General features: G+C 45.9%; 1 protein-coding gene across 11 annotated transcripts; it reads right to left on the bottom strand.

Annotated features, from left to right (window-relative positions):
- Positions 1-79,012: 79,012 nt before the first annotated feature.
- Positions 79,013-186,657, bottom strand: BCL11A (BCL11 transcription factor A). 11 transcript variants are annotated; one of them, XM_049870185.1, is made up of 5 exons: positions 185,959-186,360; positions 178,801-179,130; positions 94,907-95,008; positions 87,421-89,163; positions 79,013-79,522 (listed from the first exon to the last, which is right to left on the bottom strand). In XM_049870185.1, the coding sequence occupies exons 1-5, from the start codon at positions 186,011-186,013 to the stop codon at positions 79,431-79,433; spliced, it is 2,322 nt and encodes a 773-aa protein (XP_049726142.1). In that variant the 5' UTR covers positions 186,014-186,360; the 3' UTR covers positions 79,013-79,430. The 11 variants fall into 11 exon arrangements, with proteins under 11 accessions (XP_049726142.1, XP_049726148.1, XP_049726146.1 ...); XM_049870191.1 differs by having other exon boundaries at positions 87,269-89,163; positions 185,959-186,142; XM_049870189.1 differs by having other exon boundaries at positions 89,021-89,163; positions 185,959-186,142.
- Positions 186,658-288,358: the final 101,701 nt, after the last annotated feature.

The raw sequence follows: 288,358 nt of genomic DNA, 5'->3' as shown, positions 1-288,358 counted from the left end.
ACACCAGATCTACATGACTTGATTGAGTCACAAAATTAATCAGTAATTAGACACAGAATGGAACCTAATCCACCACACAGCACAGACCATTACAGTTCAACCAAGCAGAGCCTGGAGGAGAAGCCTGTCTCCGGTCAGTGGACACTTGGACCCACAGGTGGGACAAGTCTGGGAGGTGACTGCTAAGGTCTGCCCAATACTGGCCCTATGGCTCATGACACCCTCCTTTTCATTCATCTTGGGCAAGACACTGAGCCCATCTAGACCTCCTTCTAGGAGTACTGACATGAGTCAACACATTACCAGAACAAAGCAGTAATAAATGCTTGCATTATACTTACCATTTCCAAAGTATTTCAAATGCATCGTCCCACCTTGTCTCCTGACAGCACTGAGTGGGAAATTTGATAGCCCTTGTTCTAGAGATGGAGAACCCGAGGCCAGAAAAGTTGTGATTAATCCAAAGTCCCCTGGCTCAGTCTTGATGCTTGATCCCAAGTTCTCCCACTCTGCTCTTTCAGTTGTGTTCTGGTTCAAGATGCAGCAGATGAAGGTCAAGGCCAAAGAGAAAGTCGAGGGAATCTGGAACTGGACCGTCAAACCAGAGGCTGTTCATCCAGTGTCTCAGGTTTATTATTGCCAAATGCAAGAGAATGTTGGTTTCCAGTATTTAACCAAACAGGATCTGTGCCATGCACATTTCAGCTTTTAATCAGGCTTGGTGAATCACTAAAGGACAAAGGCATTGTTTTTCCAAACTCTAGTCTGTTCTGCCTGACTCCCAACCCACTGGCTAAAACTCTGAAGGACCCCAAGATGCTAGTGGTCAACTTGCACAATCCAAGTTCACTAATCAAAGGACTGAACTACCCTCGCATTGTGTCATTATTTGCTTTTTTTTAATCAAAACACTACATGCCACCAAAATGGCTCCTTGATTATTAAGTTATTTAACCCTCCCAACAGCCCTCTGACATAGGATCTATCGTTATCCCCATCTCTCAGATAAGAAAACTGAGGAACACAAAAATATCTCCTGAAGTTTCGATTAGCTGGTAAAGAATGCCTGCCTTAAGCCCTGTGCTCTTTTAAAGCTATCTACACCAGAGCAACTTGCCAACAGCAGCTCAAAAGATGAGATTAGAAACCTAGGGGGCAGTGAGTTTATATTAATGGAGAGGAACAACTTGGAAAATGAGGGTGACAACGATTGCCCAACTTGAAGAATGTCAACAATGTCCCTGAATTATATACGTAGAAAATGTTGAAGTGGTGTATGTTTTGCTGTGTATGTTCTCAACAACAGCACCAAAAAATAAAATAAATTACTAGTTTTTAAAGCACACCCCCCTCCAAAAAAAACGCTGAGGTACACAGAAGCTAAGTGATCTGCTAATGGGTGTCAGAGGTGTGATACAGGTCTAGGTGTCTGACTCAGGACTCTGTCGCTAACTGTGGACTCTGGAGTGCTTAATCAGCTCTGCTCTAGGATTTGATTTGAGGGTTTGGGGGACGGTTTGGAGCTTTTTGTTTTGTTGTTGTTGTTGTTCTTTTTTGTTTTTTAGGTTTCACCATCTGCTTATTAATAAAGTTTATCACCATATCTTATCATTATAGTTTCATTTTTTTTTGGCCCATAAGGAGTTCTCCTCCCCATCAAAATAGAAATCTTCTCGGAAGGGACAATGTCTATGGCTCTTATCAGTTCATGTCTTAATACATAAGCAGAAAACAGGGCGATGAGAGGGAGTATAGCCTCCGGAGAGATTTATCAGTGTCTGGAGGTGAAAAAAGGAAGAGAATGGATAGACAGCAGAGGTGGATGGTTTCTAAGAGCAAAGGTCACCTACTCTCTCTCCCCCAGCTCTTTCTAGCACAGCATATATCTCTACTAATGAACTCTTTGCTGACCAAACAGAAAAATAAGGAAGGTAGAAGGATGAATGAGTGGGTCCAAAGACGCAGTCTTGGCTTTCCCTTCTTCTCCTTCAGGAAAGGAGGGTTGCTGTTCTCCTCACCTCTTGCCCCCACAAGATTGTCCCATAGTTCTGATGTAAAGACAGCCCTCAAGGACAGCTCTTCCAGTCTTGGAGCTGTACCTAATCTTGCAGCCCTGCCCTCAGCCAGAATCCACCCTTCCAGAGACCCCCAGAGAAATGGTACCCCACTCTTCCAGTCACTGCTACCGATTACCCAATACTTCTTTCCTACCTCTTGGTAGTTTATCTTATTAAGTTATCTTATTTACGTCTATGTGGGTCACTCAAATATGCTTATGAACAAGGGAAAATATTAGTAAGTAAATAAGTCACGCCACCAATAAAGTCAGAACTAGTAATAATGGTCTCGTAGCCACACAATAATGTATAGAGTGCCTACTGTATGCCCTGTACTTTACATAAGTGATTTCATTTTATCTCCTCATGCCTTCAGGGTAAGTACATTTTACAGAGGGAGAAACCAAGGCTCAGAGACAGTAAATACTACCCCCAAATCCACCGGAAAATGGTGATGCCGAGGTCCATCTGCAGGTCTATCTTTCTCCAAAGCCCAAAGCTCTTAACTAACATCCCAGGCCCCTTGGTGCACTTTCCATCTTTGGTTAAAGGAGTTGATTTATTTCTTTGGTTTTTTTCCCCCAGAATATTTGCTAAATTGACATATTGCTCCCTACATAATACCAAAGTACCTTGACAAAGGTAAAAGTTATAAAAAAAAAAAAATGATGATGAGACATAGGTTGATAGATGATAGATGATGGATGGATGGATGGATGGATGGATGGATGGATGGATGGATGGATGGATGGATGGATGGATGGATGGATGGATGGATGGATGGATGGATGATAGATGGATGGATGATGGATGGATGGATGGATGGGTGAATGGACAGGTGGACGGACAGGTGGAAGGATTGGTAGAGAGGGTGAGCATCAATTTTTAAAGTCAAAACTAACTTCAAAAGAGCACATAGCTAGTCCCCTGAGTTCAGGTAGGTAACTTACTGTACCTACTTCACTGATAGAGTCTGCAGAGGTCTCACACCTTGCCCAAGGTCTCATGGAAGTATGGGCAGGAACGGAGCCTCAGATCCTTCCCCTCCAACATGACACCACACACACCTCCCACACCAAATCCCATTTGCCCCACCTGAAATTCCCCAGGCCCACCACATGGACATGTTGGGGGTAGGTAATGCACACGTTTCCCAATGAACAGCATGCTCAGCGTGCGCTTCCTTCCCACTTCCCTCCCACACTTCCAGGAAGGAGGCCACAGTGGTCCACTCCCATCGGATTCCCAGCTGCTGAGGCTGTGGGCTTGTGCCTAGAGCTCTGGGGATCCAAATCTACTCCAAAGCATCTGGGAAAGAGCTGCCTCCTCCAGGGCTCCAGATGTGGTCCCAGAAGGGTTTTCTCTGCTAAGATGCACACCTTCCCTGCCAGAAGCACCAGTGTGACTGGTGGACAACATCGTAGACAAGAAGAAGGGCTCGTGTCTCTACTCCTCTCCAACAGGCTCTTTTACTTCTCTAGGCCTCCCCGTCATTGTAAAATGAGCAGATTTGCTTACAGTCTTGCTACATCACGTGTAGTCCACCGGCCAGCCTCAGAGTATCTCCCGGAAGTTTGTCAGGTAGGCAGGATCTTGGGGCTCCATGCCAGACCTGTAGCATCAGAATCTGCATTTCAACAAGAACTCCGGGTGATTTATGTGCTCACTAAAGTTTGAGAAACACCAGCTTAAGCCATCTCCACAAGACCTAAGACCTAAATTTTTTGATTCTCAAAAGAGGGCTCGTGGTTCATTTTCCAAACCTCAGGGTTGAACTGCCTCTTGGAACTGGGGGAACCCAAGCTTCTAATCAAGAGTGGTCAGAAAGTGGAGTCATGGAAGGCATCTGTGAAACCCAAAGCCCTTGGACAGGCAACTGGGAGTGAGGAGCAGAAGGAGACCGGTTAATTTTTTCCATAGGCACGCTGTGTATGCCATCTGAGGTCTTTAATGTAAACCCTCCTATACTCCGACCCAAACAATGAGTGTAATTACGGGCTAGCTTATCCCCTTCAGATGCAGGGCTTGGGGTTGGCCCTCCACAGGGTCCTGCAGGAGGTCTTGTTTCTGAGTCAAGGGGGCCTCTGGTTAACCAGAACAGGCCCAACTCTGAGGGGCAAAGTTGACATACCAGCGTAATTACACGTAGGTTGACCATATTTACTGCAACTCTGTTGTTCTAGAATTTCAAACAAAAACTGAACCCAGGAAAACTCACCACTAAAGAGAAGCAGATTGTCCTGAGTGATTTATTGAAGAACAAAAGCGAGGGCAAGAAAGAGAAGAGAATTATCAGGCTCGCACACATACTTCCCTTTCCCCCAGCCTGGCCTACGGAGAGCAAGCAGTGGCTACCGCTTTCCCACCATCCCCAACGGAAAGGTCTCAAAACACTGACATCTTGCTTTTGCTGAGGCATGTATTCATGTGGCCACATCAAGTCTGATAAGCCCATTCAGACTCATCAGGAGAAAGCAGGCTGCGGCATTATCAGAAGAAAGAGCTCCCCTCTTCCCTCCTGACAGACCAGCCCTCTATGACACACACCTACATTTCATAGTAGTGCTAGAGTTAAGCGCTCAGCTGCTAGCTGAAAGGCTGGTGGTTCAAACCTACCCAGCGGCTCTGAGGGAAAAAGGCCTGGGGATCAGCTTCCATAAATATTACAGCCAAGAGAACCCTGTGGGACAGTTTTACTCTGTACATGGGGTCACTATTAGTCAGAATTGATTCAATGGCACCTAACAACAACGATATATCCCAAAGGCAAAGAAAATTAACAAAGACCATAACCTGGCTTTAGAGAAGCCAGACTAACAAGTCAGGCATGCAACTTTTTTTTTTTTTTTACTTCTGGAGGTTACTGGTAAGATGGCTTTGAGTGAGTGCCAGAGCTGTTTGGCCTCAGGTGTGTCCCATGCAAACACAGAAGGGTGATGGAAAACAGTGGTATTTCCAACACACAGCTCACAGCTTGCCCTGATCCAGCAATGAGAGACAATTGGAAATCTGCAGTTAAGAAACAGAATCTCCACCAAGAATTAGACTTCTGTATTTAGAAACCCTGGTGGTGTAGTGGTTAAGTGCTATGGCTGCTAACCAAAGGGTCGGCAGTTCGAATCCGCCAGGCGCTCCTTGGAAACTCTATGCGGCAGTTCCACTCTGTCCTATAGGGTCGCTATGAGTCGGAATTAACTCGACAGCACTGGGTTTTATGTGTGATTTAGGCACACACAGTAGATAAGGGCTACACAGAGCTCACCTTGCCTTACCCATCCCTAGCCCAAAGCACATGTGTGCAAACACACACACAATTACAACTTCTCAGCCAAGGAAGGCTTATCAAGCACCTACCACATGCCTGGTATCCAGAAACCATAGATAGGCTTCCTGTCCCCAGAGTTCGTGACACCTCTGAGACACAAGACCAACGGTGAAAAATAAACGAGAACAATGCAAGAAGTATTCAGCCAAAGCTTGGAGCTGCTTCTTGGGTAGAGTAAGGTAGCTAATAAAGAGTAGTGTAGCAGAGTCACCAGATAGAAAGCACAGAGAAAATCATTGCATGGTGGTTACGGGTAGTTTGGAGTTTTTTTTCGTTTGTTTTTTTAATATTGTTTAGAAAGGAGAAGCTTCCTTGCCAGAGATCCAAGGATGGGGCGTAGTGTTTCAACAGGTGGTCCTTTGCCCTATCTCATTGCTGAGGTCTCAGAGGGATGACATGTTCCCAGGCCAGGCAGTGCCACACAGGTGGAAAAATAGCAAGCAAATGGGCTAATTAGCTTATTTACACACACTCATAAAATTGTGAAAGAATCTTTTGCAAAACTACAGATGTTAGTGTTCAAAAGACAGAAGAGGAACAGAACCAGGATGGGATTCAGGTCCTATCAGATGTTCACAATGGTAAAGCTCTGCTGAATGAAAAATTTCAAACTTAGCAACTTAGAAACTCAACAGGGGTAAACCTCCTCTCCAATCCTGCCCAGCTCCTGGGATACCACTTGAGGTCCACAAGCCTGAGCAAATGGCAGGGTCTCACCTAGGGGCGGGCTCTCCCCACTTTAACACTCCTCTCTGGTCTGCTGGGGGAAAAGAGTCGGAACTTTATATGCATTGCCTTATGTCATCTTCACAGCAACTCAATGAGCTAATACTGTTAGGCCCCCAGTGATTGCCGCACTGATTGCCCCAAGGGTTAGCATGGCACCAAGCAGGGAAATTAAGATCCTTCCCTGAGAGGAGGAGCCCTGGTGGCACAGTGTTTAAGAGTTCGCCTGCTAACCAGAAGGTCAGAGGTTCAAATCTACCAGCTGCTCCTTGGAAACTCTATGGGACAGTTCTACGCCGTCCTATAGGGTCGTTCACGTTCTGCTCTGCTCACATGAAATAATAGACACCCTGTTACCACCACAACCTCTGCTCCACTTCTTCCTAAGCTGGTCTTGTCGTGTTTCTGTTACTTACAACCAGTGAATGGTGCAAATGGTTAACATGCTTGGCTGCTAACTGAAAGATTGGCAGTTCTAGTCTACCCAGAGGTACCTCAGTGATCTACCTCAAAAAATCAGTTATTGAAAGCCCTGTGAAGCAAAATTCGACTCTGAAACACGTGGGGTGGCCAGGAGTCAGAATCAGCTCGTCAGCAGCTGATTTTTCACGTCTTGGGCTGGGTTCTAGAAGACACCTGACAGAGATGGGACCTTGGCTCAAGGGTGAGGAAACAGGGGTGGAGGTTTCTTCTGGCTTTTCGTCCTGCTAGCCATAACAGTGACATCATCCAAAGTGCCGTGGGGAGGCAGCAACAGTAACTGTCCCAGTGTGGCAACCCACAAGCCTGCTGCTCTGGATCGGGGCGGCTCTATCAATAGAGCAAATGGGACAAGATTCTCTGCATGAGCCCCTCCAGCTGGAAGCTGCCCATACCACTCCCAGCCACTGCCCTCTGGCAGAGATGGCAGGAGAAGCCACAACTCACAACCCTTCAGCACCTCTACCCACTAAAAAAAAAAAAGACAACCCAATGCAGCCGTCAAAAGCATGTGGATGTGGTCTGCCGGAAGAACTGGATGGTGCCCAGTCATCGTTACTAAACGATTTGACCAAAGATTCTACAAGAGTCCTGATCAAAAGGGGTAAAATGTGAAACAGAACTTCAGATGTTCATGGAATCTAGACTTCTGAAGCCACTGAGGCTGGGTGACCCCTGAAACTGTTGCCCTGGGGAAATCTTTAAAGCTTAAACCTAAACTATCCCCTGAAGTCATCTTTAAACCAAACAATAACCAAAAGCCAAACCAAACCCATTGCCCTCGAGTCGATTCTGACAGCTTAATTACAAAAGAATGTGTGCCTTCAGCATTATGTTCTTTTAAAGAATTATCTATATTTAAAAGAATTATCTTTTAAAGATCGAAATGACGATGGCAACTTGAAAGGTTAGATGAGAAGCTTAGGGGCAGTGAGTTTGCATTGATGATGGTGAAACTATTCAGAAAAGGATATAAAGAAAGAAGGTACAACTTGAAGAATGTAACAAATGTCACTGAATTGTACATGTAGAAATTGTTGAGTTGATGTACATTTTGCTGTGTATAGCATCAAGGAGTCTTGGTGGTACAATAATGAAAATGATCCACTGCTAAATGAAAGGTCAGAGATTCAAAACCACCAGCAGCTTCATGAAGGAAGATGTGGCAGTCTGCTTCTGTAGAGATTTACAGCCTTAGAAACTCTGTGGGGCCACTATGACACAGAATTGACTCAATGGCAGTGGGTTTTGCATCACCAAAAATTTAAAAAAGAAAACCCTAAAGAAAAAAATCATGTGGTCTGCATGACAGAAACTTACCTTCTAATCCCACTCCTTACCAACTGCGAGACCTTGTTACATAACAAAGCCATTTTGAACCTCTCATTCCTCATGTGTAAAATGGGGCTAATAACAGAACCTGGCTCATATGACTTCTGAGAACTAAATGTGAAAATGTATGTAAAGCACTTCGTACTGTTCCAGGCACAGTTAAAATCGTCATCACTGTTGTGGCTGTTATTGTTAGGAGATGCTTGGAAAACTGTGCTCTGTGAAATAAGTCGGGATCTACCCTTGTAAAATCAAAAAGTGCACCTTCCCTGGGAAATGGCTACCAGCTCCCCCAGACCTAGAGTGGAAAATTCTGGGCTCAGGTCTATTTCTTGCCTTTATATACTTCCTCATTTATTTTTTGATTTATGAAAAGGCATCCATCACTTTCTAAGGAAAGCCTCCAGACATATGAACAAAAATGATAAAAATGTACAAAGAAAACAAATAAAGCCATTCAGCATGGCTAATAAGCCAGGCGTTCAGCCCCAGTTGGGTAGATAAATCTGGAGCTGGGCTGGGCACTGGGACCCAAAGGTCAACAGGCTGGGTCTTCGAGGAAGGAATAAAAGAAAGGGGATTCTAAGACATCAACTAACAGCCTACCTAAAATCTACTGAGAGCTCAGGAGCAAATCTCCCGGAAGTAGTCCCCAAAAGAGTTTCCAAGAAGGTGGCCCAGGAATCTGTGAGGCAGTTGCACTCACTAGAGAATGTTTTCAGAGAGCCAACACACTGCTAAAGCTATGCCAAGACCCTTTCTCCACACAATTCCCTTTTCAGTGAGAGAGCAGCCTTCCTGGGGAGGGGGGCACTCGGTCAAGAGAATCAGGGCTCCTGAGGGAATGTGGAGCCCAGGCACACTAAATCTTGAAATTACTAACTGTCAGAGGACACTCTGAAGAATTGGCTTGGGGACCCAACATTTCTAGGTCACAAAATGGGTAGTTAATTTTTGTTCTAGGTCAGGACTGTGTGAGAACAAAAGCAATAAAGGAAGCCCAGTAGCAGCGTTTTTGTGCTGGACGGGATCCTGATCGTATGAGATGGAGAATCGGCCCCCACCTGTAGAGCAAGGTGCCTTCACACATCCCAAGTAGGTCCCCAGAGTGTCACATTGGACAGGCTCTGCAAGGTGCCTTCACACAGCCCAGGTAGGGCTCCTCAGGTGTCCACCTTAGGCCACGAGGTCCCCAGACTGTCACATTGGACAGGCTGTGCAAGGTGTCTTCACACAGCCCAGGTAGGTCTCCTTAAGTGTTCACCTTAGGCCATGGGGTCCCCAGAGTGTCACATTGGACAGGATGCACAAGGTGCCTTCCTGCCCACACCTTTTCCAAGGATGACCTCAGTCATAGGCTGTTCCAGCCAAAAGTGACTGAAAGAGGGATCCATACATAGACTCCCAAGAAGCCAATGAAGTGGCCTTGTATGGAAACTCTGCCCGGTCAGGCTGCCCCATACTGGATACCACCTGGTAGAGCCAATCAGATCTTCTCTTGGGACATCTGATGGTGACACACCAGTAGCTATCATCGGCAAGTAATGGTAGACACAGTAGAATATTAAAGAGTAATGGAGTCACTTTAACTACCCAGCACTGGAGTGGACAATGACGGACACCAACCTGAAAAGCGGATCCCCTGTTTCCAAGTGTTGATAACAACATTGCCAGTGGAGCCACTGTTGACAACAGCAGCAACAATACTCATTGAGCATGACATTGTGTGGCCCTGGTGGGCCTTTACTCACACAATGTCACTTAACCTTCACAAGCACTATTACTACATGTCACAGATGGAAAGGAGAAGCTACATGGGTGGCACAGCTGAAAATGGCAGAGCTGGAATTTGAACCCCGGGCAGTTTGATTACAGAGCATGAGATTTTACTCACCTGACTAAACCCATTAAAAACAAACCCACTGCCATCGAGTCCATTCCAACTCATAGGAACCTCATAGGGTTTCCAAGGCTATAAATCCTTATGGAAGCAGCCTGCCGTATCCTTCTCCTTCAGAGCCACTGGTGGTTTCAAAGAGCCAAACTTTCAGTTAGTAGTCAATGGCTTTCAATGACTGCGACACCAGGGCTCCTTACTCATTTGATTACACCCCCCTCATTAAATTCTTGTGAGCATGAACAATAATCCAATTCTCAGTGACGCCTGACTTATGACTTGCGAATGGGGAACTGGGGAGGGAGCTGGCATAGAAACTGGAAGAGGGTCAATCTGGTGGGACTCTTGGCCCCATTCCACCAAAGAACTCCTGCATGTATCTTTGTTTACACATTTTAGGTTCCATTTGAATGAAGAGTTCTACTACACACACGTACAAGTAAATAAAACTCAATCTATAAGAAATTCCTTAGATCCTGCCACATGTCAGAACCCTGAGTTAGGTAGAGGAAGGAGAAGCCACAATACTTCTGCTTTCCCAGAACCTGGCACTGTAGTAAGAACACACAGGAGATGCACATAAATAGAAAACAATATAGAAAATAAGAATCGGGCAGTACAGATTAAAAATGTTTTTAAAGTTCAGATTATGGAAAAAATCAAACCTGAAATTAAATGTTAGACAATGATGTCTTAGTCGGGGTTCTCTAGACCTCTAGAGAAGCAGAACCAGTGATAGTCTGGCCTATATAACAGGGATCCAAAGGCCAACACATACAGAGAGAGAGAGAGAGAAATTGATTTAGTCCAAGGAATTGACTCACATGACTGTTGGGACTGGCAAATCCAAGATTCATAAGATAAGCAGTGAGAAGTATAAGAGTGTTCTGGCAAATGTCTACTCATAGTGTGGAGGCAGAACACATCCTAAAGAAACTCCCTTTTTGTTCTTAAAGCTTTCAGTTGATTTATTGAGGCCCACCAATTATGGAAGGTAATCTGCTTTGCTTCAGCTCAACTGATTTAATCACATGTATTTTACTTTATAACAACAACTAGACTAGTGTTTTACCAAACCACTGGGCACAATAGACTACCAAGCTGACACGTAAGATTAACCAGTAGAAATGGAAAGTATTTGTAAAGGCAGAAGAGAGAAGGAAGGACATTCAGGTACCATGGGACGAGCTGGGACTCCATTCACCTGGCTTCCAGAAAAGAAAGAGGTGCATTAGCTACCAGGCAGGGGATGAGAACTGTAAGAAGGTTGCTCTTTGAAAGGAAAACACTCCAATGTGGTTCAAGGTGGGGGTGCCACAGTTCAGAGGGGCAGGCTTCCAGCCCACCACAGCAGAAGGAAACAAAAGATCTTGCCAAAGCCTCAAAACAAAACCGTGCAAAGATTCTGCAAGTCATTTTTCCAGAAAGCAAATGGACTTGCCTATTGATCCTAAAAAAAAAAACAAACCTCTTGCTATTGTGTGGATTCCAACACAAAATGACCCTATAGGACAGAGTAGAACTGCCCCGTAGGGCTTCCAAGGAGTAGCTGGTGGACTTGAACTGCTGACCTTTTGGTTAGCAGCCAAACTCTTAACCACAGTACCCCCAGGGCTCCTACTGATTCTAGGACCTTAAAAGTGGGGCAGCCAGCAAGGCTTGAGCCAAAGCATAGACTCTGCTACATAACCAAAGAAAAACTTCCAAAAGCCATTGCATGAACCCAAATTTAGTGTTTTTCATGTTCAGGAAAAAGACCAGCTTCTCCTCTGTTGAAAGAGATGGGAAGAAGGCAAAAGGTTTACTACAGGACAGCCAGAGCTTTTCCCTGGAGGAGCCCCTCCACACAGCCAAGCAAAATTTCCTGGTTCCTCCAGAGGGCCAGAGATCTCATCTGTTTGCAAACAACTCCGGTTGGAGCTGTAGGGAAAACCATGTCTTTTCTAGGTTCCTGTGGGCACGGCTCTGGTTTACTGGGAGGGGAAGGTCAAGCTTTGTTTACATTCACTGGCAAAACTGAAGTCAGGACTCATTCCCTACTCAGCCAAAAGGATATCGGGATGTCAGCCTTCTAGGAGACAGCAGGGAAAGGCCACCTCAAAAGTAACCGTGAGGTAGCTCAAGCTTAGTTTGTACAGGACAAGATGTGTTTTCTAGTTCTAAGTAAATATCTAACAGTTTCCAGTTCTACAGATTCCATCATTTCTTTCTTTAAAAAACGGCTAAAAATATGCACAGAGCAGAGTTCCACTCTGACACACATGCAGTAGCCATGAGTCAGAATTGACACAATGGCAACTGTTTATTTATATATATATGAAACCCTGGTGGCTTAGTGGTTAAGTGCTACGGCTGCTAACCAAAAGGTTGGCAGTTTGAATCCACCAGGGGCTCCTGGGAAACCCTACAGGGCAGTTCTACTCTGTCTTATAGGGTTGCTATGAGTCAGAATTGACTTAATGGCAACCTTTATTTATTTATTTACTTTTTGGTTAATCTTTATGGAAGCAGACTGACACATCTTTCTCCTATGGAGCAGCTGCTGGGTTCAAACCACCAACTTTTCAGTTAGTAGCTGAATGTGTAACCACTGTGCTATCAGGGCTCCATATATATATATATATATATTCAGTTATGTTTCCTAGTTTGTGAAGATGATACTGAGGTGAATTAAGAGGGAATGTGGCCACCATCCCGTGGCTAGGTGGAGAGAAAGGACCTGAGGATCACATTGCCTCCCACTGTGTAATAGATCCTCCTCTTCTTAGTAGATATCTCCTCTTCTGAGTAGGTATCTCCTGAGGAAGGGCTACTGATGAGAAGGGACCAAAGACCAGTAGAGTCTCCTGGCATCATCCTGAAAGACAACACTTCCCATCACAGCTGAGATTGTGCTTGGGGCTGCCTGCCTCATGGAAAGTGTCTGAGGGACAGGAAGGGTCAGACAGAGCCCTGACAAGCTGATGCCAGCCCCCGGATCCAACCATGCCTCTATCCCATGTTCTTCTGCACCTCTCAGTTACATTAGCCAGTAATTCCCCTTTTTTGTTTGTTATTACTGTTGGGTTTTCTTTGCCTGCAAATTCAGCCAAGACATTCAGCTCAGGTCAATCTCCTTTGAAAAACCTCCAGCAGGTACTTTTCAATACCAACCTCCTTTCTCCACTCAACCACCACCACCATAGAATGCAAACTCTTGGCCCACTTGAGTACAGCAAGTACCTTCTTGCTCAGTCCCTCCGCTGCCTGATTGCCAGCCCCTTTGGTCTGGGTGTCCTCTTTCGAACCATGTCAATCCCATCACCACCTCTCCTGACCCCACCCCACCACTTCACCCAAGGGCTTTCTCCCCCTACCCCCATCTTTGGTACAAGTACCTCACCAGGGAAAGAAAATTTACCCCCCTTCCCAAAAAGAATAACTGCCAAAAATGCTCTCAGCCACATGAAAGGACACGCCAAGCCCTGCTTTGATAAATACCCTGCGATTGCAGCTTGAGAACAATGGTCTTGCCTTGTTGAAACACTCTAGGTGTTTGCTGTTTACAGAGGAAAGGCATAAAGTTCCCGGACTCCAAAACATCTGGCCGAATCCCAGCCTTCCCCGGCCTCCACACAGTCTCACACACAAAGCAGAGGCACTGCAGTTGTCTCTGAGACTCAGTTTCCTTACAAGTAGACTGGGAATCATTTAGTATTAACGACCACCAGAGCTAGTCAACAGTGAATCATTCCCAACATGGCCAAGTCTTAACAAAGATAAACAGCACTGTGGGGAAGAATTCTAGACTAGTCGTCTTTTTTGGTTTGTTTATTTGTTTTTAATTGCTTTATTGTGGTAAAAAGTATATATAACAAAACATTTGCCAATGTAATATTTTTTACATGCACAATTCAGTGGCATTAGTTATGTTCATCACATTATGCAACCATAACCATTGTTGGTTTCCATCACCCCACCACTGTTAACAGAAAGTCAGTGTCGCAGCTTGGACTCTTCCTTCCCCCCTCCCCTTTCCCACTAAGTAACCATTAATAAACTTTGCCTCTCTACATTTGTCTAGTTCTAATAAATGGGATCATACAGTATTTGTCGTTCTGTGACTGACACGTTTCACTCAGTATAATGCTTCAAGGTTCACCTATATTGTAACACGTATCAGGGCTTCACTTTTCTTTATGACTGAGTAATACTCCATTGTATGAATCTACCACATTTTGTTTATCCATTCATCTGTTCATGGACATCAGTCTTTTCCACTTTTTGACCATTGTGAATAATCCTGCACTGAACATTGACGTACGAGTTTCTATTTGCGTTCCTGCTTTCAATCCTTTTGGGTATATGCCTAGATTTGGAATTGCTGGGTTACGTGGTAGTCCTACGCTAAACTTCTAGAATGGTTTTTTAATTTTTTTTAAGCAGCAACTATACAATAGACAACCTATATCCAGTTTTCACCACATTCTGGGAGCAAGGCTAAGCTCTTGACAAGCATTGTCTCATTTAATCCTCATGACAGGCCTGCATAGGAACTAATTTTAGTCTGTTTTTCAGATGAGCTCCTGAGGCTTAGGAAGAACGTGGGACTTGTCCAAGGGTCACTCAGCCGTGGTTCTTCGGTCAGCTGGGAGTCCCACCTGGTGTCTGACCTCCATAACCATGCATCTCCAAGGGATGTGAAAGAACTCACCAGCTGCTCAGAGTCTCCCTGGTACTGTCTCCACAATGTGTGACTGCCTTACTTCCTGTCTTAATCATCTAGCGCTGCTATAACAGAAATACCACAAGTGGATGGCTTTAACAAACATATTTATTCTCTCACAGTCTAGTAAGCTAGAAGTCCGAATTCAGGGTGCCAGCTCCAGAGGAAGGCTTTCTCTCTCTGTTGACTCTGGAGGAAGGTCTTTGCCATCAGTCTTCCCCAGTCAAGGAGCTTTTTCTCATCACAGGGACACTGGGTCCAATGTCCACACTGTTCTCCTGGCTCTTGTTTGTTGGTGATATGAGGTCCCCACTATCTCTACTCATTTCTCTCTTTTATGTCTCAAAAGAGATTGGTTTAAGGCACAACCTAATCTTTTAGATTGAGTCCTACCTCACTAACATAACTGATGCTAATTCCATTTCATTAACGTCGTAGAGGTAGGATTTACAACACATAGGAAAATCACAACAGATGACAAAATAGTGGACAATCACACAATACTGGGAATCATTGCCTAACAAAGATGACAAATATTTTAAAAGGACACAATTCAATCCATATCATTTTCTCCCAGCATTCTTGGGTAAATCTATAGAAATAACTTGGAGAAATACAAAGCTCTATCTGTGTGCGCCACACAAAGGTGAGCTAGTGAGTGGTGGCTAATGACACAAGTGGGAGATTTCATGAGTAGTGCCACCTGCGTGGGGGGTATGTTCACTCCAGAGTGGATCCCCATTAAGTCTTTCCTCCCAGCCGTACTGCAGACTCCTTATAGGATCATGGGCTAGGGCTTTGGAGGCTGTAGAACAGATAGCACTCTGTTTAGTCTTCGTCCAGACTTTATGATCTGCACGAACTCTAAGCCTTGGTTCCTCATCTGTAAACTGGGAACATCAATAGTACCTACTTTAGGTTTTCGGGGGGAGGGGATGGATTGTCTTTTAACTTTCGCATCAGTCAGAGTTGTCCAGAGAAGCAGAACCAATAGGATGGACATAGACGTACAGATAGACAGTCAGATAGCTAGATCCACATAAACCCATTACTGTAGAGTCAATTGTGACTCATAGTGACCCTACAGGACAGAGTAGAACTGCCCCATAGAGTTTCCAAGGAGTGGCTGATGGATTTAAACCACCGACCTTTTGGTTAGTAGCAAAGCTCTTAACTACTGCACCATCAGGGCTCCAGAGAGAGAGATTTATTTTAAGGATTTGCTTCATTCGTTAGTTGGGGATGGAAAGCCTGAAATCTGGAGGGCAGACCAGAAGTTTGGAAATTCAGTCAGGGTTTTATGCTGCAGACTTGATACAGAATTTATTCTTCTCAGGGAAACCTCTTTTTTTTTTTTTTTTGCTCTTAAGGCCTTTGACCAATTGGATGAGGCCTATCCACATTAGGAAGGATAATATTCGCTTACAGCCAACTGACCTTTGATGTCAACACATCTGCAAAATGCACAGCACACATGGGTGATTAAGTGACTGAATAACTGGGTGTTATGTCCTGGCCTGTAAGTTCTATAGCGTTGCAATGAGTTGAGTTAGGGTTTTGTTTGTTTACAGCCTAGCCAAGTTGACACATAAGACTAACTACACTTTTTTAAGATATGAAATAGTTTAGAGTAAGAAAATATAAGCAATAATATATAGCCAACCAGCAGCTTAAAAAAAACCCAGCGTTGCAGTGGCTAAGCACTCGGCTGCTAACCAAAAGGTCAGTGGTTGGAACCCACCAGCCACTCAGTGGCAGAAAGATGTGGCAGTCTGCTTCCATAAAGATTACAGCCTTGGAAACCCTATGGGGCAGGTCTACTGTGTCCTATAGGGTCACTATGAGTGGGAATAAACTCCATGACAATGAAGATTCCCCTCCCCCAATCTCATTTCCCTTCTTCCCTGAACAGAGGTAACCATTCCTCTAGATTTGGAGCACATCAAGAGTTGGCAAACTTTTTCTATAAAGGGACAGGTAATAAATGTTTTTGCCTTAGAGGGCCATACTACATGCCGTTGTAGTAGAAAGTCAGCCGTAGGCAATGTGTAAAGGAATGAGAGTGGTTATATTCCAATAAATATTCCAATAAAACTTTATTTATGGACATTGACATTGAATTTTGTATAATTTTCAGGTGTCGTGAAATATGTATCTTCTTATTTTTTTCAACTATTTAGAAACGTAGAAACCATTTTTAGCTCACAGGGTCTACAAAAACAAGCAGCAGAACTGTTTTTCATTCTCCTCTCCTTGAACATCAGGCTGTTCTTTTTTTTTTTTTTTTTAATGAATTCAACACTCCAAAAAGCATCCTTACATCTTCTTGTACATGTGCACCAGAACTTCTCTAGAATTACTTCTCCAAGAAGAATGTCCTGGTCAGGGGGTTCTTGTGGATCCCATAAAGCCATAAACACAAAGTGCGAAACGCGTGGCATCTGGGTAATGTCAACTCACTGTTGGTTCTTAGTCCTCTGGATTCCCCTCAAAGGACTGAGCATGTGTTAAGCTTTTAATAACTAATCTCTTTTTAAATTTCATTTGAAATGACTGTCATGGGAAGAAATATTTGGGACAAACAATGGGGATGTGGACCATCCAGGAGAGAAAATATCAGCTGGGTCAGAGTCACCAGGAACGGCTTTAAAAGCACCATAGGGCTTAAAGAAGGACTTGGATTTGGAGGGACAGAAGGGAAAATGGACGCTTCTGATGAAGGTGATGACATAAGTAGGCTCATAGTCAGGATAAGCATAGCATATGCAGGAGAAATCCAGGAGACCAACCTGGAGAAGCACAAGACCTGTATTGGGAAGGGAAGAGAGAAAACACTTGCAAAGTCCTTTTGGTGAGCTTTGAATGCTAGGCAGAGGGTACGGAGCTTGACTTGCTGGGCAATTGGAGTAAGTGTCCACCCAGGAAAGTCCAGGCCCTCTAAGAAGTACAAGGCTACCTACTGGGGGTGTTAACTCCGCCCATCCTTTTAGGTGGAATGTTGAGAGCAGGTGGAGTGGAGCCAGAAGTGAGATCAAGGTGTGTAAGGAGGCCAGATCCAACATTGGCAGACCACGCCCAAAGTGAGTTATTGGAAATGGCCCGTATGTGCAGCACCTCTCAGGGTGGTCAACGCTGCCATCACTCAGGAGCTAGGTCGGACCTTTTACAGGGTCTGTTGGGAGTGAGGCTGAGGGCTGGTCTTTAAGTAGCACATTCCACCATCTGGTCCTGGGGGAGGACGGGAAACTGCTGCCTGAAATCAGATACTACATGGGAATCGGTGCGTTGGTGGTGCGTCTCTTTCCAATGCTGAGCCCAGTCTAATCGTTTTGCCTTTAAATTGATTTCACATTTGTGGTTTAGGCAGAGATGGGAAGTCTGTTGTTCATCCAGCTAGGATTCTGGAGGCTTACATTTCCCGCTTTAACCTATACATAAAGCAAACAACTATGGTTGTTAAGGGGAGAAACTATGTTTAAGACATAAAATCAGAAAGAAAGAAGAATAAGCTCAAGAGCACTACTTCATTCATTTATTCATTCATTCAACAAATGTATATTAAGCCCCTTTGTGCGTAACACTGTACCAGGCACAGTGGAGCCATAGAAATGTATACCTTCTACCCAAAGAGTCAAGACATCTTTTTTTTCTTTTTATAGTAATATAAAGAAGCATATGATAAGTGCCAGAATTAATCTTTTGGACACTTGAAAAAAAAAAACCTTTTCCATCAAATGGATTCTGACTCACAGTGGCCTATAGGACAGAGTAGAACTGCCACATAGCTTTCCAAGGAGCAGCTGGTGGATTTGAACTGCCAACTTTTTGGTTAGCAAGTGAACTCTTAACCGCTGTGCCACCAGGGCTCCTTGGACGCTTAACACAATGGGAATTCAAGGAAATAAGGAAAGGGTAAGGAAGGCCTGGTAGAGGCATTTCTAGTTGGCCTTTTGAAGGATGGAGCACTAGTGGGGTAGTAGTTAAGAGTTCAGCTGCTAACCAGAAGGTTGGCAGTTCAAATCCACCCACTACTTCTTGGAAACCTCAATTCATGGCAACCTTGTATGCATCAGAGTAGAGACATGTTCCATAGAGTTTTCAACGCCTGACTTTTTTGGAAGAAGATTACCAAATCGCTAGGTTCAAGATGTGCTTCTGGGTGGACTTGAACCTCCAACCTTTCAATTAGCAGCCAAGTCCGTTAGCCATTTGCACCAACCAGGGACTCCTTTGCTCGCAACCAAACCAAACCCACTGCCTTCAAGTCAATTCTGACTCATAACAACACCATAGGGTTTCCAAGGCTGTAAATCTCTACCGAAGCAGACTGCAGCATCTTTCTCCCGGAGTCACTGGTGGTTTTGAATCACTGACCTTTCAGTTAAGTCAATTGTTTCAACCACTGTGCAACCAGGGCTCCTTTTTTTGCTCCTAGAGCTTCCTCTATCCCTCCTCATGCTTTCCATGTGGCTTCCTCCAGCAACAGCACCTCAAAGCTCTCTGACTTCTCCTGCTGCATCATTTCTCAGACCCGAGCCAGAGAAAATTCCCTGCTTTTAAGGCTCGTTTGATTAGATTGGATCTACCTGGATAATCCAGGATAACCTCTCTATGTTAAGTCTGCAATTTTAATTACACTTGGAAAGCGCCTTTTGCCGTGTAAGATAACATGTTCCCAAATTCCAGGGACTAAAGTGTGGCCAGAGCCCTGGTGGTGCAGTGGTGAAGAGCTCGGCTGCTAACAAAAATTTTGGCAGTTCAAGTCCGCCAACTGCTCCTTGGAAACCCCATGGGGCAGTTTTACTCTGTCCTATAGGGTCGTATGAGTTGGACTTGACTCGATGGCAAAGGGTTTTAAACAGTGGACGTCTTTGGGAGGCATTCTGTCAACCATAATAATGAAGAAAATAAGCTTTGCTGGAATTCAATCTACAGACTGCTGTTGTGGGACAGAGGGCCGGATGTCGCATGCAGTACTTGAGATGTTTCGATGAAAAGTTGAGAATCCATGACAAGAAAGGGTTGGCAGTGACACCCTCATGTGTTTGTTCGCTTTCAGCAAGCTGTGACAGATTAAAATTTGTACCTTCACAGTGGCTGAGATTCAGAAATGAGAATCCCAATGTCCTTCTATTTGGACTTTCACACCATAACATCTTCAGTTACAACAGCCATTAAAACCAGGTACTAAAACAACCAGGTTCGAATCCACCCAGAAGCACCTTAGAAGAAAGGTCTGCCAATCTACTGTGAAAAACCAGCCACGGGAAACCCTATGGAGCACAGTTCTCGTCTGACACACACGGGGCCGCCATGACTAAGATCGACTCAACGGCAGCTGGCTTTTTCGGTAACATGTTAATACAAATAATAATTTGCCTGTGTGTATACAAACTATAAAAGAAATACATATATGTAAGGAATGTACTCTCAAAAATGTTTTTCCTGATAAAGCTGCTCATGCTTGCAAGGTTTGGAGGATAAAGCTTTAGGTCACAAGACAGAGACCGCACTGGGGCACACACAGACCTTCTGGAATTATTTTTAAAGCTCCTTCAAACTTCCTAAATACACTGCTTTTCCAAATATTTGGTTCCTTGGTTGTGATTGATTTCTCAGGCAATTTGACAAATTTATTCCCCAAGTAGCCCCTTCTCTAGACTCTCTCGTGTTGACCCAAGAGGGTTAAGAGCAGAAAACAGAGCTTTCTTGCAGGCACCACTTCCTAGGTTGAAAACCAAAAGGCAGATCTGGGCCTCCTGGTGTCTGGCGTTGGGGGTCCAGTGGGCTGTGGGGAGAGCCTGTGAGTAGCCGTGCCGGGGGGCTTCATGAGTGAGACTTTACACATTTGCAGTCCATCAGTCCAGCACCTATGAGACAGGAAGTCAAGGAGGTTTGTGCAGCCAGATAGCCAAATAAAAAAGAATCACTTTTTATTTTCCTGAAGTTAATTAACACTGAACGGAGCCAGCCAAGTACAAAAATGATCAGACTTTCTCTGCAAGAGGACACCACGTTTTACCCATAAAGCCAAACGAACCTGACCCTGTAACCGCCCCCGAAACATAGGTCAGGCTAGCTGGGAGGTGCAGAGGAAACAGCACCTTTCCCTTCACACCCCTCCTGGTGTTTCCCTTCTCAGCTTTATTTTTATTCATTTTTCCAGTTTATAAAGCATGCTCACCAATGAGCCCTTGGGGCACATGTGGAAAAGCTTACAAGACACAAGTACAAAAACAGACTGACTCAGAGACAAGAACCAAAAACACAGCCTTGGCCTTCATCTCGCCCTGTCCCCACCCCTACCCCAGTGAAGATCTGTGCCTAAGCTTCCGTCTTTCCAGAAAGGTCCAGACAGCTGGGCTTTTTCGGAAGGCTAGGAGGTGGGCTCTGGAGCTATTCTCTAATAGCTCCATCCAAGTCTTTCTCTGGAGCCTAGTGCTGTGATTCCGAAGTGGCTTGGCACAACGGCTGCGTGAACAAGGGGTTCAGACCTCAGCAATGGTCAGTAGGGCCCTTCATCTGGTTCCAGGCCCTGGACAGCCCCCAGGACATCCAGGCCACTTCCAAGAGATCCAGGATCCAGACCCCGTACGCACGTATCGGAAGCTCGGATTTCCCATACCAGGAAAGGAAATACAGTATTCTTTGCGGGCTCCTAAACGAGGTGCTTTCAAAAAGTCCATTCATCTTGTCTTTTAAGGGGTGTGTTGTTGAAATTACTTTCAACTACTCTATTATTAATCAGCCGACTGACGACTTGAAGGACGGGGAAGAAAAGACGTAAAGGAGACCAGACACCATAAGAGGAGCCCTGGTGGTACACTGGCTAAAGCACTTGGCTGCTAACCAGAAGGTTGGCGGTTCAAACACACTTGCTGCTCCACGAGAGAAAGATGTGGCCGTCTGCCTCCATAAAGATGACAGCCTTGGAAACCCTATGGGACAGTTCTACTCTGTCCTACAGGGTCGCTATGAGTCGGAATCCAGTCATCGGGCTTGACACCATTTCAACACAGAGAGGCGGTGACATATGTACTCATTCATTCTTCCCCTCGTTAAGCACATTTATCGAGCACCTACTATATGCTTCAGGCAAGCGATTCATCTGCAAATAGAAAGACTTGTCACTGCTCCTGTGGATCTTGCAGTTTAGTGGGGAAATAAAAACACTAACAGCTAAGCCATTTTAGTTGGGCCTCGTGCAATGGAAAGAAATCAAAGGGTTCTGGAATGGCGCATTTCACGGAAACTGACTTGCTCTGGGGGTCAGGGAAGCCCTCTTGGAGGACAGACGTGTAAGCTGGAAACTGAAGGCGAGTGGGAGTTGGCCAGATGAGGAGTGGAGGCAGGAACTGGGGAGAGGCCAAGGGTCTGCGGCCCAGCAGGGGGCAAGCCAGGCCCATCACACAGGACCTGGCAGGCCAGATCAGGGGGTTTGCGCTAAGTGCAGCGGGTGGAGTGACATGGTCTGGTTCACGATTTTTCAAAGATCACCCCACTACTATACCACTCACCCATGCCCTGGGACTCTCCTTGTCCCTGAGATTCTGAGAAACGCTTGGAAAACCACCAACCTAGGGAATTGTGATCACGGTCTTCATTTCCATAGTGCATGACTTTTGTGATCATGGGAGAGGAATTCGGTGGTTTGCTGAGTATCTTGCATGCTGCAGACACAAGAGTGAGTGCAGGAGAAACAGGCTTGGTTCTGAGGCTGCAGGAATGTGGGTTGTTGTGGTTAGCTACCCCACGCACCATGGAAGGAAACACTCCTCGCTCCTGCACCATCGCCGAGATCAGACTGCTGTGATCCACGGGGTTCTCATAGCTGATTTCCCAGAAGTAGACTGCCAGGCCTTCCTTCCTACTCTGTCCTAGTCTGGAAGTTCCACTGAAACCTGTTCAGCATCATAGCTACATACAAGCCTCCACCCACAGATGGGTGACGGCTGCGCTTGAGGTGCGTTGGCCAGAATCAAATCCAGGTCTCCCACATGGAAGGGGAGAACTACCACTGAGTCACACTGCCCTCCCTCCAGGATGGGTAGTAGGGAGATAAACACACCAGGGAAGATACAAATCCCCAGACTCGAGAGTGGCCTTCAGGGTGAGCCACTGCTCTTTCCAGAGGGTCCAGCTGGCACGGAGAGGCCACTGCCCACTGGAGATTTCCCTCCACTGACCAGACACTGCCTGCTGCAAACCCGGACTCCTCAACCTCACAGGAGTAAAATACCCCCTTCCCGCTGCCTCTTGATCAAAGGACGAAGCCTGGCAGCTATCAGGAAGTTTGTTTTATTTTTTGCCTGAAGCCTGTGAACACATTCTCCTTGCGGCAAATGAGAACAAGCAAAACCAAGGTGTTGTGCAAAGCTGCTACCCTCATCCGTAAATGACTCCTAGGCCCAGGATCCTCCAATCCTCTTCCTGTGCAAATAAACCTTCTGGAAGGACACTTCTCCAGTGCCTGTTGTGTGTGGTGTTGTTCACAGGGGAAAGAGGAGAAGGGGGCTTCCTGTGAGTCGGCTACAGGTCCCGCATCTCCCCAAAGTTAACATAACACGTGTATTCTGCTCAGGTATTCTCCAAAAATAGTGTGAGTGGGAGAGAGGGGGCAGTCTTCCGTGATTTATTAACCCTGCCCCCACCCTTCATCCGATGCATGAATAAATAAAAGAGAAGGTGTACTCAGCTGAAAATAAAAAGAAAGGACTAAGAGACACCCTCCCCGCCCTCAAAGCATGAAAAAATAAGCACTTTTCCCCAAAAGCCATTGAATAGGTTAAAATCGCCCCAGGGAATGTTTAACTTGCTCCTTGGTCATTTGTTTGAGCTTTAGGCCACTCTTGGGCTGTGGTGCTTAATGGAAAGAGTATTTACCTTAGCAACCTCAGCAAACCAGGGGCCCAGCAGGCATGCTGCAGCCCGCAAAATACCTCCACCAAGGAGGCCGCCAGCTAAGAGAATGTCAGGCCTCGCATTCGGAGATGCCGTCTAGGGATCTTCTAAAACCATTTTTCTGTTAGTGATGGCTGAGGGTGGAAAGAAGAAGAAGTCACACTCAGTGTCCCTCTGTTTTCACCAGCACGCCCGCTTTCTCCTCCTCGTCTGCTGAGCACCACGCAGGCAGGCAAGGCAGGGAAAAGGGTCATCTGGGAGAGGGGGTTAGGGAAGCCAGGCCTTTCTTCCTGGAGTCTTGTTGCCAGCAGCCACCAACGTGCGTGTATAAGGCTCCATGTATAATCCTAGAGGTATTTCTCCCCACAAGTCAAAGGGCGTCCACATGTATGTTTTTGCAACTTCTCTTCCCAATCCTCTGACACATAAGCACCTGACATTTCACTTCCCGTGTCTAATGCCAGGGCTACAACACACACACACACACACACACACCCTGGGCTTTTTTTTTTCCTTTCCAGTCCATTCCGACTCATGGTGACCCCATGTGTGTCAAAGTAGAGCTGTGCTCCATCGGGCTTTCAAGGCTGTGATCTTTCAAAAGTGATTGCCAAGCCTTTCTTATGAGGCACCTCTGGCTGGACTCAAACTGCCAACCTTTCAAATGCTAGCAGCTGAGCACATTGACCACTTGCTTAAGCCAAGGACCCAGGGCAGCCCTCTTGTTTTCACGAGCACTGGAAGGAATCCACTACTTAGATGCAGTCGACTGGGTCAGAGGGCACAGCCAGCCTGAAGGATAAGTCTCAGGCAACCTGAAGTGAAGCAATGGGCATTTGTACCTTCCAAGGAGCTCCAGGGGGCTCAGAGACTTAGCAGAAAACTCGAAGGTGAGTTTCTCCAGCTTCACAGGAGTCTTTCTGATCTAGGAGGGACAAGGTGAAGAATGAAGGGATTGGAAGGTAGAGAAAAGAAGAAATGAAGATGCAGAGGCAGGTACCACCTGGGAAACCTTACAGCGTGCTATGGGAAGGAAGGTCAAGTTGGCAGGTCCCACCCTCACTGCCTCGCTTCCCCCCAACACACCTCACCTGATACATCACCATCGGTCATGGATTGCTTTGTGTCCCCCAAAAATACCTAGCTAGACCATGATTCCCAGGATTGTGTGACTGTCCACCACCTTGTCATCTGATGTGACTTTCCTATGTGTTGTAAATCCTACCTCCATGATGCTAATGACGCAGGATTAGAGGCAGTTATGTTAATGAGTCAGGACTCAATCTACAAGACTAGGTTGTGTCTTAAGCCAATCTCTTTTAAGATATAAAAGAGAGAAGAGAGCAGAGAGACATGGGGACCTCATACCACCAAGAAAGCAGTTCCCTAAGCAGAGTGTGTCAGAAAAAGGATGAAGTCCCTGCGATGAGAAGCTCCTAGACCGGGGGAAAATTGGTGACAAGGACCATCCTTCAGAGCCAACAGCGAGTAGACCTTCCTCTGGAGCTGGTGCTCTGAATTTGGACTCTTAGCCTACTAGACTGTGAGAGACCAAACTTCACTGTGTTAAGCCATCCACTCGTGGCATTTCTGTTATAGCAGCACTGGATAACTAAGACACAATCTCAAATACTTCATAGTCTACCCTTCGGTGTTGGCAGCACAGTGGACTTCTGTGCTCTGAGGGTTGGGTTATCAAATGCAGTCTCGGTATTTGGTCGGAGAGGCCAAGGTCAGTATCAAGTAAACCCCAAATTCAGTGGCTAACACACAGGAGGTTATTTCTGGCTCATGTACCGCCTCAGAAGGGGTTCTGGTTTCCAAAGATCTGTCTTCCATGCAGACTTCCATCCTCAAGCCTCATTCCTGAGGGCTGGTGGAAGGAGAACGGACATGGGACAGCACGGGCCTGGAAGCAGCACCCACCTCACCTGCTCACATGCCTCTGGGGAGAACTTGTCATGTCTCCGTTTTGATGCAAGGAAAGGACTGAGAAATGGAGTCCCTGGCTGGGAGTTCCTCTAAGGGACAACTCTGTCCTATGGAAAGGGAGACAGCAGGCCACTGATGCCAACCAAAACCCAAACCCACTGCCCTCAGGTCGATTTCAACTCTTAACAACCTTGTAGGACAGAGTAGAACTGCTCCATAGGGTTTCCAAGGCTGCAGTCGTTACAGGAGCAGGCTGCCACATCTTTCTCCTACAGAGCCGCTGGTGGTTTTGAACCGACAGCCTTTCCATTAGCAGCTGAGCACTTAACCAGGGTGCTTATAGCTGCATTAACCCATTGAACCCATTGCCGTCGAGTCGATTCTGACACTGAGCAGCCCTACAGGACAGAGCAGAACTGCCCCATAGGGTTTCCAAGGAGCAGCTGGCAGGTCTGAACTGCCAACCTTTAGGTAAGCAGCTGAGCTGTAACTTAATTCAGCCAGTCATATGCTCCCAGGAAAAATCTTGGTTTGCACGTGAACAAGACAGAAACCAAGTTCAGCTCAGGAGTCCCTGAGTGGTGCAAATGTTTTTAAGTGCTCAACTACCACTAACCAAGATTTCGTGTCTCGAACCCACCCAGGGGCACCTTGGTAGACAAGTCTGGCAATCTACTATCGAAGGGTCACAGCATTGAAAACCCTATGGAGCAGCTGTGTTCTTCACATATGGGGCTGCCATGAGTTGGAATCAGCTCGAAGACAACTGGTTTTGAGTTATGTTCAGTTCACTTTACTTCTAGTTTCTATTTAAGGTTGGGGAGATGATCAAGGAAGAACAAGGTCAAATATGAGACATTCACCTCTGTTTAATTTAATTTGATTGGCTGGTTAGTGCATGAGTGGTATCCAGCTGCACACCCCATTCTGGGTTTAACTATGTGTGAAGATTTTCATTGGTCCTAATGTCAGAAAAAGGATGAAGTCCAAGTGTATGATTGCCCACAGGGTCCTGGTCAACCCAGTCCTGGATCACTTCATTAGTTCCATCTCCTGCCTACTCTTCCTCCCCCACCATCATTCAGCCCACACACCAGCCACATCCAACCCGTCTGCACCCCAAGTCCACCATTCTCTTTGCACATTGTCCCTTATGCATACAATGCCCTTTGCATGTCTGTTATGCCTGGTGAAAGGAGCCCTGGTGGCGCACTGGTTAAGCACTTTGCTGCTAACCAAAAGGTTGGTGGTTGAAACCTACCAGCTCCCCCACGGAAGAAAGATGTGGCAGTCTGCTTCTGTAAAGATTTACAGCCTCGGAAAAAGTGGGGGGCAGTTCTACTCTGTCCTACAGGATGGCTACGAGTCAAAATCAGCTCAACAGCAGTGTTTTTTTTGGGGGGGGCTGATTCCTGGCACACTTTCACATACCACTCAAGACCAGTCAAGCATCCCCCACCCCCCTCCTCGAGTTTCATAATCCTTTGAATATGCATCCAGATGAGCACTTAACACATCACCCGTGTCAGGTATGTCTGTCTCCAGTTAGACCAGCAGCTCTCCACTGAGCAGATTTTGTTCCCTAGGGGACATTTGGCGATGTCTAAAGACATATTTTATTGTAACCACTAGATTGGGAAGAGGGGGGTTGCTACTGGCATCTTGTGGGTAGAGGCCAAGGATGTTTCCAAACATCCCACAGGACAACCCCTCACAACAAGGAATTATCCAGCCCAACATGTCACTTGTGCTGAGGATGAGAAATCCTGAATTGGACAGTGAGTCCCTCGGGGGCAAAGGCATTCAATACATTTGGCATCACTTTAGCAATTGTCACGATATCACAATGCACATAGTAGGTTCTCAATAAATGTCAGATAGAAGAAGGGATGCATAGATGGGTCAACATCAGAGCAGACGTGTGGACTGAAGATCAGTAAAGCTAAGTGTCTTAGTCATCTACTGCTGCTATAACAGAAATACCACAAGTGGATGGCTTTAACAGAAATTTATTCTCTCGCAGTCTAGGAGGCTGTAAGTCCAAGGTCAGGGTGATGGCTCTGGGGAAAGGCTTTCTCTCTCTGTCGGCTCTAGGGGTGTCCTTGTCATCAATCTTCCCTTGGTCTAGGAGATTTTCAGTGCAGGGACCCTGGGTCCAAAGGATGAGCTCTGCTCCTGGCTCTTCTTTCTTGGTGATAATAGGGTCCCTCTCCTCTCTACTTGCTTCTCTTTTGTATCTTAAAAGAGATTGACTTAAAATACAACCTAATCCTGTAGATTTTGTCCTGCCTCATTATCATAACTGCCTCTAATCCTGTCTCGTTAACATCACAGAAGTTGGGATATACAACACATCAGATCACAAAGTGGAGGATAATCTGTCACACAAGACTGGGGATCATGACCTGGCCAAGTTGACACACGTGTTGAGGGACACAGTTCAACCCATGACACTGAGCTTATTTCCTACGTATCTCCTTGATACATAAAGATATGGAATGTCCAAACTTCGAGTCTCCACAGCTGAAGGACAACGGCCTAAACTGTGGGAGGTGCCAGAGAGACCCCAGGAGGGCTGAGCGCTATCCCTGGAGCTCTCCGCTTATTTGGACGCTTTACTGACACGTTCAAAACCGTTTCAATACATTGCTCAGTCTGCTGGTTTCTTTTCTTCTTTTTTTTTTTTTTTTTGGCAACTCATATTTTGCCAATTGATTTGTATAAATCATGTTTATCAATGTAAATAATTTGCATTCTTTTTTGCTCTATGCATCTTCACACCCTTTAGTCCCTGGGAACCCTGAGGGACGAAGTGTTATATAAACTAGTTAAAAAACATATTCTCTGCCATAACATTTTTAAAAAGGTTTATTTAACTGCAGTTTGCCTGATGTTACTCAGGCAAGAACTAAGTAGGTGATTATTAGGCCTAGCCTGACATCACTCCCAGGGCATCGGCTTCCCAGCCCCTGAAGAATTTCTAGTTAAAAGTGACTGTGGTGCATGGGGTAAGCCCCTCGCTGTCCCCTCCCTGTCCCCATGGGTCTCAGCTGTCCCTTTCCGTCACCAGAGGCAACAGCAGCCACAGTTGAACATAGGCTTCAGAGGGCAGCCCTTGGCCGCTGGTTATGGCTGTGGCCCAGAGACTCCACAGATAGCCAGCTCAGATATCTGGAAAGCTCTCTCTCTGTGCACTCTAAACCCTGTCATCCCCGTGGGATGTTTGGGCTTTCGGCAAGCACATCGAACTGAGTTCCGTTCAGGCCAATCCAAAAGCCTTTATTAGACAAAAGCTCTGTGCCAGGCACTGTGCTAGAAGCCAAAGACTGAAAGAGAAATACTATGACAACCCGTGTGTCCATCAACAGGTGAACAAATAAACAAAATGGCATCTACACGATGGAATATTGTTTAGCCATAGAGAGAAAGGAAGTTCTGGAACATTCTATGACATGGGTAAGCCTTGAAGACATTATGCTGAGTGATATAAGTCAGACACAAATTGTGTGATCCCACTTATGTGAAATATCTAGATTTGATGAATGAGTACAGACAAAAGTTGATCAGACGTTACCAGGGGCTGGAAGGCGGGGGAGTGGGAGCTACTGCCTAAGGGGTATGGGTTTCTGTTTGGGGTGAGGGAAGACATTTTGAAGCGGTGGTGGTGATGGTTACACAGCACAGTGAATTGTACACTTGAAAATGGTTAAAACGGTAAATGTTTTGTTGTATATATTTTACCACAATGAAATTTTAAAAAACAGAACTGTGGGCGGAGACACAGGCCCACAAGGGATCACAGGGCTGTGTGTAGCTGCCCTAATAGCCGCAAATATGAAGGGCTACGGGAGCAGAAAGGCCATGCCGCATAAGAGAAAACGGGTGCCAGCTGAAAGAGAAGGGCCAAGGGGAGGGCGGATTCTGACCTCCAGCCTCCGCTAGGTCCCTGTGACTTTGCTGACAGCCGGGGACTCTGTCCTCCCCTTGGACTTCAGAGGAGCCCAGCTTCCTGCGTACAAACCCCCCACGTTCCACTTCCCAGGAACTGGTGGTGGTAGACGGCTAAGTCGGACCTATCAGGAGCTGAGCCCGCTGGGGCCTGGGGTCTCGTGCAGACTAAACATTTAAAACCCTGAACTCCCTCAGATGTCAGTCTGGCTGGGCGGCACAGTCGGACACCTCCAGAGGCTGTCCAATCCCCGCCTGAGAATAAACAGGGCCATGAACGACGGGTTTTCTTTTTTTCATGCTTATGTGTGTGGGGTTGTGTGTGTGTGCGTGTGTGTTTCCTTTAAGGAAAGAAAGAAATGGCATTTCCTTAACTTGGAGTTCAGAGGCTCAGTCCTTCCCACTTCAGCCCACACACAGGCCGTCCCCTTGGCCCCGCCGAGCACCCGCAGGAGACAGACTTTCCCATGACTCCGTCCCTTCTCACCCACACCCGTCCAGATGCATCAATCCTCCAACCCTTCTCTTCCATGATGACCAGCCCCCTGGTCCCAGCCAGCCAGGGGCCTCCTCCCCCAGGAGTTATTCTCTCCATATTCCAGTTTTGTTCAAAATCAGGTAGTCCAGCTCTGCTGGACATTCTCTGATCATGTCTGGGGCCCTGGCCTGTGCGGGTGACCTGCTCCAGCGCCTGACGTTCCACTGGGTGGATCTCAGGGGCTGGGTCTTTCCATCCTGAGGCTGAAGACACCCTGTTTTGGAGTCACAGCTCCCTTAGAACCAGCCCAGGCCAAGGGCACCACTGCCCGCCTTAGCCACCACCGAGTCCTCTCCCTCTCTGTCTCTCCTTCTCCCAGAACAACCAAACCAGTTGCAATCAAGTCAATTCTGACTCATGGCGACCCCGTGTGTGCAGAGTGGAGCTGCTCTGAAGGGTTTTTAAAGCTGTGACCTTTCAGAAGCAGATTGACGGGTCTTTCTCCCACAGTGCCTCTGGGTGGGTTCGAACCGCCAACCTTTGGATTAATTACCGAGTGCTTAGTTTTCATCACCCAGGGACAGAATCCTCTCTAGACCGTACCTCTTGCCATGGAGTCAATTCCAACTCATACTGACCCTATAAGACAGAGTAGAACTGCCCCATAAGGTGTTCAAGGAGCAGCTATTCAAACTGCCAAACTTTTTGGTTAGCAGCCATAGCTCTTAGCCAGGGAGCCACCAGGGCTCCATCTCCAGACCAGGGGATGCTAAACCCTGACCCCTTGAAAAGCCTGCGAGGGAGCTTCCGTGAAGTCCCCTTCCACAGGGCACCCCCCAGAACATCCTCAGTGGAGGATGTTAGTTACGAAGGGTGAGTCCATGTTCAATCTTCCTGGAATCCAGAGGGGCCGGTATGCACACCCTTCATTTAATTGCTATTTTTTGTTTATCATCTCTTCGTAAGCCTTGATGCTGTCCGTCTTTGAAGAGTTAGACGCGTGCTGCTAAGACAGGCAGTCCAGCATATAGCGAATCAATCACTGGCCTTCTTTCTTTAATTTTTAAAAAGTGTTGTTGTCATTCCCGCTTTTCCCAAAATGCGTTTCCCCTGAACAACCTTATAGAAAAAAAATCCCTTCACCAGGGAGCTAGGGGAGGGCAGATTGTTGAGAATGAACTCAGAGCTGACCTGTTGCCCTCAGCCCTTTCATCAGAAGATTTACCATATATTAAGGAAAGGGCCAAGCCCGGGACAGTGGCAGCCGCCATCGGCCCCTCGTCCTTATCACAGAGCAGATGCCTCTTCTCCCAGGCTGGCTTTGGTCCAGGAGCTAGCTCAGCCAGCCAGGCGCAGTTTCCCATGTCCAGGCTGGTTCCAGAACCCAGGACTTTCCCATTGTCCTCAAGAGAAGGGCCACCACCCAGACCTCGGGCAGCAAAGGCCAGCAAGGGTGGGCAACACATCCGACCCTGGAAGGGAGGCTTGTCCTGCTGGGTGAGGCAAGGCTATGGGGTGGACAGACATTTATTGTTGTGGTGTGTTTGGAGCTATGAGATACTGGATCCTCCAGGTCCGTATTTATCAAATCTTTACTCTTTAATCTGAAAGAATTTGGGTACATAAAGCTGCAATGAAATGGTCCAATTCACCTGGGACTGGGATGGTTACATGGAAAAGTGCACATAAGTTGGCAGCAATGCTAAATTGTTCTTCAAGCAGGTTGTGAGGCAGCCACCCCTCAGGGTGATTTTAGGACTCAGAGAAAGCTTTCCTAATCCTCTCTCCCTGAAAACGGACTTCTCCTCATTCAGCTCGATGCCTGAAGTCTGTTAAGTGAGAAAGCTGTTTACTGTACAATCTGAGATGAGTCTGGAAAGGACCCCAAAGAGGTAACTCATTGGCTTCAGTTTACCTTGAGGCCTAAATGAGATCGAGCCCCTATCTCTGAGCAGATTTAAGAGTGTGCCAAGGGGCAGAGAGGCAGCAAGCCTGGTGGTCTGGTGTTTGGGATTAGATAGGCCTGGGTCAAGCCCTGGTGGCACAGTGGTTAGGAGCTCGGCGGCTAACCAAAAGGTCGGCAGTTCACATCTACCAGCTGCTCCCTGGAAACTCTATGGGGCAGTTCTACTCTGTGCTATAGGGTCACTACCCAACCCTATAAGTCAGAATTGACTGCATGCCAACAGGTTTTTGGTTTCAGGTTGAAATCGTGGCTTCACCTGGTACTAGCTCTGTGGTCTTGGCTGAGTTACTTCACCTCTCTCGAGGTCAGTTTCTCCATAGGGAAAATATCCAACTCCCTGAGTTATCCTAAGGGAAAGGAGACGGCACGAGTAAAGTGTCTGGTTCACAGACAGACAGTTTCCTCTGTCTCATGCAGGGAGGAAACTCCAGAAAAAGTGGGGGAAAAAAGAAAGCTAATTTGCCACTTGTTCTGCCTTTGAGCCCAGAACCAATATTAACACCAGTTCCAGCTACAGCCAAGTTGACCCCGACTCATGGTGACCCCATGTGTGTCAGAGAGAGCTCTGTTCTATAGGGTTTTCAGTGGAAGTAGATTGCCAGGACTTTCTTCTGAGGCACGTCTAGGTGGACTCAAACCTCCAACCTTTCAGTTGGCAGCCAAGCAGTTTAATCATTTTCACTACCCAGGGACTCCAGTACTAACTTTATTGAGCTATAACAGGAATTCATAAGTAAAATAAGCTGAATAACTGGGGAAGTCACACATTTGTAAGGAACTTGCATGACAGCCTACTTCAATCTATAATCTATACTATGGGTCAGCAAATCTTTCTTGTGAAGGGCTAGATAGTAAATATTTTCAGTTTTCAGGACTGGTCTCCGTCGTGACTACTCAGCCCTGCCATTGAAAGGAGTTATAAACTTAAATAGACAAAAATATGTAAAAGAACAGGCGTGGCTGTGTGCCAATAAAACTTTATTTACAAAAGCAGGCGTTGGTCTGGATTCAGCCCCTTAATAGTAGTTTGCTGACCCCTGTTCTACTCCAACAAGTCCACTAATTCTTGACTTCCTTTGAGCATCACGGGTCCGCCTCTGATTGACGGTGTGTATTCCACATTCAAGCCTGAGGAGTACCAGGGGCTTGGGCGTACTCACCATCTGTCAAACACTCTGGACGGCCACTGTGCCGAGTGAGTCAACTTTGGTAGGGGCTTTGGTGATTGTTGCTAATACTTGGAGAAATATGCTGAGTCCCAGGCCCAGGCTATCTGGTCATGTGTAAGCTGGGCTTAGCTTCTCCAAGAATTCTCATAGGTTAGAGGGGCAAACAATATGCAGAGAACTTTGTCCCCTTCAGACCCAATATCTGAGTGCATATCAAGACATGCCATGAGATAGAGCAGGCACTATTACCCCATTTTACAGACCTGATAACCGAGGCCACAGGGGTTGGGAGACTTAGCCGCCCAAAGTCACAGAGCTAATGAATGACAGAGTGAGAAACAAAATCCAGCTCTCACTCTTTCCACTGTGTCACAACCTTCCCCTCTGCCCAGTTTTTCCTGCACTTGCCTTGATTTTAGGGGCTTTTGGAAGTGGCAGTGAATTGGCAGTGAGGCAGAATACCCTACACTGAAAAGGACTCCACTTTTTAAAATTAGGGGTGACATGAACAAAGAAGCTCACCTAGATGGCAATTAATGGCTTCCCGCATATGATTCTTTACGTCTCAGACACACTGCAAAGATTGTCTCATTTGAAAGAACAACCTCTACAGCCCAGACACCAGCTTGAGAGGGATGGGAACCAGGCTGCTGGTCTGAGTCCCCAGTCCCAGGTGGTGGCATCTCTACACAGTGCCACTGTCCAGCCTCCTGGCGTCTTGTGTCGTTACCCAGGCAGGTCACTGAGTAGTAAAACTGCGCTTGATCCCTTTAAGAACACCTTTCAAAATGGAAGCTTGTCGGAGCAGGGCACTGCGCCTTCTGCCTGTCCTGGGGAACTACTTGGTTTCCGCGTGGATTCTCCCCACCACGGCGCCCTGAAGGAAGGAGGTGTCAGAACTCCTCAGGTCCCCCGAATCAGGGAAAGCATGTTTGCTCCCAAATCAGGAATCAGGGAAAGTATGTTTGCTCTGGGGCATCATTCGCTGAGCAACTGGGGCCTCGTCCCTGAGCACGGTCCCTGTCCCTCCCCAAACACACACCTGAAAACTATGTCCTTGCCCCCCAGGTTTACGTGTAAACTGCCTTGGATTCCTGGAGGCAAGGGCTAGGTATAAATCTTAAGGAATTAATAACGACTCGCCTTTATTGCCACTTCGCATCTGTCAGTTTGTCATGCTGCGGTGGCTTGCATGTTGCTGTGATGCTGGAAGCTCTGACACCGGTATTTCAAATACCCGTGGTGGACAGGTTTTAGGGGAGCTTTCAGACTAAGATAGGCTAGGAGGTAAGGCCTGGTGATCTACTTCCCAAAATTAGCCAGTGGAAGCCTTGTGGATCACAGCACAACGTTGTCTGATGTAGTGCTGGGAGGTTGGAAGGCACTCAGAACACACGTTGGCCGCCATGAAGGACTCGGCCATACCCAGGTCATGAAGATGGTGCAGGACGGGGCAAACTCTCGTTCTGTCGCACACGGGGTCTGCTGTACCAACTAGTCGGCAGCTACCAACAATGTTTATTGAGAGCCAACTCTATGCCAGGCACTTTGCACACAACAACACATTCAATGTTTATTATTATCCCCATTTTCTAGATGAGGAAAGAGGTATCTTGCGAAGGGTGTCACAGCTTCAAGTGACACTTGGGATTTGAACCCAGGCCTGTGTTCCTCAATACCCACCAGTCTTGTCCCGTTTGATAGAGTGTCCTTGAGGAGGTCCAGATACTAGACACAGAGAGGCTTCCCTACGGCCCAGCCAGGGTCTCCCCCAGGGCAGCGGTGCTTACACAGGGGCAGCGGTAACAGGGGCAGATGTCCACACACTTAGGTAAAGGTCACCGAGCTCCAGTGACCAAAGCCAGAAGAGAACTGGGGCTCACAGAGGTGGAAGGTGGGCTCCCTGCTCCCTGCCGCTCACCCTCACTGCAGCACAGCCCACTGCTGCTCCTTTGATGTGTACAAGGAGGACCAGATCCTGGGCTGCAGAGCCAACGCCCACCTTCAAGGCTGCAAGCAAGAATTACAATATCATTGCCCGCCCCACCTCTAGGCGATCCCCAAGGCCTTAGGCAATTCACAGGACCACAGGGAGGGGAGGGGGGTGCAGAGAGGCCTGATCCAGGGGAGAAGGGAGAACACGACCCTCCAGGCCTTCTCATGCCACCACATAAAAAACAACTGCGATAGGTCAGATTTCACTCATTTCTCCTGGTTTACGAAAGCCAGCCTGAGAGTTTGGGTGGAAGGCAGGGAACACAGGAAAATCCCTCAGGTACAGAAACCCAAACAGACGGTGGGGAGGAGGGGAAGAAGGGGTGACACACTGTTTGACAAAGGTGTCATGTGATGTTAAACATGGTCTCAGACCTGGGAACACTGACCTTCGCCCTCTCTCTGCCCCACCCCCTCTCTCCCCTCCTCCCCCCATTTCAAATCTGACATGGAGATTTGGCTGGAATACAGAACCCTTCCAGGGACCAGAACTGAACGTTTGCACACCCGACTGCATTGAAATGATACAATGCCGGGGTCAGAGTCACACAAAATACTGGGGCTGCTAGACATAACACAGGCTCTTTATTTCTAAACACCATTCCGGCGTTGGCAGTCCACCCCACCCCCAGCCCAAGACTCAGCGTAAGAGAATTTTCATTTTATCTCCTCTGGCTTGTTTTGCCTTCACTTGCATTATTCATTTAGAGTCCCAGTGTTGTATTTTTGCTTTTATATATTTTATATATATATATATATATATCTCAGGGACCTTATCTAGAGCTTTGGCCAATCTTTTTAAAAACAGCTGCAGTGCAGGAGAAAGCACCTTAAGAAAGGGTATAGAAATCTGTTTGCAACTTTCTGGAGTGTAATTCTAAACCACGAGGAAGACTATCCTTCCACCACGAGCAGCTGAAAAATTTAACAAACCACAACTGCCTTTCTCACTCGGAGGCAAGGTACCTCCTCTGCTGAAAAACTGGACTCTAAGGAAAAGACCACACATGGAAGTTAGTCACAAAGACAATATCCTTCCTCCAACACTCACCCTTGAGTTTTAAGTATTTGTGTGTGTGTGCCTGAGTCTGTGAATGCGTGTGCAAGTAAGTGTATGTGTGTGGACGTATGGAAAGTGTATATTGTGTGCATGTGTGTGTATGTGTGTGAGTATGTGAGTATGTAAATGTGCCCATGTGTGAGTGCAAGTGTTTGTGTATTTATGTGTGAGTAGTGTGTATGAGCACAGTGTGTAAGCATGCGTGTGTGTATGTAAATGTGTGCCTAGTGCATGCATGCATGTGTGTGTGTGTATGTGTGTAGTGTGTATGTGTGCACATGTGTGCAGTGTGTCACACGTGTGTGCATGTATGTGAATGTGTGTATGAGTGTGTGTACATGTTGCATACTGTGTAAACATGCATGTGTGCACTGTGTGAGTGTGTGTAATGTGTGCATAGTGTGTATCATATGTGTGTGAACATGCATATAGTGTGTAAGCATGTATGTACATGTGTGTATAGTGTGCAACATGCATGTGTGTATAGTGTGCGACATGCATGTGTGTGAGTGTACATGGGTGTATGTACATGTGTGCATAGTGTGCATCATGCATGTGCGTGTGTATGGGTATATGTACGTGTGTGCATAGCATGTAAACTTAAGTGTGTGCACGTATGTGAGTGTTTGGGAAGTGTTTATGAGCGTGCATGAGGGGTTGAGTTTGCCCTCAATCCTGGCAAGGTTGAGGATGAAGACACCTGGAGCATGGGATGGCCCGATGGCAGGAGAAACACAAAGCAGTGAGCACTCCAGGGGCCAGTTCTGCTGAAGACACTGAACATTTATGGACTTTGCTGCAAGGCCCAGGAAAAGCCTTTTGCAAGAGGAAAAGCCTTTCACAAGACCAGGAAACTCTCTGGGATAGAGCAAGGGGAGGCAAGAGACTCCCACCTCAGCCATCCACTTGCCCATCTCCTTAGCCATCTATTGGAGCTCACCAGACCTCTGCAGGAAAAGGCGGCCTGTGTCAGGGGCATAGGCCAGGCAGAAGGACTCTGGTACTTCTACATTTGTGGGGCAATGGTGAGACCCCAAGCTGGCTAAACCCTCCTAAAAGAAATCCCAGCCCTGCCTCAGTCCTTGCTTCCGTCCACCCCTATCCAAGCATCTCCCCCGCCCCTCCCAGCAGCCTAGCCTCCAACTGACAAAAGACTCCGGAATTAAATTTCCCTTTTTTTCCCCATAAATTTATGCTCTTCACTACCCCCTTATATTTCTAATCTCCTAAACTCATTTAATTATGTCCAGAGTAATTAAACTTGCTATCAGGGCATCTGGAAGGGAAGTTAATACATTTTAATTTTACTTTTACAATGAATATTCGATCCCATGTACCAGGTGGGGGAGGTGCGTGTGCATACAGTCTTACATGACGTGCTCGTGGGGATCCTTGCGAGGGTGGGAGCTAGGAGGATGCACCCAGACATGCCAGAAGACCATGAACACCGTGTGCACGAGGCCTCAGGGTGAAAAGGGATTAGTGGGGAGTATTAAAACTGGGCGGGGTGGGGCTTCAAGAATCCCAAAGACCCTTTTGGAAAAAACAAAGTTCGGAGGATTTAGACCAGACAAAAATTTTCCTCAGTAAGACCTGAGGATTTGTATTTCTTTTTAAAAGCCAAAAGAGGGTGGGGTAAGACAATAAGGTGGGCCTGGTATGAAGTCTGTCTCCCGAGTGAAATTGTCAATGAGGTTTTTTTCCTGAACTAGCCTGGCAGAGGTGGCAGGCAAAGGTCCTCCCACACTCCCCTTCTGATGAGGCCACCAGGTGGGTACCTGCCATATGTCTCTGACCATACTGGAGCCAGCCCACACTCCTACCCCTTATCTGTGAAGAGAACTCAAGTCCATGTGACTTAGAAAGAGCCCTGGGGCTGGAAGTTTGGTCCCAGCTTGACCCCGCACAGGCTGTACGACTTTGGGCGAGTCCCTTCACTGGCTCCCTGTGATGAGCCAGCCCCAGCCCTGTCATCTGTGAAGTGAGGCGTTGAACAAGAAGCTTGACAAAGTCCCTGGGAGCCGGGGTGTTCTCTGATCTCACACCTTCTTGTTTAGACCTCCCAGGGGAAACATGCCTCCTGGTGAGAAGACATTGTGGGCCAAGATCTGCTGGCGGTAGACTTCCCCAGCGAGTGACATTAATCCACATGGGACAGTTAGCACAACTGAAATTTAATCGAATAAATGGCTAAAACTTGATTGTTAAGCGGGAGCCCACCTGTGCCATCTGACAGATGGCACCGTCCCTAACCCTACAGCTTATTGCGCTGCTGGACTCCATCTGAGGGGCAGGATGGGAGAGAAGCAAGTCCTGCTCACCTTCCAATTAGCTTCAGACCACCGGCACATCGGGGAGGCCACTTGTCACCAGAAGGCCCCCTTATGCTGACAAGCAACTCGGATAAAACATGTAGCTATTTGAGGGGGTCACAAATCCCCGGTGGGAAAGGCTCACAGTGAGAGAAGGCGCCTCCCTGGAAACAGATGTCTTGGTCCTGAACACAAACTGCAGTATCACATCCCCAAAATACAAGACCTCCCATAAATCATTCGGGGGAGCCTGTTTCGTTTTCCTGTTCTGATGAAAGTGACCCATGTGTGGGGCTCAAGGCCAAAAGCTCTGCTACACTCCAGCAGCCCCACACTTCCCCACAGCTTACTGTAAAGGTGGTGACCAAAACCACCGTGGCTGGAACCACTTCCTCAGCCTGCCCTTGAGAAGTGGGCATTCCCCAGGGTGCTGTCCACAGCCCAGGCCCCTGCCCTTCCCCTCCTTCTGGCCCAACCCTACCAGGCCCTCAATGCCCACACACAAGTCTTGTTTCTCCTCGACTTTCCTAAATGATCCCATGTATAGATAGGGATCCAAGTCTCATTTTAGAACTTCTTTGGTGCTTGGTCTGTGCCTCCTATTTGGGCATTCTCTTTTACTGAACCCTGCATTGTTTCATGCCAACTTGTTTTCTCTCCCCTCATTGTTGTTTTTTTTTTTTTTTAATTCAGCTTTTCAAAAACCAAACCAAACTCACCATCAAATTGATTCTGACCCGATAGGACAGAATGGAACCATCCCGTAGGGTTTCCAAGGAGCGGCTGGTAGATTTGAGCTGCCGACCTTTTGATTAGCAGCCCAGCTCTTAACCACTGCCCCTCTGTGCCACCAGGGTTTCTTATTCAGCTTTACCAGGGAGTCGTTTACATAAATAAAATTCGCCAATTTTAAGTGTGCAATTCAGTGAATTTCTACAAATGTATACAGGCATGCAAGCTCCACGGCAATCACATGTAGGACATTTACAGTACGCCTGCTCCTTCGCGGCCAATCCCGACCCAGACCCCCGCCCCCACCTCCTGGAAACCACTGCTCTGCTTTCCATCACTGTCCTGTTGGGTTTTCTAGAATGTCACCCCAGTGGAATCATCCAGTGCGTACTCTTTTGTGTCTGGCTCCTTTTATGCCTTTGAAATCCATCTATATTGTTGCATGTATCAGTACTGAGTAGTATTCCATAGTATCACAGTTTGTTTATCCGTCCATCCATCAGTTGATTGACATTTCAGTTGTTCCCAGTTTTTCATTTTTACAAATAACGCTGCTAAGAACATTTGAGTACAAGTCTTTGGATGTCTGTTCTCATTTCTCTCGGGATTATACCCAGCCGTGGAATTGCAAGGTCACGCAGTAGGTATGTTTAACTACTAAACTCTTCCTCAAAGTGGCTCTATCATTTTGTATTCCCAGCGTATGGGAGTTCCATTTGCTCCATATCTTTGCTAATGCTTGTTACTTACTCTCTTTTTAATTTTAGCCATTCAAGTGTGCATGTAGTGTTATCTCTTTGTGGTTTTAATATCCACTTCCCTAATGACTAACTATGTTAAGCATCTTTCCATGTGTTTATTTGCCACTTGTGTATATTCTTTGGTGAAATGTCTGTTCAAATCTTTTGCCCATTGTTACTGGGTTGTTAGTTTTCTTATTATTGAGTTGTAAGAGTTCATTTTTTATTCTAGATACAAGTTCTTCATCAAAAATATGTTTCTCAAGTATTTTCTCCTTGTCCACGCCTCGTCTTTTCATTTTTTAACAATGTCTTTAGAAAAGCAAATGTTTAAATTTTGGTGAAGTCCAGTTTATCAATTTTTTACTTTATAGTTTGGTTTTAGGTGTGAGTCCTATTTAAAAGTTATTTGCCTAACCCCAGATCACATAAATTTTTCTCTTGTATTTTCTTGGTTAGTTTTAGCACTTACATTTAAATTTATGATCTATTATTTTCAAGTTAATTTTCATATATGATATGAGATGTAGATCAAAGTTTTTTTGTTTGTTTGTTTGTTTCATATGGATACTCAGTTGTTCCAGACCACTTGAAGAAAAGATTATCTTTTCCCCACTGAACCAACTTTGCATCTGCTGAAAATTAGTTGATCACATGTGTGTGGGTCTGTTTCTGGGCTCTATCCTGTTCTACTGTTTTAATTGTCTTTCTGTCCACAAATACCACAATGTCTTTATTACTGTAGCTTTACACTGAATCTTGAAAATCAAATAGTTTAAGTCCTACAACTCTATCCTTATTTTTCAAAATCATTATTGCCTTTCCCTATAAATTTTAGCCCCCACATGTCTGTCAGTTTGTCATACTGTGGAGGCTTGCATGTCGCTGTGATGCTGGAAGCTATGCCACCTGTATTCAGATACCAGCAGGGTCACCCATGGAGGACACGTTTCAGCTGACTATGTTGACTACGCAAAGGCATTCGACTGTGTGGATCATAAGAAATTATGGATAACATTTTGAAGAATGGGAATCCCAGAACACTTAGTTGTGCTCATGAGGAACCTGTACATAGATCAAGAGGCAGTTGTTCGGACAGAACAAGGGGATACTGAATGGTTTAAAGTCAAGAAAGGTGTGCATCAGAGTTGTATCCTTTCACTATACCTATTCAATCTGTATGCTGAGCAAATAATCCGAGAAGCTGGGCTATATGAAGACGAACGAGGCATCAGGATTGAAGGAAGACTCATTAACAACCTGCAGTATACAGATGACACAACCTTGCTTGCTGAAAGTGAAGAGGACTTGAAGCACTTACTCATGAAGACCAAAGACCACAGCCTTCAATATGAATTATGCCTGAAAATAAAGAAAACAAAAATCCTCACAACTGGACCAATAAGCTGCATCATGATAAATGGAAAAACAATTGAAGTTGTCAAGGATTTCATTTTACTTGGATCCACAATCAACTACCTATGCAAACGGCCGTCAAGAAATCAAAAGATGCATTGCATTGGGCAAATCTGCTACAAAAGACCTCTTTAAAGTGTTGAAAAGCAAAGATGTCAGCTTGAAGACTAAGGTGCACCTGACCCAAGCCATGGTATTTTCAATTGTGTCATATGCATGTGAAAGCTGGACAGTGAATAAGGAAGACCGAAGAAGAATCGAAACCTTTCAATTGTGGTACTGACGAAGAATATTGAATATACCACGGACTGCCAAAAGAATGAACAATTCTGCTTTGGAAGAAGTACAACCAGAATGCTCCTTAGAAGCACGGATGGAGACACCAAGGCTTATGTACTTTGGACATGTCCGGAGGGATCAGTCCCTGGAGAAGGACATCATGATTGGTAAAGTACAGGGTCAGTGGAAAAGAGGAAGACACTCAACTAGGTGGATTGACACAGTGGCTGCAACAATGGGCTCAAGCATAACAACGATTGTAAGGATGACACAGGACCAGGCACTCTTTCATTCTATTGTACACAGGGTCGCTATGAATCGGAACCGACTCAACAGCATCTAAAAACAACAACAATTTTAGAATCAGTTTGTCAACTTCTAAAAAAACCCTGCTGGGATTTTGATTGGATTTGCATTGAATCTATTGATCAGTTTCTCCTCATTATGTTTTTTAGCTCCTGGAGGATAGGTAGCTTCTATTACATTTCCACATGGTTCCTGAGTGTATTAGTTACCTACACCTACTGTAACAAAGCACCATGAATGGGGTAGCCTGAAACAACAAAAATGTATTCCAGCACAGTTCTAGAGACTAGAAGTCCGAAATCAGGCGTTGGCCGTGTTGATTCCTTCTGAAGGCTCTGAAGGAGAGTCCGTTCTATAACTCCCTCCTAGCTTCTGCTGACTGCCAGCGATCCTTTGCATTCTTTGGCTTGTAGATGCATCACTCTAATCTCTACCTTGTCTTCACATGGCTTTCTCCCCATGTGTCTGTATGTCTGTGTGTCTGTGTCTCTTCTTAGAAGGACACCAGTCATATGGGATTATGGCCCACCCTATTCCAGTATCATCTCATGCTAACTTAACTTACTAAACCTGTAAAGACGCTATTTCCAAATAGGTCGTACTCACAGATATGCAGGGTTAGGACTTGAACATGTTTCTGAGGGGGTCACATATAAACCCATAGCCCTGAGTATTCGTCAAATATGTGCTACTGTGGAAATGTGGCTGTGATTGGGTGCTGAAGGCAGAGTAGGAAAAGGCAAAGAAGAAAGAACACAGGTAAGAAATGGTATGGAGTCAAAAGCAGACATGAGGACAATGAATGGGAACTCTTGGATGGTGTCATAATACCCCAGGGGTGACACAGGACAGTGATGACTAGGAAAAGGTCAGTTTTTTCTCATAGCCAAGGTCACTCTGTTTCACAATCAGGGAAAGTTCCAAAGTACCCAGGACTTGGAAATTCCAGGAGAAGTTGGAGTGCCTGGAGACTGGGATCTGGTGATCAAAGCGATCGATGAGAAATGGAATAGAAGTTGGCTCATTTCTATCTGACTTCAGCTTCTCCATACAAAGGGTAGACCATGCTCAGTTGTCCTCTGTGGGCATAAACTCATAGACTCCAGGAGCTGGAAAGGCCTTAGAGATCATCTGGCTCACATTTTACAAGCAAGCAAAACACCAATCAGAGACATGGCTATGATAGAGTTAGTGTCAGAACTAACTGGAGAAGAATACGAACCCCAGGGTTGGTGACCTGCCCATCATAACCCACCCTCTTTTTCTTTATTTTTTTGACGATGTGTGTTCTCTTCTGCCTGTCAAGTAACAGAGCCATTAGCTTCACAGAACGGGAGCTCTAGAAGAAGATGATCAGATGGTTGTTGCAGAAAGGCAGAGGCTGGTCTACAGGGTTCCCTGATGCCCCCTCCCTTTCTGTGCATCTATCAGCATAAGCCATCACCAAGAAGAGCTCAGCTTCTAACCGAAAGGTCAGTAGTTCAAATCCACCAGTCGCTCCTTGGAATCCCTATGGGACAGTTCTACTCTGTCCGATAGGGTAGATAAGAGTCGGACCTCCTCCCCTGCCCCATCAGTTGGCTGCCTTTCTCTGGCAGTCGCTTCAAGCCAGCTTGGCTTCCCCAGTTATTTGGTGAAAGGGGAAAAGCTCTGAAACAAGAGTCAGGAGACTTGGTCTCTGTGCCTCCTGCTTACCCCTAACTCACCAGGCAAATCACTGAACTTCTCTAAGCAGTGGTTTTTCTCCTGTCAGGTGGGGGCCTTACGACTACCCTACCTGCTTGAAGGCATCATGAGGACTCAGGGAAAACAGGGCAGAAGTCCCCCAAATGCCTGTAAAGTGGCAGCCAGGGGAAGGTACGGGGTGAAGATAACGCACTCCGAAAACACACTTCTAAAGCCTTGTAGCAGAAGCAGGAGTAACAGAGGGGTTTAGTGGCACGCCCAGATACACATTCTCTCTCCTCTACTGAACTCCCTCCTACTTCTAAGAAGTCCATTCTTAGTATGCGTGTGTGCACGTGTGTGTGTGTGTGTGCGCGCCCGCAGAGGGTTTGTGTGTGTAGGGGAGAGGGCATCCCAACTCTCTGCCAACTCTCCACCTCTCTAGTTTTGGGCCCTTCCCAGAGAGATTTAGGCTCACCTTTGCTCGGAGCCATGGTGGCACAGTGGCTAAGAGCTCGGCTGCTAACCAAAAAGGTCAGCAGTTGGAATCCAACAGCCACTCCTTGGAAATTCTGTGGGGCAGTTCTATTCTGTCCTATAGGGTTGCCGTGAGTTGGAATCAACTCGACAGCAACGGGTTTGTATTTTTTTGGTTTTGCTGTGGTCCAGGAGATCCCTCCTGCTCCCACATAATTGGGGTGCTCAAGTCCTAAGCCTACAGCACCCCCTACTCTGCTTCCTAAGCCAGGCAGCTATCCTGAGTCATCTCTTGAGAGGCCTCCAGTTATACCACTGATTTTCCTCCTCAGCGGACTGCCTCAGATAGCCTAGGGCTAAATTCCCCCCTAAGTCTGCCATGCCTACACTCAGGTTGTCTGTTTAGCAGCGTTTTAATCCCACTAAAGGCTCACAGGAGTCACCAGTAATCACCTCCTGGCTACCAAGCACTGACTCTCCCAAAAATTCCCAGACAGATAAACTCCATCTGGCTCCCAGAGACATGCTCCTTTTGCTTGTTTTTTTCTTCCCAGAAAGACGGTCCCTCCATCTCTGCTGATGACGCTGCCGTGGAGCTGTTGTTAGGTGCCGTTAAGTGGATTCTGACTCATAAGGACTCTGCGGGACAGAGGAGAACTGCCTTTAGGGCTTCCTAGGCTGTAATCTTTATAGAAGCAGACCACCAAGTCTTTCTACTGTGGAACTGCTGGTGGGTTCAACCCAAAAACCTTTCGGTTAGCAGCTGAGCTCTTAACCATTGAACCCTCAGGTCTTCTTGCTCCTATGGAGCCTTTTTTTTTTTTTTAATGAGGCAGGATTCAACTCCCATTCCTGAAAAGCCCTAGAATTCCTTTCTAGAATTTACTTATCTCTCCCTCTTTGAACAATTGAACTACTAAATTAATACCATTATTTTTCTAATCACAAATGGTGTTAAGATGATCAGTGTCTGTAGTAGGTAGCTGGCTCTCCCTCCAGCCGCCTCCCTCCCTCACATCCCAATTCCACCCCTCTCCACTCCCCGCCCCAACCCTCCAGGGGAACCCAAGGATCTTGTTTCCAAGTGAGAATGCCACATTTCCATGCAAATTGAGTGTCCAGAGTGAATGGGGTGGGGGCAGTGCCCCTACTTTCCCCATGGTTGAGTTGCTGGAGTATTTGCATAATAAAATGTGTTAACAGCTTGGAATTAATCATCACTGTGTACACCGGATGGCCTCAAGAACCATTTTCCAGGCCCTCTTCTGTGAAAACTAGGAATGGCATTTGTAGGTAATGGGCTTCTGTATATTTTCCTAATTATCACTACATTTCTGTCTCCAAAAGACACCCCTATCCTAGAATACCACAAATGGCCGTGAATTTCTTAGGATTTTTTTCACTACGTGAAAATCGTCAGACCCTCAAGACGTCATGCTGCAGGTGTTTGTGTGTGGGGTTGTGTTGGAAGAGGAGGGTAGAGGTTAGCGTGAGAGAGGGCAGAGACGAAGCTTTGGGGTCACCATGCTGGTGTGATTCTCCCTCCAAGTGCGATTTAGGGAAAGTTATGTGCCCTTGTTAAGCCTTCGCTTCCTCTGCTGTAAAACAAGGACATGGTAGGCAGCCTTCCAGGATGGCCCCAGCGACCCCCACCTTCTGGTAGGCACTCTCTCTCGTCACCCCTCCTCTTGAGGGTGGGCTGCACCTAGTGACTTGCTTATGATGAGCGACCAGTTGCTGTCACATCCACACTGACTCGTGGTGACCCTGCGTGTGTCCAAGTAGATCTGTGCTCCCCAGCAGGGTTCTCAATGGCTGGTTTTTCTAAAGTAGATTGGCAGGCCTTTCTTCTGAGGTTCCTCTGAGTACAGTCGAACTTCTAACCTTTCCTTAGCAGCTGAGCATGGTAACCTTTACACCATCCAGGGACTCCTTCTAATGAACAGAACACAGCAAGCGTGATAGTAAGTCAATTCCAAGATTAGGTTACAAAAGACTGACATCTGCCTTGCTCTCTCTCTCTCTCTCACTCTTTCTACTTGCTCACTCTGATGACACCAGCTCCAGTGTTGTAAGTTGCCCCATGGAAAGGCCCAGGTAGCAAGGAACTGAGGGTGGCCTCCAGCCCACGGACAGCATAAGGAACCGAGTCCTGCCGACGACCACTGAGTGAGCTCGGAAATGGGTCCTGCCCAGTTGAGCCCTGTGATGACGCGGCTCTTGTCGGCATCTTGGTTGCAGCCCGTGGGAGAACCTGAGCCCAGCTGAGCTGAACCTGGATTTCTGACCCATAAAAACTCTAAGATAATAAATGTATGTTGATTGAAGTCATAAGTTTTGGAGTAATTTATGCTGCAACAGATAACTGATACAGGGGATAAAACCATTTTGCCTGCTTCACAGGGATGTTTTTTCTCATGAGATAGTGGGCTTTTATCTTTTAGAAGCAAGGATGGGAGATTTCGTCTCACTTACTTTGGACATGTTATCCGGGGGATCAGTCCCTGGAGAGGGACATCATGCTTGGTAAAGTAGACAGTAGCGAAAAGAGGAAGACCCTCAGTGAGATGGATTGTCACAGTGGCTGCAACATGGGCTCAAGCCTAACAACAATTGTGAGGATGGTGCAGGACCAGGCAGTGTTTCCTTCTGTTGTACACAGGGTCACTATGAGTCAGAACCGATTTGAAGGCACCTAACAAGGACAACAATGGCTTTTAAATAGTGAAGCATGATATCGTTTGTTTTCTACCTAGTAAGTAGATCACTTTCCTAATGGCTTAGTTAGCATTATTTGAACCCAGAGGACTTTCATCTCTCCTTCAAATGCCCATCCATATATTTCCAAGAGGTTTTATCCCTATGGTGATTTTTATTTCAGGGCTTGGTTCTGCTGTGTCTGGATGGTGGGCAGGACTCCTCGCAGAAGTGGGTTGGCAATAGAGGAAGGCCATCCCCACAGAATATTCTTACCTGGCCTTTGTCACCAACAAACCACTACACTGGTAACGGTGATAATTGTAACAACAACAGCTACTACCATTTATTGAACAACCCCTACATTCCAGGAGTTTTGCAAACATTCTTTCAGATCCTCGCCATAACCTTGAAAAGAGTTCAGTAGGTTTAAATCGTTTGTTCAATGATAAACAGTTAAAGCGTCCAAGCTTAAGTTAGATCCAAATTCTTCCTGCTCTCAGGTCTGTATTTCTGCACTACATTGTGTTGTCTCAGATTTCACAATTAGAGTTTATTTACTTTGACTTAACATCTTTTCACGTATTAAAAGGCAAACTTGGAGAGGTAGCACCTTAAGCTTTTAGAACCAGGCAGTTGCCTTTTATCCCTTCCCCAGGAACCAGTGTGGATAGGATAGCTGATCCTAATGCTGGTTCCCACGGCTCAGTGCTCATTTGGGAAGGAAGGCCCAAGACAGAGGGACCTGTGTGTCCTCCAGCCATGGCTCACACATCACCTTAAGAAAAGCCTTCACAGCAGGTCTCACAGACAAGTAGGAAAAACAGAAAAACGTTTCTCTGATTGTAAACTTGTTAGTTGCTGTCAGGTCAGTTCCAACACTTGTAGGCTTTATATACAAGAGAACAAAACCTTCTCCTGTCCTGCGCCATCGTCACGATCAGCAGCACACTCAAGTCCATTGTTGCACCCACGGTGTATTTTGAATGCCTCCCGAACTAGGAGATTCACCCAACACTTATCAGACAATATGCTGTTGTGATCCATAGGGTTTTCGTTGCTAATTTTCAGAAGTAGGTCATCAGGCCTTTCTTCCTAGTCTGTCTTAGTCTGGAAATTCCACTGAAACTTGTCCCGTAGGTGACCCTGCTGGTATATGAGATACCGATGGCCTAGTTTCCAGAGTTACAGCAAAGGGCAAGCCACCACAATAGGACAAACTGACAGACCAGTGTGGATTCCAAGCTCAGTACAGGCAAATTGTAAAAAATTGGAAAATACATAAAAGATTAGAAAATAAAATAAAACCATCTGTGAGTGCACCATCAAATAATTTCTGTTTTCATTTTGGTGTATTTATTCCTTGTCTTTTATGTACATGTACCTAAATAAACAGTAATTTTTTTAATAAAGCTGGGACCTATTTGCCTTGTGTCTTTTTTTCAACTACTACTTTACCATGAGCATTTTCCCATGTCATTGAAAAAATTTTTTTGAAAACACGATTTTTAAAGGCTGCATAATATTCCATTATCTAGCAGATTTACCTGACCCTTATTTTTTCAGCATTTAAGGCTGTTTCCAGGTATTTTGCTATCATAAATTATGCAGTGATAACCATTCTTATATATACATCTGTGGTCACATCTCTGATTATTTCCTTAGGATAGAGCCTAGAAGTGGGACTGTCGGGTCAAGTACGTAAACGTTTTTAAGGCGTCTGATGCGTGTTGCCAAATTGCTTTCCAGAAAGGTTGTGCCAGTTCATACTCCCAAGGAGATAAACACTTAACTTTGAAAGCAAAGGGAGTTTAAAAGTGTGAGATAAGCCGGCACCTTGTTTAAGGGAACAACTCCTTAAGTTCCCCACAAAGGCCCTCTGAGAACCCCAGTGAACTGCTGGCTGAGAAAACACTGTTGGGCCTTCCTGACTGGCTGGTGAAATTCCCAATGTCCCAGACGTCATTTGACTCACGGTTGTAGGAGGGGATTGGGTGGGGTAAAAGGGGAAATGGAAGCATTTGCATGATAATAAACCTGAAACTTAATAATGGTGATTTTACAAAACGTGGATATGGTCCTTTCTTAAGGCAGCTTTTCCAGAATTGGATGACCTTCTCCAAGGGGATAAGGATGTTTTTCTCTCCCAGATCTTAAGCTAGGGCATTGAAAGTATTTCTATACACAAAGAGGAGGAAGCCAAGGTGCAAATATTTAGTCACCCAGAGAGAGGAGAAAAGATACTACTGCGGCATTAATTATCTAGATGGTACTTAAGGCCAAAAGAAAAATTCAGAAAAAACAATTTTTTTTTAGTTGGTAAAATTCTCCACCCTAATTTGTTATGGGTTGACAGAGCCAAAGAACCATTGGCCTATTTTAACCTTTGGACATTTCCATTCTACTTCTGTAAATTGGGAGAGAGAGAGGGGGGAAAAAAAAGAATATTCAAAAAGGGAGTAGGCAGAGGGACGGCTACAGAAGAGAGTCAGAAACGGAGGAAGAAAGTAAGACCACTTCCATTCTCTGCAGTTGCTTGGGTTTTCAAACCACAAGGCTATGTCTCAAGAAATTGGAGTCAGTTTCATATAAAGCCAGGTAGGGCAGGGCCTGAGAGGTATGATTTTAAGAAGCCAAGAACATTTTTGTATTCTGCCATTATCTGAAATGCCCTGCGTCAGTCAGGGTAGCTCAACTGCTGCAATAAACAACCCTAATCTCCAGGGCCTAACTCAGCAAAGGTTTATTTCTAGCTCACATCACGGTTTAATGCAGGTTGACCAGGGAGTGGGAGGTAAAGGGGGCCTACTCCACACAGTCACTCAGGGACCCAGGGAAAAGTGCATTCAACCAAGATCATACCATCCTCATCCATTGTATTAACAAAATTTGAGCTTTTACAACAAAAAAGTATCTGTATACAAACAAACAAATATCTGTATCTATATATCTGAACAAACAAACCTGTCTTAGAGGAAGCACGACCAGAAAGCTCCTTAGAAGCAAGGATGGCAAGACTTCATCTCACATACTTTGGACATGTTATTAGGAAGGATCGGTCCCTGGAGAAGGACATCATGCTTGGTGAAATAGTGGGTCAGCGTAAAAGAGGAAGATCCTCAATGAGATGGATTGGCAATGGCTGCAACAATGGGCTCAAGCATAACAACGATTGTAAGGATGGTGCAGGACCAGGCAGTGTTTCCTTCTGTGTGCACAGGGTCACTATGAGTTGGAACCAACTCAACGGCATCTAAAAACAACAACAATATATAAATTGTGTGATTCAGATAGAATCTAGGAATCATGATATGGCTGCTCAGAGTTCCATGCTCTTTGACCAGGTGAAGTATACCCTAGTAAGCAAGGCTAGGCCTCGAACTAAAATTAGATAGAAGGGGGGAACTTGGGGGAACCACTTACATTGCTCCCAAATTCAAGAGAGGTTGAGAGGAAAGGTGAAAATGAGTCCAAGTCGCAGAGAGAAGTTGCCAAGTTCCTGTAAACAGCAGCTATGACAACAGGAAATAGGTGATGACAAGGTAGACTCTTTTAGAATTCTACAACCACTCTCAGAATCCCTCTCCCCATCAAAAACTGTGGGCATCGAGTAGATTCTGGCTCCATGAAGACTCCATGTGTTTCAGAGCAGAGCAGTTCTCCACAAGAGTTTCCATGGCTGTGATTATTTGGAAGTAGATTGCCATGCCTTTCCTCTGAGTTAACTCCTGGGTGGACTCCAACCTCCACCCTCTCGGTTTACAGCTGAGTATGTTAACCACTTGCACCAGCCGGGGGCTCCTCCTCCCTCCAGTAAACCACCTAAATTAGGACACCTTGGGATCCCTAGCTTGAAATATGCATACTTGTCCCTTCGGGTGCTGCTCTCTTCAGTCACCCGTTTTCTACTTAGTAGCCCACTCCACGGTGTTTTCAATCACCTCATATGCGTGTGACAGCCAGACAATGAATAAGGAAGACGGAAGAAAAACTGACGCCTTTGAATTATGGTGTTGGCAAAGAATATTGAATATACCATGGACTGCCAGAGGAACAAACAAATCTGTCTTGGAAGAAGTACAGCCAGAATGCTCCTTAGAAGCCACAATGGTGAGACTTTGTCTTACATACTTTGGGCATGTTATCAGGAGGGATCAGTCCTGGAGAACGACATAATGCTTAGTAAAGTAGAGGGTCAGTGAAAAAGAGGAAGACCCTCAATGAGAAGGATTGACACAGTGGATGCAACGACTGGCTCAAGCATAATGATTGTGAGGGTGGCGCAGGACTAGGCAGTGTTTTGTTTTGCTGTACATAGGGTGACTCTAAGTCAGAACTGATTGGATGGCACCTAACAACAACAGCAGCCCAATCAGAGAATCAGTTTCCAAAGAGAGGATGCTGTTGCCAGGCGTGGGATAAGGGATGTGAAGATGGGTGAAAGCTGGATCAAAGGCCCATCCACGGCCCCATCTGCTCCTCTGGGCTACACTCCTGCCCTGGGACAGGTGAACTCTAAAGGAGGAGGCTGTGACTGGAAGATGGTTTCCAGGACATTGGTGCAAGACCAGTTAGACCAGGACCAAACCAGCCTCTGGGACAGGAAATGTCTTAGTTACCTGAGTCTGGGAGTTGGGAGAAGAAAGCACATTTCATCATTTCAGTATCAGTATTCATTCAACAGAGATCTGAAGAGACTTTCAGGGAAAGATAGCAACTGCCAAGAGAAACTGGAACTTTCTGAAATTTTTTAATATTTCTTAGTAACACCTTCACTTGCCCTGGTATACACTGTCTGTCTTAGGATAAGCAAGTTGTCTTGGTTTGCTCAGAACTTTGCTGGTTTGAAAACTTAAAGTCCCACATCTTGGGAAGCCCCTCAGTCTCAGACAAACTGAGTTGTTTGGTCACCGCAGTCCTTCTACACAAATGTACTGACAACATGCACTGCGAACTGTTTTACTTGAAATGACAGGGGCTGAATCACAGACATGCTCATCTGCAGGAGTTAAGAGGAGGGCAAGTTAGGGAGCTGTGACCCTGGGACCAAAACCAAAACCAAACCAGTTGCCGTTGAATGGAGTCCAACTCACGGTAACCCCAAGTGTGTCAGAGTAGAACTGTGCCCCACAGGGTTTTCAGTGGCTGATTTTTGGGAAGTAGATCACCTCTGGGTGGACTCAAACCATCAACCTTTCTTTTAGCAGCTGAGTTCTTAATGGCTTACACCATTGAGTGGCTCTTTGACCCTGGCACAAATTAACATTATTCCATGAAAAGACTGAACTTATTTATGAGTTTGGCCTCCAGTCTCAGACTTGGAAGGGAGCTTGAAGATTTTCTGGCTCAAATGTCTAGATGGCAAATGAGGGAATAAAAGTGGAGAAGCCTTAAGGAACTCAAGTAAGGCCACACTGCAGAACTGTCCAGAGCCAAGGCTTCATTTCTAATCCAGTAATTTTTCCACCAAACCACATGAACCTGTCTCTAGAATGCCCTAGCAACCAAAATAATAGGCCCCAAGAGATGAACCTGGACATCCATCCCAAATCTTATGAGAAATGTTCCCAATTGTCACCACTAGTGGCAACGCAGTGGATGGCGGCAGCAGCCTCCCCTTGGGGAGATCCAACATGGAGACTAAGAGGCCACACCACATCTCACCCAACCCACAGCCTCCACCCGCTCCTGACCAACTTCAGAGCCCCTAACCATCCTGAATCTGTTCTCCCACTCACCTCCTCAAGTCTACATAACTCAGAAACCCAGTGCCGTGGAGTTGATTCCGACTCATAGCTACCCTATAGGACAGAGTAGAACTGCCCCAGTTTACATAGGGCTAGAAAAAAACAAAAGGCACAAGGAGAGGGAAGGGGTGCCCATGGGACGCAATAACCACTGAGAATCTTGTCAAAACAAAGTTTATTAGCACCTTTTGAGAAGCTGTGCACTCTGTTCAAGTCGATTCGGCAGAAACGTCTTTTCTCTTCTCTGAAAACCAAGCAACTACTTCTTCAACCAGTAGAGTACCTACTTACAAATGTATTGTTTTTAAAGGGAACCAAAAAGGTTTTGATCACACACACGGAAAATATGCCCCAGGGGAACACAGGGCTTTTAAATTATTATTCCTATTCTCTCATTATTATTTCAGATTTATTTAGCCTCATTTTATAGATGGACCTGTAGAAAGGTAATTTGGGTTGGGCATTATTTTAGGAAGCAAGTGTAAATTACCATCAATGAGTAATATTTTATATTCTCACTCCTCCCAGCTCTTTCTGGACTTAGAGAAAGTCATCGGTAAGGCAGGTGAATGTGGAAGGAAGACAATGCAGGTTACTTCCACCTTCTCCAATATTTTGGGAATTGAAAGGTCACTCCAAGTAGATGTATTTGAACCCAAAAGAATATGGCATTGCAAAGTTTAACCATCTACTCCTGTTCGCCTCTTTACCTCATTGTCCCCCCAGGTAAACCATGCCCTGAATCTCCTTTCTGTTCTCTGTCCCTGAAAATTTCCAAAACTCGTTACAATGCAGGAAATGCTGAGTTGCCTGCTATACCCCTGGTATCCTTCATTGTTGCCCCCAAAATACCAAGCTCTGTGTCTTGTACATAGTAAAACGTAGTAGGCACTCCATTTGTGTTTGTAAACTGAATTACAGCCTAATTCAAAAGTGTTGGGAATTTAACTGGCTGGAGTGGGCGGGAAACATTTTCAAAAGGCATTGAGTACTTTGAATTCTAAACTATATTTCAACAAAACAGAACTCCAAAGGATCACCCAAAGCTGCAGCTAGAACAGCCCTGGGCTAAGAATTGTTGAATGGTGTCCTTTAATCCCTGCCTCATAAATACTCCCAGCCTAATGAACCCATGCCCCCAAACAGCCCCTGAACTGCTCTACTAACCCCAATACATGGAAAATTTATGATTTCTAAACAAGATAAAAGACCTGATTGGATTTATTTCCTTCAAAAAAAAAAAAAAGAGCATTCCATTCCTGACCAAGTTGAGACCCTGAGCTATTTTATATATATATATATAACTTGCCTGTTGGTGAAGGACATGGTCTCACCTCTTTCTTAGACAAAGCCTCCTTAGAAAGCTCCTCTGGTGTTTTTACTAGTCCTCTTCCTTCCCTGACTGGCTTGAGACCACTTCTGTCTCACCAGAAGTTGCTCGTGGCCAGTCACTCCTCAGCATTTCAATGATTCTTCCTATGGCAATGCCTGTGACTTCCTACCAGCCACCACCCAGCACATTTGCCTAGGTTCCCCTCCACAAACTTCCCAGGTAGAGGCACATAGAATCTTAGAATTAGAAGTGACTTTGGAGTTCATCTCTTCATTTTGCAGATGAGAAAACTAAGGTGCAGAAAGGAAAGCTAACTAGGAGCGCAAGGGCTAGAACTCAGGTGTCTTGGTCTGGAATCCAGGACTGTGGGTGTCCCCAGGCAGTGACCTGATGATGTCCCCAGCATCCTGTCCACCAGAATACACCCCCATAGGGTCATATGAGAAGACCAGGGAATTTGCCGGCAGTGCCCCCAGCTTAGCCCCCAGTTGTCCACCTGAACAGGGTCTCTGTGGTCATTCTCACTCCCCACACCCCTGCCAATTCCAGTCTTCTCTTGGTTGACTTCCCTGTGTCTCATCGTTTCAAGGTCAGACTCGTTGCTTCTAGAACAGTTCAAAGTGAGATGTACTAAATATGACAACCTAGTCTATCTGAGGAAAGGAGAATAAAGACCCCTCCCAGATAATGTGAGAATATGAAAGCAACGGCTTTCTGGAGAAATGGTTTTGCTAACCAGACCAGAACAGTTACTTTAAAAGAGGGCATCTGAACTAGGAGGATGGGGAGAAGTACACCTTTTAGGGAGGATGAGGGTGTAGGAGGTGGCCAGGCTCAGACATGGCCAGGAGTTTACAGATTGTCAAATGCACCTGCTTCTGCATCCTGACTGGAATCTCTGAGAGCTGCAAGTCAACATCATGAGCCCAGACCTTCCAGGAAAGGGTCTGTCCTCAATTCCCATGGCCCCACTATGGCAGGGTTAGGACCAGCTCCATTGAGCACTTTGGCATCTTCAAGGGTACCACTCCCCTTGGCGGGTGATGGCTGCACACCATCGGTGAAACTGATATCATTACATTGTAAGCCTAAAATTGCTGAATTGGCAAGTGCTCTGTTAAATATGTTTTTACAATAAATAAAAGTGCCCCTTCCCCTGCAACTTACCACACTGCATCCAACACCCTGTCACGTAGCGCCTAGCTTGAGTCTAAACCCAGGGGTGGGCAGGTCCAGAAAAGACAAGATCCAAAACTCTGAGGCAAGCCTACAGATGAGTCACAATACCTGGGTTCTGATCCCAACCAGTTCTATGGCCTCCAACAAACCAATGGTCTGCTCTGTGCTTCAGTTACTCATCTGAGAAATGACGCGACAATAACAATACCCGGAGGCATGAGGCATAAATGAGAAAACAAAAACCCTTTGACAAAGTGAAAAATCTTTTCCAAAGGCCTAATTATGTCATGATGTTATTAGTAATCATACAATCACTTCCTTGCCCTCTTCCCAGACATATGCTCACAACGTCTTTGGAATCCTTTCAGGGAACTCCCCAGATTTACCAGGTACCTTTTGTAAGAATTAGCCCAGCCTCCTATTTAAATTCCCTTGTGGTGAAGCCCAGCCCTTACCAACTGGTTTTTAAAGATAAAATTAAAAGGGCAGGTTTGACCAGGTCATCTCTCAGGATTCAGGAAACAAAATTATTTGGTGAAATATGAAGATCAGCCGTCTGCTTCCATTACCAGCAAATACACGCTGGATGCCCCCTGAGGGCAAGTCACTGTGCTGAATGCTGGAGGCCCTTTACCCTGGTCTTGGAAGGTGACTTCAAGTTTCTGAAGTCCCCTTGCTGTTGAGGCCAGTTCTTGACCTTCAAATTCTAAAGGCCGATGATGACCAGAAAAAACACTTAGTGGCACTCCGTGTTATCTCAGGATTCACACCTTGCTTTCCAGCCTTTCTATCTACAGACTTTAACCCTCAGGGTTGGACAGACAGAGATCTGCAGGCAAGGGCTGTGATTACTCCATCTTGTCAATAAAGGGGAAGAATGAGGAGAGGCAATTGCAAACAAACGAGGAATGAACAATAAACGAACAGGCCAGGTACCATTCAAATCCTCAGTGATTCCTCGTCCAGCAAGAGTCAATGTTTCAAAGCCCCAGCTTCCACCTATCCTAACAGGCAATAAAGACAGCATAGAGCCTTTAGAATTATGGAGGTACATTTTACAAATTAACAGAAAAGAGCTCAGCACCTCCAGCAATTCTGCTCCTGGATATATACCCAAAAGGATTGAAAGCAGGGAGTCAAACAGATACTCAAACACCAATGATCATAGTAACATTGTTCACAACAGCCAAAAGGTAGAGACATCCCAAGTGTCCATCCACAGCTGAATGGATCAACGAAATGCAGCATACTCATACCATGGAATGTTACTCAGCCATAAAAGGAGATGAAATTCTGATACATGCTACAACATGGATCAGCCTTGAAAACGTTATGCTGAGTGAAGTAAGTCAGACATAGGAAGGCAAATACTGTATGATCCCACTTAAATGAAATATCCACAATGGGCAAACGCAAGACCAAAGTTTATTAGGTGGAGGGGAAATGGGGGTGGGGGGGGATAGGTATTGCTTAAGGAGTACTGAGTTTTTGTTAACGGGGATGACAAGATTTGGAAACACACAGGGGTAATTGTTGCATGGTCTGGCAAATGCGATTGATATCACTGAATTGTGAAAATGGTTGAAATGTTTTGTTATCTAAATTTCACCATAATAAAAACTGTTTTAAAAATAAAAATGAGCTCAGCCCTGGGCTGGGGAACATTTTACTTGTCTTTGGAACACCCTCATAGCTTTAAGGGCCCCTCTTCCTAAGCATTGGGAACTTACTTAAAATTAAGAACATAATAAGAGGGGCAGCAATCACGGAATTTGATGGCTCTTGGAAACCTCCTCCCCAACAGAGACCCTCCGCTAGAGTAAATGGCTGTGAGGGCGCAGTTCATCCAGAAAGCACTCACATCACTGGCCTTTAAAAGGGACATAAATATCAGGTCAGTTTCACAGTCGTTTATCCCACTCTGGGGATAAAGCACATAAATACACTGGATGTGGGCACTTCTCCCACCCTGGATGTGACCCCTTCCCTGAGCTCCAGGGACGCTGCCATGTAGTCAAAGAGTCGGTCCTTCTCTGGCTGACACTGGCACAGCTGTCCCTGCAGGAGCCCCCAGCCCAGAAAGTGCCCTCACCCCTGGGCACCAAGGCACCAAGAGCGCAGAGCCCCTGGTCCAGCACTTCCTGGCCCCTCCCAGAGCCATCCTGCCCTTTTCCTTTTCCAGGTCACAGTCCGGGCCATTGTCTCTCCTACCCCAGCACCTGCCCTTGACTGGTGTGCTTTCTCTTCCTCCTTTCCCTACTCTTTTGCTTTCATTTGTTGTTTTTTATTTGGGTTTTGTTTGCTTGTTTTTCTTGAAGGGAGAAGGGTGGGATTTGTCCTGAACCATGACTTCACCGCAAGGTCTCAGCCCTCTGTGAGCTGGCCATGAAGAAATTCCAAGGGAGCTGCTACCTAGAGCTGATGAGGCGTTCCCAGCAATGGCCCCAGGAGAGGGCACTGAACAGATTTGCTGTCTTGGCAGGAAGGGAGCAAAGCAGAGAACTTGAACTTGTCAGAGAAGCCGAGGACGCGGACTTCATTTTATGCCTTCCTCACACAGTATAGGAGCATCAACCCTGGGGTCCTGACGTGACTTCTCACTAGCTGTGTGACCTCAGAAGAGCCCCCAAGCACCTGGATCTCAGTTTCCCAAGTGGTAAAATGGAGGGAATGGCACCCATTCTACAAACACGTTAGACCACAGTGCTTCTGTGAGGGTAGAATGAGTGAATGCTTTTGCAGGTTAATAGTTACACCAAAGTGAGGACGTTAATATTAACACCTGAATTAGAGCAGTAATAAGAAAATGGTTGGGAACCTAAAAAGAATTCAAGCCCACCATGAACTTCTTCCGGGGGCTGCTTCACCAGCAATTCAGCACTGTTCCTTGGGGATTTCTCTCAGGTAATCGCTGTTTCTTCTGATCCCACGTAGCAGAGTCAAACCCAAACAGAGCAAGGGAGGCACCTAGGTTCTCCCTTCCAAAGGACGTACCTGACCTGGCTTCTCAATGCCAAAGAGGAAACTGAGGCTAGATCCTAAATCTGAATTACTGGGAAAACACAAGCATTTTAATGTACACATTTGGAAACATGAATTAAGAATCCCACTCCCACCCTCAATCCTCTGCCCATCTAAGGGGATGTAGATCAATCTGAAGGTAAAATTCAAACTTTTGGTAGGTTCATGAAAATTGTCCACTTTGCTTTTTAAAAAAGAAGGAAAAAACAAACAGCAACTAATAAGTTACTCCAGAGACCTGGGTGCATGAGGTTGTCCAGGCAACAACATAGTGAGTAAAATCTACCCTGGGAGAGAAAATAATCCCACCCAAACTTTTGTTGGTCCTTCCAAGGGCCACTTACTGCTGTGCGTCTACACAGAGTTCACTAATCACTCAGGAATTCTGTACTGAGCACTGAGCTTGCTCAATGGAAACCACAAAGTTTGGAACACAACAGGTGGAGAGAGAATTCATTTGAATGTGATGCTCCAATTAGTAATCCCCTAGGAGGAAAGGTCCCCATGCACGAAATAAAAACCAGAACCAAACCCCTTGCCATCGAGTTGACTCCGGCTCCTAGCAACCCTATGGGACAGAGTAGGACTGCTCCACAGAGTTTCCAAGACTGTAAACCTTTATGGAAACAAATTGTCACATCTTTCTCCTATGGAGCGGCTGGTGGGTTTGAACCATGGATCTTTCAGTTAGCAGCTGAGTGCTTAACCACTGCACCACCAGGGCTCCTGCCTCCACACTGAGCCAAAAAGCTAAACCCATTGCTGTTGGGTCAGTTCTGACTCAGACTCATAGCAACGCTACAGCACAAAGAACTGCCCCATAGGACTTCTAAGGAGTGGCTGGAGGATTCAAACTACTGACCTTTTGGTTAGCAGCTGAGCTCTTTACCATTGCGCCACCAGGGTTCCTGTCCCCATATTAGCCTGGCTTAATCATCTAAGTGACTTGGAGGTCGCTGCTGTCCTATCCATTCCCTCCTCCCCGTTTCCTCTAAGGATAGGGGAACGGCAGACCACCCTAAGTCCACAGCTTCTCTTACGGAGAGGGCCAACCTTGCCAAGGCAAATGTCTCCCCTCAGTAGACCCTCTGTGTTCCCCTTCGCTTCTCAGCCAACATCAAGGTGTCTGTCTTAGTTATCTAGTGTTGCTATAACAGCAATACCACAAGTGGGTGGCTTCAACAAAGGAAAATTTATTCCCTCACAGCCTAGTAGGCTGCAAGTCCAAATTCAGGGTATCAGTTCCAGGGGAATGCTTTCTCTCTCTGTCAGCTCTGGAGGAAGATCTTTCTCATCAATATTGCCCTGGACTAGGAGCTTCTCCGCACAGGAACCTTGGGTCCAGAGGACACACTGTGCTCCCGGTGCTTCTTTCTTGGTGGTATGAGGTCCCCTCTCTCTGCTTGCTTCCCTTTCCTTTTATCTCTTTTGAGATAAAATGTGGTACAGGCCACACCCCAGGGAAATTCCCTTTACAATGGGACAGGGATGTGGCCTGAGCAAGGGTGTAACATCCCACCCTAATCCTCTTTAACATAAAATTATAATCACAAAATGGAGGACAACCACACAATACTGAGAATCCCGGCCTAACAAAGTTGACACATATTTTGGGGGACCCAATTCAACCCGTGACAGTGACCGTGATGTCGTCTAAGACAGTGCTTAGCGGCATCTGGTGCCTGCACTCTGACAACTTCCAGTCCATGTCTGGGCTTCTGATAGCATTCCCTTCTAGCCTCAAAGTTTCCCGCTGAAGTAAGGTGGGCGTTTACAGAGACTACAAGCACCAGATAGCAAACGCCAAGTGAAGGGCTAATGCAGTGGACCAGAGGGAAGTTCTGGCCCTGCTTCTCAGGAGTTAAAGTGCATGTGAAAAATGTTGAAATGACAAATGTTTTGTTACCTATGTACTTGTTGTTGTTAGTAGCCCCTGAGTCATCCCCGACTCCCGTAACAGAACGACACATTGTCCAGTCCTGCACCGTCTTCACCATCATGGCATGTCCGAGTCCACTGTTGTGGCTGCTGTGTTAATCCCTCTCACCAAGGGTATCCCTTGCTTTCACCGACCCTCCACCTTACCAAACAGGATGTCTTCTTCCAGTGCTTGGCCTTTCCTGGTGACATATCCAAAGTAGGCGAGCCAAAGTCTCACCATCCTCTCTTCTAATGAGCATTCTGGTTGTATTTCTTCTAAGACTGATTTGTTCATTCTTCTGATAGTCCACTGTACATTCAATATTCTTCCCCAACACCACAATTCAAATGCAGCATACATATTTACCACAATTAAAAAAAAAAAGTTAAAGTGCTTAAGGGACCTTGTGAAAATGCAGATCCTGGCTCAGGAGCTCTGGGGAGGGGCGGGGCAGGCCCAGCCTCTGCATTTCTTACAGGCTCCCAGGTGAGGCTGGTGCTCTGGTCCACTGATCTCACTTGAGTCTCGAGGGGAAGAGACCCTCCCAGACCTCCCAGGTGAGAAACGCTTCAGAGGAGGCAGGATCTGGGAACAGCTTCCCCATTTGTTGAGCTGCACAGGACTGGCCACCTGGAGAGCTTACTGGGTGCAGAATGCATCCTCGTGGAGCCAGCCTCAGAAGAAAGCACCACTCACCTGCTCAGGAGTGGAAGTAGTGGCAGGAAGTCTAATGGACACCCAGCAGACTGTTTGTGCCACCCGAGAAAAGAGGAACTAGCCTTTTTCTCATGGGGAAGTGTGTCTTCTTTCTCCCAACCGCAGTCTCACGACCATACCAGCTCAAGTGAAGTTCCTGCGATGACCACTGGGTGTGGACCTGTCTCTTCTGGCTCCACCCAGAGGGGTTTGCTCTCTGCGGTGCCTGGGCCAGCCAGGCAGGGCTGCCATCCCTCAGCCCTGTGGTAGGGTCCCAGCCACCTCCACCCAGGAGCTCGGCCTGCTTGCATTCCAGAAGTCAGAGCTGTGCTTCCAAGCCCACGCCAGTAAAGAACGCTGTGTACACTGACACTTAAATTAGATCCTTGCAATTATCTCTCAATCCTGGCTTGCCCTGTGCTTCTTTATCACTTTTTTTATAGCTAAAGTTACTCGCCCTCGTTTTAAGTACATTGTGCGGGAGGCATAGGCCAACTTCTGATATATTCCCACATGCAAAATTAAATACCAGTAACATGTGTTTTAGTGAATTGGGTCCCTCAATTTGCATCTTATAATAAGGATGTTATCATAACTGGTTTATGGCTCAGCTTCTTAGTTTTTATCTCTCTGGGGCTCGATTCCCCCTCATGAGTTTTTATAAGTCTATGAACTAATGCAATTTTTAAAACACTTTTCTCCTGTGTTAACATTAACACCCTCATGAGTGAAAGGGTTTTACTCCCCAAAGTGTACCGGATGTTTTCATTCACAAGGATGTGCGGGATATTGGCCCTTGGTGATACTCCTGGTTGCTCTTAATTCAGTAATCCCGGCTGCCACTGGAAAAAAGCCTTTTTCACCTCTTTGCACCAAGACTTAATCTCTCGTGTGTTCATTCCCTTACATTTAGATTAATTATAAAACATTGTCACCAGAATATTAAAGTAATGTTTAATACACAGAAGGGAATAAGGTATTCTGGAAAATGCATAATTTCCCTATGATGGTCTCGCCAGTTGCATGCAATATGATCTTTTGATTGCCAGCTATAGAAATATTGTGACTAAGCTTTCACTAGCTTTTTATTTTTGCAACCATCTTGTCATAGCACTTGGAAAACTGTAAGCTTGGCCCATCAAAAAAAAAAGAAAGAAAACTTAAAGTTGCCCATGCTAAAGAGTTCTCTCAGCCTGGTTCCAAAGAAGAGTAACGAGAGGGTGTGTGGAAGACACACAGTGGCTTCCCTTCACCAGTCCTAACACGGCTGGGTGGTGGAGAAGGGACAGACTCCTACCCTCTACATAGGCAGCACGCACACGCACACACACACACAAGCATGTCCCTTGAGCATGGGAAGGTGTCATCCTTCCTAAAGGGAAACCTCACTCTCACTGGCTTCAGATTTTCCAAGCTCTACTGCAGCCATACACCCCAGAAGGTTCGTCTAAATCAACACAAAGTAGCAGCGAGTAGAAAGTTCCTTGCTGGCGGTGGCTGAAGTGGGACCAGCCTTCCTCAGGGGACTGCTCCTGGGGATTGGTTACCTCAGCCATTTCCCTCTAGGTCACTGGGTCTGGTCCTTGGCTGTGTTGGTTAACAACTGAGTGTGGTTACCAGCGAAGGGCCCCCGGTCCCCTGCAGGTGAAACTTTTCCATTTCTGTAATAATTGTAAAAGCAATTGCAGAAAGAGAACTCTAGCCCTGGTTCCTCCCACCAGCGCCCACTGGACAAGCTGCTGTCCCCTTCCTCTGTCACTGCACCAAGAATGCTGGCAGACTCAGAGCTTTTAAAACCTGGAAATTAGGTCTTTAAATACGTTTTCTATTTATTCACGCAGCCTGAAAGCAATACACCAACACCTGCCAATGAGTTCCTATTCTTTCCAAGGCGCCCTATGCCTCTCTTTCTGACCCCCGCTCCCTCCTCTTCAAAAATATACTAGACGTGAAAGACTAAGCCCTCTCACCCCAAAAGGCTCAGTCTGGAGGCTTAATTACCCTCTCCATTTGCGACACAGAGGTCCCCTGGGTCAGAATTAAATGTGATTTCCAGTAGGAAAAAGGATCAGTTTACTCCACTTACCCACCCCACATCTGTTCTGTAGACACAATGACTCCTTAGCCAGGAGAGAGGGTAAGGAGCCTTCTCTAGCCAGGCTTCCTAGCCTCCACCTTTAACTCCTGTGGAAGAAGGGTAGAAGCTCGAAGTGAACACAGATTCTTAAGATAAAGCTCTAGACACTAGAGGGTGGTGAATGTAAAAGAGCAGGACCCAATAATGCCACTGGGATCATCAGAGTCACCCCAGATAGGATGCGTTTTCCTGTCTAGATGTGTGTGCATGACAAGCACACACAGGACTCAAGGACACCTATGATAAGAATAGATGTGTACACAAAGAATGACAGGTGAATTTGGAAAAGGGCAATGATAATGGTTGCACAACATGAAGAATGTAGTCAACGTCACTGAATTGCACATGTAGAAATTGCCAAATTGATAAATGTTTTGTTATGTATACCTTTACCACATTAAAAAAAGAAAGACTTGTATGTGTAACTGTGTACACACTTCCTGTACATATACCAGAATTCTGACTCACGGGGAGAACGGAAAGAGTGATTATAAGCCAATAAGCCCTTGGAATTAACACTTGCATTTTCTAACCCAAGTATACATGGTTTTAGTCATTGTAATTTTGCTGAGAGGCACTGGTGGTTCGATGGTAGAATTCTCATCTTACATGTGGGAGACCCAGGTTCGATTCCCAGACAATGTACCTCAAGTACAGTCACCACCTGTCTGTCATTGGAGGTTCACATGTTGCTGTGATGCTGAACAGGTATCAGCAGAGCTCCCAGACTAAGATGAGCTAGGAGGACAGTTCTGGCTATCTACTTTTGAAAATCATGCAAACCCCATAAATGACAACAGGGGAATCCAGAACCAGTCACAGGGATGGTGCAGGATCAGGCAATGTTTCATTCCATTGTGCATAGGGTCACCATGAGTCGGGTCGACTCTATGGCAGCAAACAAGAATTTTGTTGAGGCACGGATTGTTGACACAGAAGATGGGGTGCTTAGCTCCTTAAGGGCTCTTTGTCTTTCTCCTTGTCTCCTGTCCAGGTCTGAAGGCGTTACTTAACTTTTTCAGTTACACTTCACTTATTTCAGTGGGAGAAGTATGGCCACACCTCAGAGAAAAGCTTCTATTTGTGTTGAACCCTTGGAGTAACTCCCAGCCATTAGCTTCCGTCTGACCCTCAGCATGTATTTGCATGCCTGCTCCTAGGTAAGTTGGATGTTCCACACTCCTGGGGGTGGGGCCAATGCTGGGGCTGGGGCTGGGGCTGGGGCTGGGGCTGGGGCTGGGGCTGGGGCTGGGCCTGGGCCAGGCAGGTCACAGGATCAGAGCGGAGAGGGAGCCCTGGGAGAAACTCAAGGGTGAAATGGAGAGTTCACGACCCTGTGTCAGAAATAAACTATTCATGGGCTTTAAATGTCCTGATATATGAGACTAGACAGCCATCGCCAGTCCTGCTTCCCAGAGCAGGAAGGGTAGGCAGGTAGGGGAGGAGGGACATGGGAGGAGACCAGGAGATATGACTTCAGGACAAAAATCCAAAAGGCCTCTGTTTTGAAAGGCAGGCTTCTAGAGGGTAGAGTCCAGCCTGCCTTGCCTTACTTTGTGAAGAGGCTACTTCTCTGATTCCTTGTGAACATGCTTGCTTACTTTCAATCCCTGCACTCGTTATGAAATTCATCTAACACTGAGCTCAAATGACATTAAAGTGATATTATTACAGGACACACCATGTATCAACAAGTGTAACGCAAAGTGTTATGGATTGAATTGTGTCCCCCAAAAACATGTGTCAACTTGACTAGTAGACCATGATTCCTAATATTGTATGGTTGTCCACCATTTTGTCATATGATGTGATTTTCCTATGTATTGTGGATCCTACCTCTATGATGTTAATAGCAGTATTAGAGACAGTTATGTTAATGAGGCAGGACTCAATCTACAAGATTAGGTTATGTTTTAAGTCAATCTCCTTTGAGTTATAAAAGAGAGAATAGAGCAGAAAGACATGGGGACCTCATACCACCAAGAAACAAGAGCCTGGAGAATAGTGAGTCCTTTGGACCTAGGGTCCATGAGCTCCTTAACTGGGGAAGATTGATGACAATCTTCCCCCAGAGCCAACAGAGAGAGAGAATGCCTTCCTCTGGAGCTGGCACCCTGAGTTTGGACTTCTAGTCTCCTAGACTGTGAGAGAATTAATTTCTCTTTGTCAAAGCCATCCACTTGTGGTATTTCTGTTATAAAAGTACTAGATAACTAAGACACAAAGAAAAAGCAACACAATAGGATTGTTCAAAACATTCAAGTTGTTGTTGTTGTTAGGTGCCATTGAGTTAGTTTTAACTCATAGCAACCCAGTGCAGAACAGAACAAAACACTGCCTGGTCCTGTGCCATCCTCACAATCCTTGTTATGTTTGAGCCCATTGTTACAGCCACTGTGTCAATCCTTCTCGTTGAGGGTCTTCCTCTTTTTTGCTGACCCTCTACTTTACCAACCATGATGTCGTCCTTCAGGGACTGATCCCTCCTGATAACATGTCCAAAGTATGTGAGATAAAATCTCTCCATCCTCACTTCCAAGGAGTATTCTGGCTGTAATTCTTCCAAGACAAACTTGTTTGTTCTTCTGGAAGTCCATGATATATTCAACATTCTTCAACATCAAATTCAAAGGCATCAATTCTTCTTCAGTCTTCCTTGTTCATTATCCAGCTTCAACATCCATATGAGGCTACTGAAATAGTCAAGAGTATAAAAAAATTCTTAAATCCTCTTCCCTTCTAAAAAAAGTCCTTGGAGCTTGCTGACCTACAGAAATCTTGTAGCTGTCTCTTCTTTCCCCAGGAGGGGTTGTCACTTTGCTTGAGACAAGTCACCAACATGTTAAATGCTTGAGGAGACATGATGTTTTTCCCTTTGTATTGTAAAAATAGTCAATCTCTGGGAACTGAGAGGCCTTGGGCCTCAAGCCCTTTATCTTTAGGCTCTTCCTTGGGAAGGACTCTGACAACAGTGCACACCTAAGGAAGGTCTTTTGTTGACTTCCATTGACAGTCTGGAACTGATCCAAACTAGTGCAAAGGGGAAATTTAGGTATAACGGGGCACAATGAGATCATTGTTAATTTGAATGTGGTGAAGATGTCTACATATGTTATACTCATAGTCAAGCCCTTCCTCAAGGCTCAGCTGCCCACTGGTTTCTTGGCTCCTTTGAGTTCCCCTTCAATCCCTTCCACGCCCTGTTAGCTCCTTCCTAAAACTTTCCTTTGAACAAAAACCATTTATTGCGTATAAGATAAAATACAAGTCCCTTTGTTGTTGTTAGTTGCTGTCCAGTTGGCTCCGACTCATGGTGACCTTATCTTTTACAGAACAAAACATTGCCTCTTGTTGTGTTGTTATTAGGTGCCATTGAGTCAGTTCTAACTCCTAGAGACTCTGAGTAAAACAGAATGAAATACTGCCCAGTCCTGTGCCATCCTCACAATCGTTATGCTTGAGCCCATTGTTGTAGCAACTGTGACAATCCATCTTGTTGAGGGTCTACCTCTTTTTTGCTGACCCTCTACTTTACCAAGCATGATGTCCTTCTCCAGGGAGGGATTCCTCCTGATAACATGTCCAAAGTATGTGAGACATAGTCTCGCCGTCCTTGTTTCTTAGCCTATCATTAAAGGACCTCCATAACATAAACCTAAATTTGTTTCCAAACTTCTCTTCCATTATTTTCATAGAGACACCTCCTCTTCTTTCCACAGTGGTCTAATCATTGCCTTCCAAGCTCCATAGTGCTGCCTGGGATGGGTTTGCCTTCCTTTCTCTATCATCTAAATCTTTTCCTGCCTTTGTTGACCAGTTAAAAGCTCAACAATTCTGTGGGCTCTAGAGAAATTAACTTCTACATTCCTATAGTCGGTGTCTCCCACTTATGAATTAATCATATTGCACCTTTCCATTGCTGATTGGTTTAAAGTCAGGAAAGATGTGCACCAGGGTTGTATTCTTTCACCATACCTATTCAATCTGTATGCTGAGCAAATAATCTAAGAAGCTGGACTATATGAAGAACAACGGGGCATTGGGATTGGAGGAAGATTCATTAACAACCTGCGTTATGCAGATGACACGACCTTGCTTGCTGAAAGTGAAGAGGACTTGAAGCATTTACTAATGAATATCAAAGACCATAGCCTTCAGTATGGATTGCACCTCAACATAAAGAAAACAAAAATCCTCACAACTGGACCAATGAGCAACATCATGATAAACGGAGAAAAGATTGAAGTTGTCAAGGATTTCATTTTACTTGGATCCACAATCAACAGCCATGGAAGCAGCAGTCAAGAAATCAAAAGACGCATTGCATTGGGTAAATCTGTTACAAAGGACCTCTTTAAAGTCCTGAAGAACAAAGATATCATCTTGAAGACTAAGGTGCACCTGACCCAAGCCATGGTATTTTCAATCACATCATATGCATGTAAAAGCTGGACAATGAATAAGGAAGACTAAAGAAGAATTGATGTCTTTGAATTGTGGTGTTGGTGAAGAATATTGAATATACCATGGACTGCCAAAAGAACAAACAAATCTGTCTTGGAAGAAGTACAACCAGAATGTTCCTTAGAGGCAAGGATGGCGAGACTTTGTCTTACATACTTTGGACATGTCGTCAGGAGGGATGAGTCTCTGGAAAAGGACATCATGCTTAGCAAAGTACAGGGTCAGCGGAAAAGAGGAAGACCCTCAACGAGGTGGATTGACACAGTGGCTGCAACAATGAACTCAAGCATAACAACAATTGTAAGGATGGCACAGGACTGGACAGTGTTTCGTTCTGTTGTGCATAGGGTCACTATGAGTCAGAACCGACTCGACAGCACCTAACAACAACATTGCTAATTATTTGCTTTTATGCTTATAATCTTAACTTTTTAAGATAACAAAAATAGGGCTGACTATAAACTCTCTGAGAACAGGGATTAGGTTTTGTACTTTTTATCGCCCCCCACAGTGTCTAGAACACCATCTTACATACTCTTATTGTTGTTTGTTGTCATCGAGTCCGCTCCAACTCATGGCCAACCTTAACTATAGCAGAACAAAAAGTTGCTCAGTCCTGTGCCATCTTCATGATTGGTGGTATATTTGAATCCATGGTTGTTGTTATTGCGTATTGCCTTCCAACCTAGGGGGCTCATCTTCCAGCACTATATGAAACAGTATTCTTTTGTGATCTATGAGGCTTTCCTTGGCTAATTTTCAGAGAGGAAATTATCAGGTCTTTCTTCCTAGTCGTCTTAGTCTAGAAGCTCTGCTGAGACCTGTCCACCACTTGTGACCCTACCAGTATTTAAAATACTGGCGGCATAGCTTCCAGCATCTCAACAACACACAAGCTACCACAGTACAACAAACTGACAGATGGGTGGTGGTGCGCACAGGGATGGAGGGGAAAAACAATTTTGCTTATGTGCGGATGTTCTGAAAAAGATCATAGCACTGCACACACAAGAAATAAAGATTTCTTCTTCATGTTCTGTTTAAAATGAAGTAGTGCAAGTATATATAAGCTCAGAGGGTTAAAATTCGGTTGGAGTGATGTCAAAGCCATGGACTCATCCCCTGTATATAGGTCATTTATCTTTGATCACAGGGCAAGGGCTATGTCCCTACTACTACTCACTTTTTAAATATCTGGTGTCGTCATTTACAAGAAGGCCTGGGCCAAATACGTGAGGAAACATCAATGTAGACTCATCCCTACCATTTAAAAATAAGTCTTAAAAGCTTGCAAGTGATCATCCAAAGTACAATAATTGGTCTCTATTCACCTGCAGCAACAGAAAAAGGAAGTCAAGAATAGGAGGAGGAAATGGAACGTGTGGCTACTTGTCTCCGTGAACAATGGCTTCCTTTGCCATGAGACCAGAAGAGCTGGATGGTGCCCACCATTACTGAACATTTTGATAAAAGAGTCTATAGAAGAACCCTGATCAAAATGGGGAAACTGCAGACAGATTTTTAAATTCACATGTAATTCAGACTTTCTGAAACCATGGAGGCTGGATGAACCCGTGAAACTCTGGCCCTGCATAATCATTAAATCTGAAAACTTAGACCAAGATATCCATTGAAGTCTTCTTAAAACCAAGCAATATTTAAGGTTAGATAGTAAAAAATGTCTGCCTTGAGCATGAGGTTCTCTTAAGCTCTGTCTGTATGGGATCAAATTGAAGACAGCAACTCAAAAGATTAGGAAATTTAGGAGGCAGTGAATTTATGTGCATGAAGAACGAGCAATTCAGAAGAAGAGGGTGAGAATGGTTGTACAACTTGCAGGATGTAATCAGTGTCGCTGAATTGTGCACGTAGAAACTGTTGAATGGGTGTATGTTCTGCTGTGTAAATTCTCAATAATAACAGCAAAAAATAAGATAAATTAAAAACGAGCAGACAAACAAAAACCCCAACATCTCTTCTGTATACATCCTACTGATAAGGTATAGAGTTCCATTTCCGTCCATTCAGGAGTGCTGAAGCCCTCGCCTGGACTGCTGTCTACACTGGCAAAGTGCATTATGTCTCAGCATTTTAAAAGGCCCACTGTTCTCACCACATCAGCTTAACAGAGACCAGTTACTTAGCAGGATCCTAATTCATTTAATTCTCCACTGGAGGCAATTTCTGACGGGCAGGGACTGTGCCTTTTACCTATCTGTAACCCCTCACCAGCGTTCAGCTCAACAGGCAGCATGTAGCAGAACCAAGTAAACAAATGAATGACCTCCCTGCACATGGAGAAAATGTGCAAGGGAGTTGTCAAGTGCAGCTCACATAACTGAGCTGGTCCTTCCAACACCGAGGAAGGACAGAGACACAGGCACCATGGAAACAAGGACACGAGCCTTGCTTGGTAGTCAACAGGATCAGACTCCTCAAGGCAAAGCCACTTTGAATGTGCCAACTAATAAGTTTAATTAATACCGTTGTATACATAGTACACTCAGCCTTGATATTACAAGAGGTGAAAAAAATTCCAGAATTCGATATATACCAAAACCAAACCAGTTGCCCTCGAGTCAGTTCTGACTCATGGCAACCCCACAGGTGTCAGAGCAGAACTGCATTCCAGAGGGTTTTCAAGGGCCTTGATCTTTTGGAAGGAGACCACCAGGCCTTTCTTCTGAGGTGCCTCCTGGTGAATTTGAAAGCCATTTTTTCAGTAATAGCAGAATGATTAACTATTTGTGCCACTCGGGAACTCCGTGAGATCAATAGCGGAATTCAATACACAGAGGTTAGGAGTGAGGGTTGTGAAGTCATATCATAGCACCAGTACTAGTCCTATAACCTCAGACGAGTCATTTCATCTCTCTAAGCTTCAGTATTCGGTCAACGGTCAACCATTTCAGGAGGTAGCATATGATCAAGAACCGACGGTACTGAAGGAAGGAGTCCAAGCTGGCAAAAAACAAGGCTCCAGAAATTGACAGAATACCAATTGAAATGTTTCAACAAATGGATGCAAGGCTGGAGCTACTTCTCCTCTATGCCAAGAAATTTCAAAGACAGGTATCTGGCCAACTGACTGGAAGAGATCCATATTTGTGCCCATTCAAAAGCAAGGTGATCCAACAGAATGTGGAAATTATTGAACAATATCATTAATAACACACACAAGTAAAAATTTTGCCGAAGGTCATTCAAAAGCGATTGCAGCAATACTTTGACAGGGAACTGCCAGAAATTCAAGCCAGATTCAGAAGAGGACGTGGAACAAGAGGTATCATTGATAATGTCAGATGGATCTTGGCTGAAAACAGAGAATACCAGAAAGATGTTTACCTGTGTTTTATTGACTATGTGAAGGCATTCGACTGTGTGAATCATAATGAATTATGGATAACATTTCTAAGAATGGGAATTTCAGAACACTTAATTGTGCTCATGAGGAACCTGTACATAGACTAAGAAGTAGTTGTTAGAACAGAACAAGGGGATACTAAGTGGTTTGAAGTCAGGAAATGTATGCGTCAGGGTTGTATCCTCTCACCATACCTATTCAATCTGTATGCTGAGCAAATAATCCAAGAACCTGGCCAAACAAAGAAGAACGTGGCATCAGGATTGGAGAAAGACTCATCAATAACCTGTGATATACAGATGACACAACCTTGCTTGCTGAAAGTGAAGAGGACTTGAAGAACTTACTAATGAAGATTCAAAGACCACAGCCTTCAGTATGGATTACACCTCAACATAAAGAAAACAAAAATCCTCACACCTGGACCAATAACCAACACTGTGATAAACAGAGAAAAAACTGAAGTCGTCAAGGATTTCATTTTACTTGCATCCGCAGACAACACCCATGCGTGGCAGTCAAGAAATCAAATGACGTATTACATTGGGCAAATCTGCTGCAAAAGACCTCTTTAAAGTATTAAAAAGCAAAGATGTCACTTTGAGGACTAAGGTGAGCCTGACCCAACTCATGGTATTTTCAGTTGCCTCATATGCATGCAAAACCTGGACAATGAATAAGAAAGACCAAAGACACATCGATACCTTTGAATTATGGTTTTGGCAATGAATATTGAATATACCACGGGCTGCCAGAAGAACAAACAAATCTGTCTTGGGAGAAGCACAGCCAGAATGCTCCTTAGAAGCAAGGATGGCAAGACTTCATCTCACATACTTTGGACATATTATCAGGAGGGACCAGTCCCTGGAGAAGGACATCATGCTTGGTAAAGCGGAGAGTCAGCAGAAAAAAGGAAGACCCTCAACGAAATGGATTGACACAGTGGCTGCAACAATGGGCTTAAGCACAACAACGATTGTGAGGATGGCACAAGACCGGGCAGTGATTCTTTCTGTTTTACGTAGGGTTGCTATGAGTCAGAACTGACTTACTGGCACCTAACAGCAATAACACAAACTCCAGTAAAATGGGAACAATAATAGTGCCTAACCAACCAAATGGTTATGAAGAAAAAACTAAGAACATGCTTAGGAAATACTTAGCACCACCCTTAAGCCAAAAAACCAAGCCTCACAATGACTCTATAGGACGGAGTAGAACTGCCCCATAGAGTTTCCAAGACTAAGTTTTTACAGAAGCAGACAGCCACATTTTTCTCCTGTGGAGCCACTGGTAGGTTCAAACCACTGGCACTTTGGTTAGTAGCCGAGCACTTAACCACTGCACCGCCAGTGCTCCTGTTCACCATCCTTAGAACATAGTAAATTCACAGTGAACATTAGCTGATATTATTATACTAACTTAACCTGTAGTCTCCTTTTTACCAAGCTCCAGACAGCCTGCCAGCTGAGAATGAGAAAGGTCACTCCTCAGTCAGAGATGGCATTTTGGACACATCCTGACCCTCAACCCACAGGCAGCAGAAGAGGGGTGAATGGGCCTTGAATGAGGTCAGGCGCAGGGAGCCCTCTCCCTGCTGGGAAAGTGTGGCCATGATAAAGCCAGGATCACTCCCTGAGCTGCTCATTTCGAGACCAGCACCGTCCACGAGTCTGGACAGAAGAACACAGGCATCCACCCCCTGGCACATCGGCCTGTGTCAGAGGGAAGAGAAGAGACACTCTCAGAGAACCTGAAACATAATAAGAACTCTGCAAATAAGGCAGAGTGGCTCCAGGCAAATCCACAAAGTTGGATGGCTTCGTGCTCCTGAGACCTGAGCGTCTGGTGAGTGTCTGAAGAGGAAGGTTTGCACTTTGGTTTTTCCTCCTTGTGCAGAAGACAAGCAGGCAACAGGCGGATGCAGTCACTCAAAGGCGGACATGAGTAGCTCTGCAAATCTTCGTGCAGACAGGAAGATCATCTCTGCACCTCCCCAATGCCTCACCCCTTCTGAGAAGACAGGACAAATCAGCAGGGACAGCCAAGCAGAAGGGACAGCAGTGGCAGCAAGGGCTGCCTGTTTACACCACCTTCTAAGGAAATTCAGGGATGGGGCGAAAATCAGGCAAATACTTCCTCTCAGACCATCCTCAACAGGATATTTGATTCACCATTGCTCTGGGAGGCTTCCCGCTATCTTGCTCCTATTTCAGGAACGGCTTTGCCTGCGTGGGCTCTAAACAGCCGCTCCCCGCAGCAACTGCAGCCCTGTCAGGCCTCGGATATTCAAAGTCGACCCGCGTCCAGGCAAAGAAGTGGGTAAACGTGACCCTAAGGGCAGCTGGGGAGAGAAGGAACGGCAGCAGACAAGCCTAGCCAGGCAGGTCCAATACAGCTGAGGAAGAATATGTACTTCTTTAAAAACGGTCACTGCCACTTTGAGGACTAAGGTGTACCTGACCAAACCGTGGTGTTTTCAATCGTCTCATATGCATGCAAAAGCTGGATAAGGAATAAGGAAAACTGAAGAATTGATGCCTTTGAGTTACAGTGTTGGCAAAGAATACTAAATACACCATGGACTGCCAGAAGAACAAACAAATCTGTCTTGGAAGAAGTACACCCAGAGTGCTCCTTAGAAGCAAGGATGGCAAGACTTTGTCTCATGTACTTTGGACATGTTATCAGGAGGGACCAGTCCCTGGGGAAGGACATCATGCTTGGTAAAATAGAGGGTCAGTGGAAAATGAGGGAGGCCCTCAACAAGATGGATTGACACAGTGGCTGCAATAATGGGCTTAAACATAGTGATTGCGAGGATGACGCAGGACTGGGCAGTGTTTTGTACTGTTGTACATGGGGTCACTATGAGTTGGAACCAACTTGATGGCACCTAACAATAAACAGAGACAAGGACTCTTGATGGAAAGAGAAAATGAATACGGCTTCACCCTGCACAGAAAAAGAACATGAGATATAAATCAAACATTAAGTGGACTAATTCCCCTCAGGAGCCCTGGCGGTGCAGTGGATAAGAATTTCGCTGCTAACCAAAAGTTTGGCAGTTCAAATCCACCAGCCACGCCTTGGAAACCCTATGGGGCAGTTCTACTCTCTCCCATAGGGTCACTATGAGTCGGAATTGACTCGACAGCAGTGAGTTTGGGATTTTTTTAGTTAATTCCCCTCAACCTAGAGTTGTATATCATTTCAATCAACCTTCCCTTTAGTTTGGATCTCTGGGTGGTGCAAAGGTTAACGCACTCGGCTACTAAACGAAAGGGTGGAGGTTGGAGTCCACCCAGGGTGGCCTTGAATGAAAGATCTGATCTACTTCCAAAGACTCAGCCATTGAAAACGCTGTGGGGCAGTTCTACTCTGACACACACGGAGTCATCCCAAGTGGGAATTGACTCAACCACAACTGGAATCTTTGTTGTTGTCATCGTTGTTGTGTTTCATAGAGCCGATTCTGACTCACAGTGACCCCGTGTGACAGAGCAGAACTGCCTCACAGGATTTCCTAGGCTGTAATCCTGAGGGGAGCAGATCGGCAGGTCTTCTTTCCCATGAAACCACTGGTGGGTTCAAACCTCTGACCCTCGGTTAGCAGCTGAGCACTTAACCATTGCACTACTGCCTTCCTTTTGGTATTCCTTTAGTTAATGCTATTTCACCACCATTTGACTCAGAATTAAATATCCCCAGGAACAAGATCCGAGTCATGCTATTGGCTATTTGGATTCTCCATCAGGATGTACTGTGACCTTGAAATTCAAATTAAGTGGGTATCGCTCTTAAACCGTACCTGGAGAATGAACAGATTGTGAGATCTGCTTAAGTCGTTCGAGATGCATTTATTTGGTTTGATGAGTAGCTCTTTTTTTTTTTTTTTTTTTTTTTTAAGCTTTTTTGACTTTAAAAAGCTATCTCCCAGCAACTCTTTCCCTAAGTTTATTTCCACTGCTGAGGGGTAAATTGAAGGAAAAAACCCTTGCAGGTAGTGATCTAACCTCTCTCTGTCAGAAGGGACAGTGCTTAGGAACACTTGAAATAAGGGGCACGCTTGCATGCTCTTCACCAAGGCTGGCACCAACACCAGATGTCGCTTTCATTCTAAAACCTTCTGAAGTGCACGTTTTTCTACCATTCCTGTGTCCCAACTTCATAGGTCACAAGGGAGAGAGTTATTGCTTGAATTCTTTTGCACAGGTGCTAGGAGGCTTGGGTTCCATCGTTGGCTCAGGCACTAACTAGCTAACTAACTAATTAACTAACTAACTAGCTGTGAGGTGTGAAGCTTGGCTCTGACATTTTTTTACAGCTGTGTGACTGACTGTAGGTAATGCACTTCTCTTGGGGCCTCCGTCACTACGATCTGCAAAATGAGTGATTGCTATGGTTCCTTTCCACCTTGGTCTACTCTTGTCCCATCTAGTTTACAGAATGACTAGGAAAGTTGATTCCATCCTGAGTTTAAAGAAGTTGCTGTTGTTGTTAGCTGCCGTCACGTTGGCCCCTGGCTCATGGCAACCCCGTACACAGTAGGACAAAACACTGCGTGGTCCTGCACCGCTATTCCCATGGTCATTTGTGGATGGGACCATTGTGGTCCACAGGGTTTTCACTGGCTGACTTTCGAAAGTAGCCTGCCAGGTCTTTTTTCCTAGTCCATTTTGGTTTAGAAGGTCCACTGAAACCTACCCAACATCATAGCAACACGCAAGCCTCCACTGACAGACTGTACTGAGGTGCATTGGCAAGAATCGAACCGTGGTCTGCCGCATGGAAGGGGAGAATCCAACCACTGAACCACCGATACCTCCCTATAAACCTTAAATAGACTTCCTGGGAGGGTATTTTTTAAGATAAAAGCCTATACAAGGGGAAAGGCAATGTTATTAACAATAACATCTCTTCATTTGCACTGAAAATAATAAGGAAAGCAGTTGCTAGTTCTGGATTTTGCTACAAGTTCTTTGGCTGAATGTAACCCTGGGGGAGTATAAACTAAAGAGTGTTGTCTTTGCTGGGGAGTCAAGGAAAGAAACATGATATAAAGAGTTCAGACACTGGGGATCCTTGTAGAAGAAGGAAAATGTGATCACAACATTTGTTCATTTGTTGTTTCTGAACTGCTGCTGGATTCAAAACTCCTCAAATCCAGTTCCTTTGCTCTCTACCCAGAAGCAAGCCAGAGCTATGTGGCACGTGAGAAGAGAAACAACAGCCTGTAAAATACTAAGCTCTAATCTTTCTCTACCACTTCTTTCTGGGTACCCTGATCTATAAAATAGGGATTCTTTATAGAAATAAAACATTATTTTTTTAATTCAGGTTAAGAAATACCTTATATCAATATTAATAATTATCTTCAACATTAAGCTCACCAACTAGCCCTTGAAAAAAATAAAATAAAATCGTCTCAACACACACAAAACTTGGAAGATGTTCAAAACTTGAAGGGCTTGGCTTGAATCTAAAATGATTTTGAGAACTCCAAGCAAAAGAAATATTTTGCCAAGGTTTGGGGCACTCAATTAGGCGTTAGCAGAAGCCAAGTTTCTCCTCCTTATCTAAGGTTTTCTTTAAACTACCATCAGTTCTTGATGCAGTTATTTCATATTCAAAAGGCTGGGTGGTAGGTTCTGCAGGGGCTACTGAGTATCTGCCATCATGGACCCAAAGGTCGAAGAGACCTTTTTGTATAGTGTAACAGCCCGGATACACCATGAAATTAGTGTACAATGCCAAGCTTGGGAGGGTGAGAACAGTATTCTGTGTTTGGCCCCCCACCCTCCCCTGGGTACCCAGGACTGTGTCCTCTAACCTGGGCTGAGCGCTGGACAACCAGTTAATCTCTCTGCAGTTTGAGGTGCTGCTCTTCAGCCAGGGCACCATGAGGATCCCACTCAGATTTGTCAGCGCCTTTCCCTGCTTCCGCCGTTCATGGACAACGGAGACCTCGGGGCATCACACACAGAAGTGCTCCTCAAATCATCGATCCTGTGTGGGGTTTCTGAAGTTCTAGCCCTAGCATAACACCATTTCATAAAGAAGTTCATAACTGAATTCCCATTTTCTTTCAACTAAAAAAGGTATGGGGATATCCTTTAAACCTTAACCCAAAAATATCCCCTGAAGTCTTCTTAATACCAAGCAATAATTTAGCTTAACTAGTAAAAAAAAGCCTGCCTTGAGCATTATGCTCTTATAAAAACTGTCTATATAGGATCAAAACGACAACAGCAGCTTAAAATATTAGATGGGAACCTTAGGGGACGGTGAGTTTACACTGAGGAGGGAAGAACACCTCAGCCAAGGAGGGCGACAATGGCTGCATAATTCGAAGCTGTACTCAGCGTGACTGAATTGTACCTGTAGAAACTGTTGCATTGGTATATGTTTTGCTATATATATTCTCAACAACAACAATACCAAAATAAATAAAAATTTTTTAAGTTATGGAAAGAAGTAATTTTTTTCTTAATTAATAAGGGGTTTTTCTTCTCCAAGTGGGAAAAAAACACAACAGATATCTTTACCCACTTTCCCTTCTTCAAAAATACTCACACATGGTGCAAATGGTTAACATGGCTGGCCGCTAACCAAAAGGTTGGTGGTTCAAGTCCACCCAGCGGCATTCAGAAGAAAGGCCTGGTCACCTACTGTCAAAAAACCAGTCGTTGAAAACCGGGGAGCACAGTTGTGCTCTAACACACGTGGGGTCGCCATGAGTCAGAGTCGGGTGTTTGTTGTACTGATGTCAGTTTATTTGCAAACCGACTCTGAGAAGACAGAAGAGATGGGAGTAGAAACGCAAACTGGAAGTGAAAGTGTAGTGAACACCAAGTGCAGTTACCACGGCGGACGTTCGTTGCCCAAAACTCCGAGGGTTTATGCTCTTTCATTTGGGGTCTCCCTTTTCACGTGGTGTCCATCTCTACATATCAGCACATTCAGGGGGTGCCCTGACAGAGTTCCTAATGGCCATAGGTTTCAACAACCCAGAGGCAGAGCGTGAGGCAGGGAGAGGGCTTCTCCACGATGCAGCTTCTTCTCTGGAGTCCCCATCCTCACCTAGGTGAAAAAAGGAACTCTCAAAAACCCACCAAGGCCACCTGTTCAGTGAGGCTTATTTACTTGTGGAAATCCGCAGGGGAGAGGAGCTGGTGGGGAGGCATCCTTGCTACGAGCCCCCTCCTCAGTGCACACAGCTGTGGGAGAAAGAGACAGCCCTGTGGACACCACTGGTGTTGGTCTGTGTGTAAGCCACACTTGTGTGCACTCGCAAGCACTCACAGCTTGTGTGCTAACACAGGGAGGGGGACCCGAGGGACCCCCTTTGACCAGTTAAGAGTTTCGGTGGAATTAGCTCCGGACAAGAAACCAGAAGCCCTTATTTCTCAGCTTCAGCTCTTACTGGGCAAGCCTTTCGCCTTGGTGAGCCTCAATCTCCTCATCCGTAAATGGAAGCCATGAGGCCTGTCCCAATGAGGATCAGATGAAATAACGCCCATGAAAGCACTTCATAAAGTCTAAGGCAGTACACTACTGTAAGGAGTCACGATTTACGATGGATAAGCAGGAAAGAATCCACATGCCAATTATTTTGCTATCTTTTCACGAGGCTAAGTAATCTAGCCAGAGGGTGAGTGGGTAAGATTTTCCCTACTTATGTTCACAGCCAATATGTAAATCTATAATACACAGGTGTCTGAGTTCTATTATTTATAAACCCATTTGAATACGTTATATTGTTTCTAATTGTCTTCTGCATCTCCAGGCAATAGAAAACACCAAACTGGGCAAAGCCCTTTGCAAATTACCTGGGCCAGAGGAGTTTTTATCACCTCTTTGTAGAACTACCTTATTGGTGTCACTAATTTTTAAGGAATGGAGCATTACTGTGATGACAATGGTATAGTCTGATGGGGACCTCTTTCATCCTGTCATTTTTTTCCGTTATAAAATCTGCCCCGAATTTCCTGATGTAAGTAATGAAGAAGTTTCATGTTTGTTTATTTGTCTGCCTTAAGATATATTTGCTGAAGGTTTGGAAGCCTAAAATTAGAATATTTAATAAGCGACTACTGACATTTATCACCTTCTTTGGGATTTACCACTAGCCCAGTGACGTTATCTTTCTTGAACTAAATTAAAAGACAAATTCGAAACCTGCATGGTAGCCACCACATATATTTGAAAAACAGAACTCAGTGTGCCATAGTGTGCATTATTTAAAGGTATGCAAATGGTAAGCCAGTTAGGAAACCACGCTTGAGCATTAATGAACAGCAAGACCACTACATTAATTATGATATGGCTATGATTTATTCTCACGTTTTGCATTTTGATTCTCCTTGAAAATTTATGCCACCTGATAAGCAGTAGTCTATTCCCCCTCTGCACCGCCTACCCGTGCCTCAAATCCGTTCCTCCTACCCACCCGATGGTTGTCTGTAGGAAAAAGGGGACAGAAATACAAAGTCCTAACCAGCTGCATTGTCTCATAAGCATTAAAAATTAAAGAACAAGCAAACACCACCTAAAGCTCCGACATTTATTGTGTCAATGTTAAGCACACTTTTTAAAAGACAACATAGAATGTATAGAAACAAGGGGTTAGGGATTCATGCTCATTTCCACAATACGGGTAATTAGGGTAGCTGGTTTCAAAAGGGCGGGGACCTCGCTAAGGACAGCGACGGTCCATGAGCCCTTTAGGTGGGACTGATTCACTTTCCAATGTGGGTCTGTTTTTTTGTTTTTACTTTTTATTAAAAAATATAAATAAAATGGCACTGCAGGCCCAGGCAGGAAGGACTCTGCAGGATTCTGTCTTCGCACAACGGCTTCTTGGAGGCTACTGTCAGAAAACATCACAAACTAGCAGGATGACAGACCAAGAGCTGATGTCGGCTGGGCGGCACGCGTCCACCCCGCCCCTGGGGGCTTCAAATTTTCTCAGAACTTAAGGGCTCTCGAGCTTCCATCCGAAAACTGCCACACATCTTGAGCTCTCTGGGCACTACGCCGAATGGGGGTGTGTGAAGAACCTAGAAAGAGGTTGGGGACAGAGGAGGGGGAAAAAAAAAAGGACAGGTGTGACTTGGCCCACTGATTCTCTGTTCTCTAACTAGCTTTTTAAAATTACAACTTAAATCAACCACAGGCTGAGCCACCGGCATCTTAAGCTTGATTTCATATCCAACCCCCTCCCCACAATCTCTGACCTCTGAGTGGCGTTCCCATGTTTCCCTCCCTTCCTTCCCCCAAAGGACCCAGACCCTCCTCCCCAATCGTATGAGAGTCCTAACAAGCTCGAGACACACCTGGAAGGAAACACTTTCCCTTATGACTGAGAAAACTTAGTAGGAAATAGTCCTTTGGTTGAGGAGAACAGGGAACGGGGGGATGGAGGGAGGACATTTTTTTTTTTAAATAATAATAAAATTATAAAGAAACGAAAAACCAAAACTGATGTAAAAGCAGCACAACGAAAACATGAAATGTCATCGAGTTCAACGTCAAAGCAGCCAGAGTTACAAGAGGCGAGCAAATCTCTGAAGAGAAAACCAGAACCCAAAACAGTTGCTCCCAAACTGCACCAAAAACTGCCTGTAGTTGCCTTCAGCATGCAGTTGTCTTTTCCTCTTCCTTTTTGGTAAGGGGGAAGGCCACGGTGAAGGGCAGAAGGGGTGTTGTTTTCCTCCGGGTCCTCCCTTGCTGTGGACATTGACTGGAAGCAGCAGAGCTGGCAGTCCTGATGTGCCTGGGAGGACTACCTCTGTGGCATTCCTGGCCTCGTTGCCATGGCGACCAGAGCAGGGGCCTGGGGCCTCCTCTCCCCTGACTCAGTGCCACAGGAGGCCCGGGGTCTGGAGCTCAGCTGCTCTCAGGCACCGCCCCCTGAGCAGTGGAGACCTGGGACGAGGGGCCTGCTGTGTCCAGGTAGGCTCTGGGGACTCATTCCCGGTCCAGCGCTAAGTCTCTGTCATTGAGGCCCTTTCAGCTGATACTCAATCAAACCCTTTTGTCAGACCTGCTACCAACATTTAAAGCCCTAACATACAGAGCATGGCATCGGGGTGGGCCTGTTCATGGTTATTTAACAGCACAGCCCTATGGGCTTTTTGCAGGGAGGGTCCCAATTTCCGGGACAGACTTTGGGGAAATCTCCTGGTTTGCCTTTTCCCTGTTTATATGAAAGACCACTACGTATGTTCCCTCTAAATCATCTTTGCCACTTTACAGAAAGGAAAAACAGTGTTTGGATCAACCATAGTTGTGTTCAGCCAAGCTTAGGTACTTAAACACAATGACCCTTGTGAACTGTACTGGCCTCCTTCCCTGCTTAGAAGGAGGAGTCAATCACCATAGAAGACACTGGGAAAACAGAGAGAGAGAGAGAAACAGCCCATCCCTCCAAAGGCTGGTTCACTGGCCAGGTGCTTTGTTAAGTGAAACAGTGGGCGAATGGGACAAGATGGCGGCAACAAAAGTACATGCCAGCGACCCACGTCTACAGCTTGTGGCTACAGCAGCCCTGGAGTAGACGCACCTATTTGCAATTCTATCTACCTGCCCTGAGGTACATTTCCCTAAAAGGGGTTCATTTATTCTTAAGGAAATTTGCTAAGTGGCTCATGCCTTTTAAGAAAGCATTTCTCTAAGCAGGTTTAAAGAACACTGCCAATCCCATCCTCACACCAGCCAAATTCCCACTATTTTTTTTTTTTTAATGGGAAGTTGACTGAGAAAAGAGAATGGGATGGATACACTCTTGAACACATCCAGCCCAGGAACAATGGAAGAACAGTGTCATAATGAACACAGTTACCACACGCTCATAAGAAATCATGTTTGTGTGTGTGTACGGTGGGGGAAGGGAGTTTCAAAAAAAAAAAAAAGAGAGAAACTGTATTTCCTCCCTCACTCTCTGTGAGTAAAACATTCGAAGTAAGACAGGATGGGGCCTGAGGCTTCCCAACTCCTTTCCAGGAAGGCCTGAAATAATCCCAGTACCTTTTAGCAAAGTTTCAGGGTCTGTGAACAAACCACCTCATTTCCTTATTGCTCCAGTTGAAGTTATATCTAAACCCCCCACTTCCTTTCGAATTCTCACTTCAAGCATTATGAATATATACAGTATGTATGTATTGCATATACAAAAAATGGTATTTAAATAAACAGTTCCATCCACAGAATGCCCTGGGAAAAACTCAACTACTTCACACCTCCTGACATCGCTAGTACAAACGAAGAATCATGTGTTGGCCTCACTTCTTAGCAACCTTTAAAATGTGTTGTTTTCAGTCCTGCTGTAGACCCTAAACAAAGAGAGGATAGTAAATGATCTCAGGAAAAAGTATATGCACTGCAGGAGCTTCTGGGTTAGAATCTGGGAGATATAGTAGCTGCTGTATTCCTGTTTATTAAGGTGTTTTCACAATGAAGACAGAACGAACATTCTAAGCTTCGGGAGTTCAGGTTTGTAGACCATTCGCACATCAGAAGTGTCACAAAAACTTACTTGAGAATTCTGGAAAATGTTAAATGTTCTCAATGCTGCCTCGTTTTAAAAAAATGTATCGCGAATTCATCTTACTGCTGGAAATGTTTTCTATGGTATTTTATGTCAAGATTTTTAATTTTAGGGTTCCGGATACAAGATGTCATTTATAAGTTATATTCTTGTTGGCTATGTTTTCATGCTGCTATTGTTCACTCAGGTTCAGAAATAATATTTTATAAGAGGCTTCAATAAGTCAGGAGACTAGGTAACCTGAAGAGTCTGTCTCTCAATAAATTTATTTAACTTTGGGACCATGTAAATCAAACATAATCTGTGATTTATCACCAGATGTTTGTACCCCTCCCCACTCCCCATTTGATTTAAGAAATTTGAACACACAAGTATACAGTATCCACCATTAATTCTGTCAGGCTGCAAAACCTAATCACCCTAAGAGCACCACATACCGAGAAATTAAAACGAATACTGCTTATAAACCTACCCAGCTACACTCAGAGCTCCTAGTAAAGGAGTAACAGGGACACACAGAGGTTTTATGGACATTTAATATGGTGGAGCAGAAACCGCCATGTCTAAAGCAGGCATGGTACTGGCGGATATTTCTGTTTTGAACAGCATCTTGGACTCAGTTTTGAAGTCACCTAATCTACAACAACTACACCTTGTCCCAGTTCACTGACAATGGTCAAGGTCTCCAAACCAGCCTCCCCAAGCCCATCCTAGCTGTTCTCCAACATCCTAACAGGATTCCTCTGCCACACTCTCTGCTTCCCACCCAAGCTGGTTTAAAAAAAACAAAAACAACTACTTTCTCTATACTTTAGAAAGATAAAACTATTCTTGCCTCAGATAAAAGGCATCTCAGGAAAAGTGCACCTAACAAGCACTGGGGCATAAGAACTGAGCAACGAAAAATGCTACCACGAGAAGACAACAGAACAGCTTTGTTTTGGTTTTTACAAAAATCAGAACAATGTCGTGTCCATTCATCTACACCGGGAACAGAGAGACAGTTCACAAAGGTGTGTGTGCAGTGAGGCAGAGATGTTGGAACAGGCAGTCTTTGAAAAACCCACAACACAGATCTCTAAGGAGGGTTTTTTGTTTCAAGACCTAACTAACTTGCCTTTCAAAAGACTGTGTAGCATTTCATCAGCCCGTTGGTTGGTCAAAAGACAACTGAAGGATGTTCCCACCCTCCATCTGGTGTCAGCCAAGAAGACCCCATAAAAACATCTGTCGGAGTCTAGGGTGCCTGGGATCTCAGAATCACAAGGCAAACCACCAAGCATCTCAGGAAATTAGTGGCTCATTCCAGATTAGGCCACATCTGGATAAAACCCCTGGTTGCTTTCTTTCTTTCTTTTTTAACTTGACGCCTTCATTTCTAGGTCTTCACGGTTGGGGTTGGGGTGGGGCCGTGTTACTACGAGGGAAGACTGTTCTTACGTGAAGACTAAAGGACTGGTTTTTTTGTTAAACCTTTTTTATATTATGTTCTAAGACAGAACAGGAATGGAAGAAGAGAAAAGAACGTTTAGACAACAAGAACAGCAAAAATTTCAAAGGAAATAAAAGCTTAAAATGCTATGACCAGCAGGTTTTTCATTTATATCTGAATGGGTTATTGCTAAAAGAGGGAGGAAAAGTTCTTAACACCAGACTGAAAAACATCTTGTATTTCTTGAAAATTATTCTAGAACTGGAAAGCCTAAAAACTATTTCTACAGTTTGAGATATGTCTATTTTAACATAGCAAGTACTTTATGTTCCTTTAGGGTATAATGCACACATCAAAATGCCCATAGAAATAATCCTGAAAAAGACTGACTGGCCTTCTCTTAAAACCTGTTATTTTCTTGAAAGTAATTTACAGAGTGTGTCAAATGAGGACACAAGAAGCTTACATTGTGAACTTTAATTTTTTTTTATTTTTTTCAATAAAGGGACAAAATGGGTGTATGAACAGGTTAATGCAGACAACTGCCAAAAAAACACAGACAGTGGTTTTTCCAATAGAACTTAACAAAGACCAGAAACAAATACAATAAAAAGCCAGGTTGTAATGACCTTTGGTCATCCAAATAAAAAAAAATAATAATAATAAAAACAAAGAAAAATAAAGATCAAATTAAGTGCCTCTGTTTTGAACAGGGCACGTAAGCAATAATAAATAGTGACTCCCATAGTAAAAGATAAAATTTCAAGTTACGACAAACAGCTTTCATTACAGGAATAGAAAAGGCCAATAACAAAATATTCTGCATTGCCATTTACAAAAAGTACTGACTAAAGCGGGCTTTCTCTTTAATATGCTTTGCATATGAAATTCTTTCCAATCTAAATATAAAGCACCATTTAGTTTTTGGCAATGAAAAAAACTGCAAAACATTTTTTTTCCTTTTTTTTTTTTCTTTCTTTCTTTTACTGCATATGAAGGTAAGATGCTGGAATGTAGGTGATAGAAGAAAGGGGCAAAAAGCACACTACGTAACAAACCAACGTTATTAGCTTGCAGTACTGCATACAGCGTGGCAGCAGAGAAAGGAACAAAAAAGGATATGTACAAACCCCTATGACGGCCATCCGTGTGACATTCTAGCAGGCTCCCCCAAACCGCCATTATATGGCTTCTCATCTGTACAATGTCACACTTTTTTTGTCTCTCTTTTCTTTCTTTTTTTTTTTTTTTTTTGAAGCATACAAATAATTTGCACTATATTATCCTGCCAAATTAAAAAAATATACTGTGGCAGCCTGTCTTTTTTTTTTTTTTTTTTCCACTACCAAAAAAGGTACATTGATACCTTTTAAGAGAACAATCAACAGTTAAAAATACAAGCTTCAATATAAATACTATAGTGCCTAACACTAGATGAACATTTAATTCAAATACCATCCTAGAAATACAGAAAAAAAGACCATAAATGTGTTTTAGCATAGGAATCAACATGAGTGTGCATTTTTCCTATATTTAAGTACTATATAATCTTAAACCTTTCCCCAATGTATGTTTTTTTTTTTCTTTTTTTACAACCTGAAGAGCGGTGTGTATCCAAGGCATAGAATTTTCACTACCATTTTTAAATGGATAACAAGTCTTGTAACACCACCAAGACAATGGAACCCTAAAATGCAGTTCCCCCCTAAACATAATGAAGTGTTTTTTAAAAAATTTTTTCTTAACATTTATATTTAAAAAAGTTTTGTACAAAAAAAAAAATCCTTGCACTGTAGAAGCGAAAGCAATCATTCATTTCTATATTAAGTGTACTGTTTCCATTCACAGCGCTTGCAATGTTGTGTCCAAGTAAGTTAGCTCGTTAGTCAAGTAAATGGCTGGCAAAGTTTTGTTTTGTTTTTTTTAAATGCTCATCAATGAGATTGTGTTCCTTTCTTTTTTTTTTTCAGCATTCTTGCAACTTTTCCCTTAAGTATAGACCTGTAAACTGGGAAAATTGTACAGTGCACTTAATTGTTCTATCTGAGCAGGTTTACTTTATACTCAACCTCTGTATCTCTGATTAGAGAAAAGATACAGGTATCACAGGCAGAGTCAAGTGCTATTTGAACACCAACTGGGGCAGATGCTAGCTTAATAAAAAAGAAAAATTTTAAAAATAAAATAAAAACAATGAATCCTCTTCCATGTTAACACAAATAGCGCACGGTATATGAAAAAAAATACAACTTTTAGGGAGCACAGACATCTATACTGCTACTCTTAAAATTCTTTCTCTTCTTTTTTAAGAATGTCACATTTAAACGCACATCTTAAGAATTCATAGTTAATCATCATTGTATCAACATTAGCTTATACACCTGTTCTAGTTTAAAATGGCAAAGAGTACCATGTTGTGCTAATAAGTCACATATTTTTCCCTCCGTTGCCCTCCGGCAAAACTTACTGTCAGCCTCTCCTTTGTAAATACGGCATACGAGGTCTCAAAGTTTATAATTTGATTGTCCATTTGACAACCAAGTTGAATCTGGATCTATTTCTTTTGGTGCCTGAATTTCTTTTTAAAGATATTATTCCAGACAAGGATCTTCATAAAATGAATTCCTTACTAATGTATTTAATTATGTTTCGGGCTTCTGCATGTTGCACATTCAATTTAATCATCCTTTAAAAAAAAAAATAAAACTTTGGGCAAAATAGCCCATTTCTTTTAAGCTCTCACCAGGAGCAAAATAGCTTTTATACTGGTATGATCAGTTTTGTTTACAAAATTAAACTAAAGGGAAAATGATGATTAACTACGACATAACGGGCCATACTTTTAGGTAGCCATTGTTGTGAGAAATAGAATGTAGAATTACATGCTAGGTCCTAAGGTTTATTACCTCATCCAATGGAGAATTAAGCTACAAGTTTATAACAAGTAGAAAGAACCATCAATGTGGTTTTCATAGATCCAAGGCACTCATATTTTAAAACCAACTGATAGAATACACTCGTTTTGTTTTTCTGTGAATTTGTCAATTCAAGGCCTTTCTTCCCTCTCCACTTGGTAACTTTTAACGCTTTAAAGACAGACGTGTAGCTCTTAGAGAATTATTTTTTTCAGTGCTATTTATCCTGTCCACAGAGGGTTCACCCAAAGACTGTTTTTCCTCCTTACATTATATAATAAAACTGTACATGATATGTATTTCAGAATGTATGCAGCACGGTCTCTCTCTCTCTCTCTTTTTCTCTCAGAACGGAACTGGAAACAGCAACATGTTTGCTCAGCAACGAATCAGGGACAATTTAAAATAGCCATAACATACCATACATGCTGTCTAAGTTAAAAAAAAAAAAAAAAAACATACACAACATGTAAATTATTGCACAAGAGAAAGGCTCAAAGTTTGCGTAAAATGCAATAGTATTGCCCCATACAGATCATGCATTCAAAACGGTGAGAACATAAAGGAAAAAAAAAGAAAAAAGGAAAAAAAAAAAAAAAACAGGTGTGCTGGTGACAAGCACTCTCATGTTCTTAGCTTCCGTTATTTCTGTTTGTTTGTTTTTGTTTAAATCACGTGGGACTAGAAAAAAACCCTAAGGGAGTGGGGCTGGAGGGCCATGGGAAAGGGGGTGGTGAAAAAAAGGGGTGTCAGGTGAGAGCGAGGGATGGGCGTTAATATACCTCTATTCAGTTTTTATATCGTTATTCAACACTCGATCACTGTGCCATTTTTTCATGTGTTTCTCCAGGGTACTGTACACGCTAAAAGGCATCTTACAAATTTCACATTTGTAAACGTCCTTCCCCACCTGGCCATGCGTTTTCATGTGCCTGGTGAGCTTGCTACTCTGGGCGCAGGCATAGTTGCACAGCTCGCACTTATAAGGCCTTTCGCCCGTGTGGCTTCTCCTGTGGACAGTGAGATTGCTACAGTTCTTGAAGACCTTCCCACAGTACTCACAAGTGTCGCTGCGTCTGCCCTCTTTTGAGCTGGGCCTGCCCGGGCCCGGACCACTAATATGGGGCGTGCTCCCTCCACTTCCCGTGCCGCTGCGCCCCGAGATCCCTCCGTCCAGCTCCCCGGGCGGCGTGGAGAAGCGCAAGCTCCCATTCTCCGAGGAGTGCTCCGACGAGGAGGCGAAAGGCGATTGTCTGGAGTCTCCGAAGCTCAGGAAGGGGTCTTTGAGCTGCCTGGAGGCCGCGTAGCCGGCCAGCCACTGGGAGTACACGTTCTCCGTGTTGGGCATCGCGGCCGGCGGCAGGTCGAACTCCTTCTCCAGCTTGATGCGCTTGGAGAAGGGGCTCAGCGCGCTGGGGCTGCCCAGCAACAGCTTTTTGGAGAGGCCCCCCGAGGCCGACTCGCCCGGGGAGCAGCCGCGGCCGTTAACAGTGCCATCGTCTATGCGGTCCGACTCGCCGGCCACCGAGTCTTCGTCGCAAGTGTCCCTGTGGCCCTCGGCCTCGGCCAGGTGGCCGCGCTTATGCTTCTCGCCCAGGACCTGGTGGAAGGCCTCGCTGAAGTGCTGCATGGAGCTGAGCACCATGCCCGGCATGACGTCGGGCAGGGGGCGGCCCTCGTCGCCCACGCCCACCACCGCGCCCCGCGAGCTGTTCTCGTGGTGGCGAGCCGCCTCCAGGCTCAGCCCGAAGCCGTAGTCCACCCTCTCGCTCTCGGCCAGCTCCTCCTCCTCCTCTTCCTCCTCTTCTTCCTCTTCCTCGTCGTCCTCCTCTTCCTCCTCGTCCCCGTTCTCCGGGATCAGGCCGGGGTCGTTCTCGCTCTTGAACTTGGCCACCACGGACTTGAGCGCGCTGCTGGCGCTGCCCACCAGGTCGCTGGTGCCGGGCTCCGGGGAGCTGGCGGTGGAGAGGCCGTCGTCGGACTTGACGGTCATGGGAGACGACTTGTGCATGTGTGTCTTCATGTGACGCTTCAGCTTGCTGGCCTGCGTGCACGCGTGGTCGCACAGGTTGCACTTGTAAGGCTTCTCGCCCGTGTGGCTGCGCCGGTGCACCACCAGGTTGCTCTGAAATTTGAACGTCTTGCCACAGAACTCGCAGGACTTGGACTTGACCGGGGGCTGGGAGGGAGGAGGGGCGGACTGCAGAGGAGGGAGGGGGGGCGTGGCCAGGAAGGGCGGCTTGCTACCTGGCTGGAATGGTTGCAGTAACCTTTGCATAGGGCTGGGCCGGCCTGGGGACAGCGGTGGGCTAGACGTGTTCCCTGCCAGCTCTCTAAGCCTCCTAGAGAAATCCATGGCGGGAGGCTCCATAGCCATTGGATTCAACCGCAGCACCCTGTCAAAGGCACTCGGGTGATGGGTGGCCAGGGCCATCTCTTCTGCCCCCAGGCGCTCTATGCGGTGGGGGTCCAAGTGATGTCTCGGTGGTGGACTAAACAGGGGGGGAGTGGGTGGAAAGCGCCCTTCTGCCAGGCCCGAAGCCTCTCTCGATACTGATCCTGGTATTCTTAGCAGGTTAAAGGGGTTATTGTCTGCGATATGAATCCCATGGAGAGGTGGCTGGGAAGGACATTCTGCACCTAGTCCTGAAGGGATACCAACCCGGGGGGTCAGGGGACTTCCGTGTTCGCTTTCTAAGTAGATTCTTAATCCATGAGTGTTCTGTGCGTGTTGCAAGAGAAACCATGCACTGGTGAATGGCTGTTTGCAAGTTGTACATGTGTAGCTGCTGGGCTCATCTTTACCTGCAAAATAATACAACACCAACATCAATGTTTCATCACCAAGGCAGGCAACAGCAATTGCTTATTCACGTTTCCCCTCCAGCCTTCCCTGCCTGGCCCCTTAACCCAAGACCTGAGCCCTCACGGTGCCTAAATGGTGGGTGGTGCCCAATAAATATTTGCTCAGTCTTCCTACCACTAAACTTAGCTCTAAGAATTTTTTATCCAGTCCCCCCAAAACAGAAAAAACTAGACCAATTTGAGGGTCCCTACATCCTAGGCAACTTCAGCCAGTTTCTCAGCTTTCCCATCTTCCATCAGCTGTGGCTTGCGGTTTTCAGCTCTCTGTGCCTTGTTTCCTCTCTGTTAAAGGAGGGACTTAGACAAGGTGACCTAAGGAAAACTTTTTTTTTTTTTTAATCCTATCCATTTTGATTCCCCCATGGGTGGCAGACCAACTTTCTAAATGGGCAATCATTTCATACACCCATCAAAAAAGAGGAAGTCAGCTCACCAATTCGCTTTTACTCCTGGCCTGAAACACGCTAATTGTTGATATTGTTGAGAAGAAGAAAGTACTCATAAAATAATTCGGTGGGAGACAGACTAGCTGCATTCTCACATCCCCGCCTGTGCTAGGATCGGGGAGTCCCAATTCAGGTCCCGCCATGCGGGGGACTCCCATTTTTATCTCGAGGGATGCTACGAAAGTCTCCAAAGAAAAATTTAATTCAGAGTTAACCAATGGGTTGCGTGAATCTTTACGAGTTGTCCCTGAGTCAAACAAACGTAACTCCAGAGAAGCTGGGAGGAGTGGCTGGTGCCAACATAAGCAGTCACAGCATTCTCGTTTAAGGAACAGTTAAAGCAGCCAGCACCGTGACAGGCAGCAGGCTGAGAAATGCTACACTATCCTCCTCCTCATTATTTTGAGAGGCTAACAACGTGAACCAAATTATACAACATCCTGCGCCCTCGGCTGAGACTCAGCTCCAGTTGAGAAAGAAACAGAAAGATACAGTTCAGCTAGTCAACTCTTTGGCCAGTAGCCAAGCCGTCTGGAGAGGGGCCCTGCTTAAGTCACATTATTTCTCTCTCGCTGAAAAGAACCCGAGAGCGGTAAATGCCACTTTGGCAAAGTGGGGCCAGCTTGATTTCACAATCATTTATTTTTGGAGATAGCTAAATTAAAAAACACATAGACACCAAGGGAGTAACTAACCAACAGTTTACCAGTCAACTGCATCATTAAGAAGGACACAAACGTTGGTGGCCGAAGGACAAGACTGAGAAAAATAGATAACTTGCCAACATTCCAAAAAAAAAAAAAAAATCAAACCCACTGCCGTTGAGTTGATTCCGGCTCACAGAGACCCTGTAGGAAAGAGTAGAGCCCCACAGGGCTTCCAAATGGGAGCAGACTACCACATCTTTCTCCCACGGATTGGCTGGTGGGTTCAAATGCTGACCTTTTGGTTAGCAGCCCAGCACTTTAACCACTGTGCCACCAGGTCTCCTACACTGAAAAAGAAAGTGTATACAATATAACCTAGAAATAACAAAGTTTCCCCCCCTTCTTTTAAAAGAAGGGTTAGAGGAGTCCCTGAAGACCACAGCTAGCATTTGTCAGTAACTTTTTAAAAAGAAAAAAAAAAAAATTCACCATGGAGTTAAAGAGTGAGAATGAGGAATTAATCAGTTCTCGGCTTCTTCCATTCGGCAAGTCAGAAAGAAAAGCTGGCAGGGTCTTCTCAGGAGTCCCAAACACTGGTTCTCCAAAAAAGCCAGCCCACTGAAGCACTTGTCTGCATAATGGACTCCCGCCCTGACCTTGTAATTTACTGCACAATGCATTTATAATCTCACTCAATATAGCCCACTCCTGGGTAAATCTCTTTAACGAGATTAGATGATAAGATACCAAAATTAGGTTTCTAACATTTGCCTAATGTGGAGGCAGAAAAAAAAAAAAGCAGAAAGATTTTGAAAGAAAACGCTGACATTAGAATTTCATTATCTGTCTATTTTTGTTTGCCTCCTCTCTTCAAAGGGAAATAAAAAGCACCAATGAGAGTATTTTCATAATTTTTTTGTTGTTATTGAACAACTACTTGGGTCCCAAACAGGCAGGAAAAAAAAAAAACTATCTGGTTCCAACTACGGTGGCCCTCTGGCTTTCTCCTTTGCCTCTCTAGGACTCTATGGTTATCATGCATTTATGGCTGGCAATCTGAATTGGGTAAGTGAAAAAGAGATTTGTCAGCTGAAGCAAGTCTTTAACCCTTTCATCGTCACTCCAATTGCCTTAAAGTCATACTTTACCACACAATATTGTACAGAAACCCAGGACTGGATCCATAGCTAGTGACACTGGTTTCTCACGCACCATGACTGCAGCCATTGAAATTCACAAGTCTGTGGCACACAGCACTACCAGAGAGATCTCTCTTGAACTCTTCCAAAAAGGCTTGAAGGAAAAAAGTCCATTTTATTTTGCTGCCCTGAATTCCCTAATTTTTTCTTTTTTTCCAGAGCCAGTTATGTGATCGTGCTACAGTATGTTAACACTGTGATGTTCCCTCCCTCTCTCTCTCTCATACATCAGGTCAGAGAAAATGGCATTTTATCTTATAATCAGCAGACAACATACAGTTCTCTCTAGCGCGTTGTGGTATTCCCATCAACTAGGTATTCTGGATGACGAGGGCATCTACTGTAATCAATTGTCAATGAGAAGGGCTGTTACGATGGAGACTAAAGATTACATGGGAAGAGCGGCTTTGAAACTGGTAATTCTTACCAGTTCACTAATAGGAAACGAAACATTAGTTTCACCATGTAGTCTGTATTTCACCCAGCTCATGCCAGTGCAACGTATTATATTACAGTGCTCACAGATTCTAAATTCCTAAACTGCAGTCATCGATAAACGTGTTACTTGCCATAATTTGTGAAATTACTTTGTTCCTAACATCTTTGATGGTTTAAAAAGACCAGAATTGATTTCCTGCACGGCAAAATTGGGGCTACATTGATTTATTGACGTGCAAAATATAATAATATTCTTCATTTACTCTGATGGAAATCAACTTCTCAATTTGAGAGCCTCACTGGGCTTTCACTAGGATTGTTCTGATTTACAGCAATAAACTGAGACCTGGCCCCAAGCCTAGAAACTGGTGGCATCGAAAGGGTTAAACCTGCTATTAGCCGGCCCATTGGCTTTTATTTTGTTTCACCTTATTTTTATGGGAAGGAATAACCCCATTTCTAGTTTGTCACCATGCTGAAAAGTCATGTATGTGGTCTGGGCTCGGGGTTTAGAACAAGGAGGTCTAAGGCTGGAAACCAGGTTGTGCTATTTACTAGCTGTATGACTCTGGAACAGTCATTGAATTTCTCTGAGCCTCAGGTTTCCCATCTGTAAAATGGGCACAAAAGAAAACAGTGCCTTCAAGAATTGTCATGAAGCTCAAAAGCCCTTTGTAAACTATCAGGTCTACCACACCCATTGCCAACGAATCGATTCTGACTCACAGCGACCGTATAGGACAGAGTAGAACTGCACCATAGGGTTTCCAAGGAGCGGCTGGTGGATTTGAGCTGCTGATCTTGTGGTTAGCAGCCGAGCTCTTAACCACTGCACCAGTTGGGCTCCTTCATTACTACCAGGCTAGATTAATGATGGAGAGTAACCAATTACACGCCCAGAACGGCTTCCAGAGGAAGGTCCAAATTCAGGCCTCATCTGATTCAGAAAGGAGGCTCTGGTTGGGCGGGGGGGTACTTTAAAGTCAGGTGACTGCCCTACCAGCAGGGACCTTACGGGTAAACTCTATGAGCTCTGAAAGCCAAGGGCAGCTGGCTGACGCAGCTGAGTGGGGCGGAGGTCAGCTCTGCTAGAGAGCTTCCCAGAACCCCACAACCCATTTCCACACACGTTATTCTGGTCTCTCCTAAACTGTCTGCTGGTGTGGGCATCTACACACCCTGGCTTCATAGGGTGTGACTGGAAAACAGAGGCTCCGTATCAGTCTCCTACTTTCCCACCCATCCAGTCAAACTCACTGCCTCCGGGAAGACCAAGCAGAAGAGAGAGAACTAAGTGGTTTCCCGGGTGAGCAGCCCTGGACGCTCACCTCCACCCTCTCTCACCTGCCCCACTCCTTCTTTCTGTCCTCTCTGAGGGTGGCTCTGTTCCCACAGCCAAGTGCCGGCCCCAGGCACCCCCTGCAAAACCAGGCAGCTGTCCCCACCCAGCCAGCAAGTAGGGACTTGAAACCCTGAGTCCAACCCCTAAACTCTGCCATCTGTGACCTAACCCAGGCTTGGGCCCAGCTGGGGGTGAGGGTGGTGGGTGAGGGGCAGATGAGGTGCCGTTAACCCCTGTACCACCCCACCCTCAGGACCAGAGGCTTGTGAAATTCACACAATAACTCTTTGTTACCTAAGATTACCTAGGATTTAACAAAAATAAATGGCTGGCTTTGCATTGGGTGTCAGGGTGAATGCCCTGCCCTGCAGATACCATTCCCAAGACATTTAAGTCTGGCTAACCCCCCCTGGGATACAGGCCCTTCAGAGCCTCAACCCCTACATCTTGCTGTTATTTTCCTCCCAAGACCCTTTGCCTTCCTTACTTCCATTCCACAACAGGCTATTTTTCATTTACTTTCAAAATAAAAATACTTTCCTTAAATAGGGATTAAATGTCACACATCTTTTTTTCTTGAGTTTGTTTTTTTGTGTTTGGGGTGGAATCCATCCCCTCCCCGACACCAGACTTTTTAACCATGCATGACTCATACCGTTTATTCCCACACAGAGAAACACACTGTATCACTTTCTAATACCACATCTTTCAAAGCATTTTTATACACCTACAAATCAGAATTTCATTTAAAAAAAAAAAGGTCCCCAGTATAATAGTTGGCTTTAACAAGTAAACAGATGGCGGTGGAACTCTTAAATTTTAACAATACTCTGTGTTCTTCTCTAAAACTGGGGGAAAATAAGTATAAATTACATATATGTATGCATAAATACATATACATGCACATATACACACATATACATACAACGTGATGCACCATGTATAGAAAAATGTACCATGTTCAGTAAACATCTAGGTACCTGTTAAAAAAAAAAAAATGCCATCGAGTTGATTCTTAACTCATAGTGACCCTACAGGACAGAGTAGAACTGCCCCACAGGGTTTCCAAGGAGCAGCTGGTGGGTTACAAACTGCTGACCTTTTGTTTAGCATCCAAGCTTTTAACCACTGCGTCACCAGGGCTCCTGAGATACACATATAACCCGCATTAACTCTAAACTGACTGACAAAAGGGTAACTCTCCTTTTTGGCTCCGGCCTCTACTCAAGGTCATATGCCACAGAATGAAGTCCAAGTCCTAAAGGCGGCACGGGAGCCAATGCTCAGCAATAACGTGGACTCTGCAGACGCAGACACGTGGCCAGCCACCAGGCCCGGAGCCAGACAGGGCCCCGGGGAGGAGCCCTGCAGGGACAGGCACTGTCAGCTCCCAGCCTTCAGTGCAGAAAGAAAGGAAAACGGGAGGGAAAAAGCCACTGGGGGCTGAGCAGTGGAGTGGACGCCAAATGAGTAATGGAATAATACGTATGCAAGTGCCAATCTATTTTGAAAGTAACTCCCTTCAGTACTTAGAAAGTAAGGGTAATTTCCAGAAAATCTCATCTCTGTACACATGGACATTACTTGTAGAAGAAATAAGGCTCAACTTACAAATACCCTGCGGTGCATATTCTGCACTCATCCCAGGCGTGGGGATTAGAGCTCCGTGTGCAGAACGAGGGGAGGAGAGGCCCCTCCAGTGCAGAAGTTTATCTGTGAAAGAAACCCAAAATCAAGCACCAAAGCTATCAACAGTGTGCATCGTAAACCATAAGACATCACATTTCGATTCCATTAAAATAGGTTAACATCATTACAACAGCCTTGCAGATAGTTAACAGGCCCAAGGCCTGCCGCAGAAGAACAGTGGTGAGTTGTCTCCCACAGGTTTGTTTTGTTTTTATTTTTGGTCTTTTTTTGGCAAAAGGGAAGGGGTTTCTTTTAGTTATGGGGAAGCCATTTGGATCATTTGCTTTTTTATTTGTTGTTGTTTGATACAATCTTATAAGAGACCTGTAAACAGCAAGAGGGGGATTTGGTATTATTTTAGATAGACTAGAAAACCTAAATAAAAAATCAAATCTGTTGCCATCAGTTGATTTGACTCATATCGACCCTACAGGACAGGGTAGAATTGTCCCCTAGGGTTTCCCCAAGGAGCTCAAGCTGCCAATCTTTTGGTTAGCAGCCATAGCTCTTAACCACTGTGCCACCAGAGCTCCAAGAATGGAGGGATTTATCTGCAAGGCTGGTTGACATGCATATATTTACTTTACAGACAAGCCCAAGCAAAAAGCAATATGCTAGCAGGAAAGAAGTGCATTCGTGAACCATTTCTATGGGACAAAAGCCCACTCTGTCCCCCCGCCCCACTGCCCCTTTTCCCATGCTGAATTTATGGTGGGACCCTCAATGACAGGGCAACCTCGGGCATCTCTGGATTTGGTTGGACCATACTCTAGACTTCTATCAATGGAGAGCTCCATAGGGGCGTGGCTTCTCACAATGCAAAGCAGTGAAGAATAGAGATTAGACCTCTGGGGTTAAAATAACTTAGACCAAGTATCCACCTTGATAGTGAGGACTCGTATCATTAAATGACAAAAAAAAAAAAGAACAGACAGCCTACCAGCAGCACCCAGAAAAAATGGCCCACCTTATCCACTCCACTGTGCTTTGTTGTACTCTGGTGAGGAACACCAACTTCTTGCACAAATATACTTAAACCTAGCAGTAAATCAACCATTTCTAGCCGTAAGACCTTCATGAGAAAGGAAACACTTGGTTTGTGCCGCCTGGAGCTTCTATGGTTTATGTGGTATCTAGCTCTTCCAAGTCCACCTTCGGCTAACTAACCCCGTGGATGTCAAACCTGAGACAGGGCAGGGGATAGATGGAGTCGGAGACCTCAGTGTGTTCTAGAGGTTTGGAGCTGGTGATGGCAGGGAGGCGGGAGAGGAGAGAAGCAGACTTGGATGGTGAGTAAACAGAGTACGTCTCCCATAAGCTTAATATTAAGAGCGCTTAAAAGTCTCGTTGTTATACCCGAGGACAGCAGGTCTCATTTGCAAAATGCATCCTGTTCTCATACAGGCCACGCCGCTGAGTGCAACCAGGGCAGACAGGACAAGGATTCCTTCCATGAGGAGCCCATGGCCAACAATGGTGTGTGGCTCCTGCAAGTTCTCAGACAAACGGCATAAAGCTGATGCTTCCAGGCTGTGGAGCCCTGACCTAGGCAGACAGACAGACAAAGCAGGACCACAAAACCCACCAACACAAGGAGAGGGCGAGACTTAAAAAGCATGTCTTTGTTTTATTGTTTCTGTTAAATGAATTGAGAGTGCGGTGTAAAACTAACTAGACCTGCTCACAGTACTTTTCAGCAAGAAATCTGAGAAAACAGTTTTGCATTTGTTCTTGCGTCAGGTTTTAAATAAGTTTCCGTGTTGCCAAGACTGCAATCCTTTTCCCAGAAAATTCACACATTTGAGGCCCCTTGGTGGCTCCAGCATAACAGCAACATGGTACTTGGACCTTGCGTGAGGACAGTCTAATCCCAAATCCCTGGCCACTTACCCTGGGAAGAAAAGCCTGAGGCCTCCAGCAAGAAAGATGAGAACTGTTAACCTAACCCAGGCCCAGCCACTCACACGGATCTCTTGGCTGGCAAACTTGCCTACAAACCCATTGCCTCGAGCTGCCTGGGCCACTTCTCCACAGTGCCAGGCTACAAGGCAAAGCAGGGCTTCATCAAAGATGAGATACTGAATATCTAGTACAATGGTGTGTTGGTTTTGTTTTGTTTTTTGAGTTGTAAAAATAACCTTAGAGATCATCTAATCTGTGCTTTCATTTTACAGGTGGGGAAACTGAGGCTTTGAGAAATTACATGGGGGCGAGAATTAGAATTAGTCTACTGACTCCTGGTCCAGGGCTCTTTCCTGGGGTACCTATCCCTTCCCTCTGCTGCTCCCATCCTGGTCTCCACTGTCCTAGAAGTGCCAACAAGGAGGTTCTTTCTCTGCAGACCGATTTCCAGTTGCCATCAAGTCAATTCTGACTCACGGGGACCCCGAGTGTGTCAGAATAGAACTGTGCTCCTTAGGGTTTTCAATGGCCAGGCCTTTCTTCCGAAGTGCTTCCGGGTAGACCTGAACCTCAACCTTTTCATTAGCAGCAGAGCATGTGAACTGTTTGTACCACCCAGGGACTCCTGCTGACCCATCTGACAGCTCTTAAAAACCTCTTGGGGGAGAAACCCAGCCCAGTGGTGTTGAGAGAAGCTTTTAAAAGACCCAAATGAACTGACTTGGTTTCAAAATCAGAAACAAACCCTGCTCTGCTTTCTGCTCCTCTTGGCTTACTTCCAGTGTTTTCACCCTCTACCTTGGGTTCCCCTGTAGAATTAGGCAGTCAAAGAGAAACAAACCATTTCTATCATTCTAACAAGCTATTTGCTTTAGACAAAAGCACACTGTCTTTGTGAGAGGGACTCCGACTTCACTTTACCCTCCTCCAGGAAGAGGGTCAAAGCAAAGCCAGTTGGGAACCCCAGCGGATTCTGCTGCTTTCTCGAACACGTCCATAATCTTCTCACTGGTTAGTAGAATCGACATTCCCACAAGAACTGGAAATGCTAAATTTTTAATAGCATCCCTAGGGCTTAACTTCTTGCTATGATGCCTTCAATTATTTCATCAGGGCTCAGGCAAAGTAAAGTATCACAGTTAGTGCCCCTCAGCATCAAACTCAACCAGCAGTTCTGCCCTCCCAGTTCAGGAGGAAAAAAAAAGCTGCCCTTTAGTTAAGGCCTTTCCTCTTCCCACCCTCATTTTAATTCTCCCAGGGAGAGGTGGGCCCCAGATTGCTGGCTGGGAAGTGGGTGCTCTAGCTATGCCCTGTTTCTTTGGTGGGTCTCTCGAGGCAGTGGTTCTCAAAGTGTGGAGCCAGGGCCAGCATCAGCGTCACCTGGGAGCTGACTAGAAGTGCAAGTTCTCAGGCTCCACCTTGGACCACCTGAATGAGAAACTCTAGGGCTGAAGCCCAGCAATCTGAACTGGACCATTCCCCCAGGTGAATCGGGCAAGACGGAGTTTAAGAAGCACTCTCTTAGCACTCTGGAAAAAAGGCCTGGCAATCTGCTTCCAAAAGGTCACAGCCTTGAAAACCCTATGAGGCACAGCTCTACTCTGCAACATACGGGGTCACCATGAGTCAGAATCAACTCAACGGCAGCTGATTTGCTCTTAGGGCAGGGGGAGGAGGGGAAGCTGGAAGCTTTGATGTGTCTGGGCAGAGATCCATTGCCTATGAGGCTGCTGTCCCTTCTCTCCCAGCCCCTCCTCCTTAGGACTGGAACTGTCAAAAATAGCATGCTTGGGAAATTTCTAAGGGTCCTGCCATATAGAATTTGAGGTTCTACCCTCATCATAGACCAGGACAGAGGATAGGCCCAGCCACTCCGTTAGGTACTGCTGTTTCTAAGGAACCTTCTTAGCATACGACGAAACTCAGTGCAGCTTATGTCAAGTAGACGGTGTCCTCACTGGTTCCATAAAGCTGAGACGTCTGAACGCTGCCATGGTACACTGCATGCATGGAGCAATGATAGGACCTGCCGTCTCGCTGTCCGGATTCTCAGATGTGTCATGTTGCCCTCTTCTGATAGTGTTGTAAATGCCTCACAGTCCCCTGGTGAAAGGTGTTTTAACCTGCCCTATTTCACAAAAGTCTCTTTAGGCCCAGCTTTTCCACTTGGGGCCCCAGAACACCTTATGCATTATAAAGATTCCTTACAGCTGAATAAAAATAATGGCTCATTTTTCAGGTCTCATTAAAAATCTGCAACAAATTTGGGAATGTTCTTGATTGGCCCTGAGGTATAGCCCTCCTGTGCCTACGTCAACATGATGGAAATTCATCCAGCCGTTTACTTAGTGTTACACTGGTCACTTTTCATTTCTCTGCACATGAAGTAGAGCCCTGGTGTTGTAGTGGTTAAGAGCTACGGCTGCTAACCAAAAGGTCAGCAGTTTCAATCCACCAGCCGCTTCTTGGAAACGCTGTGGGGCAGTTCTACTCTGTCCTATAGGGTCGCTATGAGTCGGAATCAACTCAATGGTAAGGGGTTGGGTTGGGTTGGGTTGGGTTTGGGTTTATACATGAGTTACCAACTTGCCATGTGGAGCTCTAAAAGCCCAGTGAGATGTCCCTGGACTTTACAGTCAGTCATTAAGTCAAGTTTTTAGCTTCCCTCAAGAGCATCGCAAGAATTTCTTGACCAGTAACATGCTACTTGTTTCTGAAACTAATCACTGGACATGCAACACAACCACATTACTGTCTACTAACCCAACGAGTAATGCTGCTCACATACAAATGTGCGTAAACAGCTATGCACAAGTGTCATTTCCAACACACGTACGGATGGCTTCCAGAGCCCAGCTTATGTCAGGTATTAAAATCCCTGGTCTCTCTAGAGGCGTACACAGATGTTTGCTGTTCACTAAAACATATATGTCTATATAAACTTTTTTTTTCTTAAACGTATGTTTAACTTCTGTGTTTTTCTAATAAGACAGAGCACCTAAGAAGTCAAGTTGACCCCAAGCGAAATGGGCTACCTGGTGCAGCCATGATTTCCCTTTTACCCGGGGTCTTCAAGAAGAGAATGGATGGTAACCTACCATGATGGAGACGAGATCTCTGTGTTGGTGACAGGCTTTAAGAAAGGACTCTTAGGGCTCTTCCAGCTCCACAATTCTCAAGCCTTCCCCCTCCCTCAATAGCCACCTTCCAGACTACATTTCACATCCCTGAGTGGTGCAAAAGGTTAACATACTCTGTTGCTAGCTGAAAGGTTGGAAGTTCAAGACCACCCAGAAGCACTTCAGAAGAAAAGCTTGGTGATCTGCTTTTGAAAAATTGGCCGTTGAAAATACCACGGGGCACAGTTCTACTCTTACACACATCAGGTCACCATGACTCAATGACAACTGGTTTTTAGAATACACTTAAAAGGCATCTTGAGAGGTTGTAAAATTCCCCGAGTGTATCAACTCCAGTTCCATTAACATTACTGGATTCAAGGCACACACGTAACAGCAGAGCAGCTAGCTAGTCTGCAACCTGTGATACGCAGACCACACGGCCTTGCTTGCTGAAAGTGAAGAAGACTTGGAGGACTTACTGATGAAGATCAAAGACCACAGCCTTGAGTATGGATTACACCTCAACATAAAGAAAACAAAAATCCTCACAACCGGACCAATAAGTAACATCACCACACACGGAGAAAATGCTGGAGTTGTCAAAGATTTCATTTGACTTGGATCCACAATCAATGCCCATGGAAGCAGCAGTCAGGAAATCAAATGATGTACTGCACTGGGTGAATCTGCTGCAGAAGATCTCTCATTTAAAGTATCAAAAAGCAAAGATGTCACTTTGAGGGCTAAGGTGCGCCTGACCCAAGTCATGATATTTTCAATCACATAATATGCATCTGAAAGCTGGATAATGAATAAGGAAGACTGCAGAATAACTGATGCATTTAAATTATGGCTTTGTCAAAGAATACCGAATATACCGTGAACTGCCAGAAGAACGAACAAACCTGTCTTGGAAGAAGTACAGCCAGAGTGCTCGTTAGAAAATAAGACAGCGAGACTTTGTCTCACATACGTTGGACATGTTGTCAGGAGGGCCCCTTCCCTGAAGGAGGACGTCATACTGGGTAGAGGGTCATCGATAAAGAGGAAGACCCTCAACCAGATGGCCTGACACAGTGGCTGTAACAATGGGCTCAAACACAGCAGTGACTGCGAGGCTGGCATAGGACCAGGCAGTGTCTCGTTCTGTTGAACTCAGGGTTGCTATGAGTTGGAACTGACTCAACAGCACCTATCAACAACAACAGGTCGTCTGGGCTACAGACTTCTTTATTTAACCAGAGAACAAATCCACCAAAATGTCTTCTAGTCAAATGTTTCTAGCTCCTAACCCTAGATACCAGCTCTTCTCTCTCAAATTCTGTTACTTATCAGAGTATTATAGAGCAAACATTGTTATGCCCATGGCTTGAGATGTCTGTTTGGACTGAAAATGTGCCAGCTTTATCACCGCTAACAGACTGCTTAATTAACCTTCTGATATTGTCAAAATCTCATTCCCTTTTCTTCTAGAAAGGAGCACTTACACGAGCATTTTCCTCCCCTGCTTTTTTTTACCGGCTATGGTTTTACGGCTTGAAGATGCTCTTCAAAAAGCATATTCTGCAAAAATGAAAGCGAGCAAGATTCCCAAAGTCACTACACTCCAAAACTCCTTGGCGGAAGCTTGTTCATGATTCTTCTTATATTCCTTGATACTGCTTCACCAGTGACTTCAACTACATAAATCACTCATTTAAAACTCGTTTTCTTTTTTGACTTATTCTATCCTTTCAGAGCTTTGAGGACTGAAACAACGCGTTCCTAATTTCACCTTCTAAGAGTTCTCATCCTAGGCATTCACTCTATAAGGGGCGATCGGAAGAATGACATCTTTCATGCACCTCTATAAAAATGCAAAAAATGTAAGCCACCAATCTGTCAGGCCTAAACAAAATTTTCTGCAATCTGTGTCTTTAACATAAGCAAAGCACATAATTCAAAAAAAGAAAAAAAAGAGCTTGCTTTTCTGAAGAATAAAGACATTGTGTTCCATCTTTGTGTTGAAATGCAGATTTCCCACTAAAAGGCAAATCCTTCATTTTAAAAGGTTGAATAGGGTGGTACTTAAAAAAAGAATTCCAGCTGGTTAAATTTAGGATGTTGAAAAAAGTTCACTCCAATAATATTCTTTGGCTCTGGGCCCAAAGTATTTTCACTTGATGGTGAATTAGATAAATTTTTATTACACTTTAAGCTTTTGCCTCTTAGAATGGTAGAACTTACCTAAGACGAGAATGACAAGGCAGGTGCATAAATAGACAAACTGTCTTAGGACAATTTTTTTGTTTGTTTAACCACGTACCTCACTATGCAAAATGTGTTCCCAGGAGAAATTCCTTTCATTCATTCTTTCATGCATTCATTCAACAAATATTTACCAAGTGCCTATAATGCCCAAGGCAAAGGGCTAGCCTCTGCGGGTAGTACAAAGAAAATCATACACCGACCTCCCCATAGCAGCCTTCATCTAGCAGAGAAGATAAGGTCCGAGCAGAAATAACTCCACTCCAATGTAGACACTGTGTCATGAGACAGGTACAGAGAAACTGCTGTCGAAATTCAAAGGAAGAGAAACTACTTCCACTTGGAGGGGAGGAGGGAGGAGTTAACTTATGAACTGGACCTGGAGAAGACAAGAGGAAGGATTTTCTAGACAAAAAGAAAAAGCAGATACGGAAGCTCAGAGAGAAAGCCCTACAGAGCAAGTGGGGCACAACAGGCTTGAATCAACTGTAACTGTTACAATTGTAACTACAAATGGAATTAACTACTAGTTACATTAAAATCAATATATTGGACACCATTTCATTGAGTCAACAACAGAGGTTATCATTGCCGTTGGGTGCCTGCTGCTGCTGGGTGCCATCGAGTTGATTCAAACTCATGTGACTGAGTAGACCTACCTAGGTTTTCGTGGCTGTAATCTTTACAGAAGCAAATCACCTTTCCGTTGGCAGCTCAGAGTTTAACTGTTGAGCCATCAGGGCTCCTTGACCACAGAGATTACAAGCATCTAAATAAATCCTCTGAGGACTTTGGTGAAGTCTTCAGCTTTCACAAGTTTACGTCTTCAAATAGCACATTTTCTTAAAATAAGGGACATAGTCATGTGGACGCTGAGAAACTCTTCATGAAAGTTCATCTGTCCCATTTTGTTCTCCCCCACCTCAATTGTTTTACCCTGATGAGTGGTGGGTGGTCAGCCATCACAGAACTCTCTGTGTTTTACTCCTCTGAGTCAGACAAACAAGCGTTGATAGCCATGTTCTTCTCTCAGTACTGCCTCCCTGGCTTAAATAATCTATTTCAGATGTATCACTGCCAGTTTAAGATGGGCTTGCACTTGCTGACACATTTTCAACAAATGACTGTGCAAGAAATGTTGAGATTTTCCTATACTGCTTTGTCTCTTCAATCATCAACTTGGCTTTCCCTCCAAATTCCCCCTCTTTCTCCTCTTCAAAGCTGTGGGGAGAGGAGGGGTAACCTTGTTCCTGCTGGGAGTACTTAAGTGAGATGGGGGGGTGTGGGGGTGTGGGGGTGTGTGTGCGCGCGCACAGGCTCGTCTCCACCTGAGATTTTTTCAGGTTATTTGGAGGAATTTGAGAGCCTTGTCCAGTGCATCACATCATGAGCCCCATTGAAGCCCACCCCCCCACCCCCCAGATTCTTTTCTTCCTTTGGGATGTCAGTGTCTGGCGAGATTGCTACAGCAAAGTCAGGAATCTGGGTTCTTCATTTCCAGCTCTGCCACTTACTAGCTGTTTGTGACTAGAGTGAACGTTTTCCCCTTTCCAGCCCTTACTTTTCTCGTCTTTAAGAAGAGAAGTCTGGATTTGATGGATGACTTCTCCCTCCGGTTTCCTAGGTCAGTCTAGGCCTCCTCGGGGACTGGTCCCAGGGCAGGAACACTGGACAGTTACAAGACCTACTATGGGCCATCTTAAAAGTTAACCATGATGTGCCCCTTGTTACCCTGCAGGCATTAGGAAGAACCAAAAGGAGAGTGTGGAGTCCCTGGGTGGTGTAAATGGTTAACACGCTCAGCTGCTAACCAAAAGGTTGGAGATTCAAGGCCACCCATAGGCACTTCAGAAGAAAGGCCTGTTGAGCTGCTTCTGAAAAGTCAACCACTGAAAGCCCTATGGAGCACAGTTCTACTCAGACACACACGCGGCTGCTATGAGTCGCATGAGCTGGAGGACAGACAGGTGGTCCGACAGAAGACTGGGGGCTGAGTGCAGCCCCCAGGAGAATTCCTAGACTAGGAGAACAAGCCTAATGATGGATTTCAACCTCCTGGGCACAGTCCTGTAAAGATCACCTGTCTGACCTTCAAGGAGGAAACCTAGTTGAGCCCTGAGCCAACGAGAGTGAAGGTCAGAGGAAACCAAAATGAAGCTTCCCACAAACCCAGCTAGATGTCAAGGAAACAGGTCTCTGTGCCCCACGCCAGAAGGCCAGTGGCAAAGCTCAGCCTCACACCAGAGCCTGGCAACCACTGCCCACCGTGCACACACAAAAAAAATCAAAAACCAAACCCGCAGCCATCGAGTCGATTTCAATTCACAGCAACCCTACAGGACAGAGTAGAACTGCCCCATAGGGTTTCCAAGGAGCTGCTGGTGGGTTTGAACTGCTGACCTTTTGGTTAACAGTCAAGCTCTTAACCACTGCGCCATGGCACACACACAGGACTCTAACAAGAGTAAGATTCCTCTTCGTAGTCACCCCAAACCATGCAGGCCAGGCCCCGGTGTTCTGGGCCAATTTGAAGGGTTCCTGGAAAGCTGTGTGTAAACTGAATCACACTTGCTAACTGACATGATCTCAGAGATGCCTCATCACCCTTTCAGCTCAGGGAAAATTGGCAGGGCTTCTAGCATTTTACCTCTAAGTGCTTCTTCCTTCCCTCAACCCCTTGGTGAAGCAGTTAACAGTCTGTAAACAAACACTCTGAGTTCAGCGGGGGGAGCTCAGGATTTAAAGGAACCCTGTGAAACCCTGGTGGCGTAGTGGTTAAGTGCTACGGCTGCTAAACAAAGGGCCGGCAGTTCGAATCCGCCAGGCGATCCTTGGAAACTCTATGGGGCAGTTCTACTCCGTCCTATAGGGTCGCTATGAGTTGAAATTGACTCGATGGCGCTGGGTGGGTTTTTTGTGAAGAAACTTTTCGAAAACTTAACAATCTTTCTGTAAAGTGAAAAACTCACCTTCTAATTTATCCGTTCCCATTGATGAGACTTCGGTGTTTATGGGGCTTCTCCCAAAGTGGGACTCGACTACAAGGCTTGTGTGGGCAGGAGGGCTGAGCAAAACTAGACTGCCCTGAACATGTTTGTCCAACCAAACTGTCCAGACTCACAAGTGTCTGTAGACACCAACCCCCCCTCCCCACCCCACCCAAGAAATAAAGAATGGGATCATAGTCTCAGGTACCTGGAAAGCCTCAAAAACAACACCTCAATTTCTCATGAGTTTAGTACCAGATGCCTGGGGAGCGGGAATGAGCATTTCCCACTGAGGCGAGGAAAAAGCCTTTGGGCTGTCAGGATGGGTCTGATGAGACTGACCATTCGCTTAACAAATGTTTTAAGTCTGATAAACACTAGCCAGGGAGTGAAGGACTTGTCTATCAAAGCCAGCAGAACATGCAACTCCCAAATTACTCTGAAGAGGCCACCCTGAGTCTTTTTATCTGTCATCTCCCAACAAATGCAATTTATGCCACTATATCATCATTCTGATGGGCCTCCATAAAATGCCAAAATAAGCTAAAGAAAACTAAGCTCGACACCTGAAAGAAGACCCCTGAGGTTTTCAGGTGTTGCTGGGCCTTGAGGAGGAGGAAGTCGGTGGAGGCAGGCAGGCTGCGTGACTAGGAAAGAGACAGGCTTGGTCAGTAGGTATGAGTAGGCCCAGGCAACACTGAGCCCAGAGAGCTAGAGTTCACTTGTCTTGCCTCCATGACTAGTTGGTGCAACTCTTCAATGGGAGACCAGTCAGAAGAACCAGCACCCCAGGAAGGCTCCGTCAGGCCACTCGCACTACTGGCTAAATTAGAGAATTCTGCCTTCAAGCCTGGCCCTTCCAAAGGAAGTATGTCCTGGCCTTTGTGGGGAGGCTTTATATTCTTCCCAAAGTACATTTCTCACGGTAACCCTGTGGGACGTGTCATTATTCCCAGCTCCCCAGTGGAACATGGAAGATCTCAGAAGTATCCTACTGAAGGTCGCAGACCAGCGGGGTGAGCGCAGAATCCTGCCACCTCCATGGGGGCCAAACTATGTCTGCCATCCACTCCACTCGCCTCAGGAGCCATCAAGGTGGGCCAAGGCAGAAAGCACTGTCTGGACCCTAGTCCCAAAACCACATACAGGTAATCGCTTGCTTTTCTGGGACAATACAGTGTCACATGTACATCGGAGGAAGTGGGGAATGCACACACCACCAGCCTAACACTCTGTGACAACCTTGGCCAAGAGATTCTTAGAGCCAGCACCGGCCATTCTCCAGAATTAAAATCTGTTATGTCCTACGGTTAACAAAGAACTGTTCAGAAATTATGAGGACTAATTTAAGGCTTCAAAGCCCTATAAACTAAAAAGAAAATGGTCTAGCAGGTCAGGCTCTGACATTTCTTCAGAACAAAAGTAGGCTGCCCTTTCGCCTGAGGTGAGATGGGACCCAGGAGGGTTCTGGCCCTGTGAGGCCAGACCGTGAGTCCTTCTTTCAGGAACAGGTCTCTGACCACCCAGGGCTCCTCTGACTTCTGCCCGGGGGCAGCTGCTACCATCTCCTCAGTCCCTCAGCAGCCGGTCCTCCACCCAGGCACGGAGCAGCCAAGAGCCGGCCTCCGTCCCAAGCCTTATGACTAGGGTACCACAGAGCAAAGGAGAGGTAAACGCAGTTATCTGAGTCCTATTTTCTTGGCTTCATAGTTATTTTCCTGGCTTTTGACCCTATTTCTAACCTTTCATTTATATCACTGACCAACCTGGAAAGAGTGATGTGAACAAAAAGGAGATAGTCACAGGTATAATTTGCAATCATTTCAGAGAGAGGCCCCCATCCAGCCACAGGGTGGGTGCAGGTGGCTGTCGCCAGGTTTACTAATTCTGCTGATTCAATGGAGGCAACCTCCAGAGTTACTAGACACCTCCAAGCTCCTCACACCAGGAACACACCAGTCAATTTCTTTCTGCTCACTGGATCTGACCACTTGGGAATACAGCTTTTGGAGACCTGGCCTCGCTAGGCAAAGGGACCACGTTCCCCCTTTCCTTTCTCCACAGGCACCAAGAGGAGGGGGGCCAGAGGGACAGCACACTACTGGGGCGATTATAAGCTCATCTGTTATTCTGAATCTCTCTAAGGCCACTTGGAGCCCTGGTGGTGCAGTGGTTAAGAGCTACAGTGGCTAATCAAATGGTAGGCAGTTCAAATCCACCAGCCACTCCTTGGAAGCCCTATAGTGCAGTTCTACTCTATCCTATAGGGTCGCTATGAGTCAGAATCGACTCAGTGGCAACAGGTATGTATGTATATAAGGCCACTTGGTCCCTGGGTGGTACAAATAACCTAGAGGTTGGTAGTTTGAATCCACCCAGAGGCACCACAGAAGAAAGGCCTGGCAACCTTCTCCCTCCACCAAGAATAAAAAAGTACAGCCAAGGAAACCCTGTGGAGCAGTTCAACTCTGACACACAGAGGTCACAGCTGTTAAGGCCACCCTGGAAGTGAGGTTTGTGGTCCGGCATTCCCAGCTACACTCTCTTTCCAGGCAGTCCCAACACGAGGCTGACCTGGAGCCACCAGTGTCCAGATCTCTCAGGTCTACCAGGAACGTGCCAGACTCAGCTCTCCCTTAACAAACCCCTCAGGCTGAAATCCCCTTGCTCCCAGAGCCTCAACTTTCGAAGGCTGGGTAGAAAGCCCCCGCTGTCACCGGCCCACAGATCGCCGCCACCACGGCGCTGAAGCCCTGTCAGGCAGTGGGGAGTGTGGACAGGAGGGCTGACGTGGTTTCAAAGAGGCCGACCAGGCAAGAACCGTCCTGTACTCCTGCCCCGGCTCTAATGCAATAAAACGTCTTTTATCAACGTAATTCAAGGCAAAGAGTCAAGGGTCTATCACCATTTTAAAGAGGCTTATTACACGGCCACAAAAATTTGCCTCAGGCTCAAACCTGGCACGTAAGGTATCAGCGTGGGACAGGTTCTTTTGATTTGATTTTATTTTCTTACAAAATCTGAAAATGAAATGCTTCTGTCCCTCCCTTCCCCCAACCGTTTTCTTTCTTTCTTTTTTGATTTATGGGGAGGAGGAACGAAATCTAAGTTCACAGGTTGGGACAACTCCGCTCCGCTTTCTCACTCAAAAGCTGCTTTTGTTAAATCATACTTTGCATTTATGGCCTGCGGCTCTTGGCTGAGCTGGCGGCTCCTCCAGCAAGGAGCAGGCTGTGGACTTCCCTGGGCGGGCGGGCAGAGGCCCCGCTGAGGGCTGCCCTCTGTGTACCGAGGGCACTCACACTCAGCTCAGGGGCGTGAAGCACCTGGTAGGACTCTGCTGGGGTACAGAGGACCCCCAGCCCTCTATTACTCTTCTCCTGGACCAAGGACTCCAAGTTCTCATGCACCTACCACTGCCGATTCCCTAGCTCAAGTTCAAGCCTTCTGAGAACCAAGACTACATCGTCCTTTCTGGACAAAGAAGAGACCCTCAACAAATACTCAGAAACCAAGTCTGTCTGGTGGACTTTTCGTCTTGCTGGAGAGTTCTCGTAAAAGACCTGGCTGGAAGGACCCTGCCCTGGAGCCCGCAGTGACGGGGAAACCCTCCCTTCTGGCAGTCTTGGGGCTCTCCTGGGTAAATGATTCACCAACCAAGAAGGACCCGGATCAGCCTTGACCCAGTCGGTGATGGCAGCCCCTTGAGAGTGGATGCTGATCCATCGGGTTCACAGTACCATTTCGGCAATCTGTGATTGCATATTTACTCGGTGGTTGTTAACAGACAATTGGGTTGATAATTCACCATCCAAACGCGGGGTAAATTACCTGTTAGAGGAGTTACAATGGGTGTCGAATTTCGTCACAATCTTCTGATGACTTGTCTCAATTACCTGGTCTGGGTCACCCTCCTCTCCCTCTTTTTTTTTTTTTTTTTAGTTTTTTTAAAGCAGCCCCACATTCTCCTCTATGCTCATCCTCCACCGGCACCCCCATCTCCCCGCCCCAACAGAAAGAATAGCGTGAAGTCCTTCGGTTGAAACAATCCTATACGGAACCTACAGTTTTGCTCCATTAAAAGGGCTTAGCAATAGGGCTGGGAAGCTAGCCATGGAAGGCCGGTTGAAAGCCGGCTGGATGACCTCACCCACCTCCCCGCCACAGGCTTGGAGCACACCTGCAACAGCCCACACCTCCTCGATCGCCCAAGTTGCAACAGGGCCTGGCACAGCCCCATGGAGGCCACAGCCCAGGGAAGAAAGAGCGCAGAGCCTTTGTGAGCTCTGTGAGGTCCGGGCTTCCCAGCAGGATGACTGGCAAGGATTCTGCAATGTACATTGATAGCCCTGGGTTTAGCAGACAAACCTGGGAGAGCTTCCCTTCCCACCCAACACTCTGTACCCAAAGCCAGACATCCACCTTTGCTTGGGACGCATTGGAGGGTATGAAGAGAGAAACACTTACACTCTGGAAACGATCAGGGCAAGGGTCCCAGGAAAAGTGAAAACAGAACAGTAGCAATCAGCCTCGCTGTGGTCCCCAAAGAGCTAAGCCGTGCCCTCCCTTTACACCTCGTCTGAGGTTTTAACACGCTACACCTCACCCACCACAAGGCATAACCATGCTTTCAGGGTCAAAGTAATTTCTGCTCCCCAAGAGGGGAGTGTGGGCAGCCAACCTGGAGCACCTCGACTGGAACTGATGCCACCAGGTCTCTGAGCTGCAGAGCTTGGCAGGAAACCAAGGCAAGACAGGAGTCCTTGAGCACACCCATGAAGGAGTGGGGACAAGGGTGACATCCACTGCAGGCACCTGGGTGACCGGGTTTCTTCTCCATTTCAGTGGGACGTGATGCTTTTAAAAATCATTCTTTGATAAGCCCCCTTCCTCATATCTCTCTCTCTCTCGTACACTCAGCACACACAGGCACACACTACTCAGGGCTCCTGTGTTTTCAAGGCTTCCCCTCTCCCCTCGCACAGGAGATTAGTTTTCTAATAGACCATCAATACATTTCCCGTTGTAGTAGGAGAACCTTTTGAGCACCACAGTGTCCTGGAATAAAAAGAGCCCAGCAAGCTCTCTGGGGAGTGAACTGGGAAAGGCCCTGACGATAGCCATCCCCATACCCATTGCAGTGGAGTCAATTCTGACTCCCACTGACCACACTCGGAAAAATTCTCATACTCGGAAACCTACCCAGATACAGAGAACTTCTCTGGAACCTGTGGTCAGTTCCAATCTTGGTGCCCAAAGAACGGTGGGAGGACTGATGTTTCCCAGCCTAACATCCCCTCATCTAGGGTCTCCTGACTCAGACTTGTTAAATGGGGGATTTCTGTACACTTAGTCAATGCTGTACCACCATTCTGTCTAGAGCATTTAGCTTAGTTCAGTTTGTTGTTGTTTGTTCAGGCTGTGGGTTTTTTTTCCCCCCATTAAAAAAAAAAAAAAAAAATTGGAGCCAGATTTCTGTTTCTTGTTCACGGAGAGGACAGAAGGAGGGTGTGCGTGGAGGAGGTGTGTGGGGAGAAGGCTGATGGATGGAGCTGGGCCGAGAATATCCAGAATTGGAGGGAAGTGAGAACTGGCACTTTTCCTTGGCTTCCAAACAGTCGCAGTTTCCACTGACGCTGCTGAGTTCCCGGGCACCAGGCACTGGGAGTGGGGCAGGGCCATGTGAAAACTTCGCCACAACCCAGGATTTGGCATTTCAATCCACAGGAAGCCAGAGGAACTGGAGGGACTTCTTATTTATAGATCTGCAGATGAAGTGAATGCGATAGCCAAAATGCACTTCTTGTGTATCTGAAGAAGCCATGCATTTTCAGACCTGGAAAGTTTCCCAAGACGGAGTATCACCCAGCCCTGAGAGCACGCTGCATCCCAAGGTTAGCTCAGGTTCCCAAACCCGGGGCAGAGGCGGCTGCTTCCGAGGTAGCTCAAGAATTCTGCTTTGAAGGGGAGGTCGGTCCAACACCACATTTAACTGGATTCAGTTCATCTGATTATACAGTACCTTCCTTTCTGGAATATGTAATCATCTCTTCCTGATGACATTTTAAATATCCAGCTAGACAAATAATCGCAGCAATAATTGATAGCAGAGTCAAGTGGAAAGATCATTGATTGGCAGAGTCCCCACCGAAATGAATGTTCTTCTTTCCAACATGAGAGGAATGGGGCTTAAATCTAACTTTCCCTGATAAATGTGCAAACTCTGATTTACCGAGAAAGGCGCTGCAAGGAAGCCCGCACTTCAGCCTGTGATGGCGTTGTGAGGTGTTTGAGAAGATGTGGGCAGCGTGATACATTGTATTATTTATGTCCCAGGAGTAACTGCAAGGATGGAGTGGGTAGTTTGAGGAGCATCAAAACGGGCAAGAGAAGACTTGCTACGTGTTGCCCCCTTGGTGCTGTGCTGCCTGCAGGACGCTAGCCCACAATCAAGGACTGCAGCCCTCCCCCTCTCTAATGTAGATCCCCTGCAGAGAAATGGTCTTGGGGTAGAGGTACCCAAAAAGGAAGACAAACAGATGATCTGCTCCATTGAGGCCCTTGAAAGCCGATTTAAATCAATGCCTCAAACTGGGATTCAAGTTCCCTTCCCCTGTGCATGGTGCAAACGGCCCTGGAAAGGGCTGGGGGGCCTGGGCTGTCTCCCCAAATGACCTCAAAGCAAGTTCCGGGTACAATCTGTTTCTGGGTCCAAGGTAGACTCCAAATCCACTGCTGCCCATACCATGTCTTTTGATTGCAATATTCAAGTCATTGCTGTATGGGACACAGTTTTCAACAACTCAATCCCTGTGGAAAGCTGCAACGGTCAGAGATAACTTACCGGAGACGAGTCTCCAGGAAGCATCAAATGCACGAGCTGGCATATTAGCCGAAGCGGATTACGGTAAGGAAAATCTAAAACAGAAAATGTATCTGAATGCTCCCATTAGCAACAAAGGCAAGGACCCGGGGGTGGGGTCTGAGCGTTTGCCCGAACCACCAGGCTGGGGATTTCTCTTTCTTGCTTATTCTTTTTCTTCTTGTTGCTTGTTCATTCTTCCTTCTTTTCCTTTCTTCTTCTTCCTTTTTTTTTTTTTTTTCTTGGTGCCTTTTTTCCCCACTTGAAACTGAACCGTTATGAGTGAGTTAGTCTCATACCAAACCAAACCCACTGCCGTCATGTCGATTCCGACTCATGGTGACCCTACAGGACAGAGTAGAACTGCCCCATAGGGTTTCCAAGGATATAAATCTCTAGGGAAGAAGACTGCCACATCTTTTCCCCTTGGAGCAACTAGTGGGTTTGAACCTCTGACCTTTCAGTTGGCAGCTGAGCGCTTTAACCACTGTGCCACCCGGGCTCTTGGTTAGTCTCACAGCTTCTGTTAAAAATCAGAAGCATGTCAGATGTAATGACCGTCTGCACCGCGGCACTCACCGCATCTGAGGGGCTTGTTGAGCAGCTTTCCTCTAATTTAGAGCTTCTCCGTTAATGAGGAAGCCCTGAGACGTTCTGCAAACGCAGGTCACTATCGACAGACTGTGCTTTTGAGGCTTTGCCCGTGACCGTTGTTGGACTGCCCTTCCTGGAGCTGGCAGGGTCGTCCAGCCTCCGATGGTGTCAGGAGTTCAACCACCACAGCCACCTCGCAGGAAGTGACACAGGAGGTGACCAGGGCGGCCTGTCTCCCCGTCACCAGAACCCTGGCGAAATCAGTCCTCACATTCTGCTACAGCCAGCTCCAATTTCAACTCTCTCTTCCCCTCGCCCCCTCTTCGCCTTCTCTCTTCCCTCTTTTCGTCCACCTCTCCCCTCTCCCTTCCTTCGGGCCCTCTCTCTCTGGCATCTCCCTTCTCCCACCTTCCCTCCCTCACCCTCAGGGTGCTCTGCTGCTAAAGCCACTCGCTCTCACCAGAAAGGGAAGTCGGTTTGAAAGATAAACCAGGCTGCTCTTCTACTGAGACAGCACTGATTGTGGAACAGAAACTGCCCCTCCTTTTAAAACAATATTTCCTATTTTCCAGTGCTGGTCAGCAACTGCACCTGGTGAGGCTGGGGCCAAGTCTGCACTCCAGCATGGCTCCTGCTTTCTTTACCAGAAGGGGGACCTCACACGGGAGAAGAAAGGATCAGGAGGGAAGGGAAGGTTAAGGACTCAAGCAAAAATGCATGTGGGTCAAGGTCTCCTGCCCTCATCACCATCCCAAAGTGAGGCCTCGAAATTATAGGAATTCTCGTTTCCCAGTGGCTCGCTATGGGTTGTGTGCGTACTCATGACCAGGAGTTCATGAACAGGTGTGCTCTCAAGGTCATCAAGCTCAGGCCAAAAACAAATCTACTGCAGCACTTGCTTAGGACTTGGACAAAAGAGACCAGTATGTAAATCAAAATAGGAAATATAAAAACTGTCTGTACACATGCCACCATCACCATCACCCCAACAAGGCACAGCCCTGGAAGAATAAGCTATTGCTGCTCACTGCCATATTTCCTAAAGCTGTCTGTCTCATCAGGCCAAAGTCCAATTCCCTAAGCAGCCTGATCCTTCCTTGAGGTCCCCAGAAGCAAACGCAGGAGGGCTAGAAGGTGATGGGAATCTGGCCTTGCAGTTGTTGGCTTCTGAAACGCAGTGGGATGGGGTGGTGGGGTGCCATGATGGACTGAAGGACTCATGCAAGCCCAGGATTGACTAAAGTCGCAGCCACTGGGCAAGGTGGAACACGATGACCCCTGCAAACACTTCCAGGAGAATATTATCAATAGCCACAGTGGACCCCTAAGCCCAGCAGAGGCCAGGCCTCCACCTCCACTGCACCCTGCTGCTGTTGGCCTCGTCGTCTGTTCCCAGACGCCAGGCTCAGGATAGTCCCTCATGCCTTTAAACTAACTAAAAACAACAGGATGGTCTGAGCCAGCTCAGGCCCCCTAATCTTTTAGATGCTGCCCATGAGGAGAACAAACAAACAAGAAAAAACCTAGACCTGGAAGATAATGTGGAAAGTAGCAAAAACCAATCAGCTCATTTAAAAAGAAAAACCCTCCATTCAACATCACAAAGCTGAAGAATGTCAGGTTCCTAGGAACTGTCCCAGCGGCCTAGATATGAGAGACAACGCTTACTATTCTGGGGTGAGAAGTGACGTTACCTTTCACTCGGGACCGTCAAACATGGTCTATAAATACTAACATTGTCCTTGTGATCAATGGGCTGAGCCCGACCCACAGTCAAGGGTTTCCCTAAGGTCACACAGAAATTCCAGGTCCCCAGATATACCACTTCGCCAACTAGACGGCTTTGTCTAGAAATACATATTGGTAGATCTGACCCCCATTTTTGAAAAAGAGGGCTGGGGAACAGATCACACATTTTAACGTTTCTATCTCCCACTTTCTTTTTCCAACCTTCTGCCCTGGTTCTCCTCCCCCACCACAAAAAAATATTTGTTTGGTATATTTAGGGGTCTGTGTCCAGGTCTACTTAAGGTCTCTAAGACCTTTGTTCTACCAGCAGGTCAAGGATAGAGGACTACGGGTGATGAAAAAATTTGGAGGGAAAAAAAAAAAAAAAGGTGTGATGGTTGTACAACACAGTGGGCATAATTAACGCCCCTGAATTGCACGTGCAAAAATGGCTGAAATGCTTCCTTACATGCATGTTACCACAGTGAAAAAAGAGTAGAGCCCTTCTTCATTCTCAAATGAATTTGGAGACATTCTGGGAAGGCTGGTGCTGGCTAGGGCTTCTGTCTCAATGCTCTGTGGGTGGGCCATGGCTTATTTCCAGAGAATGGCTTGTGATTGGCTCTCTCTCCCACACATCAAATCAAGACACCAATCACAGCTCTCCTAGCCCACCTTGCCCCACCTCCACACACAATCAGAGAATGAGGTGGCCAAATGCTAAGAGTTAACTTCATGCACACGTATGTAGTTATGTACTGATGTGAGAAATTCAGAGAAACCTGTAACATGTCTACGCGCACACACACACTTTAATTTCTGAAGACCTAGCTATCTTTAAAAATTGAAAGAATATAGCTACATCATGCTCAAGAAAAACTTGAAATTGTCCCTTTTTGCAAACCACAAACACTGTTGTGGATATGAGGTCCATGGGTTTTGAAATAAATAATACACAGAAATGGACAACAGGATGGATTAATTCGCAGATTGTCATCAGACATATGGAAGAGCCAACTCAACAACAAGGACCTGGACCTTTTTTTCAGGAAGAACAAATACTAAGACCTTTATGGCATTAGACGGTTGGCCAAGATATCACGGCATGACACAGAAGCAGCCCACTATCTCAGGCCGACCACCACCTTCACTGAGGGCGGTTTCCACCCAAAGTCCTGTGAACGCCACCCACAAGCTACCTGAGAGGAGTCGTTCAGCCCCTCGACCTGGCCACTGCCCTGCCCTCTGCTAACTCCACCTTTCATGTATTCTCCCTTTTCCCTGCTAACAGAAATGTAAACAAAACAAATTAACACTCAATTTTAAAAAATTGCTTTTCCATCAGAATCACAAAGACTCAGGAAATTCAAATTGAAGGCAAACACCCCTCTTATAAATATAACTTAGCTATTCAGACATTTCACACTTCCATTTTTTTATTAACAGTGAGTTGTCCGTTAGTAGTGGAGATCCTTCACCACAAGGTGGGAGGGGGAAAGACCACACTACACCCTTAAGTGTGTGAAGTCCTAACCTTTTATCCATGTAATGATCTACTTAGTATAATATTTTGCCTTTAATAGAGAAAGAGTAAGATAATTTGATATCTCATAAACCTCCCTAACCTGTATTTTGCAAGTCAATTAGCCAGTCCCTTCACCTTAATGGCAGCCCAGCCCCTGCTGCACCTCCAGGGTGGCTTTGGGGTGTCTGGAGTCCCCAATGCCACACACTGAGAGTTTCAGGAGAAAACTCAGCGGGAGAAGCTGTGTAATGGGCAGTTACTTTTTCCATCATCTGTATGGAAATCAGGAAATTGTCTTCTCAAATGGAGATTATCTTTCCTTGAGATCCTTCTGGAGGGCTATAAATAATAGAACATAACTAATCAACATTATATATTAAAAGATGAATACAGAATCAGATTAAGGAAAAACTAAATTATACCGTTATAAAATCCAAAGCAAAAAAAATAATAATAATAAAATGCATGGAAAAGAAGCCTTAGCCAGCACCCCTTAAGTTAGCCCTACTCTCTGACACCCAAACCAGTCTTTAACAAGGGTGTACAAAGTAACCGTTTCCCACTTGCTTATTTATGACCAATAGAATGTCAAGAGCAAGAGGCTTAATTTTAATGGAGCAATTTTCCCATCAGCCATTCTAAGAAAGCTGCAGAAAGATGAAGACTGGAAATTTATGAACCTTTTATGGGATGCCTGGATAAGAATTTTGTCTAAATATGTGAGGTGGGGCACAGATAGGTGGCGCAAACACAAAACATGAATGTCCCCCCACACTGGCTACTGACACCTGCCTTTAAAGTTCTCATGACTCAGTTTTTCCATCTATAGAATGGAACCCTTCACCAACTCTGGGGCAGTATTATGAAGAGCAATCAGATATTAAGCTCTTGAAGAGATCCCGCTCTTTGCTGTGACTTTTGACCTTGGTTTTACAAACACAGTAATAATATTACTCATGATCCATTCTCATTATGCAGAGACATTAAAATTATCCTGGCAGGGTTTGTTTCATTGGCTGTTTAAAGAGGGTGTCACTATCCTTCTAGGAGCATGAAGGGTGGATCTGGGTGCTTCGTCAAAGCCTATAAAAGATACCTGAGTCATCATTTCGACTTGACGATTTCTCCATGAACTCAGCCTAGGAGAGGGAGAAGAAGACGGTCTCTGTGATGTGTTGGGAAACGCCATTGTGTTCTCACCGATTCCTCTCCTCTGTCCTTAGCAATCCAGTTATGACTTGACAGCGTTTAAAGATGACAGTACTTGAGGTAACAGGGCAACGCATAACAGGATTACAGCGAATGTGAAAGAAAGGACACACGTAGGTACTGTTATTTAGGTAATGTCATCTATGATCAGTTTTTGTTTCATTTTTTGCTGACATGAAGTCAGTACCACTTATACAATTCATTGTAAACCCTGTTACGGCTGTAAATAGTTTGCTTCCCCGATGAAAGGCAACACTTATTATATTCTGCAGGGGGATTCAGTGAAACTTTCTTGCTTTGGTTGATGTGACAATAACAACAAAAAGATTTCAAACCAATAGCCAAAGATTCAAAAATAGCCTGAAGTCACTATCACCCCAAAATAATTTATCTTCAAAGAAAGTAAGAAAAAATTGCTGTTGGTCATAGAACAATAGATGGCCAAGAGATTTCTGAAGGACATCTTAGACCCCAACTTGCTTTAGGGAGTTTCTGGAAGATAAAGTGAAACACCTAACTAAATTCACATTGGGAGAGCCAGTCAACACTACCCTACCCACCAACGGGGTCCTTGCAGTCACTTAGACTATTTCTCACTCTGTTCTCTTCCTATCGGTTTGCCCACAGCACATCCAAATCCATACACACCCATTCCTCACTTATGGACATGGTTAGGTTCCAAAGGCCAATTTGCTATGTGAAATCGGCCTTATTCAAGAATGGGGGATGACCACTCTAGATAACAAAATGGAGCATGATTACATCATTACATAACTGCCAAATTACATCATTACATGCCTGCCAAGTTACATCATTAAATGACTGCCAAATTATGTCATTACATAACTGCCAAACCACTGAGAATCAGCTGACACATAACCTTAACTACCACAGCTAATGTTACTCTTGCCTCACACCTCAGCATTTGTTACTGCCAGACATACACCGTTAATGCACAAAATAGTCAGATAGTAGATTCTTTACTGTTGTCATCAATGCGAAATGCCAGATACCAAGACAGTCTGTAAGTGAGGAGGAGTAGGTGTAACACAAGCCTTTGGAATCCAGTTCTACTCTACTTTTTAATTTCTGCCACTGTAAGGTTTTTGTATTTTTTTTTCCCCCAGAGCCACGAGGTCCCCTATAAGGTGTTATTCCTGGCCATTAAAGCAGTTTTCTTATTGTCCAGGACAAGGAGCTATGCTACATGCCAAGGGACCGACCAACACTTGGCCAACACTTGTCTCAAAAGAAAATTCTCACTGCAAGAGGAAGTACTGCAAAGGAGGCTGAGGAGATATTCTGACCATTTCAAATCCTAATACATGCTAGTTCTCCTCTAGAGCATTCTAGAACATCTCTGCTTTCCTCGCTTGACTTTCTGTGCTTCCCTAGCTTATCCCTTGAGTCCCTTGGCCCCCTTCTCTATCCTGCTTTATAATGCTCCTCTTACCCCATCCAAAAAAGTTTGTTCAAAATCAGGCTGGCTTAATAGCCCCACAAAGTTAAGAAGACGTCATTAAAGAGAGTTCATAAGGATATGAATTTTGGTGCCTGCTTTGTTTCATCATACACCATCTGAATGATAAATACCAACACGAGAAACTATCCATGACCTGAACACTTCCCCAACATGGATGGACTGGAGAAGAGGAACAAGGAGCCAATGTGGAATCTGGTGGGCACTTACTTCCAAACTGCATTCTTGCCCACTCCCTACCCTCAATATGGGTGAAAGTAAAATCTTCCAAGATTTAAAAGTTCCTCTACGTTCATACAGATCCATGTGCTGGTCTACCCGGTTTGGTTCTGTTTTGCTTATAATACAAAACTCTACAATCAACTGACTCTATCCTCTAGAACATATACGTTAACAGGGGAGAATATTACAGAAAGAATTTCAACAGCTCAGCTCAGCCCACCCCACCCCACCCCACCCCCTGCACAGAATTCTCAGTTTGTCTCCGAGAATGCTGCTTTCATCCTCTGCTCAGAACATTTCAACAGCCTCCCATGTCTACAGGATGTGGTCTACCTCCTTAAGATGCGACTCCAGACCTCCATAATCCAGCCCCCAATTTCTTTTCTAATTTTAACTCCCTTTACACACCACTGAAAATACTCCGCTCAAGTCAAAATCCCTCCCATTCTCATTTTCCTTCTGGCTTTTCCTCTTCCTCTCTGGCCTTCTGGAATCCTACACATGCTTCAAAGCCCGGCTAAAGGTTTACCAAGTCACCTTGGCATGAAGAATCTCTTCCTTCTTCACCTCCAGGTTCATTCTGCGTACCACTCTTTGACCCACAGCCAGTCCTTACATTGCTGGCTACCTCTCTATTCCTCTACTTAATTCCATGTCCTCCCAACACACTTCTTAAGTGCAAGGACTCTGTCGTCTACTTGTTTCTATCTCCTTCAAAGTACCCAGTACAGCATGTGACACATGACACATAGTCACACACTGCATAATGGCCACTCAGGCAACGTCCGACTCCACTTATGTCTGTGGCCCATAAGGTTATGATAGAGGTCAGAAATCCTGATTGGAGAATGGGGCATAGCGGACATAGCCAGATGTAGCGGCCACAACAGCTTCCCGCAAGCAATATGTGTATCTCATGTCTTCGTATACAAAGCGATTGTGCTGCCAGGCGTATAATGGTACACGGTACATACATAACCTGTGACACATATGTCTTGATAGTCATAATAAGCACCTATGTCACTGGCTTATGTACGCACTGTACTGTACTTTCTATTGTTATTTTAATGTGAGCTTTCCCGACTTATAAATAAAAAGTAAAGCAGTGTGCACTTTGGCACGTAGGCAGCAGCGTCCAATCTCGTGCACTGCATGTCTCTTGAGTGTTGTAGTGTTATATCTCTGTTTAATTTTCTTACGAAAATATTACCATGAAGTGCACCATGGCTCCCAAACACAGCAAAACCAGTGTTAGTGATAGCAGCAGCAAGAGGCAAAGGAGAAATACGGATTTGGAAGTGAAATTAAGGTATTCCATACAGCTTTGCTAAGTATATACTATGGAGTTGACACAATGCCCAAATCACATAACGTCCTATTTCACAGAACACATCATGGATGTTAAGCAATGCATGACTATGCATATATCCTGAAAACTCAATAAATAGTAGTAAAATGACTACTTTACTTTCCCAAGAGGAAAGTCACTTTTCTAAATATCATTTCTGTTCATAATGGTAATTTTTACCATCTTGGCACCCGAGAACCGTTCTCTTCTGATATCTGCTTGAACTTACTGATAAAAAAAAAGGCAAGCCATGGTAACATGTTATGCTCCCCAGAGATTAGCATTAATATCCACCCTTTTTTAAACAGCCACCCAACACCCTGGAGAAGAGCAGAAGTAAAGTGCATGTGTGTGCCAGGCTGATGGAGACGTACAGTCAGAACTACCAAGAAATAACGACTTTTACATGTTCCAAATGTGAAACCCAGCTTCATGGTTGTGCAACTCTAGAGCTGTATTTCAACTATGGTCAACTGTAAAGAAGTCAGGTTCAGCACAAGCACATACATCCTAAATGCAAAAAGCTAACTCCTCAAGACATACTTCTAATGCTTTTCTAAACTAAGTACCACCCAAAAGGGCTGGTTGGCCATAATCAACTCCTTTGGAGGCTGGAGAGCAGCAAACATGGACACCCTTGGCCCTCTTTGCTATTGAGTGTGGTTAAGGGAAGTCCTAGGAAAAAATAAGGCAGGCAATAGCTAACTTAGCTATCATTTGAAATGTTATCTGCAAATTCCCCAGGCTGGGCTGACGGCCTCTATCAACATGGCCTGGTGCCTCCTCACTGTAACCCTGACAGCCAAGACCTGGAGTCAGGCCATATGCCCATGTGGATCCAACACAATACATTCATGGAGGTTTTCCATGTTAAGGACCTAAATCCACACAACACTTAGCACTCAGCCAGGGTCAGAGAAGGTACTGCACACAAGTCTGCCACATAAATGAATTAAGTTCAGATGTCACATTTATGCTGACAACCTTGGAAACTGCATGAGCGACAACTTAGAGAAGAAAATGGGCATTAAAAACAAGGACTCTTGCCCCACTGAATTCACGAGGCGCTGACACAATGGGACCGCTACCCCAGAAGGCTGATTGATGAATAAGGCTGACTTGGGTTCCTCTCCCTTGTTTTAAAGCCCCTGGAATTCTATGAAACAAATCCCCACCCCCGCCCCAGACTTTCTCTTTCTCTCATGCACTCACAAGTGTTTATACATTGCTTGCACAGATGCACGCTTTCTGCTCGTAATGGATAATCACCTCTCAGTCTCTGTCTGTCTCTCCCACAGTCATTGCCAACTTCTACGAAATCTCCTCAGAATCCAAAGAGCAACCTGATTCCCCTGAAATGTACACTGGTACCCGACCCCCTCAGAAACCCTGGTGGCAGTTCACATCTGCCAGGCCCTCCTTGGAAACTCTATGGGGCAGCTCTACTCTGTCCTATAGGGTCGCTATGAGTTGGAATTGACTCGACGGCACTGGGTTTGGTTTGGTTTGGTTTGGTTCGGTTCGGTTCGGTAAGGTTTGGTACCCATCCCCCTCAGAGGAATGACAGTCTTGAGAAGACCCAAAAAGCTAAAGGTTACAGACAGACAACTTTCCATGCTTGTCCAACTCAAGTTTTTTGTTTGTTTTTTAGCTTTATTTAAGCCTAATTTGTATAGGATAAAGTTTGTTCATTTTCAAGTGTACAGTTTGATGAATTTTGCTAATGGTATACAGTCATGTAACATCTACCAAATTTGAGATATGGAGCACTTCCGTCGTCCTGAAAGGCTTCCTCATGCCTCTTTGCAGTCAACCCTTTCCCCCGAGTCCCATGACCCCTGACAATCTCTAATCTGCTTCCAGTCATTATAGTTTTGATTCTTCTAGAATTCCAGGTTAATGGAACCACACAATTTGTGTTTAATTTCTCCCACTTAGCAGAATGATTGTGAGATTCCTCCATGTTGTTGAGTATATCACTATTGTGTTCTTTTTACTGTGGCACCGTATTCAATTGTGCGGCTGTACCACAATTTGTTTATCCATTCCCCTGTTGATAGGCATTTGGAATGGTTCTAGTTTTTTAACTATTATGAATAATGCTGTTATGAACATTTGTATATATGTGTTTACATGGACATGCGTTTTCATTTCACTTAAATAAACACCTAGAGCAATCCAGGTTTTGAGAACACAGAAAATGTTTTGGGTTTGAGAGTCTAGGGAACCTCAACTGCGTTTCCCTTTGCTCTGCTCCCCATTTCCCAGGAACTCAACTCCAAAGCCTGGATCCCAACCACCTGTTTGGTTCAACTACCAAACGTCACCCTATTCCAAGCAGGATATCTCTCTACTACCCCAAGGAAGGGATGGGAAGATGTCCGAAAACCTTCTTATGCTGGACATTCATTTGACTGAGGTTCCTTCTGAGGCATGGGAAACTATTAAAGGTGGTTACTTAGAATCCTAAGAGCTCCCATTAGGTTGGAAACAGCTGTAGAGTTGACCAGCAGTTGAGGGTGCTGGAGATAACTTCCATTTGCCAAAAGGCCCCAGGGAGAAGGAAGACATGTCAAGGCGTCTCTCAGACCACACCCTGGGGAACAGCTGCTGCCCAGTCTTGTGGGCTCCAAGAGAATCAGGGCTGGAAATGAAGATTCCCCTTCCTTCCCTCTCCCTCACCCTCCTCGGCTGGGAAGGGCAGGGCTGGGGGACAATGGGTGAACAGGAAGGTGAAGGATCTGCAGAGAATCCAGGGCTTGGGAACTAGAGTTGTGGTGGCTTCAGCAGAAGCAAAAGCAAAGTAAGGGAAGACATGGGGAGTGGAGGGGAAGTGGCCAAGAGAGGGGGCAGCCATCTTAAATAGTCAAAAAAAAAGCTCAAAGGGAAGAAGCTGAAGAAAACAGAACAGAGAGTTCTACAGGCAATAAACAACTGTGAAAGAAAAAGTAAAGCCCACGACTGAGGTGCACCTACATTATTTAAGACACCTGTGCAAATTCTGCCTTCTGGGGCAACAGACCTTCATCTAAAGATAAACAGACTGAGGAAACATGAGGAAGCAGAGGATGGTGCTGAGTGAGTGGTATAGGATAGGGGCTGGGAGCTGGGAGGCTGGTTTCTCACTGTGCATTGCCACCAGCTGGCTGAGTGACCATAGCCAGGTCCTGTCACCTCTCTGGACCCTACTGGCCCCATTGTAAACAAGGAGGTTGAAGTAGATTATCTCTAGTACCCGAATGTTTTATGAACCTTGCACCATTTTTGTAGAGATGGGGATGCCAGAAAAGGAGAGTGGAAATGGCCCAGGGCTAGCTGAGATGGGATATCACAGGGGAGGAAAGGTATTCATTCCATCTACCTAATCTCCACCTGAGAAGGCCAGACTTGGGGAAATACAGGCTGGTTGTGTGACAACAAATAACTCCTGGCTCACACCTGATGTTTCACCACCAAACTTTATTCCTTCAGCTGGAATAAAACATGAACTTATCTGTAAAATGGAATAATAATAGTATCTGCTCCCTGGAGTTGTTATGAAAATTAAATGAGTGAATATTTGTCAAGTGCTTACAACACACTAAGTGCTCTGTGTTTATAAAATAAAATATTTATTAGTTACGCGTTAGTGGAAATGATGTTATCAGCCTCTCTCCCAAGAGTAAATTTTGGTCAGCAGAAAAGGGAAGAGGGAGAGAACAGAGAAAAATAACATGAGGCAGGGAGATGGGGGCCAACTGGGAATGCAGATTCTAGCACAGTAGCTGGTACCAGACAGGTGCCATTGTGTGATGGAAGGATGGATGGAGAGACAGATAAAGGATGGATGGGTAGTAACAGGGTGGGGACAGTACACACAGGAGACTAGATCACCAGATGGTCTAGTCTACCTGGTGTGACATACAAGTCATAATATTCCCATTGAGAAATAAAACTGAATTCTCCACTTGCAAGATACCTTCTGTAAGAGGCCACCTGAGCAAACAGCCACAGTCCTGAGATCTACCACTCTTCTTCCACCCACCCCAATCAGAGGCCAAGCCCTTCCTTGGGGCCTTTGATAAAAGCAACTGTTAGCTTGAACTTGGCTAACTTTTAAAGGTTGTGTTGATCCTCGTGCTTGCATCTAAGAGTAGATGCCATATCTCATCTCTGGCAAATGTTATTAGCCACTGGGACTGCACCAGCATCGGCTACCTTCTCGTACTTACGCACCCCTGGGCATAGACCCAGACCTGGGTTTCTCTTCAGCTGTATCAAACTCAATAATTTTCAAGTCCTGCCTAGCTTCTTTCTTTCTCACAAGGACGGCATGTGAGGTCCATCGGTGACTCAGAGCAGACCCTTACCCTCTAGAAGGAATTCAGTTCAGTCAGTGGGGATAGCCAGGTCACTTTGTGGGTTGGGATGCAGACATTATGAGGCATTAGTTGGGCATACAGCAGAGCTGCTGTGATCCCTGCGGTTTGAGAGTCTGATGTGATCCCTACAGTTTGAAAGTCAAATGTTTGAAAGGGACTCTGGGCCTTCACATAGGCATAAAAAGGTGTTTGGCAACCTAGTTCCCTTCTTCTCAGAGATGAGCAATTCCACATTCCTCCACCACCATCACTGCCACCGGGCCATCACCACCATCACCACCTCCACCACATCACCACCACCATCACATCACCACCTCTACCACATCACCACCACCGTCACATCACCACCACCGTCACATCACCACCACCGTCACATCACCACCACCGTCACATCACCACCACCGTCACATCACCACCACCGTCACATCACCACCACCGTCACATCACCACCACCGTCACATCACCACCTCTACCACATCACCACCACCGTCACATCACCACCACCACCACATCACCACCTCTACCACATCACCACCACCGTCACATCACCACCACCGTCACATCACCACCACCGTCACATCACCACCACCGTCACATCACCACCACCGTCACATCACCACCACCGTCACATCACCACCTCTACCACATCACCACCTCTACCACATCACCACCACCGTCACATCACCACCACCGTCACATCACCACCTCTACCACATCACCACCACCGTCACATCACCACCACCGTCACATCACCACCACCACCACATCACCACCTCTACCACATCACCACCACCGTCACATCACCACCACCGTCACATCACCACCACCGTCACATCACCACCACCGTCACATCACCACCTCTACCACATCACCACCACCGTCACATCACCACCACCGTCACATCACCACCACCACATCACCACCTCTACCACATCACCACCACCGTCACATCACCACCACCGTCACATCACCACCTCTACCACATCACCACCACCGTCACATCACCACCACCGTCACATCACCACCACCGTCACATCACCACCACCGTCACATCACCACCACCGTCACATCACCACCACCGTCACATCACCACCTCTACCACATCACCACCACCGTCACATCACCACCACCGTCACATCACCACCACCACATCACCACCTCTACCACATCACCACCACCATCACATCACCACCATCACCACCACCGCCTCCACCACCATCACCACCACCACCACCATCACCACCTCCACCACGTGCCACCTTGGGAACCTGGGGCAGAGAAGGCACACGTAGGACAAACCTGAAGCTCCAGGCTCTCTAAATGATGCTGCCCCCACAGGCATCTTAAACCCTAGTATGGAGAAGAAATCTACCCTCACTTCTCCAAAAGGCTCTAAATGACAAGGATGTTTTCATTCTTCTTAGAATATTTTTTTAAATATCTAAGAAATATACTGCAGATTTGGAAAAGACTGCCAGAAACAAATCAAAGAGAAAGGGCACAGACCCTCGTATGTGAACCCTTAATCTATGAGGAAGGCTTTTAGGCTAAAAAGTGGGAGATGACAGAAAGCTATGTATGAAGGAAACGGATTCAACCATGGACTTGCTCACACAACCCAGAATGCTAGGACCAGAGAGGGTCCCTGGAAGCTGGAAAAACAACAATGCCCTATAAAATGGAACCACAATACACACATTTACAAGCTGCAGGTTTGAGAAATGGATATGAGCCAAGTTACCCCTTCTGGAAAAGTCTGATGGGGTACACCTTTCTTGTCTTGTACACCCTCTCTCCTCACCCACGTCTCTCTCTCAGCAGCCAGCAGGGGCCTGGCCATTGCTGGAGTGCAAACCCTGATCCTGCAGACTTAAATTCCAGGACACTCAACTGGCAGCATTTCGCCCCCTGGGTTCCATCGTGAGCTCTCTTGGTGCACTCCCAAGAGGACTCTTAGCCAGCTCCTCCTTTCCCAAATCTCCCTCACTTTATACAATAGTACCATACCTGAAAAGCTGCTTGTAAACTGAATTTCTGTAAAGCAGAGCCCATTTTCCGGTTGACAACCATAAGAGCATGAACACACTTTAGCACTTGGTTTCCGTTTTGTATTACTTCGTGCTATGTCTTGATTCTAAAGGGGTTGTACCCTGTGGGAGGGAAGGATGCTCACAGTGAAGGGCTCACAGGACGTGTTCGGCAGATACCTGTTGGTCAACTACTCTAATTCTCTTTAACAACCCCTAAGCTAGGGGGCTGTGAGCCTACTTCCTTGCAGCCTTCCTTTTCCCTCTCAAAGTCCTCCTTGGAGTGAGTAGTTACCGACCTGTAAGCACTTAATGACCTAGAGAAACATCCCATTGACAGGAATCCCACTGTGGATACTTTCCCATACAGTGGGAAAAATTTTTATGTTTGTAAAATGAAACATCATCTTTTAATTGGTATGTTGGATAAATTTCCATTTTTCAGAATATGGACAATTCATATTCAAGGATACAGAAGTTGTCTGTAAGTCAGTCCCGAGAAACTAGCTCTCAACTTAGTCCAAACCAGTTGCTGCTGAGTCGATTCCAACTCATAGAAACCTCAACTTAGCAGACCAGGGGTACTTCAAAGAGCTCTTGAACCGAACTGCAACGTTCCAGGTAACAAATCCATGGCCTCAGAAGTCAGGAGTCAGCTGGAAGCTGGCTCAGTGCTCACCAGTCACCACCTACCTCATTGTCACATCCTATAATGGTGATGATGACGACCATTATGGTGATAATAATAATAGCTTCCACTGGATGGCACTTTGCAGTTTACAGAGCAATTTAACAACCTTTACTTCCTCTGAGGGCCTTCAAAATTAATCCCCTCCTCCTCCTTTCCCTTACCACCAGCACACATTTCCCCAAAGGACTCCATGGCCTCTTCTGCCTCACCTCTACCTTTCCACTGCCTTTGAGGGATGGAACAATGATCTAAAGGTCCTATGCATTGTCCTAAAGGATACCAAGCTTCCTCTGCGGGACATGAGTGGCCGCCTGATTCATAACTCATCAGCCAAGGGCCTCCATAAAAGACTTGCTGTACACAAAAGCCAAGAGGTCTCTAGGGCTGAGTGACAGGGGACCCATGGGGCAGCTGCTGGAGAGCCTTGGGGAAGGGCTTTGCACTGAGCAGGGTGCAGTGAGTCAAAGTCCCTGGGGGTAGAATCAGGTCAGTCTCTGAGCAGAAGAACCTCTGCGTACAATGGGTGTGTGGTTCTTCAAGGGCACACCATGACCTGGGGTGCAGAGGTGGTGAGCAGAGATAATGCCCAAGTGATAAACAGCAGGGCCTGGCGGCAGAGGCTCTGGACATTGCTGGCTGGGCACAGGCCCAGGGAGAGCCCACAGGACATACAGCTGTGGGCTCTGAGGAGGGTTCCTCCCTGCCAGTGACCACTATCAGTGCCGACCAAGTGCACAAGATGCACACCCAGGCTGGGCTGGACTTAGTGGTCCCCACGAGGCTGCGGGGGGAGAGGTCACAGCCTCCACGTGTTGCCTCATCCCCCTGGTACCAGGAAGGCACCTTAAGGCACTGGGCTGCCCCATGCCCACTTCCCTTCCTAGAAGCGGCCTGGGACATGCATAATACAGCCACCACTGGTACCTGCATTCCTTTTTCGAATTTTAACAGCAAATAGGGTGTACTGAACAGAACTGGTCAAGGGCGATCTGACTGATACCTCTGCCAACCAGCACGTATGATCCAGAAAGAGAGGGAAGCAGGCAAATGAGAGTGGAAAAGGCCAGGGGCCAGTGAGACAGCTGGGGCCCTGTCAGGTCCAAGGTCATCCCCGACCCACCCCATTGTTTGCCAGGCTGCAGATGCACAGAGGAGACTGGGGCTTTGTTGCTAAGGAAGCCTCTTGGATTCATGTGCTAATATGTATGTACCTTATATATACTGAAATCACCATAAACCTTGATGAAGTCCATATGACTGTCCATCTCATCTGGAAGCTGCATTTCTCTACCAGAACAGGAAGAAGGTGGGTATTTTCCCTTCCTCTGACTCTCTCCACAAAGGGAAGAATGCTACAGCTATACCCCATTTATCTGTTCCTTTTCTGGGAGATGGCCCTATGACACGTCCCCTAGAACTCAGGATTCTAGGCTGCCATCATCTTCTCTCATCTCTGGGGCCCAAGCCAACAAGGTGGAGAACAAAGTCTGGCCGCACAGCGTGGGAGGGCCAGGTAGGCAGGCCCAGACAGGTGAGCTGGGCCAGGTGAGTCAACCTGCCCTGCAGTGGGCTGTCCAGTGCCCAGACACCCTGATCCCCAGCATACACCTCCCTCCCAGTGGTTGAGGCTGAAGGGGAAACGCCAGCGTGCCTCACTGCCCTGGGAGAAGCCATACCTTCTGTAAGTTCTCTGACTGAGAGTCCATCAGAACATGTCTTTCCAGGGGGCATGAAAGCTAATTAGCCCCATTTTACAGACAAGGAGCCTGATGCTCAAGGCGGCTGAACGGCTCATCCAAGGCCACCCAGCCAGCAGGTGAAGGGACTCAGGTGTACCTGTTCTGGAGCCCAGGCTCCTTCAAAGTCCTGCCTTCTCGGACAATGTTTGCCACAAGCCAGGGCTGGCTAAGGGACAGCACTGACCGCCCTCCACCTGCCCAGGTGCAGGTGTCAGTGAGCCACAGGAACAACACAACACCCCAGGACCAAAGGGGTAGAGGACAGTGAAGAGAACTGCTCAGCCTTGAGCAGGGAGGCTGCAGGGAGCAGGGCAGGGTAGGGGGGCAGGGGGATGCAACTCCGGTGAGACAGTGTGTGGAGGGCAAGTGGACACAGTCTGAAGCTGTTTGGTTCTCTCCCTCTCCTCCTCCCAGCCACAAGCACCAGGCTTTAAGGCCCTGTGTCCGCTGCCCCAAGGCAGCTCCGGCATCTGGCAAGCCTCAAGCAGAACAGGACTTGGAGCCTCACAGAGGAGCCAAGCCGACTCCTCCCAGGCCAGGCCGGCCAGGGCCAGCCCTCCAGCCAGGAACCCACCTCTCTGCTGGCCTGTTTACTCTGGAGGGCTTTTGTCTCTTGTCTGGTCTGCTGCGGCTCCCCTCGCTCCTCCTCCCTCTGTCCTCTGCCCAAGCCTGCCTGAGGCTGCTTGCCAGGGCAACTACATGTCAGGGCCGTGCCCTGAGCACTGAGGGCTGGGCTCCCCAAGTCCTGCTTCTCTGCCCTAGATGGAAAACCCAGAGGCCCAGGAAGGCCCGGGGTAGATCCTGGGCAGTAGAGGGGCTGCGAGATGGAGAGGCGGTCCTGAGGGTGAAACTCCCCAAGTCCAGCTGGGTGGGGAGGACAAAGGGGCAGGAAGGGTTCCCTGGGACCAGTTCCCTCAGGCTGAATTGCCTCTGACTCCTCTGCCCAGATGAACCACACCCTGTGAGCTGACAGACATGCCTTCGGGGGAGGGTGAGGAGGGCCATGGCCTGGCCAGAGCAAGAATCCCAACAAGAATGTACCTCAGAGCAGGCACCCTACCCAAGAGCCTCTGGTAGGAAGGCAGGTGAGGTCCTGAAAAAGATGGGGGGAGAACGGAATGGACAAGGTAGGTATACTTTGGGGATAAACAAGGCATCCCACACCTCCCACCCCCAGGACCAAGTCCAGGCTGGCAGCTGCCACCTCTAGAGAGCAGCCTGCCAGCAGCCAAGGTGTGTAAGGCTGATGGCCTTGGCTACCAAACCCAGAGCTCAGAGTCGGGGCACATGGGTTCAAGCCTTGGCAGTTCAGTGGGGCGGACAACAGCTCAGGCTCCCAAGAGTTAGACTGATGAGCCCAAACCTTCACCTACCGCCACTTCCTGGCTATGCCACCCGGAACCACTATTCAATCCCTCCATGGTTGTTTCTTCATCAGAAAAATGTGCATAACACATAACACTGCCTATTGCTGTGGGACCTGATTAAAATAGTGTTGGCAAAGCACCCAGGACAGAGCAGGAGCTCGGCAGACAGTGGGACTCAGTAACCTAGTTGGGTGGGCTTGCCAGCACTTCCTGGTCTGCGCATTCTCACCTGTCTGTAAAACGGGAAAAACTGTGGCTGCTTGGCCCAACTCTCTGGGACTGTATCCGCAACAGAGGTGTCCACCACGCGAGCCCCTCCCAATGAGCTTCCTCAGCAACACCTTCCAAACAACACCTGTTTCTGGAAAGTTCTTGATAAATATCCAATTTTGCACTTATTTACGCTATATTCTTTCTGCTTGATATTCAATGGCAGCCACTTTCATTCATTGGTCCCCAGCATGTCTGGGAGAACACAATCAAATGAGCTTCATTCCTTGGCCTCAAGGAGGTCACAGTCTAGATGCTCTACCTTGAAGGATCTAAGCAAACATGTCAGTGTCCTTCACTCCCAAATGGTTTACCTGGTTTACAAGCTCTCATCCAGGTGCTCACCTGAGTGACAAGAGATAAAGGCCTTTCGCAAATACTACATTGCTTTCTCAATTACGGCGATGTGCTCATTGCAAATAGAAATTGAAGAAGGGAGAGAGGGGAGATGCACTCAGAGAGGTTATACGGCCTCTCTGGCTCCTTGTCTTCCAGATGGCCTCTTATCTAATTATTTTATCAGCGAATAATGGAACAGGCAATGTTATGCCTTCTTTCTACACAACATGGGTGGAATTAGGTGGGATCTCAGGCTAACAGGGCTTCAAAGAGGAAAGACCAGACCAAAAGTATCCCTAGCTCCATAGAAAATCTTTACCACCAGAACCCTGGAAATCTGGCAGCTGCGCGCGTTGTAATAACGTAACCCGAAACTATCCGAATTATATAAATACTTGCACAGACACTTAACAAAGCAACAATTGGATATCAGGTCCCTTAAAGTAGGCTGATGTGTTTACAGTTTACTTCGTAGAAGTCGGTGAAGCAAAACGCTGCCAAGCAGATCTGCTGGGTTCCGCAGTCCGAGCAGGTAAACGGTGCAAGCTTGTTTGCGCCCACCCCTCCCTCGCCGTCTTCCGAGTGGCTGGGAGCAAACGGAAACAGAAACCATGGAGGCGGGCGGATTACAATCACTTCCTCTGGGACTTCAGGAGAGCCGCAGGGTGGATACCAACTTGCACGTACATGTTGTCTGCTACCACGTGTTTTACACACACACGGCTCCTGGGTCTCAGGTACGGCTCTGGAATCAGCCCTCATCTGCTTCCTCCACTCATCTTCCTCCTCCATCTAAAAGTATTATTCACACCCAATCCCATGCTTCCTTATATTAAAATAGGAACTGAAGAAATGCCAATAAAAAGGGATTTCTGAACGAAAACTTCTTTTGTGTTCTACTGTTCCTGATACGTTAATAAAATTTTGTACTCAACCATCAGGAGGAGAAAAAAAAAAAAATTTTAGCTCTGATCATGGTAACACAGTAGGGCAGAAAGGGCACCAACTGGTGATTAAAAGACACCCCCTAGCCCTGTCGCCAAGCAGCCATGTGACCAGGAGGAAGCACTTAATCCCTAGGAGAGTCAGGTTTCTCCTGGGTAAAACGAGATGGGGCAGGATGAGCAGGAGAGCCGCTGGTCCCTCTGGGGTTCCCGGAAGAACAGAGGCCTGTTTCCCAGTCTCCTCTGAGCGCCTGCCTGTCTTCCAGGGTCCAGGGCTTATCTAGTGTGCGTGGTTACTGGCTTGGAGCAAACCGATGTGTTTGTCCCCTTAGTTCACATGGAATGTGTTTAAAATAAAGATGGAGGCCAGTCATGAAGGTATCTGTGGGGAAGGGGACAGTCCCAGAAATGCTCACGGCATCTGCCAGAGGGGGAGTGGGTGCAGGGGAGGAGATGTCTCCCCACTTAAGTTTGTTCACCACACACACAGTGTTGGCAGGCCAGCTCTCCCAAACCAAGTGACCCCCCCCAGCCCACGTAGGAGGGGCCACAGCCTCACTGATCATGTCAGCCCCATTCTGAAGCCGGGGTAGTCGCTGAACAGGTGGAAGGATGTGAGACTCAAGACAGCTCTTCTTCAGGTGGTCTACTTATGAAAACCTGCACCTGTGCCAACCATTCCAGCCCAGGCAGGCATTCCAGGTACCAGAGCTCCCCTGGGACACGGCTGGCTCATGCTTCATCAGGACCCTCTTTGTACCACCTCTTGAACCTTTCCCCTGCATAGACATAACCCTCCCACCCACCTATTAGGCTTTGCGTGTCCTGCCCAAGCTCCCAACGCCGTTGCTGCTTTAGGGTTTAGGAAGCTCTGGTGATTTCCACGCACAGCAGCTCCTGCACTGGACTGACAAGCACCCATCCAGCACCCAGGTGGCCCTTGTTCACCCTCCTGGAAGCCTGGTGCTCCTGCCGGCAAATGTAACATCCTTTGAGTACCAATTTAACTCAGCCAGAAGATTTGAGAGATAAGACACAAACCAAACGCCCACCGGGAGGACACTATTCTGGATCTCGTTTCCGAGTTTAATTATTTTTGTAAAATTCTTTCTAATTAAACAAAAATTTGCATTCATCTAGACCTCCTGAAAATTGATTATTGGCTGCTTTATTGATTCAAAAAAAAGGAAGAAAAGGGGACTGAAAGACCCTGAGCGTTAAGTCCCAACCAAGCCCAAAGCCCACCTTTCCCACTGCTGCCCACTGGGCGCATTCATGGCCTTGGAAGGCGCACTCTGGGAGCCCGGAAAAGTCCCATTCAGTCTGCACTGCCATTGTCCCACAGGCCCTGGTCTCGTTCTCGGCTCACGCTTGCCTGGCAGGACTCCCCACACTGAATAGAGATGCCCAGCTGAGCTTTCCCAAAAGAGGACAACGCCCGGGTTCACCCGGCAAAGTCATCTCCCCAGGAACACGCCCACAGCTGCCTGCTGGCATGTGTGTAGAGTGACGGACAGTGAAGACACAAAATCGTCCCCAGGTCTGTCCAGGGCCGCCCTTCCCTTCCCAAGTGCCGTTGTAACGCTGGAACCCCCTGTTGTGGTTATTCTGTCAATCCATCTCACTGAGGGGTTCCCTCATTTTCACTGACCTCTACTTTACCAAACATGATGTGTTCTTCTAGTGATTGGTCTTTCTTCCAGAGAAGAGAGTTTAAGAAAACACAAAGGTGACCCTCTGGCTCCCTGTGGTTTTACCCCTGCATTAATGTTCTCACGGAAGTGAGAGCTCAGCATTCTGGAACCCAGGAAATGCAAAGTCTAAAAAAGAAAAAGGAAGGAGCGCTGGTGGCGCCGTTGTTAAACACTCGGCTGCTAACCCAAAGCTTGTCGTTTTGAACCCACCAGCTGCTCAACAGGAGAAAGGTGTGGCAGTCTATTTCCGTAAAGATGACAGCTTTGGAAACCAAATGGGGCAGTTCTACTCTGTCCTATAGGGACGGTATGAGCTGGAATTGACTTGACAGCAACAGGTTTAAAGAAAAAAGCAAATGGAAGGAGGAGTCTTCTGAAACAACCAACTCTATGTCTGTCTCCCCCAAGTCCTCCATCCAGGGCCTTCTCTTAGCATCTCATGGAGTGAGGAACGCGCCCCAGCTCTGTGTGGAAACGCTCATGAGGCTTGTACTAGGAGCTGCTTCATGTTAACATTCCCACTGCTGCTAAGGGGCTATGGTGACAAATTTCTTGAAAACTATACAGAAAGGCTGAACACCAAGCCCATCTCTGTCCCTGCAGCCCTTAAAACGGCCAAACGAACTCCCATCACCCATTTCTCCTACCACTGTGCACTCCTCCACCAACTTTCTTGCTCCAAACTCTAAAAACACATCTTCCAACAAGTAACAGCCCTCTGCCAGGGAGCATCTAGCTCAACTGGCATAACAGAGTTTATAAAGAAAATGTTCTACATTCTACTTTGTTGAGCAGTGTCTGGGGTATTAAAAGCCTGTGAGCGGCCATCTAGCATACTCCACTGGTCTCACTCCTTCAGGAGCAAGGGAGAATGAAGAAAACGAAAGACACAAGGGAAAGATTTGTCCAAAGGACTAATGGACCACAACTACCACAGCCTCCACCAGGCTGAGTCCAGTAAAACTAGATGGTGCCTGGCTACCACCACTGACTACTCTGACAGGGATCACAATAGAGGGTCCCGCACAGTGCGGGAGAAAAACATAGAAAAAAATGCTAACTCAAAAATAAAGACCAGGCTTGCTGGCCTGACAGAGACTGGAGAAGCCCTAAGCATATGGCCCCCAATATCCTTTCAACTCATTAGTGAGGTCACTCCTGAGGTTTACCCTTCAGCCAGTGACTGGACAGGCCCATAAAAGAAAATGAGACTAAAGGGGCGTATCAGCCCAGGGGGCAAGGACTAGAAGGCAGAAGACAGGAAAGCTGGTAACAGAGAGCCCAAGGTTGAGAAGGGAGAGTATTGACATGTCATGGGATTGCTAACCAATGTCATAAAACAATATGTGCACTAACTTTTTAATGAGAAACTAGTTTGTTCTGTAAACCTTCATCTAAAGTACAATTTTTTTTAAAAAGAAACAGCCCTCTGCTAGCTGCAACTATCTACCCTGGGGACAGGCTGTGGGGCATGTGGAGCACCAGGAGTCAGTCCTGGGCTAGAATCCCAAGTCTACCCCATCCCTGTGTGAGACAGGAGCTCCCAATACCCCCTTTCCTGCCTCCTTCCCAAGGTTACTCAGGAGCGAGGCTCAGATACAATGCCCACCAAAGGGCTCGTTCAAAAAAAGCCTGAAAACACGCTGTCATTTTATCTCTATCATTATTAACAGTCCCGTGGTTGTTTGAAAGGGACGGCCCCTATTTTTCATCAACCAAAAAAGCAAGAGAGTTGGAAGAAGGGAAGCGACAGGTTTTCAGAAATCACTTCACGGTCGAGCCGCATTCTTCCAGATTCTTCCAAATGCCTGCTACAGTAAAAACAGCCCCAAAAGAACACACCACTTTGTCAGGACTTGTAGGTGAGATGTGTTGGAGCAGCTGTCAGCTTCAGGGAAATCACTCATCAGGTAGTCAACCAAGGGGGGCTGCTCTCAGCTGGACAAACACTGCGTCAGCACTGGAGGGCTTTCCTATCCTTCCCTTGGGGCCAAACCAACCCTCCCCTGCCTTCTTGTCCCACCCAGTGGCACCCCCCCCCCCCAAAAAAAATGCATGCCTCCCCACCCTTCCTGCCAGGTCCCTCAGGGGACAGACGGCTGGTCAGCCGCCAGGGCAAGAGCTGTGTGAAATAAAACACCCCCCACACACCCACCTCAAAGAAGCGGGGACACAGGCTGGTGGCTCTGTGGTGGTGGGGCAACCCTCACATCTGGGGGGGTCTGTGACTGAGTCATTCATGGCTGGTTTCTAGAGGTGAAGGGCTAATTACACATGCACCGAGAACAACCTTACCTGAAACCCAAACCAAAAACCAAACCCGTTGCCATGGAGTCGACTCTGACTCACGTGACCCTGTGGGACAGGGCTGAACTGCCCCACAGGGTTCCCAAGGCTGTGTTCTTTATGAAAGCAGGCTGCCACATCTTCCTCCCACAGAACGGCTGCTGGGTTCAAACCGTCAACTTTTCAGTTAGCAGACGAGCACTTTAACCACTGCACCACCAGGGCTCCCCCTCTACCTGAAGGAAGGGAAAAAAACAACCCCCCCCCAAAAAAACCTGGTTGCCATCAAGTTGAATCTAACTCAAGGAGACCCCATGTGTGACAGGGCAGAACTGCTCCACAGCGTTTTCTTGTCTGTGATCTTTATAGAAGCAGATTGCCAGGCCTTCCTTCCGTGATACCACTGGATGGGTGCAAACCTCCAACCTTTAGGGTAGCAGCCAAGGGCAAGCCATTTGCACCATCCAGGGACCTTAAGAGAGGGAAAGGTGGACAAAAAAATCGTGTGCTATCTGGATACAGTGAACACCGGGAGCAGCAGCAGGTCTGATTTACCCACCAGACACTGTGGAGGAGATGCGGTGGCATTTGGTAAATAACCCAAATGGGGTTCGCAGAGTTTGGGGCACCATGCTAGGTTTTGCAACCCAGGTGAAACCAGATGATGTGAGAAGACAATGAATTACTCACAGGCAAAGGGCCTGTTGTCAGCACACCTAAAATCCCTCTTTTTCTAGCCATCATCTGACACCCACCACACTAAATCACAGAGAAGTGGGAAAGAACGCCAAGGCCCAAAATAGCTGGTCCCATTAGCCAATCAGCCAAATGCCTGCGCTCCTGCTCTGGCTGAGGGCATTGAGGGAAGCAGCCAATGGTTAGGGCTCTGGCCTCCTAATTAACTCCTTCTGCACCAGAGGCAAAGTCACCTTCATGCACAAGGGCTGCAGTCGAACTGGCCACACCTTATGCCACAGGGTGCGTTCCTGGTATGCAAAATCCCCTGGAGCCTTGAGACAGCGATCCTGGCTGGGAAGGCCACCGGAGTAAGCCAAAGTGTGCCAGTGCTCAGACCTCCACAGTGACAAAGACCACGCTAGGAGGTGTCTCGGCATTCTGGCCTCAGTGAGCCCGCCTAGTCTGGCATTCCGCCTCGTGGGGAAGCCCCGGCCGTACAAAACGTACCCAAGTGTCTTTGTGTATCGCTGCCTTGGAGACTCCGGTAAAGGCCATTTCAGCTGGGAAACAGCCATGCCGAGCAGCCTCCAAGATTGCGAAGGCAGCACTTACCACTGATGAGAAAACCTCCCTCACACTTTCTTCCAAATGCCTGGTATACCTCTGTTTTTCTATCAGCAGCCTCGAATAACGTCTCTAGTGCTGAGATTTATACATGTGTACTCATAAATGTTATTTCCTTATAGCCTCTGCAAAACTACCTTTCCGCCTAAACATTCAATTAACGTAATTAAATTGCTACCTGATGGCATTATCTAATTTAACTTGGGATCCGAACTATTGAAAAGCATGTGCCTTTTAACACCCTGACTGGTAGGGCATGTGATGAATGAAGCTACAGACACGTTGGCGTAACTGAGCTGTTTAAAAATAAATTAGCAAACTATAAAAATAAACAGTTACATACATATGTACTCAATTACGAACTAACTCTAATTTTTGTTCTGAAATACTGTCTTTGACCTTAGTCATAAACAAGCACTATTAAAAAAACATAATATCTTAACAGACAGGAGGCCAAGGATTAAATGCTCTTCTAGTTCAGCAGAATACAAAACAAGGCATCAAAAAAAGAATAAAACAAAAGAAAGAGTCTGTCTTTCCTGAAAGCTGGAAAATGTGTAGAGACCCACAAAGACTGCTGTGCGCTTGCTGACTTGAGGCTGCTTCTGTCCACGGCAGAAAAGTTAAAACCTGGTGAAGTGCTTTGCATTTTCAGATGTTTTGGAGTCTCTCAAGAAAAGAGGGCAGGCAAGGAGAAGGGTTTTCAAAGGCAGCTGTTTCAACAGCTCGCTCTCTGCATAACAGAGCTTCTGTTCTACCAGGCCGCCGCCTCCCCACCTGAGCTAAGCTCGCTGTCCAAAGTCTTGCCACCGCCTAAGTCCTGAGCTTTTCTAGGACACAAGGCAGAAGTGTGGAAATTGTCCTCCAAACAGCACAAGACAGAAAGAGGAAAGGGAAAAAAAAGGAAGAAGCAAAATCAAGCTGTCGAAGCTGTCTACAGGACACGTTTTCACACTAATCCGGAGAGACTATGGGATAATCACTGTGGATTGTTATTAGTTTCTAAAGCCAAAGAACAACAACAAAAATTCACAGAAGGCATATGACACGCAGATTTCTAAAGCTTTAAAATCATACAGTCTTCAGCGTTGGCTCCTAGTGGTTACGGACAATGCCCTACCCAAGCAGGACAGACGCAAACAGAAAAAAGAAATCACAATAATCCTGAAGTTCTCACCTGTCATGATGCTTACTACCCTTTATTTCACAAACAAAAGTAATTGAGCAACAGCTAAGTACTTATTCATCAACAAGAACCAACGCAATGTGCTGATAGCCCGAGGGCTGCCTACCTCCCCCCCAAACAACAACAATGAAAAATTATATAAATAAAAAACAGGAAGAAATGCATAGTCATCCACACTGGTTTAAGAATGGGGCGAGGGCTTGACATGAAAGAAGAACCAGAGAAAGGATTCTTGGGCACACGGAATTTCACCCCAGGCCACTCTCCCCGCAGTCCACGTGGGCAGGCGCTGCAGCCACCTTCTCACTGACTCTGACATTTACACATACAAGGAGGTTGCGGGTTGCTGCGAGACAAACATCCCCAACACAGGATTTTAGAGGAACACGGCTGTCAGGTTCTGTAACGGTACAGCGTGGAGCCATGGTGGACTTGTCCCTTTCTGAAGACTACTTAGCCTTCCTCCAGGATGTGAAGCAGCTGACTGGTGGATGTAGGATGAACATTCATTCATTTCAGGTGCTAGGGCAAACTGGTCAAAGAGGGGCTTAGCTATGAGAACGAAGGCTTCGGGACGCTGGTTCAGCTCAGTTGCGGAGGAGGCTGGCGCACACATGTATGGGCCACGGCAATGGCTGGAATCCTCTGGCTTTCCCTAAGGGTTTCCTTGACAACAGGCCTGGACCTTTGAGCTGGCCACCTGGACTCTTCTGTGGGCTATCCTTTGGGTAGGAGTCCCAGGGGGTGCAAACAGTTGATGCAGTCAGCTGCTAAACAAAAGGCTGGAGGTTTGAGTCTACCTAGAGGTGCCTCAGAAGAAAGACCTGATGATCTACTTCCAAGAAATCAGCCTTTGCAGCACAGCTTCACTCTGGCACACATGGGGTCGCCATGAGTCAGGATCAACTTGATGGCAACCGTTATCCCTTGGGTCACCTGATTACAGGATAATTTATTTTATGTGTGGCAAAAAGCCAGAGCTGTAGACGAGACAGAGAGAAAAGAGAACAGGCCTAACTTGAGGGACGTTTAACGCATGCTCTTAACACACCGTTTTAAGTCTTCATTGAGACTTGAGGGCAAAGAAGCATCTGCTATGATGGAGGAGCCTGCTAGCCACATCAGAGAGCCCCAAAGCCTGGAAGACATCTTCAGGAGAAAACTGGCTCCGACAGAAACGATGACTCCTGTTTCCCATCAGACTCCTAAAATCGTAGGCTTCTGGGCGGAAGATTCAAGCTGAGGTCAGGGCAAGAAAGCAATTTGCCTGATTCAGGCCCTTGCAAATCACCCCAAATAATTTCATTGGTCTCAGCTTTGGCTGGCTTGGGTGTTACGAGGATTCCAAGAATTATTTTACTTTTCCATTAGAGGGCTCTCCTCTCTCCTTTCAAGGAAAAGCTCTCTATCTGCCAGCCAGCTTCTTTCCAGGAATGAGGAGGGAGGAGGAGGCCTGGTGGAAAGGAAGACAACAGATTTCCACAGAAAATCCCAAACCCTGGGCTGACCGGAAGATCACGGGCACAGCAGAGCTGCAAAGACATCCTCAGAAAAGGACTCTCTGGGGGTGCCGGACACAACAGCAGTGAGATTCCTAATAAGCCTCAGACACCGGGAGCAGGTGATGTCCAGGAAAAGTTGCAACTTACATTCCCAATCCCTTATCCTATAGCTTCCCAGCGGCACCCCCATAGTAGACCTGAACCCTGGGCTAATGAGTTAATGGAAAGAAATGCAAGAAACAAAACACATATTTCTGAGGGAAAAAATCAAGTTATCTTCGGTAGCTAAAGAGCAATAGAGAAGACAGCTGAACAAAGAGGCTAGGGAAAAACCCATCTTCCCTAAAAAGAACGCAGTTAGAATTTGATGTCAGTCATCTCAGCCATGAGCAATGACAGGTGCTCCTAACTGCCCCATCCGATTGCCTCTCCTCTCCCCCACAATCCCTCTGTGCACGGTAGTCTAACTACCACCTACCCAAAGCCCTACGTAGAGGAGGAGGAGGAAGAGCAGGACAATGATGAAGATGATAACGATGACTATAGAGAGCAAGAGAAGGAGCCCTGACCTTGGGCTGAGCACCCCATCTTCTTGAGCACCTCCCACATCCTTCCCCACCCTGGTAAACAGCAATTCCATCCTTGCTGTCACCAAGCCAGACATCTGGGGGTCCACCTTGACACCTCTCTGTCTCTCTTATCCCGTGCTCCATCTGTCAGCAAATCCTGTTGGTTTTATCTTCCAGAATCCAACCCTGTCTCTGAACCAACAGCATCCTGCCTGGTTCTGGCAATATCCTCCTGACTGCTTCTGCCTCCGCCGCCCCCACAGTCAAGTCTCAAAGGCAGCCAAGGTGGTCTTCTGGAAACCCAAGTCCTATGACGGCACTCCTCCAGGGGTTTCCATTGTCCTTAGAGTGAACGCCAAAGTGCTCGCAGTGGCTACGAGAACCTGGTCTCCTGCTCCCTCTCTGACTTCAGTTCCCAGCCAGCTGCCCTGACTCACTCCACTCTGAACACAGGGCCCCTCACTCTCCCCCCAGCAACCAGCCTATTCTGCAAAAGGCCTTTGTATCTGCCATTTGCTCTGCTTGGAACCTTCTTCCTAACCTCCCACATGGCCAATTTCCTCACTTCCTGGAAGCCTCTGCTTCTCAGTTAGGGCTTTCCCTAGCCATCCTACTCAATAGTGTGTCTGCCACACTCTCCCTATCCCTTTTCCCTGCCTTATTTTTCTCCAAACTAGTTTGATCACCTTCCAATACACTACACTGTTTGCGTATTTATTTACTGTCTGTCTACCCCAGCCAGAATGGGAATACCACATGAGCAGGGATTCTGAGTACCTCGATCACGGCTATGCTCCCAAAACCTAGAACAGCACCTGGAACATGGCGGGTGCTCAAAAATTTGTTGAAATGTTGAATGAATGAACTTCCAGAATTCTAATTGCCAGGAGGCCCCTCAACGCCATACCTAAAAAGCCTGACCCAGGCACTCTTTGGCTCTGGAGTTTGGGCTTGAGCCAAATTCCATTTCCCACAGGCCCTGAGGTCCAGGGGGAACAGCATTTTGCATTATATGATAAATGAAGGGGTTCACTGGTTTCCAGAAAGAAAGAGTCTGGGGGGGGGCCCTTGGGAGGAGCCAGTAAAGACCAAATTAGAGTCATTTTCATAAGGCTCGAGGAGCCTCCAGAAGGAGAAGAGGCTACCACTACCAAACGTTCTGATCAGCGACACAATAGATGGATCCTGACAAAAAGGGGGAAAATGTGGGACAGAACTTCAGATTCTTACCTAGTCCAGACTCACTAGACCTATGAGCCTAGAGGAGCTCCTGAGATTATGGTCCTGAGTTACTCTTCAAACCCTTGAACCCTCTGAACTCCCCTTTAAACCAAGTAAGTGTTTAGCTCAAAGAGTAAAGACTGTCACCCTCGAGTCTGCGTTGCTTTAGAAACATTATCTATACAAGACCAAACGGTCAACAGCTATTTTAAAGCACAGACGAGAAGGTTGAGGGGCAGGGAGTTTAAGTTAACGGAAGTGAAACAACTAGAACAGAAATAACAAGAATGTTGACACAAGGTAAAGAACGTAACCAACGTCTCTCATCATTATGTCTAGAAACTCCGGAACGTGAGTGGGTTTTTACTGTGTATATGTCCACCAAAATAAAATAAAATATTAATTAGAAAAAAAAGAAGTGGTTAAGGGCCTGGGGAAACTCCAGTCACCCCCAGCTCTTCGGGGCCCCTCCCACTGGCTGCTCCACACACACCTCCTTTGCAGCCAACTGCGTCTCCAGGTACACTAAACCAAACCAGCTGCCATCTAGTCCATTCCAACTCATGAGCCCAGGAGCGTCAGAGCAGAGCTGGGCTCCATAGGGTTTTCAATGGCTGATTTTTCAGAAGTAGATTGCCAGGACTCTCTTCTGACTCAAACCCCCAACCTTTTGGTCAGCAGCAGAGTGCGTTAACAGTTTGCACCACCCAGGGGCTCCTTCAGGCACAGTGAGATGGCCATACTCACATCTTATGCTATGCAGGGGCCACTGGCCAGGCACACAAATCCCTGAGGTGTCAGCTTCCTCCGCGACATTACTCTTCCTCCATTTGAGCTTTTGGATCCTCCCTCCTATTCGCTGGGGGTGGAGGAGTAAGGGAAGAGGAGTTGTGGTGAAGGGATAAATCCCTTATACCTGAGAGCCCAGGATGCAGCCAGAAAAGCTGAAGTATCCTTTCCCACCCAGGTGTACATTTTGACAGATGAATAAATGTTCCCCAGAAGCCAATACAAGGAGAAGTCTGAATTAAAAGAACTTGCCAATTTGAAAAGTAATGCCATTCCATGTGACTCCAGTCTACTCTGTTCCCAATAAAACACTTAAGGATGCTATTCATGGAGATATAAAGTGCTAATGGCCACTTGTTAACATGTTTCAGAACGCTAATATTTTCCTCTGATTTCCGACAGTTCTTTTTTTTCCCCCTTTCTTCTTTTTTGGGGCTATTTTAAGTTAACAGAGTGCTAATCTGATTTGAAACTGAAGGCTTAAAGAGCTATGCTCTACATAACTGCACTATTAATGACAACCATTGCTTTCCATGCTGAACCATTTCTTGAAAACAATCATCACTCAGTCAACGTATTTTCCAAGCCAGAGAAAAGCTGTAACAAGTTGAAAATGCAGTAGGCATAGAAGAAACTTGACATGTAAGAGGCTGGCGCTAATTCTTCTCCAAGCTTTGTGCACTGTTTTTATGAAGGGCAAGAAGAGGAAAGGTAAAGCAAGTGGGAATACTTTTTTTTTCTTTCCAAAAAATAAATAAATAAGAAGCTGAGATGTTTCATCTGCAACACTCAGTGGCCCAGGCATGCGCGCCAGGTTGTCTTCCAAGTAACTAAACCACCAAACCAAACCCGCTGCTGTGGAGTCAATTCTAACTCATAGCAACCCTATAGGACAGAGCAGAACTGCCCCGAGGAGCAGTTGGTGGTGGATTTGAACTGTTGACCTTTTGGTTAGCAGCCGAGCTCTTAACCACTGCTCTACCAGGGCTCCTCCCAGTAACTGATGGGGGTTAAATGGTGAGAGAAAGGAACTGGTGAGGTACTTAGTACTCTCTGGGCCAAAGATAGAGTAACTCTTCCCACATGATATGTTTCCGTAACTCCAAAACGGATGTGTGTGTGTAGTGACCCAGGCTCGAAACTTTATTCAAACAACTTAGAAGGCTAAGGTACACTGGAGGGGGAAGCCGTGATGGAATCTTCATGCTCACCTTCGCCAGAGAACTTTCCAAAGAGGAAGCCTGCTGACCCGGGATGTTTTAAAGGGGGCCATTCAGAAGCCACCTAGTGCCCCACCTAAAACTCTGTTGAGTTGTTGAAGGGGGCTGCCTGATGTACCAGACAAAGCAAGGGGTTTGGGACTCAGACGAACCTATTTAGGCTTGTGGCTGAGCTCTCCTAGATCTCTGAGTGACCTGGGCCAGGTCACTTCACATCTCTTGGCCTATGTGCATTAGCTTTTCTGGCTGCATGTCTTGCTCGCAGGTATAAGGTATTTGCCCTCCCACACCACACACACACACATACCTCCCAACTGAGAAAAAAAAAATCAGCTTCCAGAGAGAGAACTTGCCTTGTCTCACTCACCTCCACATCTCCAGCACCCAACACGGTGCTTGTTACAGAGGAAGTAGTCCATAAATGCCTGATGAATAAATAAGTGAGATGACGGGATGTCTGACTCTCAGCTCTTTGGCCCCTATGAATACTAAAACCCCCAGTAACCTCATTTCACTTATCTATGATAAGATGGTTTCAATAACATAGGTACCGGGCACCCCCGTGTTACTTTAAGTTGGTTCACAGTCTGGTGATGCTCACAGTCTGATGAAGATGGTTTATTTCTTTCAGTTTCCCAACTCTGAGTCACCTTTAGCTGGGGCTAGGAGAACAGGTCGCTGAGCTGTAATACACACCTTCAGTGAATGGACGCACATGACCACATGGCCTGCCCATGCAGGGAGCCATGTTGAATGATACTTCTACCTCTTAGACATCTCTGAAATTAATCTTACCCAAAAATGAAACCCCAGGGCTGACGAGTCACATTTAACCACCACACCACCTCCAGTTTTCCCTGAGAAGGGACAGTCTACAGAACAGTCACCATCTAAGTCACCAGACCTTAGGGATTTTGAGGGGAAAATAATTACTCCCTCTTTCTCACCCAGCAGGACTCTTTGGAAGGCTCTCCCCTGGGATTAGGAGAGCCAGAACAAGGGACTCACACACTCAACAGGTTTGAGGCAGGCTCCTGTGGTGCCCCTGCCTCAACCTAGGCAGCTGACACCTTTCCAAGATGGTGGAATGTGGAAAAAGGAGGGAGGGTTTGGCCCTAGGAGTGGCACCAGATGGAGTTCCTACTCCCAGGGTCCACCCCCTCAGAGACCTTCACTTCCAGGTGCCAAGGTAGATGTTGGATTCACAGTGACCTCCTCGAGGCTACTCAGCAGAAGCTGGTGTCCATATATTCTAAAACCAACCACCGCATAGGAGCCCCTTCAGCAGGTGTGGGTCCTGGATCCGCCTCCAACAAGAGCTTCAGCTTCTTCTCTCCGGCACATGTTCCAGTCCTGAGAGGATCCTCGCTGGACTGTCCTGGCCTCTCCCTTCTGGATTCTTGCACCTTTCCACAAGGGCCTGCTGCCTACTGGGTCTCCTCACTCTTACCACAACAGAATAGGGTCATCACTGGCCAGGATAAAAACTTCTTTTCATTGTCCAGGGTGCGAAAAAAGAAAAAAAGCCTCCCATTGCAACTAACACCCCCATCACTCCAGTATCTGGGCAAGGAGAACTGAGACCTAGCTTTTGCCTCAATAAGCCAGAAATTCACTTCCCTCCACAGACAGGTACCACCATGGAAGAGAAGCTGTTTCCTGAGCTGAGTCAGGAGACCTAGTGGCACAGTGGTTAAGAGCTCGGGGCTAACCAAAAGGTCAGCAGTTCAAATCTACCAGCTGCTCCGTGGGAACACTATGGGGCAGTCCTATAGGGTCGCTATGAGTCGGAACTGCCTTGACAACAATGGGTTTGGTCTCGGTTTACCAGAACCGGTGGCTGTTGAGTCAGCCCTGACTCATGCCCCGCCCCCCCACTGTGTGTCACAGCAGCACTGCGCTCCACAGGGTTTTCAATGGCTAATTTTTCAGAAACAGATCACCAGGGCTTTGTTCCGCGGCACCTCTGGTGGACTCGAACTGACAATCTTTTGGGTTAGCAACTAAGTGCTTTAACTGTGTGCTCTCCTCTAGTTCCACTATCTCGAAATCTCTAAGTTCGCGGCGCTAAATTCCCAAAGAAGGAGGCAGGAAGGAGGGAAGAACGGCTTGAGGGAAAGGTGGCAAGCTGGCTGACCTGGGCACGGGCCGAAGCAGACCACAGGGACCCCTGGCCACACAAGCCATTTCCCCCTGTACTTCCTGAGAGCGCTCACTCCCAGCCGCTGGGCTCCTGATGGCCTCCTAGGGGAATGCTCTCCTGCTGGCCCCCTCTGGGGGTGCAGGAGGAGTGGGCCAAAAACTACCATAAGGAAGGCTGAACCAGAAGGCAGGGCCGCCCTGGCCACCGACGGGCAGCGGTCCTGGGCCGCCGGCCCTGCTGAGCATCTCATCTCTAGAGTTAAATTTGGATTTTTTTTTTTCTTTTCTTTTCTTTTCTTATGAGAGAAATCAGAGTTGAGCAAACAGATCTAGCCAGTCTGAATCACTCGTCACTCCACAATGGAAAGGGTAACATTTGCTGTAAGAGTTGGTGGATTCTACTGAGAGGATTTCACTACTCAGATATCAAAGATATTGCACACACATACACCAAAGAGAGAGAGAGAGAGAGAGAACCACCTTTTAAACCTAACCCAGAGCCAGCCAGAGCTCTCGAAGGAGAGCAGACTCAGGCCCCCCTGAACCCTGGAATACTCTCATTGGTGAGGCAGGTTCTCCGCTCTTTACACTATGTGGTTCCCAGCTTCCCACACCCCCAGGGGATCCCCAGGCTCCCAGTGCTGGCCCAGCCCTGGAGTCCTCCACCACTCTGCCTTTACCACCCAAGTTCCAGGTGAGAAGCAGAAGAAGCTGCAAGCAGACAGCTCAGTGCTTGGCCAGGGGAGAAGGCAGTGCCTGTGGAGAGGAGGCCCCAAGGATACCTTCCCCAACCCCAACCCTTACATCTTCTCCACAGAGAGAAAAGGAGAAAACCAACTTGCCAGTCTCGGCACCTGTCCATACCAGGCAGCCAGGAAATCTCACTCAAAACCATCTCTCAAGTCTTACTCGGTCAGCCTATACCAGGTATGAATTAAACAGCATATAGGAGCCAGCAGGAAGCAGGGCACCATGAGAAAAAAAAAAAAAAAACAAACTTGATCTCTGCCCTCAAAAGGTCTACAATTTGGGGAGAAGAAAATACTAATACCCAAAAGGCAATATGAATAATACTGGTCCCTCTCACAGAATGATGCTGTCTTAAAAGGGAGCAGAGGGTTGGAGTCATATAACCCCATAGGGTCAGGCCTTCCCCAACTCCCACTAGAGATTCTGTGTTACTTAGAAAAATGGCCTGTGGAGACTGGCCAGGAGAATGAGGGACAGAAATAAGAACTCAATAAAAAAATATATGGGACCAGATTCCTTCTTCTTCCTTAAATCACAGCCCAGGGCTCTCAGGCAAGGAGAACGATGTTGTAGACAGGGATAAAGAAAGAAAGAAACAGTCACCGTTGAGTTGATTCTGACTCATGGTGACCACATGTGTTTTTTAGAATTGTGCTCCATAGGGTTTTCAATGGCTGTGATCTTTCAGAAGTAGACTGCCAGGCCTTTCTTCCGAAGAGCCTCTGGGTGGATTTGAACCACCAACCTTTCAGTTGATGGCCAAGCACTCACCCATGCGCACAGTTTGGTAGGCAGGAGGCATACATAAATAGGCAGCAAGGGTCTAACACAGACCCGGCTCCACTCTCCTACCGAGCCTTTATCACCCAACTTCCTGGCTCTTCCCTTTCTGCCCTGACTTGGGACCTGAGCCAGAAGTTCCCAGGCCACTTAGCCTTCCGTGAGGTCATACTGTGGGGATTACCGAGTCACTGCTGGGCTGGGCTGGGCAGAACAGGAAGTGAGCAAGTCAGCCCAAGAAAGATCCTACAGGGGACGTTCTCTGGGCTCAGCTGGGCCAACACCCTCGAGGAGATGCTAAGATGCAAACACCTTGGGGTCCGAAGGGCAGGCTACCCTTCTTCTCACTCCCTCATTGTCTGTCTTAATTGAACTGGGGTACACATAAAAGAGGCAGGGATTGAAAACCTTGCCTCGTGGCTACAAGCCGGGGATTACTCATGCCACGTTTGTGTACTCTGAAATGCTTTCCCACGTCTGTAATGCTTTCGTATCATCCTACACGCTGTCACCTCTCTTCACCCCAGCACACAGAGAAGACGTGCTCATTACGTGCATTTAGGTTTTGTTTTACTATTAAACACAATGACCAACTCCTGTTACAATAGTGCAGGTTTTGCTGGAAAGTTCAAAAAGACTTGGCCTTGCTGGCTCTTGGGGAAGCTGGTCTCTGCTCTGCCAAAACCTGTGTTCTACAGATGTCGGCAGAAGTTATGAACAGCTCTCCCCCGCCAGCTAAGTTACCGAACAGTAAGTGAGGCAAGAAAGGCCACTCGCTGTATTTCTCAGCCTCCACGAAGTTGTCACAGGGAGGGGAGCCCAGAGGGACCAAGCACCTTCGAAGACAGGATCATAACGTGAGGTGGAGAGGTGGTCGGGAAACCTGAGAGAGTGGAGAACTTAGCGCAAGATGGGTCAAGGGCAGAGCAGAGAGGGCATATGGGAAGAGAGAAAGGCGGCACCCGTGCTGTTGGGCGTGAAGGGTTAACTCCATTCAAACACGGCTGTGAAAAATCTGGGATTCCTAGAGGACAGCAAGCTGAGCATAAGTCATCCACAAAGCACTGGGGTTTTTTTTTTGTTGTTGTTTTTGGTTTTTTTTTTTTTTAAAGCCAGCCAGATACTTAAGTACAGATATGAGCAGTAAGGGACATGGAAACACTGAGGGGTCTTGTCACGTACTTCACAGTAGCCAGACTAATGTTTGAGTAAAAGAAGGTTCTAAACCAGCAGGTTCTAAAGACAGGCACAAAAATAAAAAATGGGTAAAAACATAACAGATTGTGAGCTCATATTCAGGGGATAGAGATCATTTAGGAAGGAGCAATGGCAGAGCAGGGAGTAAAGGATTTTTAAAAAGGAGAGGGTTCTGACCAAAGCTGGTGACGAGATACTGTGTCTTCTCTGGAATGAAAAGGAAATCGGTTTACATTGAAGCATAAGAGATTCAAGGTAGACAAAAGGAAGGATTTCCTGCTATTGAGAGATGATTTTAAAAATAGAACCAGTGTGGTGCGAGAAGAGCTGGGCTGGACGATTCTCAAGACCAGGATACCCCTGAGAGGGCACAGGTCCCACCACCAACGCCCAGCTCCATCTGCCCCATATCTGTCCAGTGTGCCTGCACGCACCCCAACCCTAGAGCAGCTGCACTTCAGGAGCCTGAGCAGGAGAAGTGGTGGTAAGGCCTGCCCGGCACAGGGCAGAGGAAACAGGAAATGGAATGAAGTGAGTTGAAAGGGCAGAGCTACCTGACAGTTCTTGGCAATGGCACACACTGCTGGGTGTTTGCTGTCTGGGTTTCACCACGAGATCCCTCAGTCAGCATTGCCACAAGAGCGCCCAGCTCTTCATCAGCAAAGCTCCAGTTCTGAAAACCGTTCCAGCAGACACACATACAAGCACTGGGATTAGCACAGGCTTCTCGGTGGAAGCACAGGTGGGCCACCCGGTCCTGCTGGACTTGAAGAAGTTGAACGAGTCTGGAGCCCAGGTCTCTGGGTCAATTCTACCACTGCTTAGCGAGTGGTCTCAGGTAAGTCTCAGTCTCCTCAGCTTCAACCTTCCTCATCCATAGAATGAGAGTGTAGAAGGACATGGCTTCGTGATTCTAGCCTGCATAGAAGATGCTCAGTAAACATCTACCTACCAAATAAAGAAAACCTCCATGCTCAAAGACCTATACGTTCTTCTAGGGTGCCTCAGATACTCTTGGCCGTTAGAGGAACAAGAGCCTTGTCCTAAAAGTCGATTTTAGGAGAAGAGGAAAATTCTTTAAAAACATGCTAAAATAATTACTGGGATTTGGCTATGAGAAAATATAAAATTAGGCCCAGTTTTTTCTCTACCCAGACTCCCTCCAACAAGGCTGGACCTGGGCCTGTTTCCTTGGCATCTGCTGAGCGCCACACTGCACGAGGCACTGTAAATGAAGGAGGCAGGGATCACACCTACAGCTCCACTCCAGAGTGTTACAGCCCCCACGAGGTGGTCCAAAGAATTTTGTTACTGCCTATCAGCCCTGAGGCTTAAAAACTATTTACTTTTTAAATGTCTTTGTTAGAACAGATGGAGCCTATTGGCACAGTGGTTAAGAGCTCGGCTGCTAATCCAAAGGTCAGCAGTTCGAATTCACCAGCCACTCCTCAGAAACCCCATGGGGCAGCTCTACTCTGTTCTATAGGGTAGCTCCGAGTCGGAATCAACTCCATGGCAAGGGATTTGGATTTATGTTAGAGCAGATTCTAGAATACACCTGTAAAGGTATTCCAACTCACCTGAACTTCAATGCAGCCACTTGAATGGAGAGTCAGGGGTAAGCTCCTGCCAGAAACTGTGCCTGGGCAGCATCCCACGTGACAGTGTCAGAGTCTCACACACAGAGACACTGGGGGACGAGGCAAGAATCTGATTCTAGACCTGAGAATCACCACACCCAGAAGGGTGAGAGATGGCAAACAAATCCATCGAGAATGTTGAGGAAGTCAGAGCTTTAAAAGCCTACGTGTCATTACGGGGTTCCCTTGAAAGCCCTTCCAGAACCAGGACGGGGGGCACCCTAAGGACTTAGCTGAAGTCAAGCTGGGGGACCCCATCAACGTGCTGTTGCTCAATGGACAAACATCAAGACGCAGGTGTTGACAGCAGTATTTTGTAGGGCTGCTTGTTCTTTTGTCAAGCTTTCTGCCATTCAGGTAGGGACCTGAAGCCACAGAACACACCAAATCTGTCTCCCGATAACCCACAGCAACAGGAGGGCCCATCCTTTAATGGAGATATGACGCACATCTCTCAACCCTGGAGAGAAAATGAAGAGAAGTAGGATTTTTCAATCCTGGCATCAGCAGTGAGGATGGAGTCTCTGGTAGACAGTACCAAGCCAAGAAGTTTCTCTTCTCCCAAGTACACTAAGACAGGTGCTACGGAAAAGAAGTAGGTGTGAATGCGGGGCACGAAAGGGAACCCAAGCAACGTGCGTGCCCCATACATGGGAATCAACATCTTTAAAGCCATTTCTCAGCCTTTTCCATTCCATCACCTCCATACCGAGAGACATAAAACACCAAGTATTACACCTATCAGGTGCTGTACCCTGAGCTATCTCCAGGCAGCTGAAGGCCAGTACATCAGACTTTTAACAACGTGAAAGTTAAAGACTAAAGACATGTTGGGATGCTTACATCATGCAGTGCCAAAAATGTGCCTCGAACCTGTAAGGAGAGATGGGCACGGAACGTCTTCCAAGAAGGATGGCTGCACTCATGCCACAGACACAAAAACAAGGTCCTCACTGCTTTCTCCCATTCCTCCCTCCCCTCTGAGAGAAACTCCTCCTGAAATCCGACATGCCCTGCCACTGCCGCATGTTAACCGATGGACAGAGTGGGGTCGGGACCACTGGAATCTCTGCAGACTTCCGAGGCCAATTTGGTTATGACACGTGAGGGTGGCAGCCGATGGCTCGGGCACTCAGGTGGGCAAGGAACGTGCCCTACAGACCAGGGCTCTAGATCACAGCCTGGACGCTGCTGAATTACCCCAGTGACACTGGAAATCCACTCAAAGCAGAGAGAGGCTCTTCCCAGGGCATTTCCATTTGCCAATCTATAACTTAGGAATTTATGGCTATGCCTGGCTAACTGTCTCTGGACACAGCATATTAAAAGTCGCGCCTACCAGTTCTTCCTGCCCCGGCAGGAGACTAATGTCACTGGTGAGCAATTATTGGACCTCCTTGGAATAACTCAGCTTAAATTTTCATTTACGGTTGTTCACATACGTGCATAAATCTGCATATGACGCAGCAGTGTGGCTTCTTTTTTCCAGAAATCGAAAAATTCGAAAAGCCAAAGATAACACAATACACCTTGAACAGCGTATCACGTGAGTGGGAACTAAAAAAAAAAAAAAAAAAAGAGCCTGCAAAATTATTTATGCAGAGTATTAAAAATTTCCTCAAAAGTTCCCAGGCAAATGGGTGCCTCTTTAATTTTCGCCCTTACAATAAACTCTTCTGCAGGTTTTGTTTATTTTGAGGAAACGTTTCACTTTTTTTTTTTCCAAGACACGAGGTGTGAATGATGCAAAACAGTATTTGGATATGTAAACCGACTTATTTGCATAACGCATTACTAATCAAGGAGTGTAAATTTGGGAGTCTGAGGAACTGAAATCAAGTGCCACAGGATTTTTCTAAAATCCAGGTTATAAAAGTCAAGGGCATCGCCCTTTGGTGGGATAATGTACACATTTGCATCCCATTTATGAGAAAGAGAAACTACCCCCATGGAGTTTTCTGAAGAATTTTAAATAAGTGGCCGTTGAGGTACACTGCTTTGCTGTGACTCAACATTATCAGGCATTTAAAAAAAAAAAAAAAACACCAAACTCATTGCCTTCTAGTCGATTCTGACTCAGAGCAACCTTACATGACAGCGTAGAACTGCCCCATAGGGTTTCCAAAGCCGTAATCTTTACGGAAGTAAACTGCCACATCTTCTTCCCTAGGAGCGGCTGGTGTGTTTGAACCGCTGACCTTTCAGTTGGTAGCTGAGTGCTTAACCACTGCGCCACCAGGACTCCTTATGAGGATACCCATTAAACCAAACCCACTGCCACTGAGTTGATTTCGACTCATAGCAACCTCAGAGGACAGAGCAGAACTGCCCCACAGGGATTCCAAGGCACAGCTGGTGGATCTGAGCTGCTGACCTTTTGGTTAGGAGCAGAGCTCTTAACCACTCTGCCACCAGGGCTCCGTTTATGAGGCATAAACCAAAAAATCAAACCCATTGTCATCGAGTCGACTCAGACTCATAGCGACCCTATAGGACAGAGTAGAACTGCCCTATAGAGTTTCCAAGGAGCGCCTGGTGGATTCAAACTGCTGACCTTTTGGTTAGGAGCCATAGCTTCTAACTACTATACCACCAGGGTTTCCCTATGAGGCATAAGAAAAAAAAAAAAAAAAAAACCCAGTGCCATCGAGTCAATTCCGACTCATAGCAACCCTATAGGACGGACTAGAACTGCCCCATAGAGTTTCCAAGGAGTGCCTGTGGATTGGAACTGCCGACCATTTGGGTAGGAGCTGTAGCACTTAATCACTACGCTACTGGGGTTTCCTTATGAGACATAAACCAAACCAAACCCAGTGCCGTCGAGTCAATTCCAACTCATAGCGACCCTATAGGACAGAGTAAAACTGCCCCACAGAGTTTCCAAGGAGCGCCTGGCGGATTCAAACTGCTGACCCTCTGGTTCGCAGCCATACCACTTAACCACTATGACACCATGAGGCATACCCAGTGCCGTCGAGTCGATTCCAACTCATAGCAACCCTATAGGACAGAGTAAAACGGCCCCACAGAGTTTCCAAGGAGCCCCTAGCAGATTCAAACTGCCAACCATTTGGTTAGCAGCTGTAGCACTTAACCACTCCGCCACCAGGGTTTCCACGATGAGGCACAGAGGTCCTAGATTCACAGGCCCAACCACAGAAGCAGCAAGGAGAGTGAAGGTATTTGCATCGAAAGAGAAGGCCCCCCTCCTCACCCCCATGTTGGTTGGTAGGCCTGCTGGACCTGCGGGAGTTGGAGCTCGGAAACTGCCTGGTCCTCTGCATCCCATTAACTTGGTCACCACATTGCAGTGAGCTGGAAACCAACCACGAGTTTTTCCTTTTGGTTTCCACTGATGTTTTCATCTAAGCTTCTCCCCTCCTTTGCAGAAAAGCCCGTTAAGGGTGTGAAGACAGCAGGAAAGAGAAACAAATACTCCAGACTTTGTGCACACCCTTCGTCCACCAGGCACAATAAAACCAAGTTCGATAAACTATTTGTTTGAACAAACACTTTTAGGAATAACAGAAGAAAGAGGGAGAAGAGCAAAGGGAGGGGTTGTTTAGTGGTCAACCCCACACCAACGGCACTTTCCTACAGCGGTAGACTGTCAGGGCCCTGATCTCCCAAGAGTCACCTGCTGCTCAGAACTCCCAAATGTGCGTGCGCGCGTGTGTGCACACCACATACACACCAGTCCTTGAGGGTGCCAGGTTACATTTCTACAACAGCTGCTCCTATTGTCTGCTGCCAGTGAAGCCAAACCAGCCTAAAATTTAATTTAATCTGCTGTAAACCCAAGTGTCAGGCACTTAGATGGCAGCTAAAAGGGCCACTCTCAGATAACTGAATGACACTCGCTAATAATAGCCTCCACGTGAAGCAAGCAGGAGCAGACATTTTGTGAAGCCAGAGGGACCCGTGCCTGAGAACGGCTCGGTGAGGCTGGTCTCAGCTTCCAGGAGCAGATACGGCACAGACCAGCCCACCTGGCTCCCGTGTGACCAGCTACCTTGAGAACACCGGAGCCTTCTCCTTCAAGGTACAGGGCAGCAGTCCTGGCCTTTGCTAAACGGAGAGCAAAAGACTCCTGCACATCTCTGCAATCACTGCACCCTTCCCACCTCACATTTCAGGGGCGTGCTCCAGGTCTCCCTTTTAAGGGACATTGCTTAGCCCTTGACCATGCTTCTTATCCCCTTCTTCCTTGGAGGTGGTCAGCCTCCTCTCAGGCAAACTATCTTCCTCTAAATCCAGGAGTCAAATGGCCAAAGGAAGGACTAAGGCCTTGTCCTCATGAATGCTACCAGGAGAAGTCGGTACTTCCTACCTGCTTCTTCCCAATACCCACCGTGAAGAGGCACAGGGCCTGACACTCAAATCCAAACTCCACCTCCAACACTTCCCGGTGCACTAAAGAAGTCAGGGGGTCTCATTTCTTCCAGGAGAATGCGGGAAGGACACAGACCTAAGACAACCCCTTCACAGAGAGCCTTCCAGATACCGGACTTGAGCTTTCAGGCACTTTCTTACCTGTAGAACACCTGCCCCCTGGCTTCCTCTGAGCCAAACCCCTGGTGAATAAGGCCATATTTACTGTTCTCTACCACTCAGGAAGTACCTTTATTTTCTGGAAAATCTTAAATATATACAAAAGTAGAGAGAGTGTTATACAGGAACCCCCAAGTACATACGGGAGCCTTGGAGGCAGGGTGGTTAACACCTTGTCTACTAACCAAAAGGTTGGCAGTTTGAATCCACTAGCTGCTCCTTGGAAACCCTATGGGGCAGCTCTGCTCTGTCCTATAGAGTCACTAGGAGTTGAAACCAACTCGTCAGAAACAGGTTTTAAGTATATATCACCAAGCTTCAACCCTAACAACCCACGGCCAGTCTTCCTGATCTATGACCCATAGATATATGATCTACAACTCCTGCCCACTGATCACTTAAATTGACATCCTCTCACTTCATCAATAAATATTTCAGAATATATTTTTACAAGGTAAGGATTTTTTTTTTTTAACACACCACAAAACCATTATCATACCTAAAAAAAAAAAATGCCAGTAATTCCTTATCATCAGATAGAAGGGTTGCTTTAAAGGCAGAATTTCTTCACAACTGGGCCACGCTTTGAAGGATCCCGTCCATCAAGGCTCAAAAGAGAAGCTGCATTCGGGGAACTGCACTCAAAAAAGGGCCAGGGACCTTGTCTGACGTCACCTGACACTTCAGCCAAGACCCCTGCCCTACTGGGGCAGGATGCACCCTGGGTGAGTGCTGGGTGGTGGTCCTCTCCCTCTCACTACCCAGCCCCAAGTCTTCCTGACTTCTCCTCCCCCTGTGCCCCATCACTGCCTCGGACAGGCAGGTGCACTCCCAGTGTTCGGAACGGGTATTTATTTTTCTTCAAAGAAGTGTTCTGGATGGCTCTGCACAGAGTTCACTCACAGACCGTGTCTTGGATCTACAGCTGACTAGATATGTCAGTTATGTTCCCAATGGGTTTTCACAGGTCAAGGTTCTGCAGGCAAGAGCAAATACTATTTTTAGACAGCATAAGGTCACGATGCTTTTAGAGACAGTGAGGTCTACAATAAAACCTATTGATCAGCCTTTGGAACTACTGCTCCAGAGAGACACAGAGATTGAAACAAAAACTGCCTGGCCGTTTTCTCTGTAGACTCGGCGGGTAAAAGCTTGTTGGACTTAATATCTTCCAGGATATAAAACGAGTAAGAAGTAACTGTGTACAGATTACCGAAGTCCGTTTAACCAGATGCAGAGGCAAGTCACGGGAAATGTACTCGCGGCAGAAGTCCCACACGGGGTGGCTACCAGGCAACAAGTGCTGCAGCCACCAAGAGAATGAAGACGAGCCTGCTCCAGGCCGCGAAGGCAGGAGGCACAGTCCGCCATTGCCATCTCTGCTCAGAAATGTGGTCCCCGAACTGCAACCGCTCCCCTCAATCCAGACCTCCAACAATGACTCTCAGAACAAACGGCATGAAAACAGATTACCTAAGTCGGAATTTGATGGGAAGAGCTATTTCTAAGGACAATTTTTTTTAAGTTCTATACTGACTTCGTGGGCTCTGGCGGTGCAGTGGTTAAGAGCTTGGCTGCTAACCAAAAGGTTGGATCAACAGTTCAAATCCACCAGCCGCTCCTTGGAAACTCTATGGGGCAGTTCTACTCTGTCCTATAGGGTCGCTATGAGTCAGAATCAACTCGATGGCAGCAGGTTTTGTTTTGTTGTTTTTGTAGTGACTTAATGGGATCGTGGTGAATTTGAAAGCTCTCCCTGTTATAAAAGTATCTGTCTATATATCTGTGCACATACACACTGTATGTACGTATATATGAACGAGTGTATATAAATATATGCGTACATACATATTATATGTGTATGTGCGTGTATAATGCTTCAGGATTTTTTTTTTTCTCCGGAAAGAGTTAATAAGCTTTTCACAGGTGCACCACACAAGACACCTGTAAAGGAAAATCACTCATGGTCAGGTGAAACTTGAGAAATAAATTTAGAAATGACACAAACATACAGGAGTCCAGGCACATAAACAGCCAAGGCACAGAAGCCACCAGAGAGTCATTTAAGTAGGCCAAAGGTTCATGAGTTTACCAGGGTTTTAGCCCCAAACCCCAAATAATTTACTTAGATCAAATAGGAGCTTCAGGCATAGACGTTAATGTAGTGAACTATCCCATCTTAAACTTCAGCCAGAGATCTGAAACTCTGAAGGCAATTACGTCCTCACAAACACCTCTCCATTATCAGCAGTGCTTTATTGTGCTGGAGACTTGGGACCACAGGAAGTCGTGTGAAAACTGTAGGGTATCTTCATTTATCATCACTCCCATTTCACAGCCCAGTTCGCAAACAAAATATGCCACGGTAAACATAATCCATATATCACATTGTGACACAGCTGACCCCATTAGTGAGCCAAGACTGTCCTAGCGGCAGCATCTTATCATACATTAACAACACAACGGCTGATAAGTTTGCACAATGCAATGGGGGGGGCGGGGGCCAAGGATATTAGGCTACGAAATCCTAAACTTCATGTCTGAATGCATATTGTGTCTCCTGTCTCCTCAGCACAAACGTTATCCTGCTTCCTCTTCAGGTAATAACCGAAGGGGGAGGAAGGCCTGTAGGTGGCTACCCACCCTTCATTAATCCCATCCATTATGACCTTCTGGGCTGGGTTAGGACTAAACTTTTTCTTTTCCTTGCTTTTTCGTTGTTGTTGTTGGCCAGAGATAAGAAAACATGCAAAATCTGAGACAGCTGACTGTCAATGTCCTCTTACAGCACTCCGAATTCAAATCTCCCAAACAGGATAAATTAAAGAGGCAGCAATTTAAATAAATTATTTTTTATTGACGCTACAGATCTCAGGAGTTCCTGTATCCCACAAAGAACACGAATTTCACACCCAGTTCATTTTCCCCCTTATTCTAGCACACGGGACAATAAAGGAAAGTTTTAGGTAACCATTATCCAAAGGAGAGCTTCGAATGCTCTTTCTCACCCAAAAACCATGCTTTCTGAAAACATCATTTTACATCTAATTTAATGACACGTATAAGTAGTATTTGCTCGACAGCGCAGAAAACAGAAATATCCCTGTTAAAAGTCAACGGAAAACACCAGGTTTGAAAAATGGACTGCAAAGATCACATGCAAAGAGCAGGCCATATGTTTCTACCTACATGATCAATTAAAAAAGGAACATTTTCCCTCTACTTATGCTGTCATCAATACCAACAGAGGGAGAATTCTTCTCAAACATGCGGCATCAGATGCCTTTAACAAGCAAGAATTCAGAACCCCAAGAATTCAGAATATGTCCACGCAAAGATGCCGACATTTGAGGGAAGGAAAGAGGAAAACATCACTGAATTCAGCCAGTTCATTGAATTTAAAATACCTGGTTATTTAAATTCAACTGGTTTCTTTGTCAAATGTATTTCTATTTTGACATACCCAAAAGCAAGCTTGTAGAAAATACACATTACATTCTTCGGAGTTTATTTAAAAAAAAAAAAAGCTTACAACAATTAAAAGAGAAATCTTGTGAGGCTAGAAACTTTTGTGAATTATCACCACCCCCTTACACCTTACTTCAGTTTTGCTTCCAGTAACTGAAAGTCGGTGTTAAGCTTTCTGCTGAGGGATCACAGGCCCAAGCCTCAATTTCCACCATAGCTTCCATCTTCGAGGCCAGTCAAGAAAGTAAGCTGCCCTCTTTGCAGGTGAACCCCATTTGGCAACTTGTCGTTGTCATTTATGCCATGGAGTCTGTTCCGACTCATAGCGACTCCAAGCACAACACAAGGAAACACTGCCCGGTCCTGTGCCATCCTCACAATCATTGTTATGCTTAAGCCCACTGTTGCAGCCACAGTGTCAATCCATCTTGCGGAAGGTCTTCCTCTTTTCTGCCGACCAGACTCCAAAAAAGAGCAGGGAGGAGAGGAAAAAGGGAATCTGCCTGTGGCGTTCTCTGTGCGTTGGACAGCAGCTGACGGGGCTTGGCAACCCACCCAGTCCAAACCGCCTGCTTCACAGATGAGGAGACTAAAACTCCAAGAGGTGAGAAGGACCCAAGGCCTCCCAGCAATCCGGGTCGGAACCCAGGTGTCCCAAGAGGTGAGAAGGACCCAAGGCCTCCCAGCAATCCGGATCGGAACTCAGGCGTCCTGGTTCCCAGCCCAGTGTCTCTTCAATCACCATTAAAAGTCAAAATTCTGTTCCTTAATTATTCTGGAAAAAAATCTGTAATGCCCAAAAGACCTTAATCCTCCCAAACCCAGTCTTGGTAATTTTTCTATTGCCTTCATGGAAGGGTAAATGCCTAGTGCTAAGACCTTTACTAATTTTTATTTCATTATTTGGTGACTGAAACTAGTTTATCATAATGCCCTCAATTGCAGCCTCTTCATAGTACAGACAGACACCGCTGTTTTCTAGTAGAGGATGACAGGAAGGCTGGGAAAAAAAAGGATGCCGCATTGTTTTTTTTTTAAAAAAAAAAAAAAAACACACTAGTTTTGGTTTGTTTGTTTTTTTAATAACAATCATTTCACATTCTAGGTACAAAGCAGGTATGATCTTACCCTCAACTTCTACAAAATCTAGATTTCTTCAAATTCAGAATCTGGTGAAAATCTTCTATTTTAGGATCATGTGTTCTAGCAGAAAGCTATCTGTTGGCTGGCTATATTTTGCTCCCCCCCCCACCCCCCCGCCAAAAAAAAAAAAAGATTTTTAAATATTTTTCATTTTTAAAAGGATTTCAACTTCGACTTGTGCCGATGCCAAAGTCTCTATACATCTAATCAATAAATAAATAATAAGAGGCACAAAGCAGCCTACGTTGACTTTTTATCATTTGGGAAGTATACATTAATTACTGCAGACTGTCTCCTAGGCTCCCCCCGCCCCCCATCGCAGACAGCAGTGCTCAAAAGTGTCCGCAAAATAAAAACGTATGGGGTAATTAAATGGATATTTATAATTAGAACCTAATAATTTGCATCAGGGACAAATGAACTGATTTTAATCTACGGTGCATTTAGATTAGCCCGAAGACTGTGTAATTTGCTGGTTTACAGGCCTCCCCTCAGATTATGAAACAATACCAAGTCTTCAAAGGCGGCGTGTCTACGTCGGGAGTGTGTTAAAGAAGAAGATGCAATGAAAATGTTTGACAACGTGAAAGCAGCCATAAATTACATGACAACTGTGTAAAAGTCATGATGAGACAAATAAAGGGCTGACCTAGAACGCATCTGATTCATTGTGACACACTCTACCCCCTACTAATCTCTGCCCGGCCAGTGCATTTGTAAGCGGGGAACTACTTAGCACCAGGAACACTGTAAATTATCACTAGTCAACAGCATTGATTTTTAGTCGACATTTCAATCAGGTTCAAGTAGAAATACTACCCAGCTCATCCAACAGCCTCTTAACCAGTCCGCTGCGCCTCTGTGTCCTCCTCAGTTAAGGCTTTGTTAAATCTCCATTGCTCTCGCCATTCAATATTTATTGTAGCTTGCCACATCCAGGCACTTGGCCTGAAGGGTCACCAGCCGCCTCTTGGGACATTAAATCCGTGCTTACCTTAACGAAGGCAGAACCAAAAAGGAAAAAGAAACAACAGGCCACCATCGGAGATCTGGCCTGTTTGCAAGGGAATGGAGGAGAAGCTAGAAAAAAGGAATAGGGGTTCGACTGCAATGGTATTCTTTTTATTATTTTAACTTTTCAGTCAAGGTGTCCTGGCAGACAAAACTAAGAGTTCTCTTCTAAGGTGACCAGGGAATCCCACTTCACTCCTAAACGAGGGCCATGTGGAGACAGCGGGGAGGGCCAGGGGAAGAGGTGAGGGGAAAAGGGAAGAACATGGTGAAATCCATCGCAGACAGACTTGTGAGTCGCAGGGCAGGGTAAGGAACTGTCTTAAGTTGAAGATTTGAGGTTCTTTACCCACACATATTCTCAGTGGCCACCTCCATCCCCACCTCCAACCCAGAAGATCATCTGGCTCCATGACAATGGCACCCTTCTTGGTGGAGGACCTGAACAGCCTCCCCTGGTTTGAGCAGGACCTACCAAATGAGCAAGGCTCTGACCTGACACTTAACAGTGCTGAGGCCAACTCTTTCACTCCCCCACAGGGCTTCCACACACAGTAGGTGCTTCATAACGACTGAACAGTCTGAATCTGTGGAAGTGGAGGTCTATGGTGGCCCAGGCCATTTGAAAGGACAAAAGGAAAAAACTGACATTTGGTTTTGGAATACATTATGTAATCCCCCTGTAACGAACCTTGGGTCTTGCTTCAGCAAATATTAACGGTGTCGGAGAAGCGTGTGGAGTGACCGGGGGAGGCCACCATGCAGTTGAGAACTTGCCTCAGGGAAAGCCACGTGTGGATCCTGCTGAGATGTTGCCTGGAATTTCCATTCAAAAGTTCCCTCAAGATTCCTTGCCTGCCTTCCAGGCTTGCCTTACCACAGCTCTTGTTCCTCCAGAAACGAAAACTTCCCTGAAACAGTTCATTACCCCCCAACGCCCATCAGCCCATCACCTCCCAACACACACACTCTCGCACACTGACACACTCACATGCTCACTCACACACGTGCACTCACGCACACTCACACACACTCTCTCCTTACAATAGAACTGATTCTCCCACCCTTTAAAGGTGTGGTCAGCGCAGGGAACCCTGAAGACGCAATGGCTGGAACTGCTGCAGCCAGAGCTCCACTAGCCCTTACAGTTCTGGCGCGGTTTCCTGGTCAGCCTACTGCCAGCTCCTAACCAAGTCACGCACAGACAGTAACAGCCTCTTCTCTTCACAGGCCCCTCGCCTGAATTCTGACTCACTCTGGACGTGCATGGGACTGACAACTGGCAAAGGAGGATTCCTTACGCTGCAACTTTATCCAGCAGCTCCAAGGCTCCTCCAATGTGCCCAGGACAGCCTCCCGGGGACTGGATGGGAACATTCCTCTCTTTCTCAGAAGATTAAAAAGCTTGACCACAGAACCCACACCAGAGCTTCCCACCCAGGCAGTGCCCAGCCCCACTGCAGAAACAGTCGTGGTAGAAGCCAAGTGACTGAATTAGTAACTGTGGACCCTCGGGAAGTTATTCAGCCCTTGGTGAGCACCAGTCTCCTCCTCTGCCAAATGGGGCCTATAGCTGCCCTTCCCTCTGGGTCTATGGTGGGATGGAGTAACTGACATGATGCTTCAGACACAGACATGATAACAGCACCTGTCAGTGCTTCCTGTGTGGGGAAGCTGCTGTGCCTTCTCTGCTTTATTCCTCCCGCCGACCCTATCAGGCAGGTGCTTTGGGTTGTTTCAAAGGTGAGGAAACTGAGGCAGAGGGGTTAAATGATTTGCCCAACTCCCAGACAGTTGGTGGTGGAATAGGAATTAGAACGCAGAGTGACTACGCCACACACACAGGCACACTCTCCCACGCGGACAGGGAAATTCCAAGTATCGAGGGAGCTGCCACTTGGTAAAAAGCCCCCCACCACCCCACCTCACCAGGTCGGCAGTGGTTGTCCCCAGAAGTTCAGACAGCGCTCTCCCTGGGGCAGAAAGAGGCTCCGTGCTCTTTAGAAGCCCTCCTGCCCTGTTCTCTCTTCCCACCTGTTCGCCACACACAAAGGGAACCTCCAGTGAGACCCCAATTCTTCTGGGAGAAAAAGAAAATCCCAAGTCATGTGTAATAATCATAATAAAACCCATTGGCTAAACCTGTTGCCATCAAGTCGATTCAAACTCACAGTGACCCTATTGGACAGAGCAGAACTGCCCCATAAGGTTTCCAAGGAGTGCTGGTGGATTCGAGCTGCTAACCTTTTGCTTAGCAGCCTAGTTCTTAACCACTGCACCACCAGGGCTCTGCAATCATAATAGTAGCAGGCTTTTGTTCAGGGCTTGCCACATGCCCAGCACTGAACCAAGTGCTCCCCCATGTTCTCATTAATTCTCACAGCACCCCATGAGGTGGGTCCTATGATTCGCCCAATTTATAGAGAAGGAAATGGAAGCTTAGAGAGATGCAGAAATCTGCCCAAGGTCATACAGTTAGAAATGGCAGCACCTCTCCGTGCTCCATCTACGCCATCTTATTCCACGTAGTCACAGAGGCTAGAGAGGAAAAGAAAGGAGACAAGACATGGATCTATTTCCCTTTGCAGCCCCTCTCCCCTTTCTTACCAGTGCGGGTCACAAAGACACCTGGATGGGAGACAAGATTGCACTTAAGGGCTCAGCTGAGTTCTGTGGGTTATCTGTGGGAGGAGTTCAGGGCCCCCTAAATTCTCCCAGTTTCTATCTGCTATTAGGGAGGTGGTGGAGGGCCCCTCCTCCTTGTGAGGCCTCAGCCTGGGCTTAGAAGGGTTATTTTCTCATATTTTATATGGATGCTCACAAAGGTCTGCTTTTCAAGTCTAGAGTGGGAAAAAATATTTTTCTATTGTGTGAATAGCATTTCCAGACAGCCGCCAATACCACTTGGAAGCTGGGATGGCCCCTGGGTGGAATTCAGCCCCAGCAGCCCCTCTGGTGGGAATCAGAACATGCCTCTTGCCAGTACGTTACAGGGAGATTCAATCACCGCGCTACTTGTGGCAGGAGGGCAAAGAGCTAAAAACGTCGGAAAGTTATTGGGCCAATGACTCTGGCTTGCCAACGCTCACGAGTGAATGCGTAATGTCACAATAAACTAAGAAACACAGAAACAGACCAAAGAAGATAAGATAATCGAGAACAAAACAAGCCCAAACACAGGAGTTTGCCATCAGCCCTGCACAGGAGAAAATGCTGAGTTTTCAACGAGGGTACCTTTTCCCCACCCCTGGCCTTTCCTGGGTGTTACCTTTCTCAGGCACTCACAGATTATATTAGCTCACAGGTCCTCTCCAGCAAGGAGTTTAACTTCAGCCATTTAATAAACTAGTTTCCAGCTCTTCCCTACCTGCACACCTGGCAGGCCCACTCACCACGCCACGCCCTGCCACACACGTACACCCCGCACGTGTACTCACACGCTTCTCCTGTGAGCACACCAAACCCTTCCCATCCTGGGCCTGAGGGTTACTGGCCTTATCACGACTCTTTCTTTTTCCCCCCCGCCCCCGCAATGGCAAGCCAAGAAAGATGATAGAACCCATGTTTGTAGCCAAAAGACTGGCCTCAACTGGTTCAGAGGGAAAAAAAATTGAGCTGTGTGTCTTTTTTTTTTTGTTCTTGCCTTTAGCCAAAAGACCTGGGAGCATTGGATGTACAGTCAGCAGGTATTTAAAAAAAGAAAAGAAAGAAAATGAAAAAAAAAAAAACAGTGAAAAGGCTTGGCTGCACTGGGGCCCGACAGGCCCGCATCTAAAGCCTGGCCCCCGGCCAAGTTCATCTGTTAATGGGCAGCCGCGACCGGGGCGCGCCTCCCCCACCGCCCGTCCCCTCCCCTCCCGGGTCTTCTCTGTTCTCCTACCTCTTTCGAGCTCCTAAAAACTAGACATCGATTATGTCTGCACTTTTCCCTTTCTATTCAAGATAAACAAAGTGTTTCAAGTTCAGGGCACAGCCTGGGACCCCTGACAAAACAATCCATCATTCTGTCTGCTAAACCAGTCTGGTTACACCGCGGCCGAGGAGAGCAACGCTTCCAATGGACAATTTTCTCTTTGTGCTCCTTCCCTCTTGCCACTAACCTCCTTTCTTTACCACCTTCTCCGGAGCAGATGGACTTGACCACTTTGCTTAAGCCCCTCCTGGCAACCTCAGAAATTAAAGAAAAGAAGCGAGTTCATGGCTGCCCCTCCTCCACCCGGGATATCCCTTCTCTGCCCCCCCTCCGGCCCCCCACCTGCCTGCACACTCACACAAATCCCGTTAGACCCACAGTCCTTCCCGCCCTCTCACGCTGACACTCACCCAGGGAAGAAGTTAAACACAGGGGTTGTACCCTCCTTTGCTCCCTGTAAGAATATTTTAAGAGTTTTTTTTTTTTTAAGTCATACCCATTAATTCACCCTGACTTGCAATTAAACGCAAGCGCACTTTTTAACAACCAGTACGGAATGTATTAATCATAACTACAAGTGGTCAAATAAGACCACGGTCCCTTCTAAAAAAATTAATAAAATACATAATAAATAATATTAATAAAACGAAAATAGATTCATAAGCCATTGCCTTGGCCAGGGCTTTTATTATTTCACGAAAGGGGGAATCCAGCCAGAGAAACTTGCTGCGCACACTTTAGAAAAACCACCACCACAAGCTCTAAAGAGTGTTTGTGGAGGGGGTGGTCAACACTACGCTGTTAGGGGGTCCTGTGTAGACACCACCATTCCAAGGTGACTGCACAGCCTGCAAGTCACTCAACCTACTACACAGCTCGCCCATGTGATCAGGGAAAGAGCTACCCACAGGCTGCTTCGCCTTCCGAAACCAGCCCAGGCTGTTATTCCGGCATCCACCCGGCCCCTCCAAGGACCAATAAAATCCCCTAGACCCAGTGGGAAATGAGCCCAGCTGCATGAAGGCCTCAGCATTTGGACACCATCAGCATCTCCGTCAACCAACGGCACCTTGCTCCATGCCAGCGCTGGTGGCTGCCTTTGTTCCTGCCTCGGCCACCAGGCCCCTTCTAACCTGTCTCCACGTCACTCAGCCTTTGGCTTCACCCCAGCCTGCCCTGCCCCCTCCTCCCCCTTCCCCCAAACCTAACACACCCACCGCACAATCGAATCTAATTAAGATCAGGAAGAAATTTGCATTTTCTTTTCACTGTCTCCCCAGTAATCACAGAAGTTCTTCAAATTTTGAGAATTTTGTTCCTCTGCTAATTATTTCCCTCATTTTGCATTTCAAGGCACAAAGACAGTCTATCTCACTGGTGGTCTATTAATAGTTTGAAGTTTTGAGCATCAGAAGGTGTTTTTTCTTTTTTTTCCTTTTAAAACTATTCTGTCATTTCCAGTTTTGCAAAAAAAAAAAAGGAGGGGATTGGAGAGGTTTTTGTTGGGGGTGGTGGTAATGTATCTTCAAAAAGACAGAGGAGCCATTCTGTGTATTATAATTTGGTCTCCCCCTTACAATACTCTCTGCCTGGTTTACTGATATACAGAACCTTGGTATGTGAATGGCAAAAAAAAAGAAAGAAAAGAGGAAAAAAAGGGACTGAAAATTCCTTGGCATAAGTATATCAAATTTCAGATCATGTGTTGTTCATTATTATGACTTGACTTGAAAAACAGTTTGCCACAGTGAGATGGATTTGGTTTATATGCCTTCCACCCCTCCAAGTCCCTTTAGGTACTTTGAGAAACAGTACCATTTTTTTAAGGTACATTTAAAGTATGAACTGGTTTGGATTAAAACAATGTTTCAGTGTCCTTAAATTCTCTCAAAATACATTTTCAGAAGACTTATGCAATGCCACACATGATTTTGAGGGAGCTAACGAGGTTGTCCCACCAACAAAATTTAATGGTGATTTACAAAAGTCTAATACTTCTCATTTACTTCCAGGAGAATTATTTGTGTACTGGACACTTATACAGTTTCCCCATTATATAACAATCTACTCTGGGTACACTAGATTATGCCAACCTATTAGAATGAAATTTGTACTCCATATAAGCTGAAATCTCCACTTGGTTCTGACTTACCATTGCGCTTCAATGCGAAGTGTCATCACAGCTATGTGTACAGCACAGGTACTCCCCACTCACGTGTTTTCACTCTAATACTGTAATCTTTCTTGCTGCTTCTGGGGCTGTGTCACTGTTTACATTCCCCTAAGTTAAATAAACCGACATGGCAAAACTCCTGGATAGACTGAATAATAAGGCTTGTGATGACTAAACTGTTTACTTTTTACCTTGTTAGGATCCCTTTCTTGTAAAGTTTGGAGGGGAGACAGAGAGAGAAAAGGAATGAGGCGGGGTGATATGAGATAGAAAGAGAGAGACTTAGACACTGGCTTCCATACGTCACAAAGACCTTATCCACAGCCTACGTGATTGAAGCAAGGCACACAAGTTAGTTTTGCCTTGTTTTACTTTGTTTTTAATGCCAGGTCATTTGAATACCCCTCTCCACTGCCCCCAATATAAAGTCTGAACAACTTTTTTTTTTTTGCCCATTTTCAAATAGCAAATTATCCATTAGATTTCATCATATCTTAGTAAAGCAATTACATCAAGAAAATGATAGTGCGTGTGGAATCAATTATGCATGCAGTTGGCCAGAGACCAAAGGCTGTGAAGTCGGAGAGGGCAGAATCGTTCAACACACACAAATAAAAAGCCCCTGGATCTCACAGATGGACCCCATCAGTTCATCTAACTGCCTAAAAAGTTCATGCACTTAATAATTTATTTGTGTTCTGGGTACTGTTTCCCAGCTGAATATTAACAACTTTGAACTGAAGCATGCTTTTAGCATGGTATGGATGGAAGCCACCGCAGGGCCGTGCTAAGGTCCCTCAGAGGTGAAAATCGTAGTTATGTTTCTTATACACTCTTCATTTTCCGTCACAACTTATTTTCTTTCATTAAGCATTCCTTTTAATCAGAATATCGGTCTAAGTTTACATGGAGAATATCAGTTCAGATTCAGCTTGTTAACCAGTGATAAACTCATAAACCAGAGACGAACATCAATAATGCAGGAGACGCGATTTCAACAGCAAAGGCGGACACCAAAAACAGGCTCTCAAAACTGGGAGACCGTGACTTAGCACCTTGTTTTTGTAACCGGGGCACTTGGGGACCTTGAAGGAAGGACCGGGGAGCCCAGAGATCACAATTTAGTGACAAGGTGAAGATGGAGGAGTTTGGGGGAGAAGCTGAACGAGGCCACAGGAAAGCTTACTTGTTCAAAGAGATACAACAGTCCTCCAAATCCGTGCCCATGATGTTTAGGGGATAGCCATACTTTTTATAAAAAGAAGCTCAAGGCACTGTTAGAAAGGTTTGTAGCTCTGTAGCCTTCTCTTTTGCACGGGAAGAGCCTGATGTCTTAATATACTGGGATATTCAAGTGTCTCTGCCACCAAACTGCCAACAATGAAAGTGCCCAACCTTCCGTGGGATAACAGGGACAGGCAATCCGTACTTCTGTCTGTATCTGGATGCACCTCAATCGTGCACAAACATGGTACAGTCTTCTCCCCAAATGAGAACAATTTCCAGCCAACACTTCCACAAACTGTACTTAACGTTAAAAGAAAACGGATAAAACATATGTAATTACTCAAGGTTAGACTTCTAATTCCTCAATTCACTAAAGGAAACTTGGCAAGAAGATGCATCGTTCTGCTCCCTTCTACTGGGGCATCGGAGGAGGAGAGCCACTGAGGCAGCTAATACACAAAACATGATCAAAAGTGATTAACAACAGCTTCATATGCAAATTGCATTAATGAAGGAGTGCAAAGTCATCATGTAAATTAAATATGTCAAATCTCTTGGTGAACTTTCAATCTCGAGAAGAAAAAACACTGCTTTAATTTTTTTACATCATCAATTTTGCAAGATTGAAAAATCTAAGAATCTTGGTGCTATAAACAATTTTCACCTTTTTTTTCTCCTTCAGCAGGCTGACAGGCCGGCCTGATGTGCACCGAATGTACATGTTAATAGGCCAATCAAAAATGCAAAACAATTCGCAATTACTGGAAGGACCTAATGGTCATTAGAATTTACAACTAGGTAATGAACTGAAGTCTGCCCACACCATGCATATTCATAAAGCAATTTAGCCTTTGAAGATTAAAGAAGTGCTTAAAATTCAAATGAGCTTTAGCAAATTATCAGTAAGATTCATCCAAAAAGCAAAGGGTTTTTCTTCCTATGATTTCCTCATTTTTTTAATGCAAAATTGTTATATCTCCCAGCCTGAGCTTAAGCTAAACACAGAGCTCCTAGTCAAGCCAAAGGGGCTAAGAGACAAACAGAGGCTGCAAACATCCTTACGGACTTTGTTCATAAAACTAAGCCCTGAAGAGCCAAACCTATCTCTAAACGTGGTAATTTATCAAAAACAGCCCAGAGTTGCTCACAGGCAATACTGTACCGTCCCCCAACAGAAGAACACGGTTCCCACCACCCTCCCAAAAAGGCTTTTTCCCCTCAAGTTGTGTCTCCTGTGTAAACATCCACTATGGCATAAAAACAGCACTTTCATCAACACGCAGTGTCATTAATGTTAGAAGTTTCTGCTTCCAAAAGGAAAAGAGCAAGACAGGGAAGGCATCTGAGGCAGAAGAGTGAGGTCTTGTTTGCCTCTGAGGAGTGAAAAATCCTGGCGTTTAGTATTTATCTCCCCGTGGTTTTCCCCCATTCTGTGCTGGCAGCATTTAATCCAAGAGGGACGCGTCAGGCAGACATCGGTGTACACTCACAAAGTCCTTGTGCCCCCCCATCCCATCCATTATCCTGGGAATTTGGATTTTCCTGCTTCCCAATTCCTGGAGAAGAATCCTTTTCTTGAATCCTCACACCTTACTAACCTCCTGACATTTTTTAAAATTCAGTCCTAGAATTCCCAACCAACTACTCCTCTTCCTCCTGCCCCAAACCTCCCAGTTCAGGTAAAAATGCACAAGCGTGTGCAAGGCCCGCCCCAGCCAGTGCACAAGCAGGGCTGGGAATAGCTGCTCAGAGAGGACCCGGTGTCAGGTATCCTGCTCAGCTGCTGGGGGTTTTCTGCTTTGGTGACTTTGTTTCAATTCCTATTGAAAATATTCCAATAGCTTCCCTGGGCCACCCTACCTTGGGCACTGGCCCCCATCTCAGGCATCTTCCCAGAGTAGATCGTACCTAAAATGTGGAGGAAAGAGGAGGAGAGAGAAGGAAGAACACCTCAGGTACTAGCCCTGATTTTTGAGTCTCTCTTCCACGGGCCCTGCTCAGACACGCACCACATTTTCCCATTTATTAGAGGGACGGGGATTAGAGCTGTTATGTACCATCCACAGCCATCTGTACGAGCCACAGGTTCCCAGTCCTGACCAATTCCCCTTGACACTAATGTTGCTCTACGTGAGCAGAGTTCAAGGAGAGTTGATATGGGATGTGACAGGGTAAATCAGAATTAAATTAAAAACAAAAGTTTAGAGACCGATGCTACACTGCAGAGCAAATGGGACTTGAAGGCCAAATTTTCCCTAACTGCCTTCCAGTCATTTTCGCCTTTGCCTGCCACCCCCCTGCTGGCCACGTCAGAAAGCAAGTGGAATGCCTACAGGAAGACTTGAGATATTCCTCTTTAAGTCCAATACCTATATGTTTAATATATGGCAATTAACTTCTGGTCAGGAGTCTGCAGGCAACAGACTACTCCAAGTAATAGGAAAGGAGGGGGCCCCAAAGCTGGGACAAGCACAAAAGACAGGTCCAACAACAATGCCGGCTGTCAGCAGCTGAATTATTTTTATACAGGAATTTTTATCTCTATTGTACAAACAAGTACATGTCTGTGCTGACTTGTTAAGCAATCCACTTGTATGGAGAATACGATTTTTTTTTTTCCTTTCTTGCTACCAGTCACACAGCTCCAAGATCAGAAGAAATACATAGTCTTTGAAGCTGCTCAAATGTTTGAGTTAAAAGGATAGCCGTTGTTTTCAAAGATCCAAGAGTATCTTTATCAGAATTAAATTTTTCCTTATTGATTTTCCCCTTAACATAACAAAAACATAACATGAGATGGTTACGATTTATTATTAAAATTTTTTTCAGCCTTTAAGTTATTCTTTAGTAGCCAGTGTTCACTTTTAAATATTAAGGAATTTTTTTTCTTTTTAATCATAGGGTAGGATGGAAAAGGAGAAATTCGTGAGATTTAAAATTTGACATTTGTTAATGCCTTGCTTTAACTGTGAACTCAAAGAATTAGTTGGGGGGGGCTCATTGTGGGCTTTGCCTTAAGTGTAAATAAATCGTGGTACCCTGAGTTGGTAAGGGAAAATGCCTGTTTTTGGGGGGGGCGGGGGGGCAAAGAAACTCCATATTTAAACTGTAAAAGATCAGACGTGGCACGTAATGCCTTGTGCTCCAAGTGAGGTAAGAATCCAGGCTCTACCTTACTTCCCCCGAAATTAACAGATGTTATTGTTTTTTGCCGCCTTTTGCATGCTTCATTACATATCAGGAAAATGAACAACTGATGAATGTAAATTTAAAGGCCCTGATGCTTAGCAGGAGGTTTCCTTGTGTTTTCTACCAAGTTCAAAAAGAAAACAGAAAGGACTGGGGAACACGACAGCACCTGTGTTCTTCTGGGGGGGTAAAAAAAAAAGCACCTTTGCAGGTTTCACAATAATTCCATTCTTTATTTTTAACAGGAGTTTTTAATCAGTGGGCTCGCCTCTATCTAAAACTAAGATCAAATTGTAGGTGTAATTGTTCAGTGCCAATGCTAACAACAGTGAGGATACAAACAAAAGCTCATTGTGAGTGACCAAAGGTCCCCAGGTATCCCCTTCATCAACATACCTGCTCCAGGTTTCCGCTGGGAATTCCCTGGCAGAGAGCAATTCAGTCCTGAATAACAGGCTGCCAACCCTATCTGGAAAAGGGTGTGGGACGTGCCCTTTAGCCACTTTTACAGATACCTTTAGGTGGATAATTTATAATTTGTTCTTAGCGCTCTGAGAATCTGATGTGCTATCTACCTAAAGAGATCAGGAAGCAAAAAGGAGCAGAGATGAGGGGTGAGCTGAGGCCCAGTCCAGCTCTAGTGCATATGTCAGGTGTGTGCTGTGGGCACTCTGCCTCTCAGCAACCTGCCCAGGTAACAACCTGTCCAGGTGACAACCTGTCCAGGTAAACCTTCCAGCAGCGTTGCATCAGATCCGCTCAGATCCGTCTCCGGGGGAACCGAGACATGGAACACTCCGGGTCTCTGTGTGCAAACTTCTAATTCACTAGTTCTTGGCAGCTTACTTCTCCAAGTGTTTTGTTTCAGGAAACGTGTGTATTTTTCTTTGTATGTTTTGTGGATTTATCACAACTGGCTCTGACGGTTGATGATTCTGTTAAATGAACACATTCTAAAAATCCTCTTTAAAACCCCAAGCAACAGAGGACTCAAAAACATAATGATAAAATATTTTAATGGGGATCCCGTTGGGGGGTTGGTAAGAAAGTACAAATGGAGGCAAGATGCCCTTTAAGTCAGCACTGGATTTTAACGGAATGTCAGCACGTATGTGTGTGAGTGTGGGTATGTGTGTGCGCGAGTGTGTGAGATGGGGGAGAGGGGTGTGGCAAATCACAAAAAAATATTTACAATGTACTCCCTTTGTTCAAACCACATACTTTTAATAGGAAAAGCTGGAACTGTGGCTATTTAAATTTTTAAATATTCAAGCGCCTGTAATTAACCATATGAGACGAATTATGTCACACTCTCTCCATAGCAGCACGTGCAAAAAAATTTCTGGTGGTGAATTGGAGGTGGCAGAGCTGGGGAGACAACCCTTAGGAGGAGGACAGAAGGACGTTTTCATTTTGCCGCAGATCAAAGGCGAACAAGAATGGAAACTGTGGCATCGCCTGCATTTTTTACGTGGCTGCCTTTCACACAGGGCCATCTAAGTTTTATACAATTCCCCGGACTAGCTGCATTTTAAGCTTGCTGTATACAGCTTTATTACCGTGTGCTGGTGGGAGTAGCATCAATATTCCCGCTTAGCACCTGACAGGGCATTGACATGCGCCCATCTGAGACCTCCTCTAAGGTGCAGTGACGGTGTACCCAATTGTAAAGGCAAATGAAGCTCACCTATTCCCCGATGGGATCAGAAGTGACCTCGCCACCCCCCATGCCTCAAACCCTTCCCTTGCCAGCCTAACCGAATGCCACCACAGAATGACGAATGAGCTCCGAAACAGACCCCAAGTTACTAACCCTGCTAAGAACAGCGAAAGCCTTTGCTGAGACGTTTTAAAAAATGCATAGGGAGTGCAGCTGGCCAGTAAAATGCAGAGACAAACTCCAGTCAACCCAGCATGGATTACGTTACGTTCAAAAACTGATTAGAAATACAGCCTGATGTTTACTGGCTCCAAACCGAGTTTGGCATCAAGCATACTGGCTTTAATAACGCTGGCATTTTTATTATTATTATTATTTTAAATTTGCCTTTGGTCTCTGGGAGCACATGTGGAGAGCTAAAGGATTCTTATTCGTCAGGTTTCATTTCCTGGAAATTAAGTCTGTGACAGAAAATGAGTCTAGTAGCAATAATATGGTTTGTGCTCAGATTAATTAGGTCATTGTTGTAAAAACTACATGGCAAATTACAAAGGTAAATTTACTGATATTGGCGAGTACTCTGCAGCTTGGAAGCAAAGGGGAGAAACAGTTTAAAGATGCTTATTTACCTGGGCAGGGGGAGAGAAGAGAGGAGGGAGAACGCAGTGGTCAATTTTCTATTTGTATTACAATAAAAATACTAGTCATTATCCATTAAATTATACAGTCTGAACGTATTTTATGAACTTTATTAATGTAGTCCAAATTGACACATAAAATAAAAACCTGCTTGATTTGAAATACTGTGAAAAGTGGGCACCAAGTTAAAATCTTTTTTTTTTTTTTAATCCTTGTAATAACAACACTACTGGCATAGTCATGACCCAAATGAAATGTGAACAAGCAGAAAGGTACTAAAGATCCTTGGTGATTAAATCTCACGCTAAAAAAGTGGCAAGGTGCCAGGCTGGGTCCAGCCTGATGCTAAATGCTTTTTATTGCACAAAGCTGGTACTACTGTATGTAAAAACAGACTTGGACTTGGGGTAAATTTTGTCAAATGCTTTCTTTGTGCAATAGAGGGTGTGAACAGACCAGCCAAAGTAGATTAAATTCACATCCACTGACGCAATCTTGGTGCATCTCCCTAGCTATGTTCACTGTTTCAGTTAAATTTAATATTTTCCCCCAAAGGAAAGCCAAACTTTTCCCCTTTCATACTGGCTAGTGTGCAAAGCCAGCACTCACTTGTTCTCCTTTATAAGCCCTGTCATTAAGAAATCATGAAAATCTGCACCCCAAGTTTTACCCTCCCACGTTAGCCAAGCTACACTGAGGCTGCAGTGTGAAATGATTTTCCAAGACTCCACAGTGTGCCACTGATGCACCCAACCTGAGCCCAGGTTCCCCGTCCTCACACTGCCCACGTCTCAACACCCATTTTCCAGCCCCTGGTCAGCTCCACAATTAAATGCCACGTTCAATAGGAGGAAGGTGTGCAAAACATATTTCAGATCCTTGAAAGTGAAAGGGACAACTTGCAAGACAACAAGGATGGGGCGATTTCAGAAATCACAGCACTGTTTTTTGTTTTTTTTTTTTTTAAGCCTTCACAGAGTCCACACAGAGAATGGGAGGGAGGCTGTCCCCTTCTGCTCCTGTTCTTGAAGTGAATACATATTTGTGTTCCCAATAAAAGGCCATTTTTACATTAAGTGTCTGTAACAGCAGGAGACAGAAAAACTAACACAGTCCTCACATCACACACAGGATGATCTTGATATCACGTGGACCTATTCTCCAAACTATTATTTATAAAAGACCACTAGGAAAACGCACAATACATCTTTTCTGTGTCACCAAAAGGGTAAGGTCTGAAGAACTTTGGGATCTTCTACATGTTGGGGTTTTGATTTTTTTTTTTTTTTTTTTTTTTTTTTTTGGCTTTCGAAGTAAATTTAGCAGCCATGCGGGCCACTGTGTTTAATTAAGCTTTCAAAAGTCCTGACAATGCCAACAATTGTAAGGCACTTCTGCGGCTCAATCACGCAATCACTGTGACAGTTCTATTTACAATTTGTCTTAGAAAGAGTTTCTCCGACATTGTACTTTGACAAAACATCCAAGCTGCCAGTTCACAACCCTTCTCTGTCTTATTTACAAATACAGAGTGTATGTAGGACTCCCAGTCTCAGGAACAGGAGTCTCTGGGTAATGGCCCCACGAACACATACCTGGCTCCCTATGAAAATCCCAGATACTTAACAGAAGACAATATGCTTTCTTCTCTGGATTCTGAAGGTGAATTGAAAACTTCACTAGTATGTTGTAAATGTTATCCAAATGCCATGATAAAAATTCACTTCAAGGGTCAGTAATTTTTTTTTTTTATCCAGAACCAACACAAATACAGAGAAACGCAAAATAAGTACTCATAACAGGATACTACAATGTATAGTCTCATTTACAATTACACAAACACACACTCCAGTTGAGTCTGAGCTAAGAAAGAATCAGAACGGATACAAAAAGAAAAGGCAGGTGGCTTTCCGAAATTCTGAAAAGCGTAAGTTTGTTATACTCGGTTCACCTTTAAGTAACAAGCTGATTTATTTCCTTTTTGAAAGAATATTTTTCCCTTCATTAGAGAGTCTGTCTTTACATATTACCATCTAGATAGGAGCTGTATTTTCTAGGCAAGTAATTTCTAAATATCCTGATACAAATGTCTATTGCACATGATTTTAATGGGAAAAAATGTTATCTATCAGTAGTAGTAGCCTATACTACATTTTTTTTTGCCTTTACTACATTTTATTAAGATTTGTCATATTTTCTCCCATCCTCTCATAAAGCTAACTTTACAATAACCCAACTCCAATTTAAAGATTTCTATGTACAGTAAGCCAAAACCTCAAATCTGACCCTGCAGGATAATATATACATTTTTTTTTTTTTTTTTTGCCTTTTCCATAAGTCAGCAGCAGCTTCACATTTGCTAACCCTTGATGAATATTTCCCCCATCGTAATATATGAGCCCAGAAAGCAAAACAAAACCCTATTGAAAACCCTGACTGCAGTCAAACGCTGCTGCTATCTGATGGTGACCATCTGACACTACATACTGATGACCTGGGCCCACACGCCATAACCTGCTAATTTCCGGAGAAATTAACATCACTTCAATAGTAATAACAGATCACAATCACACAGCATTTTGAATAAAGGGAAACAATGAAAAAAAAGTAGCCTGATGAATGTATTGGTGTGCAGATGAATACGTTCTTGTGGGAGAAGTGGTGAAGCACACATACCTATCTACTCGCCAGGTAAAAAGCACCCTCCCTAAAAGATGCTCACCTTTGAGAGGCCTGTGTACTGTCAGAACGCACACCACCTCACTGCCGTTACCCCCTTCTCCCATTTGAAAGCCCTGAAAGCTTGATTCATCTGAGGAAGACTGTCACTGTTAGAGTCCTGCTTCCTGCCTATACAATGACAGGGATCACACAGTCAGCTCAAATCCAACTTATATCACTTTAATAAAGCCTTCCCTACACAGCCCACTCCAGTGGCTACCTTTTATGTGGTTGCCAGATATATTCTTCTGGAGATTCATCAGTGTATCTCTTTCCCAATACCGAGCACTCCTTCTCCTTTCTTTCCAGGAACACAATTCAAATATCTACAGAATGATGACTGTTATTGCTGCCTCCTCATCAGGAAAAGAAAAGCAGACTCAGAACCATGGGGACGCGCCCTTAGAGAAACGGGCTGGGCGTACACAGCCGTCTTCCAGAACTTGCTGCAGGAGCACCTGGAGGCCAGAGCATGGTCGTTTGTGTGCTACGGCCGAATGTTAATTTCACCACAGGAAACTCTTAATTCGTGACTGTGAATTAAGACAAGTCATGACTCCAGTTACTGACTTACACTTTGGGATGTGACCATGCTATTTATGTCCAGCCAATTCCAGGGTGGGAAAAGATGATTAAACACAATAAAAGGAATCAAGACTTTGTAATTATTCGGGCATGAGAGGTTTACTCTGCCTGGGTCACAGCACTTGGCCACTCACTGAATATCTCAGCTACCTTAGATGGCTTTTCTTCTCAATAAAATTATGTAGTATTATGCCTATAAAATATATTTAAATTTTTCTTCTTTTTTTAACTTGCTTCTCAGGGCTCTGTTACTGCAAACAGAGCTCTTAAAAAAAAAAAAAAAAAAAAAAGCATAACCTTTAAGATCACCATGAAGTTAAAGAAAATATATTTTCTTTCCATACACAGATTCACAACTGTAACAGGAAAAAGCCTTAAAATAGGGCCTTCCCCCACCTTCTAGATCCCTCCTCACAGTACAGAGGCATAGAATTTTTGAGCTGGTTATCTGAGACTGAATAACCTACTTGGGACCTGAGTAAGAAGTATGGTTTTAATTCTTGCTTGACAGACACTGTGTTTTGTCTTTTAAACGAGCAGCTCGATATGTAAATACGATGTTACATCATGCAAGTGTTACTCCATATTTGGTGATTTAGCAAGGCTTTGGATCTACGAAGACGACAAATCCCCTTCCGCTCGCTCTTACTTCATTAATCATGCCTTACACTTCTGTTCATTTTCCTTCTAGTCACAGACGGCACATGGAAATGGTCACCGCCATATCCTACTGGGGGGTGCTGGGGCGCCTGGGGTGGGGGATGTTAACCTACGTGTCACATAAACTACATGTGGTGGATTCCACCAAAACACTTAGCAAATGCAGCTTGCCTGGTAGCCTATTTCTCATTTCACTCAATGAAAAGTATCTGTGTGTTACTACAGGAAGCATTAAAAAAAAAAGAGAGAAAGAAAATGCCACGTTTGATTTTAATGATCGACTTCCAGAGAGGGAGAAAGAATATGACATTCAATCCCCTCAGGACCACCGACCTATTACGGTTCAACTCAGTGGTCAAGCTAGGTAGGAGAGACAAGTTCCAGGGTATCAATGGATCACAAGCACTTCTTTCCCTAAAACGGAACGAGCCTTCTGCCTTTGGGGGGGGGGGGCAGGTGGAGGAAAGCCACTGGTAGCATGTCATTTCTGTCACCACAGAACCTGCCTTCACTTCGTCTTATGTGTTAAATCACGGCTGTTTCATGAAAAAACAATGTTTTCGGGGTCACTACGTGCTGCTGCTGTTTATCCCTCAGAAGAGGGAACTGGAGTCCCTCTGTTACCCTTTCATTCCTTTTCCCCTGAGCTGCTGAGACACCCACACACCTAAGCTATCTGTCTGCTAAAATTAAGCCAAGGAGGGACAGCTATTGAATGCGTGGATGTGTTTGTCCAGGAGACTTTTTCCACGGTGTTAGAGCAGACACAGTGGAAGTCTGGACTGGACATTTGTAAGGGTGACATGCGGTTGTGTAAACCACAAACAAAATCAAGATACATCTGTCAAAGCCACATCAGAGGCAGGAGAGAGCGCAGAGAAGCATTTATCATCTAGCTGAGGAGGCAGGCTGCAGGGAGCGGCCGTTCCTGTCAAACCAACCTTTTGAAATTTCCAACATGCCCTTAAACTTTCCGAGTAAGCATGTCTGTGCGCTTCAGCAACTGCCCAGTCGAAAATGGCATCTTAAAGTCAAGGTCACGGTGTCATCCCACCGTGGGGCTGTGTTTAATTACAGCCCCATACAGGCTGACAGCCAGTATGGATCCAAGGCTAGTCCTGAGGCTTGGTTAACTCTTTCCACCCTCTCCAAGCCACCCAGCCAGCGCACCCCACTTCGGGAAGCCCAGGGACTAACTGCACCCCCAGGGAGGCTAACATGGCATTCTGAGACAAACAGATCCCTGGCCAAACTGTAGACGCCTATGTGGCCACTTTGCCTCTGGCCTGTCACCAAGCCTGAGAGTGGGCTAGGTGTAGAAATGGTCAACACTTAAAAATTAGAAAAGAGGAAAAAAGAAAATGAATTCAGAATCAGCAGACTCAGAGAGAGGGTGTCAGGTGTGTGCACCTACCCTGCCTACAACTGACTCAGTGAGGTGGAAAATGTTTATTTTTCTCTGTGCTGAACGTCAACCACAGGCACCATCATGTTCACACCACAGGGCTGCCTGGACACTGGCACGGAGAGAGAGAGAGAGAGCACCTCACCACTCCTTAGTGCTCGGAAACAGCAACTCTGAAAATGAAAAGAAAGCATGCAAACGGCTTTTCCCCTTGCATCTCGTTTACCTGCTATGTGTTCCTGTTTGGGGCAGATTCCTCTAGATGACGTTGACAAACAATCGTCATCCTCTGGTGTGACCTGGATGCCAACCTCCACAGGATTGGATGCTTTTTTCATCTCGATTGGCGAAGGGGAAGGTGGCTTATCCACAGCTTTTTCTAAGCAGAGGCTGCCATTGCATTGTTTCCGTTTGTGCTCGATAAAAATAAGAATGTCCCCCAATGGGAAGTTCATCTGGCACTGCCCACAGGTGAGGAGGTCATGGTCCCCTTCTAGCGCTCCCAACGGGCCGTGGTCTGGTTCATCATCTGTAAGAATGGCTTCAAGTGGTTCGGCTGTAGTTGGAGAAACAAAAGCACAGTTATTAGAGTGCTGAAGAGGAGAGAAAAGGGGAAAAATACTTTCTCAAGCCCATCCCCACCCACCACATTATGTCAAGTGTTTCTAGGATCCACCACATGGCACTCAGAAAACTAGGCACACAAAATGTACAAGGTTGTGGAGGTTCTCAACAAGAAAGCCGATTTATCAATGAGGCCAATCGCCCTAAACTTAAAAAAATCTGACTTGCATAACTCTACAGAGAAATCACACACACACACTACAAATGTGTCTGGTTTGTAAGTTCAGGAAAAAGAAATGTGATTATTAAATAAATAGTTAACACAGGGGCATAAAGAAAGCTTAAAGAAGAACTACCAAAAAAAAAAAAAAAAACTAACAGTGAAAATTACATTTGTTTCCTTTTTTTCCCTATTTGTTTTTATAGATTAAGTTGTCTACTGTGCCAAACAAAAAAAGGGGAGATGAATAAATACACGCTAACATCCTTTGCGTATGAATCTACATACTCCTAGATGTACAGAACGTCGTAGCTCCCTAAATTAGAAAGCCACTACACATCACACAGAATCTGTGCCACATTTACACCACGGTAATAAGAAAACGACTCCATTCACCTGAATAATCATCGTCGCCCAGCATAATTCACACTGCCAAAAACTCTCCTGATCTCACTCTCAGCAGTGCCACCAAATCAAAGAAATACCAGATTCACTGGCGATTCTTCTCAGACACATTAGCTAAAAGGGATACTTTTCAGTACTTAAGAAAATAAGCCAATTAGTCATTTTTTCATTCCGAAGAAAGGAATGCCTAAAATATTCTAAACATGTTTGCACTTGATGGCCCCCATCACATAAAAATCAGTATGGTCAAGGAAATGCCACATTTCAGAACAAGGCTGAGAAGTCCTTTCTTTAGACTTGAAATACTTCGCCTAATGTTGTCAAAGTTGCCTAATTTTCTGAATGAGCTCCAAAATGCTTCATTATGGAGCTATTTCTGCTCACATAATCACCAGCGGATGCTACAACAAGGTAGACATGTCTTTCTTTCCTGTTTCATTTTTTTTTTAACTTTGTATCAAAATACTCCAGCATCTATTTGAACAGCTTCTGTCATTTTTTAACCTTCCAGAGAGGAAATCAGAGTTGGCTAAGCCTCTGCCCCTGAAACTTTATGTTTACTGTATCCAAAAAAAAAAAAAAAAAAAATCACAAAATAACAAAACATATCCAGGGTGCTGCCAGTTAATAAAACTGAAGCAGAAAATGTACAAGTCTTAAACAGTTAATCAGTCTGACCTTCTTTAGCAAGCTGCCAATTTCACATTTAATGAACTTAAAGCCACAGAGAATCAAAAAATAGATTTTAATTTGAGTGTAGAATATTGGAACAGATTTTGATAAAGTGCAAAAAATCCAGTGAACTCAGGTTAAATTTATTTCGACCCTACTCAGGCTGAATATTGAGGGGGAAGATCTGGGGTAACTCCCAGACGTGCTGGGTGAAATAATATTGAGAGCCCTGCATAGCTGCACCTGTGCTCAACTAGGGCATGTCGTAATTTCTAGCCTCTGGTACTCCTCCTACTTTAACATAAGGTCACCACAGGGATATGAAGGTTATATTCCAGCTGAGAGCGACAGCCAGGTAAGCACTAACGCTACTTTGCCCAACATACTGACCAAAAGACAAATAAAGAATCCACATGCATACTTTTCAAACAGAAGGTGACAAATGGAAGTGCTTCCACATTGTGCCTCTGTCATTTTTCTCCTGCGTTTGCTTTCATTTTGACTAACTGAAGAGTTGAATAGGGAAGTCCTTCTTCAAGATCCCTGCTATCTGGATTAACCATTTTTAAGCACAGATTGACAAACGTGAGGTTTTGTTGTTGTCGTTCAGCCTTCACTACAAGTTCTGAGGTTTACAGATTAAAGAAAGACTCAGGAAAAAATATTTTATTTCATTACAGTTAGTAGTACCTGGAGCCTTTGCAAAAAAAAAAAAAATTTTTTAATTCAGTGTTAAGGTTTTTTTTTATTATTATTATTTAAATTTCCAAGGCCTGATACATTCCTGAAAACAGAACTATTATTTAGGAGCAAAAGGAGATACTCTCCTGGGAATCAAAATAGTTAAAGGTAACGCGGTACAAAACCAGACTTGGTTAAAGTCTTCTAAACGTAGCGACTGAACTGATTTACAATCAAAACCAGGAAATGAAGTGGTAATTCAGAGGTTGCTGATTACAACTCCACATTTCACCTAATTAATTTTATAGGAGGCAAAGTTCTTGAAAATAACAAGATGATCAAATGTACAGATATAAAACCTGTAACCTCAACATTTTCTACGCTCTTAACGTAAATTATTGCTAATTAACAAGAATTATACCCTAACGTCTGAAAGACGTATAACATCAGGTTCTCTGCGAAACATTTGGCTAGTGATGTTCAGAGAAATACCAAAACGTGTTTTTACTACGGCTGCTCTATTATTATTTAAAATGAGACCAAGTGGGGCACAAAGAAAATAGGAAAATACAATTGTCCTGGTATAGTCTATTGCTTTGCACTGACATCCCTTCTCAGTGGCAATCAGCATTTCCTTTCTGGGCATCTGATAATTTCTCTGTATTTTAATGCAAATTCCTCTTTCCCTAAACACATTTCTAACCTCAGCCATTTTACCCCCTCCCTCAATTCCATCCTCCTTCGCCCCCACGACGCCTCGGTACCCAAGCTCCGGCTGAGCTCCGGCTACAAAGCGGGGAGTCCTGGACAGAAGTGGAAGGAGTGGGCAAATAACCACAATAATTAGCCGCGAATTCTCCCTACGAGGGAGAAACGGGGGGGGGGGAAATTTGCTTCTGCGTTCAAACAGCAAGGCAGACTGAAAGGTCTCAATGCCCCAGCGCCAGACTGAGAGCTCCTTCCTCCTTCTGCAGTTGCAAAGAAATTAAAAAAAAAAAAAAAAGAGCCTTAGAAGAAATGTAGGAAAGGAGTGAGGGAAATGGGGTCTGCTGGGGAGGGGAAAGGAAAAGGGAGAGATGTCTCCGAGTTTGCTTTCCAAGTCCTTCCCTTGGGTTGTCTTAGCGGTGTAAGGAGGCAAAGCGAGGCTGAAACGCTGAGGTACAGAGTGGAAAAGCAAAGACACAAAAGCGAAGACGGGGGCGGCAGGCGGGGCAGGGGGCCCGGGGCAGGGGCCCGGCGAGGTGGGCTGTGCGGGCTGTGAAGTGGGGCGCCGCGGCGCAGGCACAAAGCGGGCCGCGCTCGCTGCGAACACGTGCGGCGGGGCGGCGGGGCGCGGGCAGGGGGACGGCGGGCAACCAAGGCCCGACTGCTGCCTCCCCGCCCGGCCGCGGGGCCACGGCTCCCCGGGCCAACGGTTGGCGAAAAGGGAAGTGGTTTGGAAAACTCGGCTGGGTAACCCGGTGCGGCCTCGGCGTCGCCGCACACAACTCACACGCGGATCCCGAAATTCGTCCTGTGTCCACACGCTCACACTCTCTACTTTGGGGAATCTCCGCAAAAGCGCCCCCCCACTGCAAGTCCGGGCCCGGGTGTGCGCGCGGCTGCGGCGGTAATTCACTATTAATGACGCTGCTTGCCCGCATCGTTCTGATGGTAACTATTACTATTGTTGTCATTTTGGGCTCCGAGGCAAAGACTGCGGGGGGCGGGGGGGAGGGGCTCGGGCTGCGGGGCGCAGGGGCGAGCCTGCCACGGCTGCCGGGGTCCGCGCTTTTCGCAGGGTGAGGGGACGGAAGAAGTGGACCCGGAGACCAAGCGCAAACTTGCCACATCCCGCCCTTTGGCTGTGCCCCGAAGCCCGGGCGCACACACCGCCTTTCCTCCCTTCCAAAAACGGCCGCCCTGAAAGAAAGCGAAATCCGCACCCCACTCCGCGCCCGGCGCGCGCCTGTCTCCGGGGCTTGTGCAGGGGGCGGTGTCGGCCGCGCGCTCGGGCGTTTCTCTGGGGCCCTGGCCAGAAGCATTTTTAAAGTCAAAATGAAGAACAAAGACATAAGGGGTGACGGGGGAGAAAGGGAATTCTGCCTAACCGTCCGTGCCCCCCACCCCCACCCTCGCCAAGCGCGTCCCTCTCCAGCCCAAAGAAAAGCAAAGTAGGGGGTGGGGGAGGCTCTGGTACAGGTTCAAGTTCGCTGAGCTTTCTCGGTCTTGTTCTGCCTCCTAGCGACCGAATGGCTCATTCAGCCAGAGAAGAGAAGAGCTGGGGGCGGGGGGTAGGGGTCCTGAGATCCGGGATGGCCCCCGGCCCCTCTGTGCACCCAGAAAATGAGGAAAGAAGCGACCCCCGCCCCCACCCACTGACCCCTTAACCTAGTGCCTGCACCAGGACTGGGGGGAGAGGAGGGCTAAGCCTCCCAGCCTGGAGTATCGGGGACGGACTCCGGGGGCGGCGAAGCAGCCGGACTGCACGCCCCAGTCAGTCCTTGGAGCCCCAGTGCAACCTTCCAAAGACAGGCCCGGCTTTCCCAAGTCCTGCGCACTCTGCCCTTCCTTCCCGCCCGTACCTGGCCGGGCTGTAACTTCACACCGCCGCGCGCCGCGTCTGCTCCGCATCCGGCGCGGCCGGGGGAGTAGGGGGCGGGGGAGAGAGGCGAGGGAGGGATGCGCGGGGGTGGGGAGAGGGAGGGCCCCGCAACGTGCTTGGGCTGGGGAGGGGGGAGGAGAGCGGGGGAGCTTCCGAAGTGTATGACAAGTTTCAGGGCCCAGTGAAAAATGCAATTCCCTGTGCGCGCCCCCACCCCATCAAAAAATACATGACTGGGTATAAGTGGACCTTTAAAAATTGTATCAAAAATTAAAATGGGAGTCATGGAGAGGAGAGAACTGGCCTTCTCGTGCCTTTCTTTCCCTCGCTGCCAAACTTTCCTAAGTACCCACTACCTCACAGGAGCATTCAGTTAGCTGGGACCCCCCCTCCCCCCGCCTTATAAAGACTCACAAGGACCCCAGACAAAGTCAGGCCCAGGAAGTGGGCAAGAACCCAAAGGTGAAGGACGCGAGGTCCCGGAATAGAGCCCCGCAAAGGCATACCCGACCAGAGTTCTCCGTAGTCCTCCCCCACCTCACCCCGCCCCAGCCCGGGCCTGGCCCCGCTCCGGCACAGGGACCTGGTGGCCAGACCCGGGGTGGGAGTCGGGGGAGGAAGCGAATGCACGTGGTGACCTCCACCCCCTCCCCGCGGCCGAGAGCGGTGGACAAGAGACCTCTGGGGGTACAGCCGAGGGCAGGGGGCGCACGCAGAAACAAGCTTTTTCAGTTGCTTTGCAGAATAAAAATGCTTTGCAAAGCCGAGTTTCTCCCCAGCGGGTTTCGCAGTCGGGGAAGCCGGGAGGAGGTCTGGGCATTGTGCTGGGGGCGGGCGGGGACCTGGGGCCCTGCTGGCGCAGTCTCAGCGTGGCCTGCCGCCGTGCCCGGAGGGCGGGCGCCGGGCGCCGGGTGGGCGATCCCGGGAGGGGCCGGGGCGCGCCGAGGCCCAGCGAGGCCCCGGCCAGGCCCGGCCGCCGCCGCCGCCGCCCGCTCTGAGGCCGCGGCGCTGCGCTCGGTCCTCTGTCTGTTTGTTGGCAGGAGGCTCCCGCACACGCGGTGCTTGTAAACATTCAGACACGAGATTTTTCCCAATCAAAATCCACTTCCACTTTTTTTGAAAATCTTCCAAAAAATAGTAAGAGGAGGGAGTTCCTCGCTCCGTCTCAGTGCCGCCGGCGCTCTAAGTCTGCGAGTGAAGGGGTTTGGGGAAGGGGGTGATTGTAATTTTTTTTTCTCGGTTGGAGATGGTGAGATTTTTGCGGGGGGGGTGGGGAAGTCAAAGTGGAGAGCATTGCAGTCGAGGGCTGGCGGAGCGCTTGGCTTCTGCTTTTTGGGGCAAGAAATTTTACGTTCTCTTGCCTCGTTCAATTTAACTGTCTTTATCTTTTGCATGTCTACCCCTCGCCGCCTCGGAGGCTCGGCCGGGAGGGGAAGGCAGCGGCGAGCCGGGCGGCCACCCCGGGGCCCTCCCTCCCTCTCCCGCGCGCCCCCGGCCCGGGCCCCGGCCCTTCGGCCACAGCGGCGGCGCGGGAGGGCCAGCGCGAGGAGCTGGCACAAAAGGCAGCGGGACAAACACCCACCTCGGGCCGGAACAAAAGGCGGCAGCGCCGGCCGCGGCTGGCGTTCTCCCCGGCTCCCCAGCTCTCCCCGGCGCCGCGGCCCCCTCCCGCATGCCCTGGCTGACGCTGGCGGGGAAGCCTACTTTCCTCCCGGGTCACGCCGGCCCGCGAGCGCGCCGGCGTCCGAGGGCCGGCTCGCCTCTTCTCCCCCGGCATTGGTTTGTAGGCTGGGACCCCCCCCACACCCCGTTTTCCTGCGGGGAGTGGAAGCCACCCTCCTTTCCCCGCCGACTCCCTCCCCCAGGCTGGCGCGTGAGTTGTTCGCATCCTTAGCATTGTTCATTATTTTGCAAAACTGGGGGGTAAAACCACCGCATTCCTTTTCGACAAGAGAAATAAAGCAGCGGAAAGGAGGTAAGAGGAGGGGTGACTTTCTTTTTTAATTAAATAAAATTAAAAGGTGAATGCTATCCCAAAAGTGCACACGCGGCTAAGGTGCGAGACGGGACGAGGTTTCTTTCTTTCTTTTTTTTTTTTTTTTCCTTTTCCTTTAATCTCTTTTACTCCGACTCTCGGAGGTTTCCTCGTGAAAATAAAAAATGCACGCACACACCCCTCTCCCCCCTCGCTCTTGCGGCTCGTCCTGCGCGCTCTCGTGATTATTAATAATTATTATTACTATTATTGGGTTACTTACGCGAGAATTCCCGTTTGCTTAAGTGCTGGGGTTTGCCTTGCTTGCGGCGAGACATGTTGGGCTGCGGGGCGGGCGGCGGCGGCGGGCGGACGACGGCTCGGTTCACATCGGGAGAGCCGGGTTAGAAAGAAGGAGACTCCAGAGAAAATATCTTCATCAGTGCCTTTTGACATCCAAAATAAATTAGAAATAATACAAAGATGGCGCAGGGAAGATGAATTGTGGGAGAGCCGTCATGGCTTTTTTTTTTTTTTTTTAAGCAAAAAAAAAAAAAAAAAAGGAGAGAGAGAGAGGAGAGATAGAGGGAGAGAGAGAGATGAAAAAAAATGGCAAAAGCCCCCCTGAGCTGCAAGTTCAAGTGCGGACGTGACGTCCCTGCGAACTTGAACGTCAGGAGTCTGGATGGACAGAGACACACAAAACATGGGCAGGGCGAGCAGGAGAGAAGGGGAGGAGGGAAGGGGAAGCGCACACCAATGGACACACATCAGGGGCTGGACATGAAAAAGAGACCAGGACAAGCCAATGGCCAGTGCGGGGCGGGGGAGGCGCGGGCGGGGGGCTCGGCAGACGCCAGACGCGGCCCCCGAGGGAGGGGCGGGCGGAGGGGAGGGGAGGGGGCGCCGGGGCCGCGGGCTCACCAGTGGCCGCAGCGAGCGCAGCAGCCGCGGCGTGGCCGGGAGAGAAGAAAGGGGCGGCAGGGGCGGGGGGGGGAGCAAGGCGGGCGTCCTGCTCCCCCCCCCCCACTGGGACCCTAAAATGAGAGATTATTTAAAAAAAAAAAAAAAAAAAAGGCAAGAGTGCTCGGAGGGCTGCAGGCTGCGGCCGGAGAAGCGCGGGCGGAGGGAAGCAGGTAGAGTTGCTCCCGGCCCCCCTCCGCCGTGCGCACACCCACTTCCCCTCCCCGCCGCCGCAGCCGGCGCGCTCACTCCCCGTGTGCGGACACCCGGGCCAGGAGTGGAAGCCCGGAGCCCGCGGCTGCGCTCGGGAAACTTTGCCCGAGGAGAGGAAAGCCAAGAAAATCACCCGAAGTTAGAGCTGAGCCTCCAAGTTACAGCGCCGCAGCGGGCGAGGGGAGGCGGGAGGGAGCGCGCGCGGAGCGGAGTCCAGCCCAAGTTTGGAGGCTCGCGGGCCGGAAGGGCAGTGTCGGGGCCTCCCCGAACCCGGACGGTCTCGATGGAGGGGGCCAGGGCGAGGGAGGCGGCGAGCGGCGCAGGCCGGGGCAGGAGCGCCGGGAGGGCGCCCCGAGGCCGAGCCGGGGGCCGGGGATTTGAGCGCCTGGACTACCGACTGGGTTTGAATGAACTGGAAGCGCGGAGTCGAGGCTCCCCAGAACCCCGGAGTGAGAGAGGGGCCGCGGAATAAAGAACGAGGAACCAGAGTCCGAGCGCATTCCAGCCCCAAGACGGGAGTACCGAGGGCCGGGGCCGGGGAGGCGTCCACCTCTCCTGGCGGCCGTGAGCAGGAGGACAAAGCGCGGGCAGTCCCGGGAGGGCTGGGAGCGCGCTCCCCGCGCCGCGAGAGGCCCCGGAGCCGGGTCCCGAGGAGGTACACACCCCCTCCCGCTCCAGACCCACCGCAAAGGCACAGAGGGATGGAAAGAAAGTACTGCTTACGGGCAGAGCACAACTATTCCCGTGCTGTTACCCGGGGAAAGGGAAATGGGGGATGGAGATACAGCGGCGGGCTCGCGGGAGCAGCCGGGAGGCCACAGTGGAGGGGCGACCGCCTCGGAGGGACCAGCGGCTCTGGGCGAGCTCCGCGCTCTCGCGCGCCGCAGGCCAAGGCGCACACCTCGGAGCCCGCAGCCGCCTCTAGTCTTTCTGTAGACATTCCCTGGAAATTAGGGAAGACCTGTTGGAAATAAGCCCCTGTCTCTTTAATACGCGCGCGCACACACATGCACACACACACACTCACACACGCTGCCGCTGTCAAAAAGCGGGCTTCATTCTGGCATGGGATACTTTCAGTTTTACGTAAAATGTACAGCAACAGCACCCCCTGCGATTGGAAAGTTTATTCCGAAACGTGCCTGCAAAGTCCCCCGGCGTCTCCCGCCTCCCAGCCTCCCCGCCTGCCTGCGCTACCCTGCAGCCGCCGCCACCGCCGCGGATACGGCGCTCCGATTCCAAATCGGGAAACGCTGGGGAGTGGGGGTGTGTGGATGGACTCGAGTCCAAGGTTGGCGCGGAGAGTGCAGGGGGACGCCGGGCGCCGCTGCCCGCGAGACTCCGAGCTGCAGGTGGACATGTGTGAGTGGCTGCAAAGCAAGGAACCTTCCTTCCCTCTCCCGCAAGCAGCCCCGCGACCCCTCGGGTCTTCTCTTCCCCCTCCTCCTTCTAAGGGGTGTCGTCTCCTTAAATTCGCCCACTCAGCGGGGGGGTTGGGTTGTTTGAAGCAAGGGCCCTGGACTGGCAAGCGCGCCCCCATCTCCCAGGCTCGCCGGCAAGCGGCTGTTTATTCCTATGTCATCTTAGTAAAGTTTCAAACCTATTAGAAAAGGACGCTTGTCCAGCTTGAAGACGCTTCAGGTCTCCGCAAGGAAGAAAAAGGAGATTTGGATGCCCCACGTTATGAGGGGTGTGAGCTGAGGTGGGTTTGTGTAAATGCGGTTTGTTGCTGTTTCCCTCCAGTTTAAGAAAGCGGGGGGGAGCGCAAATCCTGTTTAAGCAAGACTCATTTGCAGTAAGGCTCTGTAGCGTGTGCGTGACACCATTTCCTCTTTTCCGTGAGTTCTTCAGAGCAGTTCAGCATCTTTCTCCCACCACCGGGTGTTTTTTGTCTGTTAAACCAACCTTATGACCAAATGAATGTCTCTGTAGGGCGGGGGACGGGGAAGGGCGGCGAGGAGGAATATTAGAAAGTGAAGAAAGGAGAAAGTGTAACTGGGAAGCCTTGGAAAAATAAGTAAAAGCCCCTTCAGGTAACAATGGTGAGCCAGAGTCCTTCCGAATCGAGCATTTCAGATTTGAATATTGCTCCTATCCATCCATAAAAGTCCATATGTAGAGAAGGTACGTAAATGGGCAAATGCGTGTTGGGGAAATATATATGTATGATTTATATAGAATGGTGTTTATAAAGCTTTTCAGGGTTGGCTGTAGTGTAAAAAGTAATGAGTTTATTACCTCTGAAAGGTTCTGTGGTTCACATTTAACAGTCTTCTGAATTACAATTCATTACACAATTGGGTGCTCTCTAAAACCGGCACCCCATCAGGGCCGCTATCTGTGGTTATTTCCTATAAATAACTGGCAACATTTTATTGATTTTCTCTTTTAAAAAAATCATAGGAGATTAAGCACTTAGTTACAAGTAGGTCTGCTATGTTACTGAACTTGTTCCAGATTCCAGGGGGTCCTTTCCGAAATCACATCTTAAAACATAGCATTAAAAAGCCAGTTTTGTAGCTGCTTTCCCTGGGTACCAACGGAGAGGTAGGCAGCGAGGTTTCCACCGTCAACATACATTTGATTTCACCATGATAAAATGTCCAGGATGAAATGGAAACTCTGCCCTCCGCTGCCACCCCCTCCCCCAGCCAGATTTCACCTAGTCCAGAAAACTAGGGCTGAGGGAAGGCATCTGATCGCTCCTGGAACCCCCTCCCCAGTCGTCTCCCCTCCGGGCGACGCCCCTTTTCCTCGTCGCAGCTCGAAGCTCACTAAAGCGCCCAAAAGTGGGGGAGGGGAGATTGTGGGTGTGTTTAAAGGAAAAAAACATGCGTTGTTTTAAGAGGTTTAAAAATATTACATAAGTATTGATTAATGATGCAGGTGGTTTCGTAGAGGGGGTGAAAGGTCACGTTAAAAGCGCGCACTTTGGATACACAGTAAGTATATTTTACCTTTCCAGAAGTGGCTTTTAAAAGTAATAAATTACCACAACGTTGAAATTATTTTCTGGTGGTCAGTTAACTCCGTTCGGGGCTGTAGAACCTCTGCTGAGTCCGCTGAGGAGGTAACGACGCGCTTTGGGCTGTTTCCCAACCTTCGATGACGACGCTGCGTAAAGTCCAGGCCGGCAGACAAGCCCTCCCCTCCTCCCCCTTTTTATCTCGCCGGCGGAGCAGACTCCCCAGGACTTCCTGCCTCTGATCTCCGCACTTAATAGCCCAGTCCTGGTTTATGCTTTATAATGTGTTGACAAGTTTTCTAACAGACTTTCTGAAATAATGCACATATATTCACGTCGGTTAGAAACCCCGCCGTATTTTTTAGAGCCGAGCAGATCGGCTCTCTAATGCAGTGCAAGAGTGTAAATCAAGGAGGGTTTCATGGTCCTTTCAGGAGTTTTCGGTATGAAGTATGAGCCGCGTGGCCTCCAGACGTAACCTTTTAGAAAAAAAAGACAGTGCTTTTATTTTATGGTGTAAAGTGCTTTTAGCTCCAGGGCTCTGAACGTGAATGTGGTCAACAAACAGCTCCATGAGGAAGGCTTAACGCAGTCCCAGCGCTGGTGCGGAGGATCGCCTGGCGCTGGGCACTCGGGCTAAGCTGGGGAACCAAGGGTTAAGAGGTCTGTCTCGCGCTGGAAATGACAAGATTAAAATAAAATATTCACTGTCTGCCTTTAGGGGGAAACACCTTTATGGATTTAAAGATAAATAAATGAATGAATGATTAAAATACAATCGATCCCAACTTACTTTTTATTTCATCTTTTTTCCCCCTTAATCGGCAGATCAGGAAAATAGAGAATGTACGTTCATCTTTATAAAAATAAAGCTCAGATCTGGATTCTACACTTGGTAGATGCATTTGGGGTGCCTGGGGGTGGACTTGCTAAGGGACTTGTTAAGACAAAGGGAAAATAATAAAAAAGGAGGAGCGGCTGTGAGCAAGCGGGTGGCTCTCCCCCCAGCCGCCCTCAGCGCCCCACCCCCGTGACGTTTCCTCCTCCTTTGCTCCCCGAGTGACCCGAGCCTGGGACCTGGGGAGGCCCCTGGAGGGCAGTGTCTACACCTTCTGCAAAGGCACAGACTTCCCCCAGGGGGCTTCCTGAGGGAACAGTTGGTCCAGCGTCCTTCTCCAGAGGCGCTCTGGGCCTTTGGCTGGCTGGCAGGCTGCATTCTGGATGGACCAGTGGGAAAAAAAGGAGGGAGGGAAAGAAGGAGGGAAGGAAGAAGGGAAGGAGGGAAGGGAGGGAGGGAGGGAAGGAGGGAGGAGAGGGAGGGAGAAAGGAGGGAAGGGAGGGAGGAAGAAAGGAAGGGAGAAAGGAGGGAAGGGAGGGAGGAAGAAAGGAAGGGAGGGAGGAAGATATGAGGGAAGGGAGGGAGGAAGAAAGGAGGAGAGGGAGGGAGAAAGGAGGGAAGGCAGGGAGGGAGGGAAAGAGGGAGGAAGGGAGGGAGGAGAGAGGGAAGGAGGGAGGGAGGGAGGAAAGAAGGAAGGAAAGAGGGAGGAAGAAAGGAGAGAAGGGAAGAAGGAAGGAAGGGAGGGAGGAAGGGAAGGGAGGAGGGAGGGAGGGAGGGGAGGGAGGGAGGGAGGAAAGGAGGAAAGGGAGGGAGGGAGGGAGGAAATGGAGGGAAGGAGGAGAGGGAGGGAGGAGGCAGAACCTGCTGTAAGTCTGAGGCTTGTCTCTAGGCGGGGCTGCTGCGGGCTGAGTGAATAATTTAGGGGGAGGTAGTCTCACCATTTAAGTAAGGGGCCCAAGACAACAAGGAGTTCTCTTTGGAACACTGCTGAGTGAAACACTCCATTTAGTTCCTTAGCATCCATGGACTTCAAAGTCAAGCAGGCTTCAGCAAGGATGCCAGTCCAATGCACTGCATTAGAAGCATCCTGGTGCTATACTCAGCACACAGTAGGTGCTCAATAAATGGACTCTGAGTGAATAAATGAATTAACCCTATCTTCACAGAAATGAAACCGACATGGAAAAAAAAATTGCCTTCGAGTGGATTCTGGACTCATAGCAAACCTATCAGACAGAGTAGAACTGCCCCACAGGATTTCCAAAGCTGTAATCTTTATGGTTTTTATGGAAGCAGATTGCCACATCTTTCTCCCACAGAGCCCAGTAGCAACCTTTCCATTAACAGCCCAACACTTAACCACTGTGCCACCAAGGCTCCTTGAAACCAATATAACCATTCAAATTCTATTAGTTTCTCCCAGAAACTACTAAGGTTTTGACCTGGCAACCCTATTGTAAGTGTACATTTAACTCTAAAGGTGATTCCCAACAAGGATGGGAGTCGCCTTTAGACTTAGCCCCCAAAAAACTTGTCCCTAATATGAGAGCAGATGAACAATTCACAACACAATGGCAGTTATTTCCATAATCTCCAGCAGCCTACATTATCAAATACCTTTCAGATAACCCAGTATCAAATGATTCATTTATGAATATTGCTTTTTGAATATACACAAATCTGCTTTCCCAAATTAGAGCGCTTCTAAAGGTAAAAAAAAAAAAAAAATTTTTTTTTAAAGGTAAAAAACACAATCAGAACCACGAAAAATAAAAGATATTTCTAACTTTATTCTGGTTCCCCCTCTTCCATGAATCTTTTGCTTTAGCAAGGGAATAATTTTTTCAATATATATTTTTCATATCTCAGTCTGAAAAAAAAAGAGCTTCACCTCTTTGTGTTTTTTTTTTGTTTGTTTTTTTTTTTGTAAATAAAAAGGAAAACCATACATACACACACACACACATCTGGTCTGACATTTTTTAAAGCAAGTTTCAGCCCAGTGTGATTTAAAACAATGTGAGTTTAAAACCTCTTAAAATTTGGGTTTATAATGGAAACGCTGACAGACTCTTAATTATAGCAGCGATGCCAGACACTGCTATAATGAAATAGTTGTGCTTTCATTACTATAGAGGCACTGTAGTTAAGGGTCTGTCAGTGTTTCTATTATAAACCCCAAGTTTAAGAGGTTTATAACTTGGGCTATTTAAATGGCACTGGGTGGAATTCCAGTTATCAATCCAGATGTGACGTTGTTTTATAAAAGGCAAATAACTCAATTGAGGAAGCTTTTGGCGATCTCTCTCTTCCCCCTTACAGAACATCACAGAAATGATTTTTTAGTGGTTTCAGATGATCTTATGGCTAACTTTTAACTATGACTTCATTGTCTAAAAGGACATTTTACAGGCAGTTAGTTCTTTATTTGAACAAGTACTCTTTGCTATATTATGCTTTTATTATTTTGGAGTATGTATTTGTGAGATACACACACAATACACAAACACATGAGAGAATGAAAAACAACTTAGAAAATCAAGACTGTATGCCAAGAATGTTGCAACCTCATAACAAACACAAAGGTATACATTCTGTGTTCCATTCTGACGAAAAAGTGTGAGTTAAAGAGGAGAACTAAAGTACCACAGGTCTTTTTGACATCATCTATCAACAGTTTGGTGAAAAATAAAAGAGATATAAACACCTGATTTCGCTGTAGCTTTCATGGCATCACTGGGCTTGTTCTGAAAGCAATGATTACCATGGTGCGGGTAGCACTGAATCACTCAGGGACTGTGCATGCACACCGTGCATTTCTCTGTTTGACTTTGTTGACAGACTGATCACGAATCTATGCTGGATTATCTGATGGACCAGATTTTTTAACTACATTCTAGAGACCTATTTATCTATTATCACCCACCATAATGTGTAATAAATGTTGGATAGTGATGACGTAGCTGGGGCTGATGCTGTCATGAAGAGCACAGGCTGGTGGAGGTGATGGTGGTGGTGGTGTGGTGATGGTAATGATAATAGAGATGGTGGTGAAGATGGTAGTGATGGTGATGATGGTAGTGATGGTGATGATGGTAGTGATGGTGATGATGGTAGTGATGGTGATGATGGTAGTGATGGTGATGATGGTAGTGATGGTGATGATGGTAGTGATGTTGATGATGGTAGTGATGGTGATGATGGTAGTGATGGTGATGATGGTAGTGATGGTGATGATGGTAGTGATGGTGATGATGGTAGTGATGGTGATGGCGCTGATGGTGTTTTCTCCAGTTAACAGGTTTGCCAGAGGGCAGTCAAATACAATCAGTGAAGGAGTAAGATAAGAAGCTCAAACCCTTGGCTTCTCCAACTCTTGCTGCTTTAGAAAAGCCACTCCATAAAGAGTAGGGGGTAGGCAAGTTAAGGTGAGTTTCTACGCGCAGCTCTGTGGCCCCCCCACCAAGAGGCAGGTGTTCTTGGCAAGGCCTAAGGTCACTGACTTCCCCTAAAAAGACCCACCAGGAGCTATGCAGCAAGCACATCTGCATTTAGATACCCTTTCACTTCCAGAAGGAGAGTAATCCCCTTTGTCTGTTCTGTCTGACTGGGGGAAACCCTGGTGGCCTAGTGGTTAAGTGCTACAGCTGCTAACCAAAGGGTCAGCAGTTCGAATCTGCCAGGAACTCCTTGGAAACTATGAGTCGGACTCAACGGCACTAGGTTTGGTTTTGGTCTTATCTGACTGGGATCAGACCACCAAATATCATTAAGCTTGACTAGTTCTCATCTCATAATGACATTAGTTGGTCTCCTTTGGAATTAGCTAGGTATCCAAAGGGAAGCAGTCATCAAAACATGTCACGAGGCTCACGTTCCCTCTCTGCCAGTTTCTCCTAAATCTGTGAGGGTTGTGAAATGCCTGGGGCCATAACCACATGGGATGCATGCCAGTTGTTCCCAGAGAGGACTGAACCGCTGGGGTTATTCTGGTCTCTTTTCCAGAGACTGAGACACTTTTTTTTTTTTTTTGCTGATAGTTGCTCATCAGACTTATTTATTTGTTTTTTTTTTTCCCTGCCAAATTCAGCAAAGGGAACTTTTCCGGTAGAAAATGGTCTACCCTTTTCTGTCTTTCTGTGGCACCTTGGTTAAAAAAAAAAAAAAAAATCCTGTCATTAAGTTGATTCCGACTCATAGTGAATGACGCTATAGGACAGAGTAGAACTGTACCATATGGTTTCCAGGCAGCAGCTGGTGGATTTGAACTGCTAACCTTCTGGTTAGCAACCAAGCTCTTAAACCCTGTGCCACTGGGGCTCCGTGGCAGCTTGGTAGAAGATAAATAAATCTCTCTATTCTCCCATTCCTGGCTATATGCAATTTGCCTGGTTTCTCTCTCTTGCTCTTAAAAACAACTACAAAAAAAATCCCTTACATGAGGTCAGGTATCTAAGCGTCTTTTGTTCCTCGCTATGAGTCAGAATCGACTCAAGGACAGTGGGTTTTGGTTTGGGTTAGGGGCTGTCCAGTCAGTTCCAACTCATAGTGACCCTAACTACAACAGAACAAAACACCACCTGGTCCTGCGCCATCCTCACAATCTTTGCTAGGTTTGAACCCACTGTTGCAGCCACTGTGTCAATCCATCTTGTTGAGGGTCTTGCTCTTTCTCACTGACCCTCTGCTTTACCAAGCATGATGTCGTTCTCCAGGGACTGGTCCCTCCTGATGACATGTCCAAAGTACATGAGACGAAGCCGTGCGATCCCCATTTCTAAGGAGCATTCTGGCTGTACATCTTCCAAGACAGGTTTGTCTGTTCTTCGGGCCTGACCCAAGCCATGGTATTTTCAATCGCGTCATGTATATGCGAAAGTTGGATAATGAATAAGGACGATCAAAGAAGAATTGACGCCTTTGAATTACGGTGTTGCCGAAGCATATTGAATATACCATGGACTGCCAGAAGAACGAACAAATCTGTCTCAGAAGAAGTACAGCCGGAACACTCTAAGCCTCTAGGTTCCCATAAGATGAAGAATCTAATCCTAAGAATTGTTTTTCTTTCTTTCTTTATGGAGTACCGCATTGAGCAGACATGAGGCTCGGTCCCTGTTTTTGGAGTGCTTTTGTTTTTAAGGCGCTGAGACACACATACACAGGCAAAAGCATGTCACATGAAGTCACAGGTGTCAAAGCCATACGGATGCACACTATTTATCCTCCCTTTGACCTTTCTAGCTCCATGCCGCTGATTTGAACAGTTCTAAGCCTATTCGAGCCTTTTTTTTCAAGCCTTTCATAAGAATCCATCTCAGGCGACTCAGCTCAGGTCACTTCTGACTTCTGATTTTTACTTTCTGGAGAAGGAACTTGGTTTCCTAGAAGTGAGAGTGGTAAATAATGAGGTTTGGTCAGGGTTGTCTGTATGTCTGTGATAAGCTTTTGTTTTTACAGTTTCACAGTGTTATTGAACAGCTTAACTAGTTGCTTTTGAGAAAAGAGCTTTTCTGTTCTTCCATTTGTTTTGTAGGCAATAGTATAGACTATTCCCAGCATGCATTTGTGAATGTATCTTCGGGAAGAAGGGTAATTCCTTTTGTCTGTTCTATCTGACTGGAGAAAACCCTGGTGGTGTAGTGGTTAAGTGCTACAACTGCTAACCCACGGGTCAGTGTTTCGAATCCACCAGGCGCTCCTTGGAAACTCTATGGGGCAGTTCTGCTCTGTCCTATAGGGTCGCTGTAAGTCGGAATCCACTCGACAACAATGGGCTTGTTTTTTTTTTTTTTTGATTTAACACATAGTAGGCAAAAAAAAAAATGTTTTTTTTTTTTTTTAGGCTTTTAGTACATTTATCAAATCCAGGAATGAATTCCACAAAAACATTCTCAATTGCTGCTAACGGTGAAAAAGACAGAGGTAATTGTGTCTGCTTGCTAATAAAGTAAAAACACACACAGTAGGAAATTATATGATTTCACTCTTGGCATAGGTACAAAGCACAGGCCATTTGCACTGTGAGCTAAACCATACGTTATAAACTGCAAGCCCGTTGTTGTTTCCAGCAGAGACCATCGCATGCCTCTCTGCACATTTCTTAGGCTAACTTAGGTCATAAAAGCAATCTCATGACCAAGTGCTGAGTTGTTAGTGCTTATAGGGCAGAGCCACTGCCATCTTCACCCTTTATCTACCTCAGCACAGAGTAGGACCTCGGGAAAAAAAAAAAAAGTCTAATACAGGAATAAAGACTTACAAAGTAGACCACTTAGATTCCCAGGTACGTCGAAATCCTATCCACCATACAGAAAATGTCCTTTTTATTGTTCTCAATTCTCAGATTTTAAAATGCAGTAAAAATTTCAAACAGCCAGCTTCCAAGTGTGTTATAACACATAGTAATTCTGAGACATTAATTCTGGAGCCCGATTATGTAGGTACCATCTTCTCTAAATATCAAGGTCTTTTCTAGCTGGCTCTCATTTGAAACAGGCAAGGCTCACGGAGGCTTATATTGGCAAACCCCCGCCCAACTACCCCCAACAGTGAGTTTTGTGGCCTGGCTCAGGGAGCAAAGGAGATATCAGCAAGTACTCTTCAAATACGACAGTAAAAGAATCATGGCCCTCTCGCCTGAAAATTCTGGGTCTTGAACTCAGAGCTTAATTAATAGGAGAAAATACAGGATTCACGGATTTGCAAAACAATCCCAGCTTCTGACTGTATGCACGTTGGGGTGAAAGTGTCTACTTTTGACTTGACTCTAAAGGACCTAAAGCTAAAGCTTATAGATGTTTTGTGTGTGTTGACTTAGAGGTTGTAGAAAATTTTAAATACACTCATCCTGAAATATATCTTATAGGAAGTCAGCTCTCCTTACTGGGAACTTGCAGCTCTCTTTTCTTTCTTTTATTTAAATTTTACCTTAAATAAATCAAATAAAAAATTAGCCTCAAACCAAAAAGAAGCTCTCTTTTTTTCCCCCCTTCAGCTGGTGTGATTTTAGCAATGGGTTGCTTGTCTCTACTTATCTTCATTTAAGGGTTTCAGTCTCTTAAAATTCATGTGATGAAGAAAAAACTGCCAATGTTGAGCCCAGACTTGAGTTTTTACCTCTTTACCCTCAGCAAAATTCATATGATACCTGGTTTGTAGCAAAGTCAAAACCGGTACCCCCCTGATAATGCTGAAAATTTGTGATCCATTCCTTTTAATTTTCAAATATTCTAAAAGGAAGAAGCTTTTCCACTACAGGAGCTGAAAGAGGTAAAACAGAGGCTGGTTTCAGCTGGTTTCTTTTCTTCATGTTTTAGGGATGAGCGATTGACCAACAGTGAGGACATAAATGTTAACCCTGAAGAACATTTTTTTTCCAACGTTATACCAACGCCTAAACGCTGTGAGTAAACTTGCACGGAAATAATAAGATGATGGTGGTAATTATTTTAATGAGAATTTTCCCAGCCAGAATAATAAATAGATGGATTGTCTTATGCTACACTGGAAGGTACCACCCAAGGAAGAATACGGCGGTGGCGAGTAACGTGTGAGAAGAGAATCCCGCTCGTAGTTAGGGCATTTACGTCACCACGCGTTATCGATAGCACATATTATTTTTACTACATGGTGTCTTTATTACATGAAGTCTAATTGCAGGAAACAATATTTTTATCCCCTTGTTTTGACAGGCATTTCTATAGAAAGGGTGGGATACAGAGAAGGCTGCCTTTTGTGGAATTCCACGGTCACTAAGGATGTTTGCTGGTGACTGCTGTTACCCCTTTTATGAGCACTGTACACTGGCCTTGTAAGGGGGGAGGATACTAAGTACAATAGACTTGTGATAAAAATAAGAATGAGGTTCTGACTGGGAGTTCAGCTTCTCCCCTGAATATTCCTGTGCTCAGGTAATACCACCTACGGAGTTATATGAAATCTCTCGCTGAGCTAAAACCTCTGATGAAATAGCACATTTTTCTGTACCTTGGTGCTGAAGTGGAGGTAAGATTAGATTTTTTGGGGTGTGATTTCATAATTGAAGTTATTCATAATTATGAAATTCAAATGACACTGACTGTAGTGGAATGCTCTTCTGGAGAGCAAGCAGAGTAACAGAAAACTGGCATCCGGGACCAAACAAGCCTGAGCGTCTGGCCCATGTGCAGTTCCCACCAAGAAGGTCAAAAAGGGCTGAACGAAAAGGTGTATCAAAGGTATCTCCGGTACCCAGAACCAATAAAAATGGAACTATTCTCTTCTGAGGCCTAATTAACTTTTATATCCAAAGCTACCCCACGCATTCGTTCATTGCTTATGACTAGGACTAAAAAATACATGGGCCATGGAACTAGGATTTTAAATGATCTGTTGGGTGGCTTTTCCATGCCTGTAAGGAATTTTCTGTTCTTTAGAGGTATTCAGTCAATGAATAAGTAAGTCTATGCTCATTTTTTCTTTTTTCTTTTTCCTCAAAATGTTAAGGATTTTCCTGTATCTATTTTCAGGGAATCAGGGATTTAGTCTTGTAACTTCCAAGATACTCCCTTCAAATCCTAAATCAAAACCAAATCAAAAATGTTCAGGAAACAAATGGCATGCCATGGGCTTTGCAAGGATTAGTCTCCCGTTAGAGTCACTGTTCCTACGTGATCCTTTTTCATGTTTTAAAGGAGGATATATATTTTTCTGTTACCTTTCCTGACGGTAAAGCAATCACAGGAACCTGCAGGAGGCACCATAAATATGCAAATGTCTGAGAAATAACTGTTTTCAGTGGTTATGCCTCCAAGTAGTCGGGGAAACAGGAGAGCTGGAGCTTCCTAAAAAAAAAAAAAAAAAAAAGCTTCCTACTTCCAAGTAATTCGCATGTTGGTGGTGCCCCCTGCTGCAATCCCAGGTTGTCCAAGAAAGAGAGAATCAAACTCAGAAGCATTTAGAGCTGGTTAATATGTCAAGGAAATGCTCACAGTCCCTGTTCCAGGAACAGGCACACCCAACTTCAGAGTAGCCTCTGCCAGCCACAATTTCAGCCTAAAATCTGTGAGATTTGCTTTTCTCTCAAAACCATTAAATATTCAGGTTACATAGATATAGATTTTATTTCTTAAAAAAAAAAAAAAAAAACAAGATCCAAAGCAGCATTTTCAAAGAATGAGATGTTTGAAGAATTTCCTAGAGGTTACCTAACGAGAATAGATTCTAAATGAGAAGGTTATCAGGCTACCCACCAGGAGATTAGACAGGGGTGGGAAAAGTTAAAGTGTTAACACTGTGTAGAGCCATCACACAGTTCTAAATGGCTTTATTCATTAAAGAAAAAATTTTATGGGCCATTAGCTCATACTGCGGACTGGACATTTTGATATTCAAAAATAAAATAAATAAATGAAACGACCAAGTTAGGAATATTGGAAAAACAGATTGCCGTGGCTCTATGGTCATTCTGTTACAGGTTTTCACATTAAGACTTAGGGTGGGGGGAGATAGCTGATAGAACAAAATAACACAATACAATTCAGACCTGTGATGGTCTATGGAATACATAATATGCATTTTTAAATTGCCTGAATATGTATTCACATGACAGAACCTAATGGATCTAGGAGGAGCCCTGGCTCTTGATCAAATCATAAAAACTATTATAAACTTGTCTATCACATCACTTCACATACACTTCTGTTAAAACTGTTTTTGGTCTTCTTGCTTAAATACCAGAGTAAAAAGAAAAAAAAAGAGTAGAACTGGATAAAAGGAAATTAAACCTACAGAAAAAGCTCAGTTAGGCATTAGAAGGTCTAGATTAGAACCACCAAGACAAGCCTTGATGAGAACACTCTTAACTTTTTCTGTGGGACACCCGCTTTCTTCCCAACCCCCTAAGCCCCCCAGTTTTGCTGGTTTTAACATCAGTTTCAGTAACGTAGGCATTCTCCCAGTATAAACATATCACACCAGCTAAGCACCGGAGTTTGAATTTCAACTTACATCCTCACCTCATTTTCATATTCAGATCTTCACAGCTAGCACAAAGTAGAGGACTGAGGAAATTACCTATATCATTTCAGCAATGAGCCTGCCTTTATCTGCATCACCCAGGAAGCTTGTATCCTGCGTGTCGAGCTCTGACCTGAGAGCCTGCAAGGAGAGAGCAAGTGGTGGATACTGGTTACCAGGCTGAACGAATTAGGTATACATCTTGATATTAAGGAGATCCACCCTTTCTTTGCTCAGAACTTAAGCCAGCTCCCCTTGCTCTCTGTGAAGAAGGGAATCTTTAACTTCCCACTCTGGGTTTATGACCATGAGAGGTGAGCTGTTGGAAAAAGAAAACCAGTGCACCAAGCAGTTGGGAATCAAAGCTCACCTTCTCCAGAACCCCTGTCCTGTATGTTCTGTCACTCACCTAGACACTCAGTACAACCATCCAATCTATTGAATCAAGAGACTGTTTGATCTTATCTGCGTCTGTGAGCTGACTGTCAACCTGCTTAGGCTGCATATTAAATCATGTCTAGTAGCTGTATCAAGCTGGGATGATCTGTTAATTCTAAATTTATTAACCCTTGGAGTATAGTCATCAAGTTCAATCTAGTGTAGCCCGCATTTATTTTACAAGACTAAACCCTTCTTTAAGATATGGCTGTGCTGTAGGTTAAAAACAGCTAATGTGGGTTTCATTATGATAATTGGGGGAGAGGCCGTCAGAAAAATACTAGGGTGGCTACCCTCACAGGCTCTGTCTGGTCCCAGGCCCTCTCCTGGCCTGGGACTTGCCTGCGAAATGCAATTTTCTCCAGAAACCATTCTGTCCCTAAAAAGAATGCAAAAGGTAAACAAGGAGGGAGAAGAAAAGGGCAAGGAGGAAGATCGTGACAGATTTCCAGTGGTCCAGGGCCAGAAAGACTGATGGCCACGGCAGCATCAGGCCCTAATATGATGCCCAAGGAATAAAATTTCCCAAGGCAAACACCTGGCACAAACACCAACAAAATTCCTTGAGTCCAGCTTCTTGATCAATAAGGACAGCTTATTTCTGGATCTAATAATTTTTCATCACCCCCTCCTGAAAAGAATTCTGAGCAAATCAGAATAGAAGTTGGCCCTGCTAAAAAGGCGGAAAAATGTTCGTTTAATATGTTAATATGGACTTCAGACCAAAAAAAAAAAAACAGATATCCATCTTGTCTACTTGCCCATTCCTGATGTTATCAACATATTCATAGCTTTTCTTTCAGACACACAGACTGGTCGGTGTGCTCCCCTTTTTGGTAACCACGTGCCTGATATCTCTCTAATGTAGCCCTAATAACAATTTTAGCATTCAGATGAAGCGGTTTCATTCTGTGACTGCCTTTTCTATTAGATTTGATTTTGAGAAGCCCCAGTGGGTGCCTCCCAGGCAGAGATCTATCTATGAAGCTGCTACCGACTCAATAGCAGCCTGGGCTAACCTTGACCTTTCCCGAGACCCCGCTCCATCTGGTGCCAGTCTGCTTTCCACTCCCCCCGCCCTCCTTCCTGGCTTCATAGTCAACATTGATCAAGGCAGAACGGAGCGCCTCGTCTCCTGGAAGGGCCGGGCAGGCTCAGGAGGACGGCACATTTCAGTATATGGAAATTATCAAGCCTCTTATGCAATCATAAATCTACATAGGGCCTTGTGATTTGATATTTCATTCACCTCCAAAGATTTTTTTTCCCTCCCTCCCAACAGGGATTTTTATAAGCTCTGTAAGAGCCCCCGGACAACGGCTTTCCCCAACACCTGGAAATTATCAAGCTTGCTGCTTGCTGAATGATGCTAACAGCTCTAATGCTGCAAATTCATTTTTAACAACTCACTGGCTTTTATCTAGGATTTGTGTGTGTGTGTGTGTGTGTGTGTGTCTTTCTTTAAGAAAAATCTACCAAAGCAATGGATAGTATCAAAAACACCAAACTCACATCTGACTTGGATACCCTACATCTCCTCACCCCTGCTCATCATATATTTGTAGACAGACAGATTTTCTACCTCTGTGTTCTGTTCCCTTTCTTAACTGCTTAAGAAGGAAGAGATAAAGAGGGAAAGAGGGAGATGAGGTGGGAGAGAGAGAGCAAGGAAAGACAGAGGGAGGGAAGGATGTCAGACAGATAACTGGATGTAATACTTGATGGAGCCTGAAGCCCCCCTCTCCCCACCCAAGGCCACATTCCTTTTTCCCTAGGACCCACACAAATGTCTCCCTCTCCAATCACCCACCACAGTGCACAGATGCCCCCTGGGCCTCACCTCCCTCTTTTTTTGCCTCGTCTTCCCTCTGGATCAGGGGGCTGGGTGGTAAAGAGCCTGACTGAGGGGGAGTCACGTGGGCAGCCCGTGGGCAGCGGCAGCAGCAGCTCAAAAGAAATTGACTGACTGGCCGCTTGGGCGCATTTCAATATATGGAAATGACCAGAGGCTTCTGCAATAAATCAGCACTCAACACTTTGTCATTTTTCTAGTTCTGCTTCATTTTCCTATTTTCCTCTTCTCCTCACAGTAGTCTCATTTCTTGCATTTTGCCCGGGCACCTCTCCTCCCCCCGCCGGCCCCTCACCCTCTCCAGATCCTGCCCCATCCTCTCCAACCGCCCCTTCTTCTGTTTTCTGGATGCCCTGTCATTGGAAACATCCGGTGGACGACAATTCTTTCCTTTAAAAAAATTTTTTTCTAACAAAATGGGGCAGTGTTTGCTGTCACGCCTGAGACTTCCTTCAACAAGAGGCGCCCGGGATGCGCTCACGTAATCCCCAGGACAGGGACCTCAAGCCCCTAGTGATAAAGAAGAAAGAAGAACACCTCGGTCCTCACTTCGCCTTTCCCTACCCCCGCCCCCGTCCCCACCCTCAAGGAGCTCTCTGAGCAAACTTCCAAGAATATCAGAAAGGAATTTGTGCCATGAGATGCCCAGGCTAGCCAAGGGTGGGGAGCCAGGAGAAAAGGAAGGCCGTAGTGGGAACCCGTGTGGCTTTGCAGTGCTTGCGTCTCCTTTGCGGGTCCCCTGGTGCCCTCCACCTCACCCCGCCCTGATGCCCCGGTCTTTCGGGAACTAGAGCTGCGCGTCCCTGCGCTCTGCTATTACTCTAGATGTTTCTCGGGAGCTCCACGCAGCCTGAATTTTGTGGCGCGTGCAAAGCGAAATTAACAAAACCCCCACCACTGCGCTTTTTTTCCTTCCTTTTTTTCTCTTTCTTTAAGTTTGGCGCAGAAGCAAACTACCTAGCTTCCTCCGCCCCCTCCCCCAACTCCTACTGAAGATTTCTAATCTCTCAACTTGAGTCTCTCTCTCGTCGCCTGGGCAGCCTCTCTCTCTCTCTTTTTTTCTTCTGCTTGGATCTGGGAACAATAGGCCCGTACAGGGTCAGTGGGCATCGCCCTATAAAGCTCAGAACCTAATTAATTTTATTAAAGGAGGGTCTGTTTATGCAGTATGACAGCCTGGGGGACTTAACCATTTGAGGGCGCGGACGCTGTGGAGACCCTCGAGACCGCCTTCTCACATCATCAGGTTTATACCTCTGCCCTGTCTGATCCTGGGCGGCACCGTCATCCGGGTCTGGTTTTTGTTTGACCTTGTAAAGAACTTGTCTAAATCCTGGGTTTCTGCTCAATTCGAGGGGCACTCAGAACATCCAGGTATTCCCATTGCCAAATGACAGAGTGGTGAAGTGCTTGCCCCCCCCCCCCCGTCTTGCAATGACAGCTCAAAAGGTCTCACTATGGGGGAGGGGGAGGGGGAAACTCTGACGCACCCTAAAGTGGATATTTGGTGCTCGGAAATACTCAACTTGAAAATCGTATTGTATGAAATCCAATATGCCTTCTCAAGAGCAAAGGAAAACGGAACTGTTTTTAAGTTATTATTTTTTATTTTTCCTGCCACTCCAGTAATTTGAAATACATTTTTAATAACCTCCTGGAAAAAAAAAACCCAATTAAATAGTTTAGACATATTGTTCTTTGGCTTAATATTGCTGTGTATTCTTTAATTGCCAAAATGAAGTTTATTTCATTTACAAGGGCTAACCATATCTCCTAGGCATTCTAATATCACAGTCTTTTTTTTTTTTTTAATCATCACCTTGGATTTTGTTCAACAGGGATCTAAAATGTATAGCATATGTATAGAAATAGATATGATAAAATATTCAAGAGCTCTCCGAAGGAAAATGTGCTTGAAAATAACCCCCTCTTTTATGGAATTTGTTTTGATTTAGATCTATAGATAGTAAAAAGAATGAAAGAAACTGTGAATTACACTGAATATAAGATGTTTATCACTTTAATATTACACTTCCTGGCTTCTGTGTTACAGAGCTTTAGAACACTTCCCAAACTTTCAGATTGAAGCTCTGCCTTGTGTGATCTGAGGTTTGTCTGGAAAGACCTGCCAGCACATGCCAGCTAAAAATGAGTGTCAATTAATAATAATAACAAGCTCCGTTATTTCTACACTCATGTAATTTAACAGGTTTGGAGAGGAACGTGGGACCACGACAGTTGTGAGAACATTCCCATATATGCGGGTCTAACAGCTTTCATTCTAAGACACCAAGCCTTCCTAAAATAGAACAGCTTAGCATTTCTTTCTTATATTAAAAGTCCAATCTACACTTCACATAAAATGTGTTTTTATCACAAAAATATTTGTCTCTAACAAAATGCACTTTTTGTTCGACCAAGAAAGCAAACATCTTGAAACAGACTCTCCCAGCTTCTTACAGCTCCCCATTGCAATCTTTTGTGCTGTTTTCAACTGCCCCTTCCCCCAAAAGAGAATCTTTGAACAGTGGAATAAAAATAATTACTATTGAAATACTGAACTAGAATGCCCTGTTTCCCAATATTGCTAACAAAATCTCCAATTCTCAAACTGCTCTCTGATGGAGCTAGGCAAATTGGGGAACGTACGCTGATATTCCTAAGTGCAGTTTGTTGTTTTAAAAACATATTGTACTGATTAATAAAAATGTGAAATAATTTGAGTTACAAATTTTGAACTACGAATCACCATCTGCTCAAATGGGGGAAAACCAAAAATTGCCGGATATATTTTCTCACCTCTTTTTTTCATGATAACGTAAACAACATTCCTGAATAATTAAAAGAAGAAGAAGAAGAAGAAACTGACTGCATTTGATGCATTTTAATAGTTCCAACAACTGCTTGGTGAGTCCACCTTCTCACACGTGTGATTATTTTTTTCTTTTTTTAATTATTTACATGTGTTCTATCAGAAGATGCATGTTGCAGTACCTTTCCTGTGCAAACCTCTTCAGCTCCATCAATCAGGACGCTAAGCCCCTGGGCTGATATAATAAAATAGGCTGCAATGAGCAGTAACCCGACTTGGTCCTAGGTGTCAACTACGTCAGAGGCCCGTGATAACAGTCAGAGTACCCTCTGGAGGTGAGGAAAAAAGAAAACCAATCCTTTAGCCCAGCCTGGGAGGAAAATATATTGCCTACCAACTAGATGCCTACATGCAAAGAAGTACGATGGATGATTTAGCTTATTGTGGGGAAGAAAATAGGTAGATCTGCCATCCATAGCTATTGAGAGCAGTTGTTGGTGGCCTGGAATTCAGCAAAAACAGTGAAAATTACTTAGGGCACACCAAGTTGTTGGCACTCAAGTAATGAAGATAAGCCAAGAGTCATCAGTGCACCAATCCCAACAGGAGATCCAATATGGAGCCAAATGTCCTGTGTTCTCAACCCTATCCCACGTTTGGATACAGAAGATAAAGCAAGTTGGTTTTTAATCATCCTAAGAATAAAGAAATCTAATTATATTCTGTTGACAGTAAAATAATCTATGTATTTTTCTTTTTTGCCTTTATTTTCCAGAACCTGACTTGTAGGGGGAAAAAACACCCTATCCTTTGTAGACAGGCCTTTGCACAATGATCAGAGTGCTAAAGGTGGTGAGTGCATTGATAAGGCTGCACCAGGGGTTGGGAAGAGCGGGCCAAACAGGCTGGGTTCTCATCCCCACCCCAGTGCTGCCCACCTGCCCCCCATTGCTGTCCGGTTTCACTTCCTGTAAGGGTCCAGGTGTGCATACCCAGGCACTGGAAAAGGTGTGGAAGCTGGTTCTTCCCGTTGGATGGAACGTAAGGGAGTGAAGACCTGGACTGAAAATGCCACACAATGATCCTGAGCACCCGCTGCCTTTACTCTGTTTTTACTCAGTGTAATTCCTTGAACATGGCAGTTGCTACTTTTGCTTTGTTTTGCCTTTAATTCATAACAGATCCATCTAATTTATAGAATATTGAATATTGTGTATGATAGGAAGCAGGCAGACACCTTATTTAGAGTCGATTTAATTCCAGGTGTTTTTGCATGTCCACCACACTCAGGACCTGTGCCAGGTATGGAGGGGACTGAAGACCAGTTTAAAAAAAAACACGAGTTAACGCCTTGAGCCATTCACAGCCCGCTGGAGGGCCTCATACACATTTGGCTTCAAAACAAGTCAGGCTGGGGGTAGACAATAAAGAGGAGATCAGGGAGGCACCCCAAAGCTGGATATTTCTCACCTATTTGGGGGAAAAAGGAGGAGAACTTTGCTAAGCAGGAAGATGTGGGAAGAGCACTCCAGGTGAAAGGACTCATCTCAGCAGAGACCAGACGGCATGAACGTGCTTGGTGAGTTTGGGGGCTGCAGGTTGCCTGGTGGGGCCAAGGCACAGAGCAGAGTGCCAGGACAAGTCTGGAAAAGGGGCTAGGGGCAAGTTTGAGGAGGGGCTCCAAGGGCGTGTTTCACAGTGTTCACCTGATTCTGTAAGTAGGGGAAAACCATCTGAGTTTTTTGAGTAGGGGGTGGCAACAAGTTCTTTGGAAAATGAAACCTAGAGGCAATTTGGAGGGCAGATTGAAACAAGTTCTCCACCCCTCAACCTATTTGCCAATCTCAAGAAGAAGTAATCCGTATGCACATGACACAACTTGGACTTTACCAGGGATGGAATATTCACTGCTTTATCCTTCATAATTGAAGAAGACGATTTTGACAGGGACTTCTACTTACATGCCCAAATCGCTGCCTTTCAGAATCTTTACAAATAAAAGCTGTTCTTTGAATGTTTGGAATCTTTATGTCTAAGAACCTAACTAGTCTTCCCCTGTGAGAGTCCAGAGAGTGTTACCTCTAACCCTCACTTCTTCCCTTACCCAATTTTCCAAAAGGTAAGACCCACACTTATGAAAGCAACGCCACCTGTCTACTTCTAAGGATAAATACTTGAAGATGCATGCATGCGCTTCCAACCATTCAATCGCATTGATTCGCTTCCACTATCGGTACAGCCCTTTGCTGAATCCTGTTTGAAAAATGAGCCCGTAGATACTGAGAAAACAAGGGTGGATAATACACGTCATTATAAATTTTTTAAAACAACCTGAACACAAACGATTGAAGAGTAGCAATTGTGATCACTTGACTGGTCAGATGATGACCTGGAACAACGGTGCTAAGTTTTGTATAAATTAAAAACCCTTTCAAATTAGGTTCTGTCTTTATGGGACTGGGGAGATCAGCTTCTAGAACTTGAGCTATGAGGTTTCATGGCTTTTGTTTTACTTCTCTAGCTCTACTCAACAGAAAATAACAGTATGGCAAATGGGACACCATGCTGCATGTCAAAGAGCCTTCCGCTAATTAGAAAATTACCCCTATCATCCTAAGGGCCGCCAGCATTGTTTTAATATGTGTCTGCTAATATTCCATTCTGAAGGCCCTAATTTAAAAATCTTGTATCTTAGTTGCTAAAATCACTGCAGGCTGCATCTTGTCAAACAGGAGTAGATTTTGTTCTCCAGGCCTGGACATGGAGCATAATGGTGTCATTTTAAAATGCCTGGAATGTGTGCCGTGGTGGGGCGGGGGAGGGGACAAAAAATGGTCTTTACATTCTTTCCTCTCAGCACACCTTAGCTGTGATCCCAGATCAGAACCTACTTCTCCCGAGAATGAGGACCGCTTTGACATTTCTTAAGTGCGGAAAATCTCGAGGAACTCGTATGGATTTGTTAAACGGGATTTAGCCGAAATATCTATTTATGTGAGATTAAAACAAAGGAGTTTCTGCTGTAACATTTACAGTTGTCTGTTCCTCTGTTCCATTCTTTGTTTGAGTTTAAATTAAATCTACTCTCAAGACGAATGAGAAAAAATGTGGACGGAGGTCGTCTAAGCACATATTCACGCGCACATTAGCACATTTTACCTCATACACAGAAATACACGGCTTGTCCACTTTAACATCAGAACTGAATGCTTGTGGTCTGACTTCAGGAAAATGCTAGGAAAACGAGAGCGAAGTCCATAATTCCATTCTTAGTTACCCCATTGTGATTTGGTATTATTTTTATATAGTTCACCACTTTAAATATCAGATAGTAAAAGATTCATTCATCTTACATGATATACACACCATAGGGTCAAGGCCAAATGCAAAATAGTTATAGCATGAGACAGCGTTGGGTGTGAACCCCAAAACCTCAGGCTCCAGTTTGTCTATAATAAGGTATTATTTTAGTGTAAACTGGTATGTGGATATATTACTCAAGGGAAGTAATACTTACAAATAGCTATATCCTTGGTGAAGATTTAACTCAGAAAATTAGCCCGGTCTTTTTTTTGGGGGGGGGTTCTCCTTTTTTTTTTTTTTTTTGCTAGTTGTATTTTCAACCATGTTATATCTTTTTGGCAATTTCTATTTAAACATAAAGGCTGATTAATCCCTTGAGTCCTTCTTATTTAAATTACAGACCCATAAAGCGTCGCTTTTCATCCTTGGCAAAAATTAAAAAGTATCAACTTAAAATTTTAACTCATCTCTATCTAAGAAACAAGTGTAATAGTTAACAGTATGTGGCAATTGGAGTGTGCTAACTACTTCTGAGCTCTGTAAGCATTCATTAGCTTAGTTTCCTCCCGTTAGTTTGCAATAAAAATAATAATATTTGCCATTTAGTAGGGGCTTTTCACCCCCAAAGTGCTTTACGGGCATCAAGTGGTCTATTTATTAATAATCTATGTTTCTGCTTAATAACCTAGATTTCTATTTACAATCAAAGGGAAAATTAGAAAATGTTCTGTATATGATAAGTGAAAGGACTGGCTAGCAGGCTATCAAATTACATACTTATTTTGCTCTGCCTATTATTTTTAAATAACTTTCTGCTAGCCAATTAAGAATTTCAAAGTCCTAGGCAATGTTAAAATGAGCCCTGGTGGTGCAGTGGTTAAAGAGCTATGGCTGCTAACTAAAAAGACTGGCAGTTCAAATCCACCAGCTTCTCCTTGGAAACGCTGTGGGGCAGTTCTACTCTGTCCTATAGGGTCACTATGAGCCGGAATCAATGGCAATGGTTTTTTTTTTTTTTTTTTTTAATGCAATAAAACATAGACATGTTTTGATTCTGTTTGTTCTTCTAATTCGGGAGGAAGAAGGTTATTTTCAAAGCCATTCCGACCACCAATTTATTCATGCAAAAGCATAACTTGTTTTCAGATACTATAGATTTAGACACCAAAGAGATTTCATTTGTGTTTGTAAAAACCTATCAGCAGTGCTAAGCTGGAGGGGAGGCAGCCCTTGGGACCCTCGGGGCATCAGTTCAGAGGTCCCTGGGTTCTGTTCCAACAGCGTTGGGAACTGCCAGCAAGTATTTTAAAGACCAAGGCCCCTAGGACATTTGAATTTTACCCCCTTGGTTGCCAGTCGGGGACCCACAATCACCTACTCACAGGCTCTGGCTTCGGGGCAGCACCTGGGTGTTGGCAGGGGTCAGTACAGCCCAGCCATGACATGAGTGACCTCTATAGCGCAAAGCCAGTAAGCTGACCTGGGAGGGGGGTGTTAGCTAAAGGACACCCATAGACGCAGAAATAACGTACCTCAGATTCATCCCCACCCTGTTTCGTCCAGTGGAAATTTTCATCTCAGGATTTTTGTTCTCCACTGCTTAACTGGAAACTCTGGTGCCGTAGGGGTTAAGGGCTATGGCTGCTAACCAAAAGGTCAGCTGTTCAAATCCACCAGGCGCTCCTTGGAAACTCTAAGGGGCAGTTCTACTCTGTGCTATAGGGTCACTATGAGTCGGAATCGACTCGACGGCAATGGGTTTGGTTTTTTTGGTTTGATGCTTAACTGTAGCTACTTATGTTTCTGTTTTGACTTTACCGTCCCAAGTTCTCACGAGGAACACTTGAAACGTTTACAGGTTTCTGGGGGTTCCGTCGAGGCGGCGCAGAAGAGAAGGAAGGTACCAACCAGTTTACATGAGATTTAAAGTGACTCACTGTCCTGCAACTTAAACGTATCAACACGCGAAGTATCAGACCACCCCAACATGTCAGGAAACAGGGTGTACTTGAGCTATCTTTTAAGGCTAGAGATAATTACGGTAATAGGAGTATTATCTTATGTTTGGTATTACTTCACAATTTTTCCTACAGTCTTTTCACATATATTCTCTCTTTTTCAGGCAAGCATCCTTTCTCCCCTTTTTGCATTGATTTTGGCGGATTTGCTCTTTAATATTTTTTGCTATGTTTCCTCTAACTGATAAGAGTGGGGTTGTGTAAACATCACCGTGGCATGTTTGCACAGTGTTGCCGAGTTGTAATTACGTGTATTTTTCAAAGGTCCCTAAGCCAGTCATAAAAATTTGCTCAGAGCTAAGCTTGGAATGTTGGGGTCTGATCCTGCAAACACATTCTTTCAAACACTGTGATAACCTGACTTTTGGTCGTTTAAAAATATATACGCATGAGACACGAACTCTGCAAGAGGGTTTCTGTTTTACCAAAAAAGAGCAGTGGGTGTGCCTCCTTTTTTTTGTGCCAAGAATGGATGCGTTTTTAAAAGTTAATTTTGCTCTTTTTAAATGGTTGAACAGAAGCCCTCGAGGCAGAAACAGGCCTTGTGATTCACCTTCAGTTTAAAGCACTAATTTCTGCCTTCTGGGTGCCTTTATAACCACTTGTCCTAATCTTTGGCATCAGAAAGCAAACTTTCAGTGAGAGGGGGGAAAGCGTGGCAGAGGCCCCCCGCACCCGGTACAGCCTCCCCACTGACGTTGTCCATGAAGGAGGCAGACATGGACAATTTGCAGAATCCCAGTGGCAGGACAGAAGGAGACATGCCCACTATTTAACAAGTCCCCACCGAACCACCAGCCGAGGTTGGTCTCCTCAGACGCTGAGGGCCTTCATCACCTTCACCAGCCCGGTGTAAAGAGAAGGCCAGGTAGGTAAGAGGACACGCCTCTCATAAAGAGTCACCTGCTGCGTCATTCTTCATCTCTTTCCAAAGGCAGCATTCATATCAAAGAGAATTGGAAAGTTGGCCAGGAACGGGGACAAATTGCCATTCAATTGCTTTTTAAAAATATATATTTTGTAAAATAATGGCAATAAATTAATATAATCAAAATATTTAGCTGTACAACCTGGCTTCTGCCACTTGTGCAGTTGCTCCCTTTTATGAAGAAGGTTGCTTTACATACCAATAGGTGTTTTTAAAATTATCTCAATGTCTATTTAGACATGCCACTCCAGGAAGGGCTAATGGTTTTGTTTTTTCCATTGAAATTAATATTCGCTAATAAAAGAACTGTCAAGACTTTGAGGTAAGCATTCATTTATGAAACTGAAAGAACAGAGCATCTCGATTTTTCACTTCCATGGTGTCCCTTGGCCCCAGCCCATCAGGTGTCCAGCAGAGCAGGCAGCTCTGCCTGGGTCCAGACACCCAGATCAGGTGGGGAGGAGCCACCTCCTGCAGCAGGGAACAGGGAAGACTGAGTTCACTTGTTTCCCCAGCACTGTAGACTGCTGGCGAAAACAGAGTGTGGGGGCTGGGTTCTGCATTTACTCACAAAGTTTAAAGTGTTGGCCATGAGAGCAACTGTCAAAAGGTGACTGTAGCATAAACCCTGAGAATAAAGGCTGGGAGACTCCAGAGAAAAACTCAGTCTCACACCTACTAAATTTTCATATCTATTTTGGGCATAAATGGGCCCTAAAATTTTGTGGCTTTAAAAAAAAAAAGGTTCTATGAACACAGCAGAAATGGCAATGCCGGGACATTTCGGTATGGGGACCTGGAAGTGCCAATGGGATTTTGGAGCAGATTTAGGCCTGTTTAGGATGACGGTCCAAAGCAGACGTAGCAGACCAGATTACCAGCCAGGAGTGGCATCCCAAAGGTCCCTCCATGCAGCCATGAGGCCTCTTCAGCTGGACCTCCGGGTCTCTTCCCAGGCCTTCTCTTCTGTCTCTGCTTCCCTACCTCAGAAGGCTCACGCAGTAATTGAAAAAAGGGAGATCCCAAGTCAATTACTGAGAGGGAGAAAAATACGACAGGAATCGTTGCAAGACGTATGCTAAGGCACATTCAATTCAAACGGCTCCTGGGGAGTTAAAAGTCTCTCTATATGGTGAGCGGTGTGTGCCTACACGTCGCTGGCAAGCCCGCAGCAGTTAAAGGTAACATTTTGGTCAGCAGGTGTAGACCCCAAACGGACAGTGGTTCAAGACCTGGATTCCTGGAGGCAGACATGTGCCGAAATTAGAAAAGTGTTCCCGGGCTGTTATTTAACATTCTACATATGTCAGATACAAAAATAAAAGAATGAGAATTATCTTAAAATCCCTGCTAAAGCAGGGTTTGCCTTCTCAAGGCAATCTCCAGCTTTAGTAGTTCAGACAGATTCTCTAGCTGACAATTAATATTAATGGGTAGATTTCACCATGTGGCATTATCGCTCGGGAGATGGGTGGGCACACCATCTGGGTTTTGGCAGGTATTAGGTGTAATCAAAGGGATTACTTGGCTCAGGAGAAATAGAAAACCTTGGGTTTGTTTAGTCTCTTTCCTCTTTTGTTTGGACGCAGCTCTAGGTGCGCTTAACTACTTTCCTCCTTGTCCTTTATTTGTCGGGGGGAACATGGCAGGGAGGAGGCAGGACAGGAAAGGGTGCACAACCCGTAGAGGTAGCTTGGATGTGGAGCTGTGGTCAGTTTTCCCTTCTCACTAAAGATTCACCACATATTTACTGGATGTCTGCTATGGGCCAGAGCTCTGCTGGGACACCTCGACCACCTCTGGCTCAACCAAGACGTAATGTCCTCAGGTATATTTTTGGATACTTCAGAATAGGTGACATGCCGAACCTGCAAAGATAATAAGAGATTTTTGGCCTCTCTTTGCTCCTCTCCCACCACCACACACACACAAAGTTACTCAGGAGATAAAAAGACGGCATCCCTCAGATACTCTGACCTCAAATAGTCACAGAATTGGGTTACTTATTGGAAACTTACAATAAACTAGACCATGGAATCTACAGAAGGTGTACACATTTATTTTCAATAAAGGTAAACAAAATGAGAAGCTTAGGGGGTAGTGAGGCTACGTGAACGATGGTGAAATCACTTGGGTTGAGACGGCGAGAACGGCGACTCCACGTGAAGAATGCAACCAGTGTCATCGAATCGTACATGCAGAAATTGACGAATGGGTGTGTGTTCAGTTGTGTCTATTTTCACCAAAATTAAAATAAGAAAGAAAGAAAGAACAACATCTTCAAATTAAAAATAAACCCAGAAAAGTAAGCGGAAGTCGTCGATGGTTTACGCTCCTGGAGGAGACAGGTGGCTGCCAGTCTCCACGTCCCAGAACTGCAGATAGCAGCTGCAGGCACCTTGTGAACTCACACTCAGCTGCTGCTCTGACGGTGAGTGAGAAGCCACCTGGCCACCCAGGGCCCTGTGGACCATGAAAGAGCACTCCTAACCCTCTGGTCTTGGAAGAAGTACAGCCAGGATGCTCCTTAGAAGTGAGGGTGCTGAACTTCATCTCAAGTACTTTGGACATGTTATTAGGAGGGACCAGTCCCTGGAGAAGGACATCATGCTTGGTAAAGTACAGGGTCAGTGAAAAAGAGGAAGACCCTCAATGAGACGGACTGACACAGTGGCTGCAACAATGGGCTCAAGCATAACAACAACTGTGAGGATGGTGCAGGACTGGGCAGTGCTTGGTTCTGTTGTACATGGGGTCGTATGAGTTGGAACCAACTCCACGGACCTAAAAACGACAACAATCCTCTGGTTTACCTACCCAGGAGAGCCTCATATTGCACAGACGTACACTCTTCTCATACAGACTGGGGGTGGTGGTGGTTCAGTGGTAGAATTCTTGCCTTCCATGCCAGAGACCCGGGTTCAATTCCCAGCCAGTGCACGTCATGCACGGCCACCACCCGTCTGTTGCTAGGATGCTGAGCAGATTTCAGCAGAACTTCCAGACTAAGATGGGCGAGGAAGAAAAGCCTGGTGATCTACTTCTGAAAATCAGCCAGCGAAAACCCTATGGATCCCAAAGGTCCAATCCACAACCAATCATGGGAATGCCCAGGACTGGACAGTGTTTCATTCCACTGTGCACGGGGTCACCATGAGCGGGCCAACTTGATGGCAGCTAACAAGGGCAATCACCCACACTGTCTTTGTTGAATGCCCACAGAGGACAGCAGTAATGTAACACCAACCTCTCCTGGGGAGCTGCTGCAGACACAGGCCTGCTCCAGACCTCATCACAACCACAGAGAACCACAGAAGAGCCCAAGCTTTGTCAAGATTGTTTCTGGATCTGATTATCTTGTCCAAAGACCCGGCATGTGGGATGTATATACTAAGAAACTTTATAGATGGTGTTGATCAGACCCTCACATTTTCTGGAAACACAGATCAAAGCTCCGGCCAGTCCTATTTGCACCAACAGCAAGACATTGTAAGGATTTATTTCCTCTTCACCTTCCTTCCCATCTTACCCTTACGCCACACACGGCCCAGTCCTACACATCTCCCAGACCAAAACCAAACTCATTGCCATCCCCTGGATTCCTACTGGTAGTGACCCTATACCAATTGCTGACATTTCGGTTTGCAGCTGGCCTCTTAAGCACTGTGCCACCAGGGCTCTTCTCATCTCTGGTACAGCCAAAGCAAACCCAGCTAACACGACCTTTCTCTCTCCCCCGGCTACTTCTGGGCATCTTTTCAGTGCAGCATGTTTTAATTGAAATCTTTGTAAAATATTACTGTTAACAGCATAACTATGTATTCAACTGCCCAGATCAACTTGAGGCCTTAAAGCAGAACTGTACAACCCAGTAGCCACTAGCCACATGTGGCTGCTTAAATTTAAGTCAATTAAAATTAAAGCCAATTAAAAATTCAGTTTTCAGCCACACTTCAGTTGCAGGATGGCCATGTGGCTAGTGGCTACCATATCGGATGGCACAATACCTAACAGATACAGAGCATTTTCATCATCACAGAAAGGTCTACTGGACTGTGCTGGACTGGAGGGTGTGAGGACAAGAGGCAGGAAGTTTTCCTGGACCCTTCATAGAGGGGCTTGAGAGAGCCAGGCCCAGAAGCTGCTGGTGTTCAATCCATTCTAAATGCTAAGCGGCTTCTCTGCAAAACACCACCCAGGTCTACAGCATTTCAGCTGGGCCGTCGACAAAACCGAACTCCCTGCTGTCGAGTCATAGTGACCCTACAGGACAGAGCAGAACTGCCCCATAAGGTTTCCAAGGCGCGGGCGGTGGATTCGAACTGCTGACCTTCTGGTTAGCAGCCAAACCCTTAACCACTGTGTCACCAGGGCTCCAGGGGTCAAGGCGGCAGGGAAAAGTCTGCGCGGTGCAGAATTCTGGGGCCAATTCCTTGCGAAGGGGCGGAAGGAGCAGGAAGCTTCCAGGGCAGGCTTAGGGCTGAACCCGCCGGGGCACGTCCAGCCTCTTGCCCGTAACCCGCGCTCGCGTGGGCCCCAGCTGTGGCGTGGAGCGCCAGGTCGGGCCCGGGGGTCCGGTAGCACCGCAGTGGGTAGCCCAAGACAAAGGCCCGGGGCCGCTGCCCCAACGGCGCTCAGGGGCGCCCGGGCACCCGGCGCCCTCTGCTCCTCGCCCCGCGGGAGAGGCCCTGCGCCCGCCTTTGTCTGCGCCGCGGCCCGGCCGGTCCGCAGGCCGCGGGCGCCATCGTGCGGCCACAGCCGGGCACTGCGGCCCCGGAGGCGAGGCGCGACCCTCGGCGCCCAGGGCCACCGAGCTTGTCCGGGGTCCTGGCGGGGACAGCGCGGGTGCGCTCTGGGAGGTGTGCTATGTGTCGTGTAAACCTATGGCCGCCTCTAATAACGACACCTTGGGTAAGGGCAGCAGGAAAAGTAGCAGGGGGCGTGCTTGTCTACGTACAATGGATAAAAATACCCACATGCAGTTACAGTCATGGCCAAGAATGCTTATTAATGAGTTGCTTGCATAAGCGGGGACTATCTCTGGGACACGACAACAAGAAGTGGTGCTTGCCCTGGCGGCCTGCACCTAGGGGACAAGGTGAGAGCGAGGCTCCTGTGTCTTTGGACCTTTTTTTTTTTTTTTTTACCGCGTGCACGCCTTATCTGCTCAAAACTACATTTGATAATTTAAAGACATATTTAATGAAACGCGTCTGTGGTGTTTATCCTGTGCAAATGATGCTTGGGCCGAAGGTGAGCAAATACTTAATCATGCCAGGCCCCTCCAAACTGTCTAACCTCCCACCTTGGGGTGTCCATCTGCAGACAACCCAACTGGGTGTTCAGTTTGCAGACGCTGAACATACTCCATCCAGTAGGAAGCTTGGTGAAGGGGAGGTTTGTCTCCCTGCATGACCCTGTTCAGTCTAGGGGAGGAGTGGAGAACGTGCATCTTCTCATTTGTTGACCAAGCTCCTCTCACCATTGTTTTTGCCCCAGAAAACGCTGGTCCCTGTAGATAAACAGAAAAGGAATCACTGACCCTTTGGCTTAGACTAGAAGTCAGGGGTAGAGTTGAAGCTCTCAGGGAGGACATTCCTTATCCTTCCCATTCAATCTTCTCTGTGAACATCCAACCCCATCTTGCAGCATGGATCCAAGCTTTCCACCAAATTCAACCTACAAGGCCATTTAACAAGTTGCAACTGGTTACTTTAAGCTACTTCCAATGCCCGGAACCTTGACTCAGTGATATATTTGCAGAATTAGGCCTTGTGAGATGGACCCAGGTGTGCCTGGCCCCTGGGAGCATAGGATCTGGCCGTTGAACCAAGACGTACGCACAGGGCCAGTGGGGCTCCTCCAGGCAGGGGCCATCCCAACCTCCTCCTCGTGGCCCAGGGCCCAGCACAGTGCCAGGCACTGTATTGAACTGAACTCTAAATGTGTTGTTTACCCTGGAAGGGCTCCGTGGAGTCACAGAAAATGATGGGGCAGTATCTTAGTTATCTAGTGCTGCTATAAAAGAAATACCACAAGTGAACGGCTTTAACAAACAAATGTATTTCCTCACAGTTTAGGAGGCTAGAAGTCCGAATTCAGAGCCCTGGCTCTGGGGGAAAGCTTTCTCTCTGTGTCAGCTCAGGAGGAAGGTCCTTGTCTCAGGAGGAAGTGTCTGCTTCCTGGTTCCTTGGAGCTCTCCATGTGTCTTGGCATCTATCTTACCCCATCTCTTGTGTAATCTCTGTTGCTAGTTTAATCTCTTTATGCCGGTTGGACTGAGTAAGGAAGAAGTATCAATGACTCTAGACTAATTGGTAAGACATTTGCATGCTGGAGGGTGGGAAATTAGCCCAACAAAAATTCAGGTACCTTCCACCTTGGTGAAATTTCTAGGGGCCCAGTGGTGCGGGGCCATGTCGAGATATTCCTTCTAAAGTGAAGGATAAGTTGTTACATCTAGGCCCTTCTGCAATTAAACAGGAGGCACAAGGCCTAGTGGACCTGTTTAGATTGCGGAGGCAACATATCCTTCATTCGGGTGTGCTAGTCTGGCCTATTTATCATGTGACTGAAAAGCTGCTGGTTTTGAGTGGGGCCCAGACCAAGGGAAGGCTCTGCAACAGGTTCAGGCTGCCGGGCAAGCAGCTGTACCACTTGGGCCGTGTGACCCAGCAGATTGAATGGTGCTCGAAGTGTCAGTGGCAGATAAAGATGCTGCCTGGAGTCCTCGGCAGGCTCCTGCTGGTGAATCACAGCAGAGACCCTTAGGGTTTTGGAGCAAAGCCCTGACGCCCTCTGCAGATAACTTCTCTCCTTTTGAGAAATAGCTTTTGGCTTGTTATTGGGCCTTAGTAAAAACTGAGCCCTTAACCATGGGCCACCAAGTCACCACGTGGTCTGAGCTACCCATCATGAACTGGGTGTTGTCTGACCTGTAGAGTCATAAAGTTGGATGTGCACAACAGCATTCCACCATTTAATGGAAGTGGTATATACGAGATCAGGCCTAAGCAGGCCCTGGAGGCACAAGTAAGTTGCATGAGGAGGTGGCCCAAATGCCCATGGTCTCCACTCCTGTCACATTACCTTCCGTCTCCCAGTCTGTACCTGTGGCCTCATGGAGAGTTCCTTATTATCAGTTGACTGAAGAAGAGAAAACTCCTGCCTGGTTTACAGATGGTTCTCTGCGATATGTGGACAGCGGCAGCACTACAGCCCTTTCTGGGACCTCCCTGAAGGACAGTGGTGAAGCGAAATCCTCCCAATAAGAGGAACTTCGAGCAGTGCACCTAGTTGTTCACTTTGCTTGGAAGGAGAGATGGCCAGATATGTGATTATATACTAATTCATGGGCTGTGGCCAGTGGTTTGGCTGGATGGTCGGGGACCTGGAAGAAACATGATTGGAAAATCAGTGAGAAGGAGGTAGGAGGAAGAGGCATGTGGCTAGACCTCTCTGAATGGGCCAGAGAAGTGATGGTATTTGTGTCTCACGTGAATGCTCACCAAAGGGCGACCCCAACAGAGGATGATTTTAACAATCAAGTGGTTAGGATGACGCGTTCTGTGGAAACAAGTCAGCCTCTTTCCTGAGCCACTACTGTCGTTGCCCAATGGGCTCATGAGCCAAATAGCCATGGTGGCAAGGATGGAGGTTATGCATAGGCCCAGTAACATGGACTTCCACTCACCAAGGCTGCCTTGGCTACAGCCACTGCTGAGTACCCAGTCTGCCAGCAGCACAGACCAACACTGAGACCCCAATATGGCACCATCCCTTGAGGTGATCAGTCAGCAATCTGGTGGCAAGTTGATTACATTGGACCATTTCCACCATGGAAAGGGCAACATTTTGTCCTTACTGGAATAGACACTTACTCTGGATATGGACTTGCCTTCCCTGCATGCAATGCTTCTGCCAAAACTACCCTCTGGGGACTTACAGAATGTCCTATCCACCATCATGGTGTCCCACAGAGCATTGCCTCTGATCAAGGGGCTCACTTCACAGCAAATGAAGTGCAGCTGTGGGCCCAAGCTCATGGAATTCACTGGTCTTACCTAGTTTCCCATCATCCTGAAGCAGTTGACTTGATAGAACAGCAGAATGGCCTTCTAAAGACACAATTATGGCACCAGCTAGGTGGCAATACCTTGCAGGGTTGGGGCAATGTTCTCCAGGAGACTGTATATGCTCTAAACCAGCATCCAATATATGGTGCTGTTTCTCCCATAGTCAGGATCCATGGGTACAGGAATCAAGGGGTGGAAATGGGAGTGGCACCACTGCGATATATATATTTTTTTATACCCACAACCCTATACTCCGTGGGTCTAGAGGCCTTAGTTCCAAAGGAAGGAATGCTCCCACCAGGAGACAAATAACTGATTTCGTTGAATTGGAAGTTAAGAATGCCACCTGGCTACTTTGGGCTCCTTATGCCTCTGGATCAACAGGCAAAGAAGAGAGTTACCGTATTGGCTGGTGTGATTGATCCTCATTACCAAGAGGAAATCGGTAAAGAAGAGTATGTCTGGAATGCAGGAGATCCCTTAGGGCATCTCTTAGTACTGCCACGCCCTGTGATTAAAGTTAGTGGAAAACTACAGTAACCCAATTCTGACATGACTGCTAACGGTCCAGGTCCTTCAAGAATGAAGATTTGGGTCACCCCACCAGGAAAAAAACCATGACCATCTGAGGTGCTTGCTTGCTAAGGGCAAAGGGAATACGGAACAGGTGGTAGAAGAAGATATTCTAGATACCAGCTATAACCATGTGACTGGTTGCAGAAATGAGAACTGTAATTGTTTTTAGTATTTATTCTTTTTTTTGTTATATACGTACATGTGAATACATGTGTGTATGAATATATGAATGTGTGTGTGTATAGAGAGAGAGCAAATTTCTTTGTTTTCTTCCCTTCCTTACCCCATTACTTGTTATAAAATATAAGATGTAAATAGGCTAGTGTGTTTTCAGTTGTACACATAGTTGTATCATGTTAAGCACAGGTGTGACTTTATAATTGTCTTTATTTAGAGATTATACATGGTTTAAAGGAGATATGTACAGGGGTTGACAAGGGGTGGACTGTGATGGTTAAGGTTATTGTCAACTTGGCTAGACGATGATTCTCAGTGGTTCACCAGATATTATGTAATTATCCTCCATTTTGTGATCTGATGTGGGCAGGCAATCAGTTGAAAGGGGAGTTTCCTTGGGGTTGTGGCCCGCATCCAATATATATGAACATTCCGGCAAAGCTTGCCCTCTCTCAATCCTGCATCCAATTTATCATCCCATTCTTGGGATGTGAGCCAACAGCCTGCCACCTGGGATTTGCCAGCTCCCACAACCCCATGAACCAGCAGTCTTCTGCCTGACCTGCTGATTTCGGATTTGTCAGCCCCTGCAATCACCTGAGTCAGGAGAAGTTCCAGCCAGATGCCTGACCCACAGATTTCAGACTTGCCAGCATCCCCAGCTGTGTGAGCCATTTCCTTGAAGTAAATCTCTCTCTATATATTCATATATATGTGTCACTGGTTTTGTTCCTGTAGAGAACCCAGCCTATAGACAGGCAGGAAGATGCAGCTGGGCTAGAAGGAGTGTAGGCAGCAGAGTCAGCTTCGGGACCTGAAAGAGTTCCTCCTGACCATCTAGGAGACTTAGCCTGCATGCTAAATGGGAACAGCCAGTAAGTCAGAGAGCAGGAAGAGCAGTGAGGGTCTGGGCGTCAGGGAAGGCTTCATGGAGGAGAAGAGAATCCAGCAGGACTAAGAAGCAGTGGCTTTGGACTGATGAGTGGGAAATGTGCACGTGTGCACATGTATGTGCATGTACATACGTGTGCATGTATGTATGTGCACAGGAACCCCTGGGTGGTACAAACCATTAACAATCTTGGCTGCTAACCAAAAAATTGGAGGTTTAAGTCCATGCAGAAGCACCTCGGAAGAAAGGCATGGTGACCTACTTCTGAAACATCTGCCATTGAAAACCCCGTGGAGCACCGTTCCAACCCGACACAGGTGGTGTTGCCGTTGAAAACCCCGTGGAGCACCGTTCCAACCCGACACACGTGGTGTTGCCGTTGAAAACCCCGTGGAGCACCGTTCCAACCCGACACACGTGGTGTTGCCGTTGAAAACCCCGTGGAGCACCGTTCCAACCCAACACACGTGGTGTTGCCATTGACTCAGCACCAACTGGTTTAGCGGATGTGTGTGCACACATGTGTGGCTGGGTCTGTGCAGAGAACACCCTTGACTCCTGGTTCACCAACCCGCTTGAAGCAGGGTGTCTGTTTGGGGGAGCAGGTGAGCAAAAGCTTCTCCAGTAGGAATCTCTACTGCTGTATTTCCATTCCCAGACAAGTTCCGGAATTGCAAGACCTGATCCCAGCCCCTCCCCTGGAGCTCTGACAGATCTCCTCAGCGTGGACAGAAGGGACTTAATGGGGCAGAGAGAACATGACCAGCATTTCCTACCCACTGAGGGAAAGCAGTGCCGACGTATCTGAGGACCGCATGAAGCAGGAGATGGGTTAGTTGGTTTTTCTGTTTTCTCTTTAGAACTCAAGGTGGATGCATCCTTCCATGTTCTCTGCTCCCGCCTCAGGGTCTCTCTTGGACCTGCCTCGACTGTCCAGGGTCCTGTGTCTGAGGGGAATTAGTGAGAGTAAGGAGCCCACCATGGAGAAAACCTGCCCAGCCATCTGGAATATACTGAGAATCTAAACCATCCACTTGGGAAAGAATCCAGGCTCAGTGTCAACTTATTGAGCTCCCACTCAGCGTCTCACCCTGTGCTGAACACTGTCAGGCGAGGGACCATCTTCCCTTTTGTTGTATCAGAATCCCTGTGACCTGATGTGCGGGGCAGTGCCTCCAACTCTCCTCACAGCCCCACGGAAGACAGCATTTCCACAGCACAGTCAGGGCTTGGATGAACAGTACCCTTGGAAATTGCTCATTGGTCATGTCTTTGGCATTGAAAAGTGGTGAAGATGCCTCTTGCCTCAGCTGAGGCTTAGTGGACATGTCAGGAGCCACAGACATCTTCCAACTCCTTCACTGTCCCCACACCCACCTCCTTCCCTTCCTTCCCCTCAAAAAAGGAGATTGTCCTCACTGGCTCTTTGAGGAAGACCTGGGCCTCTGTGCCTCATTCTCCCAGAGGAGAAGCCCTTTGCCCTCTCTGTGGGGGAACCATGAAGCTTCTAAGCCTTGCCTTGGGCTCCCCTTGGGCTCCTGGCTCGTGGGAAGCAGAGGTTGGTGAGAATTAATTGTGAAGTGCATTGAGAGGCACAAATGAAAACCAGTCCCGCGGTGCAGAGATTATTACTGTTGGCAATCTGGGTTTTCTGAAATAGCTCTTAGGATGTGACTGTGGCAGCCCAAACCCCAGCGGTGAGCTCCAGGCTGATAGAGTTTCAGAATGGCCCCATTTTGCTGCAGCCTTCAGGCTTCCCCTCCCTCCAGGCAGAGAAGGTCCAGGCTGGGTCATCGTCCCCTCCAAAGGCTGGAGATGGGAGGGCAGCTAAAGGCTGACCCCCACATTGTTGAGAGAGGCCCCCAGACTTCCCTGCATAATTTCCTTCTCACTTCACCGTTCCCGTCTCTGTCTGAAATGGCAGGTGACCTAAGTGGGAGCGGTGTGCAAATTGATTTGGAAGCGATCAATGGCTTGGGGCGCTGCCTGGCTCGCTGCCGTGTCACTGATCTTCTCCGAATCGATTCACACACCGTTCCTCCTCAGCACACCTGCCATGTCGGATGGAGAGGGATGAGTGAAGTGAGAAGAAAATCATGCGTTCATTCAGCCTCCGCGATCGCTGCCTCCCCTCCTTTTCCTCCCCAATTTCTACCGCGTTGGAGTCCACCGCCACTTGCCCCTGGAATCTGGAGAGCCCTTTCCATGCGCGTGGAGAAAGAACCCAGGAGGCAAGGGAGCCACAAGGATTCTTGCATTGGCACTGCCTTGTTGAGAGACCCTAACCCAAGTGACTAAGAATTTTGCCTTCTCTCACAACACATGGCTTATAAGGCACTTGCTCCCTTTGTCTACTCTCCTTCAAGAACATTGTGGACCAGCTTGTAAACAGACACTTGGTTGGCCCACAGTCACGCAATAGACAATTGTAGTTAATTCGCGCATCCATCCATCTGCCCATCCTGTCATTCGGCAAGCCTCTGTGCACTCCTCTCCTGCACCCCTCACCCGCGTATCCAGCACTAACCAAGGATTAGACCTGCTCCTTGACATGATGATCAAGACGATCTGTGGTTGGAGAAGAAAGAATATGCTCACAGGAATACCCGAGAATAGCCCAAACCCACTTCAATAAAAAGAACAATGGAGAGATTTGTTAGCTATTTAAGACAGACCTCATCAATGTATAGCAGTGCCGCCAGTCCACTCTTTGCTACTGGTCTTTAAGGAGCTTGTGCCAGAACGTAAATAGACTGTGTCACTAGACACTATGTAGTTTGACTGACAGTTTTTCATGGCAGGACTTTCTCAATGAAGGGAGAGTGCAGTTAGGCTCTGGTAGTACAAACAGTTCTTGGATTTTGAGTCAGGAATTACCTATCCATTGGTCACAGCAGGCACAGAACTTCAGGCCCACAATACTTCTAGAGACCGTGGTTGGCTGAGTAACGACCTCCCAAATGTGTCCACGTCCTAATCCCAGGAGACTGTGAATATGTGACCTTACAGGGCAGAAAGAGACTCTGCAGATGCGATGAAGTTCAGGATTTTGAGATGGGGAGATTAACCTGGATTATCCAAATGGGCCAATGTAATCACAAGGGTCTTTATAACAGGGAGGTAGGAGGGGCAGAGCAGAGAAGGAGATGTGAGGACAGAATCAGAGGTCAGAGAGTCAGAGAGGAATTGGAAGATGCTACTCTGAAGGCTTTAAAGATGGAAGAAGGTGCCACGAGTCAAGAAATGCAGATGACCTCCAAAAGCTCAAAACAGCAAGGCCTTTGTTATCTAGTGCTACTACAACAGAAATACCACAAGTGGATGGTTTTAACAAACAGAAATTTATTCTCTCGGAGTTAGGAAGCTAGAAGTCCGAATTCAAGGTGCCAGCTACAGGGGAAGGTTTTCTCTGTCAGTTCTGGGGGAATGTCCTAGTCATCAATCTTCTCCTGGTCTAGCTGCTTCTCAGTTCAGGGACCCTGGGTCCAAAAGACTCTGTCTGCTACCGGTGCTTCTTTCTTGGTGTTATGAGGTCCCTCTCCTCTCTGTTCACTTCTTCCTTTTCTATCTCAAAAGAGTTTGACTCAAGATACAACCTAATCCTGTAGGTTGCATGCTGCCTCATTAATATAACTGCCTCTAACCCTGCTTCATTAATATCCTAGAAGATTTACAACACATGGGAAAAATACATCAGATCACAAAATGGTGGACAACTACACAATATTGGGAATGGTCTCTCCAAGTGGACACACATTTTGGGGAGACACAATTCAATCCACAACAGCAAGGAAACAGGTTCCACCCTAGAGCCCCCAGAAAGAACCCTGCTGACACGTTGATAGTAGCCCAGTTAGACTGATTTTGGACATCTGACCTTCAGAACTGTAAGAGAACAGATTTGTGTTAAGTCACTAAGATTGTGGCAATTTATTACAGCAGTAGTAGGAAGTTAACACAGGGGCCCAAAAAAGTGTTTTGATTTCTTTTGACATCAGAAAACAAAAAAGCAAACATACAGGTCAAAGAAAATGTTTTGCATACAATATTAATATATTCATTTTTATACCAACACAGTTATAAAATATAATTTTTACTAGTTGGTTATGGAGGAAGGGTTCCACAAGATACAAGTGCCAAGAGCCCATGAAAGCCACAAGTAGCAATGATCTAGAGAACCCCCCCACTGTAGCAACCTAATAGGACAGGAAAGAACAAATCTGGTGAAGAGCAATAGGATTCGACCACCAATCTCAAAACAGCCATCCTGGATGTTTATGGTAAATCCTTCAAAAACCAACATTTTTAAATAGAATTTTAAAGTGTGCTCAATTCAAAATGAAGTCTCAATACATGCTATAACGTGGATGAACCTTGAAAACAGTATGCTGAGTGAAAAAAGTCAGTCACAAAAGAACAAACACTGTACAATCCCACTTACATGAAACATCTAGAATAAGCTAATGTCTAGAGATCAAAGCTTATTAGTGATTCCCAGGGGCGAGAAGGAAGGAGAAAAAGGGAGTCATTGCTTAGGGGTTACTGAGCTTCTGTCGGGGGTGATGGAGAAATTTGGGAACAGATATCGGGAACGGTTGCGCAGCATGATGAACACAGTGTCACTGAATTGTACGTGTGAAGAATGCCGAACTGGCAAACGTTTTGCTGTGTATACATACATTGTTGTTGATAGTTCCCATTGAGTCAACTCCGACTCATGGTGACCCACGTACACAGAGTAGAACTGCTCCATAGGGTTTTCAAGGCTGTGACCTTTCCGAAGTCGATCACCAGGCCTGCTTCCAAGGTGCCTCTGGGTGGGTTTGAACCATTGACCTTTCGGCTGGTAGTTGAGTGCTTAACCGTTTACACCACTTATATACTTATCTCAATAAAAAAATAATTTTTTTTTTAAGCATACTGAATTCGTTTGCCAAAATTTATTCAAGTGACTTAGTTTTAATCAGGGAGCCTGGGCCTGCGCCCCCTCCTCTCTCTCTCGTGCGGTCTTCTGTTGTGGAGAAGTGGGCTTCCCTTAAGATTAGTGGTGTTCCACAGCTCATCAGTGAGGATTCCTTTTGTTTGAAAAGCCCCCGGGGAGATTTCTGGATGATTTGGAAGCTAAATAAACTAAAAGCTTTTTTGTTTTGTTTTGTTTTTAGGAGATTTTAATCCTGCTTCTGCCTGCTCTTGAGTCACTGAAATGAAGATTCTCCCACAGGCAGAGAACCAAAGTGATTCCTCTCAGCAAACTCTTTGACTTACTGTCCAGGTTTTGACATATTCCTTTGCCAATAGCAAATAAGTGAGAACACTTTCAACGAGCAGTGGCAGTTCTTCTCATTTGTAGAAGGGAGTGTCAGTCTGAAAATAGTGGCCAACTGTTTTGACGCAAAAAGCAAGGATTTCAGGCAAATCGTAGCCAAGGGGGCTATTCTTAGATGTGTATAGGAGGCTGAGAGGTCCTTGTGTGGGCTCTTAGGAAACGGTTAGGGATCTGAAAACTTTTGGGGATGAACAAGCCCTGCAGATCTCGTTCATCACAGATGCTCCAATTCTACTTGAACTTCAAGGCCCTTCTCCAACATCAACTAGCTTCTGAAGTCTTCCCCAATAACTCAGGGTCAGCATGAATTGCTTTCTCCTGCTCCTGACCACCCATGACACCTGTTGTTTGTTGTCGTTGTTAATAGCTGCTGTCAAGTCAGTCAGCCCACCACTCATGGAGACCCCATGCACAATGAGATCCAACCACTGTGATCCACAAGGTTTTCACTGGCTGGTTTTTCAGAAATAGATCTCCAGGCCTTTCTTTCTAGTCCAGCTTAGTCTGGAAGCTTTGCTGAAACCTGTTCAGCATCATAGCAACATGAAAGCCCGCACCGACAGACGGGTGGTGGCTGTGCATGACATGCATTGGCTGGGAATTGGACCCAGGTCTCCCGCATGGAAGGCAAAAATTCTACCACTGAACCACCATGGCCCCCATGACCTCTGTTATCAGCACAGTATTTATAGGTGGATGGCATCCAAAGTAGCATGACTCGCTGGTACCTTTGAACAGTCATACCAACATTGTCTTCATCCTCCTTGAGTTTCCTGAGGCATTTGATGTGGGCACCACTTCTTCCTCCTTTCTTCTCTAGTCCTCTATGACATTGGCCTCATCTCCTTCTCTTCTGCTGATTCTCCTCTAATGAGTCTCTCAGTGTTGATGCACCTCAGGGCTCTGCCCTTTGTTCTTCTGACTCCCTGTCCTCTTCCTCTCCTGAGATGATCTTACCCAGTCCCGTGGCTAAAAGAGCCATGGCTTTATGATGACTGCCAAATGCCTACCTCCAGCCTCCGCCTCTTCTTTGAGTTCCAGATTCGTATTTCCAACCACTCACTCAACAGCTCAACATGGATGTTGTGAGGGTTTGCAATGTGTCAGCTTGGCTACACTGAATTACATGTCCCACAATTCCAGCTCAGGTGGGCTGCAAAGGAGAATCTTGGGAGATTCTGGAGGGTGAATGGAAATCAGCAACCATTCTGTAGCTCAAACATATTGTTGCTGATCTGCTGACCCATTTCACTGGCACGAAGCAGCAGCCAGGCCTGCAACTGGTCTACGTTCCCTGGAATGTAGCTCTCTGGCTCCTCAGTCAGGCATGTGCGCAGAAGCCAGCGCCTTCTTAAAGTTGAACTCTGAACAATACAGATGTCTAAAAGGCACCTCGAACATCGTAGGGCCAAAACAGAATTGTTCCATGATCCCTCGCCAGTATGCTCCCTGAAGTTCTCCTCATCTGAGTAAATGGAGGAAGGGAAACCACACAGCTAATCTAGCCGTCAATCTGTTAGCTCTATCTCCAAACTGCACTGCCAGTCTGACTGTTCTTACAACCCACACAGCTAAAGCCCTGGTCCAAGCCAACAAACACCATCTCTCACCTAGACAATGGCGACGGGGTCCCAACTGCATTCTTGCTCCATTCACTACACTCCTCCCTCCACACAGTACCCAGAGAACCTTCCTAGAGCTTAAATCAGACTCCTTCCTTCTCCTCCTTAAAACTTCCATTAGCTTCCCATTGCAATCAAATTATAAACCCAAAGTCCCACAAGGCCTTATGCATTCTAGCTTCTGCTACCCCCTGAACCTCATTTCCTTCCACCCTCCTACGTGTTCGCTAGGCTTCAGGCACACTGTCAGTCTCAGACATGCCTGCTCACACCCAAGAGCCTCAACACCAGATCTTCCTCCTGCTCAGAGTGCTCTTTCCCCAGACCCTCACACGCTCCCTCTTTTTCACTACTCAGAACTCATCTTGAATGTCACCTCTACAAGAGGTCCCCTCTGCCCCACTCTCCCCTGTTATCCTCTGCCACCTTGCCCTAGTTTATCTCCTTCATAGGACCTCTACGTACATCAACTTCTCTTACTGATGTATTGTTGTTTATGTGTTTCTGGAGCACCACCCCCTTCTGGAAAGCTCCTTGAAGGCTGGCAATCTTTCTGTCTGGTTCATTGCTACATTCCTAGAGTCAGAAGAGTACCTCGCATGTAGGAAGAATTTAATAAACATCTGCTATTTCTTATGTTGTTCTCTAACTGGTTCACTCTTTTTACCTTTCCAACAACAGTGTACACTCCTTGATAATTAGAACCATCTTCATTGTCCTCCACAGTGTCTAGCACAGGACTGAGGACATACGTGGTAGGTTCTCAATAAAATTCATCATAGACAAGAGTGGGGGGTAGCAACAGAAATCACTGTTGATGGCTCTCTCCTGTCGCTGCCTCCATGTAGTTCTTTCTTTTCTCTTGACTTTACCCTCCTTGCTTCTTAAGCAGTGCCTAAGAACCCTGGATCAGATGGTCCGGGATCTAGGCTGAGCTCTGTTGCTAATTAGCTGTGAGACTCTGGGCCAGCGGCCTTTTCTGGACCTCAGTTTCTGCAACTTGAAATGGGCAGGGGCCACTCACGTCATGTAAATTAAAGGCTTGCTATAAGTCAACAAGGATCACAGAGGGCTGAAGGATTCCAGAGATGGCCAATGTGCCCACCTTCCTTTATATGAGTTTTTTTACATCCCTTCAAAGCTTTGGTTCCCACTCTCCTTCTGCCTTAGACTGGAAAGAGCCTTTTTGCCATTTCTTAGCTCACTTGTCACCTCCAAAAAGATTCTGCCGGTGCTGTTTTCTTCCTGATGTTCTCATGAACCCTCAGTCAACTCCTGCTCTTCTGAGCGGGGCCAGCACCTGATACCTGGACCACCTTTTGAGATACCTGCTTGGCCACTCCTCTGTAATGCTACTGTGTTCCGGTTTACAAAGAGAAACAGAAGGTGGAGAGCTGAGGACTTACTTGGGCACTGTCCAGACAACACAGGGAAAAAACACTGTTATTGAGAGGGAAGACTTCTGACTTAAATTATTCTAATAATTGCTCAGCTGCATCCTTGAGAGTATAACAGCAGACGTATTTTGTCTCCTACCCTTCAGGATATGGCTATGAGATCAGCAAGGCTTGATGACCCTTCAGAACATTCAACCAGTTGCTGTCGAGTCAATTCTGACTCATGGTGACCCCATATGTGTCAGAGTAGAGCTTTGCTCCATAGGTTTTTCAGTGGCTGATTTTTTGGAAGTAAATCACCAGGCTTTCTCTTGAGGGGCCCCTGGGTGGACTAGAACCTCCAACCATTCCACTAGCAGCCACCCTTGTTAATCGTTTATACCACTCAGGAGCTCCTGAAAACACTATTCGTCAAACAGAGGTGGAAAACTGAGGCAGGTGGAGGATGAGCTGCTCTGTTTTGGGAACTTCAGTATCAACAAAGAGCCAGGTTGTGGCACATGGCTGTGGCTTTGATGTCCTGATCCTTTGACATCTGAGCTGGAACTGCTGGAGCTCTATCTCACTGAAGATCAGGTTCAAAAAGGCCTTGTGGTTTGGGGATACCGTGCCTCTTTCCAGACAACCATTTTCAGTCTCTGAGGTGCATGGTGGCTTCAGTAGTATCAGGACCCCTGGAAGTACTTTGTCAGCACGTCCTGGCATCTGTCTCTAGCAGAAAAAGCTGAAATAATGAAAAATAAGTAAATAAGCATAAAGAGCTGTGTAATGGTTACTGTTATGTGTCAGCTTGATTAGGTTATGATTCTCTGTGGTTTGGCAGACCTTGGACTGATTGCTCTTCCACAAGTAATGTAATCACCTCCGTCATGTGATCTGATGTAATCACTTCCATGATGTGATCTGATGCAGTCAGCCAATCAGTTGTAAGGGGAGTTCCCTAGGGGGTGTGGCCTGCATCCAGTATAATTGGGGGTTCTGGAAAATCTCACTCACTTGCTCTCGATCCTGCATCTGACTTGTTATGATATGACCTCTGGTTCTTGGGACATAAGCCAGCATCCTCCACCTGACCTATAGATTTTGGGATTCGCCAGCTCCCGCAGCCCCATGAACAAGCAGCCTGCCATTTGACCTGCTGATTTGGGGTTCATCAGCCCCTGCAATCATGTGAGTCAGGAGAAGCCTTTAGCCTAATGCCTGACCCACAGATTTTGGACTTGCCAGCCTCCACAACTGTGTAAGCCATTTCCTTGAGGTAAATCTCTCTCTTTCCATAATATATATATATATATATATACACGTATATACATACATACTACATATACACACATATGTCTCTGGCTTTGCTTCCCTAGAGAACCCAGCCTGAGACAAGCATCAAATGCTGATCTGCAAGCAAGCTGTTTATCATTCTATTCTAGAGACAGTCTCTTTGGACAGGATGGGCAGAGCCATTGTCATATCTTCATAACAGGTGGGTCATTGAGTAACTACGAAATAACATAATTTCTGTAACTACAGAGATGAATTCATATTAATTTTACAACGTGTATTTACAGTAACACAAGCACAGGTGATGAGCCTTGTAAGTGTGGCCGCTACATTCCTTGAGATCTTCATCAGTCTCACCTTAGAGCTGCAGGTGATATCCCATGCCCTCATCACTTGCTCCGGAGTCTACCTGAAGTCAAAAAGAATAGGTTGCTCAAAGAGAAGTGTCCAGAGATGGGATTCACACAAAAAACAACTAAGGAAGAAGAACCTAAATCTACATCGGGGCCTATAAATGACGGTATACCTTCTCTTTGTATTAGGATTATAGAATGTTACAACTCACAAGGGGTGTAAGAGATGACCTAGTTCAACTTTTCATTTTGGGGCAGTGCTTCTCAGCTGGGCAATTTTGCCCTCCAGGGAGACATTTTTTGATTGTCACAGCTGGGAGGTGCTACTGGCTTCTAGTGGGTAGAGGCCAGGGATGTTGATAAACAGTTACAATACAGAGGACAGATGCAATCACAGAGAATTATCTGGCCTGGAATGTCACCAGTGCTGAGATTGAAAAGCTCTCTTTTAGAGACACAAAAAGTGAAGCCCAGAGGGTTTAAGTAATTCACAAGATTTCTCAGAAAGTTAGGGCAGAACTGGGATCAGGATCCAGCTATTGGCTGCATGGAAGAGGCATTTATTCCACAGTTATTGAAGGATAAGCATGTGCAGGAAGAATGTGGGGCTGGAGCCCAACAATAAGCTTGCAGCTATGGGCTCTGTCTGCGCTGAGCTTACAGTCAGAAGTAATTACGTGCAGTGTGGTGAGTGCTGTGAGGGACCAGAGGAGCTAGGAGAGAGGGCACCCAAGGCAGAAGGAGTCCAGGAATCAAAGACATCTAAGCTGAGACCTAAAGGACAAAAAAGAATTAGTCAGGAGAATGAGGAAGGAGAAGGGGAGAGAGAAGACAACATGTTGGAGGACGTGAAAGGAGTCCTCTAAGGTTGGCAGTAAAGTGTGTGGAGAAGAGATAGGTTGGAGGAGGGCAGGCCCAGGAGCCCAAGGAGTTGGTGGCACAGAGTAGACTGTAATCTGATTGTGAGTGAGATGGAGGAAGCGGAGGACTCTAGAGCAGACCTCTTCCAGGATGTTGGTTGGGGAGAGGAAGAGGGAAACACATGGATAGCTGTAGGAAACATGGGGTGGAGGGAGGGTTTTCTGGTTTAAGATAGAAGGGACTTGAGCCTTGAGAGGACCCAGGAGAGAGGGTGAGGGTAAAGATAAGGTGAGTGGGCTACCGAGAAGGGGGCAGGAGATGTATCCAGAGCTCGAAGTGGACAAATTAGCTTACATTGAGGAGGGAAAAGGAAGAAATGAATAGGAGGTGGCCTTCAGAGGAAATACTACATTTTTCCATTCTATTCTATTTTAATCTTATTTTACTTTGAGAATAGCATTTGTTAATAATTCATAAATGTGGTGGAGAGCTCTGGGATCCCTGGATGTGTTCAAGGATATTAAAAAAAAGACCAAAAAAAAAAAAAAAAACCATTGCCGATGAGTCGATACTGACTCATACCAACCCTATAGGAGAGAGTAGAACTGCGCTATAGGGCTTCCAAGGAGCAGCTGGTGGATTGGAACTGCCAACCTTTTGGTTAGCAGCCAAATGCTTAACCATTCCACCACCAAGCTATGGGGGGAGCATTATCTCAGGAAGGGTTCCAGTTTTCCCTGTTCCTTGAAAAGCTACTGCTATTTACTCCCAAGCGTTGCAAATTTGACTTAGGAAGCGTCCAGAGTATAGCCCTGCCATGGCTGATGGATGCAGAAACAAGATCAGTGAAAATTACCCAAATTCCCTAAGAAGAGGTTCAATAGTATATGGATAACTGGCCAGGCTGGCTTCATGGGTGTGCAGCCTGTGCAGACTCACCCTGTCATGCGTTGAATTGTGTCCCTCAAAAATATGTGTCAGCTTGGCTAGGCCATAATTCCCCGTATTGTGTGATTGTCCTCCATTTTGTCATCTGATGAGATTTTCCTCTGTGTTGTAAATCCTATCACTATGATGTTAATGAGTTGGATTAGCAGCAGTTGCGTTCCTGGGAGCTACAATATTAGATTGTGTCTTAAGCCAATCCCTTATGAGATATAAAAGAGAATTGAGCAGAGAGACAGGGGGACCTCATACCACCAAGAAAGCAGCACTGGGAGCAGAGCACGTCCTTTGGATCTAGGGTTGCTGTGCAGAGAAGCTCCTTGACCAGGGGAAGATTAAGGACAAGGACCTTCCTCCAGAGCTGACAGAGAAAGAGAAACGTTTCCCCTGGAGCTGACACCCTGATTTCGGGCTTCTAGCCTACTAGACTGTGAGAGAATAAACTTCTCTTTGTTAAAGCCATCCACTTGTGGTATTTCTGTTATTGCAGCACTAGATGACTAAGACATACTCCCTCCTCCCCACACACACACTCAGAACGGGGCCCTTTGCTTGGGGTTTAGTGCTCTGCAGTCACTGCCTTAAAATTCTCAATGATTTTAACTTTAAATCTGTGTTTTTTAAGTGAAGTCTGATGGCATAATAAACACACCCCACGGCTTGGAGCCTCGGTTGATGAAAGGTCCTCCCCCACACCCATTCCCTCATCCCCGTCCAGAAACTGCCACCACCACGGCCCCAGGGGGGGTCCCAGGCACAGGCGCAGAGAGAGTCAGGGCCGGGTGCCTGTAGGGTCTGCACTACCCCGGCAAGGCTTCCTGTGCCCTAGGCTGCACAACGGTAAATAGTGAACAGATGATGGGCCGAGAGAGACTGCAGAAGCAACGAAAAAGCCCTCTTTGCTCCACGTTTTCATTCTGCATGGAGCACACAAATTATGTAAGAGTCATACATAATTGGTGCACAAGAGTTGAGAGGACTGAGAAGTGGAAAGTGTCCCCAGGAGTTTCCCTCATTCTCCATTCAACTATCAGTTACCACTCCCAAGGGGTAAAATGCCTGAAAAGACACAGTTTTTGATTCAGCGAGCTTAAGGCTGGTGCGGCTAAGTGGGGCATATATGAAGACACGATTGTAGCAGCATGGCAGACATCACAAAGAAGTAAGCCCAGGGGACGATGGGAGTGTTAGGAGGTGCCCCAACCTGCCCAAGGGGTTGGGGTCAGAGAAGGCTTCTCAGAAAACACATCTTCTGAAAGAGTCTGGAAATGAAGACTCTTCAGAAAACGGGGTTGTTATCCCAAGGGGAGACGGAGAACATGGCCAGTTGGGAGGCTGCAAAGTGTCCCAAGTAGCTGAAGTACAAGGAAGAGGAGAGCTCTGAGAAGTGACCAGAGCTGATCACAAAGGGCCTTGCTCTCCACACTGAGGAGGCATCTTGTCCTGAAGAGTATGGGGAGCCACAACCAGAAAAAAACCCAGTTGCCTTTGAGTCAGCTTTAACCCACGGTGCCCCCATGGGTATCAGAGTAGAACTGTCCTCCACAGCGTTTTCAACGGCTGATTTTTTGGAAGTAGAATCACCAGACCTTTCTTCTGACATGCCTCCGGATAGACTTGAACCTCCAACCCTTCAGTTAGCAGTTGCATGTGTTAACTCTTCGTACCACCCAGGGACATGGGAATCACTAAGGGAGTTTAAACTGGACTGAACTTCTCAGGTTTGCACTTTGGAAAGATGGTGCCAGCACTGCGTGGAGAACAGCCGAAAGGGGCTCAGATCGGAGCCAGAGACAACGCTGAGATTTTACTTCAATCCTAAATCCAGACAAGAAGTGATGAGGGCCTGAATCAAGGTGATAGCAGTAGGAATGGAGAGGATGGGCCCCCCCAGGTCGTATGACCTTGAGAGACACTTAAGAGGTAGAATAAAAAATACTAAGGCATGGTGGTGACGGGTTAGCTGGGGTGGGTGGCGATGTGAGGGAGTAAAGCATAAGTCTTCTATTTCTGTTTAGGATCAAGGGAGAGGTGGTTGGGAACCCTGCTCATGGACAGAATAAATTCATAAGACAAGTATAGTAGGCAGTCTTCTAAGATGGTCCCTAATGATCACCTTCTGGTATTCATGCCTGCATATTCCCCCTCCTCTCGAGTGTGGTCTGGACCTAGTGACTTGCTTCTAATGAGTAGAAGATGGCAAAAGTTATGGAACATCACTTCCAAGATTAGGTCATAAAAGACTGTGACTTCCATCTTGTTCTCTCTCACTCTCTCTTTTACCCTTTCGCTCATTCACTCTGAGGGAATCCAGCTGCCATGTTTTGAGCTGCCCTGTGGAAGCCATGTGGTAAGAAACCAAGGTGAGCCTCTGGTCAACTGCCCATGAGAAACTGAACCCTGCCAACAACCATTTGAGCACACCCTCACTGGTACCTTAAAATGACTAAGCCCCAGCTAACATCTTGCAGAACAGAGCCATAAGACCCAGCTAAGCCACACCCAGGTCCCTGACCTACAGAAATTGTGAGATAATAAATGCCTTTGCTTTAAGCCACTGAGTTTTGAGGTGAATTATCACAGAGCAGTAGTTAACTATTCCAAGGAGTGCCTGGTAGATTCGAACTGTTGACCTTTTGATTAGCAGCTGAGCTCTTAACCACTGTGTCACCAGGGCTCCCCATAAAGATTACAGCTTTGCAAATCCTATGGAGCAGTTCTACTCTATCCTATAAGGTTGCTATGAGTCAAAATCAAGGCAATGGCAATAGATTTAATAGCTAGTACAATGAGCAAGATAGTGTGATGTTCCCAAGGAATAAAAGGAAAAAATTTTTAAGCGCATTTGAAGAACTTTTGGATCATTCATCTAAAAACTATGTGTTTGTTAAGTGCAAATTATATTTATTTATTCATTTGACAGGTTCACTAAGAACTTCTCTTAGGCTAGACTCTTACTTGTTTTGTATGTATTCCTCATTTCTATTAAATCACTTTTCAGATCATGTGATAACTTATCTCTTTATGTGTCTGTCTCTTCATTAAGCTATAAGATCTTTGAAGACAAATCCTCTTCTGTTTGACTTGGTATCCCTAACAATTAGGATGCTGTGCAGTATTAGTGTTGGCCAAGTGTTGGTTGAATGGGGTTCCAGTTGTTGAATATTTAAAAAATTCCTACCACTCACACTTTCGTCTGATTCAATCTTGCCGTCGTTCATCTAGTTCTACTCCCAAGAGGAATCTTGGTATAAATTGAGCTCTAGTAAACTGAGACTAGCAGAAGCAGTAAAATTAATAGAAAAAATTTTACTTTCTCTGGTGCTATTAATTGAGATTATTTAAAAGTAGGAAAGTATAGTTTATTTACTTGAGTTGCTTAAAACATGGGAAGTGGAAGAATACCTACCTATTTCAGAGGGCCCTTGATATTGTGATGTGTACAAAAATACCTCTCTGCTATCTGCTAAAGAAATCCCACACATTCATGAATTCATTTACTCAGGGAATGACTCCCTGCTCTGTCATTTCCTATGGGGCCTCGGACAAGTCCCTTCTGCCCCTTGGGCCTGGTGTCCTCATCTGTGAAATAAGAGAAAGAGGTTCATATTGTATGGTTTCTCATTTCCCCTTCATGTCTCAAGTTCTCTGAGTTCTATGACATGCACTGAGAAATTGTGCTGATTTAGACCCAGGGCAGAACAAGTTTTGAATCTCAGTTCAGTCTCTCAATGACCTTGAGTAAATCATTTTGATTCTTGAGACTCAGTATCTTCAAATGTGGAAGGAGGTTGTTGGTAAGAATTAGAAATAAACATGTAAAGCATGTGCTTAAAAAAAAAAAAAGATAGCCATGGCTGATGAAGAATACAAAAGAAAAATGTAAGAAGACATGGGATCAACTTTCTAGAAATTTCCAGTCTGGTTGGAAACACTATTGTCTACAACAACCTTTTTAAATAATCCCCAGCCTCTGCTCAGGTAACTATTATCTGATCTTGGTGAACCATAAAGATTTTTCATTAATATGAAATTTTCCCAAAGCTCTTGAGATTCAGCCAACACACCCTGTCCTATGCTGAATTCCCCAGCCTCAATACCTGTTGAAGGCCATGGTTTCTCTTTTATTTAGCTTACACTTGCTGCCCTGTAATTTGATTCTTCCCATTCGTTCCTAGACACCCTCCTTTCTTCTCAAACAAGGGGGCCTGCTTTGGTTTTGACCAAGCCCTTCATCTTGCTGAATTTCTCAGCTAAATCGCTTCTATTGCTTCCCTTTTTCCAACATAAATAGTCCTTGTGCGCTCATTGTCCTACCCTGCCTCACCTCTGGCTCCAATTAGAGCAATATTTATTTTTTTCTTTTTAAGAATTGCTGTAGCCTCTACTCTTCAGAAATGAGGCAACCCAGCTCGTGTTAAAAGCCCTTTATTATGGTCGCAGAAAAGCCGCTCTGACAAGATCCAGCTCGACAAGATTGTGTTCTGGGGATCCTTCCCTCATTTTATCTGTCATCTCGCTTTCTGGGTCACATCATTTCCGAGCACCTAAAGTGTTGTCTGTTTATATGTATTAAAAAGAATGGAGGACTGGAATGCAGAGTGAGTGCCTTGTGGTGCTAGAATGCAGAAAATTCTCTTTTTGTCAACACAGGACACGCTGCCGTTTTCTGGAGACGGCTGAGGAACACACACACACATCCTTGGTAACCTTTTTTTCCCCAAACAATCAGTCGATTTTGATGGGCTTTTATTTTAGTTCCCCAGGAAAGCCAATGGCAACCCAAAGCCCAAATGCAGACTCAGGTTTGTTAAAACGAGGGCGCAGGTCAAACCGTTAGGGAAGTGGATGTGACCAGGCCCTGGAATTGTCCCCAAGCCCAGTCAACATCGAGGAGCTTGGGGTCACGAGAACCCCAGGATGGCCCTCTAGGATCTGCTGTCTTATGAAATAGCCAATCACACAGTAGGTCAGCTTGCATCGGTTTGGCCCAGTGTCACACTGATGTCTTTTTTCCTCAGCCCACTCTGACACCTCACTAGTAATAATGATGCTGTTTACTAAGTGGAATCCCTGGGTGGTGCAAATGGATAACACATTCGGCTGCAAACCAAAAGGTTGGAGGTTCAAGCCCACCCAGAGGCACGTCAGAAGGAAGGCCTAGTGGTCTACTTCCCCAAAATCAGCCACTGAAAACCCTGGAGAGCACAGTTCTACTCTGACACTCATGGGGTCACCATGAGTGGGGAATGACCCCACGGCAGCTGGTGGCTGTGTTTATCGAATCTTTACTGGCTACCAGCGCTGCTCCAAGCCGTGCTAAGTTATCCCAAGTCCTCTCCACGACCACCCTAGAAGGCTCTACCTTCGTCATTCCCATTTACAACGGGAGAACTGAGGCCCAGCGAGCTTAGATGACCTTCCTAAAGGTGCAAAGTGTGTAAAGAGCAGAGCCAGGGGGTGAAGGGGGCAGTTTGGCTCACAGTCCAGGTTCGTAGCTCAGCTTGGCCAGTAATCCTAATTGCAAAGCAAAGCCACTCTAGGGCCAAAGTTCACTTAGCAAAAACTCCTGGCGTCTCCTTCAATGCAGTCATTTACTAGGGTTCAAATACATTTAATCCCAGGTGGGCAGGGTCTGGACTAACAAGGGTTAAAAGTAAGACCCGTAGACCTACTTCCCCCAAATTGGCCACTGAAAGCCCCACGGAGCACAGTTCTACTGTGACACACGTGCGATGGTGTGTAACCTGCCCCTAGTTTCCACTTCCATGTATCAGCAGCAGGGCTTAGAGCGAGTCGGGGACTTGACTGTGACAGAGTGGAAGGCTGTAGGGTTCCTGGGAGCACACTCACCAGCAAGGAGGCTCTCCAGGTTTGCGCAAAGGATAAGACCAAACCAGCTGCCATCGAGTTGATTCTGACTCATGTGATCCCACATGTGTCAGAGTAGCACTGTGCTCCAAGGTGTTCTCAGTGGCTGATTTTTTGGATTTAGATTGCCAGGCCTTTCTTCTGAGGCACCTCTGGGTGGACTCAAACCTCCAACCTTTCAGTTAGCAGCCAAGCCTGTTAATCTTTTGCACCACACAGAAACTCCAAAAATGATAATAACTCAGTGTAATTTTAGGGTCAGCACCTCGAGGGGTGCTCATATCCTCCCCCTGCCCACCAGACTTGGGCCTGGGTCTTCAAGACAGACTGTGGGTGAATAATGTGAGAGCAATGGGGTCTAAGCCCCTGTGACACGCTGAGAGTAAAAGCAGTACTGCACAGGTGCCCAAGTATAGAGGTGGTCCACCAAGGAAGGTACGAGGGACAGCCCCACCCTGCAGGAGAGTACTCTAGGACTTGGGCTTCCTGCAGCTCCTGGGGCCCCTTCAGCCCAGGCTATCAGTGTCATCATTGGACCCAGCTATGACAGTCACTTCATGGCAACCATGATGTGGTCAGCAGGTCACCATCAAAGTCTGAGGTATGAGGAGCATGGCAGAGGACTGAGCGTTGTAGTAAAATGTTAAGTGGAGTGGTGGAAAGAGCACTCACTTTGGAAGCAGATCTGTGGGCTGTGGAACTTGGGGCCAGTGTCTTAAGTTCTCTGAGTCTCACTTCCATCATCTGTGAAATGGGGATAATGATATCAGCTTCACAGGGTTGTGGTGAATAGCAGAACAATGCATATAAATAACATAGGATTGTGCCTGGCACATACTGGTTGCCCAATAAATAGTAATTACTAGGAAGATGATTACATATTTGTGCATAAATAGGTGATGAAACTGCTGTCATTTGGGTGAGTACATTAGTTATTCCCTTATTTAACACAAGTTCCAAATAGCTATATTTAATCAAGTGATTTACTGAGTAATTCTTTCAAGTATTTATTAAGCTCCTACGATAAGCCAGCTTCTGCACAACTAGCAGTGAGCAGGGTGCCCAGTTAATCGTGCCCAGGGAGTCTCACAAACACGATGGAGTTCTTGGCTCTGAGCAGAAGAGAATAATACTGCTTACAGGAAGGTACAGACACGCGCTGTGGGACCCCATTTTGGGGGATCAGGGATGCTTCCTGGACTCCTGAGGTATCGTAGACCTGAGTCAGGTGAAGAAGGAAGAGGGGGCACACATCCAAAGGCTGGGAGGAGAGCGGGGAGTTTAGGCTGGCTAGAGCATAAAGTGGGTAACAGGGCAGCCCTGAGGACGGAGCTGGGCCTACTCAGGGGAGGACAGGACAGCAGTAAAAGGAATCACTCTTACAGATGCATGGCAGGGAAACGGACTGGGGACATGATCTCTCCTATGTAGCACGAACAGAAAGTAAATCTCACTGAAGAAATGAGAGAGAGACAGAGAGAACTCAAAGCCCATATCTCCATTTGAGTAGTGGAAAGGAGTAGAGGGGGATATTAAAGCGTGGTGAGTTTACTTTTTTTTTCTTTTCTTTTAAAACCCTGGAGAACTTGTGTATGGCACCTAAGTAGCATGGTTCTTATACTTTGTGATGGTTAAGGTTGTGTGTCAATTTGGCCGGGCCGTGAGTCTTCATGGTTTGGCCATTATGGTGTAGTTTGGCAATTAAGTTATGATGTAATTTGGCATTTATGTAATGATATAATCAACTGCATGATGAAATATGCTATGAGCAGCCAATCAGTTGAAAGGGTGTTTCCTTGGGGGTGTGGCCTGCTTCCAGTATATAAATGAATGTTTCAGCAAGGCTCTTACTCTGAATCCTGCATCTAGCTTGTCATCATCTGACCTCCAGTTCTTGGGACCCCAGCTAGCAGTTTACCTGCTGATCTTGGATTCATCAGCCTCCACAGCCCATGAGCCAGCAGTCTGCTGTCTGACCTGCCGATCTTGGGGTCATCTTGGGGTCCCCTGCAGTTACATGAGTCAGAAGAAGCCTCCAGCTTGATGCCTGACCATGGACTTGGGACTTGCCAGTCTTTGCAACCACATGAGCCATTTCCCTGAGCTAAATCTCTCTCTCTCTTCACAGGCTCTGCCTGTCTAAAGAACGCAGGCTCAGACATTTGGTACTGAGAATGTGACGGTTCTAGAGAAACGAAATTGTAAGGATGAGTTTTCTAAATTGGTTCTCAAGTCTGCTTAGTCTTAAAGGTGTTGATGACCCTGCTTCCAGTAGTAAAGAGGGCACTGATAATCTGTGGTGTGAGGTGGCAATAGAAATACACAAGATATATCACCACCAATAGATCAAGTATTGGTGATAGGCGAGGCTCTTGGTGATTGTATGTTTGATAATTTTCTACAATTTTGTCAGAATGAGAAGTACAAGGAAGTTGGTTGATTGGTCCTACTTTCACTAGAAAAAGCAGTAAAAGAAAGAGATGAGCTTAAGCCATCAGAGTCACAGCTCAAGCACCTCAGAAATGACCTCAAAGTTACCACTTGTGCCCTGAAAGAAAGCCTTATTTCTTGTAGTAACAAAGCTGATATTGCCGAAAACCAAACCCAGAGTTTTATCGTGAGAGTGGCTGAATCACGATGCCAGTTGAATTCCCAAACTTTAATGCTGTCCGAAGTTAAAACAAGGGCATTGATTGGAAAGAAATAGGATCCTAAGACTTGGGATGGGGGCATATGGGCAGATAATCAGGAAGCTGAGGACATTGAGCCCCTAAATTCCATTGAATCATTCCTGCCAGCAGAAGCAGCCCTCTCACTCCCATCTGAAGAGATTAGCCCAACTTTGTCTGCTAAGCCACCCTCCCCAGTAAAACCATTAGGCTCTCTACCCCCATCTGATGAGATTAACCCACCTGTGTCTGAACAGCCTTTGTCTGAGTCATTGTCTGGGGCATTGCCTGAGGCAGATGCCTTACAAGACACGGCTGACTGTTCTCAGAACATTCATCACCACAACCTATTTTTGTTTCTAGACCTCTAACTAGACTTGTGTCCCAGCGAGCCCCAAAAGGTAAAGTACAATGTACAAGCCAGGAGTAGGTATACTACACTTCAAAAGAACTGCTTGACTTTTCTAATATGCACAAACAGAAACCTGGGAAATATGTGTGGGAATGGCCATTAAGCCATGTGTGGGAAAACAGTGCAAGTAACATCAAGTTGGATCAGTCTGAATTATTGATATGGGCCAACTAAGCACAGATTCTTCATTCAACATTCCAGCTCAAGAAGTTAGGAAAGGATCTAATAGTTTATTTGGTTGGTTCTCTGAAGCATAGATTACACAGTTGTTTTTGTTTTTGTTGTTAGGTGCTGTAGAGTCAGTTCCAACTCATAGCGACCATATGTACAACAGAACAAAACACTGCCCGGTCCTGAGCCATCCTTACAATCGTTGTTAAGCTTGAGCTCATTGTTGCAGCCACTGTGTCAATCCACCTTGTTAAGGGTCTTCCTCTTTTCTGCTGACTCTGTACTCTGCCAAGCATGATGTCCTTCTCCAGGGACTCATCCCTCCTGATAACATGTCCAAAGTATAGAAGTTGCAGTCTCGCCATCCTTGCTTCTAAGGAGCATTCTGGTTGTACTTCTTCCAAGATAGATTTGTTCGTTCTTTTGGCAGTCCCTGGTATATTCAATATTCTCTGCCAACGCCACAATTCAAAGGTGTCAGTTCTTCAGTTTTCCTTATTCATTGTCCAGCTTTCACATGCATATGATGTGACTGAAAATACCATGGCTTAGTCTTCAAGGTGATATCTTTGCTTTTCAACACAGTGGCCTACACTAAATCAAGTCGAAGTACCAGGCCTGCCTTGTCATACTGTAGAAGAAGATATCCGAAGGATTGGGAAAATTGGCATCTTACAGTGGATTTATCAGGTTAGACCCATAAACCCACATGTGGAGTACCCAGAGGATACACCTTTTACCACAGCCATGAGGGACAAATTTGTGAACAGAGCCCCAGCATCTTTTAAGATAGCAGTGATTGCTATTTTATATAAGTGAGATTTGACAGTAGGAAATGCCCTAACTGAATTAAGAAACATTACTACAATGGGTCTGATTGGACCCCTTGATGGTAGGGGCCAAGTAGCGGCATTCAGTCAACAAAGACAAGGTGGGCGTGATTACCATAATGGACTGTAGAGTCAAAGCAGTAATCAGAATAGTCTGATTCATGTGGACTTATGGCATTGCTTACTTAGTTGTGGTGTCCCCAGGAATGCAATAAGTGGAAAATCTACTAAATATTTAATTGATCTGTACAAGCAGAAGAACTCTAGGTCCAGTGAAAGACAGCTTAACTCAAATTGACAGAGTAGAGAGTCATGGCCCCTCAATCAATTCACAAAACTTGAGCAAGGAGTCATTGATATTTCTTCCATATTAAGTCCTTTCAGCATAATATCATCAACATAATGAACCAGTGTGTTGTCTTGTGGAAGAGAATGGTAATCAAGTTCCATGCAGACTAAATTATGACATCAGGCTGGAGAGCTGATATACCTCTGAGGTAGGGTAGTGAAGGTGTATTGCTGGCCTTGCCAGCTGAAGGACCCCACTGCACTTCTAAAAATTTGTACTATTAATCTTTCTCCCAGTCTTCCCCAAAAGGACCTATGGACTTTTATGAGAGTGACTATTCATTGGGGAAAAGGAAATAATCAGACTTCTTGAGGATTACTGCACACTGGTTCTAAACTGATATAAATTTTGGGAGACCCAAAACATCACTGTGACCCACCAGTCAGAGTGGGGGTGTATGGAGGTCAGGTTATTAATGGAGTCTTCGCTCATGCCCATCTCACAGTGGATCTAGTTGGACCCCAGAACCATCCTGTAGCGATTTCTCTAGTTCCAGAATGCTTGTTTGGGATAGACATACTCAGCAACTGGCAGAACCCCCAATTTGGATCCCTGACATGTGGAATAAGGGCTGTCATGATAGGAAAGGCTAAGTGGAAGCCATTAGAACAACCCCTAGCTAGGAAAATAGTAAATCAAAAGTAATACTGAATTCCTGGTGAGATTGCTGGGATTACTACCACCATCAGGGACTTGAAGGATGCAGGGGTGGGTGCATCCCCATTCCACTTACCAATCTGGCCTGTGAAAAAAACAGACGGATCTTGGAGAATGACAGTGGATTAGTGAAAGCTTAACCAGGTGGTGAGTCCAACTGCAGCTGCTGTTCCAGATGTAGTCTCATTGCTTGACCGAACTAATCCATCTCCTGGTACCTGGTGTGCAGCTATTGATGTGGTTAATGCTTTTTCTCCATACCTGTTTTGAAGGGCCACCAGAAGCAGTTTGTCTTCAGCTGGCAAGGTCAGCAATACACCTTCACTGTCCTACTTCAGAGGTATATCAACTCTCCAGCCTGATGTCATAATTTAGTCTGCAGGGAACTTGATTGCCATTCTCTTCTACAAGACAACACACTGGTTCATTATATTGATGATATTATGCTAAAAGGACTTAATAAGGAAGAAATATCAATGACTCTAGACCTACTGGTAAGACATTTGTGTGCTAAAGAGTGAGAAATTAACCTGACAAAAAATTCAGGCAACTTCTGCCTCGGTGATATTTCAATGGGTCCAGTGGTGTGTAGCATGTTGAGATATTCCTTCTAAAGTGAAGGATGAATTGCTGCATCTGGCCCCTCCTATGACTAAAACAGGAGGCACAATGCCTGGTGGGCCTCTTTGGATTTTGTAGGCCTGGTTTACAGATGGTTCTACGTGATATGCAGGCACCACTTGAAAGTGGACAGCAGCACTGCAGCCCCTTTTTGGGAACTCCCTGAAGGACAGTGGTGAAGGCAAATCCTCCCATTGGGCACAGTGCACCTGGTTGTTCACTTTGTTTGGAAGGAGAAATGGCCAGATGTGTAATTGTATGCTGATTCATAGGCTGTGGCCAATGGCTGGGCTGGATGGTCAGTGAATTGGAAGGAATATGATTGGAAAACTGGTGACAAGGAGGTACAGGGAAGAGGCATGTGGCTGGACCTCTCCACGGGCCAAAGAAGTGAAACTATTTGTGTCTCATGTGAAAGCTCATCAAAGGGTGACCGCGGCAGAGGAGAATTTTAACAATCAAGTAGATAGAATGATGCATTCTGTGCAAACCAGACATCCTCTTCCCCCACCCACTCCCATCATTGCCCAACGGGCTCACGAAAAAAAGTGGTGGCAGGAAAGGAAGTTATGCATGGGCTTAGCAACATGGGCTTCCCCTAACCAAGGCTGACTTGGCTACAGCCACTGCTGAGTGTCCAATCTGCCCTCAGCAGAGACCAAAACTGAGTCTTCAATATGGCACCATTCTTTGAGGTGATCAGCCAGCAACCCGGTGACAGGTTGATTACACTGGACGGCTTCCATCACGGAAAGTGAAGCATTTTGTTCTTACTGGAATAGACACTTACTCCGGATATGGATTTGCCTTCCCTGCACGCAGTGCTTCTGCCAAAACTACCTTCATGGACTCACAGAATGCCTTATTCACCATCACGGTATCCCACACAGCATTGCCTTGGATCAAGAGACTCACTTCACAGCAAATGAAGTGCAGCAATGGGCCCATGCTCATGGAATTCACTGGTCTTACCATGTTGCCCATCATCCTGACACAGCTGGCTTGAGGGAATGATAGAATGGCCTTCTAAACACACAATTATGGCACCAGTTAGGTGGCAATACCTTGCAGGGTTGGGGCAATGTTCTTCAGGAGGCTGTGTATGCTCTAAACCAGTGTCTAATAGATGGTGCTGTTTCTCCCATAGTTAGGATTCATAAGTCCAGGAATCAGGGTGAAAATGGGAACGACACCACTCACTATTACCCCTAGCAAAGCACTAGTAAAATTTTTGTCTCCCGTTCCTGCAACCCTATGCTCTGCAAGTCTAGAGGTCTTTGTTCCAAAGGGAGGAATGCTTCCGCCAGGAGACAAAACACTGATTCCAATGAGCTGGATATTAAGAATTTCACCCAGCCACTTTTGGCTCCTCATGCCTCTGGATCAATAGGCAAAGAAGGGAGTTACCGTATTGACTGGTGTGAGTGATCCTTATTAGATTAGATTTAGATTGCATAACGGAGGTAAAGAAGAGTATGTCTGAAATACAGGAGATTCCTTAGGGCATCTCTTAGTACTACCATGCCCTGTGATTAAAGTCAATGGAAAACTACAGCAACTCAATCTGACATGACTACTAATGGTCCAGACCCATTAGGAATGAAGATTTGTGTCACTCCACCTGGCAAAAACCTTGACCAGCTGAATACAGAATGAGTGGTGGAAGAAGGTAGTTCTAAATACCAGCTACGACCATGTGACCAGTCGCAGAAATGAGGAATGTAATTGTTATGGGTATTTCTTCCTTGCATATGTGCATCAAATATTTTTGTTTTCTTCACTTATAAAATATAAGATGCAAACATGGCTAGTGCGTTTTCAGTTGTATGCATGTTAGTTGTATCATGTTATGCGCAAGTATGACTTTTATGTTGTTGCTAGGTGTCATCGAGTTGGTTCCAACTCACAGCAACCCTATGTACCAGAGAATGAAACACTGCCCTGTCCTGCACCATGCTCACAGTCATTATGCTTGAACCCATTGTTGCAGCCACTGTGTCAATCAATCTTGTTGAGGGTCTTCCTCTTTTCTGCTGGCCCTGTACTTTACCAAGCATGATGTCCTTCCCTAGGGACTGATCCCTCTTGACGACATGTCCAAAGTAGGTAAGATGCAGTCTCGCCATGCTTACTTCTAAGGAGCATTCTGGTTGTACTTCTTCCAAGATAGGTTTGTTCATTATTTTGGCAGGCCATGGTATATTCAATATACTTTGCCAACACCACAATTCAAAGGCACCAATTCTTCGGTCTTCCTTATTCATCGTCCAGCTTTCACATGCATATGATGTGATTGAAAATACCATGGCTTGGGTCAGGTGCAACTTAGTCTTCAAGGTGACATCTCTGCTTTTCAACACTTTAAAGAGGTCCTTTTCCGCAGATTTGCCCAATGCAATGTGTCTTTGGATTTCTTGACTGCTGCTTCCATGGCTGTTGATTGTGGATCCAAGTAAAATGAAATCCTTGACAACTTCAGTCTTTTCTCCATTTATCATGATGTTACTCATTGGTCCAGTTGTGAGGATTTTTGTTTTCTTTGTGTTGAGGTGCAATCCAATGACTTTCATAGTTGTCCTTATTTAGAGATTATATATGGGTTAGAAGATGTACAGGTGCCAAGTTGACAAAGGGTGGAAACATGCTGGTTAAAGTTGTGTGTCAACTCTGATGGACCATGGTTCTCAGTGGTTTGGCAGTTGTGATGTAGTTTGGCAGTTATGTAATGATATAATTTGGCAGTTACGTGATGATGTAATCAACTTCATGATGAAATATGCTATGAGCACCCAATCAGTTGAAAAGAAATTTCTTTGAGGGGAGGGGATGTGGCCTGCCTCTAGTATATAAATGGATGTTTCAGAAAGGCTCTCACTCTGAATCCTGCATTTGGCGTTTCAACATCAGACCTCCAATTCTTGGGAATTGAGCTAGCAGCTTACCTGCCAATCTTGGGATTCGTCAGCCTCTGCGGCCTGTGAGCCAATAGCCTGCCATCATACCTGACAATATTGGATTTGTCAGCCTCCACAGCCCATGAGACAGCAGCCTGCCGTCTGACCTGCTGATCTTGGGTTCATCAGCCCCTGCAGCTACATGAGTCAGGAGAAGCCTTCATCCTGACACCTGACCCATGAACTTGGGATTTGCCAGCCTCTACAACCACATGAGCCATTTCCTTGAGATAAATCTCTCTCGTTCTTTCATTCTCCCTCTTGTATATATTATCTTGCCACCTACCATTTTCTTCACTGGTTTTGCTTCTCTAGAGAACCCAGTCTAAGATACAGATAAATCCCCTACTATTTAAACATTTTGACTATCGCTGGCTAGTTTTTTCATCAGAGTGCAAAGTCCATCAGCTGTGGACTCGGGGCCAAATTCTTAGATGATTTTATTGAGTCTTAACATCTTAAACCAAAAAAACCAAACCCAGTGCCGTCAAGTCAATTCCAACTCATAGCGACCCTAGAGAACAGAGTAGAACTGCCCCATAGAGTTTCCAAGGAGTGCCTGGCAGATTCGAACTGCAGACCGTTTCGTTAGCAGCCATAGCACTTAACCACTACGCCACCAGGGTTTCCTCTTAACATCTTAGCTAAACAATATCTGATGTCCTGGAATTAAACGGTGTTGGCCCACAAGGCACCTGTTCTTTCTCTTCCTTCCCTCCATCCCTTATTTCCTCCCTCCCTCCATCCTTTTCTTCCTTCTTTTCTTCCTTGTCTATCTATCCTGAGTGTATCCTTTGCACACTTCATTTCTAATATGTACATATTCAAAAGATGGTGAATACCATCAGGCATTTAGTACTCTTTCTTCTCACCCTGGAGCCCCTGGGTGGTACAATGGTTAACACACTTTGCTGCTAACCAAAAGGTTAGAAGTTCGAATCCACCCAGAGGTGCCATGTAAGAAAAACCTGGAGCTCTACTTCCAAAAACTCAGCCATTGAAACCCTACAGAGTGCAGTTCTACTCTGTCACACATAGAGCCACTACAAGTTGGAGTCAACTAGACAACAACAACACCTCACCATAATCCCCTCACAGATAGTTTGGATCCAAACTGGTGTAGAGGACAGTGCAGGCAACAGGCTTCCAAATTATCTTGGTTCCATGACTCAGAGCCAGCTTAGGTCTGAGGAGGAGATCTGGGTTGGGCTTTTGAGTCCCCAGACAAAAAGGAAATTTTGATTTTGCTTATGAAGCAACCCTATGATGTCTCACCCTGGGAACCCACTAGACTTCCAAGACTTCTCTCAAGCCTGCACCGCTGTATGTGAGCCATTCAGATGCTACTGCCAACCAGACGCCCTCTGTTTATTCAGGGCCTGCTTGCTGAGTCAGCTCACAGAACCCAGATGTTATTCACTTTGCTCTCTTTGACAAAGGTAGATGGGGACGACCTAGAAGTTTGCGGTGTTAATTTTCAATATCCAGTAAGTCTATTTTCTCTTTTATTCTTTTTCTTTCTTTTATAAAAAGGTAGACTTATATTTATTAACATGGAAATTATCTGAAAGACACTATGTTTAAAAATAGCAGGTGGCAGGATAATATATGCAACTTGATCTCAATTGTGTGAAAAATAAATATGGAGATATATTTAGAAGTAATAATGAAAATAATAATGAACCAATATTGAGTACTTTACTCTGTGCCAAGTTTGTTCTAAGCATTTTACATTTTTTAATCCTAACAACAAGCCTAGGGAGGTCCTATTTTTATCCTTACTTACCACAGTTCACTTTCAATAGAATTGGCCAATCTGGTACATAGTAAGTGTAGAAATATTGACATTTGGACATTGGGAAAAAAGGAAAGTGTTTCATCTTAAAATTTAAAAATAGAAATAAAATCCTGTGACTCTATAGAAAGTCATAAATGTAATTTTAAATAAGCTCTTAGATGTTTTTATTTTACTGTGTTTCATTTGGTTTTGGGGTTTGATTTTTTTTTTTTTTTTTGCATATTTGATTCTTCCTCCAAGTGTAAAATACTTTCTTTAGGAAACTTTCCTGTTTTTCTAAACCCATTTTCCTACCCTTTGATGCATTCAGCTTTTGGCCACCCTCTCATCAGGCTTAAAAAAAAAATCTCTTATGGGAGAGAGGTTTAAGAGTTGTTCAGAATTTCATGGGGGACAGCCAACTTCTTCCTTTCTAGGACCTGCAGCATACTTCCTGCTTCTCTCACTGGGGGCAAATAAAAAACCGGAGATTTAGGAGAAAAATTATCCAAGAGAAAGCCCCCTAAAACAGAGTAAAAATAATTGAAAAATGATAAGAAGTGGCTGAAATGTTTGGAGAGATAAATGTGATTTACCACCTAGCGCACAAGCCCAGACATGAAGTTCTAACTGCAGACTCCTCTTCACATCTGTGTGACCTTGGATCATCCGTAAGACCTTTGCCGCACGCGGAAACCCAGGTATTTCTGATCAGAGCTGAACCCTGATTTGTGTCCTACTCTCAGATGCACCTTCTAATTTTTCTTGTTTTGTATTTTAAATCCATCTTGCAAGGTACTTCTTAAGGACTAAAGCAAAAACAAAACCAGGTCTGAATCCACACGTGGTGAAGCCAGGGCTCTCCACGCTTTTTAGTCTTCGTGTATTAAGATGGGAAAGATTGTTTTATGTAAGACATTTTTTTCTTTTCAACGTATTTAGTAAAGGGGAGAACATATGCTTTACTGCCTCATTGTTATCAGCGAGTTAGTTTTAAATTTCTGTCTTTGAAGCATTTTCTCCTCATATAGCTGATTTTCTCACCATTCTGCCACAGAATATGAGACAAGCACCACTGAAAAGATAAAAGTTTCCAATAAGAGCCTTTTGCTCTTTGGTATGGAAATTTGGGGTTGATGCTTCTTTGAGAATTTTTTTTTAAGTTTAGCAGCCAAGAACCCAAGAGTTAAGGCTGATAAAACTGCATTAAGATTATCTCACCTGCCCAAGTGTGGGAGAAAACAGGAGGCCAGCATAAATTGCTTTTCTCAAAATAGAAAGACTTTTCTGGTTTTATTTGGCCTGGGAACAAAGCTGAAAGGTGGGTGGGGCTTCCTGCTCCAACATCTGCTTCTTGGATAGCTTGTAGGCTCAGAAACTGGGAATCAATCCCCGAAGCACTTCTATGGATGAAGTGAGGACTCAGCTCCCCCAAGAGCAGAGGGCAGGGTACGGGGCACAGGCAGCCAGAGGGCAGCTCCTTTTATCCCTGAAGCTCACAGATTCACGAAACATCAAAAGTCCAGATTCCATACCTTGCACTGGTCTCAAACAGAGCAAGACCCAGTCGGCATCCACTGCACGACAATCTAACAAATAGACGTTTAAAAATGTCACGTTTTACACACACACAACAACTTTTTTTTTTTTTTCAGGTAAAGCCAGCACAAGTGTGCTAAATGTGCATATTATATATAAGTAGCTCTTGGTAACCAAATACTGATCGTCTCATCATTACGAAGATTCCCTGGGTGGTGCAAATGGCTAATGAGCTCAGTTGCTAACCGAAAGTTTGGCAGTTCAAGTCCACTCAAATGTGCCTTGGAGGAGAAACCTGGTGATCTACTTCTGAAAAGCCAGCCACCGGAAACCCTATGGAGCACAGTTCTACTGTGACACACTTGGGGTCACCATGAGTCAAAGCTGACGGAACAGCATCTGGTGGCTTCACCATTGAAGGCCATCGAACTCCCAGGGACTGTGGAAGACACATTAGCTACATGGAGTGGTATTTGTGCTGTCCTGTAGGGCCACCAAACCCAGCTGCTGATGTAACACTTTAGGTTGTTCTCAGCCAAATCAATACCTTTAAATTCCCCAACTGTGCCAGCAAGCAGACTTCTCTGTTCCTTTTAGTCTTCTCAAGCCACCATCTTCCCAAATCAGGCCTATTTAACAGAAATCAATCCTGAAACATTGTTTGTTTAAAATTCCAATTTAACTACATAAACCATGGGATCATGGACCAAAAGCCCAAACGGAGAATAATAATTTTTGAAAACAGCCCTGAGTAAGAATGACTTTGTGAAAATGTATTTTGCACATGTTTCATTGGTGAATTTTTGCTTTTTTTTCTTTTTTAATGGAAGCCACCGTTTTCGGAGATAATATAGTAACCTCAGTTAATTCGCATGCCTCTGTTCAGTTGGAGTCTGAAAGCTGAAGGCCACGGGGTTGCACTGTAATGGAAAAAAAGCTTTTTAACTAAAAGCCAGGAGACCTGGGTTCCAATATCAGCTGTGCTGCTGACTCACTGTGAGGCAGTGGGCACGTCGTTTAACCTGCCTGTGTCTTGGTCCCTTCATCTCTAAAATGGGGACAATGGTCCCGTCCCCGTGCCCCAGGGTTCTCATAAAGATGAAGAGCAGTAATGGGAGTAGACGCCCATCATGAATTAGGAGAGCCATATATTTGCCACGATTCTGCCGTTGTAGGGTTTGATACATACCTTCTTCCGACACTAGCAGTTTTACTCTGCTTCAGGGCACTGCTTTGAAGCAGCTCAGTACAGAAATTGCAAGCTGGGTGCTGCATCTGACAATTGTGAGTTTGAATCCTGATTCCACTATCTACAAGCAGAGAGACATTGGGCAAACTACATAACTTCTCTAACTCTCAGTAGCCTGACCTGTAAAAGGAACATAATAATAGTATCTACCACTTAGGGCTGTTGTGAGGCCTAAATGAGTTGTTAGGTGTGGTCAAGTTGCTTCCAACTCATAGCCACCCTATGTACAACAGGATGAAATACTGCCCGGTCCTATGCCATCCTTACAATTGTTGTTATGCTTGAGCCCATTGTTGCAGCCACTGTGTCAGCCCATCTTGTTGAGGGTCTTCCTCTTTTCCACTGACCCTCTACTTTACCAAGCATGATGTCCTTCTCCAGGGACTGATCCCTCCTGACACTATGACCAAAGTATGTAAGATGCAGTCTCGCCATCCTTGCTTCTAAGGAGCTTTCTGGTTGTACTTCTTCCAAGACAGACTTGTTTGTTCTTCTGGCAGTCCATGGTATATTGAGTATTCTTCACCAACACCGCCATTCAAAGGTGTCAATTTTTCAGCCTTCCTTATTCATTGTCCAGCTTTCACACGCATATGATGAAGCTGAAAATACCTTGGCTTGGGTCAGGCACACCTTAGTCTTCCAGGTGGCATCTTTGCTCTTCGACACTTTAAAGAGGTCCTTTGCAGCTGATTTGCCCAATCCAATGTCTTTTGATTTCTTGACTGCTGCTTCCATGGCTGTTGATTGTGGATCCAACCTCAATCTTTTCTCCGTTTATCATGATGTTGCTCACTGGTCCAGTTGTGAGGATTTTTGTTTTCTTTATGTTGAGGTGTAATCCATACTGAAGGCTGTGGTCTTTGATCTTTATTAGTAAGTGCTTCAAGCCCTCTTCACTTTCAGCAAGCAAGGTTGTGTCATCCGCATAATGCAGGTTGTTAATGAGTTATGAGGACTAAATATACCTCCACCACCACCGTCAGTTGCTGCCCTATCAACTCCGACTCACAGGGACTCCAAGTGCATCAGAGTAGAGCTGTGTTCTGAAGGGTTTTCAATGGCTGATTTTTCAGAAGTAGATCACCAGGCCTTTTTTTTCTGAAGCACCTCTAGGTGGACTTGAACCTCCAACCTTTTGGCTGAGCTCATTAGCCGTATGTACTACCCATGGGCTCCAAATAGTCCTGCTGCTGTTGTTGTTAGTTACTGTCATGGATGGGTAATGATGTCATGGTCACTGTCTTAGCTAGTGCTGCTGTAACAGAAATACCACAAGTGGACAGCTCTAAAAAACATGAGTCTATTCTTTCACTGTTTAGGAAGCTAGCGGTCCAAATTCAGGGCGCCAGCTCCCGGGAAAATCTTTCTCTCTCTGTCAGCTCTGGTGGAAGGTCCTTGTCATCAATCTTCCCCTGGTCTAGGAGCTTCCCAGCACGGGGACCTTGAGTCTAAAAGATGTGCTCTGCTCCCAGCTCTGCATTCTTGGTGGTAGGAGGCCCCCCACCCTCTCTGCTCACTTCTGTCTTTTATATTTCAAAACAGGTTGACTCAAGATACAACCTAATCCTGTAGATTAAGTCCTGCCTCATTAACATAACTGCCTCTAATCCTGCCTCATTAGCATCATAGAGGTTAGGATTTCTAACACATGAGATAATCACATCAGATCACAAAATGATGGACAACCACACAATACTGGGAATCATGGCCTAGTCAAGTTGACACACATTTTGGGGGGACACAATTCAATCCGTAACAGTCACACTCCTTGGGGCTAGGCACTTAAGGACATATCCTTTTATGGAAGTTATACTCAACCACTAGTGCGTCCCAAGCCTATCCTTCTACTCCCTGGCTGTGTTTAAGTAGCTCATTCATGAGTAAGTTTGAAATAATTGAAAACCAAAACTGTGACTGTTTCCTGATCATGTAACACAAAGAATTCTGACAACATGGAAATTGAGAATTCCTCCCTTTCCAGAGGTTCCTTCTGAAAGATAGACAGGACCCACAGAGGTGACTTTGCAGAGCGTGTGGTAGACCAGGGTAGACCTCCTTATGACCCAGCACTGAATGAGTCTGCAGCTCAAGTCAGAAATGGGATCATCTGCAACTGCCTAAAGAGTAATTAACAATCGTGGGCTTCAAAAACAATCGGAAATTTGGAAGACAAAAAGACTGAGAATTCTTTGCAACTGACTTAAAAACTTGGATATAATGAAGGGACCAAGCAGTGCTTCGGCCCACTCCTGTATGGCAGTTCGTTCTCAAACATCCATTTAAATCTCCTACCTGGTCTTCTCTACCAAGTTTCAGATCAATAGTCCCAACTCTATCCTAGAAAACGGATATTCTCAATTCACAAATTCATGTGGCAAATCTATATAGAGGGCCTACTATGTGCTAGGCAAGCACACGAGGGCCTTGCATTCTGGTAGGAGATACAGAAGGATGAACAGGTAACTCAGGTGTGAGCAGAGCCATGGGGTGCTGTGGGAGCAGCTACAAGGCCCACCGACCCAGCCTCGGGAAGTCAGGCAAAGCTTGTGGAAGAAGTGAGGTCTACGCTGACACAGGAGAGGTTGAGTCAATGAGGTGTGCAGAAGGGATTTAACGGAGCATCTAAGGAGAAGGAACAGTCTGCAGAGAGAATGAGCAAGAGAAGGCATGTTGAAGTGGCTCCAGGAACCAGTAGTTTAGTGTGGAACTCCATCAGCTTCACACTCTGGAAGGAGGCAAGACTGAAGACAGGAGGACCAGTTAGGAGGTGCTGAGATAATCCAGGAAGAGCTGAGGGATGTCGGTGGTCTTGGAATGGAGAGAAGAGGATGCATGAAGGTGCTGAGGGAGCAGGACATGCGGACGGATTGGATGTGGTCAGTCAGAGGGCAGTCACAATAGAAGACCCCTTAAACTAAGTAACGGTTTAGCCCAAAGAGTAAAGATTGCCATATATATTTATATGACCAAAGGGTCAACAGCTGTGTAAAGCATAAACAAGAAGGTTGAGGGGCAAGAAGATTAAGTAAATGGAAGTGAAACAACTAGAAGAGAAGTAATGAAAATGTTGACACAATGTGAAGAGTGTAACCAACGTCACTGATGGTTACATCTAGAAACTGTGGAATGGGAGCGAGATTTGCTGTACATATTTTCACCAAAAATAAAAAAGAGAGAGAGAGAAAGCAGTCAGGACTGGAAATAGAGATTTGAGAATCATCACAGAAATCATGGAAATAGATGAGACCGTCCAGGGAGAGTATAGGGTGAGAAGAGAACAGGTCAAGGACAGAACCCTAAAGAATGACGAGGTTTAAGAGGTAGCAGAGGAAGTGGTGCAAAGGTGTGGCTGGCGCAGTCGGAGGAAAACAACAGAGGGTAGCTTCCTGGAAGCCAAGGCAGGAGTGTGTTTCAAGAAAGGAGGTGCATCCGTGTCAAAAACCCACAGGTAGAGGCTGGGGGTTTGGGGGGTGATGGCTAAGGGGTGCAGGTTTTGTTTTTGAGGTGACGAAAATGTTCTAAAGTTGATTGTTGTGATGGTTGTCAACTCTGGGAACATACTAAAAACCATTCACACATACACTTCAGGTGGGTGAATTATATGTTGCATGAATTATATTGCAATGATGCTGGTTAAAAAACAAAACAAAAAAACCTCAAGGGTAGTCAAGTAAGAATAGACCTGATGAAAGCTCCTTACTACATCTACAAGGAGGTTTCCAGTGAGGTTAGTGGGAACACTTTCAGGGGAGTGATGGTGGTGGGAGCCACAATCGAAGTGAGGAGTGAACAAGAAGCAGAGAAGTCTGGTGAGGGAACTCACTATAAGTGTACCCTGCCAGCGTGAACCAGTCTTTCAACAAGTTTGGTTTGGGTGGGGAAGCAAGAGGTGCCTGAACTACCACATGTGACCATCTCTTTAAGAAGAGGGACATTTGAGGGAGCCCTGGTGGCACAGTGGTTAAGCATTCAGCTGCTAACCAAAAAGGTCAGCAGTTCTAATCTACCAGCCACTCCTTGAAAACCCTATGGGGTAGTTTTACTCTGCCCTATAGGGTTGCTATGAGTCAGAATCAACTATACAGCAATGGGCTTTAGGGGCCCTGGTGGTGCTGTTGCTAAGCATTCAGCTGCTAACAAATAGCAGTTCAAACCCACCAGCCTCTCCAAGGAGAAAGATGTTGCAACCTGCTTCCGTAAGATTACAAGCTGGGAAACCCTATGGGGCAGGCAGTTCTACTCTGTCCTATAGGGTCACCATGAGTCCAAATCAACTGGAAGGTGACGTTTTGTTTTGTTTTTTAATGGGAAGGAGATAGGAGAGAGAGGAAAGGGCTGGCATTACAGGCGAATGAGGGGATAATCAATTGTTCCCTGTTCTACAGGAGGTGGGAAGCTGACGTCTGGGCAGCAGGATGAGCGTGGGGTGGGAGGAGAGAAGGAAGGAAGAGCAGGCTCAGATGCAGGTTAGTTTGTAGCCAGAGGGCAGGAAGCTGAAAGAATTCTGATTTGATACTTTCCATGATTCTTGGCAACATTAGGGGTTGAAAGTAAGCGCGAAGGTGGTGGGAGGGGAGGAAATCTGAAGGCGGAGAAGGCTTGAAATATCTCCTGCGAAGCAACTAGGAAAACCAACCATGGTTCCCAGGCAGCGCTGACAGCCTTGCTGAGGGTGAAAGGTATGATCTGCAATATTTCTAGTATGCGAGGTCCCTCACAACCAATCTGTGGGAAATCAAACCCTCCTCAAAGGTCTTCTTCTCCAGACGTTCATATTTCCTTTTCTCTCCCCTACAAAGTTCTCCTCTGAGGAACATCCCTCACCTTGCTCCAGGCTCTCTTATATCTGCTACTTTCATCCCACCTGAGGCCTATGTCTGAACCACCACCGTGATCTTCTGTCTCAAATCCTCTATCTGTCCCTTAACAAACTGCAGATTAATCTCAGGCAACTGAAGCTCCAACCACGTCATCTCTTTACAGTTGGCTACAAAGTCTACACAATATCCCCAGCCTGGTGTTCAAGCTTCCCACCAACGGACAAGCACCTGCCACACTTTCCAGCCTCACCTTTTTCTCTCTCTGTACTCCCTAATCTATGGTCACATTGACTATGGGCTGTGTCCTGCCTTTGTGCCTCTGCCCAGGTTGTTCTCTCTTTCTACACTAACATGTTCTCCCTCCCCACCTCTGCCTACTGAAACCTTACCCACCTTTAAGACCAATCTCTTGACAAAACTTACAAGATTCCATGAACTGGATGTATTGTCTGCCTTCTGGGGTTCTTTACTAATATTTCCCTTATTTTTTCCCCAGTCTTATAGCGAACTAATTAATATCTGTTATGGATTGAATTTTGTCTCCCCAAAATATGTGTTATAGATCCTAACCTCTTTGCTTGTGGTTGTAATCCTATCTGGTAATGGGTTGTCTTTATTATGTTAATAAGACAGGGTTTCTGTAGAGAGTTCTTGAGTCAGTCTCTTTTCATATATAAAAGAGATTTAATCCCAAAGCCAATTCTTCAGACAGGAATTGGACTGGACTATAAGATAGAAAATGATACTGGTGAGGAGTGAGCTTCTTGGCTCAAGGAGACACGTGAGATTATGTGGGCAGCTCCTCTCTGGAGGGGAGACGAGAAGGAGGAGGGGGACAGAAGCTGGCTGAATGGACATGGGAATACAGGATAGAGAGAAGGAGTGTGCTGTCTCATTAGGGAGTGAGCAACTAGAAGTATATAGTAAGGTATATATAAATTTTTGTATGAGAGACTGACTTGATTTGTAAACTTTCACTTAAAGCACAAAAAAAATAAAACTAAAAAAAGAGAGAGAGATTTAAGGCAAACTAGCTGGCAAAGATGGGGTACGATAGATGCCAAGCTACATGGAGATAGATCTCTAAGGAACCAGGAAGCAGAGCTGAGGAGACAAGGACCTTCCTCCAGAGCTGACAGAGAAAGCTTTCCCCTAGAGCTAGTGCTCTGAATTCAGACTTCTAGCCTCCTAAACTGTGAGAAAATAAATGTTTTTTTAAGCCACCTATTTGTGGTATTTCTGTTATAGCAGCACTAGATAACTAAAACAATATCAAACAGTGTCTTGAACACAGTAGGTGCTCAGTAAGTATTTATTACTTTGAGTTACAATAAATTAATGACAGGAAATTTAGGAAGAGGAGTCGTATCTAAATAGGACTTCAAGAAGACACTCTTTAACCAATGCGGCAATAACTGAAGAGCCCATGAGCTCTATTTTCCAAAAAAAAAGTCTTCTTTTTTTAAAAGTATATAGGAAACACAACATAAAAATGACCTCTGGCCACCTCACACTTGACGAGAGGCAGCAGTACAGCATGGTAAGCTTCCACACACCATCGAGTTCCCAAACACGCACATTGCTTTCTCTACGTTTTCATTTATGCAGGTTTGGGGATTTGCTTGGGTCCCTGGGAACCCCTTCACTGGCCAGGGCTACAAGACTGCAGCCCGAGGGGCCAGTCTCCCTTGGGCATCACAACATCACAGGGTAATCTAGAGAAATGAGGTCAGTTAACTCAGATTTTACCCAGGCCTTGCTATAATTGAAGAAATAAAAATTAGTATATTTATATACTACAGGCAGTATGATAAATTAGTATATTTATATACTACAGACAGTTATCTGGAATGGAAGTTTAAAAAGACACCCCTGGTAGCACGTAGGAGTTTTTTGTTTTTTTTTGTGGTGATGAAGCTGTACTGTATCTTGACCATGGTGGTAGATTACACAAATCTATGCAGAGAACACACACACACAAACACACACTCAAATGAGTACAGGAATCTAATTAACAGAAATATACCAATGCCAGTTTCCTGGTTTTGGCATTACACTACAGCTGTGTAAGATACCACCTTTGGGGGAAGCTGGATGAAGAGTACACAGGACACTTTCACTGTTTTTGCTACTTCTTGTGAGCCTTTCATTATTTCAAAATAAGTTTTGAGAACATTAGTAAAAAGTGATGCTCCTTGCCAACTGAGTGTGTTTGCCCTGCTCCCGTACAAGCAGAGCACCGTCAAATGGAGACACCCACCCTGAGGTCAGCCAGTAACGGCGACAGCCGGTAAAACTCTGGAACCTTGTAAGCAAGGTACAGTACCACCATCCGGAACAAAAAGTGTGCCTTCTCTAAATCCTAAACATTCTCACACACCTCCAGAAAGTGATCAGCTTCGGAAAAGCATTACAAAAGAAGACTGGAAATGTCAAGAACAGAAAGTAGAAACCATCATTGCTGGATTTCGTTCAGGACATGGATGCCGCTTCAACCAGTAGAAGCAAATTAGGAAGAAAATCAGCCTGTGGCTACAAGTCTTACTTGTAGATAATCAGTTTCTTCCAGATGCTATTAAACACAGGATATACGATTTAATGTACATGTTAATCTGAAGGGAAGCCCGTGGAGCTCTGGTGTCTGCGAGCGCAGTCCCACCAGTACTCAAAACAAAGCCTGTGGCCAATGTGTCGGTTCCAATGTGTCGTCGGTTCCTGCTCCTGGAGAAGCCACGTGCTACAGAGTAGACCTGCTCCACAGGGCTTTCTTGGCTTTAATCTTTATGGAAGCAGATCCCCAGATCTTTCTTTCGTTGCACTGCTGGGTTGGCTTTGAACCACCAACCTGTAGCTTAGTAATGGAGCAGAAACTGTACCATCCAGGGACCTCGTAGGTACTTGTTGTTGTTAGTTGCTGTCGAGTCGATTCCGACTCGTGGCAACCCCATGTGTGCTGCATAGAACTGCTTTATAGGGTTTTCAAGGCTGTCACCTTTTGGAAGCAGATTCCCAGCCCTGTCTTCTAAGGCACCTCTGGGTGGGTTCCAACCACCAACTTTTCAGCTGGTAGTTGAGTCCTTAACTGTTTGTGGCACCCAGGGACAATTGTAGGTACTTAGAGGTGCTCAAAACAACTTGTCTTTAATAAAACAAGTTAGATGTGGGCGCAAAGGCATGTGAGGGTCAAACAGTTGAGAGAACTCGGTTTGTCTCCACGCTGTCATCCCAGGCCTTTCTTACCTCCCCCTTTGCCTGCTTTCTCCTTTTTCCACCCCTCTATTTTCCATTCATCGTGTCATGAAGGGATGCTTTCAAAGGGTAAATTCCGCCCAGCATGGTTCTCGTGGAGATACAAATCACCAGCAGCTACAAGAAGTGGATAAAAATTATAGGCTGCTTTTCTCCAAGGGAGTTACATAAATAGAATATGTCACAACCATCCTGAAGATGCAGACTTGATCAACACTTGAAGGGAATGAAGCCGCAACTCCTGGGGCTGCATCTTTGGTCAAAGGTAACCATTATCCTGGGACGATTAACTCCAGTGCCTTCCCTGAAAACAGGTTTTTCTCTCTGTTTATCAAATGGAAAAATGAAATTCTTCCATCTCCAAAGAAGGCAGTTACTCAGAGTACTTTTACCCAACAAAATGATTTTTCTCCTCACATCCTGTGTCTGGAGGTTGCATCGGCTGCCTCATGAGGTAGATGTTTCCGTCGGGAGAATTCTCTCATCTGTGCTCTTGTTACTTTCAGACTTGGTGCTTTGTCTCTTGGGGGCCTTTAATGGAAACAGGTTCATTGTGATTTCAACGGAGATGGATTTACTTTTTCCTTCACTGAGTACATGAATCAGGAATGCTCGCCACAAAAACAAGGCAAGTCGTGCCTGCTCTTTTTACAAAGCTTTGTACCTTCTTACTAATGAGAACTTGAAAACAATGGTTAAAAGTAATCATTCCGTGAAGGAGCAATTGTGATGATAAACAGAGCTTCAGCAAACATGTACCAAAGTCTGTCAACTTGATTTCTGCCTTCCTCACCTTTATGTCCATCCCTATCCTGATGAGGTTTGTCCTTGTTAATTTCCTACACTCCTGTTGGTTTGGCACATTATGCTTCCCATAGCCAGTGGGCTTCCTGATTTAGTCTGAATCCTAGTCCTGACCCTGCTGCTAACCGGCTGCATGACCTTGAGTAAATCACTTAGCACCTCTGGGCCTTTGTTAGACAAACACTTCTTGAGCACCTACCTTGTACCACGCACCGGGATAGCAAGATGAAAGAAGGACCCTACGTAAAGGGAAAGTAGACGGTCAGCAAAACTGAGGGAAACCCTGGATGAGATGGACTGACACAACGGCCAGAACAATGGGCTCCAACAGACCAGTCCTCACGAAGACGGCGAAGGACCAGGAGACACTTCCTCTTGTACATGGGTCTCCAAGAGTCAACTCGGCAGCAGCTAAAACAACAACATCCTAAAGAAGCATCATGTTTAGTTGAAGAAAAATAAAGGAAGGGAGGGAAAGAGGGAGAAAGGGGAGAGGGAAAGAAAAGGGGGCCGATGGAAGTTGGGCATCGAAGGAGAGACAGGAGTTGGTTCTATCTGTTTGTGTCAACACACCAAAGGGAAGCCACAGAGGGAACTGTGCAGTCCCACACCCAGGCACCCACACCCCAGGCATGCCTCTCCCTCTCCTCTCGAAGTGCCTTCCTTCTCATCTTCCTGAGGAGCGTTGGAGCCCTGGGGTCAGCTGTAACGGGGAAATGAGGCAGAGAGGACGGCTGGTAACGCTCAGACAGCTCAGGAGGCAAGCGAAGAAAACACGTGCGTGTCAAGTCCATAGTGGCTTATGTGCATTTTTTTATTATTATTTAAAAAAACTCTTATTTACTTCTCGTATAAGAGTAACTCATGTTCATTAGAGAACACGCAAAAAAAAGAACGAATCAGAAAACACTTGTGACCCCACACACCTGGGCCACCACTACCAACACCTCTTTTAGTTTAGATGATTTTGCTCATTTTAAGCACACCTGTAATTGTTTCAGTTTACAGAAGTGGAGTTATATCATCCTTATTGCTCTGATGCTTTTTTTCTTCCTATTTAGAAAGACAAAATTTATATTTAAGACACATTAATAAAAAAAGTTCTTACATGTTGACTTTTCTAAGTTAGTGTATTTTAATTTCTCTCAGCGACCAACCTTGTAGAGCAAACTTGAGTCTATTTCAACGGATGACACATTTTTCCCCCACCTTCAGGGAAATGTATTTAGTAAAGAAGAAAAGAAATTTAATATCAAAAGGCCATAGTGCATGCATTGGTTTTTAGCGTTAAAGTTCCGAGAATCTTGGACCTTATATGCATTTATTCTGGCTCTGCTTTAAGGGGCAGGGAAAAAAAAAAAAAGATTTACGAGCTAAGGAGATGTTTAATGATTACTCCAAAAAATGTATCTGTTTGCTTCTTAAGACTGATTTTTTCTACATGCCATAAAGGAGTTCCATCACACTGATAAATTGCTTCCAACCTTTTGAATTAAGGATGTAAGGAAATTCCTTTTCATCAGGCCAGGAGCTTTCACTGAGTAAAAATACATAGATCAGGTTTTCAAATAATGGCAAAAAATTTTTTTCATTCTATGAGTGGCAAAGAAGCATACCTAGCATAAAAATTTTCTCCAAACAGACATGAAAATTCATTGGCTCGCCTGCTTATCATTTGTGACAATCGAGAAAGCACAGGCCATCCTTCTGAGGGATCTGACTTCGGAGCATGTTAGCTCTCTGTTCTCTTGCATTTATTCTCCCAGGCATCAAAGAGAAACTTTTGAGACTTTCTGGAAAGGTTCCACTATTGTACCTTGTCTTCTCTTTTGAGAAGGGGGACTCAAAGAGCCACTATCTGACGCCCTCTTGGGAATGCCATGCTTCTCTCTGCTGGTGTGCCTTTGGGTATCGCAATTCATCTTCTCGTCTCCTGACATTGCCGTCTCATTAGCTGGAAGATGGAAGTGATACTTTCTTTGTAGGTAGATCTTGTCCAGTCTCAAACCTGGTGGTAGGCTGTGTAACCTGCATGAGGGTGTTGGTGATAAGAAAGGGTGAGATTCACAATGCCATGCACACACAATGTGGTTCAAGACAGCTCCAAGTTGGTCCTGTCTCTGTTGGAGCAACTGCATTTTCTCTGCCTCTCTTTACTGTTTCGGAAGCCGGGCCCTCTGGTTGGGTTCTCCTTCCCTCCATCAATTAAGCTAAATTTAATTCCTCTTTCCATCTTCTTTTTACAACTACCCTTTCCCTTGAGTGTTCGACTTCACGCCTTCTTTTTACTCTGTCTCACGCCTCCATCTAAGGCAAACAGAAACCCGGAGATGCAGTACTGAAGGTTGTGTTCTGAAAGGGCTCAGCTCTGGAACAGGAATGAGACATCTCTTGTACTAGATGCTGGAAAGCCATTGTCCCTGGGGACTCCCCACCCTCTTCCCAGTGGAACGGTGGTTCTGATCTAGAAGTTAAAACAGCTCAGGAGGTTATAAAGACATCCCAAGTTAACAAAACGGTCTTTGTTTTTGATAGGTATAGACGGAAAGCCCGGATGTGTGACTCATTCCAGGAAACTGGTGTTCGCCTGCTCACTCATTTATTGCCAGCCACATCAAGTCCTGGGGGACCTGGCCCACCTGTCCGCCCCTGCTCTTCAGCATTCTAAGGATGTATAGCAGACAGTTTCCATCCTCAGGTATTCAAATTGTCAGACAAATGCTAAACATGATCCATATGCCCACTACCCAGAATCTTTGCAATACCCGTTCAGTGGAAGAAGAAATTTGGAGGATTAATTAGAAAAGATGGCAACTTGGAGGGAGCAGTGGTTAAGCACTCAGCTGCTAACCAAGAAGTCAGGAATTTGAACCCACCAGCCACCCCGTGGGAGAAAGATATGGCAGTCTGCTTCCATAAAGATTACCACCTTGGAAAACCTCTGGGGCCATTCTACCTCATCCTACAGGATCACTATCAGTCGAAATTGACTTGATGGCAGTTTGGTTTGGTTTTGGTTTAGTCAGAACTTGTAAAGAAGTGTGAACAATGATTAACATGTCTATCTGATAGCATTCCATTAAACATGCTCCATACAGATGCCAATTCTAATAACTATTGTCATTAAGCCCTTATTGTTGTTAGGCTGTCGAGTTGATTTCAACTCATAGCAATCCCATGTGACGGAGTAGAACTGCCCCGTAGGGTTTTCCAGGCTGTAAGCTCTACAGAAGCAGATCACCAGGTCTTTCTCCCACGGAGCCAATGGGGGGGTTTGAACTGCCTACATTTTGGTTAGCAGCCAAGTGTTTAACTGTGCCACCAGCGCTCCTTATAATTAAGCCTGCTACCTACTATTCTTAAGTGTAGAATTGCAGTAGATATTACCTTTACTCTCTTCCTTTTTTGTCAGGACTTAGTATACTATTCACTCAACAAGTACATATTGAGCACCTACTATGTGCTAGGCACTGTGCTTAGTACTGAGAATAAACACCGAAAAGACAGTTATCTTGCTATCCTGGAAGGATACATAATATTGACCACGAAAGCCAGTTATTACAGGTAACAAAAAAGAAGAAAAGGTAAATTTGGAAAGGAAACCTCTCAGAGCTTTTCAATTTAAAAAATGGACCATGCCACTGATCTGACAGAGACTGGAGAAACCCTGAGAGTATGGCCCCTGCATACCCTTTTAACTCAGTCCTAAAGTCACTCCTGAGGTTCACCCTTCAGCCAAAAATTAGACAGGTCTATGGGGACAACAATAACACATGGGAGGAACATGCCTCATACTTCAACCATGTATGTGAGTCTAATGGGCACACCAGACCAAAAGCAAAGAAGGTAGGAAGGGACAGGAAAAACTGGACAAATAAAAACACGGAAACTGGGATGGAGAAGGGGAGAGTGTTGACACATCATGGGGTTGGCAACCAATGCCACAAAACAATTCGTGTATTAACTGTTTCATGAGAAACTAATTTGCTGTGTAAACTTTCACCTAAAGCAATAAATAAATAAATAAGATAAAAGACCATGTCTACAGCTTTGGGGCCCAGTGAATGCCATCCATTCTATGTAAATAAATGACGCTAGCCTTACTGTCTTCTTGTAGCACTCTTTCCCATTGGTCAGTCAAAGGCAGGTTTTAAGAGTACTTTGGTTTTTGGTCTTTCTGGCTGTCCCATTCTGACTTTCAAACCATGACAGAAAAGGATGAACAGCCAGGAGAACAGAGGCCTGACAGCTCAGTTCCGTCACTGATACTACTTATTAAGTTGCCACCTGTACACAGCTCTGTACTGGAAGCTCTTGCTAGTACCATGCGAGCATCTTCTCTCGCTGCAGGACATTGGTACACTCCAAACATAACAAAAAGCAGTAGCTCGGATGCCCATGGTGACTACGGGATCAGGGCCTCAGATGAGACTTCAAGTGTGACGAAACTTTGGTGGAGGGAAGTGAAAAAGGAGATATTGGTCTGAGTTTAATTATATCCCAGGGAGCTCATATCTTAAAGAGGGGCTGGCTGTGGACCACATGGACATAACGGCATTGTTATATATTGAGAGTGTCTATATTGTATCAGGAGCCCCGGTAGCACAGTGGTTAAGAGCTAAGGCTGCTAACCAAAAAGTTGGCCGTTCAAATCCACTGGACTGTCCTTGGAGACTCTATGGTGCAGTTCTACTCTGGCCTTTAGGGTCACTATGAGTCAGAATTGACTCGACGGCAATGGGTTTGGATTGGTTTTGGTTTATATTGTACCAGGCACCCTGGTGGCACAGTGGTTGAGAGCTCAGCTGCTAACCAAAAGGCCAGCAGTTTGAATCCACCAGCTGCCCCTTGGAAACTCTATGGGGCGGTTCTACTCTCTCCTATAGGGTCACTATGAGTCAAAATCGACTCAGCAGCAATGGGTTTGGGTTTTTTGTTGTTGTTTGGTATATTGTATTAATAAAGAGATACACGCAGACTTCGTTTCAAGGATTGCATAATGGACCACAGCCACCCCTTTGGTGCAGTGAGACAGATTGAGCAGTAAAAACAGGGGCCGTGACTAAAAGACATACATGCACACATGCGTGCCCACACACATGAAGGAACACATACACATTCACACACACACACACTCCGAGCACTTGGCCAAGGAGAGTCACTCCACTGTCTTTGGGTTCTTAAACATTCATGGTGCCATTTGGGAGAACTCAATTATTCTTTTGACTGTTGGGGGAAACTCCTTTGAAGATACCAAAATACTGAAGCTTAGCATAGACAGAGTCCAGGGTTTTCTTAGAGTGGGATTTTTAAATCTATGTAGTGGTTTCTGAGGGCCCCTGGGTAGTTGAGACCATTAACATGCTCGGTTTATAGCTTAAAGGCTGAAAGTTTGAGTTCACCCACAGGCACTTCAGAGGAACGGCCTGGTAATCTACTTCTGAGAAATCACACTGGAAACAGTCCTGCTCGGACACACATAGGGTCGCCGTGAGTTAAAATTAACTTGGCAGCAACCGATCTTTAACAGTTTCTGAAATGGGCCTGCGGAGGCCTTGGGAAGAGGTCAATGAGGCAAGCTTCCAACTGTCTGTATCACCCTGCCCGGGGTGTGGGTTTGGCTTTATGAGTACATTCTAAGGGAAGACTCTTCAAATCTCAGAAGAGTGGGCGGGCTTGGCTGTTCCCATCACCCAAGGACAGGCCTGGAGGAGAGACAACTCTTGTTTTGAGTCTTGGTTTTCTTTTCTCTAAAACAGGACTATTGCCCCAATTGACAATTACCTGGGACAATAAACATGAAAGTATTTTTTTAATTATTAAGAGAAGTATAGATGTAAGAAATCATTTTTATTAATAACTAAGATATCTCTTTGAATGTTTCAACTTATTAAGGATAAGAGTGGATTGCTTTAAGAGATGTTCTCAGTCCAGATACATATTTAAGATGCAGGTGATTCCTAGCTCACCCAGGTTATTTAAATGGGGTTTAAGGAGCACAGGGCAGAAGAGGTCTCAGGGTCACCAATCATCCCATTGAGGGATCCTAGAACACTGGATTTTCATTTCTAACATTGGGACAAACTCAGGTTGCCCTAGTCCTGTGCGTCCTCTTAATTCCATGACCTCTGATTTTAGTCCTGGCATCTCTAGCAGTTTTAATAACTCTGTGACAATAAGGGTAATACCCTTAATTGAGTGGCATCAAAATTGTCCCGGTGGCTCTTGGTGAAATTTTAGGGGTGTCATGGGATTAGCAGGAAAAAATATTCTATTTCATCCCATTTATTCCCCCAGCCTCCCGTCATCCATCTTTGGGAAGATCTCTGAGTTAAATAATGCACGCCCTCTCCCCGCCACCGCCCCCCCCCCCGCACTGTTCACCCAAAATCAGTCGCCACAGACACCCAAGCTTCCACAAATATGCAAGAATAATGTTTCTGGAGTGTCAGCAGATAACGTAAGTTGTACTGAGCACAAACTTGGAAGGCAAGTCATCAAGGTGTTTGCCTGATGAATGAAAAGGACGAGAAGGCAGTATCATTCACATCTATCTAGGACTTTCCCATTAAGCGATGAAAGCTGCAGGTATTAGTCATCAAAATAAATGTGCCCTGCCCTTACGCGCGCAGCCTTACACGAGAGAAACGACCAGTGCAGCGCTCCTTTTCATCAAATTACCGAGGATGAAATGAATTTTGAAACAATATCCCAGGTGAATTAGACACTTAGCTACTTAACAAGAGGCTTAGCTGGGGCCCTCGTTTATTATTTTGAGAAGTTAAGTCAGTTCCAGCCAATAATTCAGTACCGTCCTGTTCACATCTCCATTATTTATTTCACGGGCTGGAGATTCCGTGGCTAATGGCCAGCCCCCGTTGTATCTTGAGTTTGGTGTTGGAAATGGTGCTGAGAGCTTCCCACTGAGCCAAGAGTCAAGTTAGAGATCTCCTGTGCAGAAAAGTGTGGGCATTCTATTATTCCACAATACAGCAGAGTAAAATAAGTAGGATTTCATTTAGGCTGTGTTTCTTTTTTAGATTAGGTTAAACGGCCAAGATGCGAAAGCCTCCTATCTCCTACAAATCGAGTGCCTCTGTCTGCCGATTCTGGCCGTTGTGGCTGTAAGTCACATTCTGAAAAGCTTTTGATAAGCGACTTAAGTGTAGGAGACAGCTCATGTGTCTTGCTAAGAACAGGTACATTTTCATATCGAAAAGGTACTGCACCTCCCCTAAGTGTCTTTCTTCCTTCGGGGGTACTTTAGAGGCAAGATTGAGAGTTTTAAACTGAACAGTAAATTTGGGTTTCAAATGCCAGTCCCCAGTTTTTGAGGGGGAAAAAAAAAAACATTTAGAAGACAAGTCAGAATATCAACATTAAAAAAAAAAAAGTGTAGCCCCTAGAAATTACCTGTTTAGGAAGGGGGTTCTTGAAACAGAGAAAGCTCATTTCCTGGTTTTAAAAAACAAGGAAAAGGACAAAGCAGCACAGGGCTACCTGCTACCCTGCATCGCTCCACCCGCCTGGGTCTGACCTTGCCTGCCACCACAGGCCTGGCTTCTGTCTCTTCAAGACCAGAGGAAAGGCCCCCCGGCGGTAGAAAATCCTCTCCCCCTACACTGTCTGATGCTTAAAATTCTATTAGGACATAATCCCTTTAGTTTCAGCTTTGATGCCCGTTAAAATGCAAATATCTCTGGGTGGGGTGACACTTTTAAACTGTTATCAGTCTCTGACAGTCTGCTGAGAAGGAAGAGGCTGGAAAATTCCATTAGGGTTGGGAGTGCGAGGTCCGGGGGCCAGAGAGTGTGGAGGGTGAAGTGTGGACACAGAAGGAGGGCTCCCCAGGCCAGATAACAAACTGCCTCTGCCAAGTGTTAGATAGTGAAGAGATCTGAAAACAGGAAGCTGTTTTGACCAAACAGGACAGGGTACATTTAATATGTAGAAAGGTGTCCACCAAAGAATCTGAGAAAAGCACTCATTGAACAATGGTATGAGCTACCATCCTACCGAGAGAGAATTCAAATGCTGGAGTCTGCTCTGCGATAAATTATATTGGCGAATCCTCGGGGTTCAGGTTTTCTATCTTTAACTAAGGAAAAAAGTTTAGCCTTGTTAAAGCTATTATCTTTTCCTAAATTGCATAGTATATAAAATGTAAATGTGATCACACCACTCTTCAATTATTATAACAATGCGCCATTCTGTTTTCTTCCCCTTGACATTTACAAAATCCATTTGGAAGAGTGGGGTCTACCTCACAGAGATTAGTGATAAATCATGTATTTTTAATGAATATCAATAGGAGAAACCCCATGACATAGCCCACCATCTAATTTGATTAAACTGTGCTTAAGGCAACACTACCTCTCTGGCTAGGGAATAGCTCCATAATGACTTTGTGAGCATTATTGCAGGCTGTTTTAATGATTTAATGAACTGCCTCTATATTTAGTTCAATAGCCTTAAAATGATTAGTGTTTAAGAAAAATTAGCTCACTTTGATTTGATTCTATTTGATGGTAAGTTTAAATAACCTAACCCTTCAAAACACAGTGGAGAAAAAAATTCTAGAATCACAGCCAGCTAACTGCTAGAAAACATTATGACCATCATTAATAACCGTTCACTTGTGTTTAGCTACAGAATCCAGCCTGACATGCACATCGGAGGAGCTGGGCTGTAGGAACAAGGGCTAATGCTACATTTCATCTTCCCTTTCTATGGTTGGGAAATCGGGGGCAGGGCGGGCATGGGAGAAGCAAGACAGGCTCCTCTGACTCATATGTTGGGCTACAAGGAATTTTCTCTAGTTCGGGTTCACAATGGGTATCTGTCTACACTTGGGATGAGATCAAGAATTCTGTCTTATCTAGTACAGAAATACCACAAGTGGGTGGCTATAACAAACAGAAATTTATTTTCTCACAGTTTAAGAGGCTAAAAGTCCAAATTCAGAGTGCTGGCTCTAGGGGAAGGCTTTCTTTCTCTGTCAGCTCTGGAGGAAGGTCCTTGTCTCTTCAGCTTCTGCTTTCTTGTTCCTTGAAGATCGCCGTGTGTCTTGACATCTATCTTACCCCATCTCTCCTCTGCTTGTTTGTATAATCTCTTTTATATCTCAAAACAGATTGACTCAAAACACACCCTACACTAATCCTGCCTCATGAACATAACAAAGACAACACATTCCCAAATGGAATTGTAACCACAGGGATAGAGGTTAGGATTCACAATACATATTTTGGGGGGACATAATTCAATCCATAACAATCCACCCTTTGTCCCCCCTAAAATTCATGTCCTTGCCACACGCAAAACACGTTCACTCCATCACATCATTGCAAAAGTCTTAAATCACCTCCAAGTTCAAAATCTCATCTTCCGAAGCATTTAAATGAAATATGGCTGAGACTTTAGGTGTATTCTATCCTAGGGCAAAATTTCTCTTCATCTGTGAACCTATGAAATCTGGAATACAAGTTATCTGTTTCCAAAGTACAATTGTAGAACAGGCACAAGGTAGACATTTCCATTACAAATGAGAGAAATTGGAGGGAAATAAGGGATAACACACACCAAGCAAATCCTAAATGCAGCAGAACAATTTACATTAGCTCTCAAGGCTTGAAAATAATCCTTGTCCTCTAAAACCATCTTGGCAATGGCCCTGCCCTCCAGACTCTGGGCATTGGCCACAGCCTCTGGATTCTGGTTGGAGCCCCCTCAGCCTTGAGTTTCAGCTCCGCCTTCCAGGCCCACTAAGAAAGCAATTCTGTTCCCTCAACTTTGGGCAGCCCCATTCTCCTAGTCCATCTGAGTGGAGATCTCACCCCCTTCTGCCCAACCAGGCCCCATTCTTCTACCCCTTGGGCATGGAAGCCCTGCCCCCTCAGCTTTGGGTGGCAAGCCCATCTCTCTGGCACAGCGTAATGACAGCCTGACACTCCAGAACTGAGTTGACAAAGATCCAACTCTTTGAAACCTAGGATGCTCTGGCCCCACCCTTTGAGATCCAGGAGACCATGTCCCCACCCTTTGAAACTGAGAAGGCCTTGTTCCCCGTGTTCATTCCAACAGTTCTGCTGATCTCCAGGCTGCTCCAGGGATGGTCTTTTTCTTTTGTTGGAGGACAATGGATATAGCTCCTTTGGCCTGTTTCCTGCCTGTAGAATTCCAAGAAGCAGACAATGTTCTTTCCTTTCATTCTTTGTCTGTCCTCTTCAGTCTAATCTGATGGGTTTTCTGCTGTGGTAGTTGGTTAGATCCATCAGTCACAGGCTTAATATCTTTAACAAAAGATTGTGCAGCCACCACGTCCTTGGTGAACATTCTAAGACACGTGTACTTAGTTTGTACAACAGGATTTTCCAAATCTTTAAGTTCATTTTTAAGCCCATCTCTTCTCACATCTTACTATAAGTGGCAAGGAGAAACCACATGGCCCCTTAAGATTTGATTAGAAATCTCAGCCAAATATCCAAGTTCATTATTTACAGGTTCTACCTTCCACCAAACATTTGAACATAATTCAGACAAGCTCTTTGCCAATGCATAAAAAGCATCACCCTTTCTCCATTGTTCAATCACCTGTTCATCATTTCCTTTTAAAACGTCACCAGAAGCACATTTAATGTCCCCATTTCCAGTAACATTCTGTTGTTGGTGCCATAAGTATTCTCTAAAACAATAGAGACTTTCTCTATGGCTCTCCTCATTTCCTTCTGGGCCCTCACCAGAACTGACTTTGACATCTGTAATTCTACCAACGGTCTCTTCAAGGCAATCGAGGCTTTTACTATTAGGCACCTCATAAATCTTTCAGCCTTTACCTATTATCCAATTCCAAAACCACTTCCACATTTAGGTATCTGCTAGAGCAGCACTCCCACTTCTCGGTACCAAATTCTCTCTTAGCTATCTCGTGCTGCTTTAACAGAAATGCCATAAATGGGTGCCTTTAACAAACAGAAGTTTATTTTCTCACAGGTTAGGAGGCTAGAAATTCAAATTCAGGGCTCTGGGTCTAGGGGAAGGCTTTCTCTCTCTGTCAGCTCTGGAGGAAAGTCCTCATTGCTTCAGCTTCTGCTTCCTGGTTTCTTGGAGATCTCCATGTGTCTTGGCATCTCAAAAGAGATTGACTTGAGATACACCCTACATGAATCCTGTCTCTTTAACCTAACAAAGACAACACGTTCCCAAATGAGATTATAACCACAGGCATAGAAGTTAGGATTTACAACACATGCTTTTGGAGGACATAATTTAATCCATAACTGTTTCTGAAGGAGGAGAGAAAATTGATGTGAGGTTTTGCTCTGATGTAAGCAGCCCAGGTGGTTAGGCTTGGGCTGGGTAGTCAGGAAGCTCCCTGGGGCTCCCTGAGGGGAGTCATGGAGGATTTCTGCAAAGGGGACAGAGGCAGATGGCATTTATAACAAGGGTAAGTGATCTGAGAGTTGGCTGTGACACAGCAGGGACCAAAGCTAGCTCCTGACTCCAAGATAAAGAGGGTTGCAGCACACAAATGGAAGTCTGCTCTGTAACAGCCCCGTGTGTAACCACAGCGTGCCCACACTCCAAAACACAGAAAATAACTGCAGTATTGGAGAATCGAGTACTGCACTCCATCTGAAAGCATCTAGGACAAACATCTTCTAATTGTATAGACCAAATGTCAAGAGGAGAGTTACAAAATGGGAAGTCTATTTGACTTTGAGTTGTAGGCTAGGAATTGCTGTTTTTCTTAGTTGTAGTTGAATCAGTTCTGACTCATAGCGACCCCATGTGTGCAGAGTAGAACTGTGCTCCACAGGTTTCAAGTCTGTGACCTTTTGGAAACTCATCACCAGGCTGTCTTTCAGGCACCTCTGAGTGGGTTGGAATGACCAACCTTTTGACCAGTAGTGAAGCATTATTTGCTGAGCTCTGACCAAATGCCAGGTGCTGTTTACTTGTTCCATAAACCTTAAGTGGTGATATAATGATTACTCCCATTTTCAGGAAAGAAACCAAAGCTCAGAGAAGCTGAGCAGCTAGCCTGTGGTCACATGGTTAAGGGCTGGGGCAGACTTAACCCTGGGCCCGTTAGATTTCAGGTCCTGCACTGTTACCCATCTACCACATTGCCTCTCACTTCCCTATTTGTGCCAAGTGACATGCCCAGTATATTCTGAGTTAGAAATAGGGACAAAGAAAATGGATGTCAGAGAAGGCTTGTGAGTATCCAGTGACTCACTAAATGAGGCCGCTCACCCCTGTCTTCATTACTCAGAGCTGTCGCTGTGGACTCCTGGGCCTCGAGGGCAAGAATGCAATCCACTAACCATCACCACTCCTTGTCCTTGGAAGGGAGGGAGATATTTCTAAATGAACCATTGTCATCTGATGAAAAAGCCCTGTATTTCTTGGATGTGTATTGTACACTCCCAAGACTCTTCCTCTTCTCTCTGCTATTGTCCACCCTACATTGACTCCTTCCACTTGTCCCTTCCCACACTCAGATGTGTGTACACACATGCACACAACGTGCATGCACACATGCACACACATGTACACAATGTGTTCAGATACGTGCACATGCATACAACATTCACACATGTGTACACATGCACATAATATGCACATGTGTGAACACACATACACATGCACACAATCTGCGCACATATGCACACAGGTATGCACACGTGTGTACGCATGTGTATACATGCACACAATGTGCATGCACATGTACATATACATTCACATAATATGCACCTGTGTGCACACACATATACACATGCACATAATATGCACCCGTGTGCACACACATATATGCACGCACATAATATGCACACGAGTGCACACACATATACGCACGCACATAATATGCACACGAGTGCACACACATATACGCACGCACATAATAGGCACCCGCGTGCACACACATATACGCACGCACATAATAGGCACCCGCGTGCACACACATATACGCACGCACATAATAGGCACACAAGTGCACACACATGTACGCACACACATAATATGCACCTGTGTGCACACACATATACACATGCACATAATATGCACCCGTGTGTACACAACACACATACATGTAATATGCACACATGTGCACACATATACACATGCACACAATGTGCGCACATATACACATGCACACAATATGCACCCATGTGCACACATATACACATGCACATATATGCACACGTGTGCACAAATATACACATCCATGTAATGTGCACACATGTGCACACGTATACACATGCACACAATGTGTGCACATATGCACACAGGTATACACACACATGTCCACACATGTACACGTGCACACAGGTACAATGTTCATCCCCACTTCACAACCACTTACTGAGCCCCTAGTACATACCAGGTACCATGCCAGACACCAGAACACAGAGACCCATGGAACAGGGCCCTTCCTGAGGCTCTGTACTTGAGGGAGCTAACAGTCTTCTGGGGAAAAGGTACAGGTTCAAATAATCATGTACAGAGCCCATGGCTGCAGCCTCTCTCTCGGCATAATCCCAAACAACCCAGCACCTTTCAGAGTCCTCTTTGCAAAGTAGTTAGCCTGCCTGTTGGCACCACCCTTCCCAGGGCCTCCACACCTCCCCTCATCTTTCCCATCCTTACTCCAGGTCTTCACCTTCCTTCCTGCAGTGGGCTGAATGGTGGCCCCCCAAAAGATATGTCCACATCCTAGATCCCCAAACCTGTGAGTGTGAATGTACTTGGAAAAGGACACTTTGCAGTTGTAATTCAGTTGTAGTTGTTAGGTGCTGTCGAGTTGGTTCCAATTCATAGCGACCCTGTGCATAACAGAAGGAAACACTGCCCAGTCCTACCCCATCCTCACAATCGTTGCTATGCTAGAGCCCATTCTTGCAGCCACTGTGTGATTAAGTGAAGGGCCTTGAAATGAGATTATTCTGGGTCATCTGGGTGGTCCCGTCATGCAGGGACATGTGCCTTCATAAGAGAGACACGCAGAGAAGGCCACCTGAAGACAGAGGTGGAGTGAGGCGCCACAAGCCAAGAACACCTGGAGCCACCAGAAGCTGGAAGAGACAAGGAAGACCCTCCCCTAGAACCCTGCTGACACCGCAATTCCAGAACTGTGACAGAATACTTCTGTGTTGGTTTAAGCCACCCACTTGCTGGTACTTTGTTGTGGTAACCTAGGAAACTAATATACTTCCTTATCACCTCACCTAAAAACCCATCCCAATAACTGAGGATAATTTGTGTCTTTCCGCTCACAGCGGGGAGAGGAAACACCGTATACTACTGAGAATCAGGTCACTTCTTGGGAGCCAAGCGGCAAACTCTCGAAGCGCAGGACATGCGAAGGAATGCAGGGAGCCTGCGGGAACGTGGCAAACCGAGGTGCACGTCCGTCTGAAGGGAGCAGGAGCGCTCGGCAGCACCCACTCTTCCCACTGTTGCCAGGGCACCGGAGTTTTCAGAAAAAAAACACAAAACTCTGGTAATTTATACAAACTTTCTAATTTTTGAAAGTTGGCTCGTTTAAAAAAAAATTATATAGAAACCAGTTGCTGTTGGGTCAGTTCCGACTCACGGGGGCACCTTGTGTGTCCGAGTAGACCTGCGCTCCATAGGGCTTCCAAAGGCCGGCTTTTCAGAAGTGGATTGCCAGGCCTTTCTTCTCAGGCACCTCTGGGTGGAAATGAACTGCCAGCCTTTTAGTTAGTAGCTATGTTCATTAATGATTTGCCTGCATATATGAACACAAATATGTACGTATACATGTGAATATATACATATGTTCTTTTACATATATAACACGTATATATATATAATCAGGAGGGACTAGCCCCTAGAGAAGGACATTGTGGTTGGTAAAGTAGAAGGTCAGTGAGAGAGAGGAAGACCCTCAGCGAGGTGGATTGACAGAGTGGCTGCAACAATGAGCTCCAGCACAGCAACGACTGTGAGGATGGTGCAGGACAGGGCAGTGTTTCCTTCTGTTGTACACAGGGTCACTATGAGTCAGAGCTGACTCAGCTGCACCTAACCACAACATACACACACACACACACACACATATATACACATACATACATATATATGTAATGTGCCAACTAGCAGACTAAACAAAACACACCTGTGGTCCAAATCCAGCCCACAGCTGCCAGTTCGCAGCCGAAGCCCTATGGGAATAGCTGCATGACCAAACCAGTTATGTGATGCCCAACACAGCCAGGCGTTTCCAGTGCCCGCCGTGGCCCCAGCTCAGTGCAGAGGGGTGCTCTCCTTGGGGGTTCGCAAGCAGCAATCTGGTCACGAAAATAAACACATGGCATCAGAAGGAGCTGACGTATACCTCTTGGGGTGAACCCAGAGGACTCTCGATGGTACTGTTAATAACTTTTCCTGTAACCCACCCAAATTTCTAGCTCTTGATTTAAAAAAAAAAAAAAAAGGCTCCCGGTTGTGCACATGCAATATCCAACTGGAATTAAAAATGATCTGACCTACATTTAGATCTCTGACTCTGACTTTGAGCACTGTGTTCTTGAAACAGCTGCTGCCAGGTGGGGGTTCTGACCCTCCTTGTTATTTGCTTCTGCCCTTGCCTCTGAGAGCCCCCTGCAATCACAAATCCAGTCGTTTTAACAGAAAATGTAAATCGTCATGCAGAAGACAGGCCTTGAAATTTAGAAAGGTTTATGGGAAAACGGCAGACCAGGATTGTCCTAGGTTAGGGAACCCTATAAATGTTCTGCTTTAAATTCCACCCATATCTGCCCACTGGAAAACCGACCCTGAGAACAGGGGTAAAGAGATGGATCAGCGGTTTTGGACCCAAAAGGGAAATCTCAACAGGTTTCCTGTACGTGCAAAGCCACTTGAAATTGAGTGTGTGTCAACACAGATTTAATTAACTCCCAGCCAGGACCTATTGGAAATGATCCCAGAAAGTTGGGACAAAGGAGAAGGTGTGAATTTCTCAGCAGGAAAGAAAGTGCCTTTTAACTGCACTGGATTATGGCTCAGGGCCTGGTGATAGAGCCATGGTGAATTCTCAGATGATCCATTGCAGGTGGGCTGAAAACAGTTGAGGATGAAAATCAACAAGCAGTCCCTTCTGGTAAGGCCAGAAGAAGCAAAACAGTGTCCCGGGATCAACACCACCGCAAACATCAAACAATTTTCCAGTGCACAGGTAGTCCCTGAGTCCTCAGGGCAGCATCCAGGATGGACAGGAGTGAGGTGTCCTCAACAACTTCAGACCAGGTTTCTTGGTAAGAGTTGTTGGTTACAGTCGTGTCCAGCTCTGACTTGTGGCAACCTTACCTATAACAGAATGAGAAGTTGCCTGGTCCTGTGCCGTCTTCCTGATTGTTGGTAAGCTTAGTTGCCTGGTCCTGTGCCGTCTTCCTGACTGTTGGTAAGCTTAGTTGCCTGGTCCTGTGTCGTCTTCCTGACTGTTGGTAAGCTTAGTTGCCTGGTCCTGTGCCGTCTTCCTGACTGTTGGTAAGCTTAGTTGCCTGGTCCTGTGCCATCTTCCTGATTGTTGGTAAGCTTAGTTGCCTGGTCCTGTGCCGTCTTCCTGATTGTTGGTAAGCTTAGTTGCCTGGTCCTGTGCCGTCTTCCTGACTGTTGGTAAGCTTAGTTGCCTGGTCCTGTGCCGTCTCTCTGACTGTTGGTAAGCTTAGTTGCCTGGTCCTGTGCCGTCTTCCTGATTGTTGGTAAGCTTAGTTGCCTGGTCCTGTGCCGTCTTCCTGACTGTTGGTAAGCTTAGTTGCCTGGTCCTGTGCCGTCTTCCTGACTGTTGGTAAGCTTAGTTGCCTGGTCCTGTGCCGTCTTCCTGACTGTTGGTAAGCTTAGTTGCCTGGTCCTGTGCCGTCTTCCTGACTGTTGGTAAGCTTAGTTGCCTGGTCCTGTGCCGTCTTCCTGACTGTTGGTAAGCTTAGTTGCCTGGTCCTGTGCCGTCTTCCTGACTGTTGGTAAGCTTAGTTGCCTGGTCCTGTGCCGTCTTCCTGACTGTTGGTAAGCTTAGTTGCCTGGTCCTGTGCCGTCTTCCTGACTGTTGGTAAGCTTAGTTGCCTGGTCCTGTGCCGTCTTCCTGACTGTTGGTAAGCTTAGTTGCCTGGTCCTGTGCCGTCTTCCTGACTGTTGGTAAGCTTAGTTGCCTGGTCCTGTGCCGTCTTCCTGACTGTTGGTAAGCTTAGTTGCCTGGTCCTGTGCCGTCTTCCTGACTGTTGGTAAGCTTAGTTGCCTGGTCCTGTGCCGTCTTCCTGACTGTTGGTAAGCTTAGTTGCCTGGTCCTGTGTCGTCTTCCTGACTGTTGGTAAGCTTAGTTGCCTGGTCCTGTGCCGTCTTCCTGACTGTTGGTAAGCTTAGTTGCCTGGTCCTGTGCCGTCTTCCTGATTGTTGGTAAGCTTAGTTGCCTGGTCCTGTGCCGTCTTCCTGACTGTTGGTAAGCTTAGTTGCCTGGTCCTGTGCCGTCTTCCTGACTGTTGGTAAGCTTAGTTGCCTGGTCCTGTGCCGTCTTCCTGACTGTTGGTAAGCTTAGTTGCCTGGTCTTGTGCCGTCTTCCTGACTGTTGGTAAGCTTAGTTGCCTGGTCCTGTGCCGTCTTCCTGATTGTTGGTAAGCTTAGTTGCCTGGTCCTGTGCCATCTTCCTGATTGTTGGTAAGCTTGAGTCCATTGTTGCGGCCACTGCATATTTTGAGCACCTTCCAACCTAGGGGGCCCATCTTCCAACAATAGTCTGTTGTGATCCATAAGGTTGACGCTGGCTAATTTTCAGGAGGAGGCTGCTAGGCCTTTCTTCCTAGTCTGTCTTAGCCTGGAAGCTCCTCTGAAACCTGTCCACTATGGGTGACCCTGATGATATTTGAAAATACTGGGGGTGTAGCTTCCAGTATCACAGCAACACGAAAGCTACCACATTGTAACAAACTGATGGGTGGTGACTGTAAGAATTAAACCAGTTTTTAAAAAGTGACATGCGTTGAAAGCAGTGCTCAGAGGTCAATTTATATCAATAAATGCACACATACAAAAAGAAGAAAGAGCCAAAATCAGAGAACTGTCCCTACAACTTGAACAAATAGAAAGTGAGCAACAAAAGAAACCATCAGGCACCAGAAGAAAACAAATAATAAAAATTAGAGCTGAACTAAATGAATTAGAGAACAGAAAAACAATTGAAAGAATTAACAAAGCCAAAAGCTGGTTCTTTGAAAAAATTAACAAAATTGATAAACCATTGGCTAGACTGACTAAAGAAATACAGGAAAGGAAACAAATAACCCGAATAAGAAATGAGAAGGACCACATCACAACAGAACCAAATGAAATTAAAAGAATCATTTCAGATTATTATGAAAAATTGTACTCTAACAAATTTGAAAACCTAGAAGAAATGGATGAATTCCTTGAAAAACACTACCTACCTAAACTAACACATTCAGAAGCAGAACAACTAAATAGACCCATAACAAAAAAAGAGATTGAAACGGTAATCAAAAAACTCCCAACAAAAAAAAGTCCTGGCCCGGACGGCTTCACTGCAGAGTTCTACCAAATTTTCAGAGAAGAGTTAACACCACTACTACTAAAGGTATTCCAAAGCATAGAAAATGACGGAATACTACCCAACTCATTCTATGAAGCCACCATCTCCCTGATACCAAAACCAGGTAAAGACATTACAAAAAAAGAAAATTATAGACCTATATCCCTCATGAACATTGATGCAAAAATCCTCAACAAAATTCTAGCCAATAGAATCCAACAACACATCAAAAAAATAATTCACCCTGATCAAGTGGGATTTATACCAGGTATGCAAGGCTGGTTTAATATCAGAAAAACCATTAATGTAATCCATCACATAAATAAAACAAAAGACAAAAACCACATGATCTTATCAATTGATGCAGAAAAGGCATTTGACAAAGTCCAACACCCATTTATGATAAAAACTCTTACCAAAATAGGAATTGAAGGAAAATTCCTCAACATAATAAAGGGCATCTATGCAAAGCCAACAGCCAATATCACTCTAAATGGAGAGAACCTGAAAGCATTTCCCTTGAGAACGGGAACCAGACAAGGATGCCCTTTATCACCGCTCTTATTCAACATCGTGTTGGAAGTCTTAGCCAGGGCAATCAGGCTAGACAAAGAAATAAAAGGTATCCGCATTGGCAAGGAAGAAGTAAAGTTATCACTATTTGCAGATGACATGATTATATACACAGAAAACCCTAAGGAATCCTCCAGAAAACTACTGAAACTAATAGAAGAGTTTGGCAGAGTCTCAGGTTATAAAATAAACATACAAAAATCACTTGGATTCCTCTACATCAACAAAAAGAACACCGAAGAGGAAATAACCAAATCAATACCATTCACGGTAGCCCCCAAGAAGATAAGATACTTAGGAATAAATCTTACCAAGGATGTAAAAGACCTATACAAAGAAAACTACAAAGCTCTACTACAAGAAATTCAAAAGGACATACTTAAGTGGAAAAACATACCTTGCTCATGGATAGGAAGACTTAACATAGTAAAAATGTCTATTCTACCAAAAGCCATCTATACATTTAACGCACTTCCGATCCAAATTCCAATGTCATATTTTAAGGGGATAGAGAAACAAATCACCAATTTCATATGGAAGGGAAAGAAGCCCCGGATAAGCAAAGCACTACTGAAAAAGAAGAAGAAAGTGGGAGGCCTCACCTTACCTGACTTCAGAACCTATTATACAGCCACAGTAGTCAAAACAGCCTGGTATTGGTACAACAACAGACACATAGACCAATGGAACAGAATTGAGAACCCAGACATAGATCCATCCACGTATGAGCAGCTGATATTTGACAAAGGACCAGTGTCAATTAACTGGGGAAAAGACAGCCTTTTTAACAAATGGTGCTGGCATAACTGGATATCCATTTGCAAAAAAATGAAACAGGACCCATACCTCACACCATGCACAAAAACTAACTCCAAGTGGATCAAAGACCTAAACATAAAGACTAAAACGATAAAGATCATGGAAGAAAAAATTGGGAGAACCCTAGGAGCCCTAATACAAGGTATAAACAGAATACAAAACATTACCAAAAATGATGAAGAGAAACCCGATAACTGGGAGCTCCTAAAAATCAAACACCTATGCTCATCTAAAGACTTCACCAAAAGAGTAAAAAGACCACCTACAGATTGGGAAAGAATTTTCAGCTATGACATCTCCGACCAGCGCCTGATCTCTAAAATCTACATGATTCTGTCAAAACTCAACCACAAAAAGACAAACAACCCAATCAAGAAGTGGGCAAAGGATATGAACACACATTTCTCTAAAGAAGATATTCAGGCAGCCAACAGATACATGAGAAAATGCTCTCGATCATTAGCCATTAGAGAAATGCAAATTAAAACTACGATGAGATTCCATCTCACACCAGCAAGGCTGGCATTAATCCAAAAAACACAAAATAATAAATGTTGGAGAGGCTGCGGAGAGATTGGAACTCTCATACACTGCTGGTGGGAATGTAAAATGGTACAACCACTTTGGAAATCTATCTGGCGTTATCTTAAACAGTTAGAAATAGAACTACCATACAACCCAGAAATCCCACTCCTCGGAATACACCCTAGAGAAACAAGAGCCTTCACACAAACAGATATATGCACACCCATGTTTATTGCAGCTCTGTTTACAATAGCAAAAAGTTGGAAGCAACCAAGGTGTCCATCAACGGATGAATGGGTAAATAAATTGTGGTATATTCACACAATGGAATACTACGCATCGATAAAGAACAGTGACGAATCTCTGAAACATTTCATAACATGGAGGAACCTGGAAGGCATTATGCTGAGCAAAATGAGTCAGAGGCAAAAGGACAAATACTGTATAAGACCACTATTATAAGATCTTGAGAAATAGTAAACCTGAGAAGAACACATACTTTTGTGGTTACGAGGGGGGGAGGGAGGGAGGGTGGGAGAGGGTTTTTTTATTGATTAATCAGTAGATAAGAACTGCTTTAGGTGAAGGGAAAGACAACACTCAATACATGGAAGGTCAGCTCAATTGGACTGGACCAAAAGCAAAGAAGTTTCCGGGATAAAATGAATGCTTCAAAGCTCAGCGGAGCAAGCGCGGGGGTCTGGGGAACATGGTTTGCGGGGACTTCTAAGTCAATTGGCAAAATAATTCTATTATGAAATCATTCTGCATCCCACTTTGAAATGTGGCGTCTGGGGTCTTAAATGCTAACAAGCAGCCATCTAAGATGCAGCAATTGGTCTCAACCCACCTGGAGCAAAGGAAAATGAAGAACACCAAGCCCACATGACAACTAAGAGCCCAAGAGACAGAAAGGGCCACATGAACCAGAGACCTACATCATCCTGAGACCAGAAGAACTAGTTGGTGCCCGGCCACAATCGATGACTGCCCTGACAGGGAGCTCAGCAGAGGACCCCTGAGGGAGCAGGAGAGCAGTGGGATGCAGACCCCAAATTCTCATAAGAAGACCAAACTTAATGGTCTGACTGAGACTGGAGGAATCCCGGCGGTCATGCTCTCCAGACCTTCTGTTGACACAGGACAGGAACCATCCCTGAAGACAACTCATCAGACATGAAAGGGACTGGTCAGCGGGTGGGAAAGAGACGCTGATGAAGAGTGAGCTAATTATATCAGGTGTACACTTGAGATTGTGTTGGCAACTCTTGTCTGGAGGGGGGATGGGAGGATAGAGAGAGAGGGAAGCCGGCAAAATTGTCAAGAAAGGAGAGACTGAAAGGGCTGACTCAAGACGGGGAGAGTAAGTGGGAGTAGGGAGAGAGATGTATGTAAACTTATATGTGACAGACTGATTGGATTTGTAAATGTTCACTTGAAGCTTAATAAAAGTTATTATAAAAAAAAAAAAAAAAAAAGTGACATGCGTTGGATGTGATCATCGCTCTGTGGGAGAAAGCCGAGAGGCTGTCTGAGAAGACTGGAAACCTCAAACCCCAATAACAGCAGTCCCCTAAATCAGGATCTTCCCTTATAGCTTCCAAAAGCCACATGGATCTACAAGGGGAGCAAATAAAGACACCCATAAGCCAGGGCTTCACTGTGGCCAGGAGACTGAGAATACTACCCACATCAAGTCACACTGTACTTCTAAACAAATAAATTCGCACCAATTGAGGTGACTGAAGTAATCAGAGTATAATCTCAGGGAGGCAGAATTGGACGTGTTTGTAATTGATTAAGCAGAAAAAAAAAACTCATTGCCGTAAGCAGACACCCAATGAATTATGTTGTGTCCTGTAGGAGAACACAGAAAGCCAAGTCTTGAGGAGTGGGAAGCTGGCTCAGTTTATTCATTGTTGTTCCAGTCGGAGAGGCACTAAGTCTGGGGAATGTGAACTTCTTGTTTCCTGGTGAAGTGGACTCTGTCGTAGGGGCAGGAGCAACTCAGGAAGTCATCTAGTGGGCAAGAAGGAATACTCCTCAAAACAGGTCACTTCTCCACGCCTTGGTTCCAGGCTCACCAAGCCACCTTCTAACACAAACCTGGCTTTCCAGGCTTTCAGGCTCCAGGAAGGAGCCTAGGCAGGAAGAATTAACATTTCAGTGATCAGGAAGCAGTTCTCCACTCTAGTCAGCTGACTTCTGGCTGCTATACATCAGTCTCCTGTGAGCTTGATTGAAGTGAGTCTGCCTCCATAAGTCCGATCAGCTCCAGATAATGACATGGTGGAGAGCTAGACTCAAGACAACAAATAGTACACTAACCAACAAATTACACCCTAGAAGGCCTTTTGCAGGACAGCAACTCTGACCTCATTTATGCCCCCTTTTGTGCCTAAAATACCATCGACGTGTCCAGTCCTATTCTAGGTGCCTGGAGGTTATAAAACATGACGGTTGCCTTCTAGGACCTTTCAATCTGCTTGGAAAAATAACACTTGACACATGAACTAATTAGAGAACAATGCACGCTAGCAGGTAGCTGAGCACTAGGTGAGGCTCATCAGACAGTACCTGCGTTGAAGCTGAAGGAGAAGAGCAACCCTGGGGAATTAGGGCTGTGATAACAGCAATCACAGTATGGTTGGTCTTATCACACTGCATCATCAATATAGCAATTACACGTATTCTATCTAATCTAATCGTCTGCTTAACCGTTTCTTACAGGTGAAAACCCTAAAGCCCAGAGAGCATAAGTACCTTGATCAAGGTCTCACAGCTGCTCAGAAGTAGGATTCCCCACGGAGAGAGGGAAGGGAAGTGAGGACCCTTGTTACTGTTGTTGTGTGTCCTCGAGTCAACTCCGACTCATAGTGACCGTGTAGGACAGAGTAGGACTGCCCCACAGGGCTTCCAAGGCTGTAACCTTTATGGAAGCAGATCACTTGCCAGGCCTTTCCTCCCAAAGAGCCACTGGTGGACTTGAACTACAGAACTTTCAGTTAGCAGCTGAGCGCTTAACCACTGTGTCCCCACAACTCCTTATTTACAGGTACTCCGAAAAAACCAAACCAAATCCATTGCTGTCGAGTCGATTCCTAGTCATAGCAACGCTACAGGAGAGAGTAGAACTGCCTGCCCCGTAGGGTTTCCAGGAAGCGCCTGATGGATTCAAACTGCTGACCTTTTGGTTAGCAGCTGAACTCTTAACCACTATGCCACCAGAGTTTCCATTTACAGGTATGGGGGTAGGATCTCAACATAACAGAGCCCTCATGGAATGCGGAAAACATGCCGCTTTCACAGCCGTTTGCATCTACAGGGGCCTTAGAGGACTCAGCTCAGGTTTCTTGGGCAAACCTGGACTCAACTCCCAGCCCCACCATTCACCAAGCATGTGACGTTCAGCAGGTTACTTAAGCTCTATATCATTCAAGACTCTTCTGGTTGCAAGTGAAAGAAACTCAACTCAAATTATCTTAAATTGAAAAGGAAGTTTACGGGTTCACCTGATCCAGACGTTTAAGATGTCAACCAGTTTCAGTCATGTCTGTATCCAGCCACATAGCTATGTCTCAGTCTTTGATTCCGCATCCCTCTGGGGCTGGTGACACTCCCAGGAAGGTTCTTCCTATCAGGGAGCAGCAAACCCACCAGCAGCGCTTGTGGTTTCTGCACTAAACCCCCGCCGCAGAGAGAAAGCCCACTTTCTGATGATCCCAACCAGAGACCCAGGATACACTCTGATTGGCCCAGAGTAGATGACTGGCACATCCCTGAGCCAATCACTGTGTCTCTGACTGGTAGGGAACTGGGGTGGGTGGGCCTCCTCTGAACCGGAGGCCTGAGAGTGGGGAAGGAGTGGTCCCCAAAGGAAACTTGGGGTGCTATTAGCAGAAAAAGAGGAATTACACTGGGCAGGCAGAAGAAAGAGATACCCATGCAGCCTCTCTGAAGCTTGTGTTCTCATCTCTAGTATGACTAGCTTCATCAAATAATTGTGAAAAGTAAATCAGATACGTGTATCAGTGCACTTAGAATAATGCCAGGCACATAGCAGGAGTTCAACAGATGTATTTGGTTCATTTCATCGCACGTACTTTGGACATGTTGTCAGGAGCAAACTGTGCCTGGAGGACCTCATGCTCGGTAAAGTAGAGGTTCAGAGGAAAAGAGGAAGACCCTCAATGAGATGGACCGACACAGTGGCTCCAGCAATGGGCTCAAGCATAGCAACGATTGTGAGGATGGTGCAGGACCAGGCAGCGTTTCATCCTGTTTTACACAGGCCGCTATGAGTCAGAACTGGCCAGACAGCACCTAACAACAACAGCAGCAGCATTTGGTTCATTATGCGGAGCGGTCACAAATGGAGTCTGGAGCCGGAGGGAGCTTCAGAGCAGAACGCCGGTAAAGTGGGTGATGGCCTCCAGCAGAGGCCGTTGGGAGAAGGGGTTTGTGGCAGGACAGAGGAGAGGGAGTCCCAGAACGAGTGTGTGAGGTGTTGCAGGCTCAGGCCAGCAGCTTTAGCCGACCAAGAGATCAGCGTTCAGACCTGGAGGTGAGATGGCCGTGACGGAAGGGCCAAGGACTGGGCTGTCAGGCAGGAATCAGAGTCCACTCCGAAGGCTTTGACTGAGTTTAACAAAGGAGCGTGGAGGCATCAGGGACCAATCTCAGTGACAGCAGCTGCATCCCTAGGCCTGCGGGGGCTTGGCGGGGGGAGAAGAGCAGTGCTTCTGGAGGAGGCCATTGGAGGCTCAGCGGTAGAGTTCTCACCTTCCACACAGGAGACCCGGGTTCATCCCCAGCCAGTGCACCTCATGTGCAGCCTATCAGCGGAGGCTTGTGTGTTGCTACGATGCTGAACAGGTTTCAGCAGAGCTTCCAGACTAAGACAGACTCAGAAGAAAGGCCTGGCAGTCAACTTGCAAAACTCAGTCAATGGAAAACCCAATGTGTAGAAATTGTTAAGTTGGTGTACGGTCTGCTGTGTATATTCTCAACAACAACAAAAATAAAATAAATTATAAAAACAACAACAAGAATCCTATGGATTACAACGGTTTGACCCCAAACCGATCCTGGGATGGCACAGGACGGGACAGCACACGGACCTGTGTCTTCCCACCCCCATCGCCCAGCTGCTAACTCCAAGGCCTGGGCCACAGAGCGGGCTTCTGCGCGCACTCCTGGTTTTCCTCTAGTTCCCCAGTGGGCTTGGAACACTGGCCTAAACTCCAGCCTGTCTGGCCTGGCACTCTCTATCTTCCTTTTCCCGGGAATGCTCCTGGTCCATTGTAGGGTCTCATAAACATTTCCTGAGACAGGCTATAATGTAGAGGATTAAAGTATAAACCCTGGAGCCAGACCACCTGTGCGTGAACTCTGTCTCCATATAACAGGTTCCCGTTGAGTAAGTTACTCAAGACGTTAGCATCCTCATCCATAATATGGGGACGATAGTAGTACCTACCTTGTAAAGTTTTTGTGAGGGTTAAATTAATTAATACATGTAAAGTGCTTAGAATATGCTTGGTACATAGTCAGTGCTTGATACGTGTTAACTAGTATTACTATGGAACCTTGGTGGCGCAGTGGTTACGAGCTCAGCTGCTAACCAAAAGGTCGGCAGTTAGAATCCACTAGCCAGTCCTTGGAAACCCCACGAGGCAGTAGTTTTACTCTGTCCTATAGGGCTGCTGAAACCCTGGTGGTGTAGTTGCTGCTAACCAAGAGGTCGGCAGTTCAAATCTGCCAGGCGCTCCTTGGAAACTCTATGGGGCAGTTCTACTCTGTCCTATAGGGTCGCTGTGAGTCGAAATCGACTCGACAGCAGTGGGTTGGTTTTGGTTTTGATATAGGGTTGCTATGAGTCTGAATCTACCCAACAACAATGGGTTTTTTTGTGTGTTTTGTTTGTTAGTATTACTATATGTTGAATGAATGCAAGTTGAGCTGGCTGTGGCAGAATCTAAGGCTGAATTCCAGAAGCTGGTCTTAAATTATTAAGCTCCTCCTCCTTGGGTAAAAAATGACCTATATGTCTTCTCAATTTGGTCTTGAATTATTAGGCTCCTCCTTGGGTGAAAAACGAGCAATATGTCTTCTTGTTTATATTCAAGTTGGGCTTGGAAGGACTCTCTGGGAGGTTTCTCCTTAGATGACCCAAAACCACATTCAGTGTGCTTTTGTGATTATGCTCATTAACATGACAAGGAGTGAAGTTATTTTTGGTGTGTCTGGAGACAAATCAGAAAGTCCGTAAAAACTAAAATTAATCTTTTAAAAGTATCCATTGGTGATCAGTGCGTCTTTACACGGACTCTTCAATTGTGACAAAGGCGCAGAATATGCTGCGCGCTTTGCGGAAACCAGCCTTGTGGAGGCTG

The sequence above is a fragment of the Elephas maximus genome, chromosome 26, assembly GCF_024166365.1.
Source record: "Elephas maximus indicus isolate mEleMax1 chromosome 26, mEleMax1 primary haplotype, whole genome shotgun sequence".
Taxonomy (NCBI): Eukaryota; Metazoa; Chordata; class Mammalia; order Proboscidea; family Elephantidae; genus Elephas; species Elephas maximus.
The sequence above is the reverse complement of the archived record's forward strand: the minus strand, read 5'-3'. Positions and strand labels throughout refer to the sequence as shown.

Excerpts from the sequence above, each read along its gene's own strand:
- BCL11A (XM_049870183.1), bottom strand. The coding sequence starts at position 186,013 with ATGTCTCGCCGCAAGCAAGGCAAACCCCAGCACTTAAGCAAACGGGAA. Across the intron at positions 179,131-185,958 it reads AAGCAAACGGGAATTCTCGC|CCGAACCACTTGAAGCCATT; the intron begins GTAAGTAACCCA and ends CTCCAACTACAG. Across the intron at positions 95,009-178,800 it reads CAAACAGGAACACATAGCAG|ATAAACTTCTGCACTGGAGG; the intron begins GTAAACGAGATG and ends TTTCTTTCACAG.